Source organism: Mya arenaria, chromosome 5, assembly GCF_026914265.1.
Source record: "Mya arenaria isolate MELC-2E11 chromosome 5, ASM2691426v1".
Lineage (NCBI taxonomy): Eukaryota > Metazoa > Mollusca > Bivalvia > Myida > Myidae > Mya > Mya arenaria.
The window spans coordinates 44,854,313-45,142,670 of record NC_069126.1 but is presented as its reverse complement, the minus strand read 5'-3'; the positions used below and the strand labels follow the sequence as shown (position 1 = coordinate 45,142,670).

The following is a 288,358-nucleotide window of genomic DNA, read 5'->3' as shown; positions in this document are numbered from 1 at the left end:
GACTGTTCTTTCCACTACCCTCCACTAACGGACTGTTCTTTCCACTACCCTCCATTAACAGGTTGTTCTTATCACTACCCTCCACTAACAGGCTGTTCTTATCACTACCCTCAACAAACGGACTGTTCTTTCCACTACCCTCCACTTACGGACTGTTCTTTCCACTACCCTCCATTAACAGGCTGTTCTTATTACTACCTTCCACTAACAGGCTGTTCTTATCACTACCCTCAACTAACGGACTGTTCTTTCCACTACCCTCCACTTACGGACTGTTCTTTCCACTACCCACCACTAACAGGCTGTTCTTAACACTACCCTCCACATACTGGCTGTTCTTACCACTACCCTCCACTTACAGGCTGTTCTTCTTATTAAATACTTTCACTTACAGGCTGTTCTTACCATTTCCCTCCACTAAAGGCCACTATCGTCTTAAAGACTGCTCTTACCACTACTCTCCACTTACAGGCTGTTTTTATTACTAACCTTTACTTACAGGCTGTTCTTACAACTACCCTCCACTAACAGACTGTTCTTTCCACTACCCACCACTTACAGGCTGTTTTTATCACTACCCACCACTTACAGGCTGTTCTTATCACTACCCATCCACTTACTGGCTGTTTTTACCACTACTCTCCACTTACAGGCTGTTCGTACCACTACTCTCGTCTTACAAGCTGTTCTTACCACTACTCCCCACTTAAAGGCTGTTCGTACGACTACTCTCCACTTAGAAGCTGTTCTTTCCACTGCCCTCTATGTACCGACTACTACCATCTTCTAACAGGCTGTTCTTACCTTTGCCCTCTTCTAACTGGCCGTTTTACCACTTACCTCTACTTACAGGATATTTTACAACTACTCTCTATTTACTAGCTATTCTTACCACTATCCTCTCCTTCCATGCTGTTCTTACCACTACCAGGTCCGTAGTAGGACCAAAAACGATGTGAAAGGCGGGATAGAGCGATGAAGCCGCGAAAACGCTAGGGTGATTCTGTTATAGTTTCCTTGACCAAGGTCACACAGAGCGTGTAATGTTTCCCCTGACCGAGGCCACACTGAGCGTGTAATAGTTGCTATGACCGAGGTCACACTGTGTGTGTTAAAGTTTTCCTGACCGAGGTCACACCTAGCGTGTAATAGTTCCCATGACCGAGGTAACTCTAAGCGTATTTAGTTTCCCTGACAGTGGTCACATTGAGCGTGCAATAGTTTCCCTGACCGAGGTCACACTGAGCGTGCAATAGTTTCCATGACCGCAGTCACACTGAGCATGCAATAGTTTCCATGACCGAGGTCACACTGAGCGTGCAATAGTTTCCCTGACCGCAGTCACACTGAGCGTGCAATAGTTTCCATGACCGAGGTCACACTGAGCGTGCAATATTTTCCATGACCGAGGTCACACTGAGCGTGCAATAGTTTCCATGACCGAGGTCACACTTCGCATGCAATAGTTTCCCCGACCGAGGGCACAATGAGCGTGCAATAGTTTCCCTGACCGAGGTCACACTGAGCGTGCAATAGTTTCCCTGACCGAGGTCACACTGAGCGTGCAATAGTTTCCCTGACCGCAGTTACACTGAGCGTGCAATAGTTTCCATGACCGAGGTCACACTGAGCGTGCAATAGTTTCCCTGACTGCAGTCACACTTCGCATGCAATAGTTTCCATGACCGAGGTCACACTGAGCGTGCAATAGTTTCCATGACCGAGGTCACACCTAGCGTGTAATAGTTTCCATGACTGCAGTCACACTTCGCATGCAATAGTTTCCATGACCGAGGTTACACTGAGCGTGCAATAGTTTCCATGACCGAGGTCACACTGAGCGTGCAATAGTTTCCATGACCGAGGTCACACTGAGCGTGCAATAGTTTCCCTGACCGCAGTCACACTGAGCGTGCAATAGTTTCCCTGACCGCAGTCACACTGAGCGTGCAATAGTTTCCATGACCGCAGTCACACTGAGCGTGCAATAGTTTCCCTGACCGCAGTCACACTGAGCGTGCAATAGTTTCCATGACCGAGGTCACACTGAGCGTGCAATAGTTTCCATGACCGAGGTCACACTGAGCGTGCAATAGTTTCCATGACCGAGGTCACACTTCGCATGCAATAGTTTCCCCGACCGAGGGCACAATGAGCGTGCAATAGTTTCCCTGACCGCAGTCACACTTCGCATGCAATAGTTTCCCTGACAGTGGTCACAATGAGCGTGCAATAGTTTCCCTGACCGCAGTCACACTGAGCGTGCAATAGTTTCCCTGACTGCAGTCACACTTCGCATGCAATAGTTTCCATGACCGCAGTCACACTGAGCGTGCAATAGTTTCCCTGACTACAGTCACACTTCGCATGCAATTGTTTTCCTGACCGCAGTCACACTGAGCGTGCAATAGTTTCCCTGACTGCAGTCACACTTCGCATGCAATAGTTTCCATGACCGCAGTCACACTGAGCGTGCAATAGTTTCCCTGACCGCAGTCACACTGAGCGTGCAATAGTTTCCATGACCGAGGTCACACTGAGCGTGCAATAGTTTCCATGACCGAGGTCACACTGAGCGTGCAATAGTTTCCCTGACCGCAGTCACACTGAGCGTGCAATAGTTTCCATGACCGAGGTCACACTGAGCGTGCAATAGTTTCCCTGACCGCAGTCACACTGAGCGTGCAATAGTTTCCATGACCGAGGTCACACTGAGCGTGCAATAGTTTCCCTGACCGCAGTCACACTGAGCGTGCAATAGTTTCCCTGACCGAGGTCACACTGAGCGTGCAATAGTTTCCCTGACCGCAGTCACACTGAGCGTGCAATAGTTTCCATGACCGAGGTCACACTGAGCGTGCAATAGTTTCCCTGACCGAGGTCACACTGAGCGTGCAATAGTTTCCATGACCGCAGTCACACTGAGCGTGCAATAGTTTCCATGACCGAGGTCACACTGAGCGTGCAATAGTTTCCCTGACCGCAGTCACACTGAGCATGCAATAGTTTCCATGACCGAGGTCACACTGAGCGTGCAATAGTTTCCCTGACCGAGGTCACACTGAGCGTGCAATAGTTTCCATGACCGAGGTCACACTGAGCGTGCAATAGTTTCCCTGACAGTGGTCACACTGAGCGTGCAATAGTTTCCATGACCGAGGTCACACTGAGCGTGCAATAGTTTCCCTGACCGCAGTCACACTGAGCGTGCAATAGTTTCCATGACCGAGGTCACAATGAGCGTGCAATAGTTTCCCTGACTGCAGTCACACTTCGCATGCAATAGTTTCCCCGACCGATGTCACAATGAGCGTGCAATAGTTTCCCTGAGCGAGGTCACATTGAGAATGTAATAGTTTCCCTGACCGAGGTCACACTGAGCGTGCAATAGTTTCCATGACCGCAGTCACACTGAGCGTGCAATAGTTTCCCTGACCGCAGTCACACTGAGCGTGCAATAGTTTCCATGACCGAGGTCACACTGAGCGTGCAATAGTTTCCATGACCGAGGTCACACTGAGCGTGCAATAGTTTCCATGACCGAGGTCACACTTCGCATGCAATAGTTTCCCCGACCGAGGGCACAATGAGCGTGCAATAGTTTCCCTGACCGCAGTCACACTTCGCATGCAATAGTTTCCCTGACAGTGGTCACAATGAGCGTGCAATAGTTTCCCTGACCGCAGTCACACTGAGCGTGCAATAGTTTCCCTGACTGCAGTCACACTTCGCATGCAATAGTTTCCATGACCGCAGTCACACTGAGCGTGCAATAGTTTCCCTGACTACAGTCACACTTCGCATGCAATTGTTTTCCTGACCGCAGTCACACTGAGCGTGCAATAGTTTCCCTGACTGCAGTCACACTTCGCATGCAATAGTTTCCATGACCGCAGTCACACTGAGCGTGCAATAGTTTCCCTGACCGCAGTCACACTGAGCGTGCAATAGTTTCCATGACCGAGGTCACACTGAGCGTGCAATAGTTTCCATGACCGAGGTCACACTGAGCGTGCAATAGTTTCCCTGACCGCAGTCACACTGAGCGTGCAATAGTTTCCATGACCGAGGTCACACTGAGCGTGCAATAGTTTCCCTGACCGCAGTCACACTGAGCGTGCAATAGTTTCCATGACCGAGGTCACACTGAGCGTGCAATAGTTTCCCTGACCGCAGTCACACTGAGCGTGCAATAGTTTCCCTGACCGAGGTCACACTGAGCGTGCAATAGTTTCCCTGACCGCAGTCACACTGAGCGTGCAATAGTTTCCATGACCGAGGTCACACTGAGCGTGCAATAGTTTCCCTGACCGAGGTCACACTGAGCGTGCAATAGTTTCCATGACCGCAGTCACACTGAGCGTGCAATAGTTTCCATGACCGAGGTCACACTGAGCGTGCAATAGTTTCCCTGACCGCAGTCACACTGAGCATGCAATAGTTTCCATGACCGAGGTCACACTGAGCGTGCAATAGTTTCCCTGACCGAGGTCACACTGAGCGTGCAATAGTTTCCATGACCGAGGTCACACTGAGCGTGCAATAGTTTCCCTGACAGTGGTCACACTGAGCGTGCAATAGTTTCCATGACCGAGGTCACACTGAGCGTGCAATAGTTTCCCTGACCGCAGTCACACTGAGCGTGCAATAGTTTCCATGACCGAGGTCACAATGAGCGTGCAATAGTTTCCCTGACTGCAGTCACACTTCGCATGCAATAGTTTCCCCGACCGATGTCACAATGAGCGTGCAATAGTTTCCCTGAGCGAGGTCACATTGAGAATGTAATAGTTTCCCTGACCGAGGTCACACTGATTGTGTAAAAGTTTACCTGGCCGAGGTCACACCTAGTGTGTAATTGTTTCCATGACCGAGGCCACACTAAGCGTGTTATGTCTATGTTAGCCAAGTACCCACCTAGCGTGTAATAGCTTTTATGATGAATGTCAAGTTTTAATGATCGTCAATTTTGACCACAAAACTGTTTTAAGTAACATATTTAAAACAAATGCATTTTTTAAAAAGGCATTGGTTAAAGTTTGAGTCATACCTTTATTTCTGACATCATTTTGTGCTAAATTTATGAATTTAGAAACAAGAAAAGCTTTGATAAGGAAAACAAACAGTTTTTAGCTTTTTCCTGTGGTCGAAAAGCTGGATCAAAAACTCATCTTTCCCATTGCACAAAGCTTTGACTTTTTTATTTGTATAAACATAAGTTTCAAATGCATGAATGCGAATGTTCGTATACTAAATTTTAACTGACAATTGGCCTAATACAACGATCAATATTTGTGAAAGATATTTTTTTTTAGCTAAATGTATTGTCAAAAGTGTGTTTTTATCAATAGGCTAGTATCATATTTCATAATGATCGATTTGAAAACTCATTGCTGCACAGTATCTCACATGCTTGCTTTTCATAACTTCAAAACTCGATTAAATACGAGGACATCGATTGTCTACTTAAAACAATAAAAATGGAAGTTTTGCAACTTATTGTATTAGTGATATACATGAATGTTTTGTGTATGTACATCTTTTTTGTTTGCTTTGTTTTTCAAACTTAAAAGACAATATAATACCATACTAACTCTTTTCTCGCGTTAACCATAATAAGCTTCCTTTGTTTCTTCCTCAACTAAAAGGTCTTTTTTTGATAACTCGTTTTGACGAGGTTTCCATTTAAATCCATTCAAAGTTTAAGTAATGACATTTTTGATATATATTTTCCCAGGAATACCTGTTTGTTCTTTGTCTGTTCAACTTTTTTGTTATTTCATTATGCTGAACTTTTAAGTACGGGACATGTCGCTGTTATTTTTAGGCAATAACATATTCAATGCAAACAAGTAGGTACAAAATAAATAAGACTTGATTTGATTCTAGTGATATCACAAATTTCGTTCAATGATTCGTTGTTATACTTATAGTTTGTTTTAGCTAAGAATCACATACTTGAAAGCATTTCCTTCGCATTTCAACACTTTCTTAACCGAATTGACGATAGTAAACTATTAGTGTAATGTCTGCTGTCTTCGGGTGATGTGTGTCTCTCGTTTAATGTATGTTGTCGTGTGGCGGTGTCTGTCTCTCGTTAAATGTATGTTGTCGTGTGGCGGTGTGTGCCTCTCGTTTAATGTATGTTGTCTTGTGGCGGTGTGTACTCTCGTTTAATTTATGTTGTCGTGTGGCGGTGTGTAACTCTCGTTTAATGTATGTTGTCGTGTGGCGGTGTCTGTCTCTCGTTAAATGTATGTTGTCGTGTGGCGGTGTGTGCCTCTCGATTAATGTATGTTGTCGTGATGCTGTGTCTGTCTCTCGTTTAATGTATGTTGTCGTGTGGCGGTGTGTGTCTCTCGTTTAATGTATGTTGTAGTGTGGCGGTGTGTGTCTCTCGTTTAATGTATGTTGTCGTGTGGCGGTGTCTGCCTCTCGTTTAATGTATGTTTTCGCGTGGCTGTGTTTGCCTCTCGTTTAATGTATGTTGTCATGTGGCGTTGTCTGCCTCTCGTTTAATGTTTGTTGTCATGTTGCGGTTTGTGTCTCTCGTTTAATGTATGTTGTCGTGTGGCGGTGTGTGCCTCTTGTAAAATGTATGTTTTTATGTGGCGGTGTGTGTACTCTCGCTTAACGTATGTTGTCGTGTGGCGGTGTGTGGTTCTCGTTTAATGTATGTTGTCGTGTGGCTGTGTGTGTCTCCCGCTTAATGTATGTTGTCGTGTGGCGGTGTGTGTTTCTCGTTTAATGTTTGTTGTCTTGTTGCGGTGTCTGTCCCTCGTTTAATGTTTGTTGTCGTGTTGCGGTGTGTGTCTCTCGTTTAATGTATGCTGTCGTGTGGCGATGTGTGTCTATCGTTGAATGTTTTTTTGTCGTGTGTTGGTGTGTGTCTATCGTTTAATGTATGTTGTCATGGGGCGGTGTGTGTCTCTCGTTTAATGTATGTTGTCGTGTGGCGATTTGTGTCTCTCGTTTAACTTATGTTGTCGTGTGGCGATTTGTGTCTCTCGTATAATGTATGTTGTCGTGTGGCGTTGTGTGTCTCTCGTTTAATGTATGTTGTCGTGTGGCGTTGTCTGTCTCTCGTTTAATGTATGTTGTCGTGTGGCGGTGTGTGTCTCGTTTAATGTATGTTGTCGTGTGGCGGTGTCTGTCTATCGTTTAATGTATGTTGTCGTGTGGCGGTGTGTGTCTCTCGTTTAATGTATGTTGTCGTGTGGCGTTGTGTGCCTCTCGTTTAATGTATGTTGTCGGGTGGCGGTGTGTGCCTCTCGTTTAATGTATGTTGTCGTGTGGCGGTGTGTGTCTCTCGTTTAATGTATGTTGTCGCGTGGCGGTGTGTGTCTCTCTTTTTATGTATGTTATCTTGTGACGGTTTGTGTCTCTTGTATAATGTTTGTTGTCGTGTGGCGGTGTGTGTCTTTCGTACAATGAATGTTGTCGTGTGGCGGTGTGTGTGTCTCGTTTAATGTATGTTGTCGTGTGGCGGTGTATGTCTCCCGTTTAATGTATATTGTCGTGTGGCGGTGTGTGTCTCTTGCTTAATGTCTGTTGTCTTGTGGCGGTGTGTGTCTTTCGTTAAATGTTTGTTGTCTTGTTGCGGTGTTCTCGTTTAATGTTTGTTGTCGTGTGACGGTGTGTGTCTCTCGTTTAATGTATGTTGTCATGTGGCGGTGTCTGTCTCTCGTTAAATGTATGTTGTCGTGTTGCAGTGTGTGTCTCTCGTTTAATGTATGTTGTCGTGTGGCGGTGTGTGTCTCTCGTTTAATGTATGTTGTCGTGTGGCGGTGTGTGTCTCTCGTTTAATGTATGTTGTCGTGTGGCGGTGTGTGTCTCTCGTTTAATGTATGTTGTCGTGTGGCGGTGTGTGTCTCTCGTTTAATGTATGTTGTCGTGTGGCGGTGTCTGTCTCTCATTTAATGTATGTTGTCGTGTGGTGGTGTGTGTCTCTCGTTTAATGTATGTTGCCATGTGGCGGTGTCTGTCTCTCGTTTAATGTATGTTGTCATGTGGCGGTTTGTGTCTCTCGTTTAATGTTTTTTGTCGTGTGGCGGTGTGTGGTTCTCGTTTAATGTCTGTTGTCGTGTGGCGGTGTGTGTCTCTCGTTTTATGTTTGTTGTCGTGTTGCGGTGTGCTTCTCTCGTTTAATGTCTGTTGTCTTGTGGCAGTGTGTATCTCTCGTTTAATGTTTGTTGTCTCTTGTGGCGTTGTTTGTCTCTCGTTTAATGTGAGTGTCTTGTGGCAGTGTGTATCTCTCGTTGCTGTCGTGTGGCGATGTGTGTTTCTCTTAAACCACTTAAACATTTTTCTGATTGAATTTACAATTACTCACCATTTAGCTGGATATATGTATAACAAAGCATCATAGGTTGCTACAACATATTGAACAGATAAATGGCGACGATTAGAGAGTCTGTATTTTATAGTTACATAATATATTTAAATATTCAAAATTGAAGTTCGTTTGCATGTCGGTTTGTTTTTAACATTAGTGTTGTTTGTTGTCCTTCACCTTAACCCTGTCGGTCGCAAATTAGGGACTAAGTCTTCAATGACACGATAATTAAATGACACGTTCTATTGTTAAGATGTGTGCACCCTTCATTACCTTTTTTGATACGCATGGACAATTCAAATTCTTAATTGGATGCAAACATTTCTAAAATATAGTCGGATGCTTAAACAAGCCAATTATTCATATTTCAATATTGTTGATGATATCTATGCTAAGCATTTTAAAAGGCAAGTTACTAGATTAAGTTTACTTAACATACAGTGTAATTTATTCACATCAGTTTCGGATAATCAGAAAAAAATAATGAATTACAAAAGTCTGATATCAGTTCAAGTGCATTTGCTTGACTAAATTGTAATCTAAACATATATTACAGTGCGAGCACAAAAATATAATCAGTCATATACTTAGTCATACAGTCTCTTAAACTGAACTCTTCACATTGTCATCGACAACCAACTTTCTCTAGTACTTAGGGTTGGTCATTACATGGTGACGGGGTGTTTCTTAGGATCCGCTGAAAATTTGGATTGGTCATTACATGGTGACGGGGTGTTTCTTAGGATCCGCTGAGAAGGCATATCCCGAGGGGCCACAGTACCTTACAGAGGCATCGAATTTAACATCAATTTTCAAAGAAGACCAGATAAGCTTTAAAATAGTATTTGAAATAGTACAAATAACGAAACGAAAAACACTGTGCATCCAGAGCCGCTGGAAGGTAAGCGAACGAGTGTTTCGAATAGAAAAGTAGGAAAAACTTTAGCTCCTTCTTAATTCTATATAAGATTATACTCGGTATCTTTAATCGGAACTATTGTTTTCGACATTTATTCATCCTTATTGGTATATTAAAACAATGGTATTAATTGTAGTGAATCTTATTTGGGAGTGAAAGTGTATCTTTAAATATTCAAGCTGGAGCTTTTCGGTTATATGTCAACAATAATTTATGGTGTTTCATTTACATCTCCTTATCTCTCGCGTTCATAGAATAATCCAATTTATTGCAATTTACTCTATATAAGTAACACGGTTTTGTCAAATCCTTTATTGACAATCCGACTTAATGTTTACAGCGTTAAGAAAAAAATCCGGTCACATGCCTATCCAATACACATTGTTTCGCTAAGGTTACACCACGAAACGTCTTTAAGTCAATTGTTTCAGAAATCCAATCTTTTCAGGTTTAGAATGTATCTGTTGATGAAGAGTTACAAAGGTAATATTGACACTGAACACTTTTCCCTCACTTTAAATGGTAAAGATGACATCAGTTATAAAATACAACTTTTTCATTTAAATATCAGATGCTGACGCAACAATATGTAGGACCTCATTCGGCTGGAAGGACTGTTCATATGGATGTTGTACAAATGAAAACACCAAAATAGTCTCCTGTTGTGGGCCAGATACTTCGGTGTTAGTTATTGCCATGGTTCCCACTGTTCTGTTTGTATTCATTATGATCACCATTGCCTGCTGCTTCTATAAGAAAGCGTCAAAAAAGGCGAAGGTCCATGCTGAAAGTATGGTTTCTTTGTTCTTTAAGTGTATTCCTGTTTTATTATATGCCTATCGTTCATTTATAGAGATTTATTAGTGGAAAAAAAAGATGTTTAACTGTTTCAAACAGTGAAAATAGGATTTTGATATGTTTGATTGCTTAAAAATATAAGCCCATACTCACGTCCTAATAAAACTACAACGCGTACAGGGCTGGGACACAATTTCAACGACGTCGTCGTTTCAGAAAAGACGTTAAGTTCACATACAATTTAAAACGCTCTTCGGAAAAAAAACTATCAAATATCATTTGATGAAATTTATACCTACGATTAAACTAAAAAAAAAGGTTTATTTCAGTATCAATTTGCAATGTCTTTTACTTCGTGTACACTAAAAGTAAATATTGCATACGTGGCAAGGGCACCCGTGAAATGTTTCTTTTAGTGCTTACTGGGTGAAATATTTTACGATTTTTTTCCTCTATCTGCTTTATATTAAATCCTGTTTGCTCGCGTCTAGTTTCATTAATTTAAATAAACCACACGCATGGCATAACTTTTGAAAAAAATGTTAATCTAAATCATGTATACCTCGTAAAGGTTTACTTATGCTTCGATTAAGAAATCTCACATTTACATTATGTTCACAAAACAAACCAGCAAATGAACGGGTACACAAATAAACTCATTTCTTAATTTTTGAGACATACAGTACACATTTATAAATTTTTATGCAGAAATTTTCTAATAATAGCATAGTTGACGTTTTCAGCTTAGTCCAAATAACCTGAAAAATGACGACCAGCTTTACATCGATGTTTATGGCAGAGATGAGAAGTACTCGTCACGGAAATGATGTTCTGAAGCCAGCCTGATTCGTGTCGTTGGTGCTATTTACACTTGAACACATATGTGCTAACTACTACTCGTTGTTTATTATATCTCTTGTTTACCACAGTTTTTGACGATTAGGATGAAACTAAATTCTGGTATATTGTATTGCATATCTAAAAGAAGATCGATACAACATAGATGTGTTTTAAGTAAATGAAATTACGACCACATTTTCAAAGTTTCATAGTTTATTTCAAATTCATAAAGGCCATAGGCCCATGAGCGTACAACAATTATGCATGTATACACATATCGTGACAATTCATAGATCAGTGGTCAAATATAATGTTATAGTTACAAAAATTTACAATACATTACACTATATTATTATATAATACAACACAAATATATATTATACTATGGTAGTATCACAGTGAGGAGACAGTGGTTGCTATATAGATATAAACTTATTAGATATGCTAAATATAAACAAACGTATTTTTTAATTCAAAAGCTTTACGTACATACATCAACAGTTTTTCTACATGTAGCTTTACTATCACTTGAAATAAGTTCAAAACATTTCGCAACATTTGGTCTTTTTCCAAGAATATTCACTGATGTATTGTTTTCTTAAATCATTATGCAATATACATTCTAACAGGAAATGAACCTCATCTTCGAGAATTTTACAAACTTGACATTTTCTTACATTAACAGGTACAGATTCAGGTTATTGTCATTTACCGGCCTTGATTTCTAGTCTATGTGATGAAAGTCTTGACCTCGTAAGAGCTTTCCGAAATTTACAATTTTAACGTCTCGTGTGCAAGACCCACAATCCTAACAGTTCAAGGTCACACTTAAAGTTTAAACATTATGTTATGCTGCACATATGCACATATAGTATAGATGTTTGTGTCCGGGCTGTAACTTTGTCATGCACATGTTTTAGAACATTAAGACTTGTTGCGTATAAGACCAACTCCTCTCCCTCAAAGGTCACGCCCACACTTACATGTTTTTCATTATAGTATACAACATATGCATTTACACTATAGTTGGTTCGGCTCCTTTTTCTTTATCATACATAGAGGGATGTGGCCATGCCCTTTATGGAGGAGATAATTCGCGCGACATTTTCAATAATGGTATAAGTATGACCAAAAATGACAAAAACTTCTACATTAAACATCTCTTCACATGAACAGAGGGGTTGATCAGTGGTTGATATTGTTACTAAAGACGCAGCAGTTTTGTCATAGCCCAATGCTGGCTGATTTACAGTTTTTTCAGCATCAACTGACTCTATATGATTTTAAAAGGTATTTTCAGACATACATCCTCGGAGCAATTTTTGTAAGTGAATGTAAGAATCGTGCGCATGCGGTTAATCCTGTAGGTAGAGAGCAGTTGTAAGAACAGCTTGTCACTTGAGGGTAGTGGTAAGAACAGCCTGTAAGAAGATGGAAGTAGCCTGTAAGTAGAGGGCAGTGGTAAGAACAACTAGCTGGCTGTGTTCTTTATTTGTGTTTACATTATCAACAAGGTCCGAAGAGATAGAAGATTTATTATCGGTAAACTATATGGAATTATCACGCCAATGTGTCAGAACCGCCCGAAATAAATTACCAAAACTGCTGAACAGCAACTTTCCCAACAACACGGGTACGAGCAAGTAAACGTTTCAGGAGTCTTGGAAATAATACTTCAAGTGGCGCTGTTTTGATTCAGATATAAATGACGGCAGGAAAAAAAACATTACATGGTCAGTGTGACCTGACCGAGGCCATACATAGCGTGTAATAGTTTCCCTGACCGGGGTCATTCCTAGCGTGTAATAGTTTCCCTGACCGAGGTCATTCCTAGCGTTAAGATGTTCCCCTGGCCGAAGTCATACCTAGTGTGTAATGGTGTTCCTTATGTCAAAAATAGCATGTTATAGTTTCACTGACTAAGGTCATACTGAGCATCCAAATATTTGCCTGAACACTAGACGTGTTATGGATTCCCTGACTGATATCTCACTTAGCGTGTAATGGTTACCTGACCGTGGTCACACTGGGCGTGTAATAGTCTCCCTGAACGAGGTCACACTGAGGGTGTTATGGTTTCCTTGACCGAGGTCACACCATGTATGTTATGGTTTCCCTGATCAAGGTCTCACTGAGTGTGTAGTGGTTTCTCTGACCGAGGTCACACTGAGCGTGAAATAATTTCCCTAACCGAGGTCACATTGAGCGTGTAATAATTTCCCTAACCGAGGTCACACTGAGATTGCAATAGTTTTCCTGACCGAGGTCACGCTGAGTATGTAATGGTTTCCCTGTCCGAGGGCACACTGAGCGTGTAATAGTATCCCTGACCGAGGTCATACTGAACGTGTAATAGTTCCCCTGACCGAGGACACAGTGAGCGTGCAATAGTTTTCCTGACCGAGGTCACATTGAGCTTGTTATAGTTTCCCTGACCGAGGTCACACTGAACGTGCAGGAGTTTCCCTGACCGAGGTCATACTGAACGTGTAATGATTTCCCCTCCAAAGTCACGCTGAGTATGCAATAGTTTCCATGACAGAGGTTACACTGAGTGTGTTATGTTTTTTTCTGACCGAGGTCATGCCTAGCGTGTAATGGTTTTCCTGACCGAGTTTATACCTCGGGTGTAATTGTTTCCCTGACCGAGGTCACACTTAGCCGGTAATAGTTTCCCTGAATGGGGTTATACATAGCGTGTAATGGATTCCCTGATCGAGGTCACACCTAGCGTGTAATAGTTTCCCTGATCGAAGTCACACTCAGCGTGTAATGGCTTACCTGACTGAGGTCATACTTAGCGTGTAATAGGTTCCGTAACCGGGGTTACGCTGAGCGTGTAGTGGTTTCCCTGACCGGAAGTAACACTGAGCTTGCAATAGTTGGTAACACCGAGGTCACAACGAGCAACTAACGTGTTATAGTTGTTATGACAGAGGTTAAACTGAGTGCGTAATTTAGCTTCCCTGAACTAAGTCACACTGAGTGAGTTATATTTGTTATGACCTATGTCATGAGCGTGTATATAAGAAATGAATTGCGGGATTGATGTCATTATCGAGGTATGAACGCAATTTGGTTGTTTGAATGCCGCACCGTACAAGAACAAATCGGCATGCACAGATGCATGTGTTGTGTAGCATTTCTGCGTTTAGCCACACTCATATGTATTCGGTCGTGCAAAGAATGCGGATGCTAGCATAACGCACTATTTGAATGGTGTTGGTGTATCAGCTTTTTTATACTCATACTCGGGATTACCCATTCGGCCAGTGCTCAGATAAGAGTGTTATTTATTTTAGGTTTTTAGAGCATAGTGCACAGAAAGAATGTTACCCTGGATAGAGCTACCCTGTTTCTTTAAGATGCACCAGTGAATAGCAAGCACTGTCACATGGGACCCCAATTTAACATCCCTCCAGGAGGAAGATTAGTAATTTTAGTGTTGCTGCGGGGAATCTAAGACCCCTTTTATGATTTAAATGGTGGCACATCGAGATTTTTTGTCACCTTAGTACAGATAATATTCTGCTTTATGACGTTCAAATCCAATGGGAGGAGATAGTATTAAATGGAATATGATATATCAAGTCATAACAACAAGAAAGCAAACCATTGTGGCTAGATCGAAAACTCATCTATCCTCTTGCGAAAAGCTTTGATTTATTTCTTTGTATAAACATATTTTTCCAACGGAATTTATTTGAGAAAGAATGAAATTACATCTGAAATTAATTGGGAGGTATTTAAGCAACTAAATGACAAAGATTAATATGTCATACGTTATACATTTCACTTCGTTTTATTTCACTCGTATAAACCTCTGAAATAGTCACACAACATACCATACTCACTGTTAACCTCAATTGTAAACTAATTTTCATTAAAACGGAATTCACATTGGAGCATTTTCAATACATAATACAATGTTGTGGTAACAGTGATTCTCTGTCATATTCCATTTCCATGGGTACCACCGTCCTTTTGGACTGAACATGTGTGGTAGAGATTTATTGTTATGGTAAAATATGTTGTAATTGGAAGCAAAACAGGGCTGACGCCATTACGCCTCATACAGAATGCCAGGGACCAAGCTTCAGTTAGGAATAATTATCGCACAGGAACACGTCTCTCGTATTTCTCTAGAAGATGGCTACACCGGGCTTCCTGTAAGAAGCTTTTGATGATTTTTGTGGGTAAATTCGAACCTCTTGGGCTAGGAAGCGTGTCATAGCCACTAACTTTGATATTCACTCCAGGCTGTCAGCCCACATGACCAGCCAAATGGCTTCAGTTGGAGTGTAATTCATTTGTGTAAGTACCTTTTTATATAGGATTTTGCAGTGCTTGGTTTGGCGTCGAATTCAAACAAAAAAAGCAAGCTCCATTCTCGTTACGGTATGTCCAGTCCAAGGGCGATCGATGCACCTAAAGGCGGATTAACATGTCCTTTCTTTCTTACGGTTTATCCAAAATAATGGTGATCGATGTTCCTGAAGACGGACAGTCCAGTCCTTTATTCCTTACTGAATGACAGACCAAAGGCGATCGATGCTCAACCACACGTACTATAAGGAATCGTTAGCCTTACAGTAAAGCCAGACCAATGGTGATCAATGCTAATATGGACCTATGGATCGATGGTCCGCAAGATGACCAATCAGTTTTATTGTCCCTTACAGTAGATCCAGGCCTAGGGCGAGCGATGCTTCACAAAACGGACGACCAGGTTACCTTTATCATTATGGTACAAAAACGGAGCTACTGGTCCCTTTCTCCGGCCTTAGATTTAGAGCAAGGGCGCGCGAAGCTCCACAAACCGAAAGTCTTTAGCTCTTTTTTCATTACGGATGATCCAGACCAGGGGTCAGCAATGCTCCACAAGACAGTTTTAGAGGTCCCTTTCTTGCGTTGTTTCCTGGCCAATCGCCAGTGACGCTCCACAAGACGGAATACTGGGGGTTAACTTTCGCTTAACGTTTGATCCTGACAAAGGCTAAGCGAATATCCATCAAACGTACTGACAGAATAGCTTTATCCTCCAAAAGACAAGGTCCCTGTTGCCTTACGGTAGACCCTAAGAAAAGCTATCGATGCGCCACAAGACGGAAAACCAGGCTCCTTTCCCATTGTGGTAGATCAAGACCAATGACAGGCGATGCTCCAAAATATTTTCAACATGAATCCCTTTCTACTTATGGAAAGTCCTTATCAAGGGCTAGTGATGCTTCACAAGACTGATTACCAGGGTATCTTTATATTTAAGGTAAGTGCAGACCAATGGCGAGCGATGTGTTTACGAAACTAACTACCTGATCCCATTCGCCTTACGGTAGATCCATATGTATGGACTTAACACCTACTTCAAATAACCAAAATCAAGGCATTATTTTGATGTATCATATGTATTTTGCTCGTCAAAAGATGGAATGTCGCTGTACTCATGTGCTACCTTGACAAAATAAAATGGGACTCTGTGTGTCAATGTGCTGTCAGGTACCGATCTTGTTAATACTTTTTAAGTAAACAACTGAAAATTGTGAAATATCCTCTCATTTCAAGACTTATCTTGAACATTGAAGCATTAAGACATTCATGCAATAAGGACCAGCGTATAAACAAAGACAAGATAACTTCCCTGTGCTATATAATAAGTATAACATGAATCTACGTTTATCATATTTCAATTGAAATATGGTCTAATACAGCGATTAACATTTGTGAAAGGTAAATATCGGCGCTGAATGTATTGCTAAAACTGTTTTATGCGTTTATCAAAAGGCAGGTATCAAATTTCATAATGATCGATTTGAAAACACGGTTCTGTGCAGAAATGCACATACATGCGTTCATAAATTCCAAACTCGTTAAAATACATTGGCATTGAGTGTCTACGTTGAACAATAAAAATGGACGTTTTGCAAGTTGTTGTATTAGTGATTATAAATGTTTTCTGTAAGTACATCGTTTTTGTTTGCTTTGTTTATTCAAACTTAAAATAAAAGATAATTCCATACTAGCTCGTTTTGAGCAATAACAATAATACACTTACTATTTTGCTTACTTCAACTAAATTTTACAAAGGTTTTTTTATTACTCGTTTGACGATTTTTCAATTTAAATCAATACATGGTTTAAGTAATGACTCATTTTGATAAGTTTATATGTGTTATGCTTTCTTATCATTTCATAATGCTGGACTTTTAACTACGGGACATGTCCCTGTTATGTTTTGGTAATAACATATTCTATGCAAAGAAGGTCGTATAAGATAAATAACACTTGATTTGTTTCATAGCGATAACACAATTTTCGTAAAATGATATATGGTTATTATTATAGTTTGTTAATGCTAACTTGCATATACACATACACATAGAAACACTTACCAATGACAATAGTTTGCCAAATAGTTTTATGCTTGTTGTCTTGGAACGGTTTGTGCCTCTCGTTTAATGCATTCTTGTGGCTATATGCGTCTTTTATTTAATGTATGTTGTCTTGTGGCTTTGTGTGTCTCTTGTTTTAATATCATGTGTTTTGTGCCGGTGTGTGTTTCTTGTTAAATGTTAACTGTCTTGTGGCGTTGTCCTCCTCTTGTTTTACACCTGTTGTCTTGTGGCGGTATGTGTCTGTAGTTGAATGGATGTTGCCTTGTGACCGTTTGATTGTCTCGTTTAATGTTTGTTGTCTTGTGGCGATGTGTGTCTCTCGTTTAATGTTTGTTGTCTTGTGGCCTTCTGTGTCTCTCGTTTAATGTTTGTTGTCTTGTGGCGTTCTGTGTCTGTCGGGTATTGTTTGTTGTCTTGTGCCGGTTTACGTCTCTCGGTTATTGTTTTTTGTCTGGTGCCGATGTCTGTCTTTCGTTTATGATAATGTTGATTGTCTCGTACCGCTTTGTGTCTCCCGTTTAATGTATGTTGTATTGTGCTGGTTTGTTGTCTTGTGGCGTTCTGTGTCTCTCGTTTAATGTTTGTTGGCTTGTGGCGTTCTGTGTCTGTCGTTTATTGTTTGTTGTCTTGTGCCGGTTCACGTCTCTCGATTGTTGTCTGGTGCCGGTGTCTGTCTTTCTTTAATATTAATTTGATTGTCACGTACCGGTTTGTGTCTCTCGTTTAATGTATGTTTTCTTGTGCCGGTTTGTGTCTCTCGTTTAATTTTTTTGTCTTGTGGCGGTGTCTGTTTCTTAATTAATACCTGATGTCTTGTGAAAGTGTATGTAACTCATTTAATGTATGATGTCTCATAGCGGCGTGTGTCTCTTTTTAAATGTTAGAAGTCTTACGGCGTACTATGTCCCTCGTTAAATGAGTTTTGTCTTGTGGCGATATGTGTCTCTCGTTTGATGTACTTTACCTTTAATGTTCCTGTCTGTAGTTTAAAAGATGTTACCTTGTGGCAGTTTGTGTATCTATTTTTGATGATGGAGTTCCGTGGCATAATATATGTGACTTATTTGTAAAAATAATACCTATTATCGACAGATCAATGAATTCTTTAGTCAAGTCATGTCAATACTTCTCAAATTCACATTGAGGTGCATATTAAAGCCAATGAAATATAGAGTCTCATATATAACATGAATAGGTATTGGTGATAACTTTTTCCTTCATGTTAACATAACGATTTAGATTTGATAGTTCATATTGTATTGTTAAGTTATTGTCATTATACTTTTTTTAAACAATGGGAGAGTCACTTTTTAGTAAGAAGCAAAAATAAGACAACAAGAAAACAAAAAAAAACTATACAACAAAATTGAAGTATATATGTTGGAAAAAATAAATGCATTTACTTACATGTAAACATCAATGATAACATATATTACAACATTCCACGCCTAACTATTTTGTCTGAGAATAACATTTGCCATTTTGCAGTGATTTAATAATACTTTTTATTAGCATTATTAAACAATTGTTCGAGCTTGTAAATGTTTGGTTTTATGTAAAATATGGCCTAATAAATTATCTACGTTCATTTTCAAAATAAAGTTATTCAAATATGAAATGAAGTTCGTCACCAAGTTTGTTACATGTTTGACAAATTCTTTCGTTGACTGGTGTTCTATTCCAATTACCTGTTTTTGTTGGTAGCCTATGGTTAATTGTTCTAATTTTTATGAGTTGGTACAGTAAATACTTTGCTGTGGATTGAATGTAGTTCTCAAAGCCGAAAGACGTTTTGACATTTATAAAACTGGCTCTTGCTTGAATTATCGATTTGTGAATACCACGTTGTTAGGAACAGGTCATTTAATTTAGGTTTAATTGTTAATTTTCAGGTAAAGTTTAAGTTGTGTGAAACATGCATTTATATATGACGGGAGAAAGTTTGTTTATACTCTTGTAGTTGTCGTCATTGTTGTTGTTATTGTTGTTGCTACATAAACGTGCCCAATAAACAATCATTTTTTTCTTCGATATCTAAAGCTATTGTTACAGTTACAGATTCTCCATAAACCATATAATTTGGTGTAGAACACTTCATATTAAAAATATACTTCAAAAATTTAAGTTGGACTCTTTCTATAATAACTAGGTTGCCATATACCCATAATTCTGATCCATAAAGTAAAAATGGCTTAACTGCTTTATTGAAAAATTATATTTGGAGGTCAATTGGTTAACTAAGTATGAACGAGTTTCTTAAGAGAATCAATGTGGCTCGTGTTGACTTTGCTGCGAGATGTTTTTTTTTGTTTTTATAAAAATAACAAATTGTACTAAACAAAACTCCTAAATACTTGTATTCATTTAAAGTTTTAAGCGGTTGATTATTGAGTGTGAAATTAAGGTTTGGTTGCCTACCTTTTATTGACTTTGTTGTATTTATACTTAACTTCCAATTAATACAATCACTTTTATAAGCAATAAGAGCTGTCTGCAAATCTTTTGCTGTTTCAGCCATAATGACTATATCATTCGCATATAACATTATGAAAAGTTTCAAATATTGAGGAAGTACATCATTTTTAGGTTACAGTGTAGATCATTAAGGAAAAGAGAAAATTAAAGTAACACGGTTTTGTCACATCCTTCCTTAAAATTCGACATGATGTTAACAGCGTTAAGGAAATATTTCTGTTGCATGTCAATCCCAGATACGTTGTCCGACTAAGCTAAATCACACCACGACACTTCTGTAAATTACTTAAACGTTTGTTTGATAAAATCGTTCTATTTAGATTAAGAGTGTATCTGTTAATACCATGTTATAAAGGTCAAACGGACACTGATCACATTTCTCTCCCTCTAAATGAAAGAGATGACATCAGTTATAACATAAAACTTTTCATTTCAAAAATCAGATGCTGAAGCAACCGTTTGTAGGACCTCATTCGGCTGGAGGGAATGCTCCCGCGGATGTTGTACAAACGAAGAAACACAAGTAGTATCCTGCTGTTGGCCAGAAACTTCGACGATAGTTATTACCTTGGTTCCCACTGTTCTGATTGTATTCATTATGGTCGCCATTGCCTGCGTTTTCTCTTCGATGTCTTCAAAGATTTCAAGGAAGATTAATCCATAAAGTGGTAAGTACCGTATCTAAGTTTTTGCGTTTATTTCTGTTTCATTATATGATTTCCTTTTGTTTAAAGAGATTTATCAGTGTAATATATTGATATTTTACTTTTTCAAACAGTGAAAACATGATTTCGATATGTTTCACTGTTTTGAAATTCAAGCCCATACTCAAACGAGCTCAGTAGTAAAAAAGTTCAAACATAACCCCGGTTAAATGGCAAGTCCAAATCAAACTTCAACGCATACAGGGCTAGCTAATACATGTCGCTTTTATTTTTATTATCATTAGGTGCTCTGAATTGTATTCCTCCGTCTGCAGATAGAGTTGGGAACTCTTATCATAGAAATACTTGTGGTTTACCTATGGGTTTATTATTATTTGTTATATCGTAACGTTTCCTCAAGTAAATGAATACTTTGATAAGATTTACTTCTTGCGTATTATCTTCATTTAGGCTTGTTGGGATAAGAGTGAGGTTTGTGCACATAAACTGGTTTAAACCCCAGTAAATTTACATTTTACTGACCGTTCCAAGGCGGTATCTAACACTCCTTGATAAACATACTTAGTTTTTTGTATATAGTCTGTATGCACTGTGCTGCTTGTGGAGTTTTGTGCTGTTCTTCCATGTTTCTTGTTTGTGATTTTATGTTCTACGTGTTTGGCGTTTGCCCAGTGCCAATAAACCGGGTTTATGTTTAAACGTTTTTGCTACTGTGCTTGTTTCTGTAGCTTTTCCCATAAATATAGGACACAATTTCAACGACGTTAAGTTCGCATACCATTTAAAACGCTCTTCGGAAAAAAATACATGTCATTCCATATATTTTAATGCATATGATAAAACTAAAAAAAATGTAGTTACGCAATGTTTTTTACCTCGTGAACACCAAAGTGAATGTTTCCATCGTGGCTGCGCCTCTCGTGAAATATAACTTTTGGTGCTCACTCGCTGAAATATTTTACGATCTTACACTTATTTTCTATCTAGTTAACATTTAATCCTGTTTAGTTTCATGATAATTTAATCCTATTTACTCGTGTTAAGTTTCATAACTTTCAATAAACCATACACATGGCATAATGCTTTTTCTTTTTTTTTCTTTTTGGAATGACAATTTTGATCATGAGTACCTCGTAAAGGATTCCTCGTATGTAGTTTAAGAAAACTTTCAATAAACAATATTTTTACAAAACAAACAAGCAAAAACACGGGTAAACTATTAAATTCATTTCTTGATTGCTTAGGCATGTAGCACATTGCAAAATGCATAAATTAGTATACCAGAATGTTCTAATTATAACATTTTTGACGTTTTCAGATGAGATACGTCGTTTTGACGACCATTTATTTAGCCCTTGTGGCGTACATGGGAACTCATTGGCACAGAAAGTATTTTAAAAAGTGATGATCTGAAGCAAGTTGGTGCCATTAACATCTGAACACATATGTTCTTACTACTATACGCAGTTCATTTTGTCTCTTGTTTACGCCATTTGTAACTATTTTTCATACATTAAATTTTTATGTATATGTGTGTATGTGTTTGTGAAAGTATTTGTATACATGTATGTATGTATTTGTTAATCTTGAATAAAAGAGACAAATGAGCCATACCACAGTGGTACTATTTTGACGTCGGGTCCAATCTAAACTATGATGCAATGTATATTTGTTGTGTCGTCTGTCGGCAGCGCCAAGTTCAGTTATGATAGTTCATCCTTTATAATTGCATATTGGTGAATGCATAATCCATTTAACTGGATGATACCTCGAGACCATTCGTCACTTAGTGTGACAACGCATGTTTTAGATATTACAATGAAAGGTCTGCCTCACGTCCATTGGTCATTATGACTTGACCTGCGCGCCATCACAACTTAAAGTGAATGTAAATGACATAAGTGACATGAGTCCAAAGTGACTGCCTTTGCTAGTCCAATCTTTATAAACAATAACTGAATAAACGCAGCAGATACAAGCAGTCCATAGGTCTTCGGAATATATCTATTGGTTCCTTTAAGTGGTCGGTGTAAGGCACATACACGCCAGACAGGTACCCCATGAAAGCAACAGTGAGAACCCACCAGTTTCCCATTTCGCACCTCTAATTCCGAGCAACAGTCGCGGAGGTAAATTTTCAAGCCACATTTTAAATGGATTAACTACTGTAAAGGGAGCTGTTGTAAAAAAAATGTTTGTTTATTATTATGTTGCCCTCTCAATAAAGGAACAGCCTAAGAGACACCTTGATTTATAAACATACGCACTTTGTGAATTGTTATGCACATTAAAACTAATGCACAGTTATAAAGTGGAAATGCGGGAGTTGTTTTGAAAAATAAATAATTTAAACAGAAAGCTAAAAACAACGCATGAGCGCCATACGGTTTCATTCACACCACAGCGTTCACATAATGGAGCATAGTACACCACAACGTTCACATAATGGAACATAGTCCACCACCAGTAAAAGGTACGATGCGAGGGTACTGTTTATACAAGTTCTGTTATTAATGCTGCACTCTCACAGGTATACAATTTTTTAACTTTTTTTATTTTTTGTCTTGGAAAGGGTAATTTGGGCGTTAATATTTGCAAACCAATGATATAAGATTGCTGACAAAAAATCAGATCGTAGATTTTCATATTTCCGTTCGAAAGTTAATGTTTTATGGCTTAAACCGTTACTAACTAAAATGCATAAAACATCAATTTTTGAACTTAAATATAAAAATCTGCGATCTAGGTTTTTGTCGGCAGTCTTATATAACTGTTTTCCATGGATTTTCGCAAAAATTGGCTCTTTTCAAGACAAAAAATAAAAAGTTGACAAAACGTTCAATCTGTGAGAAAACACACTTTAATTCGCAATTGTAATCAAAACCTATACAGATCGTCAAAACATGAACATCTTATTTGATCACAAATTTAGGAAATTTTGTAGTTTTGATATCTGAAAAAATAGAACATCATATATAATAGTTGCAGGTTTGTAAATTTAGGGGAAGTGGCCATGGCCCTTTTGGAGGAGATAACTCGCGCGACTTTTTCAACAATGGTATAAGTATGACCACAAGATGACCCATCAGTTCTATTGCCCCTTACAGTTGATCCAGTGCTAGGGCAAGCGATGCCTCACAATACGGACTACAAGGCTACCTTTATCATTATGGTACAAAAAAACGGAGCTACTGGTCCCTTTCTCCGGCCGTAGATCCAGACTATGGGCGCGCGATGCTCCACAAACCGGAAATCTTTAGCTCTTTTTTCATTACAGTTGATCCAGACCAGGGATCAGCAATGCTCAACACGAGGTTCCTCTCTTGCGTTGTTTCCTGGCCAATCGCCAGTGACCCTCAACAAGCCGGAATGCTAGAGGTTTACTTTCTCCTAACGCTAGATCCTGACAAAGGCTGAGCGAATCTCCAAAATACGGACTGACAGAATAGCTTTATTCTCCAAAAGACGCACTACAAGGTCCCTTTCTCCTTACGGTAAGTGCAGACCGTATTTATCATTGGTATATTGCTCGTCAAAAGATAGCATGTTACTGTATTCTTATGGTAAAGTTGGTAATATGCATTTGTCATGTTGGTTGGTATAATGCTTGCATTTCAGGTCTATGCTACCTTGATGAAAAAATGTGACTCTGTGTGTCAAATGTGCCATTAGTTACCGACCTTGTTAATTTTTCTGTAAGTAAACAACTATAATTGTTAAATATCCTCTCATTTCAAGATGTATCTTGAATATTTAAGCATAAGACGTGCAATAAAAACCAGTGTATAAACAAAGACAAGATAACTTCCTTGTGCTAAATAATAAGTATAACATGAATCTAAGTTTATTATATTTTAACTGAAATATGGTCAGTAACGATAAACATTTGTGAAAGGTGAATATCAGCGCTGAATGAATTCCCAAAATAGAACTTCTGCTTTGTGTGTTAATCAATAGGCAGGTATCAAATTTCATAATGATCGATTTGAAAATACGGTACTAAGCAGTATTTCACATTCATCTTTCATAAATTTCAAACTCGTTTAAATACATTGGCATTGTGTGTCTACGTTGAACAATAAAAACGGACATTTTGCAACTTGCATTTTATTAGTCGGATGGGCGCCGACTATATTTGATATTACTTAAGAAATATTCCAACCTAGAGACTAGTTCTTAAATTGCAGAACATTGCATTCAATAGTTTCCACGTTGCATGATAAAATATGAAGTTTAGTATGTTTTATATAACTTTACACTTTAATTGATAATTAAACCTTAAATTATAATAGCCCTGCTTATCCTTTTGAAAATTTTGTTTTTAAATACCAACTCAATCATAGCAACTCGGCCATCTCCGAGATAGATACAGGCCGAGGTGTTCCGATTGGTACTTTTACAATATCCTTTATGTTTGTAAACTTCCTGCAGTAATCTCCCTTGGTGACAGCAAAAATGTCGAGTTTTGAAAAATTAACATTGAGCTTAATTGTTTGTTTTGAAAATGGCATTCGAAAGAATGGACTCCAGGTATTTCCCTCTCAATATATAGTATTTTTAATCCCCGTTCTATATATTCATATGAGTGAAATGTGTTACAAAAACTTATACAAGATATAAAGCAAGGAATTCACATAACATGCCGGTACAAAAAAGGTGAATTTCATGTTATTGAAATCTATGTATTATAGCATTGATCCTATTTCTTCCGAAGAAACGTATGTATATTTTTGTTATAATCTAGTTTTAACCGGAGGATTAGCTTGGAAAAAACAACAACAGAATATCTATAATTCCGGGCTTAAACTATTGTAACAATATTATTAACCATAATGTCCTTCGAGCATATGTACACGCAACATAAAAAAATATTATCATTGAAATAATAACCATTTTTGGTTATCTGCATGCACGTTTTTCTTCTAATTTCATTGCGCCGACTTGATGCTATGCATCAACTTTTTTCTTGTTGTTACTTGTATTTTATCACAAATGAACATCACACAAAATTTCCCTTAAACCCCCAGTAAATTTACATTTTACTGACCGTTCCAAGGCGTTACCTAACAACAATCCTTGATAAACATACCTAGTTTTTAGACTATCTGTGCATGTTTATGCAGAATGACGTCGAACCCATAAAAATAGTTGTATTGCGGTCAGAGTATGAGTTCTTGCTTGTTCGGCTATTTCCGCTCTGTATTTCTGTATCAAGACGTTTTATTTTAGGCAGATTATTACTATTTTTAGATCGCTATATTTAACAGATTTATATAGGTCAATATATTGGAGGCTCTGGTAGGAAGGTAAAATAATGATATTCGCTCAATTGAGTTTAGCCCAATATGTTTCAGAAATTATTACCGACCTTAAGTGTCCCATCGCCTGCACGGTTTATTATAACCTGGCGTGACCCTGAAGCACGTTATTTGTAATGGTGTATTTTTGTTATTCCTTTTATGAGATAAGAAGCAAAAATGGTTGTCTGAATGTCAAAAAAAATAGTGTCTCAGGTTTCGCGTTGCTAATACTTCAAATACTTTGATTTGCCTGCTATCGATAACAAAATACTTTTCATTCTATGACTTTTAGGCGTTTACTTTTCTAATAAAATGTTTTTATTTTTTGCATAAAAGCTAGCATACATACCTTGATACGACAGAAAGTAATGCATACGTTTGGTCAAGCAAAGTAGTTCGGATTAAACCTGTAAAACATCCAAAGAGTGCGAAGCATTCATAACAGCACAAGTACTTTTTCTACATAGATACTTACATAAAACATAAATAACATTAATCTATCAATTGAACTCGAAAAGGCACAATCAGAACAGACAATTTCCGATAATCTAAAAATAGTTGCTACATTTATTAACTGACCGATATTCTAAAAATAGTTTCTACATACATTAACTGACCACATATTTTTCCTCACCGCGGGAAAACGACCATCTGATAAGCTCTGCATTTTGAAAGGAATTATTGTCAAAGTTGTTCGTAAAATAAAACTATTTTCCTGAAACAATTTAAACGCGTATGTTTATAAAACTTGGATATTGTATGATATCTAATCAAAGCACCAAAAAACCTTAAGAAGCGATTGAAAGGGGCATGCATTATAATCTTAAATACATGGGGATGGGGGATACGTTGACTGAAGTGATAAGCTGTGCATTTTGAAAGGATTAATTGCTTAAGTTGTTTGTAAGAAAAAAACATTTTCCTTAAACAATACATCTATATTCATAAAAGGAAATGATATATAAAGAATATGATGTATTAAACTTTCCTATCGTATGATATTTAATCAAAACAACGAAAGTCCTCGGCACAGTTTTCACTTTCATCTATGTGCCCTTCACCCATTCCATGTGTTTAAATTTAATTCGCAACTCTCACGTATTTGCCCGCAGATAGTCTTTCAACGCATTCGCGCTTTGATTTATATATATGTATGCACTGTGCTACTAGTGGAGTTTTGTGCTGTTCTTCCATGTTTTCTTGTTTGTGATTTTATGTTATATGTAATTAGTGCCATTAAACCGGGTTTATGTTTAAACTTATTGCTACTGAGCTCGTTTCTGTATCTTTTCGCATACATATTGTGTCGATGTGTGTCTCTAGTTTAATGTTTGTTGCCTTGTGGCACTGTATGTCTCTCGTTTATGTCAGATTTTTTGTGGCGGTGTCTGTCTCTTGTTTAATGTATGTTGTCTTTTGGCGTTTAGGGTCTCTCGTTTTATGCATGCTGTCTTGCGGCGGTCTCTCTCTCTCTCTCGTTTATGTTTGATTTTTTGTGGCGGTGTGTGTCTCTCATGTTATGTTTGTTGTTTTGTGATGTTTTGTGTCTCTCGTTTAATATTTGATGTCTTGTGGCGATGTGTGACTCTTGTTTAGTTTATAATGTCTTAAAGTGCTATGTGTCTCTTGAGTTGTGCCTATTTTCCAGTGGCGGTTAGTGCTTTTACTTTAATGATGGAGTCCTGTGGCGCTGTTTCACTCGTCTGATGATTGTGTGGCTTCGATCCATCTGATTTAAAACAGAATCTTGAATATTATTTAGGCTTTTGTTCTTGTTCCAGTGGCTTGACAAGAAGAGGGCAGTAAATAACAAAAGAATTTATGACAATCCTTCGCTTTATTACTGAATCTTCCGAACATCGTTGAATTTTTAAAGGATTTTGATGTTTGTCAATTTCTAGCCGGCTTTAAGTACTTTTTATTTTGTCCCTACTGAAAGAAACAATTAGTTCATTGTTTTGCATATCAAACAGTACCCGTTATGCACAGAATTTATTAATCTTTTATATTCAAAGTACTTGTATAGTTATACTCATGAGCTTGTTTAACATTTATGTCTGAGATGCTGAACGTTTTTCTGGAATGTCTCTGAAAATAATATGTGTCACTTATTTGCGAAAAATAAACATTTTCCTGGTTGAATTTACAATTACTCACCATATAGAAGAATAAATGTTCAACGGATAGAAAAGATAAATGGCAAAGATTGGAGAATCGGTATTTGTATAGCTACCTAATTCATTTAAGTCTTTGCAAAACAAATGTTTGATTCAAAATTACAATTGAAATTCGTCTGCATGTCGGGTTTTTATGTCTTAACCTTGGCTATATGGCTCTTAACCCTGCCTGTTGCCAATTAGGGACTAACTCTTCAATGACACTTTGATCCAATCGAACGTTCAATCGTAAAGGTGTGTGTAGCCTTTATCACTTATTTTTTTGTATGCATGGACATTTCACATTCTTAATTGGATGCAAACATTTCTTACTATAGTTGGATGCTTAAACAAGCCAATTATTCATATTTCAATGTTGTTGATGATATTTATGTTCAGCATTTTAAAAGACAAGTTACGAATACTACATTAAGATTACTTAACATACAGTGTAATTTATTCACATCAGTTTCGGGTAATCAGAAAAACTAATGAATTACAAAAGTCTGATATCCATTCAAGTCTATTTTCTTGAGTAAATTAAACATATATCGTACAGTGCGAGCACAAAATATAAACAGTCAAATACCTTTAGTCATACAGCTTCTAATAGACTCTTCATATTGCCATCGACAGCTAACTTCATCTAGTACTTATACCAGGGTTATTGATACCAGTAATTGGTCATTACATGGTGACGGGGAGTTTCTTAAGGTCCTCTGAGAAGGCATATTGTAAGGGGACCACAGTTCATTACAAAGGCATGGAATTTAACATAAATGTTCAACGAAGAACAGATTAGCTTAAAAATATTGTTTTGAAATAGCGGAAATGAAACAAAAAAAAAAACATTGTGCATCCAGAGCCGCTGGATGGTATGCGAACGGGTGTTTGAAATAACTTAAAGAAGTATGATACATTTTGAGCTATTTTTCATTTCTATAAAACATTGGGTGACAAAAACTCTAAAAACAGAACCTTAAAAAACACTATAAAAAAGGGCACACACTTAAAAAAAGCTAAAACAAGAGCTAGATTTTTCTTTACATATATGTAGAAAGCAACAAGATCCGCTGCTTAACGTATTCATGGAGGCAGTTAAACTATTTGTCGCTTTATAATTAGAAGCTAGCGGTACACTGAAATACCCAAAAGCTGACAACGGCGTTCTACAACACGGATATATATATATATTTATGTCTACTTTGTTTTTAACGGGATCCGCAATCGTAGTCATTTTAAACATACAAGTTGGAGGTTTTCGGTTCATAATTTATGATATTCCTAAAAGTCTTTTTTCATTTACATCTACTATTTCTTGCGGCATGGAGTTATCCAATCTTGCCATTTACTCTTAATAAGTAACACGGTTTGTCACATCCTTCGTTGAAAATCCTACATGATAGTTACAGCGTTAAGGAAATAATCCTGTCGCATGACTTTCCCAGACACATTGTCCCCTAAGCTTAATCACACCATGACACTTCTTTAATTACTAAAACGATTGTTTTATAAATCCCGTCTATTCAGGTGTAGAGCGTATCTGTGTATAACGTGTTATAAAGGCAACAATGACACTGAATACATTTCTGTCCATTTAAATGGAAGCGATGACATCAGTTATAAAATAAAACTTTTCATTTCAAACATCAATCGCTGACGCAGCATATTGTAGGTCCTTATTCGGCTGGAAGGACTGCTCCCATGGATGTTGTACAAACGAAATAACACAAGTAGTATCCTGCTGTTGGCCAGACACTTCGGCGATAGTTACAACCTTGGTTCCGACTGTTCTGATTGTATTCATTATGATCACCATTGCCTGCGTCTTCTCTAAGAAGGCTTCAAAGAATGCAAGGAAGATTATTCCAAACAGTGGTAAGTAAGGTATCTTTGTTCTTTGCGTTTATATCTGTCTATGCTTTGCGTTGGTTTAAAGGGATTTATCAGTGAAATATATTGATATTTTACTCATTAAAACAGTGAAAATATTAATTTGCTATGTTTCACTGTTTTGAGATTTAAGCCCCTACTCACGGCAAAATAAAACTTCAACGTGTACAGAGCTGGGAAACATTTCCAACGACGATACGTTCGCATACCATTTAGAAAGCTCTTCGGGAAAAAAAACAATTAAATGTAATTTCATATATTTTTAAGCATATGATAAAACTAAAAAACAGTTTTTTTTCAGTGTAAATTCGCAATGTATTTCACCTCGTGATCACCAAAAGTGAGTATTACATTCGTGGCTGTGCCACTCGTAATACATAACGTTTGTGCCCACTCAGTGAACATTAAGTCCTGTTTAGTTTCATGATACATTTAATCCTGTTTACTCGTGTTTGTGTCATTACGTTTCAAAAAACCTTACGCATGGCATAATTCTCAACATATGCTATTTTAATCTTGACTACCCCATAAAGGGTAAACCGTATGTAGTTTAAGAAAGCTCTAGCTTTCAATAAACAATACGATTACAAATCAAACTAGCAGATAAACGGGTACACAAAAACTCATTTCTTGATTGTTGAGGCATAATGCACATTGAAAATGCATACATTTGTATACCGGAACTCTTGCAAGTTATGCAAGATCCTGATCAGATTTTGTTTTTTTCCGGAACTTTAACATTTAACAGAGCACACGGTTAACCCTAAGTTTTGCTGATTTAGAACAGTAAAAACTATAAAAAAAAGAATACTCACAAGTTTATCTACATTTTTAACTTAGTAGAACGACAACGGAAGAAACGCGTTGAGGCAATTTTAAAGCATAACAAAATGTCGTCGCTCAAATGATTCCCCGAAGTGTATATGAGACGGCAACCACAGACATATCCATTTCCGGATTTGTTTTAAAGGGTTATTGATGCCTGGAACAGAAGATTAGAAGTTAGAGAAATATAGAGGTGACGGTTAAATATAAAGGAAAAGGAGTACATCAAGAAATGAAGGCAAAGAGAGAAGAGTGGGATGATGCGGTGAGAGGACAGGACAATGGTGAAAGTAAAGAAAAAGGAGTGAGATGACAAGGAAAATGGACAGAACGGAGATGAAGGAAAATAGAGTGGAGTGGGATGATGAGTAGAGAGGTCAGGACAGAGTAAAAGAAAAAGATATAGTAGTATGTGAGGAGGATTGCTCGCACATGCTAAGATATTATTAAAATATCATCCATAAACGCACACACTTTTCAATATTACACCAAGCATTTATTGAGGAACTTTGCCTTGACAACATATTTTGGAGTATGCAGTTTCTATATGTGTAAACATTTCAAAGACAAGTGTATTAAACCTTTGAATTTGAATGTACTTATTAGTTCTTTTTTTTGAAAAATAAGAGTTTATTAGTTTTGGTTTACATATGAGTTTGTTTGAACAAGTCTTTAAATGCACACCAACGGGTGGAAATGGGTTTTATAGTAAGTACCAGATGCATTTATTATTACTTTTAATGAATCTATGATATTTTTTAAGAAACAATTTTTAAAAACAAATGTTTTTTTGTAAATAATCACCATCGGTTGAAATGTACGTAACTAAAGTGATACAATGGCATGTTTTGTAAAGATTGAATCCGCAAAATCAGGAAATTTTGAAATTTTATCCAGAGTCTTCTTCGACAAGTCTTTTTACCAGAAGAAAGAAAATTGGAGTGATATTTTCATGCGAAGTAGAATGAAGATTTCTTTTCAGAAAAAATAGTGGTATATGTAACCTGGTGGTATAAGTTTCAAGTGATATGTACGGGTTATTACAAATATTTTCTAGATTTGACTTAAAAGCCCAAAAGACATCAAATTTCTCACTCTACTTTGGTTAAAGAATTATCGTAGGTAGAACATGCGTTTATTCTAGTGTTGAGCACTTTACTATACATGGGGCGTCATATCAACAAACTTATAACAAAATACCTTAAGATGACGACTTTCAATTAGATATGGAACGAGTTCTACAAACTACACTGAGAGTCGCACCAGTTGAACCTCCATGGCCTAAACTGACCATTTCACTTATTACTTTCCTTTTTCATAGCACACGAAAAGGACCCAAGCAAAACTAAACGACATACTCAAACGTATAAACACCGTAAACATATCGCACACCTATCAAAATTGCTTTACTTAATTTCACGCTTGTACGTTCACATGCATTCAATAGTATGTAAACATACAGCTTCTGAAAAATTGTGACCTACCTGGTGATGTTGCTGCGACAGCTGTAGGCGCTGTGGTGGACCCATTTGAAGGCGCTGCAAATGACAGTTGTTGAAAACTAGACAGGTTAACTCCTTTACATATGCTGGTATGTTTACAATCGCAAAAACGCAAAATATTAAACCGGTCTTGTAAACAGTAGGTGGCCGAAGTAGATGACTTGGTCAATGTGAAAATGTCTGTCTACTGGTTAACTTAAAATGTTTGAATAAATACTCCATTGTTATCCTTACCTTGACATCGTGCAAGGTAAAACAAACAAGGAAGCAGTAGTATCGGGATCTTCCCCATGGTTTACTGTGAATATAGAACAAAATACATAACGAGTATTAAAGTTAAGTTGGGACTGTGTCAATACCATGAGGTAAAATACAAATGCATTAAATTGTTGATAAAAAATCACTTTACTTGCATTATGCATGTGCTCGGGTATAATGTTACTGTATCGATGTTCGCATTGTCTCAGTCTCCCTTATTTGAAATAAAATTGAATCACCTGCTTGAAACCGTTTGCTGCTGTATAGTATATATAATGCCACACAAATGATCATTTGTTATAGGGAGTTGGCCAAAACACAATAATATCAAGCGAGTGACAAAAGCAAAAACTTATATTTTAATTTAAGGCAAATCAGAGGCAAAGCTAAAATAAATTAGAAATGAACTAAAAATGTAAATTTCTTACCAAATGTATCATACAATTATGTCCATAAATGTGTTTTAATTGCAAAAACGGTTCTCAGTTATACATGAAAAGGTTTTGATTATCAAAATTTGTCTAAATATTCAACAAATGGCAATATGATCCAGTGCTTCATTATTAAATATTATTGCCTCAGCAATTTAAATGTGGATACATAGTTAAGACATTCCTCACAGTAACGTGGAATTATTCAAAGACCAAAAAAACGTACTAATCTAACTTATATCACAAAAAAACATTTATGATTTGGAAGAGTAATTCATCATTTGAGCTTTTCAAAACATCGGGTCAGGTCTAAATTTGAACCTCTTGAAGCACAGGATAAAATTGTAGTGACTTTGACATGACATAAGATGGAAAACGTTAGAATCAAACAAAATCTGCAAATGTGGCACCGGTCATTATATTAAGTGCAGGTTGCCCATTGCCACTAAACCGGGTTTATGTTTAAACTTTTTGCTACTGAGCATGTTTCTGTAGCGTTTTGCATATATATTGTGGAGTAAATATGTTTCGGTTTCGCCTTGACCACAAACCTATGGTTAATAGGTCCGTGCCTTGAAACAGAAAAACATGAAGGCCTACGTTGCTTCGATGCCCGTAAGAAACAGGCAATTACACATCGATCAAAGAAAATATTCTACTCATCGTCTGACAACAGTATGATACCGTATGTGTAAATACAGACTGTTTCTAAAACATTTACAAGCCCTACTTTTTATCTTTCATAACACTGAAGAGTATATGAGTACTGAGAAAGGCATTTTAGAATTTAAAAATATAACTCACGAAATCATGTTCAATGATTGTAAGTTGCGTGTCCGTGTATTTGAACATAAGGTTTTCACTCTTATTCTGATTTAGTTATTATTTAGTACTAAATTTAGTCTAGTACAAAACAATGAATATCTTTAAACACACATATATAATTACTTCCTTCGACGCTGTGAAAATGCTTTTGTTTACTGAAGTCTAGAATCCAATGACTACGACACTGATTTTCACTTGAAACGTGTACTTTACTTTACGAAAACTAAAAAATGATACTGAAAATGCATAACCACGGTGCGTACTTTGCAAAATGTTCCCGACAAAAATGAATGTCAACAAATATCAGCTGTATGCGGTCACCCGAGCCTGATTTTGTCCTGACATGAGGAAAGTTTGCTCGCGAAGAATGTAAAGCATAGAAATATATTCCATAAAAATTCGAAGTCGACTTTGCAGGTAAAAGAAATTCAGAAAAGAGGGAAAATTCAGAAGTAACAAAAAAATTCGTTTTCAGATTTGCAGTAGCGGCAAATCCGACTATCAAATGATTATTTGTGGCCTAAAGTATGAAAAATATTAAAACTAACATTTAAGAGAATATATATATGTCCTTCAATTCAATTAAAATCAAATATAAAATTACATATTTTGCAAATACTCGCAAGCAATGAACCTGTTAAACCGTGTAATGATTTTTTTTTACAAATGTAAGTAATGGGAGTGTAAATTGTTGAAATAACGAAGTTACTTTATACACTTCAATGAAGTATTGCATATCTGCGTATACCCTAATATTTCATACAACGCTATATTGTATTGCGAAATATAGTTATATAATGATCTACTTGACTTACTAAAAAGTGTAAAATGAAGATTTTTACGACCTTTGACGGGGATATTAATTACCATTCCCTTTATTGTCATCCCATCAAAATTTAAGTGTTCTATTTGAAAATTACGGAAACCTGATATTTCACAGACGCCATTTTCACATGAAGAATAAATTTGCACAAAATAAACTTAACGCTTTATAGACGGTATATGGTAATGACAGTAGCTTAGTTTCTAATCAAATTTGTCTGGCGTTTTTTAAGTGAAAGGCCTAGTTTAAGCCTTCTTTAAGTCCCCCCCCCCCAACACACACACACACTTCCCCCCCCCCCCAAAAAAAATAATCCGTGAATAGTGAACAACTGCTGTGTAATGATCTTTATCTTTATTGCCTTGTGCTGTCTATCAGGTCTCCGATCTGGGTATAATGCTGTGCAGTTTCGGAGGGTTTATTATGGAAACGGCAAACATAACAGATATATAGAATACACACACACACAACACACAATCAATGAAAACATACATAGTTGCATTATAACGCGTTTTAGATGATTTTTGTATCATAGACAGATATTTTAGAAATTACTCAAAAAAAAGAAAGAAAGAAAAACATCAACCAAGTTACACACATATCAACGTGCATAATAGTTGATATGAAAGTGAGAATGTTAGATATATTATTTAACACATAAACCTTGTAAATTGCGAAAAGCAATAGAATGAGACATGAACATAGAAGCAATGTTGCCGTTTATATAAGTAGTCAAGGCTAGGAGTATGGTCCAATTTTTTCCTTCTTTATCTATATAAAGCGGCCATTTGGGATTGAGGGAAAAATGAGTCGTGTTTTGAGACCGCTCTTGCGTAACCGGATCGAACCGGCGCAGACGAAAACCGACGTTATTGCAGACGATAGTTTTATTCGTGAATGGGAGAGTTTACGTGGCGGGTTAAATAATACGGCAAACATACTTAGACATGTACTCCGCTGTATAAATCAATACAAGCGCTATTAATTAGCAGACGAATTTTAACTGCCATTATGACGGGATACGATACAACGGGCGACAGGGTGAAACCAGTTCAGACTTTTTTATATATTTCAAAGTATTGTGCAATCTTTTCCCCAGTTTATCAAATACTATACTTCATTATTAAATCGGAATCCGAGCAGTGAACATCACCGCTGAATAACACTATTGGTTTTACAGCTAGAAAAGTCGTCTAAATTAAGGTGAGTTTTTCACTAATATTTGCCTCAATTGTACAAATCGTCCAATCAGAAATCAGCATGTTATAGGATATTATACAATTCGCTCAGTCGCTGTTTAACCATCATAGAGTTAACATCGGTTACATAGGTAGTTTAGTAGAGCGTTTAAACCACTTATTATGCCCCCCTTCGAAGAAGAGGGGTATATTGCTTTGCACAGCCATGTCGGTATGTCGGTCGGTCGGTCGGTCGGTCCGTCGGTAGACCAAAGCTTGTCCGAGTGATAACTTAACAAATCCTGGACGTATGGTCATCAAACTTCAAATGAAGGTTGGGCCTGATCAGTAGATGACCCCTATTGATTTTGGGGGTCATCGGGTCAAAGGTCAAAGTCACAGTGACCTTTAATGGTAAAATAATTTTAAAGCTTGTCCGAGTGATAACTCAACAATGCCTGCGTCCATGGCCCTCACACTTGACATGGAGGTTGGGCCTGACCAGTAGATGACCCCTATTGTTTTGGGGGTCATCGGGCCAAAGGTCAAAGTCACAGTCACCTTGAATGGTAAAAGGTTGTCCGAGTGATAATTCGACAATGTCTGCACCCATTGCCCTCATAATTGAATTGGAGGTTGGGCCAGACCAGTAGAAGACCCCTATTGTTTTTTGGGGGTCATCGGACCAAAGGTCAAGGTCACAGTCACCTTGAATGGTTAAAGGTTTTCCTTGTGATAACTTGACAATGCCTGCACCCATGGCCCTCAAACTTGACTTGGAATTGGGCCTGACCAGTACATGACCCCTTTTGTTTTTGGGGGTCATCTGGCCAAAGGTCAAGGTCACAGTCACCTTGAATGATAAAAGGTTGTCCGAGTGATAACTCGACAATGCCTGCACCCATGGCCCTCAAACTTGACTTGGAGAATTGGCCTGACCAGGAGATGACCCCTATGGTTTTTGGGGGTCATCTGGCCAAAGGTCAAGGTCAAAGTGACCTGGAATGGTAAAAGGTTGTCCAAGTGATAACTCGACAATGCCTGCACCCATGGCTCTCAAACTTGACTTGGAGGTTGTGCCTGGCCAGAAGATGGTCCCTATTGATTTTAGGGGTCATTGGGCTAAAGGTCAAGGTCACAGTGACCTGGAACGGTAAAAGGTTATCCGAGTGATAACTCGACAATGCCTGCACCCATGGTCCTCAAACTTGACTTGGAGGTTGGGCCTGGCCAAAAGATGGTCCCTATTGATTTTAGGGGTCATTGGGCCAAAGGTCAAGGTCACAGTGACCTTGAATGATAAAAGGTTGTCCGAGTGATAACTCAACAATGCCTGCACCCATGGCCCTCAAACTTGACATGGAGGTTGGGCCTGACCATCAGATGACCCCTATTGATTTTAGGGGTCAAAGGTCAAGGTCACAGTGACCTTCAAAGCGACCTCGACAATTCCTGGACCAATTAACATCGGTTACATAGGTAGTTTAGTAGAGCGTTTAAACCACTTATTATGCCCCCTTCGAAGAAGAGGGGTATATTGCTTTGCACAGCCATGTCGGTATGTCGGTCGGTCGGTCGGTCGGTCCGTCGGTAGACCAAAGCTTGTCCGAGTGATAACTTAACAATTCCTGGACGTATGGTCATCAAACTTGACATGAAGGTTGGGCCTGCCCAGTAGATGACCCCTATCGTCTTTGGAGGTCATCAGACCAAGGTCAATGTCACAGTAACCTTTAACGCAAAAAAGTTAACAAATCTTCTCCCACAATGCCTGAACCTATGATCATTAAACTTGACATGGATGTTAAGCCTGATCAGTAGATCACCCTTATTGATTTTAGGATTCATAGAGCCAAAGGTCAAGGTCACAGTGATCTTGAATGGTAAAAGGTTGTCCGAGTGATAACTCAACAATGCCTTAACCCATGGCCTTCAAACTTGACTTGGAGTTGCATCTGACTTGTAGAAGACCCCTTATGATTTAAGGGGTCATTGGGTCAAAGGTCAAGGTCACAGTGACCTTGAACGAAAAAAACTTGTCTGTGTGATAACTTGACAATGCCTGCACCCATGGCCCTCGAACTTGACATTTAGGTTTCTGGTGACCTGCTGATGACTCTGGATTTTGAGTTCATAGAGTCAAAGGTCCGAGTGCAGTTGGGTTAACTCTAAACGTACAACAAAGATATTGAAGTGTCTAAACATTTTATTTACATCATATTTACAGTAAATAATACATGATACATCATAATTATAATGCAATTTATTAAACATATATGTACAAGTATAGACAACATAGTTGGTCATTTATCATTAGTCAAAATCACTCGCTTTGACCCAGCTGTTAAATTTACGAGGGTAGTATTTCCACTTTACAAAATACTGTTGATTTAGTCCCTTGCCTTTCGTTTTCAGTATTTTCTCAATTTTGAATGCACTGTTTTCATTATACGATGTCTTCTGAAGTTCACTTTGATAAAATGTTCCGGTAATATCTTCATCTTGTAAATCCCGTAGTCTGTAAACAGGTAATGCTCCTCTGTAATAACGTTTGTGCACTTTAAAAACTTCGCCAGTGTATGTCTCATCATACGCACGTGTAAACACATTTCGCAGGTGACTGATGCGGACAAAATCGCCCACTTTAAGTTTAAACTGTTTTAGTTTGGGTCCTTGTTTTTTAGACTTTGGATTCCGTGTAAAATATGTGGCCAGACGTACTTCTTCCTGATTTGAGGCTTTTACGTCCACTGGTCGCATCCCAATTGTTCTATGATGGGTCTTATTATAACTGTCAGCGATGTCTTGTATCACTGGTAGGAATGTTGCCGTTTCTTTGTACGAAAAATAGCGCATGAGACGAGTTTTGATGGTTAGAATAGCTCGTTCCGACGTCGAGGCTTTTGTTTCGTTTTGAGTTGGGAAGTAGTGGATTTCTTCTTTCTTCATGAGATTTTGGACTTTCTTAGCTCTAAATTCTTGCCCTGAAAATATATAGTCTGATATTATTATATTTGTAAAATTACAATATGCATAAACGTACCGAACAATTTCAAACAATAAATTAAGATCTAGCGCGTTAAAAGACAAATTCCAATTCAAATATTAAATATGCATAATATACCTTTATCAGTAATCAGCTTGGTCGGGGAACGATTATACGTTGTAAATATTTTCTCAAACGCACGAGCAACTTCATCGCCGGTCTTGTATTTCAGCGGTTGTAACCAAACGTACTTTGAGAATGTGTCAATCACCAACAGGATGTATTTGAAACCCTGGTTCCAATCAGCAAACTTGACCATATCGATTAAATCAGCCATCCATAGATCGTCTTTACCGGCGCTCACGACATGGTTTCTTTGAAAGCGTCTTCTAGCAGGTTTATGAAGACTGTATGATTCTTGATCATGCAAGAACCGTCGTATTCGGTGCATACCAATGTTAAATTTTCCTTCATTTTTCACCACCTTGTAAAGTTTTTGCGGTCCTGCAAATGCTGCTGCGTGTTCAGGGTTATAATATATGTTTTTAAATAGTCCTTCCAATCATCCATGCTTACAGTTCAGAGTCCACAACACAAATAAACATTAACAAATAAACGTATCTATTTATACATTTTCGTCTCCACTGGCGTCAGACTCCTCCCCACTTTCTTCTTCTTCATCTTCGGACGATTCCAAATCAAATAAATCCTCAAAATATTTCCTGTGTTTTCTAATAACTTTTGTCGCGGCTGAAGTGGTGCTATGTCCTTTAGAAATCAGTTTATCTATTTGAGACATAATTTGCGTGTGCAATCTACTGTTTCTTAGTGGCAAAATGTAGCGATCTATCAGAGATGTGTATAAGCCCAAAAACCCTTTCTCATTATAGGGTTGTATGCGGTCATCTGCTGATTCTTTCGCTTCGTCACTTTCCTCGCCATTGTCGATTAATTTGTTGTAAATTTGATCATATTTTCTCTCATTATGTGTCCGAGCTACTTTCCACAACTTTACATATCCCTCATTATCCTCTACAGGCTCCTCTTGCTCGCTATCGCTTATCTCTTCGTGGGGGCGTTTCTTAGACTCCCTGTGTTCGGGGCACCGTTTGTTCCTGCCAGCTTCGGAGAATAAATCATCCAATATCAACAAGTTGTTGATTCTTGAATCAAAGAAATCATCGTCTTCCAGATCGGTGGGAATTCCTTGCACAAACTCCACTCTCGGTAACACGGTCTCCTTGATAATCGAGTACAGCGGTTGCCATCTTTTGTAAAGCCAGACTATGCGTTGAACATTTGGCTGTATATTTGTACTATGATTCTGCAACAATTCTTTGACCATTGTCGTTTTTCCACATGCCGTTGGCCCGGATATCGTCATTGTGAATGGATGTTGAAACAGAACATTTTTGTTTCCCTCTGGTGGTGGAAGTGGAGATGAAAACGCTCCCAAATGTTCTCCTAAGTGCGCTTCCGGTGGTGGTGCTTGCGCTCCACTATGCGCTCCTAGTGATCCTACATGCGCTCCGAAATGCGCGCCTCCATGCGCTCCTTGCGCTCCTACTTGCGCTCCTGGCGCTCCTACATGCGCTCCGAAATGCGCGCCTCCATGCGCTCCTGGCGCTCCTACAGCCGATTCTTCATGCGCTCCTGGGTGGAAATAAATCTCTTTATTTTCATAATGGAACTGTTTCCGGTGTCTCAACATATTATATCTACTGCAAAATGACTTGTTACACACTGGGCAAGTAATGTTTTCCATGTTGACTCTCTGGTGGCTTACTTCAGAATGATGTGGTGTTACCCGACCCCTATTTATATCCATATCTTTACCTTTTAGCCAATCAAATGCATTCATTTAGAACGAAATGAGTATAAAGATGTTTGAAATCACATAAAATTTTATTTCTAATATTCCTCTTATAGTTTCGACTCACAGAATAGAAATGAAATTTTATGTGATTTCAAACATCTTTATACTCATTTCGTTCAAAATGAATGCATTTGATTGGCTAAAAGGTAAAGATATGGATATAAATAGGGGTCGGGTAACACCACATCATTCTGAAGTAAGCCACCAGAGAGTCAACATGGAAAACATTACTTGCCCAGTGTGTAACAAGTCATTTTGCAGTAGATATAATATGTTGAGACACCGGAAACAGTTCCATTATGAAAATAAAGAGATTTATTTCCACACAGGAGCGCATGAAGAATCGGCTGTAGGAGCGCCAGGAGCGCATGGAGGCGCGCATTTTCGGAGCGCATGTAGAAGCGCCAGGAGCGCATGGAGGCGCGCATGGAGGCGCGCATTTCGGAGCGCAAGTAGGAGCGCAAGGAGCGCATGGAGGCGCGCATTTCGGAGCGCATGTAGGATCACCAGGAGCGCATAGTGGAGCGCAAGCACCACCACCGGAAGCGCACTTAGGAGAACATTTGGGAGCGTTTTCATCTCCACTTCCACCACCAGAGGGAAACAAAAATGTTCTGTTTCAACATCCATTCACAATGATGATATCCGGGCCAACGGCATGTGGAAAAACGACAATGGTCAAAGAATTGTTGCAGAATCATAGTACAAATATACAGCCAAATGTTCAACGCATAGTCTGGCTTTACAAAAGATGGCAACCGCTGTACTCGATTATCAAGGAGACCGTGTTACCGAGAGTGGAGTTTGTGCAAGGAATTCCCACCGATCTGGAAGACGATGATTTCTTTGATTCAAGAATCAACAACTTGTTGATATTGGATGATTTATTCTCCGAAGCTGGCAGGGACAAACGGGTCACAGATTTGTTCACAGAGGGTTCTCACCACAGGTCCCTGTCCGTGATCTCAATCAACCAGAATTTATTTGGAAACAAAGACCCGACTCAGCGCCGAAATTGTCATTATTTAGTCTTATTTAATAACCCCGTCGATAAACAATCAGTGATGACATTGGCCAGACAAATGTATCCCGGGCAATCTGACATATTCATGAAACAGTTTTCAAAGGCTACAAAGTATCCTTACGGACATTTATTGGTGGATTTAAAGCCGTTTACACAAGAAAATGCAAGATTGAAATGCGTTTTTTTCTACAAAAGGAAATGCAATCAGTCACGTGACCGGTGGAAAAACTATAAATGAAGCAAATTTGCAAGAAACGGGTCATTCATCAACGAGTACTCAAACGGATAACATCGCAGAAGAGCCAGAAAATACGGACAAAGGACAAGCTTGCGACGATTGTGGGCAGTTATTTGATACCACACATGACGTGCAGAGACACGTTAAAAATGGTTGGTGCCCCGAACACAGGGAGTCTAAGAAACGCCCCCACGAAGAGATAAGCGATAGCGAGCAAGAGGAGCCTGTAGAGGATAATGAGGGATATGTAAAGTTGTGGAAAGTAGCCCGGACACATAATGAGAGAAAATATGATCAAATGTACAACAAATTAATCGACAATGGCGAGGAAAGTGACGAAGCGAAAGAATCAGCAGATGACCGCATACAACCCTATAATGAGAAAGGGTTTTTGGGCTTATACCCATCTCTGATAGATCGCTACATTTTGCCACTAAGAAACAGTAGATTGCACACGCAAATTATGTCTCAAGTAGATAAACTGATTTCTAAAGGACATAGCACCACTTCAGCCGCGACAAAAGTTATTAGAAAACACAGGAAATATTTTGAGGATTTATTTGATTTGGAATCGTCCGAAGATGAAGAAGAAGAAAGTGGGGAGGAGTCTGACGCCAGTGGAGACGAAAATGTATAAATAGATACGTTTATTTGTTAATGTTTATTTGTGTTGTGGACTCTGAACTGTAAGCATAGATGATTGGAAGGACTATTTAAAAAATATATATTATAACCCTGAACACGCAGCAGCATTTGCAGGACCGCAAAAACTTTACCAGGTGGTGAAAAATGAAGGAAAATTTAACATTGGTATGCACCGAATACGACGGTTCTTGCATGATCAAGAATCATACAGTCTTCATAAACCTACTAGAAGACGCTTTCAAAGAAACCATGTCGTGAGCGCCGGTAAAGACGATCTATGGATGGCTGATTTAATCGATATGGTCAAGTTTGCTGATTGGAACCAGGGTTTTAAATACATCCTGTTGGTGATTGACACATTCTCAAAGTACGTTTGGTTACAACCGCTGAAATACAAGACCGGCGATGAAGTTGCTCGTGCGTTTGAGAAAATATTTACAACGTATAATCGTTCCCCGACCAAGCTGATTACTGATAAAGGTATATTATGCATATTTAATATTTGAATTGGAATTTGTCTTTTAACGCGCTAGATCTTAATTTACTGTTTGAAATTGTTCGGTACGTTTATGCATATTGTAATTTTACAAATATAATAATATCAGACTATATATTTTCAGGGCAAGAATTTAGAGCTAAGAAAGTCCAAAATCACATGAAGAAAGAAGAAATCCACTACTTCCCAACTCAAAACGAAACAAAAGCCTCGACGTCGGAACGAGCTATTCTAACCATCAAAACTCGTCTCATGCGCTATTTTTCGTACAAAGAAACGGCAACATTCCTACCAGTGATACAAGACATCGCTGACAGTTATAATAAGACCCATCATAGAACAATTGGGATGCGACCAGTGGACGTAAAAGCCTCAAATCAGGAAGAAGTACGTCTGGCCACATATTTTACACGGAATCCAAAGTCTAAAAAACAAGGACCCAAACTAAAACAGTTTAAACTTAAAGTGGGCGATTTTGTCCGCATCAGTCACCTGCGAAATGTGTTTACACGTGCGTATGATGAGACATACACTGGCGAAGTTTTTAAAGTGCACAAACGTTATTACAGAGGAGCATTACCTGTTTACAGACTACGGGATTTACAAGATGAAGATATTACCGGAACATTTTATCAAAGTGAACTTCAGAAGACATCGTATAATGAAAACAGTGCATTCAAAATTGAGAAAATATTGAAAACGAAAGGCAAGGGACTAAATCAACAGTATTTTGTAAAGTGGAAATACTACCCTCGTAAATTTAACAGCTGGGTCAAAGCGAGCGATTTTGACTAATGATAAATGACCAACTATGTTGTCTATACTTGTACATATATGTTTAATAAATTGCATTATAATTATGATGTATCATGTATTATTTACTGTAAATATGATGTAAATAAAATGTTTAGACACTTCAATATCTTTGTTGTACGTTTAGAGTTAACCCAATGCACTGCATTGGTTTAAATCACACATTAAATATATAACCTAGCCTATATCACAGAGCAATGTATCGTCTGCTTGCAAACACTACCTTTAATAGGTGGTTTAAACGCTCTACTAAACTACCTATGTAACCGATGTTAACTCTATGATGGTTAAACAGCGACTGAGCGAATTGTATAATATCCTATAACATGCTGATTTCTGATTGGACGATTTGTACAATTGAGGCAAATATTAGTGAAAAACTCACCTTAATTTAGACGACTTTTCTAGCTGTAAAACCAATAGTGTTATTCAGCGGTGATGTTCACTGCTCGGATTCCGATTTAATAATGAAGTATAGTATTTGATAAACTGGGGAAAAGATTGCACAATACTTTGAAATATATAAAAAAGTCTGAACTGGTTTCAGCCTGTCGCCCGTTGTATCGTATCCCGTCATAATGGCAGTTAAAATTCGTCTGCTAATTAATAGCGCTTGTATTGATTTATACTGCGGAGTACATGTCTAAGCATGTTTGCCGTATTATTTAACCCGCCACGTAAACTCTCCCATTCACGAATAAAACTATCGTCTGCAATAACGTCGGTTTTCGTCTGCGCCGGTTCGATCCGGTTACGCAAGAGCGGTCTCAAAACACGACTCATTTTTCCCTCAATCCAAAATGGCCGCTTTATATAGATAAAGAAGGAAAAAATTGGACCATACTCCTAGCCTTGACTACTTATTATGTAGGAGCCTTATACAAATAGATTACAGATAAATCATTTGTGATAAAATAGCAACATACAAACAAACCAAATAAACATGTAAAATGGTTATACAAAGACTTGTCTTGTTTTTGGTGACAATTCATGAATAAAACAATAACTCTAACCCTATGTTTATATATATTATATAACTATTTAAAAACTTATTAGAATTTGTTGTTGTTGTTTTTTTAATCGGTTTAATTTATAAATACACTAGTTATGCATATTGTTTATATGTTTTAGTGAGACAATGAGATTATCTACTCTAAAAGTGTCAGCCCTAAATGAACCTCAGCCATTAAACAAATACACAGAAACTTGGCCCCTTCTGAGACACCAGTGCAATAAGCAGGGGATTATCATGCAAGACATTCCTAAAATTAGGCCTTTCAACTAGGTCTTTCATTTCATTGTTTTCGTTTCTTCATAAAGGAAGGTGTCCAAATATTTGTCTATTCCAAAATATTGGTTAACTCTTTGAAAAAATATACAATACAGACTTTCAAACAGTTTGTATTTCAGCTGGTAAGACTGCACTATAACCCATTCCGGAACTTATCCGTACACGTGAACAATGAAGGTATCTTTCTGATGTTTCGGTCATAATACTAATATAAACAAGAACGAATTGTCTTGAAAATACTCTTTTTCACATGCAAGGTAATAAATGGCTTTAAACAATGATTTGAACATGTTCAAGATACTTGAATAACGGTTCATGTGTTCTCTAAACGAAGCAATTGTCACTGTTGAATTAGTGATGTATTCAAAAATTCCATTGATATTCGGTCGCATATTTTCATTATGAGCATACGTGTTGTCATATATTGTTGCTGATTCAAGCCATTTTGCATTTTCGCAGCAAAAGGGCCATTCTTTGCATTTCTTCGGCGGTTCGCATTGTGTCATTTTTGTCGCTCAAAGGCGTAAACGCGATAAAGTTTTTTTTTCGTTTTCGCAATTTTTATTCCATTAAACATTCACACAACTGCAAAGCAAAACATACCACTGCCTACATGCATTTATCTTTTAAACGACGAAACGTTCCGCAAAAGTTTGAAACACTTGTACATACAAGTATTGAATAACAAATATAATCGGCTGTAGACGTAAAAAAACTCTAGATCTGTTCAACTACGCGTAAGCCTACCGTTAGGCGAAAATGAATTACGTGGCGGAGCAAAATGTAACACTTGGTGCTTTTTCGCGTTGACGACCTTTCGTCGCAAAAAATTCAAACACATACGAGCTTGCAAAAACACGATAGTCATGCGTAGCAAATTTGTAAACTTAGGTATTTTACGAATGATGCTGATACTTTCAACCTTTCACTCTAAGTAAAATTGTAATAAAACCCTACACCAGTAGTTTAATTAAAAAGTGAGCCATGTGTTTCGAATGCAGACTATCGATCTGTATCGTAATTTTTGAAACCAAATTAGTATTGCATGTTTGAATTGCTCATATTTTACGACCTTGTGTTTACCAATCATCTACAAGAAAATGATATATCAATTGTTGATACAGAGAATGACGTTATGAGGATAAACAAAAGCAAACACTTATTTAGAATAGTCTCCCTTCCTTGTCTACTGTCAGCCTAAACATTCGTGCTTTGATAATAACAATATCCGATTCATGATAACGAGAATCATAATATGATTCAAACCATTGCCATCCCAGCGCACATTGCTTGTCTTAAGAAGGATATCACCTTTCATTAATGTTCAGCCTTCGGCGGATGCGTAGGTCACATCCGATATGGAACCCGATATGGGCGTCACGCATTTAGCCAAAACATAAAGGCAACCTGATATTAGCAAGATATCCGTGCGCAATCTATCCAATACACCTTGGTAAATACCCTTCCACATGGCTTTCACCAAGTCTGTACATTGTACATGTCAGCATTTATCTCTATTAAAGATATATTGTACGTATAGAACACAATGCCACTGGTTTATTATTGCGTGTGTAAAACCAAGTTTAAAACCTTTCTTTTAACATATCGTTGGTGATAATTTTCCTTCTTCGCAACGAAACACCTCGTTCGTAAGTTCATTATATAAACCAAAAACTGTACCCATTGCCTTCCGACTACCCCATATTTCTTACCGTGATTTCCTATCATAAACTGCGTGTCACACGGCCTTTATCATCACACGGGTGAAAGATGTATCGGTTTTCATCCAGTCTTTCACTGCGTGCTCTGCTTCTGCCGTTTAATGCAATACAACGCGTTTAAAATCTCTGGGAAAGAAAATGTACTGCGCTGCGTAACCGAATTACGAACCTTTTAATAACTTTGTTACTGCTGATCAACCCTTAGTTCACTTCCTAATTGTCAGCTTCTTTATTTCGTATTGATTGTCCATTACCTAAAATACCTTTAATAACGATATTTTTTTAAGGAGTGAGCTTATTCTACATCCCTGTCAACGTGCTAAATTGTGTCCTAAATGTTACGTCAGAAGGCAATATTTTGCTTAAATGAATACTTAAATCAAAGATAACTTTTCCTTTACTAAACCATTTCAATTGAAACAAAGGGTGGTCTATGCCGCATTTATGACGCAATTTATTACGCGGTATACCCCCACTTTGATACATCTTCACGAAGTTTGTTTAATAAATTTGAGATTATAACTTGCCTCGTAGTGTGGGGAAGTCAAAGACGCACAGAGGCGGGAAGTATCAATGATAATAATTAACCTGTTAAAACTATCGCTGTCTCGTACGAATGTTGCAACAGCTATCCAATTGTCGCACGGTAATTCCGAAAAAATTCATCACGCGATGGGTAAACGACGAGGTGATGAGATTCAGTGTGCTGGCAAATTGTTACCGCAACGTGCGAGTATTTTTCGAATAAACGATACAGTTACACACGAGGTAACCTTACAATACCTAATTATGAAGGGAACTGGGTCATTCACAGAGATTCATATTTAACCGGATGTTGAAATACCAACAACCATATCAAATCCACATATCATGATTACTGCATTTACATTTTTTTTTTTCAAAATGTTAATAAACTCGTATTAAGTTCGCGTTATATCGTACTGAATACCATATGCATTCCGCAATACGAAATACAAAATGACGCAAAGTATAATACGAGAACGTTATAAAATCGCATAAACATGTAGGCACTCGAATATCGCCTTACTACTCTCGAGGCAACCGGCGAAATGTTGTAAAGGTCTTTTATCTATGGCTCAAAATATTGCAGGAACGTCGTAGATGCTCCTATAAACAGTATAAATGACTAATTTAGATGCAAAGCATCAAGGACGTCGCGAATGCTTTTGAAACATGACTAAAAGAAAGCAGATGCAGTTTACCAGCATACAAAGTTTGAGGTACATGGATACTAGCATTCTTCAGTTATTTAACGAATTCGGACTGTCAGGGTCACCACGACCTTAACGCTTGATCAACTGAAGTAGTTAGGGTGCCGGTCATTTTCAAAACACCTCTACCAATAACGAAGTCTCTATTCCTAAGTTTTTTCAATTATTGATAAGAAACTTTCAGCATTTTCAGCTTACGGTCACAGCGACCTTGACCTTTGACCCACTGACCTCTAAAGCATTAGGGTACATCTGCTGGTTATAACGAAACTGCCTACGAAGGTTGAAGTCCTTGTGCCATAGTGTTTTTGAAATATTGATCGGAAACCGATTTTCAAAATCAAAGGGCTGTATCTGTTGGTCATGCCCCTCCTGTCAACACAGCTTTAGAACCCTCGACCCAAGCGTTCTTCAGATATTGATCGAATACCTTGGGGACCAATGGATGGACGGACAGACGATCAGATAACTATATGCCACCCTTTGGGGCATAAAATTCCGGCTGCTGTAATACTTACAATTATGAACTTAAGATTTAATGTTTTAGTTATAATTTAAGTACCTCATTTATCAAATTATAAAATAACTTAATTATAACTTAAATACTTTATTTGATTAATTACATGTAATTTTATGGGATTTTTTCAGTTTTTCCTTATTTGGACATGATCATTTAGGAAATCGATTTAAGTTCTGAAACGACTTAAGATGTTTTGTGAATACCAGCTAAGGTTTTATTATCATACCCCATGTAAACTAGAATATAATACAATTTCCCTGGCTCATCCAAAGTTTGTTTCACGACCAGCAAATAAAGCCTTTTTATTTTAAGGTCAGTTGGTCAATTGGTCATAAGTCAATATAGTGGTGACCTTAAGATAATGGAGTATAATTACCCCGCACATGCATATTAAAATGGAACAAAATCGGGCGCAGGCCGGTTGGAAAAAAAAAAAGTATATCTATATATCGTACATGAACATTAAAGACAACAATCAGAAAAATAAATAAATAAAACATTGAAATTGCCAACGCATTCTTTGGTCTTGAAGAAGTTCTAGAATTTAAATAGCGAAGCAACCCGGGGCTCGACATCAAAGAGGTGACCTGGTCAGTTTATATGAGTATATATGTATCAGACTGGACGAAACGCCCTGTTCTCAGAACACTTCTCGTCAATGAAATGCGTCTTGCTCATCCTTTAAAGTATGAAATTCTTACATTACTTAATAATTATTAAGACACACGTACTACCCAATTTTGAATTACAACAAGTTAAGACTAATGAAATAAAACCATATCCAATAGTCAGAGCTGTGGGAACACTCTTGATGTCATTCATTGTAGGGCTCGCGGTATTTGGGGTTCAAAAATACTCCTTAAGAGAAAATCCTACAGAACGGCGGGAGTAAAACTCCCAATTATGTATCAGTCACACTTGGGGATGTGACAGGGTCAAGCCATAATGCAGCCACTATAGAGCGCGAGCAGACCTTTATAAACATAACAACAACCTTTAGATTATTTTCAAATGAAAATTGATTTCAGATCAAAATAATGAAGAACACTAATGCTCAGTGGTCTTAAACTTTCTTCGTAGCTAGGTCATGACCATAGATTGTTAACTGATTAATTTAGGTCATTTTCAGTAGTCATTAAAGAGTAGAAATTATTAACAAGTAAATTTTACGAATTAAAAAAGATATTGTCTACAAATAATATCGAATTTAGGACATTTAAAGAATGCATGATATTCTCAATTAATTACTGTCAAATTTTAATTTAGCCGATATGTACAAAGTTTACATCTTTATGATCATTTGTATATCTACCGAGTTCCATATTTGGTTTGAACAGCGAAATCTAGCAAAAGCAATCTTATATCTTAATGAAATTTCCAAATGTAGGTACCTTTCTGTATCTTATATTTTTTTGTAATGTTGAGAATGGTCTTTTGGACGAAACAGTCAATTAATCGTTGTCTAAACGTATATAGAAATAGATCTCTATATCGTTGTCTAAACGTATATAGAAATAGATCTCTATAAACTACATCGTGTGTAATCATAATGTATCCAGAACCGTATGTGAAAAACAAATATGTTATGTCGGCGTCATCTAGCAATTTTAACATTTTGTAGAAGTGGTTAGGGAATTTAATAATTAGACATAGTTAATATCTTACACCAGTATTGAATGCAATTAACTAAATGTAAGAAACACACAGAAGAAGACGTCCACATACGCTCAAAGTTATACATGTATTTGTAGCTCTTTTAACATAAAATATATCTTGCAAATTTGTTTTGAACTGTCTCTATGGTATCAATATATTTATTATCCTAAATCTTCGACCCATAACACAACATTTACTTATCCATGATATCAAAGAGTAAAAAAATGATTATGTTGGAAATTCTCCAAAATGTTCTTATAGCTATGTATTGAAAAAAAAGCCTTAATTTTTTTGCTTGTGTAGATAATGTGTCATATGCTGCACGATAGTTGGAGAGTTAGTAGTAACCTAATGTATTTCTAGAAAGATACAGACGTGAAGTTTAGCGGATAATCCGATTTCGTTCAAGTTTATGGAACGTTTGCCATGTAAATTACCTGCTGTGCATCTCTTTTTATTGCACTACTGTTACAGTAGGGGTCAATTTCCTGTGTATTTGTTTATTGGCTCAGAGCCATTTAGAGTTGACAATGTCAGAGTAGATAATCTCATTGTCTCACTCATTCATAACCAATTATTGTAAAAACATTATGCATAGCCATTGAATTTATCAATGTGACCGATTCAAAATAAATAATAAACAACGAGTAAATAATGTTTAAGAAGTTATGGAATTAATATATTTCAATCCATTTTACCTACATGGTAAGTTTTTTATATGGGCAGTCTGTTCTCTAGTTCCGTTTGGAGGCCATTTTATTAGATGTGATGCTCATATCAACGTCCATAACGTATTATAACGAAATAATTATTTCAGGTTTGATTTATTGTTCCTAGAATCGTTCTTTGTAAAAAAAAAAATAGTTTCAACAGTGTCAGAGTTTAATAATAGCCTTAGACTGGCACTGGACATTTATAGTAATACAAACTTATCAGATAAGAAAAAGTAATTGGACACTTGTAGAACGTTTTCTATTGTAACTAAATTTTCAATAAAATTATACTAGAATAACAGTTCAATATTAAGCATATATTGACAATATGTTACTTGCATGTCAATTTTCTTTCTTTTTTTCCATACTTTTAAATAATTGATATTTGTACAGTGTTTAAAACGTTTGAAACGTTTTGGTTGTTTACTTTTATCTTTATTGTTTTTATTCATTTACTTACGATACTTACAAAATACTACCAAATGCTTAAATGTAATCAAAAGTGTTTTTTGTTTCGCTCTAACAAGCCATTCAAATTTTAATGCAGACACTAGAGTTGTATTTGCGACTATATTGTTCTTCAGATTTTTTCTTCGGTTTGATTAGTTGAAAGCGTATGGGTTATTACATTTTATTAAAACATGTGATTCTTGAATTATTCTTTGGAATAGTTCTGTATAAGGCTAATAAAATTGTTACAAACTCTTGTCATTTTTGTTCGTTTCCTTTAGTTTTAGGATAACATATATGTATGTGTTATTGTATATTTAGTAATGATTGAAATATAATTGCACATTTCCTAATGATAATTATACATGTATAAGTTGTATCAAATGAATTGTTTTATTTTATGTCCGTCCATATTGCATTATATGACTTGAATTGTATTTATTAAAATGTTTGAATCACTGAGTTTTTATTTATTCGTGTTTCAAGTGTACCGTCAGCACATTCACTCAGATTATTGTTTTTAAAGTACACCGTCATCTCATAAATTCAGTTCCAGCTGTCAAGTATCGTGAGCACATTAATTCAAATAACGAGTAGGCGACTTCTTCGATAAGTAATAAAATGGGTTTCAAAACCATGATTTAAATCTTAATGACGAATTAAATGCTAATCTTACATTGAGTAAAATATGACAATAAAAAGCCATGGTTGTGATAAATACCTTTTACAACTACTTTATCTGCATTAATATCTCAAGGAACAATACTGTATGAATCGAAAAATGTTATATGATGGAATCTTTCTTAAGCATCAAACTAAATAAGGTTCCTGTAGGCTTGTTCTGTGCTTTTCTTTCATTCGACTTGTCGGCGGCCATTATTTACCATATTGACAATATATAACCAAGTGTTATTTTACTAACGCCTATTGAATTATACCGGTGTAACTACATCGCGTATGGACCCCATATACTGACACCATTATGTACCCTGTATGCTGATACTATCAAGCACCTCGTATACTGATACCATCATGCACCTCGTATACTGACACCATCAAGCACCTCGTATACTGATACCATCAAGCACCTCGTATACTGATACCATCAAGCACCTCGTATACTGATACCATCATGCACCCCGTATACTGATACCATCATGCACCCCGTATACTGATACACTTGATCATCTCGTATACTGATACCATCAAGCACCTCGTATATTGATACCATCAAGCACCTCGTATACTGATACCATCAAGCACCTCGTATACTGATACCATCATGCACCCCGTATACTGATACCATCGTGCTCCCCATATACTGATACCCTCGATCATCTCGTATACTGATACCATCAAGCACCTCGTATACTGATACCATCAAGCACCTCGTATACTGATACCATCAAGCTCCTCGTATACTGATACCATCAAGCACCCCGTATACTGATACCATCGTGCTCTCCGTATACTGATACCCTCGATCATCTCGTATACTGATACCATCATGCACCTCGTATACTGATAACATTATGCACCTCATATACTGATACCATTATGGACCTCGTAAACTGATACCATCATGCAACTCGTAAACTGATCCCATTATGCACCTGGTATACTGATACCATTATGCACCTCGTATACTGATATCATCATGCACCTCGTATACCGATACTATCATGCACCTCGTATACCGATACTATCATGTACCTCGTATACTGATACTATCAAGCACCTCATAAATTGATACCATGAAGCACCTCGTATACTGATACCATCAAGCACCTCATATAATGATACCATCAGGCACCTCATATACTAATGCCATCAATCACCTCGTATACTGATACTATTGATCACCTCGTATTTTGATAGCATCATGCACTTCGTATACTGATACCATCAAGCACCTCATATACTGATACCATCGTTCACTTCGTTTACTGATACCATCAAGCACTTCATATACTGATACCATCAAGCACCTCGTATACTGATACCATCATACACCTCGTATACTGATACCATCGTGGACCTCGTATACTGATACCATCAAGCACCTCGTATACTGATACCATCATGCACCTCGTATACTGATACCATCATGGACCTCCTCTACTGATACCATCATGCACCTCGTATACTGATACCATCATGCACCTCGTATACTGATACCATCGTGGACCTCGTATACTGATACCATCATGCACCTCGTATACTGATACCATCATGCACCTCATATACTGATACCATCAAGCACCTCGTATACTGATACCATTATGAACCTCGTATACTGATACCATCATGCACCTCGTATACTGATACCATCATGCACCTCATATACTGATACCATCATGCACCTCGTATACTGATACCATCATGCACCCCGTATACTGATACCATCATGCCCATAGTATACTGTTAACATCATGCCCCTAGTATACTGATACCATAATGCACCTTGTATACTGATACCATTATGCACCACGTATACTAATACCATTTTGCCACTCGTATACTGGTACCATCATGCACCTCGTATACTGATATCATCGAACAATTTCGACTTTTTCTCCAGATATTAAGACGACATTTTAATTATTATACGCATAAATATGACTAAAGTAAATCAATCCTGCGTTTGACCATGCAAAATAACATCCAAAGATGTCATCTGACAAAAGAAAACTCGTTCCAGCAAGAGGGTTTTTAATATAAGCAAGGTAACAATGACTATTGCTGTTTCTCTTGGACTATGGATCGCTACCACATTCAAATGCACAGACAAATTACTTTTATTGATGCTTGACGTATAGTTTAAGTCCCTGAAACGTATGGTTTGATTTTTTTTGTGTAATTCATTGTGCATGAAAAAGAGTGGTCGTTAGTATATTGCAAATGTTTTGTGTGATAAAAAGTAATACACATAACTAATCCTGTTGTCGCCTATCGTTGCGATATTTCAATTGTCTTTTCCACACATTGGTTGAACATTCATTGACTCTTATCAATAAGGTTAAGTAACACATTGTAAGAGTTGTAACTTGGTCTTTATAGTCTTGAGCTTATCATGCATTTGCAAATCAATGTATAATTAAATAGATGGGCTTCAAGTATCGAATATTACATTTCGTAAGGGTAGCTTGCAATGAAAGCGTTGTTCAACTTAACAGGTCCAGTACCTACAGAGAACAACTGTAAGTAAAAACTTATGTTTGGTCTAATGTAGTAAAATCCTTTTTGAGGACAACGCCCTAAATACAAAATTGTCAAAGCTAGGTGCTGTCATAGTGAATTGAATGATCCAAAAAGAATTATGTATTGCAATGCAGTTTCAACGCATGTATGATGAGCTTATTAGTAATTAAGTTAATCAAAATAATTATATATCTTACTGTAGTAAGTGAATGAATTGTTCTTCAAAACAAAAATGTATTATGTACACCTGTGAGTTTTGAAAACAATATTTATTGATCTTAGATACATGCAGTTTTTCTTTTTCCGATCACGCTACTAAAATTGGTCTTAAATACGGGACAGTACTTAATCGCCTTTCTTAAAACTCTGCTAACATCGGTCTTAGATACAAGACAATTATCACCTTTCATATCTCACTGTTAACATCGGTCTTAGATACTTGACTGTTTTCACTCTCTTATCTCACTGCTAACATTGGTCTTAGATACATGACAGTTATCACCTTTCTTATCTAACTGCTAACATTGGTCTTAGATACATGACAGTTATCACCTTTCTTATCTCACTGCTCACATTGGTCTTAGATACTGCACTGTTATCACATTTCTTTTCTCACTGCAAACATTGGCCTTAGATACTTATCTGTTATCACATTTCTTATCCCACTGCTTACATTGGTCTTAGATACATGACAGTTATAACCTTTTTATCTTACTGCTAACATCGGTCTTATATACTTGACTGTTATCTAATTTCTTATCTCACTGCTAACATCGGTCTTATATACTTGACTGTTATCTAATTTCTTATCACAGTGCTTACATTTGTCTTAGATATATGACAGTTATAACCTTCTTATCTTACTGCTCACATCGGTCTTTGATACTTGACTGTTATCTAATTTCCTATCTCACTTCTAACATCGGTCTTATATACTTGACTGTTATCTAATTTCGTATCTCACTGCTAACATCAGTCTTTGATACTTGACTGTTATCTAATTTCTTATCACAGTGCTTACATTTGTCTTAGATATATGACAGTTATAATCTTCTTATCTTACTGCTTACATCGGTCTTAGATACATGACAGTTATCACCTTACTTATCTCACTGTTAACGTAGGTCTTAGATACATGGCAGTAAACATATTTCTTATCCACTGCTACCATTGTCTAAGATACTTGACAGTTATCACCTTTCTTTTAACGCTGCTAGCATTTGTCTTAGATACTTGACTGCTATCACCTTTCATTTCTCTCTGCCAACATTGATCTTATATATTTAATAGTGATCACTTTAATTTTCTCAGTGCTAACATTGCTCTTAGATACTTGATTGCTATAACATTTCGTAGCTCACTGCTAATATCGGTCTTAGATACTTATCTGTTATCACCTCTATTATCATATGGCTAACATTTGTCTTAGATACATGACAGATTTCACCTTTTTTATCTCAATGCTTACATTGGTCTTAGATATTTGACAATTATCACCTTTCTTATCTCACTGCTATCATAATTCTTAGATAAATGACAGTAGACACCTTTCTTATCTCACTGCTATCATTGTCTAAGATACTTGACAGTTATCACCTTTCCCTTAATGCTGCTTACATCGGTCATATTTACTTGACTGCTATCACCTTTCATATCTCACTGCAAACATTGTTCTTAGATACGTGACAGTTATCACCTTTCTTATTTCACTGCTAACATTGGTCTTAGATACATGACAGTTTTCACCTTTTTTTATCTCAATGCTTACCTTGGTCTTTTATGCATGACAGTTATCACCTTTCATACCTAACTGCTAACATTAATATTTGTTATGACCTTTCTCTTCGTAATGCTAACATTGGTCTTAGATACTTGACTGTTATCACCTTTCTTATCAAGCTGATATCATTGCTCTTTAATACATGACAGTTATCACCTTTCTTTCCTCACTGCTATTACTGTTCTTAGAAACTTGACTGTTATCACATTTTGTATCATGCTGCTTACATTGGTCTTAGATACATGACAGTTATCACCTTTCTTATCGTACTGCTCGCATTGGTCTTAGATACATGACAGTTATCACCTTTCTTATCGCATTGCTTTCTCTTTGTTTAAGATGCTGACAAAAAGTTTGTCTTAGACGCTGATAAAATTGGTTTTAGACGCTGATAAAATATGTGTTAGGCGCTGATAAAATTGTTTTCTACGCTGCTTTAATTGGTTCACCAAACTGCTATAATTGGTCTATGACGCAGCTTACATTGGTCTTAGACTCTGCTAACATTGGTCTCAGATGCTGATATCATTGGTCAACCCGCTGCTATAATACGTCTTCGACGCAGCTAACATTGGTCTAAGACGCTGCTAACATTATTCTCAATCACTGCTAACGCTGGTTTTAGACACGTATCAGAAATCAGGTTTATTATCACGCTGATAAAATTCAACATCTAAAACAAACGAATGTTGACTAGCATTTTTGGGATCCGTCAAAACATTTTAACAACTTTTCAAAATTTATTTAAGAAACAATTGATTATTGTATTTAAACCATCTTTTTTCCTGTGTTTTGTTTGCAAATGAACAGTTAAAAGATAAAACGAAATACATCAATGCGTTTGCAGAGTAAGGGCACACATAATGATATATTTTACAAAGCGTTGCATGTTATTATGTCGCCCTCAATAGCAGTTAAAATTGCACAAACAAACAAAACTAATTAAATAAACTACGGCCTGTGTTATTCATGCATTAATTTCTGTATTCCTGTCATTTCATTAACAATACATCAGTCATGTCGGATGTATGTTCATTTTACGACACCACTGGCCTACCCTTTGGGTAACGGGTCACAATGAGAGTAGTCTGGTTGGGTGGTGAGGCACAATACACAGACAAAATGTAAACATAGTTAAAGCTGCATTGTATGGTAGCATATTGCGGCCATAAGATAACCTAATAATGTTAGCGAATTGTTTTTATGTTAAACACTTAATATTTGCGATAATTATAAAGCTATCTAGTTAATATTTACAAAAACAAATGGTAAGATACATATTACAATACTAAAAACAGGCTTGAAAGTACCCAGAACTGCCTGTTACCCTTCCATGCTGTACAACCCTAACAGGTTTTCTACTTAAGACTAGATAAAATTATTGTTACAACTAATCTATAAATGCATTTCTTGCTTCTAGCAGTAACTGTGTATCTTGTTAATAATGATTTGCGAATTCCATTTAGTAAATAACAAAAAAATGGTTAACTAAATATGATTCGTGTTGTTCAAACGATATCAAATTATCTTACGACAGTAATATGCCACCATGACATTGGCTCTATAAATGCACCGATGTAAAGCACTGTTAACTTGTCCTCCGTTAAACGTCCCTCTAGAAAATTGACTCGCATTTTTAGTTGGGATCGACCCGACAACGAAAGGTTTGTAGTCAAGTGCCTAGCTACTAGACAACGGATCTGCATTATATGCATTATTATAATACTATTGTTTTGTAGCAACTCCATGATAACCTCAACCAGTGCTTGAACTTCACTGTTTTCAAACGTGTTGAATGTATCATCAAGTGATCGAAATGGTAATGTGATTAAACGCGCAATAGAAATCTCAATTACCTATTATACGCAAATGGACAATATCACAATTGATTCATTAATATGAAAAATAAAATGAATTAATTATCTTACCTCTTTAGAGCAAAAGCTGCAAGCGTATGCCTCTATAGCAGATATTCCTAGCAGATGGCTAGTTCATCATAGCCCGGTTAATCCAAAGCAATATCGGACGGTATAAAATGTCCGCTTCTCTTCAAAATACGAAACTAAAACATAAAACAAACTCCTTCTTGAAAGTTACTAGTACCTTGAACAGCAAAATGAAACTGAAATGTAAAGTATTTCCTTCTAATGTTTCAATATGTAAAGTGATATGCTTGTATTCACAATGCGCCGTCCCATGCACCAGTGGTCTGCACATGCTATTCAATACAATGCATTTAAAATGGGTAGAACCTCCACTATGAAAAGATTATTTTAGTACTTAAATTTCTGTTTGCAATGCGTTCAGATTGTTGCGTCGTATATGCTTGGAGAACAGGAAAAAAACGATGGGGAATCTTTTACCACTACCCTACAAAATCATCTCAAATACAATACTCATACAAGCTGCAAACACAAATAAAAAGGTTATTTATCCAATCTCAATTTGTGTGTGTGAAGGTGTCCTTTTTTAAACTGTCCTGACGTAAGCTTGTGATGTATATTATTTACTCACTGTTAAACCAATAAATACGATGTAACATCCTGTTAAATAACGCAGGTGTACTTGGATTAAGTAGATGCCATTGTTTAATAAACAATATACTTAGACAGGCTATCTGATTCCAATGTCCGTGAATAGAACATTAAAACATTAAATCAAAACTGATCTCTCATCATGTACATGTATTTGGCATACAAGTCATATTATATTAGTAAGGTTCTGCACAACGCTGTCGAAACAGGGGACGAAACCAATGTTTTGACAGTACCTCTTTTTATGTCCTCTTTAAAACAGAGGAGCTTATAAAAATGCCACAGAGCAAACAGCAACACTGGTCAGTTTTTGTGTTTCAAGTGCAACAGGGTCACAACTAATTAGACACAAATGCTGGAGTTATGCCCCTTTTCATCGATGTACATGCTGTCTCTGGTAACTAGTGTACCAAGTTTCATTGGAGAATCTTAACTGGTTTTAGAAGAACGGCCAAGGTTATAGTTTTTGCATAACACTGACAATGACATTAAGGCTCTTCTTTTTCCTGGAAAACTAAAGAATTATTTCTGAGGACATGTTTTCTCATTCATCATCACAGAGGTAACAAATTTAAATGAAATTAACATCTTACAATATGTAGTACATAAATTATATGATATCATATGCAGCCAGGCAATTATTCATTGTAATCCAATATCATACACGAGTATTATGAGGCTACATATAACTGAGTTTTCCCTTTGTGTTTAGCTGAATTCCTAAATACAATCATGAAAATGTTCAATACACCAGATATGGTGGTTTAAGTGCCTAACATACAGCGTTTAGGTGAAAAAGTATGGTATATCCTGTTAATGCCTCTACACAATATAACCTCTACGTTGAAATAACAAATTTATTGGAATAATAGTTTTGACAAAAAGTAGGAGGCCTTTTTAAAGAATAAAAGTAAATTTAAATAGAACCTACAAGATTGAAGTAGCCAAACCATGTTCACCTTTTTATAGAATGTGTCTCATGATGACTATCATACATTGTCCTGTCCTTTACTAGCAACGGGGATGGTTTCTGTAGGGGGCAAGGTTTTTGCATGAAAACAACAACATCAATGGCGATGACAATCCCTTGACTTTTTTATTTGAAAACATGCACTAAAACAAATTGGCTACCATCTAAATATATGATTTGACTTGGATAAGAAATGTTTGTTTTTGTATTTTATGTAAGTGTCACATTATTCATATCTAAATTATATTATATTCATATTTAGCTAAATTGTGATCAACTACTGTGATCGTCCGTAATTTTTTTCACATGTAAAGAAATGCCGGCTATATAAGTCCCTAATATGCATAATAAAATGTCATTGACCTAATATTCACGCACGATCACATTCAGCCTAGTTTCCGACTGAAATCCATCCCAAATTTGCCTCAAGACTATAATTTACATCCGGTTATTCAGCTATTCAATGAATGGCAAAACAATGCGAAAGAGGTATTCATAAATTAATGACAGCTAGTAGAGATATGTACATATGCATTATACAGCCCATCACCAATATAGCCTATATTGGAATATGATACGGCCCAGACTAGTTTATCATACGGCCAATTTACATGACAAAACAGCCCTGCTTAAAATAGGATATAAACAGATTGAAAACAATCTTCATTACAACGAAATAAAAAATACCATATTTACCGTATGGAAAGCACTGAAAATCAGAGGATAAGAATAATCAATTATCGCCATAATCAAGTCATTTCATCAAATCCATAAACAAACCTGAATCATAAGATACGTATAAAAAGTGTCGAATGCCAACTTTTAATGAATCGGACGGATGCAAACGTAATATAAAAAATGTTCTTGGATGAATGACAAACATTATCTTTAATTAATTGGCATTGTCATCTATACATGACAAAAGTCATGAGAGAGCTGTTAACTTCCATGTTATGGGTCAACAACTAGTTAGGATTTGGTACCATGGAAGGTCATTCATTATTATGCATTATTGAAAAAACATACTCTATTATTGCCAACTTCGGAGGCAAACAACTCATGTTTCACAATACTCGGTCGAGATTAAGTCCATAACATAGATCTTTGAATTTAAACCATATTGTTTTTAAGGGCTGTGTGGAAATTGAATTTGGACAATATTGCCTTAAAGACTGGGCTTTATGGTATTTGAATCTGGAAAATATTGTCTTTAAAACTGTATAGTAGAGGGTGAGAGTGGTCTAGTGGTGCCCGCCTCTCACCCAAGAGGTTGTTGGTGCGATCCCACCAGGGGTACTTTCTCATAGCCTCTCAAAAAGGACACAGTACTGGTTTCTGCCCATGAAACGGATTCGAGAGTGATTCAATAAGCTATCAGCTTTCGTCACAATCGAGCTTATATAAATTAGTATAAACCAACACAAGATGAACTTTTAAGTTGATACTTCCGGCTAAATAGGCTAAAATGCAAATCGCAAACTTATTTGATATGTAGCTTGTTCAGTACTTTATGCACTCAAGTAGGGATTTTGTATGATTGACATGATTTTTAATATGGAAACAGAGATAAAACATAATTGAAACTGTTTTGTGCTTTTATAATGCTCTGGGCTGTCGATATTGGCCATATTTGCATTTTAAGATTCAAATGATTTTGGCCTTGATTTGAAATGCGTAGTTGTTTACGAAAGATATCAATATCTGTTTTGATACAAATCTTTTTCACTTAGCGATATTATGTTGCAGTAATTTAAGGAGGATAATAAAAGTATCGGTGTCTTCACAAACAATAATGTCATCCTGTCAGAAGATATTTAAACTGCACGTTTTTACGATTGTTTCATTTTAAACAAGATAAAAGTCAAGCATGTGTTTAAAGTTGATCAAGTATCAAGTGAATAGAAGTGTCATTGCATTTATACTGAAATGTATCTGAAAATTTAGCATTCCAGTTTAAGTGCATATGCGTCTCAATGAAAGACCAAATATAAAAACAAATATATAAAGCAGATAATGATAACATGCGGTCTTCATTTTGTCTCAATATGGTTAATATCGAAAACATAATAAGTATAGGCAAATATTAGTCATATGACTTTTTACTTTGAACTGAGCTGGTTGTAACAAGTAGTCAGAGGGACTCATCCAGACCACTGATTTTACATTATGTCTAGATAAATCCGCCATTTTGGACGGAGTAGAAAATGAGCCGCTTTTCGGGCGCGCTCGGGCGTAACATTATTGATCCGGCGGCTCCGGCGTAACGCTTCCGGATCAAACCGGTCGATGGCGGTCAGCCTATAAGACGACTTTAAACCGGCAGAGTCCATATGTTTATGTTTCGCATAACCCGTATCGTTTAAAATCAGTTTAATTCATTTTCATTGATCCGTTATACCGGTAGACGACAGTGTTTAAATTTTTCCCGAGCGTCTGCCATTTTAAGTGGGATATCGCAAAACAATGTTAATCTGGTTTCGACCGGTTTGCCAGAACATGTACGGACAGGTTACACCGGCATTTAGCCGAAAATCATTTCCACCGCTGGCACTGTAAACCTGTCAACGTTTGGTATCTATCGAAGATGTTTTTATATCTTTATATGGTTGCATGCGGTTTTCTGCCATATCCGTTGCATCATCTTAGTTTTATCCATCGCCAATAAAATGGTCGTAATGTTCGTTGAACTTGTTTTTGCTACAACTTTGAGCAATCCCATATATGTTTATATCCCTCGTTGTCTTCTACAACATCATCCTCAGCAGTTCTTGCCCCTTTAGGCGGGGGGGGGGGTCCCTATTTTATATCATATTGTTGCGCATGCGTACAGATAATTTAACAATAACATTTGATGGCTAATAATCCACACAGACACGTCTTGTGTTTTCATAATGATATAATAAAGAAAATCACTGAAATAGCATCATTCAGTTGCCGACCGCCAGAAAGTCAACATGTATAAGTGTTCAGATTATTACAAAGGTTTCACAAGGAGTGATAATATGTCAAGAGATTGGAAGCAGATGCATGGCAGAAACAATGAAGCGTATCCTCCTCTTCCTGATGGAACACAGGGAGCGCTTCCTCCACCTCATTGTCCTCCACTTTACGGAGAAAGCATCCTCCTTCTCCTCCTCCTCCACCTCATGGAGCACAGGGAACGCATTTGGGAGTGCATTTAGGAGCGCCGCCACCACCACCACAAACAACACCACAGGGAGCGCCAAGACAACAACCACCACCACAGGGAGCGCCATCACCAACTCCACTAACACAACAAGTCAGGAGTGAAATAGTGTTTCTACCTCCTTTTACCATGATGATATCTGGTCCTACAAATATATTTCTTACATTTAATTTCCTATACTAGGAGGAGAAGGAGAAGGCGCTCCCTGCGCTCCAAAGAGTGGAGGAGGATGAGGAGGAGGAGGCGCTGCCTGTACTCCATGAGGAGGAGGAGGAGGAAGTTTCTCCAGCGGATCAAGAGATATGGAGCGGGGTGGATTTGTGACTGACAGACACACTGATTTGCATATGCATGATTGTGACGTCTGCCAAACGTGGGATACCAAAACTTTTTTTGTACTTCATATATGTAGAAAGAATAGTTGAAGTGAAGTGGACATTTTATGTAGAATAACAATTGAAATGTTTGTACACAAAAGGTACACAATACAAAGGAGTGGTCTACTTAGTAACATTCATTAATGACAGACAATAACTAATTAATAACAGCGTCACGTAAAAGAATAAAATAGGGATTTTCAATTTTGTTTGGCTGTTACATTTCGTAATAAAATTAAATATAAGAGTCGTACGTATAATAATATCCTTAACCATTAAGCATACATAAATACATGTAGCGTCAGAGTAAACGATTGTAACGAAACTTATATGGCACAATGCTTATTCACTTGCGTTGTTGCAGAATGGTGTGGTGTTGTTTTATTTAACTCGACATCATTTCTTTAAAGTGAACAATTGTGTTAAGCTAGATTTGTCGGCATATCCAGTTAGCGAGTGAATCAGTCGACGACAGTCACAATTTTGACATTTTTGTGTCAAGTTAGCGTACACCTAATCACATCATTAGTATAAACGATGCACGCTTCCAAAAAACATACTGACACCATCAGAATGAACTATGTACGTTTACATACTACGAAACAACTCTATCATTACAAACGATGTGCGCCTTCATACTATTTAATCCCGTCACCAATATTGACGATATATGCCTTCAAACTACATTATTATTTACATCACCAATATGAATAAAATAAGCTTTACATCGCCAATATAAACGATATAAGAGTCCATACTACATGATCACGTTAAATAGTTTTTCTATCTGCCTGTATGTGTGTCCGTCCGTTGGTCCGTTCGCCCGATTGCCCACCCGACCGCCAGCTAATCCATCCGTCTGCCAGCTTGAAGGATTTTAAAAGAGCTTGTCACAAATGTTCACGATACTTTCCCAATGTGCAGAACGCATGTTAAAACAAGCTCGGTTCATGGTCAAGGTCACAACTTGAAGAATTTTAAAATAACTATCCACAAATGATCACCATATTGAGACTATGGACAGAGCGCATGTTACAACAAGCTCGATTCAATGTCAAAACCACACGAAGAGGTCAAATGTATATAAATACATTTCGTGTCCAGTCAACATGTCATGAAGATGTTTAGGGATTGGAAATTACTTGCAACAAATTACATGTCCGATGTTCGCCAAATTGTGACGGCGTGCAGAATGCATGTAAACCAGCTCAGTTCAAGGTCAAAGGTCATATGACTAGTACATGACTATACTTCTTTTAAGATGTTCACTATATTGAGACGAAGTGCAGACCGCATGTTTCTAAGTATCGTTCAGGTTTGCAGAACAAGAATGCATTGAAGTCTATAACAAAGACGTTTGGTTGAGTACGTTGTTGATAATTGCAATGTTATGCAGGAGGTGGAAATATTGTTTAAAATGCGGTACTTCGTCGGCTCACCCGTCATTCCAAAAATACATGATTAAGTGTTAATACTTATGTCTCACCAGGAGAACTTTTGTGTCCGCTCCGTATCTTCTAAACCCGAATAAAGATGTTTATGGATTGTATGTCAAATCTTCAACACAGTGTTCATGTATGATCAACATCTTCTTCATACCCTTTGACGGATTTTGCTAAAACCTAGGTCACATAATATCCACAGTTATCCAGTATACAGAACGTACACAACATTTGCGCAAGCTCATGGACTAATGTTCGATCCAAATATTTTTGTCATCTCCGTATTGCATGTTTAACACATCGAGACGATGAGCAGGTTCCACATTCAAAGCATGCCGACTCAATGTCAAGGTCACACATTCTAGCCATATGTGTATGCTTTCGTGTCCGCTTTGAATAATTTACATCCTTTGAAGGATGAACATTTAACTCAGGTCTAATATTCATCAAGTCCTGACATAGTGCAGCACTCACATTCACAGTGATCGGTAAGGGCAAGGTGACACTTATGAGTCAAAGTTTCGCGCAATATATCTCATGAGCCCTGCATATCTCCTAGACCCATTGTCAGTGTTTAAATCACTAATGCACGGAATCCTATATTCTTACATTAATAAACCTGAACTAGCTTTTAATTAAAACAGGTAATCAAATTCAACGTAACAGAACGTTGTGGAACACAACGTAACACAATTGTACGAATATAAACGGTTATCTGAAATAAACCAAACACAATGATAAAGAGGTTTAGGTAATAGCGCTTCACACCATATTTTCATGACATTCAAAAACATTTAAATTACAAACAATACTCTTAAGTGGTTGAAATTAACATGTCATTATGTAATGTAAATAAACATAATTTATAAAAAGTAAAAATGTAACAAAAATATAACATTGGTAATCTTTCCGATTTATTTAACAGAAATTCAACATTCATTCATTCATTCATGTCTCCCACGCGTCCCTTACTTACCCGGAGCAGTCGCAGATGCCTGAAAATCAAAATCCAAAAAGTTTCATGGAAGCCATGCTGAATATACTTTGTATACGTATCTGGCATGTCTTCCTCGGCCAAATTATCAAAACAAAGGGTCCAATTAATTTCTGCTTATTCTAATAATGCATCATACTCGCTAGCGTCCTACAAAAGTATAATTTACTAAACCTATTCCATGCTGCTGCACATCCCTTTGATTTTTTTCATGAAATATTGTCCTTCACAATACCATTTACCTTTATCGCATCAGAATATCGCAACAGCAATTGATTGTAACAAGATTAATAATCACGTGAATGTATCAAAACAAAAAGACGCGACATTAACTACATTTCGTAAAACACATGTGATTTTGTAGAATCTCGACGGGAACAGTGAGAAATACTTTTATCAAGATTGCATTATAATGTTTCATCAGCATTAAATAAAAGACGTCATTCAGGTATATTTTTTTTATATTGAGAGTTATAACCATATTTGCGTTATTATCAGGAGTCGTTTTGTAATTGATATAAATAAAGAATATAAAGTTATACTTTGGAACAATAGACGGCATTCTATAACGCAAACTTTAACAAATATTTATTCATGAAAAAAACTACATATAACAAAACAAATATTTGTAGTTTGTTTGGACTTAATGTTTGGTAAAAGGTATTTCGTAACAAAATAAGGAAAAGGACCACGGGTTATTATCAATAGTTTTTAATGAAATGGGACACTGTGACAAAGCTTAGGATTATGTTTAATTTGGTGTTGATGCAATGCAACCAAATGTTTACAGTGAAGAATAAAACATTTAAGAAAGAAATTAACAAACATATTGTAATAGTATATTACACATCCACGACGTTTGGTTGCATATGATGAATAAAATAGTTTTACTTGGGCAATTGAAAAAACAAAACCTCTGTTATGTGATGTGTTCGTGGTATTCTTTTTTTAATATATTGAATACCTACACGAAATCTAGTTAAGGATAAACTGATAGATAAGTGATATTTGAAAGTTTTACTAGAATGTTCGGCAAATGCACTCATTTTTAAGACCTGTAGGATTAGTTTCCAAAAGTTCCAGATATGTCAATATATTTGAATGTGTACGAAAACATTTATCAATGTATTTTAATCTTTGTTCATAATAAAAGCTACAGACAAGGAGGTAGTGAAAACCACTCCAAAATTTTAAGCGTCCTATTTCAATGAGAAATTTTATGTTCAAGGTTCTAAGTCTACAAAAGGATATGGCTTGTCTTGAGGGGATCAATTTAAAGTAAGGCTGAAACTGCATATGCTCCTTCGTGACACGATAAGTTTCACTTAATTTGAAATTGACATGGACTCTGACCATGTTTGAATAAATTGGTCAAATAAAGCTCTTTATTAATTTTGGTCATGTTATGGGGTTTACCTAAAAGTTTATTATTATTTGTTTTATTGTTAAGTTTCCTCAAGTTAATGCATACTTTGATAAGATTTACCTTTTGCGTTTTATCTTTATTTAGGATTGTTGGGATAAGAGTGAGGTTTGTGCATTTAAACTGGTTTAAACCCCCAGTAAATTTACATTTTACTGACCGTTCCAAGGCGGTACCTAACAATCCTTGATAAACATACCTAGTTTTTTATATATAGTATGTATGCACTGTGCTTCTTGTGGAGGTTTGTGCTGTTCTTCCATGTTTCTTGTTTGTGATTTTATGTTCTATGTCTTTGGCGTTTACCCAGTGCCATTAAACCGGGTTTATGTTTAAACATTTTGCTACTGAGCTTGTTTCTGTAGCTTTTCGCATAAATATTATAACGTATTGTGTGCTAGATGAGTTTCTTGAGCTCTTAAGTACTATGTATTTTATTTTATTTTACCATTTAAAGGTGATCGGGGAGTGAAGTATTGGATTATATACAAAGGCAGAATACTTATTTATTATCACCTTAAATTAATTTCTTCAGATAATTAATCATTTTTGCCTAAATTTTGATTCTATTAGGATATCGTTTAATTTCCCCAGACAACATGCACGCAGGTGAAGATGTTTTGGATCTTGTGATTCTACGCAAAAATGATGCATTGCTTTATTGGCTTGTTCTGCAAGGTGTATTTTGGTTTTGTTCAAGCTTTATGAATGGGTTGAATTTACATCAAGATATCTATATTTTAACAACATTTCTTATCTTGTATTGATTAGCATAAAAATGAATCATTGCCAAGTTCTTCGATTAGATCCAAAACCTATCACTTGTGCTACTCTCCTGATCTTTAAGATTGCTTCTCGCAGATAATGCTGATGATTAACAGTATTTATGAAATCATCAAACCCAAAACAAATGCAAAGGAAAGGGATCAAAATTAATAAAGTCGTTAAGTTGGAGGTGTTGCCATTACAATCTCTTGTCAAAATCAAATGATCACAATTCTTTCGCATTAGGCTAATTTCTTCTACAAAAATCAACAATTCATCACGGTTAAAAAGAGTGACGACTCTGGGGTAATATAGATATACCCTATTACAATACTTCTTCTAACTTGTTTATTTTAAATAGTAATAATATCCCCAATACGTAACCTAATTCTAGGGCAATATTTACGGCATCAAGATATCTATATTTTAACAACATTTCTTATCTTGTATTGTTTAGCATAAAAATGAATCATTGCCAAGTTCTTCGATTAGATCCAAAAACTATCACTTGTGCTACTCTCCTGATCTTTAAGATTGCTTCTCGCAGATAATGCTGATGATTAACAGTATTTATGGAATCATCAAAACCAAAACAAATGCAAAGGAAAGGGATCAAAATGAATAAAGTCGTTAAGTTGGAGGTGTTGCCATTGCAATCTCTTGTCAAAATCAAATGATCACAATTCTTTCGCATTAGGCTAATTTCTTCTACAAAAATCAACAATTCATCACGGTTAAAAAGAGTGACGACTCTGGGGTAATATAGATATACCCTATTACAATACTACTTCTAACATTGTTTATTTCAAATAGTAATAATATCCCCAATACGCAACCTTATTCTAGTGCAATATTTACGGCAAACAATGAGATGTTTTTTACTAATTAAAAAAACTGATCCCACCAGATTCACAACGGTATTTGTTTTATTCTGTGAAGAGCAAGATCAAATATCAAAGTTATAGATAGTATCAACAAATTATTGGTAGTTCAGGCGTTGTTTTAGTTTACAAACATTAAAGGAACCTATCCGTAGTTTACCATTAAACACTAACCCCTGTTTTCCCTAGGCCTGGTTTTCCATAGAGGTGTAGGCGGCTGCGAATTGCCGGAAAGGCTTTCCCCAAATTTTCAACGATGGGCTGTGTCACGACTTCTGGTGGAGGCGATGACGGCGGTATCACAGCGGACATCTTGTCGCCTTATTTACCTTTTGATCCGGACTGAGTGGCGGCCCTTGGATTATTTATTGGTGATGCCCGTGGAGTTTGTTTTGCATGGCCCCGGTCTCTAGTAGTCGATGGCGGCGTACGGTTGAAGTTGAAGAGTCGGTTGTGGTAGCACTTAGTGCTTGAAAAAAGTTTATCGAGCCTAGTGTTAGCAGGTCATCTGTTATCTAAACTTGAAGGCGTGGAGAACACAATGTTGTTAGATGGACCAATTGTACTTGTGTTTGGGCTAAGCTGTGCGAGGTCCTACGCGGGTGAGATGTCGCTCGCCACGGAACTGGCTACTTCCTGAACAGGAGTTATTGGGTCGTAGGTGGGTAGTTGTGATACACGCGTGTCCCGTTCGGTCGATTTTCCAAGATATGTTCCGTTCGTCTTGGAATGTCAGAGTTTCATTTTTCTGAGTAGTTTCCTACTCCGTTTTCTGTAGTTTTAATTGGTAAATAGGTTGTGTACATGGTTTCCGTTTAAAGGAATAGCTGCAGGGTAAGCCAGCTGCACTCGTTTCTTACTATGAGTTGAACGGAGGCGCTTGTACTCACTCTATATTTTGGACCTGACGTCCTTAATCACCTTTGGGAAGTCACGTGTAATGTCAAAGAAGGTTCCGGCAAGACGACATGAATAACATTGTCAACTAGCGCCGCAACGAAAAGGAGAAGGATATGCATGTTTGAAAATGGGTCGTCTATCATTTTGCGAGGGGATGAAAATACGACCTGGCCTGCGATTTCCACTATGAAAAAGGATTTATTTTCAAGTTCAATGTATCCACTTATAATGTTAATCTTTGCATCCATTGGATTCTCACCAATTGTTTTAGGGACCCCGGAGATTTTTTTTATCCCTCATCTTAATCTCGTTATCAATACTTCTATTTTCTAGCAACCGTAACCTTTAGTCGATGACTCCAGGTGGGCATTGTTACGTGGCCCAGCACAAGTTGTCGATATTGTTATCTAACACCTTTACCTCAGACATATTGCTTATCAAAAGATTAAGCTTTTTGTCAATAGTCATTGCACTTAACAATTCCATGTCCCACGGTGCTGAGTTCAACGACAATGCATGTGGTGTCGTTTCCCTACCCACTGGACTTGTTCAACCTGTTGCATGTCTCGGGCGGTTATAGAATAACTACCCAAGGTTAATTCCATAGTGAAAAGCCCCATCAAATTAATCAAGTGAAGCCAATGTTCGACAATGTATCGATTATATCTATAAGAAAACGAATGTTTACAAAATGTCGGTGCACGAGAATTTGTCCACAGGTCAATGTTGCGGAACAGGAATAGATAAGCAATTCTTTGAAGTATTAACCGCTTCAGTGCATGAAATGTGATAAGGGGTAAGCAAATGCCCTTTCCCAGCGGGGTGACTTTGTTGTTCTTTTTGTTATTATTAACGGTATACAAACACATACTAGTTTCACTACAAAATATACAAACACTTGTTCATGGATTGTTTCTATATTTCGACTGACTGATGTTAAAATATGATTACCAAGAAAACACAGCCATTTAGTATACTAACTGTCATATCTGCTCTGTTTCTGTTACAAGCATTCAGTGATTTGTTAAACACTTGTGTCCAATGTTCATTTCATCAGCACTACACCCTAATTCCGCTCCATATCACCCAACGTCAAATGGCTTGCAACCTAATGTGACAAGCATGGGGGAGACATTCAAGCCCAAAACAACCGTCTTTGTTTCAAGCTATTAATCAACTCCTCTTTCATAGTCGGGTTTGTACCAGCAAGGACATTCGTTACCTCACAAAACATTTATTGGACGCTTCTGTTCAGTTCCTTGAGTTTATTGAAGGCTACTTTCAATTTCCTTCCCTTTGCTTAAGTTGGGTACGTAGACGTTTTATGTTTTTTAGTATTTTTTTCTTGGAAAACAATTGATGTTGACACAGTCTAGCATAAGAAATTCAATCAACCATTGTCAATGTTATTGTAACAGAAATATAATGACCAGTAACATTTCTTTCAGACCGTTTTTGTGTACAATGTGTTGAAGTTGAATAGTTCACTTTCAATACACACTATACCTTATTATAAAATACTAGGCATATCGTTTTCTAATCGCACATATATGTAAGCCTATATATGGACAAGTATTATTATATAAACAGATGTATTAACCGTACCAGACATGATTTTTTCCGTCATTGAGCACTGGGGGCTTATCACGTTAAAATAATCTGCTGTTATTGATGACCCGCTATCTAGCGAGTATATTGCGTGGCATACAACACTTATTTATTTTGAAATTGCACATCAGTAGCGAACTGTTTAAGATAATATGTATTGCCCCTGAATAGTTTATAGTGAATGAAGCTAGATGTTAGATGCGAAGCACTCGCATTTCAAACTTGTATTTATTTACCACCTAGAACGAACTATCCATAACAGTATAAACACGAACACATACTTAAAAAGAGTCATATATCAGACTAGATAACAATCGCAGTAAGTGTATATAAAAACGACGCGTTTAAAATTACCCTTGGAAAAGCGTTGCCTTAAGGATGTAAAAATCATTCTATGTATTATTTGGGTATAATAAGTATTAAAAGATGCACCATAAATCCAGTAAAGGTAAAGGAGAATATTGATAATATTTCAGTGATTTTGCAACCTAGTTTCTCTGCGCTTGTTGGACGATCTTTGGCTCAACTAAGGTTTGATATTTATAGTAGCGTCACTTACGTTTAAACGAGTATATACTGACAGTCAATGAAAACGCACCACACATCACATTGATCTGACGACCTATTGAAGTTATTTCATTTTGACTTTATGTGTTTAAGAATATTTTATCCGTAGTATATATCCATTTTAATCAGTGAAAATCTTTTCTTTTGAGCAACTCCAAGCCAAAGATACCATCAATTCAAAAGCAAGTCATACAAATAAGAAATCCTGAAAACAAATGAATATTACATTAATACCTCTCGATACAAAGGATACTATTTGGTATTCACCAAAATAGTTCATATTTTGTTGACTGGCTTTGCAACAAACATGATGCACATTGTTCCTGCAGAAGTGATGCCAGATGTAGATATGATAATACTTTAGAGGTTTGACTTAGTCGGTAGTAAAGTACAACGTAAAAGTGCATGTTATTGCCACATTCATAAGAAGGGCCAACAATTGTTCAAATGTTATTTCTTTAATAAAATGTTCCATTTTAATATAATAATATAATTCTGGATAAAAAAATATTGTCGATGTCTTTTCCCAAACCTAACTATCTGACATACGAGTCCAACACTTCCGGACTCAACAAGGACTCTCCCGACTTCCGACTCGCTAATTCACAAAACGAATAAGTATAAATACTCTGAATATAGGTCAATACTGTCATAAACACAATTCACCATAGTATATATTTTGACACACACCTACGCTTATTAAAGCTTTTTAGCTACTAAACGACATATTCCGTATAAAAATAGCATATATTAATACAAATGTTTACAACGAAGTGTTTAAAGTCCTATACTCTTACATTTTACGTTCTTACTAATTGTTCTGAACGGCACATTCCATTATTAGTAGTTTATAACCCATTTGTTCTGATTTAACATCGGTACTAATCTGACCATTAAAGCTTACATTGAATACATGTTTTGTTAAATCAATGTTAGTTTAATGAAATAAATTAATCTTCATACTTTAAAAGAGACTCTGTTGCTTTAACCATTTATACTTAACATTTTAGTCGCATTACGGGACTTTGGTTGCCTATATTAAAACATATAATATTTTGTATGCCAATCAGGGATTGCAAGACATATAATACGAATGCATAAATAAAACATTTGAAGCAATACAATCACAATAGGTTAATAGCTATTTTAAGTTATGGGGTTAGAAGGTGAAACGATATGGGATGTACGAGGCAAAGAAAACCATATCGGGTGCGAGCGAAGCTCAACCCAATAATGATTTCCGGCGTCCTGTGTATATCTTAACGTATACATCTCGTCGACAACCTTTGTAATATAACACGTTGCAATGCAGTTATGGAAAATGTGACCATTCCTGGACCAATGGTCTTGTGTTATTCAAATGAGTTAGACAAATAAATGCATTCAAATAAAAAAATGCATCAATCAAAATTGTGTTGTTGCGAGATGTTAATGTGTATGAGCAAGATTTTGTTTTGGCAATTTTTGTAACTTTTATTTCATCGAAGCGCATAGGCAAGGATTGGTAATTGCTGGCGAATCGAAGTGATAAAACAACAATTGTAGCATCAGGATGCTGCTTGAGGAAAGATTTCATGACCTTCGCTGGACAAAGGGCTTCTCTTGTGGCGTAAACGCTCTTCTCGGTCCCAGAATATTTTTTGTTGGCACCTCTCTGATGATTTCTCTCTTTTGTCTCCTGGTTGAGTATGATGCATTCTCTTTCAACTCTTGTAAAAACTCGATGCTGACCTTCCTTAGCTGATTATGAAATTCCATCCCACGGGTTAAGAAGTGAATGGCCAGTACATATCAAGTATATTCTTGGAGAACAATCGGGGAAGACTCATACCCTTTGAGATACTCTGAATTGCTTTTTAGATCTTCTGGGGTCAAAATGTCCTTGTGTGTTTAGTGGGTCTTAACCTTCCTTCCTCAGTTCTGCTTTGTAAATTGAACATACCGAACAATGTGAATGTTTCGTCCGATATCCATCATGAGTCTGTTTATGGCGCTTCATATGTTGACCAGTGAGTTGCGGTGATATTCCTTCGATTGGTGAACTGGGACTGACTGTTCACGTTTTGTAGCTTCGCATTATAATTTACGGAGCTTTTTATCGAGGTATTCAATCGGGACGTTGTTGAAATCTAACTCAGTAACATAGACTTCAGAATGTCATGCTGAAGAAAAAGAAAATGCATTTTATATGGCAGCTGTGTATGACATGACATTATTTCATAACGGTGTCTGATAACCATAATTGCTTGTTATTAACATAATTGTTTCATAATTTACTGATAGAGAAAATTTTGTTGAGATTCGTTTGCACTATCTATAAAACATGGGGATGGATTGGTAAATTTTTTCATGATTGCTTATTATTTGAAAAATAATTGAAAATAATTTGTGAATTTGTAATTGTTTGATATGTTTTCAGATATTGACCTCTTAAATGGATAAATAATAATAATAACTTTATTTAAAGAAGGTAACACATTAAGACATAGGCATCATATTATAAACAAACATAACACACGACTTATTTACAATGTGGCCTTCTGAAAGAACATACACACGCACACACACATAAATGCTTAGAATGAAAACGCAAGTATACATTTATGTTATTTCAAAAGGGTACGTATTAAAATGTTATACGAAAACATAAAGAAACATGAATATAATACATTAATTATAATATCAATGCCGAACAATACATCAATTTGTACTTAAAGGTTAACAAATCGTATCATTAAAATTTATTAACTGAGTAAGTAGGACAGTCACACATGTATTTAACACCTTACTCGAGATATATATAATGTAAAAACAATAGTCATGGAATTATGCGTACAATTCTTACAACGGTTTTTGCAATTGATGATGTAAAAAGAACTTCTTGCAGCAGGCTTTAAATGTCTTTTCCGTGTTCGATTTACGTATTCGTTCTGGTAAAGAGTTCCAAACTGTCCCGCTGTAGCATGCAAACGAGTGTTTCTTGTATTGAGTTTAATATCGAATGTGGGCAATGTCTTGTCGCGTAGAAGATCGTAATCCATATCTTGTATTGTTTGATAACTTTATAATGTCTCTTATATAACTCGGTGTAAGATTGTTAATAGATTTATATACCATAACAGTCATTTGATATTTGCAACGGTATTCAAATTGAAGCCATTCTAATTGTTTAAATAATTCATGCGATGGCGTTCTAATAGGCTTAAAGATAATAATTTTAGCAGCTCTTTTTTGAAGCATGGTTATTCGTTTCGTATGCGTTTGCTTGCTTTTCCCCCAAACACTACAACAATACAGTTACATTTTCAATAAGTACATTGTCTACGAATAATTTGAGTGCACATGCATTTCTTAACTTTGCATTTGAACGCAGCAACATGCAATGCGTTTTCAATGGATGTATTGCCATGTTGTTTATTTTGCACCACTCCGATATTATATCCAAATTTATTTGCAACGTACGTTCAATTTCCTGCGTATTTGAACTTTTTGCATATAGTGTAGTATCATCAGCATATAAGTCAATCAAGGAATTTTCTATTTCAAAGGTAATGTCATTAATATATATGAGAAAAAGAATAGGCCCAAGAATGGATCCTTGAGGAACTCCAGACCTTATACATCTTCGTGAAGATTGGGAACCCCAAAACTTTACAATTTGGTTTCTATCTTTCAAATACGAAGTTATCAGTTGAACGGTATTATCACTGAAATTGTATAATTTCAATTTATATAAAAGTATTTGGTGATCTACTAGATCAAAAGCCTTTCGTAAATCAAAAAAGAGAGCACCTACATAGTTTCCATTGTCAATTCCATCAATCCAATCATCAATTATTCTTATCAACGCAGTGTGACAAGAATGATTTTCTCGAAACCCAGATTGAAATTCATGTATGATATTCGTATTTTTTAAAAATGTTTTGATTTGATCTGCCATGTGCCGTTCAAACACCTTTGACAGTGTTGGAAGGATAGAAAATGGTCTATAATTATTTGGATCATTGCGACCAGAAGATTTATATATAGGCAAAACCTTAGCCTCTTTAAATTAGTCTGGGAATATTCCTAGCCGTATGCTATTATTTATAATGGACGTTAGTGGTATAACAATACAATCACCACATTGTTTTAGGATATTAGGCCCTATTCCATCTAATCCTGTAGCTTTCGCCGTATTAAGCTTATCAATATACATTTTTACCTCTAATGGGGTGATGTAAGATATATCAAAGTACTGACCCTTTAGCAAACTATTTAATTTAGTACCAAGTTTTGAAAAAAATGTGTTTCATCGAACACTGATTTACTGATACAATCGGATATGTCAGTAAAATGCTTATTGAACACGTCTAATATTTGTGCATCGCCAACAACATTTATTCCGTTTGAATGAAGGTATTGTGGTAATATTATACTATTATTGTTTGTAGTGTCATTATTATTATCATTCAACTCTCTGAGGTTCTTCCATAACACCCTAGAATCTTTACAGTTTTTAACAGCTTTATTGTAATAATCCTTCTTGGTTTGCCATACTAATCGAGTAACTTTATTTCTTGAAAGTCTATATTCCGGCCAATGTTGACGCTTTTTGGATCGATTTCTTTCTTTTATAGCCAACCTTATTTCGTCAGTAAACCAGGCTGGTTGTGTTTCAAATTGTATTCGTTTTTCTTTCAGTGGCGCATGGTGCGACAACACGTCATTCAGTCGCTTATATAAAACTTCCATGGCTTCATTAGGGTCTTGAATTTGTTCAACCTCATTTTTATTTACCTTGTTAAGATCAATGCAGAAGGAAATTTCATTAAAGTTTCTGAACGACCTATATTTTAATGTATAATGTCGATGCGTGTTTTCTGATTTTTTTTGTAAACGGGCAGCTCTAGTGAAACAAACAGGAAAATGGTCACTTATACTTAAATTTGATACGAATGCTTCACATACTCGATCCACTGAGTTCGTATATACATGATCCATAATAGAAGATGTTTTCTCTGATACTCTTGTAGGAACATCTATAAGCTGATTTAATCCGTATTTCATAATACAATCTTGCCATGCAGTAATTTTAAATGTCTTACATTCGGCATTATAATTTATATTAATGTCCCCGACGATATCATACTCAAAATTGAAGTCCTCATCATTCTTTAACTGATTATTGAACATATTAATCCATTCTGACTTACTATCAGGTGGTCGATATCAGGTGGTGGATTCTGAATATTCAAGACTTGTCCTGTGCATCAGTATGTGGTAAAAGGTTCCTACTCATAGTAACGATTGGAGTTTAACATTTGATTTTTAATATAGGTGCATAGGTTATCTACAGATAAAGGTAAGAAAGAAATTCAGATGTTCGTGGTATTTCTGAACGTTATCGAAACAGTAAGATTTACGTTTTCCCTCTAAAAATATTTTCACCTTGTAATAACTTTGTGCCCCATTTTCTTTTCCTTTTGATGACATAAGATTGATGCTGGCCTATAATCTGCTCTATCTGCTTTTTGGAGGATCTTGTTCCAAGTAGTTGGTTTCAATTGTTTCAAATGTATTGACGATTTTTTTCCCTAAATCTATGTCCGCTAAAAAATCATTGTCTGAATTTGACAACGAATCCGATTCCAAATTCATTAAAAAATCGCCATAATTTGGAGTGATGCCCGACATATTTGTTTTGGCTGTCAATTTGAAAAACGATCGGCTTTTTCTATGCACTTCGCCAACGGAAAATACACAAAAAACGTACCATGTGTGTTTATCTTAAACAACAAGGATCTTTAAATTATCAAAGGTAAGAGTCTGAGTCTGACGTCCTGAAACTATCATCTTGTTTACTCAGCACTCACTACTTCTTTTGAATATTGAACATCATCATGAGCATGTCGATCTATACTTTATTTAAGTCTATTTTTCTGTATATTTTCCAAAACATAATTCATACAAACAATATTTAAGATTGCGAAACTAATATTATGGTTGTGATATATTACCTGTTAACAGTTTGCCAAAACAAGGTTACCAAGGGGATATTTTAAAAATGTTTTCGGTCCAGTGTTATCTTTAAAACCGTTTTTGGCTGGCTAGGAATGTTTCAATGGTTAGTGACGTCTCTTTCTTTGATTTTTTTTAAAGGTAATCGTTTGGAAGAAGAGCTTAGCATATACAAATCGTGTTTTTATAAACGAGTTCTTTGTTTCTTCCCAATTTAATTAGTACAATGATGTTTTTTATAATAAAACTATGATCACACAATATTAAACCTTTTATTTACCAAGGAAGACTGTGTGTGATGTTTATAGTTTCAAACAATAACTGCATCGTATCTTTGAAAAGTTTTTTTGCGTTTACCTTGTGCCATTAAACGGGGTTTATGTTTAAACTTTTGGCTACTGAGCTTGTTTCTGTAGTTTTTCATTTAAGTATTAGCAAGAAGGTTCCAAATGTCGAAATCAACATGTTTGAACATAACGAACCAGTGGATAACATACACGAGTGTTTCCCTGTCGAGATAACTTGCTTGGTCATCCAAGAAGACATTCAAACTAACAATGCCACGAAAGCTTAAACGGTAATATCCTGACTGTAACATAATCATTGACTGTACTGAATTCTATAAAGAAAACCCGCATTCCCTTGACAACAAACCAATGATTTATTTACACAACAAATCACATATGACATGGAAATCACTTCTACGAATTAGTCCACCCATTAGTGATACATAATTGACAATTAAGTCAGGACTGCTTGATTTATGTGAAACTGGTGATGGGATTATGGCAGATAAGGGCTTCCTCATACCCGATTTGACAACACCCCGCAACATGCATCTGATATTTCCACCCCTAAAACTAAAAATGTTCAACCGCCGACAAGTTGAGGAAACAAGAAGAATGGCGAACTTGCGAAATGAAGATTGTGCTATGGAAAGAGTAAATATTTTTAGATTATTTCAAGGTGTAATGCTTATAACATTGTCAAAGTAAGCATAAAAAATACTGAAAATTTGTACTGCTCTGTCAAATGTGTTGCCACTTTTAGTACATCATGATGATGAAGACTGAATAGTATCATTGTGAATATAATCAATAGCTTCCCTTGTTTACAGCACAATATACCCATTAAGTATAATACATTACACTCGTGTAATATAACAACGTCATCGACGTTATTTTCGATAGAAATGGTTTTATAACATTTTCTTAAACTCGTTTAACAAAAGTTCATATTATATGACAACTTAAGTAAGATCCTATACATACTATTTAACGGATTTAAAGAACTGTGTGGTAACTTTATGTGTATTTGTTGTAGTTTCATTACCTTTTGAACATTTTTTCCTGCCACGTGTGTTTTGTGATTCATTTTATTTAATGCCCCATCAATCACTGCAATAATACAAATGTATAAATGTATCATTTTTGATGGTGATATGGATGATCCGGGTTGCCAGATCATTTTGCCTGGTTAAAATATTTTAATTGGTATTTTGGTAGATTTTTCATTTTATATTATTTTATGATTTGTTATTCATTCTCATTTGAACTGGGTTTGGCATTGCCGAGTTTAATGCCCTTGGTTGGTAATTCCGAGGACTCGGGTTTGTATCCAACCTTCACCGGCTTACAGTCACTATCAATAAAGCCAATACAACTACTTTAGTTCAATGACTGTATCAAAGCATTTGTTATTCCATTTAAATGAAGTTATGTTACACCAGTTTGTACGCATTACAATATTGACGTCAAAGGCTTTGGTCATTAAACTGCGCTGGCAGTTTATAAAGGGTGTACCTGGGCCCGTATTTACTAACGTCTTGAGGGGGAGTTTCAGACTTGGACTAACAAACTGAATTCTTTAATGTTTCAAGTGATCTTAAATATGACCAAATGTGAAAACAGATAAACGGATGTGTGTATGATTGTAGAACAGATTATGTGTTAGTGATAAAGCGATTTGTATCATCTTTGTTCCTATAATAACATCTCAACAACAGAAATTAATTTTTGTCTAAGTCTGAGTCTTAAAGTTAGCTTCAAAACGTAAGTGAATGCGGACCCTGGGCTCCATAACCAGTGCAACCATCGATTTTATTTCAAGTGACTGACAGCTTTCCCAGTTATCCAACGTAGCTATATCTTTATTGGTTTTTATGCCCCCGAAGGTGGGCATATTAAAATCGCACCGTCCGTCCGTCCGTCCGTCCGTCCGTCCGGCTCTGTAACTTTCCCTTGTATGGACAGATTATAAAATAATTTGCCACATGTGTTCCACATACCAAGGCGACGTGTGGCATGCAAGACTTGTGTCCCTACCTCAAAGGTCAAGGTCACACTTAGTCTTTATTCACAATGGAGTGCTGCATATAAGGACATAGAGTATAGGTTGTCGTGTCCGGGCTGTAACTTTCTCTTGTATGGACAGATTTTAAAATAACTTGCCACATGTGTTCCACATACCAAGACGACGTGTCGCGTGCAAGACCCGTGTCCCTACCTCAAAGGTCAAGGTCACACTTAGTGTTTATTCACAATGGGGTGCTGCATATAAGGACATAGAGTATAGGTTGTCGTGTCCGGGCTGTAACTTTCTCTTGTATGGACAGATTTTAAAATAATTTGCCAAATGTGTTCCACATACCAAGACGACGTGTCCCGTGCAAAACCTGTGTCCCTACCTCAAAGGTCAAGGTCACACTTAGTGTTTATTCACAATGGAGTGCTGCATATAAGGACATAGAGTAAAGATTGTCGTGTACGGGCTGTAACTTTCTCTTGTATGGAAAGATTTTAAAATAACTTGCCACATGTGTTCCACATACCAAGACGACGTGTCGCGTGCAAGACCCGTGTCCCTACCTCAAAGGTCAAGGTCACACTTAGTGTTTATTTACAATGGAGTGCTGCATATAAGGACATAAAGTACAGGTTGTCGTGTCCGGGCTGTAACTTTCCCTTGTATTGACAGATTTTAAAATAACTTGCCACATGTGTTCCACATACCAAGACGACGTGTCGCGTGCAAGACCCGTGTCCCTACCTCAAAGGTCAAGGTCACACTTAGTGTTTATTCACAATGGAGTGCTGCATATAAGGACATAGAGTATAGGTTGTCGTGTCCGGGCTGTAACTTTCTCTTGTATGGACAGATTTTAAAATAACTTGCCACATGTGTTCCACATACCAAGACGACGTGTCGTGTGCAAGACCCATGTCCCTACCTCTAAGGTGAAAGATACACTAAGTGTTTATTCACAAGGGAATTCAGAATATAAGGACATAACAGTGTATGTTGTCAAGTATGGGTGGTATTTTTTTATGTTCAGAGGCAATTTAAAATAACGCTGAACACCTCTCCAATAATGGAGGCTAAGAGTCCTGTATCTATCTATATATATATGTATAGATCCAACACGCTGTTAAATAACATGATCGATAAAGCAATAATCGCTATTATAACTATCATAGGCAAGCGGTCAAATAGGTTTCATAATTAATAGTTCCAGACATAAATTTATATAATCAAATTCTGTTTAGTTTTGAGGATCAATCTTTACACATGACTCATTAAGCATGACTCGTATATCCGATGCAACATGAAAAGCTGTAATTAAGAGTTGAGCATTTTGTACGAAAGAATATTTTATCAGATTTCCTGGAAATGTCAAGTCAAATAAATCGGAACTGCCCAATCAACAATGTATTTGGCTTTGTGTTGATTGCAGCTACTTTAAAAAGTTTTTGTAACCCGTAATTCAATTTCATCAGCGAAAATTCATTATTTTTCTGAATAAATTTCTTATTTGACAAGATCTCATCAAGATCTCACAAGACATTGCTGAAAAAGTAGTCCGGGGCATTTTGACATGAATACGAAATACTAATGTCGAGAGAATTTTCCGGAATAATGTAAATGCTTTTCGATTCAAATTCTGTTAAATTTTTCTTTTGTAAAATTTGTTTAACTCCTAACTTAACCAAAACATGTCTCCAAGAATAAATATTTCACTACCAAACAAGATCGTTCCTCTAGGCCTAGTAAAACATGTATTCTCAAACGCTTTAAATTTTGATTTCCCAATCCACTTTTGCATCGCTGCCGGTCCTGTAATAAGTTTCTAATAAGATTTTGCTTTTCGGAAAACACTTTTGCTCGGGCAAACATGATTAAGAGCAGAATTAATAAATAGCGTAAAGCATACACTCTGAGTGAGATCACTGCGAGAATACAAATAATCGCATGAATAAAACCAAGAATGCATACCTGAAAGACCTTAAGCAAAACCAAACAACTCCGTAAAATAGATTTTCAGCAAACAGTGTTCTCGCTCTAAAATTCGTGACTGACTGAGTCGAACCATGCCTAAACCAATTTCAATCGCTGTTATATTTGTTTCGACCAATAAAATTGTTTCTTCAGAATAATGCAAAGCCGATAATTTAGAATACAAGGTGTTCCGTATATAATCAAAACAAAAGGTCAATATTCAATTCTCGATTCGGTCACACAGGCATCACGTTTATGACATGCATGCATTTTCTTGAGAATTCAAATCAAACTGATTCAAGCTTATTATAGTAGTCCGATGTATTTTGTGAGTCGTCTTTGGGTATACCATTTTGCATGATTTGAAATATCTAGCAATGTGAATCACAGTTAGTGTCAACTCCCATTTATTCGTTTCTTTACATGAAAGAACGTGAGTAGAGTTGACAGGCGCTGCATCATGTCATCAAGAACATTCTTGAATCATTACCTTGATAGTTACATTATACGTATCGTCTTGACGCATTGTGTCTCTTGTTTTGTGAATTAGGCCACTGCTTTTTTATTTTTTGGTTTACAAGAATTTTTTGAAAAAATGTCCAACGGGTGGTCGAAAAAAAAGAAAAAAAAAAGGAAGACAGTCACAAAACATACTATCTAAGGGTGAAAATCAGAGAACAACATAAAAACATTGAACATATATATCATTTACTTGACATTTTAAATTTTTAAACTGCTATTAATGCATGTTTTACTTTTAATACACTCAAAGTTTCAAAGTTCTAAATAAACACAGAGTTTAAATCTTACATACTGTGCATATAAAACATCAATGAAATTGACAATAAAACATGTTTACGTGTATAAACTACACTTTTAATCAAAGATACATTGAATATCACTCAGCAAGACATTTGTTTAGCTTTAAGGGTATGCTAAAGCAAAAGTGAATACAGAACACTTAAAAACTGACCAATATTAAATTGAAAAAAAAAGAGAAGGCAAATTATACGCATTGAAATACACAAAAATTACAATACATTACATTTTCTAAACATTGTTTCAGTTATTTCAATATTGGAAAATGTCAATAAAGTGAAATAATTACCAATTTTGTAAATAAGGAAGTAACATTTTATGAAGACATTTGAGCTTTAATATTGTGAAAACAATTTCTGAAAAACTAAAAACCAAACTAGACCTGGATTTGAGTTTTAATACCCTTTACCATGCAGGGTCCTAGTTGAGTGTAACCCGATCCATGCTAAGTCCGGATATTTTCCGACGGGGAAATTTACCATGGGATGTTCACCAAATCCATTTGAAATTCAAATCTTGCAGCAAATTACCACATCAGTACATAAAAATCACATAGCAAAATAATAAATCTAACATGTTACTTAACTTTATGTACCAATGATAGTAACAGAGAAATCCATAATTATGTTTCGGATGTTTTCATCTTCGCCCAACTCCGCAATTTTGTGTATACATGCGTTCACAGGGCATCTATACTTCATGCTTGTTTATTTTTCATTTTAAAGAGTATTCCTTGGTTACAACAACAACTCTCATTTATAGTGAAATATTAAGTTCATTACAAATTGAAACGGACTTATTCAAAATCGTTTTCCGTGTTGTTTTATCTAAATGTTTTGCACACAACTCCTGGCATTAGTAAATGTCATTGACAGATGTGTTCAACTCTTTCATTGTTTTTACTCTACTATTAACTCAAACATGAATAAACATGTAATCTAGAATAAACACAAGCTTAACATTGACCCAATAACAAGTATTTCCAAACCTTTTTGTGATTTAAAATCCATAAACACCACCGACCGAGCCTGTGAAACTAGGTCACCGGTGTCAACTTAGAAATTTTACTTTCGATTTCACCACTCACACTTAGTGCACTGTTATTTAATGTTTAACCATAAAATGTTATAAAAATGTTTTTCTCACACATAATTTACAGATATTTGTGTCTACTAATTCGATGGCAGCCGCTGACACTTTCATTTTTTATCTATATACAACAATATTTTCAAGACGTAAATTGGCAGGGAAAAACAACAATCATGTGACAGTTATTGTTTGTGTCGGCTGTTATATTTGCCAATGTTTATTTGCTATTGTTTTTTAACAACTCCTGTATATTTTAATGAATTATTTCATGCATGAATGACTGCTATCGTAAATTCCGCCATTGCCAACGGCGGTGTCATAACAGTTAACTGGCTCACATGCTATCACTATAAATTGGCGAATACGGCTACGGAACAACAAACCAGTCGAAATCTACTGCATTCGTACTCTTATCTGTTCGTTTTTCTTTCGCACCAAAATCAGTACGGTCGGGAAAATAATTTTGAAAAAAAAAGTGAAATTCATTTTTTATTTTTTTTGTACTTTTCGGAAAATTAGACCCGCCGGTTTTGTAAACCAATTTATATAAAAGTAGTGGCCTTATTAATATTCAAACAGTATTTTGGCTACCAATTACGCTTTAGGGCAAGCCCATCTAGCTGCCATTGTATTATTGTATGTGTTCATCTCCGTAGATGACACTAAGTCATGTCGGAAACATTGTATGACATAGGGTTCTGATATTTTTCTTTTGAATACTTCTTTGAGGAGTTCAGTTTATGTATAATGTGTCCTTTGCCAGTACTTTCTCCTGTCTGTGTGTAATTCTCTTTTTAACCAGTACTCATGTATACACAGATGATATAGTCCCTTTTATTTGAAAGCTTTTAAAATATCGAAGTATAAATATAACATAAACCTATATCAAATAGGGATAGTAATGTTTTAACATGTTTGCTCAACCATTGTCCGAAACATATTCAAAAGGATAAACCAACTTTAAAATTTATTGCAGTATATTTCCATTATATAATAATAATAGGGTTACGTTTAAAAATAGCTGACAGCATGTGCATAGTCATACAAAATGCGAATGAGAATATGAAATAAAAGTCAATGATATGAAACACAATAATATTTACAGAATCACCATTCTAAACAACTTGTTTTTTCGTTGTACCTTCAGTCCCATTACCAATGAGTGAAAAAATACTAAACGCGTCAAAGCACTCAAATTATCAGGACTTTAATTGGAAAATGTTGAATCATGTCTTTTAATGTAAACGGTATTACTTCTGGCACTGAACACATTTACATTGGTTTGAAAAAAAATGTACATTTATCTAATACAATTAGTTTTGGAATATAATATTTGAATTCTATTTGGATAATAATGTTTGAATTATATATATAAAAGGTATATAATAGAACGTGTAAATTGGAAAAATGTACGAACCTGGTAGTTTGGATTTAAATATACTTTGATAATACAAGATATACAAGATATAATCATAATATAAAAATAGATCAAGAAATAGATTTGGGCTCAACATTTACAAGAGCCGTTTCCCTCGTTCTAAGTGTATGTCTATAAGGAAATGTTAGCAGTTGTACTAACTACGCCTGGAAGTGACATAAAAGCAAACTATGACTCAAATGGAAGAATATATTAACAAACTAATGACTGAACAACTATATGTTCAGATAAAATAAGCCCCACTTATCGCGAGAATGGCAAAACATGCTTTAAAAAAACAATTAAAATATACATTTACTTTATGAAAGATACCCTTACGAAGAAAATAACTCTTGTTGTTTGAAGTGAAAACAATTATATACATACAGCCCATAATACACAACATAATGTAAATATGTACCAATTTCACTGAATTAGCTCCGTTTGTTAGTATACATTTTAGCAGCATTTCTTGTCAATGCAAAACGAGAGTATCACCGAAGCATATCTCACGTGTTATACATGTCTAATTAATACAGTACATGATGATTATTTCAAAAATAGTATATATATATATATATATATATATATATATATATATATATATATATATATATATGGACTGTAGAATTATATGAAAGCAATATTTACACATTTGTCTTTTGATATATTCATTGTTTTATCCCTGAAATCTCATTATTTCAAGAAGAATGAGGTGATATTCTTTTCTTAATTAATCCGTTAGCAGCATATATACAGCACCTGAAAATATAAGAAACATTTTTAACATGTATTTTTAATCTGTGTTGTTGTCTTGTGGCGTCTGTCTGCGTAGTATGTCGTCATGTAGTGTAGAGTGGCGTGTTGTAGCGTCCTGTACGGTCCTGTAACGTTCGTCGTTATAGTTTCAATTATATGATAAACATTGACAAACAAACCAAGGCCAACCGACACTGTATACGATATGTATATTAGAAATTATAAATGTATTAAACCAATCCGATAGTACCTCATCAACGTAAAATGCGATAGCTCAAACGGAAAACATGATATAATGTAAGTCTGTTTATTTTTTAAGAATGTTTTTGAATCCAATTTCCTGGTTCAATTTAAGATTTTGATATAAAACAGAAGATTAATTTTTGCAAACGACGTTTGAAATATTAAAACATCAATTGTAAGTATTACAATTGTTTTATCAGCATGTTGAATATAATAACCACAAAGGCATTATCAATATGAACATAAACTTAAAAGGATGGACACGAAATCATATCCTTATTTTGTTTCTCTTAATAAACATATGTTGGGCACACAGAAAATACCTACTATGAAGAGTCTCTGGATGCAATCTTTGGTTACAATTTTCAAGGTTGTGGCTGAAATAAATAAAGACAATTAGTTTTGACCTTGCAGTCGGCGTCATTGAAGCAGGTTGTATCACGCATCAAACTTAATACATAGCTATTCGAATGTTACTTACAAAAATCATCAATACTACCTTTAAAACGGTATTTTGGTAAATATCACCTATATTTAATTAAGTGAAAATATTTTTTATACATACCCGATATTGAGGACGCTGGATGCGGTACTGAAAAAAGATAAATGTTGATATAAATTACTGAAATGCCTTTTACGCACTTAACTCTAATCAAAGTGGGCGAATTCGCCAATATCATTTTAACATATCATATCATTTAAATGAATTGCGACAAGCGAAATAATGCCTTAGATGCCTGGAAAAATTGTTTCTCTTTATCAGGATCATCGTTTATTGTTTGGCAAAAGATTAATCCTTGTAATTTACATTTTATTACTAATGTATTTTTAACATCGAAAGCCTTTAGTGTCATGTCAAATATGTTCTTTTTATTAAAGGATACATACTTTCACTTAGATGGATCAGTCCCTTGACATGTTAAATCATTGGTCATGCTGTCATACATCTTTCAGACATATAAAGCTTTGCTGTATTATATAGCTTATGTCATCTATCTTTTTTCTGCTCGTTACGGTTCTAGTTATTTCCAAACTTGACACCTTCGTCGTTCTGACGTTTACATAATCTGCTGGTTTTTGTTTGTCATATTTACTTACCGGTTCATTCGGATTGATGTAGTTGTACATAAAGTCCCAAGAGAACATGGATGGTTGATGATCATGAACTGAATAAAACAACAATATATGATGTACGTTTCGCACATTATTACTTGCACAGAAGTGTTGATAGCTCTTCAAAGTATATGTGGAAAAGAAAACAATAGTGTATACATTTTTTTCATTAGCAAAGACTAAGATAAATAATTACGCTACGAATCGAAATGAAAACAGTTTATTTGAGCCTTATTTGAATAAGTTCCTATAGCGGATACATTGCAACTTATATACACAAACTCAATGTTATAGCTTGCACATACCCTGTGTTTCACCATAGTTATCGCGATCCTTGTACTTCCGCTTTCGGCGAACATCGTCGGAACTTCCGGAAGAGGTTGAGCTTTCCTCTTCCCATTCCTGAGGTCTGTATGCTGAATCGTTCCTTCCCCATGTGTTGATTTTTGTAGGCATTGCAGTCGGGAAAAATCCGTTGTTCGGGAAACCCGATATCCCCATACTTTAATGGAACATACTTATTATCATAAGGCTGATTTGATTTCATGTCGATATTGACATGTCCCTTGCAAAGATTTTACCAATAATATTTATGTGAAATGTCGATACATATACCACTTCACAACCGCCCCTATATTGTTTATTCCAGTTATATTTGGTTAAGCCTGGTTTTGCATTATAGTATAAAGGCGTTTAACGCTATTTTTAAACCCAAGTCAACGCCATCGTCTTAACCAATTATGGTAAATTGTATATCTGGAGTAATCTGTTAGGTTCTGCTTTACGAACCGAATACGACTTATTATGTAAAATACCTTCGTATCAAGCCTATTCAATAAAACTTCAAAGCGCTCTCTGTTTGCAAATAAAGGTTACCGCCTAGAACTATTTTGATTGTCAATTTAGTATTAGCCCTGGGAATGGCATACCCTTCATTGACGACCCAAAGGTACCTTTTACAACGTTTCGATAACCGCATACCGGTTTCACAATACATTAATCAGAGTATACCTTATTCATAAAAGGCATTATATATTTCATTTTCTAGGAAAATAAACATTTACCCCTCCTCAGTGTAGAATCTCCTTTTCTGCTGTCTCCTTTTCAATGTTAACTTTATTACCAGGAAAATGACAATAGCCAATAAAAAGAACAGTGGAAATCCAATCCCAAGTCCAAGCACAAGATCTAGGTTGTCGTCGTCTTTCATTGGTCTGAAAATGCAAATAACATCAAGCATATAAGGTTGAGATATAGGACAGAGCGTACATGCCAAAAAGCATACATTTTTTATGGGCTTTAATGATAAAACTAGATTTTTCTTCCACAAAAACACTATTGCACATAAGGGAAACGAACTATAAACAAATTATATAGCTAATCTATTTTCTTTATTATTCAGGTAAATGAATATTTTGAGTGAGTTTTGTCTGCACGTTCATCTTGTTTGTTAAACTATTTCATTAGAATGATGCGCTTTTTCATTATTTGTCCTTTAAAACGCACGATACTTACTGGCAGACCGGTTTCGTGTTTATTACAACACACACTTGTTTATCGCCACATGAACCACGATCCAGTATATACAGATCACACAACAATTTTGCTGAGTCGGCATTGTGGTCAACTGGTAAAAAAAAAAACAAGTATGTTTTGTGAAAATTTAGGGAAAACATTAAAAATGCAATACGTTTGTTAAGAAACAAGCAGAACAATATTTAAAGGAATCATATACTGTTTTGTTTTGGTTTGAAAAATAATGTAAACAACATTCAAAACAAATATTTGAGAACAGTAAACAAATAATTAACAAAACTCGAATATTTTGCTTAATATATATATACATATAAAGTAAAAACAAAATGTTTGGAAGAGAACACTATAACAATAATTTTCGAACAGGCAATATTTATTTGTTAGAAGTAAAGACAAAATGTTCTGACAAAAAAAGTTTATGACCATATACACGAAATTCAAAATATAATGTGGTTATGGATATACAATGGGTTCTCATAAAATCCGACGAGAGACGTTTAAAAATGTATCATCTTTTCCCTCATGTCTGTTTCCATTACGTCAATATATTTAGCAACAAAATCAACAACAATGATTCGTTTTTAACTCATATTTTACTTACTTTGAACACCAGCCAACGCACTAGCTGTTGCGGTATAGTTTTCACCATTGACTTCCAACATGACGTTATCTAATTCACTTGTGGCTTGACTGAGCAGTTGGGCAGCCTCCTCAGAATCTTCTTTGATTATTGTTGCGTTAACTTTGAGACTGCCACTGAAGGAAGGCAAGCAACATTAACGTTTTATTGTTAGAAAGCTGTTACACAGCTAATTCCAAATTGAATGTAAACAAATTTAGACAAAAATAGTTTACAGTATTTTGATGTTTATTCAAGACCACACATTTCACATAGTAAACAACAAAATGTATGGGAAATATCACATAATCCCAAAAATTGTACATATAAACTTTTTGTTACTATTTCTTGAACCATCACCATCATCAACAACAACAACAACAGCAGCAGCAGAAACAACAACAACAACGTTTAATGCCTCCAGGCAATTATGCCAAAAGCATATAAATAGTTTACAAGCAAACAGGTACAATTTAGCGAAGCAAAATGATAAAATGTGAATGATTGTTAAATAGTAGTGATGAAGTAATTTACAATTAAAGGTAAATATAGGACACTTACGTAAAAAAATATTTGTTAAACAGATGTTAGGGGAAGTGGTATTTATTCAATCGAAATTATGAACATATAATGAACTAATTCGTGATTATTATGTCACGTGCTATTACTATAACCAAATTGCTATGAATGAAAAGTACCCTTAAATTGTGACTGACATTACAACGGTGGATATCTAGTGAATTAGTTGCAGCACTTTATAATTAATTGCAATTATTTGTATAATGTATTTTGTGTGTAAACTGTCCATCTGGTGAAATTGAATTATGATGTCATGTTTGTTAAGTTCTTTGCATAGTATATATTTGATATTTCGAATAGTCTAAGGGAGACAATTTATGTAGACATTTACTGCACCTTTAAATAACGTCCCTTAGACCTTGGTCAGTTCAATTGTTTACATGTTAAGCGATGTCATTGGTCAAGTGATCTTTATGTAAAAGATTTCCCTCCCTGTTGAAATTTTGAGAAGTTGAATCGAAGCTTTTTTATATTGTTTTAGTTTAGGAACTAATGTGGTCAGTATTGTTTACATTTGCATGGCGATACATAACAATCCTTCATAAACACACTTAGTTTTTATACAGTGTTAGTATTTTGTCCAGAAAGTTTTGAGACTGTCTATATTTCAAAACGTTTTAAATATAAATCAACAAACAATAAATAGCTGTGTATTTAGACTATTCACGAGTTTCCTTTTGAAAAATAGAATTAAATAATCTCATAATAAGGAAGGAAATGGTTGTCAAGACAACCCATCTAGCGCTTCACGGATCACTTTGAAATTGACGTTTTCTGAAAATCACAATTCATATATACTACTCCGTCTAAATAAAAGAAGCCAAAACGTCACGTCAAAACATAATACGACAGTATGACGTCAGCTGCATCACTGCGTCAATTATTAACGCAATCTAACTGTAAACATGGTTGTAACGATCAGCGAAAGTAGAGAGGTATTTCGAAGATGTCGGAAAAATCCAACGTTGACGTCACGCACCGAGCAGCGCGCTATGATAAAACACTGTGTTCGCAGCGGGATAACTCCTACAAATACGTTTACGTTTCTAACACGGGATATATAAAAGCCAGCATGTTCAAAGGCTTTGATATTTCGCTGACATGGACGTTTCAGTGACGGGCATGGAAATGTGTGCGATTTAAAGCGGAGCGGCAGACCGTCAGTCGTGAGTGAAAGTGACGCAAATTCAGTACGGGAAATGTTACAAGAAGACCGGCGGAGGACAGTGAGGGAAATTGGCAAATCCGTTCAGCTAAAAAGGACAGCTGTTCATAATATCAAAAAAGAGTGGAACGGACAGATATTCAAGCAATGGGTTGATCGTCACCGTATGTGTGTACGTGCAGAAGGAGCGTATTTTGAAAAACTGTAAATGACGTGACGCAATGGGACAACGAAGTGCTCCGTAGCTTGTAAACTGTACTTTTTGTAATGATTGTTGAATATGTTCACTTCGTAGTTCATTGTTGAAACTTTCAGGATTTGTTTATATTAGAAACAATTGACAGCTGATTAAATTTTAAATGCATCCTATGAGTGGTAAGCTTTTTATGAATGCAGTCTCAAAACTTTCCCGACAACCCTCGTATTGTGTTGTTTGAAACGTTTTGTGCTATTATTTCTGGTTTGTGATTGTTTGTTTTTGTGTTCCATATCTTTAGAGTTTACCCTGTGCCACTAAACGGAGTATATGTTTAAACTTCCGGATAAGGGCTTGTTTCTGTAGTTTTTCATATAAATATTTACTATTGTTTTTGTAATTGCAATGTGTTGAGTTGAACACTTGCATTTGGTTGATTTGATGGGATGGGTTATGTATTTTCGTGGTTTGAGACTTTGGATAATTGGTTTCAATAACAGCATACATTACTAATTGTTCCTTATATTCTATGTTGCATTCAGGTGTTAGGCTTTCAGTCATAACCAGAGATAACTGCATTCACAGTGGAAGCTGAGAATGAGAGAACGAGGAGTTCAGTCCCTTAGACTTGGTAGGTTATAAATGTGAACTGTGTTTAAATGTTTGTATATTATATATGTGTATTGTATGTGTTTTATACTTTTAACACCACTGGACAATTGCTTGACGTTTGTTTGTATAATTATATGCAACAGACATGCTATAAAATTTCTTTAATATTACAAGAATATTCATCTTGTACTAAACATTTTTTTCTCTATATTTGGAACGTATCATTTTTATATATAGATTGATATAATGTTGATCAAATGCTGAAACGTTGCATTAATGGAGTATTTCGAACTCACGTCTTTCAAATATTTTTCCCTAGGTAAACACGAAAACTATGAAAATGGAATGAAGTTAGATATATATTTTGACATATTTATGGATGTGTAACAGGTTTCTCAGCTTAATGATTTTGAAAACTTGTGTTTATTTGACAGTGACAACGGTATGTTTTAAAGAATAGTTTACGTATATCACGGAGTTTCGGATATTCTAAAAGAAAATTATATTTCGATTCTACTTGGTTTGGACTGCAGTTTTTATAAATTGTATTTATTGTGTCGACGGATATTTTCATACAATCGAGAACAATGATTTGTACAAACACTTACATTTCAATGTGAAAAACATTGACTCTTTTAACTCTGTTTCCCATTGTCGCCATGTAGTATTTCAAAAGCTGCAATGGAAATATATTACCTAAATTACTCATCGTTTCCAAGTAGCATGCTATTATCATTTTAATTGCTACCTAGTTTATTATATACGTGTAGTATAACCATGAATCCTAGTTAACAAACAATTAAATGAATGAATAGCTTATTTCCAATATACATCTATATTTAAGTGAGTCATTTAAAGGTTCCCTATACAGCAAAGTTTATCGTATTACCGTTTGTCCAACATCGTCTGCCCATTTTTGAAAAGTGCTCGCTATCGAGAAATTAACATTCTGCAATGTCGTTGCAGGAATTTGGAAAACAATAAACACTTCTATACCATCCTCTGCAACAAAATAATATAATTGTTTTAAAACAACCATATGGAAAACTGGTGTTCAGTGAAAACGCGTAACCATGTATATACAACTGTACTTTATTGAGTTAAATGAATTTCATATTTTGTATAGAGTACATTTTTGAAATGGTATTTACTCATTTCATTACATGGTTACGCGTTTGCAAAACCACTACAGTTGCAGAGACAAGAAAGAGGTCAAATCAGCTTACCAGTTCTTTACCTCTTAGCAACAGGGGGCATATTAGAAGTAAACCATGCAGATGTTCTAGGTGTTTTATAGCACCTGATACCTTTTCTCTGTTTGTTAAAATATTGGCTTCTATTTTTGTATCAATTATTATTATCATTATATTTTTGTACTCAGTTTTCAACAAAGTTCCAATTTGCATATTTCGACCAAATGTTAACAATGGTTAAAGGGAATGCTATAGTATCCTATGAACCATAAACTCGTGAGCAAACAAATTACCTTCTGGAGCTAATGTTGTGGTAGTAGCAGCTGCAATAATAAACAAAAGGTATTAGGTGTTTTATATAACGATCGTGATTCATTTCACTATATATCCGAAATAACGCTCACTTGATACAAATACATTCATTTCAAAAAGATGAATTAAAAATGAACGTACTAAATAGCACACAGGTGCCATTACTGTTCTCTTGGTAGTTGCGCAAACATGAACAATTATATCCACCAATGATGTTGTGACAGTATTTATTTTGTGCAGTACAGTTGTTGAGCAGCGGATCAGCGCACTCATCCACATCTATCTCACACCGAGAACCACCCCACTGAGCCCTGCACATACACGCGCCTGTTGTGTGGTTGCACGTCTGCTCAGACGTTTCGGCATGATCAGTCGCACAATCGCACATGTTGTTACAACTATCACCGTAAGTGTTTCCACTGCAAGCTGAAATTGAATATATTTTATTAGTTTGTAAAATTGAATTTATTCTTTTATATGATAAATATTACTCAATAGGATTTAAGTATACCATCTGACATGTTTTAGAATCGTATTTCATTATCACGATCCTGTATATAGTTGTATACTTAATAATGAGTTATCATCCAATGGCAAACAAACACCAATTAAACATATGATTATACCAAAATTGAGTGACAGCAGAATTATATACAAGTTTCAGAAAGCACCGCAATGGTTGTATACGAAAGCTTCTTGTGTGTTTTTCCCAGTTGTATTATGCTCTGAATTTATATTCTTGATCTGAACAGCTATCAAAAGAGCAATCAATGTGGGTGAATGTTTGTTTTATATATACATGCACTGGGTGTTTACTGAAACTTCACTACATTTGTTAATTTTATTTAAAATAATTATTGATTTTCATCATTCAATTTAATCATTAAACAACTTCTTTAGGTCTATAACCACCATATCATTCTCAGTGATATTCAATAATTGAACTGGTATATTTTACACCGGCGCCCAATTGTATCATTATATATATATATATTTATATCGTCTAATCGTCAATCATACGCATTTTTCTGGTAAATGAGTAATTGAATGCCTACGGAGAAGAACGCTTTAAGCTATGCTTTCGTTCCAATCCATTTCAATATTATAGACAACTTGGGTGTGTGCATATTCTGTGTAGTTTGTTTGTATATGTTGAATACAATATCTTTAAATCAATCGTATCATTATTTTAAAGATTGTCATTTTGTATAATTATATCTTTTCAAGGTACGCCAAAACAGCATATTTACAATTGTTGGGTATTTTGTTATGTGTTAAAATAGCTTACTGTCCAAACGTTTGTTTACAATGCACAACACATTCACCTGCAAATTCAAATACATCACAATGACCAAATCTATCTGCAAAAAGCCGTTTAATGTTTTTTTTTTTAAATGTTTTTATCTTTTCACGTTAGATCTGAAACAAACATTACAAATTAATCGTCCACATTTAAAAAGCCTCGGTTACATATACAGTCGTAGCCCTCCATTTTGTTTGAGCAGTTTGAATTTGCAGGACATGTGAACTTTGTTGGATCAGCGCATTCGTTTACGTCGGTATCACAATTAGTTCCTGTCCATGTTGATTTACAATCACATACTCCTGTTGCTGCGTTACATACTTGTGTCGCGTTTTTAGTGTTCGCTTCGACGCAGTCGCACACATTCGCACATTCCTTGCCGTATTTGTTACTCTCACATGCTATGATAGAGCATTAAATAACGAACATTTTCATAGATAATTACTAGATGAGTGTGCTTTGTTTGATTTTCTCACTGCATGTTATAGTACAATTTTTTGATAAAAGGTTAACTTAATCTTTACAGAGAATCAAACGTAGTGACTTAATAGTTATAAATATTACTGTCATCCAAATACGCATAATTAAACCTCAAAGGCCAAAGTATTTAAAATTTGAGTGATAGTTATTCATCATACAATACTTTGGTTCTACAAAACCCTGACAGATCTTTATCCACCCTTAGAGTACATCACTCTACACTTATATTTCGTTTATAAACCATATCAATTACAGTGTATATTTGAAACTTCCTAAACATTTTTTAGAATATTTAACTTAAGATAATTTCAGCAGAAGTAAAACATAAACAAACTTGCTTTCTTTAAAAAAATCGCTGCTAAAGGAAGAACACGAAAGCAAATGATTAAATATTAAGGTTTTATTTTGCTTCTTAAATATTTCTGTTGGCCACAGTTGAGGTTTTTAGACTCTTCGAGATACATAACAAAAATAAACAGAAAAGTTTCTTCTTTAGAAGTATGCTATAGTACGAACCAGAGCAAACGGGTTCTGTTCCGTTCAATGTTCCATTAGCCAAACACCATCTGGTCAGGTCACCGGCTGTATGGACGTACGTTGTGTTACATTCGTATGTTACGGAGTTGTTGATGTCAACCACTGATTGGTTAGCAATTGCGTTAGAAACGCTTGACACATTGCAGGTCACGACTGGAAAACAATACCATTAAAATGGTGCTTTGAATAGGCTTACAATGGGCGAGATGCTTCAGCCATTCAAAACTCTAAATAACTGTAGTGTATGATGTGTCGCTGCAAATCCTAGCATAAACGTTGCACTTACTGAATTCTAAATGGATATTTATTGGCTGGAAATCTAGATTATGTTTTCAAAAAATTACATTTATTGCAATCTAAATGCAAGAATGAACTAGAGAATGCTTTTTTGAAAAAGCGCTTGTCTCAACCATTGTGTTGTTCTAGGTTAGAAATAATCAATGATGGACATGAAATTTCTACTTTTGGACTGGAGACGAAAAAACATAAGGGTCAACTTCTGGTCATGACCAACCTGCATACAAAGCATGAAGTTCCTGGGTCCAGGCTTTCATTAGTTATTGAGCGGAAAGAAGTGTGTCGTACGGACTGGTGACCAACAAATTGTTTTTTACCTAAAGGTCACTTTGACCTTGACTTACTGACATAAATATCAATAGTGGTCATCTAATAATCAAGACCAACTAGCAAACGAAGTTTCTGGGCCAAAGTGTTGTTAAGTAAATCAGCGAAAACCGTTATTTTACCTGCAGGTCACCTTGACCTTTGACCTACTGACCTGAAAATCAATAGGGGTTATCTACTAGTCATGATCACCTGGCATACAAGGTATGACGTTCCTCGGTGCAAGCTTTCTTAAGTTATGGAGCCGAAACCGTTTCTTCACCTCAAGGTCACGGTGACCTTGACTTTTGACATACTGACCCAAAATCAATAGGAACCATCTTCTAGGCATGACCAACTAGCATACCAAGTATGAAGTACCTAGCGTTCTATAGTTATTGAGCGGAAACAAAGTGTGACGTACAGACGTACAGACTGAGAGACTGACTGACCGACAAGGCAAAAACAATATGTCTCCCCATGAATGGGAAGACGTAATAGGATAAATTAAACCCCACCTGCCAATGTACGTTGATTTAAATTGATATTTATTTATCATATAATACTGTGATTCTACGATTTTTAGAAGTAGAAATACAACATGATAATTATGTCCGTTGGCAAAATTCAGAAATGTTAAAACGCTGTTCAGATTTTCTCTAAATAGAAACATACCTATTGGTGATTTTGTTGTGGAACTCGTTGGCGAATCGGTTGAAGTTTGCTCTGAAGAAAAAACGTTCGTTTTATGAAACAAATTGTATTTAGACGTTTGGTTCATATACATGCCTCTCTTAAGTGGGCACCAACAAGGGAAAAAGGTATTATAGTAAATACGAGGGGCATTTGTTATAATTGTAACTGAAGAAATGATATTTTTGCTAAGGATAAACTCAAACGTCTACGTTTGCATTACTTGTGAGTGTCTATTGGTTCAACAATAGTAAAGATTTAGCAAGAAATAAAACACTGACAAACCTTGATGCACCCTTAGCTCGGGATTTCTCAACATTTGTATTATATAGTTAGATCTGGTGATTTCAAATATATATTGAAAACACCCGACACATTTATTTATAATATTTCACGATATAGAATTCCATCAGAAGAAATTCATTAACTTAGTTGACTTCCAGTTTGATTATTGAGAGGTTACTTTTTTCAACAGTCCGTTACGAAGATCATGATTGACTTTTATTCACTTTATGAAAATCCGGGCATAAGTTCAATCCCTTCAAAATAAAGACCAAAAATTCAAAGAATTAAGTTTTTTTTGCTGTTGAAAAATAAAATCTCTGAATGCGCTGGGAAAAGTTTGAACCAAATGCTTTTTAGTAACAGCAATGTTTACATTTTACATTTGTTCAGTTCAACGTAGTAAATACCTTCAGAAATCAATGCGATACGAAAACTACAGTGTTTTGGCAATATCTATTAATATCAGAACAATTTTCTATCACTCTATTTGTGTGTTTGACTATGTCAATTAATATATTTTTGATACATATTTAAATTGGCAATGTTGCACAGGCATTTTGTGCCGCTTCATGGAACATTCAAAAATAAAAAAAATGTGGAATTTTATGCAATGGATACATAGTAGAACAATGACTCTTTTCATGCAAACAATAAAGTCACTTCCTCTTATATAGCTAATAGATAATAGAAGTGCTTCAGTTGCACGAACGATGGGATGTTTTAGTACTAGGTAAGCAAACGAAATGACGTAACAGTTTCTTGTTACTGCAAAAAAAAACCCAGCGGTCTCCATGCTTGAATGTGTATTTACTTCTGTTTATACTTTGACTGTTTTTCTAATGTCTTTTTGGAATGAAACATTTCTAATATGATGACAAAAACATAAAATATTGTTTCTTAAAGTTACTATGAAAACTTTTTTGTTTGCAACTGTTGAAGCATTGCAGGCTATTGTGCTATCTTTGGATAACATAGAAAGGTGTGCTTCATAAGAAGAATACTATAGTACGAACCAGAGCAAACGGGTTCTGTTCCGTTCAATGTTCCATTAGCCAAACACCATCTGGTCAGGTCACCAGCTGTATGGATGAACGTTGCGTTGCATTCGTATGTTACGGAGTTGTTGATGTCAACCACTGATTGGTTAGCAATCGCGTTAGGAACGTTTGACACATTGCATGTCACGACTGGAAAACAATATTATAAAAATTATTCTTCGATTAGGCTAACAAGGAGCGAGTTGCTTCAGACAAATCTCCATATAAATGTACTGTATGGTATGACACTGCAATTATTAGCGATCAAATGCGGTTTTTACAAAGGCCGATTAACGAAGTTTTTGGCTAGATATGTGGATGATATTTACAAAAGTACGCATTTATTGCAAACAAATGTAAAATGAATACGCATAATTAAACCTCTGAGGCCAAAGCATTTAAGATTTGAGTGGTTGTTATTCATCATACAATACTTTGGTTCTACAAAACCCTGACCGATCTTTATCCACCCTTAAATTACATCACTATACACTTATATTTCGTTTATAAACCATATCAATTACAGTGTATATTTGAAACTTCCTAAACATTTTTTTAGAATATTTAACTTAAGATAATTTCAGCAGAAGTAATACATAAACAAACATGCTTTCTTTAAAAAAATCGGATCTTTAACTCCATCGCTGCTAAAGGAAGAACACAAAAACAAATGACTAAATATTAAGGTTGTATTTTGCTTTCTAAATATTTCTGTTGGCCACAGTTGAGGTTTTTAGACTCTTCGAGATACATAACAAAAATAAACAGAAAAGTATATTTTCTTCTTTACAAGAATGATTTAGTACAAACCTGAGCAGACGGGTTCTGTTCCGTTCAATGTTCCATTTGTTAAACACCATCTGGTCAGGTCACCGGCTTTATGGTAGTATGTTGTGTTACATTCGTATGTTACGGAGTTGTTGATGTCAACCACTGATTGGTTAGCAATTGCGTTAGGAACGCTTGACACATTGCAGGTCACGACTGGAAAACAATACCATTAAAATGGTGCTTTGAATAGGCTTACAATGGGCGAGATGCTTCAGCCAAACAAAACTCTAAATAACTGTAGTGTATGATGTGTCGCTGCAAATCCTAGCATAAACGTTGCACTTACTGAATTCTAATTGGATATTTATTGGCTGGAAATCTAGATTATGTTTTCAAAAAATTACATTTATTGCAATCTAAATGCAAGAATAAACTAGAGAATGCTTTTTTTGAAAAAGCGCTTGTCTCAACCATTGTGTGGTCCTAGGTTAGAAATAATCATTGATGGACATGAAATTTCTACTTTTGGACTGGAGACGAAAAAACATAAGGGTCAACTTCTGGTCATGACCAACCTGCATACAAAGCATGAAGTTCCTGGGTCCAGGCTTTCATTAGTTATTGAGCGGAAAGAAGTGTGTCGTACGGACTGGTGACCAACAATTTGTTTTTTACCTAAAGGTCACTTTGACCTTGACTTACTGACATAAATATCAATAGTGGTCATCTAATAATCAAGACCAACTAGCAAACGCAGTTTCTGGGCCAAAGTGTTGTTAAGTAAATCAGCGAAAACCGTTATTTTACCTGCAGGTCACATTGACCTTTGACCTACTGACCTGAAAATCAATAGGGGTTATTTACTAGTCATGATCACCTGGCATACAAGGTATGACGTTCCTCGGTGCAAGCTTTCTTAAGTTATGGAGCCGAAACCGTTTCTAATAAAATCTCTGAACGCGCTGGGAAAAGTTTGAACCAAATGCTTTTTAGTGTCAGCAATGTTTACATTTTACATTTGTTCAGTTCAACGAAGTAAATACCTTCAGAAATCAATGCGATACGAAAACTACAGTGTTTTGGCAATATCTATTAATATCAGAACAATTTTCTATCACTCTATTTGTGTGTTTGACTATGTCAATTAATATATTTTTGATACATATTTAAATTGGCAATGTTGCACAGGCATTTTGTGCCGCTTCATGGAACATTCAAAAATATAAAAAAATGTGGAATTTTATGCAATGGATACATAGTAGAACAATGACTCTTTTCATGCAAACAATAAAGTCACTTCCTCTTATATAGCTAATAGATAATAGAAGTGCTTCAGTTGCACGAACGATGGGATGTTTTAGTACTAGGTAAGCAAACGAAATGACGTAACAGTTTCATGTTACTGCAAAAAAAAACCCAGCGGTCTCCATGCTTGAATGTGTATTTACTTCTGTTTATACTTTGACTGTTTTTCTAATGTCTTTTTGGAATGAAACATTTCTAATATGATGACAAAAACATAAAATATTGTTTCTTAAAGTTACTATGAAAACTTTGTTGTTTGCAACTGTTGAAGCATTGCAATCTTTGGATAACATAGAAAGGTGTGCTTCATAAGAAAAATGCTATAGTACAAACCAGAGCAACGCGGTTCTGTTCCGTTCAATGTTCCATTTGCTAAACACCATCTGGTCAGGTCACCGCCTGTATGGATGTATGTTGTGTTACATTCGTATGTTATGGAGTTGTTGATGTCAACCACTGATTGGTTAGCAATCGCGTTAGGAACGTTTGACACATTGCATGTCACGACTGGAAAACAATATTATAAAAATTATTCTTCGATTAGGCTAACATGGAGCGAGTTGCTTCAGACAAATCTCCATATAAATGTACTGTATGGTATGACACTGCAATTATTAGCGATCAAATGCGGTTTTTACAAAAGGCCGATTAACGAAGTTTTTGGCTAGATATGTGGATGATATTTACAAAAGTACGCATTTATTGCAAACAAATGTAAAATGAATACGCATAATTAAACCTCTAAGGCTAAAGCATTTAAAATTTGAGTGGTTGTTATTCATCATACAATACTTTGGTTCTACAAAACCCTGACCGATCTTTATCCACCCTTAAATTACATCACTATACACTTATATTTCGTTTATAAACCATATCAATTACAGTGTATATTTGAAACTTCCTAAACATTTTTTTAGAATATTTAACTTAAGATAATTTCAGCAGAAGTAATACATAAACAAACTTTCTTTCTTTAAAAAAAATCGGATCTTTAACTCCATCGCTGCTAAAGGAAGAACACAAAAACAAATGACTAAATATTAAAGTTGTATTTTGCTTTCTAAATATTTCTGTTGGCCACAGTTGAGGTTTTTAGACTCTTCGAGATACATAACAAAGATAAACAGAAAAGTGTATTTTCTTCTTTAAATTATGCTATAGTACGAACCAGAGCAAACGGGTTCTGTTCCGTTCAATGTTCCATTAGCCAAACACCATCTGGTCAGGTCACCGGCTGTATGGACGTACGTTGTGTTACATTCGTATGTTACGGATTTGTTGATGTCAACCACTGATTGGTTAGCAATTGCGTTAGGAACGTTTGACACATTGCAGGTCACGACTGGAAAACAATACCATTAAAATGGTGCTTTGAATAGGCTTACAATGGGCGAGATGCTTCAGCCAAACAAAACTCTAAATAACTGTAGTGTATGATGTGTCGCTGCAAATCCTAGCATAAACGTTGCACTTACTGAATTCTAATTGGATATTTATTGGCTGGAAATGTAGATTATGTTTTCAAAAAATTACATTTATTGCAATCTAAATGCAAGAATAAACTAGAGAATGCTTTTTTTGAAAAAGCGCTTGTCTCAACCATTGTGTGGTCTTAGGTTAGAAATAATCAATGATGGACATGAAATTTCTACTTTTGGACTGGAGACGAAAAAACATAAGGGTCAACTTCTGGTCATGACCAACCTGCATACAAAGCATGAAGTTCCTGGGTCCAGGCTTTCATTAGTTATTGAGCGGAAAGAAGTGTGTCGTACGGACTGGTGACCAACAAATTGTTTTTTACCTAAAGGTCACTTTGACCTTGACTTACTGACATAAATATCAATAGTGGTCATCTAATAATCAAGACCAACTAGCAAACGAAGTTTCTGGGCCAAAGTGTTGTTAAGTAAATCAGCGAAAACCGTTATTTTACCTGCAGGTCACCTTGACCTTTGACCTACTGACCTGAAAATCAATAGGGGTTATCTACTAGTCATGATCACCTGGCATACAAGGTATGACGTTCCTCGGTGCAAGCTTTCTTAAGTTATGGAGCCGAAACCGTTTCTTCACCTCAAGGTCACGGTGACCTTGACTTTTGACATACTGACCCAAAATCAATAGGGACCATCTTCTAGTCATGACCAACTAGCATACCAAGTATGAAGTACCTAGCGTTCTATAGTTATTGAGCGGAAACAAAGTGTGACGTACAGACGTACAGACTGAGAGACTGACTGACCGACAAGGCAAAAACAATATGTCTCCCCATGAATGGGAAGACGTAATAGGATAAATTAAACCCCACCTGCTAATGTACGTTGATTTAAATTGATATTTATTTATCATATAATACTGTGATTCTACGATTTTTAGAAGTAGAAATACAACATGATAATTATGTCCGTTGGCAAAATTCAGAAATGTTAAAACGCTGTTCAGAATTTCTCTAAATAGAAACATACCTATTGGTGATTTTGTTGTGGAACTCGTTGGCGAATCGGTTGAAGTTTGCTCTGAAGAAAAAAACGTTCGTTTTATGAAACAAATTGTATTTAGACGTTTGGTTCATATACATGCCTCTCTTAAGTGAGCACCAACAAGGGAAAAAGGTATTATAGTAAATACGAGGGGCATTTGTTATAAATGTAACTGAAGAAATGATATTTTTGCTAAGGATAAACTCAAACGTCTACGTTTGCATTACTTGTGAGTGTCTATTGGTTCAACAATAGTAAAGATTTAGCAAGAAATAAAGCACTGACAAACCTTGATGCACCCTTAGCTCGGGATTTCTCAACATTTGTATTTTATAGTTAGATCTGGTGATTTCAAATATATATTGAAAACACCCGACACATTTATTTATAATATTTCACGATATAGAATTCCATCAGAAGAAATTCATTAACTTAGTTGACTTCCAGTTTGATTATTGAGAGGTTACTTTTTCAACAGTCCGTTACGAAGATCATGATTGACTCTTATTCACTTTATGAAAATCCGGGCTTAAGTTCAATCCCTTCAAAATAAAGACCAAAAATTCAAAGAATTAAGTTTGTTTTTTTGTTGAAAAATAAAATCTCTGAATGCGCTGGGAAAAGTTTGAACCAAATGCTTTTTAGTGTCAGCAATGTTTACATTTTACATTTGTTCAGTTCATCGTAGTAAATACCTTCAGAAATCAATGCGATACGAAAACTACAGTGTTTTGGCAATATCTATTAATATCAGAACAATTTTCTATCACTCTATTTGTGTGTTTGACTATGTCAATTAATATATTTTTGATACATATTTAAATTGGCAATGTTGCACAGGCATTTTGTGCCGCTTCATGGAACATTCAAAAATAAAAACAATGTGGAATTTTATGCAATGGATACATAGTAGAACAATGACTCTTTTCATGCAAACAATAAAGTCACTTCCTCTTATATAGCTAATAGCTAATAGAAGTGCTTCAGTTGCACGAACGATGGGATGTTCTAGTACGAGGTAAGCAAACGAAATGTCGTAACAGTTTCATGTTACTGCAAAAAACAACAACAGCGGTCTCCATGCTTGAATGTGTATTTATTTCTGTTTATACTTTGACTGTTTTTCTAATGTCTTTTTGGAATGAAACATTTCTAATATGATGACAAAAACATAAAATATTGTTTCTTAAAGTTACTATGAAAACTTTTTTTTGCCACTGTTGAAGCATTGCAGGCTATTGTGCTATCTTTGGATAACATAGAAAGGTGTGCTTCATAAGAAAAATGCTATAGTACGAACCAGAGCAAACGGGTTCTGTTCCGTTCAATGTTCCATTAGCCAAACACCATCTGGTCAGGTCACCAGCTGTATGGATGAACGTTGCGTTGCATTCGTATGTTATGGAGTTGTTGATGTCAACCACTGATTGGTTAACTATCGCGTTAGGAACGTTTGACACATTGCATGTCACGACTGGAAAACAATATTATAAAAATTATTCTTCGATTAGGCTAACAAGGAGCGAGTTGCTTCAGACAAATCTCCATATAAATGTACTGTATGGTATGACACTGCAATTATTAGCGATCAAATGCGGTTTTTACAAAAGGCCGATTAACGAAGTTTTTGGCTAGATATGTGGATGATATTTACAAAAGTACGCATTTATTGCAAACAAATGTAAAATGAATACGCATAATTAAACCTCTAAGGCCAAAGCATTAAAAATATGAGTGGTTGTTATTCATCATACAATACTTTGGTTCTACAAAACCCTGACCGATCTTTATCCACCCTTAAATTACATCACTATACACTTATATTTCGTTTATAAACCATATCAATTAAACTGTATATTTGAAACTTCCTAAACATTTTTTTAGAATATTTAACTTAAGATAATTTCAGCAGAAGTAATACATAAACAAACTTGCTTTCTTTAAAAAAAATCGGATCTTTAACTCCATCGGTGCTAAAGGAAGAACACAAAAACAAATGACTAAATATTAAGGTTGTATTTTGCTTTCTAAATATTTCTGTTGGCCACAGTTGAGGTTTTTAAGACTCTTCGAGATACATAACAAAAATAAACAGAAAAGTATATTTTCTTTTTTAGAAGTATGCTATAGTACGAACCAGAGCAAACGGGTTCTGTTCCGTTCAATGTTCCATTTGCTAAACACCATCTGGTCAAGTCACCGGCTGTATGGACGTACGTTGTGTTACATTCGTATGTTACGGAGTTGTTGACGTCAACCACTGATTGGTTAGCAATTGCGTTAGGAACGTTTGACACATTGCAGGTCACGACTGGAAAACAATACCATTTAAATGGTGCTTTGAATAGGCTTACAATGGGCGAGATGCTTCAGCCAAAGCTCCATATATATCAAACACGGTTCAAAGTAAAAACCGCTTGGCGAATTATTTTTTCTCAGCATTATGATTAAAACGGCTAAAACTAATACCGAATAAGATCTAAACAAGGGACACACAGCGGCACAAGGCAACACATTTATTTAACGATTATGTTCATTTTAAACGCCTTGAAACTGTCAGTGATATAGCGTTTTATTTCAATGATGGTTTAATCATTTTTTATGTGCTTAACCTTACACTTGTCCATAACAATAAATGCAATCTTACTCCCAAATAAGACGTACCACAAATGTTAAAATTGTGTTGATTTACCGAAAAGGATAAATAAAAATCGAAAAGAATGGTTCTTAAGAAAGAAAACGTGTTTAATTTGAAAGGTGCAGAAAACGCGGCATTTCTACTTGATGAGACGATGGTTGATTACTGTAAATCTTTTAGGGCCAACCAGTCATTTACTATTTTTGCATTTTCAGCCTTTAAATACAATGTTAGGATCTTGTTATTAGGTATTTAATATTTTTCATTAAGGCATTATTCAGTAAGGAGTTTAAGATGTATCACTCAAAATTTATCAATTTGTTATGCATGTGTAGTTATTGATTTTAAATACGAGTATCACTTTAAGATGTAATGGACAAAGAACAACACATTAAAAACGAGAGAAATAATTGAAAACGGTAGCCAATTGTATAAAATGTTGATACGTTAACCACGGCTACCCTTTTAAGCCAAGTTTAATGTGACATGTCAATATAAATTATTCGATAATTAATGACCTTACAAGAAACATTTTGACTAATTAGGACCAAACCAAAGTTTAACCATTTTATACAATTGACCACTAAGTTCCCGCCACACATTCGTCCACGTCAGTCTCACAACGTGTCCCTGTCCAAGTTGCTTTACAATCACATACTCCTGTTGCTGCGTTGCATACTTGTGTGGCGTTGTTAGCGTTCGCTTCGACGCAGTCGCACACATTAGCACAGTTGTCGCCATATTTGTTACTCTCACATGCTATGATAGATCATTAAACAACGAACATTTTCATGATTACTAAATGTGTGGCCTTCGTTTCATTTTCCCACTGCATGTTGTAGTGCAAATATTTGAGGAAAACTTCACTAAATCTTAACAGCGAATCAAACGTAATGACTTCAAAGTTATTAATGTTAGTGTAAGTTGTGATTTTAACATTTATTGTACCCGGAGAAAATAGCGTTTTTGGAATAACGTACTTGCAGGTTTTATTCTCGTGCGATGTCAATAACACCTTTTAATATCAAGACATATTACACAAGTGTTTTAATGCACATTCAATTACAAAGCTTTATTAATTATGATACATACGTGTACAGGTTTCGCCATCTCCAGAAAATCCCGGGGAACAAACACAAGTGTATAAACCAGGGGTGTTCACGCAATCCTGATTGCATAGTCCGGATTGGGTTAAACATTCATTTATATCTAAAACAGATAAGAAGATTTTTTAATTTTCAGTTCCAGTATTAGTGTTATATAATTCCACAAAATGTACCGCTTAATAAAAAATTAATACATGTAAACGTTTATATATGCAAACAACAAAATCAATAAATCTTTCATCTTGCAACAGTAATATGTTTTGCATTCTAAAGTACTATGAAGAAAGTATGTAATGTGTATCGGTATATTTCACAATATTCTTTCAAAAGGTGTAATACCCTACACCACTATCTGCATCAAGTCCGTACTTACCTACACAGCCAGTAGCGTCTTCCTGATAACCAGAAACACAATTGCATTCATAAGATCCATACGTATTGTTGCATGTTGTATTCTTTTTTACCGCGCATGGACCGGGACCACCCATATTACATTCGTCAACATCCTCGTTGCAAGTAGTTCCATTCCAGACAGGCTTGCATTGGCAATTTCCGGTGACCTTGTCACAACTATCTGTGTTTGTCATGTTGCATGCGCAGGTCTGGGCACAGTTCTCACCAAACTTACCGTTAGAACATTCTGTAGGACAAAAAACGTATGGATGTGTAATACAAGACAACAAGACATAATACATTATGAAGTTATTGAAACGTTCAGATGAAAACATGGGTTGGGCAAGAATGTTTCTATGTTGTATGCATGTTGCAATAAAAACAGGCTGTGCATGAGGAATGAAATGAAAAACTAAGGAAAGAGCAAAAGTAAAAGATATGTCACTGAATATATTCTTATATTTTGATTCTAGCTATTCGCTTATATCTTGTAAACTCTAAATAAGTTGTAAGATGCTAACCTTGACATTGGCCTGTTGCAGTTTTCAAATATCCACTTTTGCAGTTACAAACATACGATCCAGGTATATTGCTACATTCGGAATTAGTTGGACAAACTGCCGATCCATCTTTACATTCGTTTATGTCATTTGAGCAATCTGTTAGGTTATATCCTGGCTTGCAATTACATGTGCCGTCTATAGGGTCGCATCTGTCAGTATTTGCTTCAGTACAAGCACATGATTCTGTGCAGTTTGGACCGTACTCTCCTTGGGGACATTCTGAAAATAATGTCAAAGGTAACCAAAACTACCGTATAAACTTCAAGCATATACTGCATACAGAAATAACCGCTTATTATTACTTTTTCATGCTGTTTTAGCGATGCGGTCACATCGAATGAACTAATCTAACAGTTGAAAACAAATAAATCCAAAAGATTTACTTTGTAAGAGTTTGTAATTTATTTGTTCACTACGCATAAAGACGCAAATTAAAACACTGATTTAAAGTAATGTTCTTAAATATTATTTTTTTCATATTAAGTAAAACATAACATAATCCAACATTATTTACATCTAAATACAATAAGTTATTTTCTAATATGTCAAACGTCCTTATATTTACGTTTGCATTAGTTTCCTACTATATATTTTGTCAATCACATCTTATTTTTTTTTTCAACAGTGTTTCATTACCTATGCATGTTGTGGCATCTGCATCCAGTTTGAATCCGGTCTGATTACAGACACATTCGAATGAGCCAATTCTTTCTATGCACAATTGGGTACAGGGAACTGAATCGCATTCCTTGATGTCTAGAACAATGATAACAGATAACGATCACATTTTCAAGAAACCAGTGCAACGAAAACTAGCGTACGTTGGTGGATATTATTTGCCAATTACTCTAGTCAACGAAACAAGGACAATAAAACAATTTAAAGAATATGGAAATAGTATGACACAACGATAAAAGCCAAACGATATAAGAAACGCATAAGACAATATAAAACGTTTGTTTCTTTCATATTACGGTCATGTAAGAATAAGATTTTTTTCTTGGGATAGTGCAGGACATAAAATAAACTTTGAATAGAACGTTATTGTATAACTGAATTAATGCTACACTAATCCAGATAAAAGTATGTATTATTTAAATGAAATGTGTTGATGATTTTCGGGCAAGACTCATTGCAAGATATTTGGATAATTACAAGGCCAACCTTAAAAAATGGGTAAGACATTACCTTCACAAATCGTCACAGATCCGGACACGAACTTGAAACCTGTATGACAGGTACACGTGTCCGTCCCATCATTGTTGGCACAATCAGCGTTGTCACTACAATAGCTGCTGTTGGAGCATACATTGGAGGCTGTATAGAAAAATGATGGATAGTTAACTTCAGTTCTGTTTCACAGTGTTTTTTTTATTTCTACTGATACACAGTACAAAAAAACAAACTTATAGACATATGAACATGTCTTCAAACGACCTCGAGGAATAACACAATAGACAGTATGGTTTGTGAAAAAGGCAGAAAACCCTTAAGTAGCAATAGTTTAAACGATTTCGTTTGACCACGTTGTTTGCTTATCCGAAAATACAGTGTGGCGTCATTCTCAAACTCTTCATATAATGGTTAGAGAGGGCGTGTCGATATCTGTTACTTACGAATGCAAGTTTTGAAGTCTGTAAGGTCCAGTCTGTACCCATCATTACAAGTGCATCGGTAACTTCCGATTGTGTTTTCGCAAGTTTGTCCACAGCCGTGGGTACTTGTTGAGCATTCGTTAACATCTACAAAAGTTATCAATATGACTTAATGTTATATCAATTTCATAGGTCTTTGTTCGTAGATATCTGTAAGAGTTGTCAATATGACAAATTGCAATATCAAATTCATAGGACTTTGTTTATATCTGTTAAAAGATCCCCAATATAATTTCATTGTTATATCAAATATAAAGGTCTTTGGTTTATTGCTTGAGCATGTGAGTAAGCACAATGCATATACGATTTAACGGTATGGCCAATAATAAAATCGAAAATTATCGAAATGCTTTAGCCGATAAAAGACGATAACCGATCGAACGTTGAACTTAAAAGAATTAAACTCTCGCAAATATAAGAATCAACGATCCTAATCCATAGGAGCAAAGCAATATATTTTAGCCAAGCATTACAATTTAAGAAATGAAAATATTAATATATTTATATCTTGAAGGAATAAAATGTTATCATATATAATTTATAGTAGTGGCTGTCTGAACCGCAAATATCGATGAATCGATTATTATTTATGCATGTTGTATCGTAAAGTCAGTTCATAAATTTATACTCAACGACGGAACTAGCACAATGAATACAATTGTATATATGTAAATGACTATCGTTTATCCTTAGACTTGAAAAGACTTATCTGTGATATGACTTTTCAAATAAATAGTTTTCTTTACCATTGCAAGAATTGCCCGACTCCGTGAAGCCATCATGACAGCTGCACGTAAAAGATCCAGGCACGTTCTCACACTGTTGGCTACATGTATTCAGTGACGGAATTATACACTCTTCAATATCTGTAATTTGAGATGACGCAGTAACACACTGGTATGCCTAATGCTGGAAAAATTTTATGCTCATGTTTTCAATACCACAATGTTAACTTAAAGAGTATCTTATATGAATAGTAAACATTTAAAATCTTATACAAAAATACACTTATATTAGAATATTACCTTCACATATATTTTCTGCATTTCTTTGGTATCCAGGTAAACACTCGCAAACAAATGATCCGGGGGTGTTTCTACATTGTTCGTTGGTTCCTGTGCAATTATGTGTTCCTATGGCACATTCGTCCGTATCCTGGTCACATTTGGCTCCAATCCAACCATCTGATTTGCATACGCATCCTGTTTGACTGTCACAGCGAGAAGACCCGACACCGCAGTTGCATTCAAGAGCACAGTTGTCACCGTAATGGTTGGAATCACATACTAAACACAAATGCATTACATTGTGAACCACTAGTGATTGTACATGCTACTACTACAAACAATAGAAAGCTTGAATGTTGATTTGTAAAGAAAAATCGAAGGAACAAATTTAAATAGATTGAAAAGAGAATGGAAATGAGTACATATTGTTGTTAAGCAGATAACTACAAACAGCATACCCGTGCAAGTTCTTTTGTCATTTGCAAGTTTCTTGCCCCTTGGACATGCACAGTCATAGCCTCCATCTTTGTTGGTGCAAGTAGCAGTATCTGAGCAGGAGCCGCTTGTCAAACACTCGTTGATATCTGTACAAAATATATTGTATCCGAATATATAGTTTTCCCTAAGTGTATAACAGGGTGAGCAAATGCATAAAGTCTGACTTTTATCACATGAAAGAAAAACTAAGTTAAATATTGCCGTGTTAATACTATATGGATGAATAACACGAAAAGTTATTGAATACGTCCTAATCAGACAACCTGGCATGTTAGAAAATTGACATTTCCGTCAGTTCTCCGGATTCCTCCGTAAAACCAAACCCCCTTTTTGAGAATAAATGTGGTTGATTTATGTTGCTATAATCTGATTGCTTGATTGATGTACACAAATTTAAACTTCCCGAATACAGTATAATTCTTACCTATGCATGTTTTATTGTCAGTAGACAACTCATAGCCCGTTTCACACAGACAAAAGGCCTGCTGGTTTTCTACCTTACATATATGTGAGCAACCAAAGTCGGGGAATTCTGCAGCACACACGTCTTGCACTAAAACAGAAATATTAAACAAATGCGCATGTAATATAACATAGAAGCTCCGGACAAGTATGTCTTCTGTCTGTAACGACGAGCTACTCATACCTAGTCCAAACTCCGTTCAAATGTTCATAGAAATATGGTAAATTTTGTAAAGCCTTCCACAACATATACCCGCTCAATATTCTAAACAAATCTTGGAAATTTAAACACACATTCACTTCGCCTTTCTTCTAAAACTATTGGACAGAGTGGATAATGTACCTTGGTAACAGGTTTTTCTGTCGTCATTTAAACGGTATCCGAAATAACATTCGCAGCTGAATCTTCCAACTGAATTAAGGCATTTCTGCTGACAGCCGGAAACTCCTGCATCACACTCATCATAGTCTGAAATAATACGTTTACTTTGCAGTTTGTATCAAAAAGCACAGATTTGGATATTTTGTTCGTGTTTTTCATTTTGACTAAAACACAGGCAGGAAAGTAACTGATCGTAGAAACAAAGATATTCGAATTATATTAACTTTTGGTCTTCCGATCGATTGCCGCCTATACGAATTTTTTACATTTGTCATACTGATCGCTTACTTATTTTCTAACATTCTTAAAAACTGTACAATAATAATTTGTTCCAGGACACATCGTATTAGGGATGACATTTTGGCAAAGGATGTTTTATCTTTAAGGTCACTAATATAAATATAAATATCGTATGACCCTGAACAGATTTACGAGTTCATCCAGAATGTATATATTATATTTTCTAAGTGAACAACTAGTTAACATTTTTTTCAAAAAACAATATATATGTTAACCTTCAACTTTATTATAATTATTTAACAAAGTGCCGTGAAACTGAATGAAATATTAAATTATTAAGCACATTCAAATTCAGTACCTTCCTTTTCACGTACAAACATAACAGAAGGGGGAGAGATCAGCAAATACTCAGTATATGGACGTTCCTGTAGCGCTCTGACAGGTGGCGTTTGCAATTCACATATCATTAAATAGTTATCGTGTAAATACGTTTTAAAAACGTTTTAAAACCAACCGACGCATCGCAAAGCGTTGCCAGGATCCACATTATACCCCGTGTTACAGGAGCAGACGAAACTTCCGGGAGAGTTGGTACACGTCTGTTCGCACGTGTTCAGCTGGTCTGACTCACACTCGTTAACGTCTGTATATAACAAATCGTAAAGAAACATTGTGTGTATTTATAATCAATAATTCTTAAAACCGACGTGATCAGAGCTATTATTTTGGGAATAACATACACACAAAATAATATTATACTTTTACACAGTTTTATACATTTTAACAAAGATATATGGTTTACATCCTGATATAACTAACTAAAAAATATAAGACACCACTGAAGGTCATATGCCATTATAAGGACCGGCCTGTCAGGCACCAAGTGCATATATTCCGAGGCGTAAGATGAGGTCCATTTACTTTTATGTAAAAAAATAAATACCTGTGTTTCAGGTAACCCGACCGACCCTATTTTTTCCCAGCCGACCCTACTCTTTTTAGGCATAAAGGTAAAAACTCAAAAATTGAATATATCATCGTTATTTTTGTTGATTCTCTTCATAAACTCCTCTATTCTTCGTAAACGTTCGTTCCTGATATGTATTGATTACCGAGACGCTTTGTCAACAGGAAAACAAAATGGCGGTGTCAATACTGTCAGTGGACATCATACAATATCCGCATTTTGCGGGCATCAAATGCCTGAGATCTTTTCTTAACAGTATCAAATTTTAAAGTGGCTTTGGCGAACATTTCACCCTGTCCGATATCTGCTAATTGGCAAACGCTAGTTATCGGTTTAACCGCGTTACCTTGTTCTATTATTAAACTATCTCCACATTAGAGAACTCACAGTTGACAAGATAATCGGCGATTTTCTTCAAGGAAATTAACAACTTAGTTGATAATTGACATTTTAGCTTGTACATTTTCACAGATCTGGAGAAATTGAAGTGCTGGACTTGCTTCGAGTCTGTCTTATAAACGAGTCCATACAAAAACACCAGATTTCATGAGCAAAATTAGGGGGTCGTCTTATATGCGGATATGGGCGGGGAATTACGGTAGTCAAAGGAAAAGTAATCAATACAGACATTTAACAATGCTGTTTTCTGACATTTTGTGAATCATGAAACGTTAGATATAAGAGAGTTGGTCCGATGCAACAGAATATTGCATGATCATGTAATTTGAAATCGAAACTGTAATACAAAATATAAAAAGAATGATAATCCGACCGACCGACCCTATTTTTTCGGCATGTTACCGGAAGCACAGGAAATTTTTCGGCCTTAGTAGGCTGACTGGCTGGTCTTTATAACGCCAAATGGCCCGAAGTGTTATGATATATTTCTAATATTATATCGAACATTTATATAACCATTCATTTTGATGTGTATTATTGAACAAGGAAAAAATGTTTACTTGCCTCTTTTGATCGCCGTTGTGAAAATTGCAAGCCGTACTTGCCAGTTTCATGACGTCATCGGTCCATATAATAATTCTGGCGAGTCCCTGACCGGCCAAAAATAGGATATGGACCGATGATGTCATAAAATTGGGGGGGGGGGGTTATCAAAATGCAGTGTTATACGGAACGATCGACTTTGTATATATAAACAAAGAAGCGACACATAAATGTACGGTATAATATTCAATAATGTTCAGCCCACCTTGACATGTTCCGTTAGCGTCTTTGTAATAACCACTTCGACATGAACACGTGTAAGACCCAATAGTGTTGGCACACTCTTTGTTGGCATCGTTACAAACATTGGGCGTATTGCACTCATTTATATCCCCATCGCAGTTAACCCCCTGCCATCCAGAATTGCAGATGCATCCCCTGACTGAGTCGCATCTATTTGCCCCTCTTCCACATTGGCAGGTAGATGCACAGTTTTCACCAAAGGTTGGATAGGGACATTCTGTAATAGACATTTATCACCGAAGGTTTGATTATGATATTTTATATTTGTCAGGTCGGATTTGGGCCTTATATAATAGTCAGTTATCACCAAAGGTTGGATAAAAGCATTATGTAATAGTCAGTCATCACCAAAGATTGGATAGCGGCCTTATATAATAGTCAGTTTTTAGGTTGAATAAGAGCATTATGTAATAGTCAGTTATCACCAAAGGTTGGATAAGGATATAATGTAATAGTCAGTTATCACCAAAGGTTGGATAAGTGCATAACGTTATAGTCAGTTATCACCAAAAGTTGGATAAGTCCATGATGTAATAATCAGTTATCACCAAAGGTTCGATTTGGGCATTATGTAATAGTCAATTATAACCAAATGCTTTTTTTCGATATTTTGTGATAGTCAGTTACCACCAAATGTTCGAAAGGGTTATTTTTACACTTTTTTCTCACAAAAGATTGGATAGGGCATTCTGTAAAAGTCAGTTTCGAACGCTGGTTAAATGGGGCATTCAGTAATCATCAATTTAGTCTGTTCATATTTATTTTATGTTTATAGCGACACTCTGTTATATTCATGTTGAGTATATTTCCTGGACAAATCTTCTCATGCTTAACTACAACTTTACTCCGTCTTTTAACGAAACTTATGCTGAAAAGACAGCATTTTATCCTAAACTGCGTAAAGAGCATAATTTTATACTGTGTGAGAACTTTAATGTGTATTTACGTGTGCAGGACACTCGGTCTGTCCCCAGTTTATATCCTGTCAGGCAGCTACAGCTAAAACTACCCTCAGAATTCGAGCAGGTTTGGGAGCAAGGACCATTGTCGCATTCATTTGTATCTGAAAACAGTTAAAACCATTTTAATGCAAAATTAAGGTTGCGTGCATTTGCGTTTTCTACGGCCTCTCGAGCCTCTCGAGCATCATAAATTAGCAGCATTTAAAATATGTATTGCTCGTCCTTTAACGGGATAACTTGCAAACACAATATTTAAAATGTAGCAATCAATAGTTTTACCTGTGCAAGTGTTATTTCCTGCTATGAGGCTATATCCTGCGTTACAGAAGCACCTTGCATCGTTGTCGGCGTCCGTTGTGCACCCAACTGCACCGCTACAGTTGATTGCATTACACGCATCAGGGGGAGTCGCTGTTGACATAAAATGTAAAATATAAACATACAAAAACATACACCCCAATAATTGCATGTTTTGCACAACTGCACAGTAAACATGTGTTTTCTCCAAAGGAGACATTGGGATTTTCAGGAAATGATATATGATATTGATGATGTATTTCATAATAATCAACGTTAAAAAAGCATGCTTAAACACACGTTTTTATAGAAGGATAAACTAAAATAACATTGAGTACATGTACAACATGTACAAATTTCGTGTGGTTACAGTGTAAACTAAATAAAGCTTTGCAATTATTATATATATATATATATATATTAAGATTAGTAGTGCTTATATAATTTTAGTATACATTTAGTACACGATTGGTAATAATAAAATATCTAGAGCATACCTTAATTGGTTATGCTTATGGTTATTATTTAAGATAACCCTTAGTTCACCAGTTGTTATGCTAATGTAATAAGAGCATTGAGTTCAAGATTTGTTATGCTTAGGTAATTACAGCATACTTACACAATTGGTAATACTAATATTATTTTTCCATAACCTAAGTACACGATTGGTTGTACTAATATAATTAGAGCATACCTGCAGTACACGCAGATCCCGTCAGGTTGAACCCCGGGAAGCAACTGCATTCGAAGGAACCAACTGTGTTGTTACAGATTTGATCACATCCAGATGTAGCCTCGTTACACTCATTTATATCTGAAAAATAGTTCCATCTCCTTTATTTATATTTTGTTCAAGAAATCATTTGGTCAAATGCTCAGTGACAAAATCTTTCTAGTTCGAAATTCTACAAATACTTATATCACAAAAAAGGATGAGACTAAACTGAGGTTGTCGATTCTGTACTGATATTATGCGGTCGCTGATACGTCTCGATTTGAACTGTTTCGAGTAACAAATAGTATGTATTGTATTAGAGCTGGAAGTGATATGATCAACCTTATTGCGGACGAAGGAGACTTCGACTGATATGTTTATGCCATGACATGTTTTGTTGTTTGCAAGTCATAATGCAGGCATCCTACTATATTGGCTTGCGTCATATACGTAAGCTGGTAAATACACGTGACAGTTCAGCCTTGCGTTATCACACTAAGGATTTCGATTCAAAAATGTGTGCATATATGTTCAGCCTTCCGTTGTTACTTAGGGAAATCGACTGTTAAATATGTGCATATAAGTTCAGTCTTCAATTATTATTTAAGGAATCCGACCCACAAATATGTGCATATAAGTTCAACTATCCGTTATAATTTAAGGAATCCGACCCATAAATATGTGCATATAGGTTCAGCCTTCCCTTATTACTTAAGGAATCCAACCCACAAATATGTGCATATAAGTTCAGCCTTCCGTTATTACTTAAGGAATCCGACCCACAAATATGTGCATATAAGTTCAGCCTTCCGTTATAATTTAAGGAATCCGACCCACAAATATGTGCATATAAGTTCAGCCTTCCGTTATTACTTAAGGAATCCGACCCACAAATATGTGCATATAAGTTCAGCCTTTCGTTATTACTTAAGGACCCCGACCCACAAATGTGTGCATATAAGTTCAGCCTTCCGTTATTACTTAAGGACCCCGACCCACAAATGTGTTCATATAAGTTCAGCCTTCCGTTATTACTTAAGGACCCCGACCCACAAATATGTGCCTATAAGTTCAGCCTTCCATTATGTCTTAAGACCCCGACCCACAAATGTGTGCATATAAGTTCAGCCTTTCGTTATTACTTAAGGACCCCGACCCACAAATGTGTTCATATAAGTTCAGCCTTCCGTTATTACTTAAGGATCCCGACCCACAAATATGTGCCTATAAGTTCAGCCTTCCGTTATGTCTTAAGATCCCGACCCACAAATATGTGCATATACGTTCAGCCTTTCGTTATTACTTAAGGACCCGGACCCACAAATGAGCTGTTTTGTGAGAGCTCAATTAATCATAATGTCATTTGCTTCTTCCTTATGATCCGATGATAGTGTGTTTTCATTTAAACGGGAATTGCGTGTTGTTATGATAATAAATAAAGGTTCAGTAAACATAAAGTTATTGTAGTTTGAAATATATTTTATGATAGCCATATTTGTTTTTTATCACATGTCGTCTAACAAACTTTTTTTCTTGTCTCACGCCTTCTAGTAACAAATGATACTCAAATTGAAGCTACTTGAACTTACCAAGGCAAACTGTTCTATTTGAAGTTGAAAGCCTAAAGCCCATGTTACACGTGCAGTAGTAACTACCGGGCGTATTGGTGCAAACACTGTTGGAATCACATGGAGTGGTGGTATTACACTCGTCAATATCTGGAAATAAGATGAACGTTATACATTTATTGATATGCTTGCATAAGTTACGTTTCACCAATACATATTGCGAATAAACATTCACGTCCTATCTTAAGGGCACCGGTGTATAAGCGCCTTCAGGGTCTGACTGGCCGGGCCTTATAATCCCATTAGACCCGAAATTATCTTTCATAGATCATTTATATCAAACATTTTATATTATCGTTGAATATTTGTAAAGCACTTTTTATGTGTTTATTGAACAAAGCATATAATGCACAAACATTTCAAACTTTAAAGGTTTCGCCGTTGTGAAAATCGCAAAGCCACACTTACCAGTTTTATTGGGTCAGCGGTCCCTAAAATATCATTGGACAAGTTCGGACCGGCTAAAGATATTTTAGGGACCGCTGACGCCAACGAACTGGATTATTTTTCAGAAACAGTAATACACTTTATGTAAATATACAAAAAGGTACATATTTATGTAAGGTATAATATATTTAAACATTAAATGGATCATAGTCCTAAGCAATATCCCAAAATTAACTATTCAACGTATATCAATGGTTAGTCATGTTTTATGGAGCTTTAAGAGTATGTACTGAATCTCACTGTTATGATAAATATAGGATCTGACACGAGTTGTCATTAAATACAAGATTTTATTAAGCGAGTTCATCAAAGTTGTTAGTAAGCGAGCCTTTGGCGAGCTTACTAACACATTTCATGGTCGAGTTTATTAAAATACTGTATTAAATGACAACGACTTTCAGATTTTTTATCACATTCTTAAAACGGCGTTTTTTGCTAATATATTACTAAATAAGTTGCACTTTCTGAACCCGTTGTTTGACAGCCAATGTACTCCGAGGGCAATGTCATCGATGCTTCATAGAAATAGTTCCTAATGAAAATGACAAAAGTAGCAAGTCTTTATCAAGTTTTAATATGATTAAGCCCTAAACTATTTACAAAGATAAAAATGTATAGTAATTAAAATATCCAACAACATGAATAACGATTAATGAATAACAAAAACAATATGTACACAATTTGATGACGTCATACTGAGAGTCCATGCTTAGACGCGGTCTACGTGACCTACATAGGTGTGTCAGGTTTTAATGTGTGCACGGATTTAAAAGTTATTCGACGTCGCTTTCTACGACGCTTTTCTATTCTTTCGTACTGTAAATGGAATATCACAACATGCAGATGATGATGACGAAGCGTTTCTCGGTACTGCCCGGATGTTGATGTTGAAAGTTCCACCAAAAATGTTTCCAACGAACAAGTTCAAGCCGCCATGGAAAGTGTACTGACAAGATTGTGCTGTGTGATTCGTTTTTGTGTGTTTGGTCAAAGACAGGTGATTAAACTGGCAAGGAAATGGCATTGGTGCCATAGTGTCTGTGTTTGTCAATATGTTCAAAATGTTATTGTGTTGTTTGTCAATTATGTGGCTGTAATTGTTGACTGACTGGATATATCTGTGAACAGTGATCTGCATTATCTGGTTGGCGGCACATTGTTCTCAGAAAGTTTCTGAACAAGATGCTTCCTGGCACTATGATTCGTTAGCTGTTTGTCTTCCGGAAGTCCTACAGCTTTGATCATTTGCTTTATTATTGAGGTAAGTTTGTTTTGTCCAATTGGTTTTATATTTGATTTAACTGTGTGGGTTGCAATATAAAATGGGTTAGATGGCTTGCTATACTCAGCTGGTCTCCTAGTTGCGTATTCCTTGTAAATAGCGACAGGACATTTTTCTGGCTCTGTGCTATGCCCATATCTTGGGCTTAACTGACCGTACACACAGCTTTAGGTCCCCAAGCGCATACCCCTGTGCTCATCATTCATCATTCCTCGTAACCAAAAGTTTACAGTGTTATATTCACCTTTGAGTTGTTTCTGTTTGGCCTGAAATACCTCATTGACTTTAGCAAATTTAGGCCAATGATTCAAAGTATACCCTTAGTTATGATCACGTTAATATCGCTCAAAGGAGTCCGCGGAGAGTTGTGGGCTCATAGTTGGAGCCATAATGTTTTTGACACCGACAAAGAATTTACACAAGAGATTGCAAAGCTCAATCGGGGTGATTTCACTCGTTACTTTACTATGTGAAAGTAGGATGAAAGTAAGTTCAAGTCATAAAAAGTTTATTAGCAGTACTTTTGTTTTTCTATTTGACAACAAAGTACTGCGTATCGTCATGTGACGCAATAAAACCGCGCAGTGTTCCCAGCGTTCGTGCATTTTACCAGATTTAGCCTATATACGGGAAGATCTATCTCAAAATCGCAGCCTTCTTATTACACAGTATATATTGCGTCATTTTCTTATTCAATGCCTTTACCGCGAAAGTCGATGTTGACAGATGCGCCTACCGGTAACCTAGTAGATGCCATTTTGTTTACAAACAATGCATAGGGATATCTAGGTCGCGTGTGATTAGCTTAGACACTAGAATTGTCTGATAGGTTATCTTGCACATGGGAAAGATAAAATATTCGTAATGGGTATATTACACGGACTGTAGCTAACATACTGTAGGTTTTCTCGGAATTAAAGAATCGTTTCCCCTATCCTTGCCGCAACAAAATATCTTTTACGAAATGTGTTTTATTATATACATTTTTGTATGATAAGATGTAATAATAGTCTTTAAAACTGTACAGTTTCTCAAATCGCACACCCCTTGAAAATAAAATACTCAATGTCAAATTGCTCTATCACACTCGTATTTTAAAGCCTACCTTCACATTTTGTTCCTACGACAGTGTATCCATCCGGACATTCACTGCAGTTATAAGCCGGTCCGTTCTCTGTGTGCCCGGTAGCAGAAACATCCGAGCAATTCTGACCAATAGCACAAGGGTCGGTAGCACAGCCGTCAAAGTCCGTTTCGCAGTCATTCCCTGTAAAATATTTTTGCATTATTACACGTTTATTGAAATAACCAGTTCGCATACAATCTTGCTCTTGTTAATGTTACATATATTTATACTTTACGGAATAACGTAACATAACGTGTTTGTTTAATGTTTAATTTCAAGTACAACTTAAAGCGATCAGAAAACAATAGGATGCTCATAAAAAACGGCAATAACGTTGTTATAATTGATATAAAAATAGGTTTATCGTAAGCTTGGTACCTTCCCAATTAAAAGGGCAATCGCACACGGCAATTCGGAAGCTATCTGTTCCCTCTCCTTCTCTGTGACTATTGTAATTACACTGACCGTTTCCAGTACAACCATTGCAGTAGATGATTGTGACCTCAATTTCTGAGGAGGTTACGTTTTTGTCATCACGAACAAAGACGCTAAATAATGAAAATAGTATTGATCAGATATTATGTCAAATTTTGAAGTTGCAAGAAATTGCATGGACGAAATGCTGCATCAAAACTGTTGATACTGAGCCAGAGGAAATAAAACATGTCTGTGTGGCTTCGTTGCATGTAAATAAGACATTTAAAATAGGCCAACTTTATGCTCATTTATATCACTAACACGCAATACAAATCTTAACAACGGTAGTCCTCTTGCACTCCAGTGCAATACGGCCGTTTTTCACTGTGCTGACGTCACTTCTTATCAAGTATCAGTGCGCGATGTTCAAATTACGTCATAATTTAAAACACTGTGTCATTCGAATGAAAAAGAATACATTTATAATGAAAGCATGTGTCTTTTATAAGGTTTAAACCAGTTGAAATGTAAATAATTAAACTGACTGGTAATCGATCTAGCAAATATAATAATAAAAACAATTTGTTATTTTTAATACAGTATGTATTATCACTAACCTGACTTTCACGACGTCAAGGCTACTTAAGGTAAACTTTATTTCCTTCCCATTTCCTGAGGCAGGATCCGAAAATGTTGCTACGTTGTCAGTATTGTCAGCAAACTCATATGTAATTGTTCCGTCATCCTCTCCGTTTACTATGAAACTAGCTTCTGTGTCCTTTTCAACGTGTAAAAAGTGCTGGCCGGTTTCATCATTTGTTGTAAGTCCTGATACAACTGTTATATTTGGTACCACGTTACCTGCAAAGAGAAAAAGATTCGAAATTAACCATTCTTTAAGTGACAGTTTCATCTAAAATTAATACAAACATTCTTTATGAGTGATAAACCTTTAACTACTTATTTAATAACTAATCCATTGATAATATTGATTACTGATAAAAAAAAAATGTAACCGTAAATTTAATAGCTTAAACCGCATAGATATTAAACGATTGGTGATTGCTAAAAAGATTTCTTGCAATCTACTAACGACTCATATGGTAGAAACCCTTCTTTCAAATTAAACACGGTTTCGCTCATAAAAACCATTGTTATCGACATAGATTCATCCCTTTTAGTATATTTAACAATTGTATTAATCGTGGTTAATCTTATTTGGGATTAAGAGTGCATCTCTAAAACTGGCTATAGTTTTTAATTCCATTCATTGTAAATAAAAAAACAACACCATGCACGCTTATCATTTCGGGGAAGATCATGACTGCAAATAACTGCAAAAATTAACCGAAAAAATACCATAGTTTTTTTTGTTTCTGTCGTGTAAATCTAAAATAAACTTATCACTGTCAATTCAATTTTTGAAGAGAATTTTTGGAAAGGCACAAATAACTTCCAAAGTGTGACATTAGTAGTAATGTTTTGATTGAAAGTGTCCATTGACAGTTATTTCGGATTACTTCATTCGGACTGGGCCATACTGAGATTCTTTTATTAATAGGTGCAAACTTCAGTCATTACTTGCGTCTGCAATCGCTTCATCTGCTAATTCCTCAGTACTTCCGGTTTGCAATGCGAGTTGTCTGTCCCCGGTGAACACAAAATCAAAAATACACTGGATATTTCCATTGCATGTTGTATTCGCCTCTTGTACCATGGTTTGATTCGCTTCCTCCAAAAACTGCGGTGTAAACTCCGGATGAGAAAAATCATTGTGTGTAATCCCTTCATCATATTTGAATATGGACTCTGCTTCAGTCGTCATCCCTTAGAATTGAGAAAGAATTACGTATTATACAAGGAACTCCATTGACAAGTCCATCGGAGAGATGACCTAGTTACAAGACAAGGAACTATAAGCATAAATAACAACCACACAATACATCTTATAACTTTGTGAATACATGTTAGTATCAGTAAGAACAACAATGAAACATTTTGGCTGAGAAAAGTATATTTTGTTGTTGTAAAGAGCTCTTGGCTGGTTTTGTTTCAACTTCGCATAAACTGTTTAATTCGAATAACTGTTTAGATGAACATGCAGGTCAAACGTTACACGGGAATGAAGAAGTGGTAAGGCAAAATATACACCTACATGTCTGTCCAAAAGCCCGGAATATGTTACTTTCAGATGTGTCTGTTATTGGCTCATTTCCCTCTCTAGGCACAAGATCATCATCTGGATCATCGTTGTAATTTCCCAGAAGACCCACTGCGTCTTTGTTCTTCAAATCGGCGTTCATACTTATGCCCATCTGAAGAAGCCTTGAGCCAAGTGAAACATTGAAGGTGACGCCTGAAATAATGGGGAAAAGGCAAACAAATTTATATAAATTTCATAATTGATGTTGCCATTATCAACTGTCGTTGTAAATATTTTTTATCTATATAACTAGATTTATGATTTTAGACATGGCGCCATTATGAATAGCGTTGTAACTTGAAGGATTTCTATCAATATAAGAAACTCCGTATCGACCGACCACACATGTGTTTCCTTCAAATATCTAAATTATCGTACACGTTGGTATTGTTATATTAAATATTTCATTAAAAGAACGAACCTAAATCTGACAAAACAATCGAAATGCTGGTTTTTATTGCTTGCGAGTCATTTCGGGACACAGACACTGTTATGCCTTCGTAGTTTCTTATCAATACTTCTGCAGTTTCATTGTTGTACGTGTCCGTGAAATCGGACCAGCTACTTTTGTTGTTGCCAACGAACAGTAAAATTCCTGTTTTGGTTGCATTTAGTTCCGCCTGAAAATTGAACAATCAACTATTTGAAATAGGAATGATGAGAAAATAATAATACTAGCATCTGCGAATATGTCATCAGCGAGCGTTGCAATCAGTTAATATAAAGTCATTAACTGTTGTTTTCAGTGTAAGATCGTATGTTGAATACAGATTTGCTATGGTCATGAGAGAAATAATACACCATTTTACACAGAAATTCTCTGTGTCATTGCTGTTCTTTTCGGAGATATATTGATTTATTTTTTTTTAAATTCTAAATATTCCCTTTTGCTTACCGTTCGGCGTTCTTATGCACCGATTACGTAGGTTTTCATTTATACGCCAGTTTGTGAAGAAATAGTTCTCCAATGTGTTTTTCAATGTTATTATATACTTCTATTTCAACAGTGGCACATAGGCGACATTCGCAACACTTTATGTATATTGTGGAAAAAGTGCTGTAAACAAATTCCTAAGTTGTTGGCCATAGGATAAAAAGTAGCCACAACTTGTTAAATTGTGGCTACAACTTAGTAATTTGTGGCCACAAATTATCGAATGGACGCCACGACTTTGATAAGTCAATTAAAACGGCCGCTTTACTTACCGAAATACGAAGACAATGGCCACAAAACGCAAGAAAGTTACCGAAAAGATTTTTCTGTCATTTATGTTTTATTATTCATCAATTATTCTCATTTATTTATCAAAAATTGGACTTGTACCAACACACTACACAAAGAAGAAGAAATAATTAATTGTTGTCGTAAGAATTTCGCTAATTCAGTAATACGATTCAACAGTTATGGCTATGGTGGCCTCATCTTGTTTACGGATGTTTTGATTTCATTCGCCAATCATCGATGCTGCATGATTCTGAATGCGTCAAGAATGGTCGATCGAGTTGACAACAACGTCAACAACAAAACGATCGTCACAGTACTCTCTTAGTCTTTTTATATGGAGGTCACAAGTTACTAAGTTGTGGTCACAACTTAAATAAAGTGTTGCGGATGGATGTCACCTCTGTGCCAACGTATGCTATGTGCAAACATTTTATAAAAAAAAACATCAATTAACTTTTATTGTTTGCATTTATACTCCAAATAATAACAGTTTACGCACGATAGAATTGAATGGCTTGATTACATTATAAATAAAATATTTGAATATCGAAAGTTTGAGTAAAACAAATGGGGATTAAGATTGGATTAAAATATCATTTAGGTTTGAGAGCTCGATTCATGATGTATTCAATCCCTTCAAGACCACTGTTCGGTGTTTGATTTGGACGTGTTTCAGATGTTATAGTTCTCGACGGGGCACACAATAGATGTATGCCAAAAAAATGCATAATTAGGTTTTATCTTCACGCATTGTTGTGTCTAACTTATTTGACTTGATTGATCAAAACGAAAACAAAAAAGTTTTGTATCGATAAAAGACATCAGCCTTTATATTAAAAAATAGTGAAGTCGAAATATATTGCTAAAAAAGCCATAGAATATTTGCAGAAACGGAATCATAATTTACCTGAGCCCAAACTTCATCTCCTTGAATAGCAAACCCGGAAAACACCGTCGCTTCTGATGCGTTGCCATCTGCCTTTACGGCACGATCTGTTCTGCTCTGTATGGTCAAATTTGATGAAGGGATTTTTAGCAACTGGTATTCACCGTGGCCGTTAAATGTATAGCCTTTTCCATCTAATGTATTAATATGGGGATCACCAGAACCACGAGCTGAAGAAAACGGTGGACAATTGCGTCAGTTTAATAATAGACGTGGCTATAACCAACAGTTTCAATACATTATCGATTTGTGAGTTAAATGGTACTGGATTACGTTTTAACTAATACCTAATACTAATACCTTTCGGCGTACTTCAAAAATGAAGTTAATTTTGATAAACATTTAAAATGTCAGTTTTAACAATGTTACACACACATTGCAGCATGACATCGATAACAGATACAGTTTTTTATTCATCATACATATCATGTGTTCGTGTGTAAAAATGTCAAAGCAAGAGGAAGCATTCATAAAACAAAATGACACGAATAAACATTAAACATGCAAACCTATGATTGATGATTGATGATGTTGTTATTAAAACATTTTTCTTTGTCGTTCAATTACTCAATATTTTCAAGTAATATTAATCGATACTAAATGGATACCATTTAATATATAGTTTACTTACTTTTAAATGTGACACATATATATGACAAACAACCACTATGAAAATCAGTAATAATTTGCGTTAATAGTACGTTGTTATCAAGCTTCAAATACGCTTTGAATTTAACTGCATTAGTTTTGGAGAGAATTCCTAAATATACCATTACATTTACATTTTGTGAGGGAGATCCTCAATTAACAATTACATTCTGTTTGGGAGATATTTAGCATACTAATATATTTTGTGTGGGTGATCCTTAGCATACTACTACATTCTGTATAGGGGATCCCTAGCATACTACTACCTTCAGTGTGGGAGATCCTTAGCATACTACTACCTTCAGTGTGGGAGATCCTAAGCATACTTCTACATTATGTGTGGGAGATCCTTAGCATACTACTACATTTTGTGTAGGGGATCCCTAGTATACTACTACCTTCAGTGTGGGAGATTCTAAGCATACTACTACCTTCAGTGTGGGAGATCCTAAGCATACTTCTACATTATGTGTGGGAGATCCTTAGCATACTACTACATTGTGTGTAGGGGATCCCTAGCATACTACTACATTCGGTGTAGGGGATCCCTAGCATACTACTACCTTCAGTGTGGAAGATCCTTAGCATACTACTACCTTCATTGTGGGAGATCCTAAGCATACTTCTACATTATGTGTGGGTGATCCTTAGCATACTACTACATTCTGTGTAGGGGATCCCTAGCATACTACTACCTTCAGTGTGGAAAATCCTTAGCATACTACTACCTTCAGTGTGGGAGATCCTAAGCATACTTCTACATTATGTGTAGGGGATCCCTAGCATACTACTACCTTCTGTGTAGGGGATCCCTAGCATACTACTCGTACTACCTTCAGTGTGGGTGATCCTAAGCATACTACTACCTTCAGTGTGGGAGATCCTAAGCATACTTCTACATTATGTGTGGGGATCCTTAGCATACTACTACATTTTGAGGAGGAGATCCTTAGCCTAATGCATTATGTGTGGGAAACGTATTAAGCCTACTACTAAATTTTGTGTTGGTGATTCTTAGCATTTTACTACATTCTGTATGGGAGATCCTTAGCCTACTACTAAATTCAAGAGGATGATCCTTAGCCTACTAGTACATTCTGTGTGGAAGATCCTTAGCTCTTAGCCTACTACTACATTCTGTGTTGGTGATCCTTAGCCTACTACTACATTCTGTGTTGGTGATCCTTAGCATACTAGTACATTCTGTGTGGAAGATCCTTAGCTCTTAGCCTACTACTACATTCTGTGCGGGAGATCCTTAGCTCTTAGCCTACTACTACATTATGTGTTGGTGATCCTTAGCCTACTACTACATTATGTGTTGGTGATCATTAGCCTACTACTACATTCTGTGTTGGTGATCCTTAGCATACTAGTACATTCTGTGTGGAAGATCCTTAGCTCTTAGCCTACTACTACATTCTGTGCGGGAGATCCTTAGCTCTTAGCCTACTACTACATTCTGTGTTGGTGATCCTTAGCATACTACAAATGTAGTACATTCTGTATGGGTGATCCTTAGCATACTAGTACATTCTGTGTGGGGGATCCTTAGCTCTTAGCATACTAGTACATTCTGTGTGGGAGATCCTTAGTACATTCTGTGTGGGTGATCCTTAGCATACTAGTACATTCTGTGTTGGTGATCCTTAGCCAACTAGTTCATTATGTGTGGAAGATCCTTAGCATGCTAGTTCATTCTGTGATGGTGATCCTTAGCATACTAGTACATTCGGTGTGGGTGATCCTTCGCATACTAGTACATTCTGTGTGGGTTATCCTTAACATTCTAGTACATTCTGTGTGGGTGATCCTTAGCATACTATTACATTCTGTGTGGGTGATCCTTAGCCTACTAGTACATTCTGTGTGGAAGATCCTTAGCTCCAAGCCTACTATTACATTCTGTGTGGGTGATCCTTAGCCTACTAGTACATTCTGTGCGGAAAATCCTTAGCTCTTAGCCTACTATTACATTCTGTGTAGAAGATCCTTAGCTCTTAGCATACTATTACATTCTGTGTGGGTGATCCTTAGCCTACTAGTACATTCTGTGCGGGAGATCCTTAGCTCTTAGCCTACTATTACATTATGTGTGGGTGATCCTTAGCCTACTAGTACATTCTGTGTGGAAGATCCTTAGCTCTTAGCCTACTACTTCATTCTGTGTGGGTGATCCTTAGCCTACTATTACATTCTGTGTGGGTGATCCTTAGCCTACTATTACATTATGTCTGGGAAAGCATTAGCCTACTTCTAAATTCTGTGTTGGTGATCCTTAGGATACTACTACATTATGTGATGTGGCTCCTAAATAAACAAAAGGCATTCTGACATGAAGCTCCCTTATACCACCTATGTGAGGGAGATCCAAACAGACAATTAGAATATGGCGGGAAGATCCTTTGTATATCCTGACATGATTAGAGGGTGACTTTTACTATAATAACACTAACTTATTTGAGGGAGATCCTTAATATTCCATTACACTCAAGGAGAAAGATTCCAAATTAACAGTAAGATTTTAACAGATTTTATCTTTCTATTCCCTAACATGCTTAGAGGGAGATCCTTTGTGTACCCTTACATTCAGGGAGGGGGATCCTCAATAAACAATTACATTCTAGCAGCAAGATCATATGTATACCATTACATTCTTGGAGGGGGATCCTAATGATACCGTTACATTCTAAATGGAAAATCCTGAATATATCATTACACTTTGAGTGGGGACTCCTTTGTATATTATAACATTCTGTTTTAATAGTATTTTAAGAGGGAGTTCTTTAATGTTCTATGACATTCTTGGAGGGAGATCCTTAAAATAGTACATTGAGAGAGAGAGAGAGAGAGAGAGAGAGAGAGAGAGAGAGAGAGAGAGAGAGAGAGAGAGAGAGAGAGAGAGAGAGAGAGAGAGAGAGAGAGACAGAGAGAGTGACAGAGTGACAGAGAGAGAGCGATGATTTATACATTCTTACATTCTGGGGGAAATCTTAAATAAACAATTACATTATTATATCCCAAAATAATCCATTACATTCTGAGAGGTGGGTCCTAAATAAACCATTACATTCTGAGAGGAAGATCCTAAATAATCCATTACATTCTTAAAGGAAGATCCTAAATAATATATTACATTCTGAGAGGAAGATCCTAAATAATCCATTACATTCTTAGAGGAAGATCCTAAATAATCCATTACATTCTAAGAGGAAGATCCTAATTAATCCATTATATTCTGAGATGAAGATCCTAAATAATACATTACTTTCTTAAAGGAAGATCCTAAATAATATATTACATTCTGAGAGGGAGATCCTAAATAATACATTACATTCTTAAAGGAAGATCCTAAATAATATATTACATTCTGAGAGGAAGATCCTAAATAATCCATTACATTCTTAGAGGAAGATCCTAAATAATCCATTACATTCTAAGAGGAAGATCCTAAATAATCCATTACATTCTGAGAGGAAAATCCTAAATAATCCATTACATTCTTAAAGGAAGATCCTAAATAATATACTACATTCTGAGAGGGAGATCCTAAATAACCCATTACATTCTTAGAGGGAGATCCTAAATAATCCATTACATTCTTAGAGGAAGATCCTAAATAATCCGTTACATTCTGAGAGGGAGATCCTAAATAATCCATTACATTCTAAGAGGAAGATCCTAAATAATCCATTAAATTCTGAGAGGAAGATCCTAAATCATCCATTACATTCTGAGAGGAAGATCCTAAATAAATTATTACATTCTGAGAGGGAGATCCTAAATCATCAATTACATTCTGAGAGGAAGATCCTAAATAAATTATTACATTCTGGGAGGGAGATCCTAAATCATCCATTACATTCTTAGAGGAAGATCCTAAATAAATCATTACATTCTGAGAGGAAGATCCTAAATAATCCATTACATTCTTAGAGGAAGATCCTAAATAAATCATTACATTCTGAGAGGAAGATCGTAATAATCCATTACATTCTTAGAGGAAGATCCTAAATAAATCATTACATTCTGAGAGGAAGATCCTAAATAATCCATTACATTCTGAGAGGAAGATCCTAAATAAATCATTACATTCTAAGAGGAAGATCCTAAATAATCCATTACATTCTGAGAGGAAGATCCTAAATAATCCATTACATTCTGAGAGGAAGATCCTAAATAATCTGTTACATTCTGAGAGGAAGATCCTAAATAATCCATTACATTCTGAGAGGAAGATCCTAAATCATCCATTACATTCTAAGAGGAAGATCCTAAATAATCCATTACATTCTGAGAAGGAGATCTTAAATCATCCATTACATTCTGAGAGGGAGATCCTAAATAATCCATTACATTCTTAGAGGGAGATCCTAAATAATCCATTACATTCTTAGAGGAAGATCCTAAATCATCCATTACATTCTGAGAGGTAGATCCTAAATAATCCATTACATTCCGAGAGGGAGATTCTAAATAATCGATTACATTCTTAGAGGAAGATCCTAAATAATCCATTACATTCTGAGAGGGAGATCCTAAATCATCCATTACATTCTTAAAGGAAGATCCTAAATAATCCATTACATTCTGAGAGGGAGATACTTAATAATCCATTACATTCTGAGAGGGAGATCCTAAATCATCCATTACATTCTGAGAGGAAGATCCTAAATAATCCATTACATTCTAAGAGGAAGATCCTTATTATACCGTTACATTCTGAACGGGAGATCCTAAATTATTTATTGCATTATGAAAGAGAGATCCTAAATAAACCTTTTACATTTTTACATTCTGGGAGTAAGATCCTAAATAAATCATATCATTCTGAGGGAGATCCTTAGTTAACTATAACATTCTGAAAGGGAGATCCTTAGTTAACCATAGCATTCTGAGAGGGAGATCCTTAGCTAACCATAACATTCTGAGAGGGAGATCCTAAATTAACAATTACATTCTGAAAGGGAGATTATAAGCTTACAATTACATTCTGAGAGGGAGATCCTAAGTTAACCATTACATTCTGAAGGGGAGATCATAAGTTAACAATAACATTCTGATTCTGAAAGGGAGATTCTTAGTTAACCATTTCATTCTGAGAGTATGATCCTAAGTTAACAATTAAATTCTGAGAGTGAGATCATAAGTTAACAATTACATTCTGAGAGGGAAATCGTAAGTTTACAATTACATTCTGAGAGGGAGTTCCTTAGTTAACCATTATATTCTGAAAGGGAACGATAAGTTTACAATTACATTCTGAGAGGGAGATCCTTAGTTAACCATAACATTCTAAGAGTGAGATCCTTAGTTAACCATAACATTCTCAGAGCGATCCTCAATTAACCATAAATTTCTGAGAGTTAGATCTTTATTGTTCAGGGAGAGAGATCCTTAGATTACCGTTACATTCTGTGAGGGAGATCCTTAGATTACCGTTACATTCTGTGAGGGAATTCCTTAGTTAACTTTTATATTCTAAGTGGGAGGTAACCATTACATTTTGAGAGGGATATCCTTATCATACCATAACATTCTGAAAAGGAGATTCATAGTTGACTATTATAATCTGAGAGGGAGATCCTTAACTAACCATTACATTCTGGAAGGCGCATCCTTAGTTAGCCATTACATTCTGAGAGGATAGTCCAATATAAACCATTACATTCTGAGAGGGAGATCCTTAACTAACCATTACATTCTGGAAGGGGCGGCCTTAGTAAGTCATTACATTCTGAGAGGATAGTCCAATATAAACCATAACATTCTGAGAGGGAGATCCTTAACTAACCATTACATTCTCGAAGGGGCGGCCTTAGTTAGCCATTACATTCTGAGAGGATAGTCCAATATAAACCATTACATTCTGAGAGGGAGATCCTTACTATACCATTACATTCCTCATTTTATCATTACATTCAGGGAGAGAGAGATTTTAAATTGACCATAACATTCTGACATCATTTTATATTGTTTGATATTTAACATAAATCGAGGAATTGCCAAAAACGTTTGCCACGTTTGACTGTAAGATCGAAAGGGGTTTTTAACAACTTTTTTTTTAATTTTGACTTATGCTTAGCAAATGTATTTATACTGATTCTGACAGCACCACAGCACCTTCTTCATAACAAGACCGCCGACAAGGAGTTAAAAGAGCTATTTTGACTTTCAGGATGAGCATGTGTTATGTCAATATCGCATGAACTGGGAGAAAATAGTTATGACAATTAAGTTTGAATAAACGCTGAGAATGAGTGATTTATTACTGACCTCTCAAAGTAAATGGCGATCTTGTATAACACGATCGAGCTACAGGCCTTACGTCCCAATACTTTTCACAAAGATCGGCTTCATCGCAGCAAACACGTTTATACTGCCTGTCCTCGAGAGCATTAAGTCGACGATCAACAAGTGGGCTGTATTTGGTAAATGTGCCGGCCGACTTCCCTGAGCCGATAAAAGACCAGGTACGCCAGTTATATACACAGTTCTGAAAACAAGAACGGAATTCAACTTCTATCACAAAACAAAGTTACATTGATTTCCTCTGTATGATTTCGTTCTGATAATTGTTTAAATACACAGTAATACAGCAATTTCATGTCACCTTTCCGTTCGGATAGATGCCACCTCTCCGACTTGGAAATAAGGGAATGCTGATGACCTCATATCCGTTTTGCCACTCATAATCCCATACACTAAACCGCGGATCCCACCACATGAATTCGATAAAGCAAGGACATAGTGGCATTCGGTTTAATTGATTAATATAATATTGTCTGTTGCCAGATTCTTTTTTATGCCATGCAAGACATTTTAATCTACTATTTTGTAGAGCCGCTTCATCTACTGATACGTCATATGTTGCCCCACCGATGCAACCTGGGGAATACATATACAACAATTGATTATTAGCACCATACGCTATTTCATAACCTATACAACATAACCTATGTAATATTAAACTGATATTCAACTGATATGTTAAGTCTCAGGATTGCACAACGTTTTGAAAGTGAAACGAGTTGTATTGTTTTTAGAAAATAACTTTTCAACATATTCACGAGTGGTATATTATAAGTAAAGCATATTAAATATGACACAACACACCTGAAGCACCAAGTTCCAAATTTTTATCCGGTCGGCGTAAAAATGAGCCATTAGTCGAAGTGTCAAATTCCCCGAACGCATAGCCATTGTTGATATACCCTATAAATTGATCACCATTTTCGAATTTCATACCACCTGGCTGGTAAGAGTAAAGTGCATACGCATGGGTACCGTCCGTGGTGTAGATAGCTTGAAATGTCACTGTCTGTTGGGAAAATAAAACTTCCGATTAGTATGGATAAAATAAATCTTTGTTCAAATCATGCGTTATGATTTTTGTGACATGTGTATCACAATGCCTGAGTGATGATTTAATAAAATGCGTTCCCAAGTTATGCAAAGCGTCGTACAAACTTATCTTCAGGATATAGATCGTGGAGTTAACATGGAAGTTAAGTGAAATGTATTTTATAATGTCGTTACATTATTCCATACTAGTATTTCTAATATATTTTATTTGCTGTCACAAGCAAAATTATCAGTACAATTAAAAATAATTTCTACATACCTCTGCAGTAGGGCCACCAAATCGGGGAATTTGATCCCACGTGGCTTTGACAATGTACTGTGGCAGGAAGTTCGTGGTGGCATACTGAGCTTCAACTAAAGCCTTTACTTTAGCATAAACTGTCTGGTTGACATCGGAGCTGAGGCTATCGTAAACTTGGTAAAATACATCGCCGGCGCTATTCGGATTTAAGTCAGTAAAATAAGGAGCAAGACAAAACGACCCCGTGAACTCTGAGTTTACTACTCTATTTCTTTGCGGTATTGTATATCCTTCGTACTTCCGACCAAAACACATAAGTCCATTTGGACAAATCTGGAATGAAATAAGGCATCGTCTAAAAAATAGACACTGTTGATAGTGAATGATAATTAATAGTATAACATTTTTTTTATTTTTTTGAAACGAAGAAGAAGAAGACAAATATCAAAAAAGACATTTGACTTAAAAGTTTGTAATACACGTGCGTTTAAAACCATATTTATAACTAATAAATCTAGTAAGGCTTACATAAACCCGCCTATATCCCGCGCCAAGTATGAAAGGTATGTTATAGTTTGTTGCAATTTCAACTCGACAACTGTCATCTGACTTTGGGCTTGTTGTATCGCCCGCACTTGTGCCAAATGCGAGGTGAAGACCTGGAAAATTTAGTTGTGTAGAGAAATTAAAGGCTAGCGACTTATTTATATGCTACATAAGTCATTTCTGATGAGATGCATTAACGGTAAAACGGGTTAAAACATATTCTTTTTTTAAGCTTTATTGATGTGATGATCAAGTCTTTATTTAAAACGAAGCTCCAGAATATGCCTTCCCATGCAAAGATTTATTAAGCAAAATCAAAGGCGGTATTTACCTTCTGCTGGTTTTATAACTTGTTAAGGTGTCGGACCAATACTTATGTATTTTTTTTTATTCCTGCTAACCCCAATCATTTTGGTATTTCTCTAAACGGTCTTAATAGACTGCACAGTTGAAATTAATGATATAATGCGATATATTTTAGGTTATGCGCAGGCAAATGCGTATAAAATGATTATATAATTATATGGGGTCAAGCATCGAAATTTACATCTAGGTAAATCAATGTGTGTATACCATGTGATAAATTGCGTCATAAATGCTACGTCGGAAGGCAATATTATGCTTCGAATGAAGACTTTAAACAAAGATAACTTCACTATTTCTTCACCATTTTAAATGAAACTTAGCGCAGTCTACGCCGCTTACGGAGCCCAACCTTGGGTCTTTTGCCAGAGTTTCATCAAGAGTTTAGTTTCTTAAAACACTTCGATAAACCTTTTCACAATACGGCCGTCTGACGGAGCACAGTCAAAACAGTATATAGGAAACAGGTTTGTCGAAGTGTTTGATAAAACTAATCACCATATCAAACTTCGGTAATACAACGAAGGCGGGGCTCTTTAAGCGGCATAGACTGCCCTTTGTTTTATTTAAAATGGTGTAGTAAAAGAAAAGTTATCTTTGATTTAAGTCTTCATTTTAAGCAAAATAGTGCCTTCTGACGTAGCATTTATGACGCAATTTATCACGTGGTATACACACACTGTAAATGGGTCATGCATAGAACTTGCTCATTTATTGGTCGAATTTCTTAAACGGGTCTGACTTTGTTTGAGAGAAAAGAAATGGTCATGATCTTTGAACTTACCGCAATTTGCTCGAGTTGTAGCTGGAATATAACATTATGTATCAATATGAGTATTCTCAAGTAAATTTAATATTGTACTGAACATATGTATTTTCCTTAAGCAATTCGTTTATTTTGCCACAATAATATTATTGATCCCTCTCATATACAACAGAAAAAGAATATTAGATACCAAATTATAAACGCATTCAACAAGTCAGCGAAATAAAACACCCATTTACATGTTATAAGAAATGAACGTGTAAATGTTAAAGTGAACAAAAATAAAATTGACATTATATCAAGGATTATCAATCATAAAAATATAGGAAAAAGCCGCGTAGCCTAAACTTTAACAACGCCGGATTAGAATCATTATATCGTTCAGAATTCCTAAAATCTCAAGGATATTCACACAAACAATTTTGACATTCAAAATCTCGGACCAATATAATTTAGTTTGAATTAGTTTTTTTACAACGCGTGTGAGACAAATTATAGCAACATTGCATATGTTATACTGCGAGAATGTGGTATTTTGTTGTGCGCGGACCCGGAGAAGCCGGGGGAAACCCATTTGTTCAACAGAGTCAATATCAATCGTTTATCTGAAGTCGATGACTGCGAAATCTAGTTCTACTCTTATTCCATCATTGCTTAATTTATGAACTTTCGACTACTCCTTTGTCCCTGTCGAGTTCATTGTTTAAGTGAATTTGAACAATTGGCTTACATAAAGAGATAATATAAACTAGGTTTCAGACAGAAATACATTTCGAAAATAAATGAGTACCTGCGCATGATGGAACAGACCCGAATGTACCATCGGATGAACAGGTAATTGTTGCGGCACCGGAAAGGTCAAAGCCGCTGTTACATGTGTATGTGACGGAAGCTCCAAACACAACGGTTTGACTATCTGGCGATATGTTTGCATTATCAACAGATGGTACCGCGCAGGTTATTCCTGAAAAAGAATTTTATACACTCTCGAATTGAGATCATTTAAAAGTTCAAACTGCATCCGAAATATGAAAACAGCAGTCTCGAGACACGTTGCGGTCGAGGCACGTTGAGACACGTTGAAAACACACGTCCGAACCCGATTAAAACTAGAGAACAAGGTGCCAAAATAAAGAAAAGCGGACAATTAAAAAATCGGGCTGAGAAAGAGTTCCCTCCCTTGATAATTATTAAATTTTCTCAAAATTTGTTAAATTATGGGTTGTGTCAACATTGACTTGGGCATACAGTAGCCATGAGGTTTTCTTCAAACTTTGTTTTGGTGTTTAAAGCACTGACATGGGTACGAAGACATTAACAACACAGATGTCAGAATTGTTAGAAAATGGTAATTGTATTAAGAAAGATACAATATGTTATTCCAGAACGAAAACCTCTTTGAAATACAACCAAAATGTTATTATGCACCAGTCAATTGTAACCACGGCCCCCAAGGTCTGGGAATATACCGGGGATAACCGGGGAAATGGGCCGTGTTTTTACCTTCCAGGTGGCTCTGCAGTACCGGGTGAATGCGGTGGTTGAGTCCTCGCGCCATAACTAGTGAGGAATTGGCCTTACCTAGGGTCCCATGGTGCGGGGGCATTTGGAGGGGATTTTACCAGCAGTTCGTCCCCGCAGGGCGGGAATTTTACCCGGGGTTGCTTGACCGAAAATCAAAGTCCTTGCTATTCCCAAGACCGGGGGCGTGGTTACAATTGACTTGTTTATTACACTTTAGTAAATAGCAGCCTTTGGCTCGACTGAGACTTTAAGTGAACCGTTTTGACAGTTGTCATTGTGTTGACTCGAATCGTTCTGAACAACAATAGCATTGTCGTTAAGGAATGCATCTAAATGTTCAATAAGTAGGTCTAAACTGCCAAGAATAGGCAGCTGGTTATGTATTTGTATAATATATATAAACGAAATGATCTGTACCAACATACATATTTAACATTATTTCATATACAGTTTCTAAATATAATTAGCCGAACAAATATGTTCATAATATACAAATTATTCATAACAAAATATAGTCCTTACTTGTGCAAGTCGGATGAGTGCCATTGAAAATCCCGCCAGCTTGGCAAGTAATGGTTTTGTTCCCAACAAGTTTATAACCGTTGTTACAGGCAAATGTGACATCTACACCGATTCCTACAGTCTGCGAATTTGATGGTCGGTTAACTGCATTTTCTACTGCTGGAACTGTACATACTGTGACTGAAAAGAGTACGTGGAAAATAGGTTATATCCCTTATATAGCTGATGTGGTGTTTGGTTCCAGTGATGTACAAAGCTTAATGCTTTAAATGTCTGACAAGAGACAGACCAGCCAATGTTGGTCGTAGTTTAAAATATGAGACATACGCAATAAAGGCCTTATAGCTATTTATTATTAATCATTATTAATCTGCTGGCGCTTGCTACATTCGGAAATACACACATTTCTGACGTTTATTCGTTTTCGATACGAGCTGTTGAAAAGGTTATATGCAAATTATTTCTGTATTCGTATATTTAAACAAATGCACAGGTAAAAGTGGAGTGTGTGAATACAATACATATAATGTTTATGTTTTAACTGTGAAAACCATCACCTATGCGAACCAGAGCTATCGCTGAATTTGATAAGTATCCCCGAATGCCGCCCTCTTATGAAATGTCAGTAAAAACCTTAACATACCACATAACAATGACAATGATGTGGATATGCAAAATGAATAAAAAAATAAGTGAGGCAAGCCCCAAAGTATATAGAATTTGAGCGATAACTTTTTATCATTCAATTCTTTGGTTCTACATAGTAAAAATGCAAAATGAGATGATCGATGTTCAAATGTTTGAACATGCCTCTTGTAAGTGAGCACCATAAAGTTGAAATGGTATAATAGTAGATAGTTTATTCCCACAATCGTGAATATTCAGCAAGAAATGAAAACACTGACAGGCCTGTATCCATCCTTAGGGTAAGACTACTTAACACTTATATTTCGTAGTTAAAACCGGCGATTTCAAATATATACTTGAACCATATTTAACGTTCATTTAGAATATTTCACTATTTAAAATTACAGCAAAAGTAATACGCTAACTAACTTGCTGTCTTTATAAAATCGGTGCTTATATTACATCGTTTCTAAATGAAGAAAAATAATAATAAATGGCTTATGATTAAGTTATACTTTGCTGCTGGAATATTTTTGTTTGCCACAGTTGAGGTTTGCAGACTCTTGAAACAGGTATTTAAATCAAAGCCCAAATGCGCTGAAAGACTATCTGCGGGCAAATATGTGATAGTTGTAAATTTTATTTGAACAAGGGGAATGGGTGAAGGGCACATAGATAAAAGTGAAAACTGTGCCGAAGGCCAAGATCCCTTGTGCCCACATTGTGCGGGAAACAAACATATCTATATCTATTTTATGGCGTCTGGTGTCATTTAGTTTATGTAAATTCACTTCAATCGTCGTTATCCCCCATGTAGTCATGTATTTAAGGTTACAATGCATCACCCTTTCAATCGTTTCTAAATGTTTTCCGTTGCTTTGATTAGATATCATACGATAGAAAAGTATAATACACCATATATATCATTTCCTTTTATAAACATACACGTTTTGTTTGAGGAAAATCTTTCATTTACAAACAACTTCAACAATAATTCCTTTCAAAACGCACAGCGTATCACTTCAGTCAACGTATCCCCCATCCCTATGTATTTAAGGTTATAATGCATGCCCCTTTCAATCGCATCTAATGTTTTTTTTGGTGCTTTGATTAGATATTATACGATAGGCAAGTTTTATGCACATTCACGTTTAAATCGTTTATGGAAAATAATTTTATTTGACGAACAACTTTAGCAATAATTCCTTTCAAAATGCAGAGCTTATCTGATTGTCGTTTTCCCGCGGTGAGGACAAACATGTGGTCAGTTGATGTAAGTAGAAACTATTTTTAGAATATCGGTCAGTTAATGTATGTAGAAAGCTATATTAGATAACCGGAAATTGTCTGTTCTGAGAATGAGAATATGATAGTGGGTTTTTTTCAAGTTTAATTTATCATTAATTATTAATGTTTTATGTAAGTATCCTTGTAGAAATAGTTCTAGTGCTGTTTATGAATGCTTCGCACTGTTTGGATGTTTTACAGGTTTAATCCGAACTACTTTGCATCACCAAACGTATGCATAACCCACTCAGTCACTGTCGTATCAGGACATGTGTGCTAATATAAATTGAAAGCTAAAACTATGCCAAGAATACACCAGAACGAAGCTTTTATGCAAAAAAAATCTTATTAGAAAAGTATACGCTTAAAAGTCATAAAATGAATAGTATTTGTTATTGTATAGTAGGCAAATCTTAGTATTTGAAGCATTAGTAATGCAAAACCTGAGATACAACTATTTTGACATTCAGACAATCATTTTCATTTCTTATCTCATGAAAGTAATATCGAAAATACACCATTACAAATAAGCGTGTTTCAGGGTCACGCCAGGTTATAATAACAAACCCTGCAGGTGATCGGACACTTGCGGTCGGTAATAATTTCTGGAACATCTTGGGCTAAATCAGAGTGTATATCAGTATGTAACCTTCCTACCAGAGGCTCCATTATTTTTACCCACATAAATCTGATAAATAAAGCGATCTCAATATAGAACGCGGGGGGGGGGGGTATACAGAAATACAACACTGAAATAGCCGAACAAGCAAGAACTGATACTCGGACCACAATACAACTTATCTATTTTTATGATTTCGACGTCATTCTGCTAAATATAGAGCTTATTGACACAAAAAATGGGTTAAAACGACATGAATAGAAGTAGTTCTTCGGATTTTGCGGTCTTAAGACTACCTCCGCGCATGCGCAGATAGTCTAAAAACGACATAGAAATGTGTTCTTCTTTGGAAAAAATGCTATGTAGAACCAGAGCAAATATATTCAACTGAAATAATCACAATCTGATTAAATTTTCGTTACAAACGTGATGCAGTGGCGTAATGCCAAGATTGGATCTGCAAAATCAGCTCTTTCGCTTACTCAAACGCTTGTTAGCGCTTACTCAGCATACCCACTCTTAAAGCTGCACTTTTACAAATAGACCATTTTTACAACTTTTTCTTAATTTTGTTTGGAATGAGCCAATTTTTGCGAAAATCCATGGAAACCAGATATATAAGACTGCTAACAAAAAAACCCGCAGATTTTCATATTTAAGTTAAAAAATGGTTGTTTTATGCATTTTTCTTATTTAGCCATAAAACATTATTTTCGAACGAAAATATGAAAATCTTAAATCTGTTGTTTTTTGTCAGCAAACTTATATCATTGGTTTGCAGATGATTACGCAAATATTTGCTCTTTCCAAGACAAAAAAATAAAAAGTTGTAAAAATGGTAAATCTGTGAGAGTGCAGCTAAAAGGGTATCGTCAGTACATACCGTGCATTAAACATTCTCCATATGTAAAAACACAAGATTTTTGTACATCATTTAAACAGGGAAAATGCAGTTTAAAAGAAGTTTAAAGTTCTTCCTGACAAAGATCAATATTTTTACAAGCAATGGCGATGTATGGAAGTAAATGTAACACAAAAATGAGTTGTTGACTCAATGATGTCCGTTCGCAAAGTAGCGTAGTTGACAATCCAATTATGTTGTGTTTTATGGGACTATAACTCTTGAAATAATTCACGAGTAACACGGTTTGTTTATGATATTCCAAACATAAGAAAGTTATGTAAGGTTCAAATACTCGGCAAGTTGTAATTTGAGAGGTAACATTTACACAATATACTTGATATCACTTTTAATTTGAGAATATGCCTGTTCAATTATTAAGATAAATATAAAAAATACGGATTTGCTTTTGGTTAAGGTTCTTGCATTTGGCACTCACGACAATGGTACGCTAGACTTGGTATGCATAAAGGCTTTTTTCATGGCACATTGTAAGGAAACAAGCGACACTGAACGACACACCAAAACGTATAAATACCGTAAACCTAACATACACCTATAAAAATAGCTAATCTTATTTTTACACTTGCACGTTCACATGCAATCAATAGTGTATAAACATACAGCTTCTGACCAAATTGTCTCCTACCTGGTGATGTTGTAGGCGCTGCGGTGGACCCAGTTGTAGGCGATGCGGTGGACGAAAAAGTAGGCGCTGCGGTGGACCCAGTTGTAGGCGTTTCGGTTGACCCAGTTGTAGGCGCTTCGGTGGACCCAGATGTAGGCGCTTTGGTGGACCCAGTTGTAGACGCTGCGGTGGATTCAGTTGTAGGCGCTTCGGTGGACCCAGATGTAGGCGCTGCGGTGGACCCATTAGTAGGTGCTGCGGTGGACCCAGTTGTGGACCCAGTTGTCGGCGCTTCGGTGGACCCAGATGTGGGCGCTGCGGTGGACCCATTTGTAGGCGCTTCAGTGGACCCAGTTGTAGACGCTCCGGTGGACCCAGATGTAGGCGCTGCAGTGGACCCACTTGTAGGCGATGCGGTGGACCCAGATGTTGGCGATGCGGTGTCCCCAGTTGTAGGTGCTGTAGTGTCCCCAGTTGTAGGTGCTGCGGTGGACACAGGTGTAGAACGCTGCTCCGTTGTGTCTATAGTTAAAACAGAGCTTAAGCTATAAAGGTATCAAGTTTCTGAAGTTGAATAGATACTTAAGTGTCCGGATAAAAGTGCAATCAATTTGTCTTATACATATTTAATGGCGTTTTTTACATATCGTAAAATAATTATCCCATTAGAATTCTACAAAATACAAATAAAACAACCATAATGTATTTCCTTTCTTTTAACATCATGTACAATGTTCAAATATTCGTCTTATTTGAGACAAGACTAAGGTTGTTTTGCGAAATAACGGCCAGTAGCATCACAAGTTTAATTACAGATATCATATCCTATTCTGAGAACAAGACTCAAAAACAAACCAGGCTTACTTCAGTGTACATGGAGAAGGACCATAAAATGCGTTTGTATAAATAAACAATGTAACCTATTGCTAGCTTTACCAATTCAACTCCTCCAAATAGGGAAACATACTTATTGGAGACGTTGTTATGAAGGTGGTTGTGACTGTGGTTGAATTAGCAGTTGCATTGTCCGTTGTTGGGGAAGGCGTTGAAGACTCGGTTACATTGACAGCCGTTGTTGAGGGAGGCGTTGAAGACTCGGTTGCATTGACAGCCGTTGTTGAGGAAGGCGTTGAAATCTCGGTTACATTGACAGCCGTTGTTGAGGGAGGGGTTGAAGACTCGGTTGCATTGACAACCGTTGTTGAGGAAGGCGTTGAAGACTCGGTTGCATTGACAGCCGTTGTTGAGGAAGGCGTTGAAGACTCGGTAACATTGACAGCCGTTGTTGAGGAAGGCGTTGAAGACTCGGTGACATTGACAGCCGTTGTTGAGGAAGGCGTTGAAGACTCGGTGACATTGACTGCCGTTGTTGAGACAGGCGATGAAGACTCAGTTACATTGACAGCCGTTGTTGAGGGAGGCGATGAAGACTCGGTTACATTGACAGCCGTTGTTGAGGAAGGCGATGAAGACTCGGTTACATTGACAGCCGTTGTTGAGGGAGGCAATGAAGACTCGGTGGCATTGACAGCCGTTGTTGACGGAGGCGATGAAGACTCGGTTGCATTGACAGCCGTTGTTGAGGAAGGCGATGAAGTCTCAGTTACATTGACAGCCGTTGTTGAGGGAGGCGATGAAGATTCGGTTACATTGACAGCCGTTGTTGAGGAAGGCGTCGCAGACTCGGTAACATTGACAGCCGTTGTTGAAGAAGGCATTGAAGACTCTGTTACATTGACAGCAGTTGTTGAGGAAGGCGTTGAAGACTCGGTTACATTGACAGCCGTTGTTGAGACAAGCGTTGAAGACTCGGTTACATTGACAGCCGTTGTTGAGACGAGCGTCGAAGACTCGGTTGCATTGACAGCCGTTGTTGAGGGAGGCGATGAAGACTCGGTCACGTTGACAGCCGTTGTTGAGGAAGGCGTTGAAGACTCGGTTGCATTGACAGCCGTTGTTGAGGGAGACGATGAAGACTCGGTCACATTGAAAGCCGTTGTTGAGAAAGGCGTTGAAGACTCGGTCACATTGACAGCCGTTGTTGAGGAAGGCGTTGAAGACTCGGTCACATTGACAGCCGTTGTTGAGGGAGGCGATGAAGACTCGGTCACATTGAAAGCCGTTGTTGAGGGAGGCAATGAAGACTCGGTCACATTGACAGCCGTTGTTGAGGAAGGCGTTGAAGACTCGGTGACATTGACAGCCGTTGTTGAGGGAGGCGATGAAGACTCGGTCACATTGACAGCCGTTGTTGAGGGAGGCGATGAAGACTCGGTCACATTGACAGCCGTTGTTGAGGGAGGCGATGAAGACTCGGTCACATTGACAGCCGTTGTTGAGGGAGGCGATGAAGACTCGGTCACGTTGACAGCCGTTGTTGAGGGAGGCGATGAAGACTCGGTCACATTGAAACCCGTTGTTGAGGGAGGCGATGAAGACTCGGTCACATTGACAGCCGTTGTTGAGGGAGGCACATTGACAGCCGTTGTTGAGGGAGGCGATGAAGACTCGGTTACATTGACAGCCGTTGTTGAAGAAGGCGATGAAGACTCGGTTACATTGACAGCCGTTGTTGAGGAAGGCGTTGAAGACTCGGTTACATTGACAGCCGTTGTTGAGGAAGGCGTTGAAGACTCGGTTACATTGACAGCCGTTGTTGAGGGAGGCGATGAAGACTCGGTGGCCTTGACAGCCGTTGTTGAGGGAGGCGATGAAGTCTCGGTTGCATTGACTGCCGTTGTTGAGGAAGGCGATGAAGTCTCGGTTACATTGACAGCCGTTGTTGAGGAAGGCGATGAAGACTCGGTTGCATTGACAGCCGTTGTTGAGGGAGGCGATGAAGACTCGGTCACATTGAAAGCCGTTGTTGAGGGAGGCGATGAAGACTCCGTTGCATTGACAGCCGTTGTTGAGGGAGGCGATGAAGACTCCGTTGCATTGACAGCCGTTGTTAAGGAAGGCGATGAAAACTCGGTTACATTGACAGCCGTTGTTGAGGAAGGCGATGAAGACTCCGTTGCATTGAAAGCCGTTGTTGAGGGAGGCGATGAAGACTCCGTTGAATTGACAGCCGTTGTTGACGGAGGCGATGAAGACTCCGTTGAATTGACAGCCGTTGTTGAGGGAGGCGATGAAGACTCGGTTTCATTGACAGCCGTTGTTGAGGAAGGCGTTGAAGACTCGGTGACATTGACAGCCGTTGTTGTGGAAGGCGTTGAAGACTCGGTGACATTGACAGCCGTTGTTGAGGAAGGCGATGAAGACTCGGTTTCATTCGCAGCCGTTGTTGAGGAAGGCGATGAAGACTCGGTTACATTCGCAGCCGTTGTTGAGGAAGGCGTTGAAGACTCGGTTACATTCACAGCCGTTGTTGAGGAAGGCGTTGAAGACTCGGTTACATTCACAGCCGTCGTTGAGACAGGCGTTGAAGACTCGGTTACATTGCCAGCCGTCGTTGAGACAGGCGTTGAAGACTCGGTTACATTGCCAGCCGTCGTTGAGACAGGCGATGCAGACTCGGTTACATTGCCAGCCGTTGTTGAGGAAGGCGATGAAGTCTCGGTTGCATTGACAGCCGTTGTTGAAGGAGGCGATGAAGACTCGGTCACATTGAAAGCCGTTGTTGAGGGAGGCGATGAAGACTCCGTTGCATTGACAGCCGTTGTTGAGGGAGGCGATGAAGACTCGGTCACGTTGCCAGCCGTCGTTGAGACAGGCGTTGAAGACTCGGTTACATTGCCAGCCGTCGTTGAGACAGGCGATGCAGACTCGGTTACATTGCCAGCCGTTGTTGAGGAAGGCGATGAAGTCTCGGTTGCATTGACAGCCGTTGTTGAGGGAGGCGATGAAGACTCGGTCACATTGAAAGCCGTTGTTGAGGGAGGCGATGAAGACTCCGTTGCATTGACAGCCGTTGTTGAGGGAGGCGATGAAGACTCCGTTGCATTGACAGCCGTTGTTAAGGAAGGCGATGAAAACTCGGTTACATTGACAGCCGTTGTTGAGGAAGGCGATGAAGACTCCGTTGCATTGAAAGCCGTTGTTGAGGGAGGCGATGAAGACTCCGTTGCATTGACAGCAGTTGTTGACGGAGGCGATGAAGACTCCGTTGAATTGACAGCCGTTGTTGAGGGAGGCGATGAAGACTCGGTTTCATTTACAGCCGTTGTTGAGGAAGGCGTTGAAGACTCGGTTACATTGACAGCCGTTGTTGAGGAAGGCGATGAAGACTCGGTTTCATTCGCAGCCGTTGTTGAGGAAGGCGATGAAGACTCGGTTACATTCGCAGCCGTTGTTGAGGAAGGCGTTGAAGACTCGATTACATTCACAGCCGTTGTTGAGACAGGCGTTGAGGACTCGGTTACATTCGCAGCCGTCGTTGAGACAGGCGTTGAGGACTCGGTTACATTGCCAGCCGTCGTTGAGACAGGCGTTGAAGACTCGGTTACATTGACAGCCGTCGTTGAGACAGGCGATGCAGACTCGGTTACATTGACAGCCGTTGTTGAGGAAGGCGTTGAAGACTCGGTTACATTGCCAGCCGTTGTTGGGGAAGGCGTTGAAGACTCGGTTACATTGACAGCCGTTGTTGAGGATGGCGTTGAAGACTCGGTTATATTGACAGCCGTTGTTGAGGATGGCGTTGAAGACTCGGTTGCATTGACAGCCGTTGTTGAGGAAGGCGTTGAAGACTCGGTTGCATTGACAGCCGTTGTTGAGGAAGGCGTTGAAGACTCGGTTGCATTGACAGCCGTTGTTGAGGGAGGCGTTGAAGACTCGGTTACATTGACAGCCGTTGTTGAGGAAGGCGTTGAAGACTCGGTTGCATTGACAGCCGTTGTTGAGGGAGGCGTTGAAGACTCGGTTACATTGACAGCCGTTGTTGAGGGAGGCGTTGAAGACTCGGTTGCATTGACAGCCGTTGTTGATGAAGGCGTTGAAGACTCGGTTGCATTGACAGCCGTTGTTGAGGAAGGCGATGGAGATTCGGTTGCATTGACAGCCGTTGTTGAGGGAGGCGATGAAGACTCGGTTGCATTGACAGCCGTTGTTGAGGGAGGCGATGAAGACTCGGTTGCATTGACAGCCGTTGTTGAGGGAGGCGATGAAGACTCGGTTACATTGACAGCCGTTGTTGAGGGAGGCGATGAAGACTCGGTTACATTGACAGCCGTTGTTGAGGAAGGCGATGAAGACTCGGTTACATTGACAGCCGTTGTTGAGGAAGGCGATGAAGACTCGGTTGCATTGACTGCCGTTGTTGAGGGAGGCGTTGAAGTCTCGGTTGCATTGACAGCCGTTGTTGAGGGAGGCGTTGAAGACTCGGTGACATTGACAGCCGTTGTTGAGGGAGGCGTTGAAGACTCGGTGACATTGACAGCCGTTGTTGAGGAAGGCGTTGAAGACTCGGTTGCATTGACAGCCGTTGTTGAGGAAGGCGTTGAAGACTCGGTTGCATTGACAGCCGTTGTTGAGGAAGGCGTTGAAGACTCGGTTGCATTGACAGCCGTTGTTGAGGAAGGCGTTGAAGACTCGGTGACATTGACAGCCGTTGTTGAGAAAGGCGTTGAAGACTCGGTGACATTGACAGCCGTTGTTGAGAAAGGCGTTGAAGACTCGGTTGCATTGACAGCCGTTGTTGAGGAAGGCGTTGAAATCTCGGTGACATTGACAGCCGTTGTTGAGGAAGACGTTGAAGTCTCGGATGCATTGACAGCCGTTGTTGAGGGAGACGATGAAGTCTCGGTTACATTGGCAGCTGTTGTTGACGATGTTGTTGGCAACGTTTCTGGAACATTTTTAGCATTTTAATTATAAAACAAAATTATTTTAAGCTTTATAAAATAGCATAACAAAGGCGATTTTTATTACATTCTTTCCGTTGATTGATAGACATTCATCGATGAAATATAAATGACATTATACTGTTTGGAACAGTGAAAATCAGTTTGATAATTATCATTGTTTTGAATTCGAAATTTGAAATTATTCGGACTTATTCCTTAGTCAAACGTCAGCGCGCACACGGCGGTGACTAAATTTCAATGACGTTTTTAGCACACATTTTTGAAAATGCTACAATTAATTTAATATTTAAAGGCAGACCTAAAATAAAACGAATGACAGTTTGTTGCAATGTCGTTTACTTAACTTAACCAGCAAAAAGTAAATATTTTGTTCCTTGCTATGCCACTCATGAAAAATAACACTTGATCTCACTTGTTGAAATGTAATGCATTTTGGCAATTTTTTAAAGACTTAAGGCTCTTTATAACTTAGATCATAAAATTATGTTCACTTTACTTTATAAGTATTTCTTAAATGTGACTTAAAAAAGTACCTTAAATTGTATTGCATTCGAACCAAGAACAATAGGGTAAGCCATTTTCAATTTTAATAACACATGTGTGTCATTCATGCATTGGACCTCATTCAATGTTCTTTTTGTGCTCTATATAGATTATTGCACTGTGTAATGCACCTTATCTTTACCAACTGTCTATTATTTTAAGAATGGCAATCTTTCTTTGCCGGCCTGCCATAAGACCATGTGAGTCTGAAATGACGGACAAGTGGGTTTTTCTTCGGGTACTCCGGTTTCCCCCACAACACAAGACTACACTCTCGCGTTACATAGCGCCAGCGATATTATATAAATATCATAACCTGACAGTGAATTTTCGCTTGGTCACATGTCAAAAATATTTCAAATGTTTCCGACAGTCAAAATATATCTTTTTTGGGTAATGGGATTTTACCGTTGTAGACAAAAGTAAGGTATAATCAATGCAGTTACTTATTTCACAATAGTTTTGAAATAATAAAGTGTTAACTAATACCAAAGTGGGTTAAAGGCGTTTTTATGTAGAAGTGTTTTCGGTAATATGTTTTTGTGAAACAGACTATCTAATCAACAATAACTTGTGGCTTCCTGATGATATATGTTCACATGAGAAAGCTATTAAATAAAATATTGAAATGTGCCAAAGATTAATTTCTTGCTTACTAAAATTCAAATATATATTTCTTTCAAGCGGAAATACACTGTTGACAGATAAAGATACTTCTGTAAAAAAGGCAAATGGTTTTCGAGCCAAAAATGATAAAAACTGCTTTTGTAATATTATAATATTATAGTTGCGGAAACGACCTTTTTATTCCGCGAGATTGTTTGTCTCCAGTACAAACAAAGTGGATTTTCGGTTTTGGTAAAAAAATATTTGTTCATTTAAACATAAAAATAAATTCTAAATAATGCATTTTGCAAAGCAAATGAACGAATTGTTAATAGAAAATGACAGAAATAATTGAAAGAAATGCTGTCTTCCAGTGTTGTTATTCCAAGGTAACACATACGAACCACAGGGGACTTTCATTTACATCTTAATATGTTTTGTTAATTTGCCTGTGTTTCCCTTTATGTGTATAAAGTATATATAGGCTAAGAAAACAAAAACTAGTTTGCGTCTGTCCCCTGTGATACAAGTGTATAAAATATGTGATACCAAATTATCAGTCACTGAATTAGCTTTTTCTAAATGGTAACGGTTTAATCACCAATATTATTGTCTCTTTTCCCCTCTATTAGAAGTATAATAAAAAGAAATCAGTTACGCGAGAGTGTAGTTTTTTGTTGTGGGGGAAACCGGAGTACCCGGAGAAAACCCTCTTGGCCGACTTCGTGACCACTAATCACAAAACCGGACAAGTGGGGGTTCTACGAGTACTCTGGTTCACCCCCCCCCCCCCCACCACCACAAAATCATCTCGCGCAATATCTTACAAACGAGAGTGTCTAAGTATAAGTTATCGTAACGTTCTTCACAATCGCTGTAACATATATAATGTTAAAACTAGATGAGTTTCATTGTGTAAAGAAGGGTCAAAGCAACTATTTAGGGGCTTGACTCATGTGCATTACAAAGTTTTAAAATCTTAAACTGAAACCAAACTAATGTTCAAAATAGTCATGAACATATTGAAAAAAAAATCAAATTGAGTAATTGTTTTCATGTATTTGTACAAACAACAATCATCAACAGTCAGATAGTAAATAGTATTAAAATGCATAATGTTTTAAATCTATAAAGCATGACAGCCCCTTTCTGATGGTTATTCCGATAACAATTGATGAATCGGTCAGAAACATTTTTATTTTATATTTTGATAAGTAATGGAATTTTGCTGAGTTTTCTTAATTTCGGTCGGCTGAAAATAGGGCCATGACATTCACGATCTAAAAATCGGTGTTTTAAAAGTACGTGCATCGCCTTAAACTGTCCAAAGTGTCAGAGAAAAACAGACTCGGCAGTACGTGTGTCCGTCTTCCATTTCTCTGACACTATGGACTGTTTTCGGTAGTTCAGGATTATTAAAAGTATCACGCATTGAAATGAATATTTTGTTTCATGTTTGGTTATTTAGCAACAGTCATGAGATAGAATGGCACCTTCACACGTTGGTTCCGTGCCATCAAATGAGCCGTTATAGCACGTTCTTGTAAGGTCACCAGCAATGTGTTGGTAATCAGCGTTACAGGTATACGTAACAGTCTCGTTGGACGATACGGTAGTCTGGTTCGTGTTTACAGATGCATTGGCTACAGTGGTCACATTACACATTTTCACTGAAAAAAAATATTTTGTTTAATGAAAAGTAATACATTGTACCTCTTCCGTTTCATATTTACTTGCAAAAGTAATTGTTAAGTATTTAAAGCTGACATATTGATAATTTTGACACATTTTTGTTGTGGGGGAAACCTGAGTACCCGGAGAAAACCCTCTTGTCCAACTTCGTGACCACTAATCAAATATACGGACCTTCTCACTGTTTTCAGTTTGCAAAATTCTTAATTTGCATTCAATGGCTTCGCCTCTCTGTATTTATGATCAGGGTACATCTTCTTTTATGACCTTAATTTCCAATTAAATCGATAATTGACATCGGTATATGCACTAATTTACGTGGCTCAGTTGAAGACGCTGCACAACAATCATCAACAGTCAGATAGTAAATAGTATTAAAATGCATAATGTTTTAAATCTATAAAGCATGACAGCCCCTTTCTGATGGTTATTCCGATAACAATTGATGAAATCGGTCAGAAATATTTCTATTCTATATTTTGATAAATAATGACAGTTTACTGGGCCTTCTTAATTTCAATCAACTGAAAATGGGCCCATGACATTCACGATCTAAATCTAAAAGAAATCTGTGCTTCCATTTTAAAAATACGTGCATCGCCTTAAACTGTCCACACAAGATCACACTCTTGTGCAACATCGTGCCAACGAGAGTGACTTAGTATAAGCTAACATAGCTTTCTTCACAATCGTTGTAAAATATATCATGTTTAAAGTTAACTGTCCAAAATGTCAGAGAAAACCAGCCTCGGCAGTGCGTGCGTCCGTCTTCCATTTCTCTGACACTATGGACTGTTTTCGGTAGTTCAGGATTATTAAAAGTATCACGCATTGAAATGAATATTTTGTTTCATGTTTGGTTATTTAGCAACAGTCATGAGATAGAATGGCACCTTCACACGTTGGTTCCGTGCCATCAAATGAGCCGTTATAGCACGTTCTTGTAAGGTCACCAGCAATGTGTTGGTAATCAGCGTTACAGGTATACGTAATAGTCTTGTTGGACGATACGGTAGTCTGGTTCGTGTTTACAGATGTATTGGCTACAGTGGTCACATTACACATTTCCTCTGAAAAAAATATTTTGTACATTGTACCTCTTCCGTTTCATATATATACTTGCAAAAGTAATTGTTAAGTATTTAAAGCTGACATATTGACAATTTTGACAACTTTTATTATATTTTTTAGTCTTGTGGAATGAGGCAATTGTTGGGTAAATGTCTGGAAACCAATCATACAACAAGACTGATGACAAACGATCAGATCACTTTTTCATATTTAAGTTCAAAAAGTGATGCTGTATAGCTAAAAGCGTTACTAACACTAAGAATTGTTTGGCAGTTTTCCAAACAATTGTTATTTGTCCTATTATCTTATATCACTGTGTCCGAAGTAGATGACTCGGTCAATGTAAAAATTCATTTCTACTTGTTAACTTTTAACTGATAAAAACTCCATAGTTATCCTTACCTTCACATGTTGCCGGGTAAAACAAACAAAGAAGCAGTATTACCGGGATCTTCCCCATGGTTTACTGTGAATATAGAACAAAATACATGACGAGTATTTAAGTTTTTTTGGGACTGTGTTAAGACCAAAAGCTATACAAATGCATTAAATTGTTTATAAAATGTCCGCAGTGCCTCAGTCCTGGAACCCGTTTGCTATAATATATAAAGGCCACAATAATGTGCATTTGTTCTAAGGATTTTGCCCGAAAGAAGTAATAGCGAGCCAGCAAAAATCTTTTTTGAAATATAAAGCAAATCAGATGCGAGCGCAATACGAAAATTAAAAAAGTCAAAAGTTTGCCAAAATTATCATACAATTATATCAAGAAATACTTTATAATTGCAAAAAAACGTTCCCAGTTATACATTCCTCACAGTAACGTTGAATTATTCAAAGACCAAAAAGAACAGCTATTGAATTCATTCCGTACTAATTTAACTTACTATCACAAAAAAAAACATTTTTAAATTCGGAAGAGTAATTCATCATCTGAGTTTTTTTCCAAATATTGGGTCAGGTCTAATTGTTAACCTCTTGAAGCACATGGTAAAATTGTTGTGACTTTGACATGACAGAAGAAATGTTAATTACACAGAAAACATGTCTTGAATAAGACGCTATGGATTGAATTGTGGGACAATATAATTGAGGCAGTATCAAACAAATCTGCAAATGTGACACCGGTCATTATAGTAAGTGCAGGTGGTTGAATTAAGATGTTTTCGTTTCGCCTTGACAGCAATTTGATTTGTAGGTGCGGCAAATCCGACGAACACATGATTAATTTGCAGTGGCCTTAAGTATATAAAAGAATCGCATTTTTAGAGAATATAATTACGTCCTTTAGTTTAATTAAAATAAAATTACAATTTTGCAAATTCTCGAAGACAATGACACTGTTAAACCATGTATTAAAGATTTCAACAAACATAAGCAACGCGAGGGTAAATTGTTGAAATTATGAAGTATCTTTATAAACTTTTAAAAGTAAAGTATTGCATGTCAGCGTTCACCGTATTATTTCATACAATTTTACCCAAAGGCCTTTTCAAAACGATAGTTATTACGATATATAGTTATATAAAGATCTACTTGACTTCATAAAAAGTGTAAATGGAGGTTTTTACGACCTTTTACGGGGATATTAATTACCTAGGTAATACCATTCCCTTTATTGTCATGCCATCAACATTCAAGTTTTCTATGTGAACATTTCGGCAACCTGATATTTAACAAAGACGCCCTGTTTTAATGAAGAAAATATTTGCGCATAATAAATAAATATAACGCCTTATAGACGGTATATGGCAATGACAGTAGTTCAGTTTTTAATCAAAGGTTTAATGACGTTTCTTTTTGAGCGTTATTACTGTTGATTTCATTGGTTTCGTTTCCTCCTAAAAGAAGGTATCCAACTGTGTGTATATTCCGAAATATCGGTACACTCTTTGTAACAATATCTCATAGTTTAAACTTTTATATTCATAAACACTAGACCTCAGGCTTTCTGTACAACGAATCAAGCTTTTTTCTGTTTTAAAAACTCATTAAAGCTACATTCGCTCAGCAAATATTTAAAAATGCGATGGTTTGGGGCACTCAGCCAGATAAAGAATATGGAACAGGAAATCGTTTGGACTATGAGTCTCCGAAATTCCAAGATGGCGTCCGAAAACCCCACATGTATAATTATATAAAAACGTATTTCTTTTGCAAAATATTAAGAACCAACTATTTATAAGGTAAACAAACGTCACTGTTACGAGACGTAGACCGGTTTACACCTGATATGAGCAAGATATCCACGCGCAATCTATACAATACACCTTGGCAACTACCCTTCCATGTGCCTTTCGCTAAGTCTGTAAATTGTACATGTCAGCATTTATCTCTGTTAAGTTATTTTGTACGTATAGAACACAATGCCACTGGTTTATTATTGCGTGTGTAAAACCAAGTTTAAAACCCTTCTTTAAACATATCGTTGGTGATAAATTTCCTTCTTCGCAACGAAACACCTCATTCGTTAGTTCATATTTAAAACGAAAACTGTACACATTTCCTTCCGACTACCCCATAATTCTTACCGTGATTTCATATCATTTACTGCGTTTCACACGGCTTTTACCTTAACACGGATGAAATATGTATCCTTTTTCACCACATGGATGAAAGATTATAGGGCAAAGAGGTTTTGCAAAACAGTATAGTTTTTGATACATCTAAACACAATAGTTGTAACGGGTTGGAATTCAAATGAAAACAGTAAAGAATTCACATCAGATGTTGTGTATTCATTTATAAACATTTAATGCCAATAAGCCGGGGGTCGATATAGTTAAATGATTGTCATCGTCGTGTTCATGTAAACGAGTATTCGAATACTCTCACGGCTTTTACTGCGTGCTCTGCTTCTGTCATTTAATGCAAGAAAAAGCATTTAAAATCTCTGAGAAAGAAAACGTTACACTGATATGTTCTCCAAAAGTCTTCGCACTGCGTAACCGAATTAAGATCCTTTAAATAAGTTTGTTACTGTTGATCAACCCTTAATTCACTTCCTAATCGTCAGCGTCTTTATTTCGTATTGATTGTCCATTACCTAAAATATCTTTTTTAAGGACATCGTTGTAAGGAGTGGGCGTAGTCTACATCCATGTTACATCATCAAGAAGTTTGTTTAATACCTTGCCTCGTAGTGTGGGTAAGCCAAAGACAGACAGTGGCGGGAAGTATCTATGATAATAATGTTCTTGTTAAAACGCTCGCCGTCCAGAAACTTGCCGTACGAATGTCGCAACAGCTATCCTATAGTCGCACGGTCATCCCGGTATAGTTCATCACGAATAAACGAAGAGGTGGTGCGATTCAGTGTGCTGGTAAATTGTTACCGCAATGTGCGAGTGTTTTCCGAATAAAAGATACAGTTTTTACATACGACGTAACCTTACAATACATTATAAATTATAAATAAGGGAACAGTTTCATTTTTAGAGATTCATTTTCCAACGGGTATTGAAATACCAACAATCATATCAAATCCACATAACGTGTTTTCTACACTCACATATTTTTGGGAAAATGTTAATAGACTCGTATTAAATTCGCCTTGTATCGTACTGAATACTTTAAATACCATATACATTCCACAATATATAATATAAAAATGGTAAAAAATGTAGAACGAGACCCTTTTAAACTCGCACAAACATGTAGGCACTCGAATCTCGCCGTATCAAACACATTACAGCCTTAGTAATGTGGAATAAGAGAAAAATTAATGATTTTGTTGGTACACTCCAAAATGTTTCTTAAAGGTATTTTTGTGCTTGTTGCGTACTGCACGATTGTTGGGGAGTAAGTAGTAAACTAATGTGTTAATAGAAAGATACAGAGGTGACCTTAAAGGCCAAGTTTAAGGAATGTTTGGCATGATAATCCCCTGCTATGCATCTCCTGCTAATTGCACTGGTGTCACAGTATGGGCCAATTTCCTGTTATTTGTTTGTTGGCCATTTAGGGTCCATTTCTATAATAAAACTTCCAATTCTGCATAGCAGGATACTCAGTTCGGAGATCTGATAAGAGGGATCAAGGCAAGCAGAAAGAGATCAATATACAGAGGTTTTGTACTTTACACAGTTTGTTTGTTGTGTTTGGGGGTTTGTTTTGTTGTTTGTTTGTTTTGTTGTTTTTTTGTTGTTGATGTTGTTTTAGTTTGTTTTTGTTTTTTTTTGTTTTGGGGGGGGGGTACTTATAGAAGGCCTTTTAGCTGATACTCTGATTTCGTTCAATTACTTAAAGGCCTAATTTATGGAATGTTTGCCATATTAATTCCCTGCTGTGGATCCCTTATTATTGCACTGGTGTCACAGTAATTGTCAATTTCCTGTGTTTGTGCTTATTGCCTCAAGCCCATTTAGAGTTGACAATGTCAGGGTAGATAATCTTATTGTCTCACTCATTCATAACCAATTATTGTAAAAAAAAAACAATAGGCATTGCCAATGTATTGATCAATGTGACAGATTGGAAATAAATAATAAACGACTGGCAAAAATGTTTTTAGTAGTTTGATAGATTTCCATCCGTTTTAACTTCGTAATCAGTTTTGTTTTATGGAGTCTAGCAAGTATGTTCTCTAGTTCCGTTTGGGTACCATTTTATTAGATGTGATGCTCATATCAACGTTCATAACGTATAGTAACGAAACATTTATTTCAGGTTTGACGTATTGTTCCTAGAATCGAAAAGAAATCAAAAAATAGTTTTAACAGTGCCAGTGTTAAATAATAGCCTTAGACTGTCGGTGGATATTTATAATAATACAACCTTATCAGTTAAGAAAAAACAAATACTGGACAGTTGTAGAACGTTTTCTATTGTAACTACATTTTAAATGAAATTATACTAGTAATAATCAAATAATAATTCACTATAAAGCTTACATTGACACCATGTGATATACTAGCATGTCTATTTTCTTTCCTTTTCCTAACTTTAAAATCATGGTTATTTGTGCAGTGTTTAAAACGATACAGTATAATACTTTTATGTAGGTATGAATGTTACTTTGCATGTTTTGTACCTACTAGAGTTTTGAACAAACGAAAACGCCCATTAAAAAGCAAATTCCATAACGTATTTTAATTAGTTTCTTAATGGTGCATGTTAGTGATATATGATGCACCACAATTTCATTCCATTTATGTTGTATAATATAAATCATATTAATGGTCGTGTTTATATAACCTAACTCTTATACTTATTCTAAAGCATTGTAATAATTAATGTGATATTACTTGGAAAAATGAGCAAAATAGACCAAGGATGATAAGTCTCTTAATAAACCTCCAGTCCGGATCTTAGATCTGATAGTCTGCAGGGGGCAATAACAATAAAGATTAACTTCAACACAGTTGTGTACTTTACATGGTTGTTGATTGTTCTTGTTTATGATCTATATTTTTATTATTACTTTTTGGAGTGGGGCGGGCACTTATAGAAGGCTAATTGTCTTATCAGATCTCCTATTTGAGTATCCTGCTGTGCAGTTTGGGATGGTTTATTATAGAAATGGACCGTAAATGGCTCTGAGCCAATAAACGAATACACAGAAAATTGACCCCTCCTGTGACACCAGTGTAATTATAAAGAGATGCACAGCTGGCCCCAATTTCTCGAAACTTCTTAAGCTAAACACGCTTAAGTAGCTTATTTCAATTAGCCAAAATACATACTTAAATTGGATTTTGATAATTGAAAAATGGTTTATTGTGATTATCATAAAGATAATTCCTATTTTAAGTATAAAAACTCTTAAAGAAGTAAATATAACGCAAATTATTGAAAAACAAAAATAGTGAGCTTAGCTTAATCCTGTTATAAGGGACTTAAGAAGTTTTGAGAAATTGGGGCCAGGGGATTATCATGCCAAACACTCCTTAAACTAGACCTTTTAACCAGTTTGTGAACTCTCAACTTAAAACTTGGCCCAATATTCATCCTAACATCACAGTAGGCTTCTGACTACCGTATAAAACACGGGGGGTTAAACCAGTTTGTGAACTCCCAACTCCAAATTTGTTCTATTATTCATTCTCAGTCCACAGAAGGCTTTTGGCTACCGTAAAACACACTGGGGGTTTAAACCAGTTTTTGAGCTCTTAAGCCTTCACCTGTCCCAATAATCATCCTAATACTACAGTAGACTTTTGGCTGTCGTATAGCACACTGAGAATGGAGGGGGTGGGGTTGGGGTGAGGTTTAAACCGATTTGTGAGCTCCTCAGACAACAGAAGGTATTTGGGTGCCGGGCTTTACATTCTAGATTATAGTTCAATATGTTCAGGTCTGCCATTGACTGTGTCATTCTTACATGTAACGTGTTTAATTGTTCAGTCAATATTGTCCCTCATTTGTAGTCGGGTTAACTTTAGGAGGCAAACTGTAAATATTAAGCGTATGGAGTTTGCCTCTTTTTAGTATTAATATTCTATGCTTAAGTAGCACAAAAAGTGCTTTAGTATGTACTCGCTTGAAAACAAAACTGCTTATACGTAATAAAAAAGTGTTAAATTTGTTTTTCTCTAACAAACCATTAAAATTGAAATGCAGACCCTAAAGTTGTATTGGCGTTTGAATTGTTCTTCTGATTGTTCGATTTCAGTTCTTGATTTTGTTCTTTTGTTTGATACGCAAAAAGCATACAGAAAGGTGTGGCATTTTAGTCAAACATGCAATTACCATACCGTCAGATTCTTTTTTCAAGTAAACTTTCAGCACATCAATTCAGATCACGAATAGGCGACTCCTTTACAAAGTGTTTAAGTATGTTTCAAAAGCATAATTTATCTCTTTACGATGCAGTTTACGCTAATCTTGCATTAAATAAGAAATGGCAATAAAAAGCCAAGGCATGGGTGTGATAAATATCATTTACAAGTACCCTATCTGCATTGATATCTCAAGGTACAATACTAGCTGTATGAATAGGAAAATGTTATATAATCGAACCTTTCATGGGCATTAAACTTCACTTGGTAGCCGCAAGCTCGTTCTGTGCTTTACTTACATTCGACTTGTTGACGGCCATTAAAGTCTCATTTATCAAATTGACCATAGCAAACCAAGGGTCATTATGCCAACGCCTGTTTCATTCACACCCGCGTAACTTCATCATGTATGTACATTCGTACACTGATACCATCAAGTAATTTCGACTTTTTTCTTTAAATATAAACTGGCATTTCAATACTTGTACGCATATTCATGATTTTAGGATATTAAAGCTACCTTTCGACCATGTGAAAATAACTTCCTCAGATTTCTTTTGACAAAAGAAAACTTAATTATCATTCAAGCAAGGGGAATTTGAATAAACTCAGGGTAACAATAATTATTGCTACTTTTCGTGGACTCAGGTTTGCTACCACATTCAAATGCACAGACCATAACTTTTATGGATGCTTGAAATATAATTTCAGTCTGTTACACTCTTGACCCAAACGTAGAATTTTAACATTCTAAAATTCCTGGTGCATGTTAAACGTGATCGTTAGTCTATTTAAGTGTGTATTGTGCGTGAAATAATGAACGCACACAATTAACCCTTTAGACGCCTATCGGCATGATCGTTTGTTTTGTCTTCACTACAAATGAGTTGAACATTACTTGACTCATAACAATAAGGCGCAGACACATTATAGGTGTTGTAACCTGGTCTATATTGCATTGAGTATATTGTTCAATATTATCTGTTTTCTTAATGATATATTCAAATATCGAGTTTTCAAATCAATGAACTCAACAAATACACCTTCAGAATAGAATAATACATAATTCTTAAAGTCATTTTGCAATGCGTTTAGTTTACAATTAAAACGTCCTTGTATCTGCTGAATACAGTTGTGAATGAAAGAAACACTCATTCAAGTTTGGTCCATTTAAGTAAACTATTTTTGAGGACAACGCCTTCTATAGTAAATTGTCAAAGCTGGGTGCTGTCATAGTGAATTGAACGACCCAGAAAGAATTCTGTATTTTAATTCAGTTTTAGTGCCTGTATAGGGCGCTTAATGGTGTTACGGTTCTTCAAACTGAATGCACATTTTATTATAGTAAGTGAATAAATCGTTCCTTAAAACAGATATGTCTGATGTATGCCTAGTAACTTTGACAATAGTTCATTGGTTTTAGATATTTGGCAGTGTTCATGTTTCTGATCACGCTGCTAACATTCAGGATCTAAAACAAATAAATGTTGACTAGCATTTGCGATCTTCTAAATTATTTTCACTAAATACTCAAAAGGCACATTGAAAAAACACTTAGTTTTGTATTGCAACCATCATCTTTCGAGTGTGACTTTCGCAAATTGAAAATTAAAAAGAGGAAACGTAATAATTAATGCTTTTGCAGCATATAGACAGCGCGCGAAATCCACACATCTCTTGTTCATACCTTAATATTTACACCTCAACTTCCATTCCTTAAATGAACTGCCATTCGGCAATTGCGGCTATCGTGCTTTTCGTGTAAAAATAAATAATGAATTGCGCGATTAATGTCATTATCGGGGATATGAACGCAAATGGGCTGGTCAAAGTACGCGTTGAGTCCATCGGACTCCACACACTTCAACCAGCCCAACTGCGTGTATACCCCGATAACGACATCAATCCCACAATTCATTCCTCAAACAGTCATGTTAAAGGTGCACAGTATAGGTGGATGCACAATATTGATGAATTTTAATGCATTTTTATGTTAAACACGTTTGACTGTTTTGATTAAAACGAAAAAAAAAAACATGGAAATTTGCGACCACGTGGCTATTAATAAAACAACAACATTGGTATAAAATGACTTATGTTTTTTAACTGTACGTAAATGTATGATCTTTTGCGCCCTCAAAAACACAGTTAAATATGCACAACCAAGCAATTCATATCAAACTACGTCCTGTATGGTTCATGAATAATTTGCTTCATTTTTTGCATTCATTTAGAATGCAACAGGCAAGAGAGTGTATGTGTATTTAACGACACCACTGGCCTACCCATGCGCGTCGGGCCACAGTGAGAGTATCGTTGGGCATAATGCACAGACAGAATGGGAATCTTGTTAACGTTACACTGGTAATTGAACGTGAGCTGATGTAGAGCACTGTTAAGTTGTCAACGTGACGAGACCACCGTTTAACGTCCCTCCAGTAAGATGGTTCGCAATTTTAGCAGTAAGTCGGGAATCGAGCCTTCGACCCGAGGATGACAGTCCAGAGCCGAACTTTTAGAGCACGGATCCCCCACAATGATCCTTAACAAATTTTATAGCAACTTCATAATCACTTCAACCAGCCATTGCTTGCACTTCACTGTCTTCAAACGTTTTGAATGGATCAGCAAGTTAGATAGAATTTCCAATAATCTATTCTATGTTAATGATTCTTACGATTTATTAAATTCTGTGAAAGGAAAAATAAAGGTTATTATGTTTGTATGAAATAGATGATTTCATGTCATTAAATTCATTCACCTACCTCTTTACAGTAAATCCTGAAAACACAGGCCTTTATAGCACACAATCTAAGCAGATGGCTATTACATCATAACCCGGTTAATCCAAAGTAATATATCGCACGTTATATTATGTCCGCTACTCTACAGAACACGAAACTAAAATAAAAATCGAACTCGTTCTTAAGAATAACAATCGCCTTAAACAGCAAATTTAAACCGAAATGTCAAAAGTTTCCTTCTTCTACTTCAAGATGTATGAATATTTAAAGAGATATGCATTTGTATATAAAATGCATCCAGTTAAAACCGCCCCTTATTCACCAATGCCCTGAAAAAGTTATTTAAAACCGAGCGCTTAAGTTGGGCGGAACCTCAACTATGAAAAGCAATTGTAAACCTGTTTCTTCAGAGGTTCATTTTTATAACCCTCGGCGTGAATACGGATCCAATTCCAAATTGTTTTGGTTGTAAAGAATACCTTAGTCAATGAAAGAACTGATGACAATAACCTTCTAATGAAAAACCAACCCTCTACGTGACAAGTCACCCATAGAAAAGTCATTTCGGAGCTGTTTAAGGCATTTGGAAAACAATGCTGACCACTGGACCTTGGGGAAAGGAAGCCAATGGACCAGGGAGAAAAAGAAATAAAACCATTATTTTGTTCAAGCCAGCCGACTAGGGAGAGAGTTTAAACCAAAGATTTAAAAGCTATGCGGGGCCAATCCTTAAAAGTGTTGCTTTGTATTGACCATGATAGCTCACCAACACGACCCTGCCTCTTTTTGACTCATTTGATTCACGACCCATATCAAACTGAATATTAAACCATCTGAATCCGGCCACCGCAAACAAACATGCTTACGAACGGCCTCATTTAAATGATGGCCATAAGAGTTAGTGTTTGAACGAAAGCTTATATTACAAGTCACGATTTTTCTTTTTTCGTTGTAAACTAAGTCGTTCAGTTAGTGCTATACCTCCGTATAAATATAAACACATTTCTAAATACCAACCGCTTTTATAGACACCTTTAAATAGAACACAATCCGATTGGCTGGCCATTCAGTAGTCTTACAGCTGGAATAGGTAAACGACATAAAGAATTTTCTTGTGCGTAAGCCTTTCAGATATAATAAAAGTAATGTTAAACTTGCCAACATTAAAGCTGCACTCTCACAGGCTTACCATTTTTACAACTTTTTTTATTTTTTGTCTTGGAAAGAGCAGATTTTTGCGTGAATATCTGCAAACCAATGATAAAAGATTGCTGACAAAAATCAGATCGTAGACTTTCATATTTCCATTCGAAAATTAATGTTTTATGGCTTTAACTGTTACTAACGCTTTAAGAAAAATGCTAAAACATCATTTTTTGAATTTAAATATAAAAATATGCGATCTGTTTTTTTGTCAGCAGTCTTATATATATACACATATATATAATATATAATTTAACTCGCTTTCATGGATCCCACAAATTGGCTCGTTCCAAGACAAAAAATAAAAAAAGTTGTCAAAACGTTCAATCTGTGAGAGTCCAGCTTTAATGTGTTACTTGCTAACACCGACTTAAAAATAAAACAGAGATACCTGCACATGGACGACGAACCATTACATAGCCATAGAATCGTCTTTGTTCTAAAACATCTGCGCTTGCAATATTGATATATGAATTGAAAACATTATCTGCGACATCGTTTGTTCCTAGATTAGAAAAATGAATGTCGTGCTGACTTTCGTGCTAGCATGAGAAATACAGGGCTGGCAGGGCAAACGACAATTCACATTTGTTTGATTCCAGAAATGGTTAGTTTGAATGTCGAGCATACGATATTCGACATATACAAAGTGAATGTCGTGCAGGTCCGACAATTTACATTCTAATGAAGATTGCAGTGTTGGCAAGCTCGATATTCGTGTGTTAAATGTCGAATGTCGTTTCTGAATTAAAATGTCGTTCCAGTTTGACATTCAAACGACCTATTTCTGAAGAAAATAAATGTAGAACCTCGTTTAACGAGCTAACTTTATATTCACTTTTTGAATGTCTAATGTCGAGCCTGAAAAAATAAAAGTCGTGTGTCGTTTGTCGAGTCTGTTCGACATTGAAACTGAAAAGAAACGAATGTCGTGTGCCGTTTGTGGTTTGTAGAGCCGGCTTTATATCCAAACTTCAGAAAACATTCCATTTTAATGCTGAATGTCGTTTGCAGTGAGAGCATGCCATTCATATTTTGAATTGCTTTTTTCGAGCCATCTCTGCATTTAATGTATAGTGTTTTGTTGAGCTTACTTCGTACAACTAATGGACCTTCTACATCAACGAGTGAAGATCCAATTTATTTTAAAGGTATGTTTCTGTATGTTAAATAACTAAAAAATGGGAAAATGAGCTATATAGAATTGAAAAAATAGGACCAATTCTGAACGGAACTATTTCATGCTGCATACATGTTGTTTTCCTTCTTTATTGTCTTGTATGACTTTTAAGTTTAGTTGTGTGGCTATTGTTCATAAGTTGTACGACTTTTGTTTGTTTAACTGTCTGGCTCTTGCTCGTAGGTTGAATGGATATTGTTTGTAAGTTGCGTGGCTCTTGCTCGTTATCTTGTACGGCTCTATTTTGTTTAATTGTATGATAATTGTGAGTTTAGTTGTACGGCCCCCGTTGAGTTAGTTGCATGGCTTTTGTTTGTTTACTTGTATGACTCGTGTTCGTATAGCTGATATTGTTTTCGTTGTATGCCTTTTCTGTGTGTAGTTGAATGAACTTTGTTCGTTTAGTTAAATGACTCATTTTCTATAGATGTATAGATCCTGTGTTTTACATTTTATTACTCTTGTTTGTTCAGTTGAATGACTATTGTTCGTTTATTTGTATGACTATTGTTCGTTTATTTGTATGACTATTGTTCGTTTATTTGTATGACTATTGTTCGTTTATTTGTATGACTATTGTCCGTTAGGTTGTATGACTCTTGTTCGTTTATTTGTATGACTATTGTTCGTTTATTTGTATGACTATTGTTTGTTTATTTGTATGACTCTTGTTCGTTTAGTTGTATGGCTCTTGTTCGTTTATTTGTATGACTATTGTTCGTTTAGTTGTTTGGCTCTTGTTCGTTTATTTGTATGACTATTGTCCGTTTGGTTGTATGACTCTTGTTCGTTTATTTGTATGACTATTGTTATACTAATAAACACTTCCCTTTGGTTTTCTACTCACCATGCTCCACACTGTTAAGTATCAAATACTTCTTCATCCCCGCGAACCACACTAATAAGTATCAAATATCCTCAAACCCCGCGAACCACACTAATAAGTATCAAATATCCTCAAACAACGCGAACCACACTGATAAGTACCAAATATCCTCAAACAACGCGAACCACACTGATAAGTACGAAATACTTCTCAAACAACGCGAACCACACTGCTAAGAATCAGATATCCTCAAACAACACGAACCACACTGATAAGTACCAAATATCCTCAAACAACGCGAACCACACTAATAAGTACCAAATATCCTCAAACAACGCGAACCACACTGATAAGTACCAAATATCCTCAAACAACGCGAACCACACTGTTAAGTACCAAATATCCTCAAACAACGCGTACCACACTGATAAGTACCAAATATCCTCAAACAACGCGTACCACACTCATAAGTACGAAATACTTCTCAAACAACGCAAACCACACTGTTAAGTACGATATACTTCTCAAACAACGCGAACCACACTGATCAGTACCAAATATCCTCAAACAACGCGTACCACACTAATAAGTATCAAATATCCTCAAACAACGCGAACCACACTCATAAGTACGAAATACTTCTCAAAAAACGCGAACCACACTGTAAAGTACGATATACTTCTCAAACAACGCGAACCACACTGATAAGTACCAAATATCCTCAAACAACGCGTACCACACTAATAAGTATCAAATATCCTCAAACAACGCGAACCACACTGATAAATACCAAATATCCTCAAACAACGCGAACCACACTGATAAGTACGAAATACTTCTCAAACAACGCGAACCACACTGCTAAGTATCAGATATCCTCAAACAACACGAACCACACTGATAAGTACCAAATATCCTCAAACAACGCGAACCACACTGATAAGTACCAAATATCCTCAAACAACGCGTACCACACTGATAAGTACCAAATATCCTCAAACAACGCGTACCACACTGTTAAGTACCAAATATCCACAAACAACGCGTAACACACTGATAAGTACCAAATATCCTCAAACAACGCGTACCACACTCATAAGTACGAAATACTTCTCAAACAACGCGAACCACACTGCTAAGTACGAAATACTTCTCAAACAACGCGAACCACACTGATAAGTACCAAATATCCTCAAACAACGCGAACCACACTGATAAGTACCAAATATCCTCAAACAGGGCGTACCACACTGTTAAGTACGAAATACTCCTCAAACGACGCGTACCACACTGTTAAGTACGAAATACTTCTCAAACAACGCGTACCACACTGTTAAGTACGAAATACTTCTCAAACAACGCGAACCACACTGCTAAGTACGAAGTACTTCTCAAACAACGCGAACCACACTGCTAAGTACGAAATACTTCTCAAACAACGCGAACCACACTGATAAGTATCAAATATCCTCAAACAACGCGAACCACACTGATAAGTACCAAATATCCTCAAACAACGCGAACCACACTGATAAGTACCAAATATCCTCAAACAACGCGTATCACACTGATAAGTACCAAATATCCTCAAACAACGCGTACCACACTGATAATACCAAATATCCTCAAACAACGCGTACCACACTGATAAGTACCAAATATCCTCAAACAACGCGTACCACACTGATAAGTACCAAATATCCTCAAACAACGCGTACCACACTGATAAGTACCAAATATCCTCAAACAACGCGAACCACACTGATAAGTACGAAATACTTCTCAAACAACGCGAACCACACTGCTAAGTATCAGATATCCTCAAACAACACGAACCACACTGATAAGTACCAAATATCCTCAAACAACGCGAACCACACTGATAAGTACCAAATATCCTCAAACAACGCGTACCACACTGATAAGTACCAAATATCCTCAAACAACGCGTACAACACTGATAAGTACCAAATATCCTCAAACAACGCGTAACACACTGATAAGTACCAAATATCCTTAAACAACGCGTACCACACTCATAAGTACGAAATACTTCTCAAACAACGCGAACCACACTGTTAAGTACGATATACTTCTCAAACAACGCGAACCACACTGATAAGTACCAAATATCCTCAAACAACGCGTACCACACTGATAAGTATCAAATATCCTCAAACAACGCGAACCACACTGATAAGTACCAAATATCCTCAAACAACGCGAACCACACTGATAAGTACGAAATACTTCTAAAACAACGCGAACCACACTGATAAGTATCAGATATCCTCAAACAACACGAACCACACTGATAAGTACCAAATATCCTCAAACAACGCGAACCACACTGATAAGTACCAAATATCCTCAAACAACGCATACCACACTGATTAGTACCAAATATTCTCAAACAACGCGTACCACACTGTTAAGTACCAAATATCCTCAAACAACGCGTAACGCACTGATAAGTACCAAATATCCTCAAACAACGCGTACCACACTCATAAGTACGAAATACTTCTCAAACAACGCGAACCACACTGTTAAGTACGAAATACTTCTCAAACAACGCGAACCACACTGATAAGTACCAAATATCCTCAAACAACGCGTACCACACTGATAAGTACCAAATATCCTCAAACAAGGCGTACCACACTGTTAAGTACGAAATACTTCTCAAACGACGCGTGATACACTGTTAAGTACGAAATACTTCTCAAACAACGCGAACCACACTGTTAAGTACGAAATACTTCTCAAACAACGCGAACCACACTGATAAGTACCAAATATCCTCAAACAACGCGTACCACACTGATAATACCAAATATCCTCAAACAACGCGTACCACACTGATAAGTACCAAATATCCTCAAACAACGCGAACCACACTGATAAGTACCAAATATCCTCAAACAACGCGTACCACACTGATAAGTACCAAATATCCTCAAACAACGCGTACCACACTGATAAGTACCAAATATCCTCAAACAACGCGTACCACACTGATAAGTACCAAATATCCTCAAACAACGCGAACCACACTGATAAGTACCAAATATCCTCAAACAACGCGTACCACACTGATAAGTACCAAATATCCTCAAACAACGCGAACCACACTGATAAGTACCAAATATCCTCAAACAACGCGAACCACACTGATAAGTACCAAATATCCTCAAACAACGCGTATCACACTGATAAGTACCAAATATCCTCATACAACGCGTACCACACTGATAAGTACCAAATATCCTCAAACAACGCGTACCACACTGATAAGTACCAAATATCCTCAAACAACGCGTACCACACTGATAAGTACGAAATACTTCTCAAACAACGCGAACCACACTGTTAAGTACGAAATACTTCTCAAACAACGCGAACCACACTGATAAGTACCAAATATCCTCAAACAACGCGTATCACACTGATAAGTACCAAATATCCTCAAACAACGCGTACCACACTGATAAGTACCAAATATCCTCAAACAACGCGTAACACACTGATAAGTACCAAATATCCTCAAACAACGCGTACCACACTGATAAGTACGAAATACTTCTCAAACAACGCGTACCACACTGTTAAGTACGAAATACTTCTCAAACAACGCGAACCGCACTGTTAAGTACGAAATATCCTCAAACAACGCGTACCACACTGATAAGTACCAAATATCCTCAAACAACGCGTACCACACTGTTATGTACGAAATACTTCTCAAACAACGCGTACCACACTGTTAAGTACGAAATACTTCTCAAACAATGCGAACCACACTGTTAAGTACGAAATACTTCTCAAACAACGCGTACCACACTGTTAAGTACGAAATACTTCTCAAACAACGCGTACCACACTGATAAGTACGAAAAACTTCTCAAACAACGCGTACCACACTGATAAGTATCAAATATCCTCAAACAACGCGAACCACACTGATAAGTATCAAATATCCTCAAACAACGCGAACCACACTGATAAGTATCAAATATCCTCATCCAACGCGAACCACACTGATAAGTATCAAATATCCTCAAACAACGCGAACCACACTGATAAGTATCAAATATCCTCAAACAACGCGAACCACACTGATAAGTATCAAATATCCTCACACAACGCGAACCACACTGATAAGTACCAAATATCCTCAAACAACGCGTACCACACTGATAAGTACCAAATATCCTCAAACAACGCGTACCACACTGATAAGTACGAAATACTTCTCAAACAACGCGAACCACACTGTTAAGTACGAAATACTTCTCAAACAACGCGAACCACACTGTTAAGTACGAAATACTTCTCAAACAACGCGAACCACACTGATAAGTACGAAATATCCTCAAACAACGCGTACCACACTGATAAGTACGAAATACTTCTCAAACAACGCGTACCACACTGATCAGTACGAAATACTTCTCAAACAACGCGTACCACACTGTTAAGTACGAAATACTTCTCAAACAACGCGTACCACACTGTTAAGTACGAAATACTTCTCAAACAAGGCGTACCACACTGCTAAGTACGAAATACTTCTCAAACAAGGCGTACCACACTGCTAAGTACGAAATACTTCTCAAACAAGGCGTACCACAACTGTTAAGTACGAAATACTTCTCAAACAACGCGAACCACACTGATAAGTACGAAATACTTCTCAAACAACGCGAACCACACTGTTAAGTACGAAATACTTCTCAAACAAGGCGTACCATACTGCTAAGAACTTAATACCTCTTGAACCCCACGTACCAAACTGTTGCTTGTACAGCTTGAACCCCGTTTCAAATCTGTTGCGTATCAAATACCGCTTGAACCCCGCTTTCAAAACTGTTGATTACCAAATACCACTTGAGCCCCGCGTACCAAACTGATGCGTACCAAATATCTCTGTAACCCTGTGTACCAAACTGGTGCGTACCATATACCTCTTGAACCCCGCATACCAAACTGATGCTTAACAAATACCTCTTGAACCCCGGGTACCAAACTGGTGCTTAACAAATAGCTCTTGAACCCCGCGTACCAAACTGATACGTATCAAATACCTCTTGAACCCCGCATACCAAACTGATGCGTACCATATACCTCTTGAACCCCGGGTACCAAACTGGTGCTTAACAAATACCTCTTGAACCCCGCGTACCAAACTGATACGTATCAAATACCTCTTGAACCCCGCGTACCAGACTGATGCTTAACAAATACCTCTTGAACCCCGGGTACCTAACTAGTGCTTAACAAATACCTCTTGAATCCCGCTTACCAAACTGATGCGTACCAAATACCTCTTGAACCCCGCATACCACACTTATGCGTACCAAATATCTCTGTAAATCTGCGTACCAAACTGGTGCGTACCAAATACCTATGTAACCCTGCGTACCAAACTGGTGCGTACCAAATTCCTATTGAACCCGCGTACCAAAAACCTCTTGAACCACGCGCATCAAAGAGTCTCGTTTAAAGCTCACTGAAGGCCTTTGTTCGGGATAAACCATGATATGTACATTCCAATATGATTGATAAATAGGTGCACACAATTGTATTGGTGAATGTGTATTACTTTCGTCATTCTTTCTTTCGAGCGTTGAATAGCATTTGGGTAAACAATGTTAAAACTGTTTCAATATGTGTTCTAAATATATTTATATGAATAATGTAAATAGTTTATAAAGATATTTCTAAAATTAAAAAGAAGATAAATACGCCGGAGCGTTTTACAAAGCGGCTATAAAAATTCAACCAGAGTTTCGACTTTTAGTAGAGTGTCGACACGCTAGTGATTTTTCTCTGCCATCTATTGTAACGATGCATGTCTTTATATCCCAGACGTTCCATTATATGGCCTTTAAAGATGTCAGGTTACACCAACTTAAAGAGGTGGGTTTTATCTGAAAAGGTGTAGCCTTATTCGACATGTACCTTAAAATACCGTACAAACCCATTATTGCACATAGTTTGAATTCATTAGCTTTGTCATATCGTTCCATAGTATAGTCGTCTATAGTGTATTCGTCTATTCGTTTTTCAACCTGATCAAGTTTATGGTTTAGGAATGTGTGTACATGTTACACCGTGGTCACACATACATGAGAACTTTCTATCAAATATGTCTGTTATAGGGTATGAATAAATACGCATACGTGTATGTATATGAAAGAGCTTGCAACAGCCATATGTATATTAGCGCCTAACAGCCTTCATGCGCGCTAAAATTCTGAGTACAAAACATTGGGGGGGTTCACAAAAATAGTTTACTTAAAAGAATTATCCCCGTCTGTGAGTACAAACTTATTTTCTTTGTGTCTTAGAGTCTTAAGTCACTTAATTTGATAGAAGACTGTATATAGATAGGGTCCCTCCTTGGATAGGTACACGTTTTGGTTAGGGACACTTCTTCGACATGTACACGTTTTGTAAAGAGACAATTATTGGACATGTACACGTTTTGGATAGAGACACTTCTTCGACATGTACACGTTTTGGATAGAGACACTCCTTGAACACATACACTTTTTGGAAAGGACCATTTCTAGGACTGGTACACTTTTTTGATGGGGACACCTCTTCGACAGGTACACGTTTTGGATAGAGACACTTCTTTAACAGGTACACGTTTTGGATAGAGACACTTCTTTAAACAGGTACACGTTTTGGATAGGGACACTTCTTTAACAGGTACACGTTTTGGATAGAGACACTTCTTTAACAGGTACACGTTTTGGATAGGGACACTTCTTTAACAGGTACACGTTTTGGATAGGGACACTTCTTTAACAGGTACACGTTTTGGATAGGGACACTTCTTTAACAGGTACACGTTTTGGATAGAGACACTTCTTTAACAGGTACACGTTTTGGATAGGGACACTTCTTTAACAGGTACACGTTTTGGATAGAGACACTTCTTTAACAGGTACACGTTTTGGATAGGGACACTTCTTTAACAGGTACACGTTTTGGATAGAGACACTTCTTTAACAGGTACACGTTTTGGATAGAGACACTTCTTTAACAGGTACACGTTTTGGATAGAGACACTTCTTTAACAGGTACACGTTTTGCATAGAGACACTTCTTTAACAGGTACACGTTTTGGATAGAGACACTTCTTTAACAGGTACACGTTTTGGATAGAGACACTTCTTTAACAGGTACACGTTTTGGATAGAGACACTTCTTTAAACAGGTACACGTTTTGGATAGAGACACTTCTTTAACAGGTACACGTTTTGGATAGAGACACTTCTTTAACAGGTACACGTTTTGGATAGAGACACTTCTTTAACAGGTACACGTTTTGGATAGAGACACTTCTTTAACAGGTACACGTTTTGGATAGGGACACTTCTTGGACCGGTACAAGTTTTGAATAGGGACAGTTACAAGCGAATAATAATGATAATATACAAGGTAAGATAAACTATATTTTATTGGTTGTGTTTGGATTAAAAAACAACAACATCCTTTGCAATAAGATATATACAGTACGGTCATGCAAATGGGACATTTTTATTTTAGATTTTAGACCAGAGGTAATCATCCTTTCCCTCAGCCTCGTGTACTTAAGGAATGTGACACTCAAATCTGAGCCTGAACTCAACTGCCCCTTTCATTCGTAACGAAAGTGACCCTTTAAACCCTTCAGATCTCCCTTTCAACAGAAGCATGGCGGACCAATTGCTGTTTCAATGCAGTGGTCAAATGCTAGTGAAAATGTCAGTTTAATCTTGCACCTCAGTAATACCCTGTAACCAGGTATATATGGCTGTCCTGTGTGTTTCAATATACTCGACCCTGGCAGACACCACCCGCTCTGCAGCCTCAAAGGCCCCTGTATCACCCTTCGTCATCTCTGCCACTGCCATGAACTGTCGCAACTGAAGAAAAAAAAAGAGAATTAGATCATCCATTTCCATAGAGGACCAACCATCAGTAATAGTCTTTGACCAAGGTAGTTTGTGATACTCTTATTATTTTGAAAGGATTAATAATACAGAACAATAAGTCCGTTTTGTGGTCAACATTATATTTTGTCTAATGAGAAGGCAGGTTTTCTAAAGTTTTTTCTATACATTTATTTCAGTAAATTGGCAGTAGGCCGTTATTTATTTAAATCAGCTGAAATGGAATATATAACAAGTTGTTGGCCCAGTATGTGGGTATTTTACACAATATAATGTAAACCACTTAATTATGGTAAAGATTGTTAGAATGTACTTTCAAAATAAATAGATTGATGCAACTCACTCGCATGACCTTTTATTGCGTGCAATACTAAATGGTATTATCAATGAAGTGTATGGAACACCTTTTTACTTTCTCATGTGTGCCGACTATAAAAATCGTATTTATGTTTTCTAAACATTGAAAATCAAAGGACAATTATTTCTAGCCCAATGGGTAGGCATTTCCGCTGAAAATGGGCGTGCTGCCAATTTCCATATGGCAACCTCAATGCCAGATTAGTCACGTGCAACAGTGGTGTGTAAGTTTATTTATACTCGCACTCCGGCTATGCCCATTCGGCGAGTGCTCTGATAAGATTGTTAGTTAGTGCACAGACAGAATGTAACCCCTTTTAGAGTTACCCTGGTTCTTTAACGTGCACCAGTGTATAATCACACGAGATTTCCATTTAACGTCCCTCCAAAGGACGATTAGTATTGTTTAAGTTGTGCTGCAGGGAATAGAACCTGCGATCCCTGGATTCCCACTCAAGTGTGTTACCACTAGACCATGGATCTGCCACCGATTCTGTGACCCCTGGATTCCCAGTCAAGTGTGTTACCACTAGACCATGGATCTGCCACCGAACCTGCGACCCCTGGATTCCCACTCAAGTGTGTTACCACTAGACCATGGATCTGCCACCGAACCTGCGACCCCTGGATTCCCACTCAAGTGTGTTACCACTAGACCATGGATCTGCCACCGAACCTGCGACCCCTGGATTCCCAGTCAAGTGTGTTACCACTAGACCATGGATCTGCCACCGAACCTGCGACCCCTGGATTCCCAGTCAAGTGTGTTACCACTAGACCATGGGTCTGCCACCGAACCTGCGACCCCTGGATTCCCAGTCAAGTGTATTACCACTAGACCATGGATCTGCCACCGAACCTGCGACCCCTGGATTCCCAGTCAAGTGTGTTACCACTAGACCATGGATCTGCCACCGAACCTGCGACCCCTGGATTCCCAGTCAAGTGTGTTACCACTAGACCATGGATCTGCCACCGAACCTGCGACCCCTGGATTCCCAGTCAATTGTGTTACCACTAGACCATGGATCTGCCACCGAACCTGCGACCCCTGGATTCCCAGTCAAGTGTGTTACCACTAGACCATGGATCTGCCACCGAACCTGCGACCCCTGGATTCCCAGTCAAGTGTATTACCACTAGACCATGGATCTGCCACCGAACCTGCGACCCCTGGATTCCCAGTCAAGTGTGTTACCACTAGACCATGGATCTGCCACCGAACCTGTGACCCCTGGATTCCCAGTCAAGTGTATTACCACTAGAACCATGGATCTGCCACCGAACCTGCGACCCCTGGATTCCCAGCCAAGTGTGTTACCACTAGACCATGGATCTGCCACCGAACCTGCGACCCCTGGATTCCCACTCAAGTGTGTTACCAGTAGACCATGGATCTGCCAACGAAACTGCGACCCCTGGATTCCCACTCAAGTGTGTTACCACTAGACCATGGGTCTGCCACCGAACCTGCGACCCCTGGATTCCCAGCCAAGTGTGTTACCACTAGACCATGGATCTGCCACCGAACCTGCGACCCCTGGATTCCGTGTCAAGTGTGTTACCACTAGACCATGGGTCTGCCACCGAACCTGCGACCCCTGGATTCCCAGTCAATTGTGTTACCACTAGACCATGGATCTGCCACCGAACCTGCGACCCCTGGATTCCGTGTCAAGTGTGTTACCACTAGACCATGGATCTGCCACTCATGTTAACAACGCACTTCTTCTTCTGTACTTTACCGTACGCTTTAGGTTACACAATTACTTATTAATTTTCCTATACATGAATGCAAACAGACAACATTTCAGATTGGAAAAATGCCATTTCTAACGTTTCACGTATATGATAACCATACATTTCATTAAAATTCTCAAACTCAATTTATTGCAATAAAAAGGTTTGTAACGTTTCTCTTAAGAAAATTCACTCACTTAAGGTTTAAACCGTTTATTTTTTAAGGAATCAAATGTTGCATCATGCCGGAAAACAAAAAGTTCTAGTTCTAGCAAAAAACATATTTAATCTCTGAAATATTTATGATTTTCACTCTCTGGGTCCGGGTTTTAAACACCTATTAATCATGTGCATCACTCAGATGGAAACAAAATATCAATCTGAAGTAGCATTCTTAAATATAGAGAGGGCATCCTGGACCGCATCCTGCGATTTTGGTTATAAACTGTATACGTTATAAAGTACCTTTATGAAAATAGCAATGTGACACTTCAATTAAGCGTAGTCATGTGCATTCGATCGGCAAGCGGCTTTGCAGGTAGTTAATGGCATACACGCGTGGCCTGTGGTTGGAATTTTCTAATCGGTCCGAAAACACAGGATATATACAAATGCATATTGCAATTTATCCATTAACCAAGTTATAATTTGGACATTTTCGTCTTTAACTAGGGCATACAGAACACCCCCCGATTGTAAACTAACTACTGAACCTAATTGGCCCTTGTTATCATAAAGAATGGATTTATACTAAGTATATAAGATAAATTGAAAAAAATGAATATGATAAAATAGATGATCATTGGTTTCATTCATGTTTTAATATTATGCATACTGTATTTATCAGTCTAAACGAATTTCGCGGATGATAGATTAGCGAACAATAAGAATAATTGATTAGTGACATAATATAGAGATTCACACATGTACATGGTCATTGGACGCATTCTATGGGTCTCTCAACCTTACACAATCAAAACAGAGCAGAATCATTCAACACTCAACATTTAAAGACACGATATAAAGCCTCCTCGATTAAAAAGGCGTATTAGTGTAATATACAGCTGGCCTAAATTTCTCGAAACTTCTTATTGTCCTTTAAGCTAACTGATTTGATTCTCTATTATTTGTACACTTAATCTAGCTTAAGTGTCCGCTATCAGTAAACTCAAATAAATCCCAGCACAAGCGTGCAGTATCTCTATACTGCAGTACATACTAAACCTAGCACAAGCGTGCAGTATCTCTATACTGCAGTACATACTAAACCTAGCACAAGCGTGCAGTATCTCTATACTGCAGTACATACTAAACCTAGCACAAGCGTGCAGTATCTCTATACTGCAGTACATACTAAACCTAGCACAAGCGTCCAGTATCTCTATACTGCAGTACATACTAAACCTAGCACAAGCGTCCAGTATCTCTATACTGCAGTATATACTAAACCTAGCACAAGCGTCCAGTATCTCTATACTGCAGTACATACTAAACCTAGCACAAGCGTCCAGTATCTCTATACTGCAGTACATACTAAACCTAGCACAAGCGTCCAGTATCTCTATACTGCAGTACATACTAAACCTAGCACAAGCGTCCAGTATCTCTATACTGCAGTACATACTAAACCTAGCACAAGCGTCCAGTATCTCTATACTGCAGTACATACTAAACCTAGCACAAGCGTCCAGTATCTCTATACTGCAGTACATACTAAACCTAGCACAAGCGTGCAGTATCTCTATACTGCAGTACATACTAAACCTAGCACAAGCGTGCAGTATCTCTTACTGCAGTACATACTAAACCTAGCACAAGCGTCCTGTATCTCTATACTGCAGTACATACTCAACCTAGCACAAGCGTCCAGTATCTCTATACTGCAGTACATACTAAACCTAGCACAAGCGTGCAGTATCTCTATACTGCAGTACATACTAAACCTAGCACAAGCGTCCAGTATCTCTATACTGCAGTACATACTAAACCCAGCACAAGCGTCCAGTATCTCTATACTGCAGTACATACTAAACCTAGCACAAGCGTCCAGTATCTCTATACTGCAGTACATACTAAACCTAGCACAAGCGTCCAGTATCTCTATACTGCAGTACATCCTAAACCTAGCACAAGCGTCCAGTATCTCTATACTGCAGTACATACTAAACCTAGCACAAGCGTCCAGTATCTCTATACTGCAGTACATACTAAACCTAGCACAAGCATCCAGTATCTCTATACTGCAGTACATCCTAAACCTAAAACAAGTTTCGACTGTCTGCATACTTCAATACATTCTAAACCAGGCACAAGTGTTGACAAGCAGTATACTTCAATACATTCTAAACCAGGCACAAGTGTTGACTAGCAGTATACTTCAATACATCCTAAACAAGGCACAAGTGTCGACTATCTGTAAACTCCAATACATTCTTAACCAGGCACAAGTGTCGATTATCTCTATTCTTCAATACATCCTTTACCAAAAACAAGTGTCCAGTATCTGTTAACTCCAATACATCCTTAACCATACACACGCATCCAGTATCACTTTACTCCAAAACATCCTAAACCTGGAACAAATGTCCAGTATCTCTATACTTCATTACATCCTAAACCTAGAACAAGTCTCCAGTATCTCTATACTTCATTACAACCTAAACCTAGAACAAGTCTCCAGTATCTCTATACTTCATTACATCCTAAACCTAGAACAAGTCTCCAGTATCTCTATACTTCAATACATCCTGAACCTAGAACAAGTCTCCAGTATCTCTATACTTCAATACATCCTAAACCTAGAACAAGTATCCAGTATCTCTATACTGCAATACAACCTAAACCTAGAACAAGTGTCGATTTTCTCTATACTTCAATACATCCTAAACCTAGAACAAGTGTCCAGTATCTCTATACTTCAATACATCCTAAACCTAGAACAAGTGTCCAGTATCTCTATACTTCAATACAACCTAAACCTAGAACAAGTGTCCAGTATCTCTATACTTCATTACATTCTAAACCTAGAACACGTCTCCAGTATCTCTATACTTCATTACATCCTAAACCTAGACAAAGTCTCCAGTATCTCTATACTTCATTGCAACCTAAACCTAAACCAAGTCTCCAGTATCTCTATACTTCAATACATCCTGAACCTAGAACAAGTCTCCAGTATCTCTATACTTCATTACATCCTAAACCTAGAACAAGTCTCCAGTATCTCTATACTTCATTACATCCTAAACCTAGAACAAGTCTCCAGTATCTCTATACTTCATTACAACCTAAACCTAGAACAAGTCTCCAGTATCTCTATACTTCATTGCAACCTAAACCTAAACCAAGTCTCCAGTATCTCTATACTTCAATACATCCTGAACCTAGAACAAGTCTCCAGTATCTCTATACTTCATTGCAACCTAAACCTAGAACAAGTGTCCAGTATCTCTATACTGTTATACAACCTAAACCTAGAACAAGTGTCGATTATCTCTATACTTCAATACAACCTAAACCTAGAACAAATGTCCAGTATATCTATACTTCATTACATCCTAAACCTAAAACAAGTCTCCAGTATCTCTATACTTCATTACATCCTAAACCTAAAACAAGTCTCCAGTATCTCTATACTTCAATACAACCTAAACCTAGAACAAGTGTCCAGTATCTCTATACTTCATTACAACCTAAACCTAGAACAAGTGTCCAGTATCTCTATACTTCATTACAACCTAAACCTAGAACAAGTGTCCAGTATCTCTATACTGTTATACAACCTAAACCTAGAACAAATGTCCAGTATCTCTATACTTCATTACATCTTAAACCTTGAACAAGTATCCAGTAGTATCTCTATACTTCAATACATCCAGTACTCGTGGAGTACGACTTCACACACTTTAACCACCCCAGCTGCGTTCATATGCCGATAATGACATCAATCCCGCAATTCATTGCTTAAATGAACTTACTAGTATAAGTGAATACTACCTGATTAAGCTCCCATGCTGTGCTCATTTTTTCAGTGACTTCTTCAAGCATCCCAGACGCTTTGTGGCTGAAGAAAAGATACACATGGATATTCTATCAAGCTGACTCCTACAAGGGACTGCAAGTAGTTTAAAAACATATTTAAACATAGACTAGGTGTTCATTTTGTATACGTATGCATCTACAATACTTGTAATATGTTATGTTTGGTTGCAAAATGTATCGCTAACCGTGTATATTTCGGTATTAGATAATTTTATGAAGCGAATGCGAAGATTCCCTTAGCGTGAGGTAAAAATAACTTCCTGTAACATGACTTTCCCATTTACTCGCCATTATTAAACACTCTATGACAACACTTATTTGGAAAGCTTAGTCATTTGATATTTTTTAGTAAATTCTGTCTCTTTTACGGTTTTAAAACACATTTGTGGAGAACTAAGCATCAATTTTTAAATATGTTTAAACATGGACACTGATCAAATACTTTCAAGGGTAACAAACAAAATGACATTATTTGTACATTTCGATTAAATTAAAACTATTTACTTTATTGCTTGGTGAAAACAGCAAAATTGGCATCTACTTCCCTTAATAACTTAAGCAATTGTCATTTATTACATATGTGACCAATGTATACGAATAGTTATCAACCTGGCTTACAAAGTCTTTGATTTATCAGAATACCTGTCCCTTTTCCAAAAGTCCATGAAGTATATCCAAGTAAGCCACCGGCCTGTTGCAGAGCTAGTCAGTGAAGATCCTAGTTCGTACAATTCAGGAATATCGAGAACGTTTTCCAGTACCCTAGTGAAAAAGAAAACTGCTTTAACAAAGAACTGTTTGTGGCCTTATGTCTAGAACTCTGTATGTGACCATGTTTGTAGACTTGCAGGGGTAGCTCCAGGGATAAGCCCAGCTTTGTTTGTGACCATGTTTGTAGATTTGCGGGGGTAGCTTCAGGTATAAGCCAAGCTTTGTTTATGACCATGTTTGTAGACTTGCAGGGGTAGCTTCAGGGATAAGCCCAGCTTTGAATGTGACCATGTGTCTTGACCTAAGGGGGAAATTACAGGGACAAGACCAGCTTTGTATGCGACCAGTTGTCTTGAACTACAAGGGAAACTACAAGGACAAGTCCAGTTTTGTATGCGACCATGTGTGTAGAACTGCAGGGAAAACTACAGGGACAAACCCAGCTTTGTATGTGACCATGTGTCTTCAACTGCAGGGGAACTACACGGACAAGCCCAGCTTTGTATGCGACCATGTGTCTTGAACTGCAGGGGAACTACAGGGTCAAGTCCAGTTTTGTATGCGACCATGTGTGTAGAACTACATGGGAAACTACACGGAGAACCCCAGTTTTGTTTGTGGCCATGTTTGTAGACTTGCAGGGGTAGCTTCAGGGATAAGCCCAGCTTTGAATGTGACAATGTGTCTTGATCTAAAGGGACTAGACCAGCTTGTATATGCGGCCAGGTGTCTTGAACTGCAGGGAAAACTACAGGGACAAACTGCGCTTTTTATGTGACCATGTGTCTTCAACTACATGGGAAACTACACGGACAACCCCAGCTTTGTTTGTGACCATGTTTGTAGAACTGCAGAGGTAAACACAGGGACAAGTCCAGCTTTGTATGTGACTATGTGTCTTGAACTGCAGGGGAAGCTACAGGGACAAGCCCAGCTTTGTATGTGACCATGTGTGTAGAACTGCAGGGGGAAACTACAGGGACAAGCCCAGCTTTGTTTATTGCCATATGTCTAGAATTGCAGGGGAAACTTCAGGGACATGCCCAGCTCTGTATGTGACCATGTGTCTTGAACTGCATGGGAAACTACGGGGACAAGCCGAGCCTTGGTGTCGACCATGTGTGTAGAACTGCAGAGGAACTACAGATACAAACCCAGCTTTGTATGTGACCATGTGTCTTGAACTGCATGGGAAACTACAGGGACAAGCCCAGCTTTGTATGTGACCATGTGTGTAGAACTGAAAGGGAAACTACAAGGACAAGCCCAGCTTTGTATGCGACCATGTGTTTGAACTGCAGGGAGAAACTACAGGGACAAGCCCAGCTTTGTATGTTACCATATGTGTAGAACTGCAGGGGGAACTACAGAGACAAGCCAAGCTTAATATGTGACCATGTGTCTTCAACTGCAGGGGAACAACACAGTAAAGCTCAGCTTCGTATGTGACCATGTGTGTAGAACTACATTGGAAACTACATGGACAACCACAGCTTTGTTTGTAGATTTGCATGGGTAGCTTCAGGGATAAGCCCAGCTTTGTATGTGACCATGTGTCTTGAACTGCAGTGGAACTACAGTGACAGGCCCAGCTTTGTATGTGACCATGTGTCTTGAACTGCAGTGGAACTACAGTGACAAGCACAGCTTTGTATGCGACCATGTGTCATAAGCTGCAGGGGGAACTACACGGACAAGCCAAGCTTTATATGCGACTATGTGTCTTGAACTGCAGGGAAAACTATAGGGACAAGCACAGCTTTTTATGTGACCATGTGTCTTAAGCTGCAGGGGGAACTACACGGACAAGCCAAGCTTTATATGCGACTATGTGTCTTGAACTGCAGGGAAAACTACATAGCCAAACCCAGCTTTGTATGTAACCGTCTTGGGCTGCAGGGGGAACTACACGGACACGCCCAGCTTTATATGCGACTATGTGTCTTGAACTGCAGGGGAACTACAGGGACAAGCCCAGATTTTTATGTGACCATGTGTCTTGGGCTGCAGGAGAACTACAGGGACAAGCACAGCTTAATATGCGACCATGTGTCTTCAACTGCAGTGGAACTATAGGGACAAGCACACCTTTGTATGTAACCATGTGTCTTCAACTGCAGGGGAACTACAGGGACAAGCACAGCTTTGTATGCGATCATGTGTCTTCAACTGCAGGAGAACTACAGGGACAAGCGAAGCTTAATATGCGACCATGTGTCTTGAACTGCAGGAGAACTACAGGGACACGCCCAGCTTTGTATGCGACCATGTGTCTTGAACTGCAGGGGAACTACAGGGACACGCCCAGCTTTGTATGCGACCATGTGTCTTGAACTGCAGGAGAACTACAGGGACACGCCCAGCTTTGTATGCGACCATGTGTCTTGAACTGCAGGAGAACTACAGGGACACGCCCAGCTTTGTATGTGACCATGTGTCTTGAACTGCAGGAGAACTACAGGGACAAGCCCAGCTTTGTATGCGACCATGTGTCTTGAACTGCAGGAGAACTACAGGGACAAGCACAGCTTTGTATGCGACTATGTGTCTTGAACTGCAGGAGAACTACAGTGACAAGCACAGCTTTGTATGCGACTATGTGTCTTGAACTGCAGGAGAACTACAGGGACAAGCACAGCTTTGTATGCGACCATGTGTCTTGAACTGCAGTGGAACTACAGTGACAAGCCCAGCTTTGTATGCGACCATGTGTCTTGAACTGCAGGAGAACTACAGTGACAAGCCCAGCTTTGTATGCGACCATGTGTCTTGAACTGCAGGAGAACTACAGGGACAAGCCCAGCTTTGTATGCGACCATGTGTCTTGAACTGCAGGGGAACTACAGGGACAAGCCCAGCTTTGTATGCGACCATGTGTCTTGAACTGCAGGGGAACTACAGATACAAGCCCAGCTTTGTATGCGACCATGTGTCTTGAACTGCAGGGGAACTACAGTGACAAGCCCAGCTTTGTATGCGACCATGTGTCTTGAACTGCAGGAGAACTACAGGGACACGCCCAGTTTTATATGCGACCATGTGTCTTGAACTGCAGGAGAACTACAGGGACACGCCCAGCTTTGTATGCGACCATGTGTCTTGAACTGCAGGAGAACTACAGGGACAAGCACAGCTTTGTATGCGACCATGTGTCTTGAACTGCAGGAGAACTACAGGGACACGCCCAGCTTTGTATGCGACCATGTGTCTTGAACTGCAGGAGAACTACAGGGACACGCCCAGCTTTGTATGTGACCATGTGTCTTGAACTGCAGGAGAACTACAGGGACACGCCCAGCTTTGTATGTGACCATGTGTCTTGAACTGCAGTGGAACTACAGGGACAAGCCCAGCTTTGTATGCGACCATGTGTCTTGAACTGCAGGAGAACTACAGGGACAAGCACAGCTTTGTATGCGACCATGTGTCTTGAACTGCAGGAGAACTACAGGGACAAGCACAGCTTTGTATGCGACCATGTGTCTTGAACTGCAGGAGAACTACAGGGACAAGCCCAGCATTGTATGTGACCATGTGTCTTGGACTGCAGGGGAACTACAGGGACACGCCCAGCTTTGTATGAGACCATGTGTCTTGGACTGCAGGAGAACTACAGGGACAAGCACAGCTTTGTATGAGACCATGTGTCTTGGACTGCATGGGGAACTACAGGGACACGCCCAGCTTTGTATGTGACCATGTGTCTTGAACTGCAGGAGAACTACAGGGACACGCCCAGCTTTGTATGCGACCATGTGTCTTGAACTGCAGGGGAACTACAGGGACAAGCCCAGCTTTGTATGCGACCATGTGTCTTGAACTGCAGGAGAACTACAGGGACAAGCCCAGCTTTGTATGCGACCATGTGTCTTGAACTGCAGGAGAACTACAGTGACAAGCCCAGCTTTGTATGCGACCATGTGTCTTGAACTGCAGGAGAACTACAGTGACAAGCCCAGCTTTGTATGCGACCATGTGTCTTGAACTGCAGGAGAACTACAGGGACAAGCACAGCTTTGTATGCGACCATGTGTCTTGAACTGCAGGGGAACTACAGTGACAAGCACAGCTTTGTATGCGACCATGTGTCTTCAACTGCAGGGGAACTACAGTGACAAGCACAGCTTTGTATGCGACCATGTGTCTTGAACTGCAGGGGAACTACAGGGACAAGCCCAGATTTTTATGCGACCATGTGTCTTGAACTGCAGGAGAACTACAGGGACACGCCCAGCTTTGTATGCGACCATGTGTCTTGAACTGCAGGAGAACTACAGGGACAAGCCCAGCTTTGTATGCGACCATGTGTCTTCAACTGCAGTGGAACTACAGGGACAAGCCCAGCTTTGTATGCGACCATGTGTCTTGAACTGCAGGAGAACTACTGGGACAAGCACAGCTTAATATGCGACCATGTGTCTTGAACTGCAGGAGAACTACAGGGACAAGCACAGCTTTGTATGCGACCATGTGTATTGAACTGCAGGAGAACTACAGTGACAAGCCCAGCTTTGTATGCGACCATGTGTCTTGAACTGCAGTGGAACTACAGATACAAGCCCAGCTTTGTATGCGACCATGTGTCTTGAACTGCAGGAGAACTACAGAGACAAGCCCAGCTTTGTATGCTACCATTTGTCTTGAACTGCAGGGGAATTAGAGGGACACGCCCAGTTTTGTATGCGACCATGTGTGTAGAACTGAAGGGGAAACCATAGCCCAGCAGCATAACACTTACCATTATTTTATTTTATTACACAAAGAAAAACAAGTTTAGAAAGAAAATCACAGGAATAACCTAGCTAAAATGCTTTGTAAGTAGATAAGTAATTAAAGTTACAGTGACGACATAAGCGATGGGGAAATTACCTGAATTTAGATTTGCGTCACCGACACCAGTAAATAACAGAATTAGTTTTTCTAGACAAACACAAACACCGACTCACCGTATAACTTGCCATGGTTTATCTACACAAGCCAAAGACTTCCTATAATCCTTCAAAAGGCCCGGATTCCGTAGCAACTTTTTAGGGGCATTGTATCGTTTGTCATCTAAATTCCGAGCAGCAGTGCAGAAAACGGTTTCTACCATGTCAGGATCTAGTCTGGGTTAAAATGGAGGGTGCAAATGAATTAAGACGGATTTTAATTACGAGTTAACATGAATTGTAATTGATATTGCATGTGTTAAAAGGAAAACTCTACATTGCATTATTATGGCATGCGTTTCCTTCTCAAACCCCAATGATTTTTTTCCGGTCACTTCAACAATGTGTCCTTCCATATGTATTGTTGTTTTCTATATGATATGTTAATTCAATGGAATTCGTCCCGGCATACTTGTAAGTCATATATTGCTGCATTGTAAAACACAGAGACGAGCAACCCAAAATACGTATTGTGCGATCGATTTCGATTATGTTCTATTAGTTATGTAATATATTCCGAGATCAAAGAGCATTTTTGACCAGTTTATGCAAAGTTAATATGATTTTGCAAGGAAATCTTTCAATTTGGTTTTTTAAACTGATTTTTTATTTAACAATATTGGGCCGATTATTTATTACTTTGTGACGTGATTAACGGCATCGTTGTTATTGTTTTTGACATGAACTATTTGATGATGCTCGCATGTTTAAATATAAACAAGTTCAACTGAAACAGTCGTCTCAAATCCTGATGGAAAAACAGCAGATTAAAAGTGTATCCATCAAACATCCAGAGCAGTTAACAATTTAAACAACGTGGTAAACTGAAACAAGTTCTGAACAACCGGTCCATTTAGTCGTACTGTGTTTATCGATAAGATAAGATAAGCCAAATCTTTAGAACTTCGTTAAAAGACACCAACATTGTTAACAGCATCATTGTTAACATTTAACGTGAATTATTGTTGCAAAAACGCACGTATACGGATATAGAACTCTAATACCTTGCATAACACGGGTTGCTCGAACATTGTTTGAAATACTGCTGAGCACAAATGTATTTGTTCCAGAGCAAGAACGAGTTCACAACGATGGCGTTAACAATGTTTTTAATTTGGATAAAGCTCTGGGCTCGTATTCAATTTTGATCTTAATTGGATCTAAGAACGATGTAGCTAATCGGATTACTTGTTTTTGATAATCAATCAATAGAGTGAATGAAGTCAATGATGTATGAACATAATATTTACTGAAGTTGAATGTTAAGTACCACCCCTGCCATCGGCCCATTGTAAGGAAAAACTAGTCCTTTATCGCGGTCTTATCATGCGTGGGCGATCATAACGTTTGATACCTGATATTGTCGTCTGCTATCCATTCCTTGTACAGATCGAGTGCATCATCGACACACGCCTCTAGTTCATATTTGCACGCATGTTTTGAAATCAAGCTGTGTAACAACCTGTAATGTAAGACAAACAAAAAACAAGAAACTATACATTCAGATGAAACATCCAACTCCCTTCAAATCGATCCACTACCCGAAACAAGTTTTATAACAATTCCAAAAACAAACAAACTCAGACTAAAATGAATGCAGCATATATTGGTTTAGATATTTAGATAGCTAATGAAGTACAAATAAGAACGGCCTTTATGTATACTTTATAAGATAGCTAATGAAGTACAAATAAGAACGGCCTTTATGTATACTTTATAAGATAGCTAATGAAGTACAAATAAGAACGGCCTTTATGTATACTTTATAAGATAGCTAATGAAGTACAAATATGAACGGCCTTTATGTATACTTTATATTATCTAAGTTACCTACTTTTCCTTTATACTCGACTTTGATCCAGATTTAAAGTACATTGCCTTCATCTTCTTTTTTATGAAATTCTAGAAATGAAAAAGACCAACATTTGCACAGAACAACAATATATGTGATTGTGTAATTGTTTCACATCTTTTGAATGCACAAATTGTTGATGTAGTTGTTTTACATATAATTACTGCTACAATTGAAGCTGTAATTGTTCACATACACATATAATGACGGCACCTATTTCATGTGTAAATTGCTTCAAATCTAATGCACAATTTAATATGCGATTGCTTCGCATATTATGAATGTTCAAATGTAGGTGTGATTGTTTCACAAATAATGAATGCACCAATTGATGTTGTGATTGATTCACATATAATGAATGTACCGATTGATGGTGTGATTGTTTCACATTATATGAATGCACCAATTGTAAGTGTGATTGTTTCATATATTATGAATGCACCAATTGTAGGTGTGAATATAATGAATGCACCAATTGTAGGTGTCATTGTTTCACATATAATGAATGCACCAATAACAAGTGTGATTGTTTCATATGTAATGAATGTACCAATTGATTTTGTGATTGTTTCACATACAATGACTGCACCAATTGTAGGTGTGATTGTTTCACATGATATGAATGCACCAATTGTAAGTGTGATTGTTTTACATAACATGAATGCACCAATTGTATGTGCGATTGTTTCACATTTAATGAATGTACCAATTGTAAGTGTGATTGTTTCACATTATATAAATGCACAAATTGTAGGCGTGATTGTTTCACATATAATGAATGCACCAATTTTAGGCGTTATTGTTTCACATATAATGAATGCACCAAATGTAGGCGTTATTGTTTCACATATAATGAATGCACCAAATGTAGGCGTGATTGTTTTACATATAATGAATGCACCAATTGTAAGTGTGATTGTTTCACATGATGTAAATGCACAAATTGAAGGCGTGATTGTTTCACATATTATGAATGCACCAATTGTAGGTTTGAATATAATGAATGCACCAATTGTAGGTGTCATTGTTTCACATATAATGAATGCACCAATTATAAGTGTGATTGTTTCATATGTAATGAATGTACCTATTGATTTTGTGATTGTTTCACATACAATGACTGCACCAATTGTAGGCGTGATTGTTTCAAATGATATGAATGCACCAATTGTAAGTGTGATTGTTTTACATAACATGAATGCACCAATTGTATGTGCGATTGTTTCACATTTAATGAATGCACCAATTGTAAGTGTGATTGTTTCACATTATATAAATGCACAAATTGTAGGCGTGATTGTTTCACATATAATGAATGCACCAAATTTAGGCGTTATTGTTTCACATATAATGAATGCACCAAATGTAGGCGTGATTGTTTCACATATAACGAATGCACCAATTGCAAGTGTGATTGTTTCACATATAGTGAATGCACTAATCGTAGGCGTGATTGTTTCACATATAATGAATGCACCAATGGTAGGCGTGATTGTTTCACATATAATGAATACACAAATTGTAGGTGTGATTGTTTCACATATGATGAATTCACCGTGATCGGTTCACATAATATAAATGCACCAATTGTAGTCGTAATTGTTTCACATATAATGAATGCAACAATTGCAGGCGTGATTTTTTCACATATAATGAATGCACCAGTTATAGGCGTGATTGTTTCATATATAATGAATGCAACAATTGCAGGCGTGATTGTTTCACATATAATGAATACACCAGTTATAGGCGTGATTGTTTCATATATAATGAATGCACCAATTGTAGGCGTGATTGTTTCACATATAATGAATGCACCAATGGTAGGCGTGATTGTTTCAAATGATATGAATGCACCAATTCTAAGTGTGATTGTTTTACATAACATGAATGCACCAATTGTATGTGCGATTGTTTCACATTTAATGAATGCACCAATTGCAAGTGTGATTGTTTCACATTATGTAAATGCACAAATTAAAGGCGTGATTGTTTCACATATAATGAATGCACCAAATGTAGGCGTTATTGATTCATATATAGTGAATGCACTAATCGTAGGCGTGATTGTTTCACATATAATGAATGCACCAATGGTAGGCGTGATTGTTTCACATATAATGAATACACCAATTGTAGGTGTGATTGTTTCACATATAATGAATTCACCATGATCGATTCACATAATATAAATGCACCAGTTGTAGGCGTAATTGTTTCACATATAATGAATGCAACAATTGCAGGCGTGATTGTTTCACATATAATGAATGCACCAGTTATAGGCGTGATTGTTTCATATATAATGAATGCACCAATTGTAGGCGAGATTGTTTCACATATATTGAATGCACCAATGGTAGGCGTGATTGTTTCACATATAATGAATACACCAATTGTAGGCATGCACCAACTGTAAGTGTGATTGTTTCACATATAATGAATGCTCCAATTGTAGGCGTTATTATTTCACATATAATGAATGCACCAAATGTAGGCGTGATTGTTTCACATATAATGAATGCACCAATTGTAAGTGTGATTGTTTCACATATAATGAATGCTCCAATTGTAGGCGTTATTGTTTCACATATAATGAATGCACCAAATGTAGGCGTGATTGTTTCACATATAATGAATGCACCAATTGTAAGTGTGATTGTTTCACATTATATAAATGCACAAATTGAAGGCGTGATTGTTTCACATATAATGAATGCACCAAATGTAGGCGTTTTTGTTTCACATATAGTGAATGCACCAATTGCAGGCGTTATTGTATAAACTATTATAATGAATACACCAATTGTAAGCGTAATTGTTTCACATATAATAAATGCATCGATTGTAGGCGATATTGTTTCACATTTAATGAATGCACCAATTTTATGTGTGATTGTTTCACATATAATGAATGCACCGTGATCGTTTCACATACTATAAATGCACCAATTGTAAGTGCGATTGTTTCACATAATATAAATGCACTAATCGTAGGCGTTGTTGTTTCACATAATGTATGCACCAATTTTAGGTGTGATTGTTTCACATATAATGAATGCACCGTGATCGATTCCTATGATATAAATGCATCAATTGTAGGCGTGACTGTTTCACATATAATGAATGCACCAATGGTAGTCGTGATTGTTTCACATATAATGAATACACCAATTGTAGGTGTGATTGTTTCACATATAATAAATGCACCATGATCGATTCACATAATATAAATGCACCAGTTGTAGGCGTAATTGTTTCACATATAATGAATGCAACAATTGCAGGCGTGATTGTTTCACATATAATGAATGCACCAATTATAGGCGTTATTGTTTCACATATAATGAATGCACCAATTGTTGGCGTGATTGTTTCACATATAATGAATGCACCAATTGTAGGCGTGATTGTTTCACATATAATGAATGCACCAATTGTAGGCGTGATTGTTTCACATATAATTAATAATTAATGCACCAATGGTAGGCGTGATTGTTTCACATATAATGAATACACCAATTGTAGGCATGCACCAATTGTAGGTGTGATTGTTTCACATACAATGAATGCACCAATTATAAGTGTGATTGTTTCACATATAATGAATGCTCTTATTGTAGGTGCGATTGTTTCACATATAATGAATGCACCAATGGTAGGCGTAATTGTTTCACATATAATGAATACACCAATTGTAGGCATGCATCAATTGTAGGTGTGATTGTTTCACATACAATGAATGCACCAATTATAAGTGTGATTGTTTCACATATAATGAATGCAACAATTGCAGGCGTGATTGTTTCACACATAATGAATGCACCAATTGTAGGTGTAATTGTTTCACATAGTATAAATGCACCAATTGTAGGTGTGATTGTTTCACACATAATGAATGCACCAATTGAAGGTGTGATTGTTTCACATATAATGAATGCACCAATTGTAGGTGTGATTGTTTCACATATAATGAATGCACCAATTGAAGGTGTGATTGTTTCACATATAATGAATGCACCAATTGTAGGTGTGATTGTTTCACATAAAATGAATGCACCAATTGTAGGTGTCATTGTTTCACATAATATGAATGCACCAATTATAGGTGCTTGCCTCAGTATTGTATGTAATGCAACAAAAATCATTCATCATGTCAGTTGCATAATAATCGACATTATAACAGGGTACCTGATTAGGCCCTTAAATATTTGATGGTCAAGTGATTATTATCTCAGGTCAGTTGGTCATGTGACTTTTCTGCGGACTTTTTTATAAAAACATAATTTTATATTTGTAGTTTTTATCACGCAGTTTTTATAAGCGAGAGGACGATACCTAGGAATAATATAATATGGTGTTATCTAACCCATGTTATTTCCTTTAGGTTTAAATTGAGTAAGTAGGCCGATGACGTCATTTCATGTATCGACAATTAAGTGTACACATACGTTTTGTATTTTCGTGTGAATTTTAGTAGGTATTGGGGAACCGTCTTTGCACGATCAGAAAAGTAACCGGGGGTTGAAATGATTTTCTTACGTTATACACTATCAAAAACAGTAAGCGTTATTGGTAGAGTGTACAAATCATAACCATTGCTTTTTTATGAATGTATTTTAGCTTAAAATGTTGTGTTATATAGTAATTAAAACTTCGCATTCGCTAAAATTCAGTTGGATTTAACTTCAACATTGCAGTGGAAATCTAAGGACAACGCGAGGAGCAAAACACTTATAGTGACCTCATATAGTGGCATAATGATAAAAAAAGTAACCCAACACACTCAGTATGCATGACTAGATACACATGCTACCTGGAACAACCCGTATTTGGGCGTGAGTTTGAGGTAATCACTAAGGGTGTTAAGCTCTCTAATAGCTGCCCACCATGGCGCAAATTCTGTCTCTAAATCCAGATACTCAAATGTTTGCAATGCAATTTCAATATCCAGAAGACCAGCTCTGCAATGTAAAAAAAAACTAAATTTTCAGCAACAAAATAGTTAATGGCTTTATTTGTATGATAATTTAGATATAAACAAACACTTTATTTTTTATCATTTTGCGTTCGAGTAATGGCAAGGGAAGATGTACATTTATTTTTAATTGTGGATTAATTTTAAAATAGGTAGAAATAAAATATACACCTCTGCAGTTCCCACGCGTCGTTAATAATCTGTGCTCTATTAATGGTGTGAAAAGCAAGTGGGTCCTTCTTCAGCTGACCAATAATGTGTCGCCAGTTTTCGTTCGCGTAATTTACCCGAAAAAATCCGATCTGTTTAAGGTTACATACTACCCAATCTGCTGATGACCACTTAGAGTCTTCCACTGCAAGAACAAGTATTATATGTAATTTTAAGCTGATTTTTTCACATGGGCGGGGATTGTAACAATGCAGCCGTCAGGTATAAAATTATCATGTATACCATATTGTATTAGGAGTAAATAATCAATATATTTTTTTCTATAGCGTTTAAATAATAGAAAGTTTATTGATATTTCTATAACGTTTAAATGGCAAACAATTTAAAATTGTATAACGTTTTCAAAAATATTTATTTAGAAGTAACCAATTTCTGTAATATTATTATACAAAATAATCGAAATGTCTATACCATTTTAACGGCAAACATTACTTGAATACTTGAACATGATGATAGGGTTACAACGGAGAACCTATAACATGAAGGTTTCACATGTTCATTGAAATTACGAAACTCCGGTTTAACGATGTGTTATTTGAGCCATAGTATTCTTGTTTTGGGGGATTGTCAAGTTACACCCAGTCCCAACATCTGTGTCGTTATTCTATTAAAATTCTTCCTTTAATGTCTATACATATTGTATTTCATGTGACGCAGATACATGTAGTTTTTATAATTCATATCGCATAATAACACGCAGACAGACAGTTGTAAAAAACATTGTCAAGTTACAACCAGTCCCAAAATCCATGGCGTTAGACAGTTATAAATAAAACAATACTCAAACATCATCACTTACCGCATTCACGTTTCTCATTTAACCAAATGATATCAGCTGGCTTCTGATCAAAATCAGTATGTTCGCTTGAGGTACAGGTGACCGGTATTTTCCACGTTCTGTAAATGATACACTAAATGTATTTTAAAAAGCATCAGTATCAAATTATTCCTGCACTGAATACGGATGATGAGGCAGTGTTCGCCCGTGCTGATATTCAATATGTGGTGAAACAGTAAAAATAGATAAGCGCACGTGCCCTGATTCCGAACAGATGAAGTCAGACTCAAAACTGAAAATGTTTTTTCATCGTAACGTTCATTCTTGATAGCGCTTTTGCTGAAAATATATCCGTGCGCGATTTTTACTTATATTAAGATAGCATTATAAAAAATGATATAATAAAACTTTTTTAGTCATTCAAGAAATGGGTTACCGAGTTTCATTCCCGACTCTGACTTGAGACCGTTCCTAATCAAGGCAACACGGTTGATGTTCATTTGTTTGACAGAGTGGAGATAATGTTAACTACTCTACAGTTTCTACAGTTTTCAGAAATACTGAATACATGGAGTGCTGACCGTTGCCTCATGCTGATAAAAAAGCTATACGGACAGACCATGATCAATAACGGCATATGCAGTTAATCTTGAGCACGCATATCATCATGTGTTTCTAGCCTGACCCTGTTGTTGTAATTTTGGTTACGGTGATTAGTAATGGCATTGTTTGATATATCGAACGCCATGGAACTTAATTATATAGTATAAAGTACCGCCTGAAATGCATATGTTTGTTTACACTATTTGTACAATTTGCCTGTTCATAATTATATCATAATCGTCGTATGTAGGAATACACAGAACAAACATCATTTGCAATAGAGAATTCCACAGTCGACACAGATGCCAAAATGGAAATATATCTACCGACTTTAACGTATTGTAGATGGGGTATTTAAACATGATATTTGCGGATAAATAATATGATATATATTTATTTTATATGAACATGGTAATGGCAGCATTTAATATGGATTGTTTTCATTAAGTTTGCATTACAGAAAAACGACTTTAGCAATTATTTTAGACATTTGTAACAATCATGTTGTGTACAAAGCTGAAACACAAGGGGGGAACGCTACAGTTGTCAAATATCCAAACTATATATTTAAGAATGATATGCGACTAATTCACACAGGTATCAAATTAACAGCTGTAAATATCCACTTTGTCTTGATGTTTCTCCTGTGCAGTAAAGGTTTGAAACTAGTGCCTTGACAAGTCATGATGTATGTTATTGCAAATATAAATGAATGAATGCATCAGGGAATGCGACCGAAATATGAATAAGTGAGCAAACAGAACGTTTTAAATACAGTATCATGATGATTTAAATCTACATAATCTTAAATATTTGAAGAGCTCTTCAATTCATATGATTAGCAGACATCTCTAATTGAATTGTAGAGCATCTTCAAACTATTGAGAGATGTCTCTTATTCAATCAATGGTTTTATAAACTTAATTGGAGCTCTTTTTAACTGAACTGAAGTGGTCTATAGTAATTGGAAGACCTCTTCAAGTATTTGAGTTTATTTAGATTTGGCGTTCCATATTATAGGAACACAGTTCCTGGCTAACGCCTTACAGACACTGAACGAGAGAAACACAGCGTAAACACACCACAGACAGACCATACATGCAGCAAACTATATTGGCCAATACATGTTTGGGTTACCGCCTAGGAACGGTCACTGGGGATTTAAGCACGAAACCTCGCACTTGTCCCAAAAAAAATTAGCAATTAAATTAAAATTGTATCCTTATATGAGTCAGCATTCCCTTGATGGGATGACAAAAACAAATCGTGTACTTCAACAACTTTACGACCAGGATGTAGACACCACCTGTGAATGAACGAATGCAGCCGAGTCTAGCATGCCAACAATCCTCAATCATACGATACCGACATACATAAGTCATAAATATAACTCATAAAAAACTGTATGTCATGTACAAAGTCATAAACTATTTCCGGATTTTTAACAAGACCATAGTACTTAGTTTATTACCTATTTCGGATACCCATGTACTATTCCATATCGGACAAACATAAGACTGATAGTAGTAGTAGTAGTAGCAGCAGTAGCAGTAGCAGCAGTAGTAGTAGTAGTAGTAGCAGTAGCAGTAGTAGTAGTAGTAGTAATAGTAGTAGTAGTAGTAGTAGTAGTAGCAGTAGCAGTAGCAGCAGTAGCAGTAGCAGTAGCAGTAGCAGCAGCAGCAGCAGCAGTAGCAGTAGCAGTAGCAGTAGCAGCAGTAGCAGTAGTAGCAGTAGTAGCAGTAGTAGCAGTAGTAGTAGTAGTAGCAGTAGCAGTAGCAGTAGCAGTAGCAGTAGCAGCAGAAGCAGCAGCAGCAGCAGCAGCAGCAGCAGCAGCAGCAGCAGCAGCAGCAGCAGTAGCAGTAGCAGTAGCAGTAGCAGTAGCAGTAGTAGCAGTAGTAGCAGTAGTAGCAGTAGTAGTAGTAGTAGCAGTAGCAGTAGCAGTAGCAGTAGCAGCAGAAGCAGCAGCAGCAGCAGCAGCAGCAGCAGCAGCAGCAGCAGCAGCAGCAGTAGCAGTAGCAGTAGCAGTAGCAGTAGCAGTAGCAGTAGTAGCAGCAGCAGCAGCAGTAGCAGTAGCAGTAGTAGCAGTAGCAGTAGCAGCAGCAGCAGCAGCAGCAGCAGCAGCAGCAGCAGCAGCAGCAGCAGCAGCAGCAGCAGCAGCAGTAGCAGCAGCAGTAGCAGTAGCAGCAGCAGCAGCAGCAGCAGCAGCAGTAGTAGTAGTAGTAGTAGTAGTAGTAGTAGTAGTACATGTAGTAGTAGTAGTAGTAGTAGTAGTAGTAGTAGTAGTAGTAGTAGTAGTAGTAGTAGTAGTAGTAGTAGTAGTACATGTAGTAGTAATAGTAGTAGTAGTAGTAGTAGTAGTAGTAGTAGTAGTAGTAGTAGTAGTAGTAGTAGTAGTAGTAGTAGTAGTAGTAGTAGTAGTAATAGTAGTAGTAGTAGTAGTAGTAGTTGTAGTAGTTGTTGTTGTTGTTGTTGTTGTTGTTGTTGTTGTTGTTGTTGTTGTTGTTGTTGTTGTTGTTGTAAAAGTAGTAGTACAAGTAGCAGCAGTAGCAGTAGCAGCAGAATAAGTAGAAGGAGGAGGAGGAGGAGGAGGAGGAGTATAATAAAAAGCACCTACATGTGAGATCTGTTCATTCTCCCTTCTTCTGTTTCAAGGAAAGCAGTTTGATTAAAGCAGACAGAACTATCCGTTATCTCAATAGTAACAACAGGATAGTTCTGTTCCAGAATCCACGTGTCCATCACTGACTTGACATCAGTGACGTCTAAACCGTCATCTACTGCTTGCTTAAACAAACATTAGAATTCATACTGATTATCGTTTTCATCTCTGTGTGTAATATCAATCTGTTCGTCCGAGAAACGGTCAATTCCAGAAGTTATAAATATTTGAAAATAGTAATTACAACTATATTTTGCGGATGTGACGCAATTGTACATGTGGTACTGTTATTATATAAGAAAGAAACCTTACTTCTGATAGGGCTGCAAAGAGGTCATTATGCGTTGCCGTGTCGCTACTGTGTCTAATCAGATACCTCTGAAAAAAAATGATCAAAATCACTATGCGTTGCAGTGTCGAAACTGTTGCAATACAAACACAGACGTACAAACCGAGTAAATAACACAAACGTGTTATTTTGCAATGCAGAGAATTATGCTTGAACGCATAAAGTGAAGTGAGTCATCGGTTCTTAAAAAATAAATAGTATATCGCAGCTGGCGATCGAGACGTTGAGATTTTTCAAACATTCTAATACTGTTTGATAACGCTTTTATCCTTGTGACGTTGAGCGTCTCTCTTGATCAAGTTTCAGAGCATTAGGCTTCCATCCTTGCGTCGCTTAGCGTCTCTCCTGATCAAGTGTCTGAGCATTAGGCTTCCATCCTTGTGTCGATGAGTGTCTCTCTTGACCAAGTGTCAGAGCATTAGGCTTTTATCCTTATGACGTTGAGCCTCTCTCTTGATCAAGTGATTGAGCTTTAAGCTTTCATCTTTGTAACGTTAGGTGTTTCTCATGATCAAGTGACTGTGCATTAGGCTTTCATCTTTGTGACGTTGGGCGTCTCTCATGATCAAGTGACTGTGCATTAGGCTTCCATCTTTGTGACGTTGGGCGTCTCTCATGATCAAGTGACTGAGCATTAGGCTTTCATCCTTGTGACGTTGAGTGTCTCATGATCAAATTTCCAAACATAACGCTTTCATCCTTGTGACGTTGAGCGACCCTCATGATCAAATGTCTGAACATTAGTTTGGCGTCTCTCGTGATCAAATGTCTGAACATTAGGCTTACATCCTTGTGACGTTGAGCGTCTCTCATGATCAAATGTCTAAACATTAGGCTTTCATCATTGTGACGTTGAGCGTCTCTCATGATCAAATGTCTGAACATTAGGCTTTCATCCTTGTGACGTTTGGCGTCTCTCATCATCAAATGTCTGAACATTAGGCTTTCATCCTTGTCACGTTGAGTGTCTTTCATGATCAAATGTCTAATCATTAGGCTTTCATCATTGTGACGTTGAGCGTCTCTCATGATCAAATGTCTGAACATTAGGCTTTCATCCTTGTGACGTTTGGCGTCTCTCATGATCAAATGTCTGAACATTAGGCTTTCATCATTGTGACGTTGAGCGTCTCTCATGATCAAATGTCTAAACATTAGGCTTTCATCATTGTGACGTTGAGCGTCTCTCATGATCAAATGTCTGAACATTAGGCTTTCATCATTGTGAAGTTGAGCGTCTCTCATGATCAAATGTCTAAACATTAGGCTTTCATCATTGTGACGTTGAGCGTCTCTCATGATCAAATGTCTGAACATTAGGCTTTCATCCTTGTGACGTTTGGCGTCTCTCATGATCAAATGTCTGAACAATAGACTTTCATCATTGTGACGTTGGGTGTCTCTCATGATCAAATGTCTGAACATTAGGCTTTCATCATTGTGACGTTGAGCGTCTCTCATGATCAAATGTCTGAATATTATGTTTTCATCCTTGTGACGTTTGGCGTCTCTCATGATCAAATGTCTGAACATTAGGCTTTCATTATTATGACGTTGAGCGTCTCTCATGGTCAAATGTCTGAACAATAGGCTTTCATCATTGGATGTTGGGTGTCTCTCATGATCAAATGTCTGAACAATAGACTTTCATCATTGGACGTTGGGTGTCTCTCATGATCAAATGTCTGAACAATAGGCTTTCATCATTGGACGTTGGGTGTCTCTCATGATCAAATGTCTGAACAAAAGACTTTCATCATTGGACGTTGGGTGTCTCTCATGATCAATTGTCTGAATATTAGGCTTTCATCCTTGTGACGTTTGGCGTCTCTCATGATCAAATGTCTGAACAATAGGCTTTCATCATTGTGACGTTGGGTGTCTCTCATAACAAATGTATGAACATTAGGCTTTCATCATTGCGACGTTGGGTGTCTCTCATGATCAAGTGTCTGAACATTAGGCTTTCATCATTGTGTACGTTGGGTGTCTCTCATGATCAAATGTCTGAACATTAGGCTTTCATTATTATGACGTTGAGCGTCTCTCATGGTCAGATGTCTGAACAATAAGCTTTCATCATTGGACGTTGGGTGTCTCTCATGATCAAATGTATGAACATAAGGCTTTCATCATTGTGACGTTGGGTGTCTCTCATGATCAAGTGTCTGACTATTATGTTTTCATACTTGTGACGTTTGGCGTCTCTCATGATCAAATGTCTGAACATTAGGCTTTCATTATTATGACGTTGAGCGTCTCTCATGGTCAAATGTCTGATCATTAGGCTTTCATCATTGGACGTTGGGTGTATCTCATGATCAAATGTCTGAACATTAGGCTTTCATTATTATGACGTTGGGTGTCTCTCATGATCAAATGTCTGAACAATAGACTTTCATCATTTGACGTTGGGTGTCTCTCATGATCAAATGTCTGAACAATAGGCTTTCATCATTGGACGTTGGGTGTCTCTCATGATCAAATGTCTGAACATTAGGCTTTCATCATTGGACGTTGGGTGGCTCTCATGATCAAATGTCTGAACATTAGGCTTTCATTATTATGACGTTGGGTGTCTCTCATGACCAAATGTCTGAACATAAGGCTTTCATCATTGTGACGTTGGGTGTCTCTCATAATCAAATGTATGAACATTAGGCTTTCATCATTGTGACGTTGGGTGTCTCTCATGATCAAGTGTCTGAACATTAGGCTTTCATCATTGTGTACGTTGGGTGTCTCTCATGATCAAATGTCTGAACATTAGGCTTTCATTATTATGACGTTGAGCGTCTCTCATGGTCAGATGTCTGAACAATAAGCTTTCATCATTGGACGTTGGGTGTCTCTCATGATCAAATGTATGAACATTAGGCTTTCATCCTTGTGACGTTGGGTGTCTCTCATGATCAAGTGTCTGAATATTATGTTTTCATACTTGTGACGTTTGGCGTCTCTCATGATCAAATGTCTGAACATTAGGCTTTCATTATTATGACGTTGAGCGTCTCTCATGGTCAAATGTCTGATCATTAGGCTTTCATCATTGGACGTTGGGTGTATCTCATGATCAAATGTCTGAACATTAGGCTTTCATTATTATGACGTTGGGTGTCTCTCATGATCAAATGTCTGAACAATAGACTTTCATCATTTGCCGTTGGGTGTCTCTCATGATCAAATGTCTGAACAATAGGCTTTCATCATTGGACGTTGGGTGGCTCCCATGATCAAATGTCTGAACATTAGGCTTTCATTATTATGACGTTGGGTGTCTCTCATGATCAAATGTCTGAACAATAGACTTTCATCATTGGACGTTGGGTTTCCCCATGATCAAATGTCTGAACAATAGGCTTTCATCATTGGACGTTGGGTGTCTCTCATGATCAAGTGTCTGAACATTAGGCTTTCATCATTGGACGTTGGGTGTATCTCATGATCAAATGTCTGAACATTAGGCTTTCATTATTATGACGTTGGGTGTCTCTCATGATCAAATGTCTGAACAATAGACTTTCATCATTGGACGTTGGGTGTCTCTCATGATCAAATGTCTGAACAATAGGCTTTCATCATTGGACGTTGGGTGTCTCTCATGATCAAATATCTGAACATTAGGCTTTCATTATTATGACGTTGGGTGTCTCTCATGATCAAATGTCTGAACAATAGACTTTCATCATTGGACATTGGGTGTCTCTCATCATCAAATGTCTGAACAATAGGCTTTCATCATTGGACGTTGGGTGTCTCTCATGATCAAATGTCTGAACAAAAGACTTTCATCATTGGACGTTGGGTGTCTCTCATGATCAATTGTCTGAACATTAGGCTTTCATCCTTGTGACGTTTGGCGTCTCTCATGATCAAATGTCTGAACAATAGGCTTTCATCATTGTGACGTTGGGTGTCTCTCATAATCAAATGTATGAACATTAGGCTTTCATCATTGTGACGTTGGGTGTCTCTCATGATCAAGTGTCTGAACATTAGGCTTTCATCATTGTGTACGTTGGGTGTCTCTCATGATCAAATGTCTGAACATCAGGCTTTCATTATTATGATGTTGAGCGTCTCTCATGGTCAGATGTCTGAACAATAAGCTTTCATCATTGGACGTTGGGTGTCTCTCATGATCAAATGTATGAACATTAGGCTTTCATCATTATGACGTTGGGTGTCTCTCATGATCAAGTGTCTGAATATTATGTTTTCATACTTGTGACGTTTGGCGTCTCTCATGATCAAATGTCTGAACATTAGGCTTTCATTATTATGACGTTGAGCGTCTCTCATGGTCAAATGTCTGATCATTAGGCTTTCATCATTGGACGTTGGGTGTATCTCATGATCAAATGTCTGAACATTAGGCTTTCATTATTATGACGTTGGGTGTCTCTCATGATCAAATGTCTGAACAATAGACTTTCATCATTTGACGTTGGGTGTCTCTCATGATCAAATGTCTGAACAATAGGCTTTCATCATTGGACGTTGGGTGGCTCTCATGATCAAATGTCTGAACATTAGGCTTTCATTATTATGACGTTGGGTGTCTCTCATGATCAAATGTCTGAACAATAGGCTTTCATCATTGTGACGTTGGGTGTCTCTCATAATCAAATGTATGAACATTAGGCTTTCATCATTGTGACGTTGGGTGTCTCTCATGATCAAGTGTCTGAACATTAAGCTTTCATCATTGTGTACGTTGGGTGTCTCTCATGATCAAATGTCTGAACAATAGGCTTTCATTATTATGACGTTGAGCGTCTCTCATGGTCAGATGTCTGAACAATAAGCTTTCATCATTGGACGTTGGGTGTCTCTCATGATCAAATGTATGAACATTAGGCTTTCATCATTGTGACGTTGGGTGTCTCTCATGATCAAGTGTCTGAATATTATGTTTTCATACTTGTGACGTTTGGCGTCTCTCATGATCAAATGTCTGAACATTAGGCTTTCATTATTATGACGTTGAGCGTCTCTCATGGTCAAATGTCTGATCATTAGGCTTTCATCATTGGACGTTGGGTGTATCTCATGATCAAATGTCTGAACATTAGGCTTTCATTATTATGACGTTGGGTGTCTCTCATGATCAAATGTCTGAACAATAGACTTTCATCATTTGACGTTGGGTGTCTCTCATGATCAAATGTCTGAACAATAGGCTTTCATCATTGGACGTTGGGTGGCTCCCATGATCAAATGTCTGAACATTAGGCTTTCATTATTATGACGTTGGGTGTCTCTCATGATCAAATGTCTGAACAATAGACTTTCATCATTGGACGTTGGGTTTCCCCATGATCAAATGTCTGAACAATAGGCTTTCATCATTGGACGTTGGGTGTCTCTCATGATCAAGTGTCTGAACATTAGGCTTTCATCCTTGTGACGTTGGGTGTCTCTCATGATCAAGTGTCTGAATATTATGTTTTCATACTTGTGACGTTTTGGCGTCTCTCATGATCAAATGTCTGAACATTAGGCTTTCATTATTATGACGTTGAGCGTCTCTCATGGTCAAATGTCTGATCATTAGGCTTTCATCATTGGACGTTGGGTGTATCTCATGATCAAATGTCTGAACATTAGGCTTTCATTATTATGACGTTGGGTGTCTCTCATGATCAAATGTCTGAACAATAGACTTTCATCATTTGACGTTGGGTGTCTCTCATGATCAAATGTCTGAACAATAGGCTTTCATCATTGGACGTTGGGTGTCTCTCATGATCAAGTGTCTGAACATTAGGCTTTCATCATTGGACGTTGGGTGGCTCCCATGATCAAATGTCTGAACATTAGGCTTTCATTATTATGACGTTGGGTGTCTCTCATGATCAAATGTCTGAACAATAAGCTTTCATCATTGGACGTTGGGTGTCTCCCATGATCAAATGTCTGAACAATAGGCTTTCATCATTGGACGTTGGGTGTCTCTCATGATCAAGTGTCTGAACATTAGGCTTTCATCATTGGACGTTGGGTGTATCTCATGATCAAATGTCTGAACATTAGGCTTTCATTATTATGACGTTGGGTGTCTCTCATGATCAAATGTCTGAACAATAGACTTTCATCATTGGACGTTGGGTGTCTCTCATGATCAAATGTCTGAACAATAGGCTTTCATCATTGGACGTTGGGTGTCTCTCATGATCAAGTGTCTGAACATTAGGCTTTCATCATTGGACGTTGGGTGTCTCTCATGATCAAATGTATGAACATTAGGCTTTCATCATTGTGACGTTGGGTGTCTCTCATGATCAAGTGTCTGAACATTAGGCTTTCATCATTGCGACGTTGGGTGTCTCTCATGATCAAGTGTCTGAGCAATAGGCTTTCATCCTTGTGTCGATGAGTGTCTCTCATGATCAAGAGTCTGAGCATTAGGCTTTCATCCTTGTGACGTTGGGCGTCTTTCATGATAAAATATCAGAGCAATAGGCTTTCATCCTTGTGTCGATGAGTGTCTCTCTTGATCAAGTGTCTGAGCAATAGGCTTCCATCCTTGTGTCGATGAGTGTCTCTCTTGATCAAGTGTCTGAGCAATAGGCTTCCATCCTTGTGTCGATGAGTGTCTCTCATGATCAAGTGTCTGAGCATTAGGCTTTCATCATTGTGTCGATGAGTGTCTCTCTTGACCAAGTGTCAGAACATTAGGCTTCCATCATTGTGTCGATGAGTGTCTCTCTTGACCAAGTGTCTGAGCAATAGGCTTCCATCCTTGTGTCGATGAGTGTCTCTCATGATCAAGTGTCTGAGCAATAGGCTTCCATCCTTGTGTCGATGAGTGTCTCTCATGATCAAGTGTCTGAGCATTAGGCTTTCATCCTTGTGTCGATGAGTGTCTCTCATGATCAAGTGTCAGAACATTAGGCTTCCATCATTGTGTCGATGAGTGTCTCTCTTGACCAAGTGTCTGAGCAATAGGCTTCCATCCGTGTGTCGATGAGTGTCTACTTTTATCAAGTGTCAGAGCATTAGGCTTCCATCCTTGTGTCGATGAGTGTCTCTCTTGATCAAGTGTCTGAGCAATAGGCTTCCATCCTTGTGTCGATGAGTGTCTCTCATGATCAAGAGTCTGAGCATTAGGCTTTCATCATTGTGTCGATGAGTGTCTCTCTTGATCAAGTGTCTGAGCAATAGGCTTCCATCCTTGTGTCGATGAGTGTCTCTCTTGATCAAGTGTCTGAGCATTAGGCTTCCATCATTGTGTCGATGAGTGTCTCTCATGATCAAGAGTCTGAGCATTAGGCTTTCATCATTGTGTCGATGAGTGTCTCTCTTGATCAAGTGTCTGAGCAAAAGGCTTGCATCCTTGTGTCGATAAGTGTCTCTCTTGATCAAGCGTCAGAGCATTAGGCGTCCATCCTTGTGTCGATGAGTATCTCTCTTGATCAAGTGTCAGAGCATTAGGCGTCCATCCTTGTGACGTTGGGCGTCTTTCATGATCAAGTGACTGCGCATAAGGCCCCAATCCTAGTGACGTTGAGTGTCTCTCTTGATCAAATATTAGAGCAATAGGCTTCCATCCTTGTGTCGATGAGTGTCTCTCTTGATCAAGTGTCAGAGCATTAGGCGTCCATCCTTGTGACGTTGGGCGTCTTTCATGATCAAGTGACTGCGCATAAGGCCCCAATCCTAGTGACGTTGAGTGTCTCTCTTGATCAAATATTAGAGCAATAGGCTTCCATCCTTGTGTCGATGCATGACTCTCTTGATCAAGTGTCTGGGCAATAGGCTTTTATCCTTGTGTCGATGAGTGTCTCTCTTGACCAAGTGTCTGAGCATTAGGCTTTCATCCTTGTGTCGATGAGTGTCTCTCATGATCAAGAGTCTGAGCATTAGGCTTTCATCCTTGTGTCGATGAGTGTCTCTCTTGATCAAGTGTCTGAGCAATAGGCTTGCATCCTTGTGTCGATGAGTGTCTCTCATGATCAAGTGTCTGAGCAATAGGCTTGCATCCTTGTGTCGATGAGTGTCTCTCATGATCAAGAGTCTGAGCATTAGGCTTTCATCCTTGTGTCGATGAGTGTCTCTCATGATCAAGTGTCTGAGCATTAGGCTTCCATCCTTGTGACGATGAGTGTCTCTCTTGATCAAGAGTCTGAGCATTAGACTTTCATCCTTGTGTCGATGAGTGTCTCTCTTGATCAAGTGCCTGAGCATTAGACTTTCATCCTTGTGACGATGAGTGTCTCTCATGATCATGAGTCTGAGCATTAGGCTTTCATCATTGTGTCGATGAGTGTCTCTCTTGATCAAGCGTCTGAGCATTAGGCTTTCATCCTTGTGACGTTGGGCGTCTTTCATGATCAAGTGACTGCGCATTAGGCCCCCATCCTGGTGACGTTGAGTGTCTCTCTTGATCAAATATTAGAGCAATAGGCTTTTTTCCTTGTGTCGATGTGTGTCTCTCTTGATCAAGTGTCTGAGCAATAGGCTTTCATCCTTGTGTCGATGAGTGTCTCTCTTGATCAAGTGTCTGAGCAATAGGCTATCATCCTTGTGACGTTGAGCGTTTCTTATGATTAAGCGTCTGTGCATTTGGCTATGATCCTTGTGACGCGGAGTGACTCTTATGATTAGGTAATAGTATCTGAATATTAGTATCTGATCCATGTGAAGTGTAGTCTCTCTTCTGATTATATACAATAACATTAGGCACACTCGCATATACTTTGTCACGTTTTTGTAATATAATAAAATGCGGTTCAATGTATTTTTATACCACTTTAGGCATATATTAAAAAGAAATTGTTGCCGTGTAAGATAGCAATTAACCTCACCTCGTGAACACCATATATGCCTCATGAAATACAACTTTTGCTGCACAAAAGGTGAACCAAATTACGATCTTTGACTGAAATAAACTATTTTCTAGTATTTACTAGAAAGTATTTATTCTGGAGAAAATATTGGTGGTATGGAGGGCAGTGTGTGTATACCACGTGAAAAATTGCATCATAAATGCTACGTCGGAAGGCAATATTTTGATTTGAAAAAGGACTTTAAACATAGATAACTTCACTATTTCTTCACTATTTTAAATGAAACATAGCACAGTCTACGCCGCTTACAGAGCCCCACCTTCAGTCTTATACCAAAATTTGATTGAGAGTTTAGTTTCTTAAAACCTTTTTACAATACGGCCGTCTGACGGAGCACTGTCAAAACATTATTATGGAAACAGGTTTGTCGAAGTGTTTGATGAAACTAATGAGCTCATCAAATTTCGGCAATATAACAATGCGGGGCTTTTTAAGTGGCAATTTGAAATGGTGTTGTAAATGAAAAGTTATCTTTGATTTAAGTCTTCATTTTAAGCAAAGCTTTGCCTTCTGAAGTAGCATATATGACGTAATTTATCACGTGGTATACACACACTGGAGGTATTGGCATCACGAACTCACCCGAAGGCCATGTTTGAATGTGTAGTCTCCGAGGAAAAAGTTCATCATGCGAATGACAGCACCGCCCTGAATGCACGAATGTTATAATGTGAATACTATTGGAAAGTGAGATACTAAACTACTACAAAAAATGGCCTGGGGTTTGTGTATAATCAACTCCAAATTTTATACAATAAATTTATAGTTGATATTTCACGTAATGGTACACCACATTGTAGAGGATTAGGGTTTTCAGAATTTAAAACATGCCTTTGTTTTTTACAAAAATAATTTATTGATTTCGGTTTCAATAAATATGATTAAATCCTATTGACCAAATGGTTTGGAAATATTATTACTTGTTAAAATGTGGTATATTTTCTCTTTCAACACAGGTAAGTTTAATACAGGTAAAATATTAATTTAACGCGTCTTTAAGGATATATTTCTAGGTAGTGGAAAAAAATAAAATTGCACTTCAGAAGTGAAATTGGGTCTTTGATTCATATAAAAGGAGGATAATATCTTTAAACTCCGCCTAAATTCAAACAAAAAAATATTTAAATGTATAAGAAAAATATTATCTTCTGTTTTTACTGATATTACAAAAACTACTTATCCTCGAATTTTCGACATGTTTTTATATAAATACGAAGGCTGGTCGAACCTTCCTTAAATGTTGAGGAAAAATCCTTAAGGAAAATGACTTCAATTTAAGGAAAGTACAAGAAAGCGGAACGCTCATCGATTTTATCCTCATGTGTCATACCGATGTGCACTATAAAGTTAAGTCGTCATTCTCCTGTACATGCTGGGATCGGGTTCCTTACCTTTGCATATGATATGAGATCAAATATATCCTGAATCTCTTGCGGGTGATACACGGGCATGTATACAGGATGGGAGGTGGTCTTCTGGTCTGTTCTCAACACATTCTGGATTCCGCGATAGTCAATAGCCACGCGATTTTTCTGAATTAAAGACCAACGTGTCATGTGATACGCTGTAACAACATTTTGTCAACAACTAAACATTACTGCATTCACTACTCAACGCAATGGAATTATACTTAACGAACATTGAAATTTATGTAACAATATTGTTGAGAAACATATCGACTTGTAATATCGACTTATAATTTATTGACACGCTACCTTATACACGACACACCGAGTTAAGAATAAATGAATTAACGAAAAAGGCCACGCTTTGCCTATGTCGTTATTTCATTTATTGGGGCTAGATTTGCATTTTTGTGTGTTTACATTATTACAAAGGTTGTTGACGAGATATATACGTAATGTGATATATAGGACGCAGTAAGCCATATATGGGCTATAGTTTCACTACCACCCGATATGGTTTTCTTTGCCTCGTATATCCCATATCGTTTAATCTACAAGCCCCATAACTTTTAATAGCTTTAAACATACTGTATTTCTTCATATGTAATATTTATGCATTAAGAGGTTATGTTATGCAAAACCAGAATGGCATACAAAATACAATATAACGTTTTAATATATGCAACCAAGTAATGACACTGAATATTATTAGCAACATTAATGTTTTATATTAAACTGTTAGAATGCAAACGCCCTTCTTAGCAATGAGGCAATAGCACGCACTTTTTACTTCTTACAAACATTCCTACTCCAATCTTACAGTATTACCATATCTAGATCCGGCATCACTGCTTCAGTAGCCATGTACATCATGTATGTTGCGAACCCTGTAAGCAAAATATATTGTTTGTTTTTTTCTTGCTAAATACAAAATATCGTACATTTGATCTACGTTTAAATTTATTTGTTTTCCTTACAACGGAAATATTTTTGCATTTTATTTTCTTTCTTTTTTTCTTTTCGAGTTTAATCTTTGAAAGAAAATCGTAGTACAACTATGGTTATTAATCATGTGGTTGTATTATACTTTATATTGTCCACAAGAGTCGAATACAACCTCAAAACGTAGAACTACTAGTTATATTGTACAACGATATTTTACAAAGATTAAACGCAACGAAATCAAAACGCAATATTTATTACCCTTTTATACATTACAGGTTAAATTGTTTTAAAGGACACAATATTATTACATAATAAAACTCATTTTAATGGCGCACTTTTTTGTTGAATAATTTTCATTTTAACATTGCGCAATTATACTCTATACGAGGGGACGTCAGCAGGCTGGCATACGGCCGTATTGCCTTAAGGTAGCACACCCCAAATGAAAATCTCCACTTTAAACTCTTCAATTGTAATGCTTTAGCCTATGGTGTTAAGCACTGAGGATTACAAATCTTTTGAGGGTTTCAAGGTAGTGGTTCGAATCCAGCCAGAAGCACAAATTTAATTGTTTTCTTCTTTGTTTTGATTACCTAACATTTTTTTTACAAAAGTTAATATTGTATTTTCATTAAAAAGTTATTAAATATATTTTTACACATAAATATTAGCTTCTGTGAAGATTTTATAACTTGCAGGCACGGCTGAAATAGGTCGTTGGGAATTACAAGCATTATTTTTGGCATAATGTTCCCAAAAAATTAAAGATAATTATTAATAAAGAACAGGTCATGAGTATTTCTAGAAATTGTTATTTTTGCTTTTAAACATCGATGTTCCAATTTTACGCGTTCAAAACAGTATGTTAAAATGAAACTGAAACTGAAACTATTTTATTTGATTAAACGCCTGTTTCTATAAACATATTCAACGGCGTTTTACAATAAAACAATCATAGTAAAATATGCAAAAAGATAAAATGTAAAATCACATTATCATCAAATGAATACGATACACTTTACATTCATCAGTAAAAGACAAACAACATCATGTTAAAAAATAAAAAAATAAATTAAAATACCATATGGCTATTTCAGTACAGTATGATTATATTTGTTGATGATGTGTTCAATAATGTAATATTTCTGAAAGCAAATATATTTCTTGTTACTCTGAGACCAAATTATTACCAAAATGTTGAAAAATAAATGAAATAAAGAAGTGTTCTTGTCTCTCGGGTGATGTCGCTCTGAATTGGGGGTAGGGTAATTCAAATTGTTATTTGACGGTAAATTTCTTTTAAATTTTGTTTTGGAATCCATGAAATGATACACATTAAGAAATTATCAAGCTGATTACAGTTTAAAAGGGTGCCCATTAGGTGTGTGCTACGTTAAATAAATACGGACAAACGTATTAATTTAGGGGGGTTACCTTTTAACTTTTAACCTTTTAAATAAAAAGTAAACTTGGACGAATTAAGGGGGCGGGGGGAAGAGGCGTGTGAGATCAAATAGTTTTAATGTTAGCTCTAAGCTATCTCTTTGATCCTTTTCACGTAAGATGTATTGTTGTCATATGAATAAATTGTTTAAACCAACACCGAAATCAATCCTCTCTAGTTGTTAAGTGATACAGACGTCATCCTCTTACCCAGGGGAACTGTCTCAGGACAAGTGTACCGGAAGATGTAACATTACTCATTCCAGCGTAAAGCTGACAATTTGGCCTGAATGAACCGATAGTAGAGGAAAACTCACCACTTACAAAAGAAAAGGTGTTTTACGTCTCTTAATTATGAAATGAACATTATTAACGCCACTTTTTGTATCTAAACGATGCCATTTTCTGTGACACGCTAGCGTCTTGATAACTCCCTTTTAATTGTCATTAATATTGGAGATGTTTCTGGTGTTTCGCTAGACAATTCTTAAAGCTGCACTCTCACAGATTGACCATTTTGACATTTTTTTGTCTTGGAACGAGCCAATTTTTGCGAAAATCCATGGACACAAGTGATATAAGACTGCTGACAAAAAATTCACAAACTGATGTTTTATGCATTTTTCTTAAACCGTTAGTAACGCCATAAAACATGAATTTTCGAACGGAAATAAGAAAATCTACGATCTGATTTTTGTCAGCAATTTTGTATCATTAGTTTGCAGATATTTAAGCAAAATTTTGCTCTTTCCAAGACAAAAAATAAAAAAGTTGTAAAAATGGTATATCTGTGAGTATATCTTTAATCACAATGGTTCACAATGTTGCAGTGCTTTTTGACGGAATAATTCCTACATGTTGCACTAGATCTCTTAGTTTTATGATTTGCTACCGACGTAGCGTGGATATGCACACAACACAAGGTGCCCACTGATAATGTACTGGATATGCACACAACACAAGGTGCCCACTGATAATGTACTGGATATGCACACAACACAAGGTGCCCACTGATAATGTACTGGATATGCACACAACACAAGGTGCCCACTGATAATGTACTGGATATGCACACAACACAAGGTGCCCACTGATAATGTACTGGATATGCACACAACACAAAGTGCCCACTGATAATGTACTGGATATGCACACAACACAAGGTGCCCACTGATAATGTACTGGATATGCACACAACACAAGGTGCCCACTGATAATGTACTGGATATGCACACAACACAAGGTGCCCACTGATAATGTACCGGATATGCACACAACACAAGGTGCCCACTGATAATGTACTGGATATGCACACAACACAAGGTGCCCACTGATAATGTACTGGATATGCACACAACACAAGGTGCCCACTGATAATGTACCGGATATGCACACAACACAAGGTGCCCACTGATAATGTACTGGATATACGGACTAAATATCATCAAAACAAAGTCAAAACGAAATAACTACAAAAGCCCATCGGATCAATGTATGATGCGTTTTCATAAAATGTCAGTGTGTATTACTCTAAACTAAAGGGAAGATACTGTGAATACCAAACCTTCGTTGAGCCAAAGGTCGTCCCACCAGTACGGAGAAACTAGGTTGCCAAACCACTGAAATAGTATCAACATTCACGTTGTATTTAAAACCAAACAAGCTCTTAAAATTAAAACTGCATTTGGCATCATCTTTACATTTAATGGATTTAAGGTGCATCTTTTAATACTTACTGTACCCTAATACCACATAAGATGAAATGCGAGTGCAGCACGATCTAGTAATCATTCAAAATGAACTATTCGTAGGCAATAGATATCAAATTAAAAATGATTTGGTGATCGCAGCTGGACGGAAACAAGTACGTGTGTACAGTTCGTACCTGATGTGCAATTTCATGAGAAATAAGCGACGTCTGCCAGACAATTTGCTCGCTGGAGGGCGGGTCATAAACAACAGCAGACTCTTTATACGTGATAAGTCCCCAGTGCTCCATGCCGGAAAAACTCATGTCAGGTACGGTAATTGCGTCTTTAATTATAAGAAAGCATGTCAATATATTAACTAACATATATTTGCGTTTGGAGAAACTATGCATATGGTTTTAAAACAACAAATAATCATTATAATAACGTATTACGTCTTTTCACATGGAACTGTTGACAACACATTGTACACACTATATCTTTCTGTAACATTTACATTTTGATAATGCTTAAATAAAAGTTTTAAACTAGACTATGGCAACAGTTATAACAGCTGTATTACTATAACAAGTAAAAGGTCGACGTACCCAACTTTGGCAAAGGGTAAGGAATTTGAAAGAAGTCCTCAAAAAACTCGAGGAACTGAACAGACGTGTCCAATAAATATGTTGTGTGGTTAAGAATGTCCTTTCTGGTCCAAACCCGACTCTGAAAGAGGAGTTGATTAATAGCTTAAAACATTGACGGTTGTTGTTGTTTTTTTTAAAACAAGAGATGCCTTCCCCATGCTTCTCTCAATGTGTTGCACGCCCGTTGACGTTGGGAGACATGGAACGGATTGTGAGTGTTGTGTCGATGAGGTGAACATTGGAAACACGTGTTTAAGATTCACCAAAGGCCTGTGACAGAAACAGTACAGATATGAAAGAAAACAGACCTTTACAAAACTTGTTTTAATTCAGGGTGTACTGAATATCATGGTATTTGTACTCTGACGTCAGTCTGGTTCGGAATATAGAAAAAAAACACATACAATATAGGTCTTTGTAATTGTTGTAGTGAATCTAGCATATTTTTTTTACCATCATAAAGAACAACTAAACCACCCACCGTAGACAGGTCAATTGCTCAACCTTCAAGGGATTAAGATGCTTGCATCGCTCACGAAATCTATGGCTCGCAAAATTTTGACTTTTAACTGTGACCTTGACTTTGAAGAGGTTAAGGATTTATGGATGGGACGTGAACTCTTTGACTGGAACCTTTCACAACCTATATTGTTGGTTCTGCACGTCATCTCGGTGTAATGAAGTTGTTTATGAGACACGAAATATAAAGCTCGAACATTTAACTGTGACCTTGACCATGAGCTTACGCGCCTGGAATGTAAGTTCTGCATGTCGTCACGATGTGGTGAAGATTTGACACACGTTGCATGAAAATCCTTATTTTGGTTTACGAGATACGGACCGGCACGAACGTTTGATAGGCAGACAGACTTACGGACATCCGCGCTAAACAACATCTCGTCCCCTGCATGGGGTGCCGCGCTAAACAACATCTCGTCCCCTGCATGGGGTGCCGCGCTAAACAACATCTCGTCCCCTGCATGGGGTGCCGCGCTAAACAACATCTCGTCCCCTGCATGGGGTGCCGCGCTAAACAACATCTCGTCCCCTGCATGGGGTGCCGCGCTAAACAACATCTCGTCCCCTGCGTGGGGTGCCGCGCTAAACAACATCTCCTCCCCTGCGTGGGATGCCGAGCTAAATAACATCTCTTCCCGTGGGGGAAGTGTTAACAACGTACTCACCCTTATGTCTTTGTAATACGCTTCAATGTATTCTAGTTCTGCAATACCGAGCGCAACCAAGTAAGAAGACATTTTGACATCTTGTGGCTGATCAAACACGTCAATGAAGAACCCATCCACATCCCTGAAACAGATAAATAGACTGTTGATAGCATGGGCTGAAAGAATAAACCCAGGTGATGACTGTATGATTAGCCTTTTGGCATATTGTGTACTGGTGTGCAAATCAAAATGTTACCTTTCTGAATTATGAGACTCACACATGGTACTTATTCAATTATGTAAATAAACAGCTATGCATACGGCATACTTTGGATTTATGTTATACAAATAGTTATTTTGTTTTAATTTTGTTTAAACTTTCTTCTAATACCTCTGAATATAGCCATTTGACCTTTCTGGACTTGCTTGCGTGTATAAGTAATTGTATTAATATGTTTGTTCGTTTTAAAAAAGTACACATTTCTTTTTTTGGAAAGTCAGAAATCACTTACGGCCCAATAGTTTTTCTCAGTGGTAGGTTCATAACACTTGTCACATGGCCGAGACGTTTTATAGTCATAGTAAATACAGCTTTGAAGTCAGGTTCATCGAAGCATGGAAACACGTAGCGCGCATGCGTCGGTTCCATCAATGAGGTAAATACAAACCTAGACAGTGCAAATACAACGTGAATCAGCCCTGAACAAGTATAGTCACATGGCTATAATTTATTTAGAACAAACAATGGAATACTAAACATTTCAGATGACATGCACTGACAGACATGTTAATATAAAGGAGTAGTGTTTATCTTCTTATAAATTTATCTGTAACTTACTTTTCTTTGCAGGTTTCTTTTTCCATGTATGGCGAAGCATAAAAGCCCATGACACCATTACTTATCTTGCTTTTACTGTTGATTGTAAGCTTGTATCGTGCTCCTTTCTTCAGAGGTTTGTTCAGTTTGATATGGAGCATTTCAACATTTAGGGATACACCACAGTTCTCAACCTTCAACTCATCAGTTTCCTCGTCATGTGGAGCTTGCGTGTATTCATGTGGAGTTGTCTGTTCTTTTTGCTCATCATCTGTAAGACTTCTTTTAACGAGGTTGTCAGCGTCTTCTAAGCCTTTACCGGGATTGTTTGTATGTTCTAAGATATCCTTCTCATATTTATGAGTCCAGACATCCTCGCCAAGAATGTTTATTTCTACAAAATTGATGCCATGCTCCATCGAATGAAGATGAATTATATCAGTGTCTTCATTGCAGTAAATAAGAATCGTGGTATTACCTATAAAGGCAAATTTGATATGCATTTTAACTCAGATAAATATTTAATTTTGAAAACTGTAGCTCGCTTCACTTTAAGTATTTCTATCAAAAATGTATGTTTACAACTTAGTCGTATTAAATCATTGTTCACATATCTTGTTACAGATATGAGCTATCGTTGTGCAATGGTATTTAAGTAAGCGCCTGAATACAATCAGAAAACTCCTTAAATCTAACATGTATGGCTTGAAACACTGCTAAAATAGGTGGACATGTATTTGAAAGGTTCAATTCGACTTACTAGCTGGCAAATGGTGCATAGCCATCATAATTATTTTCATATGCTTTATGTTGATTTATAGAGATTCATCAATGAAATAAAAATGAGATTTTATTGTTTCAAATAGTGAAAATATCATTTTTGTATTTTTCGCTGCTTTAAAATGTTAGCCCACTTCCACTTCCAAATCAAACCAGGCTGGGACACAATTTCATTGAAACGAATTTTCATCTGCATTCGCCTGCGACTTGAGTGCGTGTTAACATTTCAAAACAGTGTATTCCAAATTGATATTTACACTGTTTATAACATTGACATATCAGTCATATTACACTGATAATTCTCAGCAATCGGAAAGCGATATATATTCCCACATATACTGTTTAATATCCATTACACTATTTAAAGCAAAACTCTACTTACAATCAAAAGTAAAATCAGATTCGTTGTATATATGAGGAAACATGTCCACGTGGTACCGCTCCGGTATTACGTCTGTTGGTAGCCGAATGTCCGTATGAGGGTCGGGCCACAAATTGCAAATTGTGTAAATGTCCTTAGCCATATACCGTTCTGGAAGACCATTAATGTAATGTGAAATGCAATTCTTACGATCTCCTGCATCGCCAATATCCTTCGTATCAACCTTTGCATCTGAGATTGCGTTGGCGACGTGAGTGCCATTGGCAGTTTCAGCGTTATAAGCGTCCGTTGTAACTTCAGTGTTGGCTGGTGATGCGCTGCTTGTGTGTTGTATTTGATCATTCCTCGCATGGTGATGATGAGTTGTTGGTTGTTTTACTGCTTCGCTGTTGTCAGAACTATGATGGTGAAATGTTGTGCTGGGGTCTACGTGAGTGGCTGTGGGTGGGGGATTGAAGTGCGGTGTCAACGCGCTGTGAGGTAGGTTTTTGTGATCATGTTTGGATTCTGTTGAGACGTGTACTGTTGTAGAAGTGTTGATGATATGACCTGTTGAATAATGTCCATATCATGAGGAATTATTTATTCAGTTTGAGAATAATAAGGCTAAAATTTGTTCTCGTTTTGAGGTAAATGTCATGCAATAGAGATCAAAAATATAAAACTAATACCTTTTTTATCGTTGTAACCATTGAATTATCAGCTTTTTAAAATGGTTTAACAGGTTATGTAAAATAATGTCCAGCAGTTAATTGAATAAGACAACCATTGAATTGTCAGCTTTTTAAAATGGTTTAACAGGTTATGTAAAATAATGCCCAGCAGTCAATTGAATAAGACTCTATAAGTTATACACGTGTTATATTTTGGATATTTTGTTCATTAAAGCATTTGGTCAACGTTCATTATTGTATACATATAAGCTTATGAATAAACATGTTGGCTAACTTTAATCAAACCAAAGACTTAACTAGTGTCTACCATTAATCGCCGATGTCCGGCAAGAAAGCAGCTGAGTCGTTATGTGAACAGAAAGTATGTACTCACTTGATAGAACAGAACTGAATCCATGACTTAAAAGTAGTATATGTATAACCATACAAAAATACATGTTGAAAATCGTTTTTATTATTATCATTCACTCATTTGAATATAATAAAAAGAATTGCCTTTTGTTAAAAGTAGTAAACGTAAGTTTATGGTCTAAAAAATATGACTTAATTTGGCCCAGTGCGAGTGAACTCCATAATTAAGCCTTTCCGGAAGTTATAGGACGATACCAAGTGGAATTGTGGTAATTATGAAAAAACAAGTCAATGGCCTAAGGTCTATGTCTCAGACATCTTATTCAATTCTTGTTAAAAAATACATTTTATATAAGTTGGTAATACAACCCACTTTAGAATGGGGGTCAGTGGACGTATTTCTTAGTGTTCTCATAAAAGGACATTTGAAAAATATTTTAAAGAATGGAATGTTCATAATACACACAGCGGCTACTATCCTTTGACGTACTGTTATCACTGCCATAAATCACATGGCGTCTTTTTCTTTTTTGATACAACGTCGCATAAATACGTATAAAATTAAGTTCTCAATAAAGAAAAAAAGCTTGTAAAGCTGAAATCCAGCTAAATTCGTACATTATGAGATCTTCTCTCCTCGCCAAGGGAGATCACCGCGTAAAAGATGTCATGTTTGTTTCGTGTTATATTTGAAGCCTCTTTAAACCATCACAAGCTGTTATACTTTTTGTTTCACTTCCTACGCATTCGGTGACAAACAGAAAGTCTCGCTGAGCCGGCCTTGGCTCATGTGAGTTTGGTTGTTGGTCACCAAGCCGGACAAATGGATTTTCCCTACTTCATAAGACCATACTCTTGAGCAACATCGTGTCAACGAGAGTGACTTCGAACAGGTTGATATAACTTTCTTCACAATCGTTGTAAAAAAATGAAGTTAAACTGGACAGAAATAATACAAATCAACATGTTTTACAGGATTGTTTGGGAAATTATGCATACCAACGATTTAGTTAAGCTTTGTGTAAGCATAACACGTTTCAGCTTCAAATGTATTTTACATCAGTCATGATTAAAAGTCATTGTCCATTCACGCCAACATTTTGAAATGGAACAAGAACACGAGCTCTGTCAAACACGTTTTAAGAAAACACAGACATAAACAAGGAAATGTTCCTTCGTAGTTTGAAAGCATCGGGGCAAAAGTGCAACAAATATTATACTTGAAAATGAAAAACAGAAAAAATGCATAATCCATTGACAAGATCTAAACCTGAGCAAACACAAGCAATAAAGGGATGCATGTTACATTTTGAAATGCAAAAATTTGAAAATAATCGAAAACAATAATGTTGTTTTTCTGTCACAAGAACAATGTCAATATTCTTCTTATGTTTTATCCCTCTACCGTGACGTCAGACACTGCTGAGCGTGGCGTCGTTCTAGTTGCTGACGTAATTTCCGGGACGTCAAAATGAACGGGGCTTTTAGACATGGCCTTGACATGGGCTTTCTTTTTCATCTGCGTCACCATTTTCTTGTTGACGTCAACAAGCGCGCGCGTCATCGCATCCTGGGCTTTCTTATCGTCTGTAAAAAGTCAGTAATGTTACAATTCTTGAATCAAAACTAGTGGAGGATATCATCATCGACACCACCGGTACATCTTTTACATACACTACCTACGAAACAGCTTAAGCATGGACCGGATTTATTCGACAATACATCGACTGATGTAAACACCGTACACAATATTGGCAAAGATAACACATATACTGCATTGGTTTATATACATTTATTTTAGCTCGATTCAGAAGCTGGAAGCTGATATGAATCAGTCTCGGAGTCTTGGTGTTCTGATTAAGAGGCCATGAGAAAGTACCCATGGTTATAAGCGAACCTACAATCTCATAGATGAAAGGCGAATCCCCATACCACTAGACCACTAGTATGTCTGTTGAAGTGTAAGTGACACCGCTTTTCATACTAATAAGTCGTGGGAACGATCACCACATGGAAAATTTTCTCATGACCTCCACAATTGAATACCGGTACTACTAATTATCAATACTGGTTTATACCAAGAAACGGATTTTAGCTTTCGTCACAATAAAATTAAAAAAGTAGGTACACACTGAACTTTTGTAAGAACTCTTACCTAAAACCTTCGCCCTCTCCAATGCCTCCTCAAAATGCTGGTAGGCTTCCCGGTACCTCAGTAGATTAACTGGAACGGAATTAAAGACTTAGACGAGGCATTGTATAAATGATTGTCACATAAAGAATACATATAGAAAGTAAAGGCATACAACGGGAAAACAGACAGTAAGTTCGGATATCATATCACTGAAAGGAAGACAAACGCGCAATAAATGTGCTCTTAATCACAAACATACATAGTCATCTAAGTAGTAATTTAAAATCGGTCTATAATAAGTAGTTAGTATTCTTAAGAAAAGAGTACTTTTTTGAACTAAGTAAAAACCATGAAAGTTTTAGAGCAAAAAAGTAAATGGTTATTTAGTAACGACGTTGTTATTTCCCCTTATTATATAAATACCAGAGAGAAGGGAGATAACAATGTAAATATCAAGGTTTCACATTAATACAAAAAAACATTTCCAACTGTGTACGAAGTATTTTAGTGAACAAAGTCAACGCATACGAAACCATAATATAGAGTCACTCTTTCAACATAATACACACACTCAAATAATTACTTTTGAATTATTCTAAAGCTAATACCAAATACTGCGTGTACCTTCAGCCACTGCGACCAGCACACATGTCTGGAGCTGCAACCTGACGTGCCCTGACTCGTGGGCAGACCGCATGGCCTTGAGGCCGGCATCGTGAGCGTACTCGTAGATCTTCATCATCAGGAAACAGTTGCCGATCTCATGGAACAGCCAGGCGGTCTCCTTCGGGACTTTACAAAGTGGGGCCTTACGATTGTACCTTAAAATGAGAACTATGAATGTAACAGATAAAGAAATATGCACATAAAATTCTAGTATATACATGTTTTGAAATGAAACCATACAGACATAGTTTCGTTTGCGTCCTTAACCAGGTATACAACGTCGTATCCTGTTTAAGGCCAAGGTTAGAGATTACATTGGAATTCCTTCGCTCCTTCAAAGTTCGTAAAAAGTTACAAGGATAATAAAATCTATATATAGAATCTGACACGAGTTGTCATTTAATACAAGATTTTATTAAACGAGTTCATGAAATTTGTTAGTAAGCGAGCCTCTGGCGAGCTTACTAACAACTTTCATGGACGAGTTTAATAAAATTCTTGAATTTAATGACAACGAGTGTCAGATCTTTTTTATCACATGCTTAAAACGGTGTTTTTATTACCAATTAAGTTCCACTTTCTGAACCGATTGTTTGACAGCCAAAGTACTCAGAGTAGAATGTCAACGATGCGCCAGATAAATAGTTCCAAATTAAAATGACAAAAGTAACTAGCAGTTATCAAGTTTTAAAAGCTGATAAAGCGCTTAACAAGTCACAAATACAGAAGTGTGTAGTAAAATATCCAACAACATGAATAACGAACGATTTTAACCAAAAAACCCAATAAGTACACAATTTGATGACGTCACACTCAGAATACATGCATTTACGCGGTTTATTTAAGGAATGAATTGCGGGGTTGATGTCATTATCGGGGTATGAACGCAATTGGGTTGGTCAATGTGTGTGGAGTCCGAAGGACTCCACGCGTACTTTGACCAACCCAATTGCGTTCATATCCCCGATAATGACATCAACCCCGCAATTCATTCCTTATATTTACACCAATAGTTCATTATTTCATTCAAGAATTGTTAAAAAAAATACTTCATTTCATTTAAGAAAACCTTTCAGTAATCCGTTTTTACCCATTCTGTAAATAGAACGACCCGACTATAACCGGAAACATTTTTTTTTCAAATTACGTCACAATAACGCGGGAAAAAGATATCCACTTCAAATCACTTTAAAACGTAAAATTAAAACACTAATGACAACAATATATTTAAAATATAATAAACTAACACTTTTAAAAATGTTGATCTATATTTTACGGGACCTGCAGACACAATACAACCAATAACAAGATCAATAGCTTTCATGTATATTGTTATGCAATGAATTACGATCCGAACATATCCGAAGATGTTGCGTTTGTTCATCGATTGATGAACGCAATTGCCGAAAGGCAGTTCATTTAAGGAATGGAAGTTGAGGTGTAAATATGTGACCTACATCGGTCTGTCAAGTTTTCTGTGTGCACGGATTTAAAAGTTATTCGCTGTCGCTTTCTACGATGATTTTGCAGCGTTTTCTTGGTGTACATGGCGTTTCATAACATGCAGATGATAACGGCGAAGCCTTACTCTGTACTGCATGGATGTTGCTGTTGAACAAGTTAATTTCCACCAGGAACATGATGTTCTAGCCGCCATGGGATGTGTCATGAGATGTCTGTCCTGCGGAATTCGTATTTGTGTTTTCGGTAACCGACAGCTGATTAAATTGGCAAGTAAATGGCATTGATTGCATATTGCTTGTGTTGGTCAAGATGGAGATGTTTGAAATGTTCTTGTGGTGTTTGTCACTATTGTGGCTGTATTTGTTGACTAACTGGATATTTCTGTGACTAGTAATCTGCATTATCTGGTTGGCGGAACATTGTTATCAGAAAGTTTGTGTACAAGATGCTTTCTGGCACTATGATTCGTTAGCCATTTCTCTCCCGAAAGTCTTACAGCTTCATTATTACGGTAAGTATTTGCTGGCATTTAAACAATTTTGTTTACAAACAATGCGGAGGGATATCTAGGTTGCGTGTGATTAGTCTGGCCAATCGAAATGTCTGATAGGTTATCTTACACATGTGTAAGATAAAAATATTCGTAATGGGTATATTACACGGAAAACAAGGGTAAGCATGTGATAAAATAGTATATTATCCAAGTATATTAAACTTCAATTTTATTACACGTATCTTCGTCAATTCAGTTATTGATACAACTAGTGTGACTTACATGTCCACTGCTCTGTTGTATTCCCCCATGAGGACAACTTGTGTGACTTACATGTCCACTGCTCTGTTGTATTTCCCCATGAGGACAACTTGTGTGACTTACATGTCCACTGATCTGTTGTATTCCCCCATGAGGACAACTTGTGTGACTTACATGTCCACTGCTCTGTTGTATTCCCCCATGAGGACAACTTGTGTGACTTACATGTCCACTGCTCTGTTGTATTCCCCCATGAGGACATAGGTTCTGCCGAGGTTGCCAAGCGCTCTGGACTGGATGTCTTTGTTGTTGCTTAATGAAAAATCAAAATAAATTTAATACAACTGCTGTCCATACTCAAAATCTTATATCATGATTATATAGTTTTGATGTAATATTAAGCACTTTCTTTTTTATAGAAGATGTCTTTAATAGTTTGTCTTTTGCTTAACTTCCTGTTCCAATCGCCTGATTCATATTTCTGGCCTATAGTTTTAATTTATATAATAGTTGTATGTAGTTAATTAGAAAAATAAAGAACGTTATAATATCGCTCGTGCTTGTTTGTTTTTTGTGGCACACAATTTGGTTTATTCTAGCTTTGTAGACCTCACGCTTTATATGTATAGGCTACCTTATCAGAAGATGTTCAACACTCATATCTCTTTCGTACTCAAGATTGTTCGTACCATATCTTCTTAAGAATAATTTCAAAGCTTTTAGTCTTATTATTGCATTTTGGTGTAATTTCAAGTGGATGTGTTAATACGTAGCAGTAATATACATATTAAATGTTTATTTTCATCTGTTTAATTCCGTGTCAATTTATTTGAATTCAATATGTGATATGTACAAATAGCTTAGACACTTTTAATTTGTATATTCAATTTCTTGCCATACTATGTATCACATCAGAGTAACTGTTATGTTCTTGTTCCATTTACACACATGTAGATTTTACTTTTGTTTGCCAATCATATAATGTAGATTTTACTATTGTTTGCCAATCATATAATGTAGATTTTGCCATTGTTCGCCAATCATATAATGTAGATTTTGCCATTGTTCGCCAATCATATAATGTAGACTTTACTATTGTTTGCCAATCATATAATGTAGATTTTGCCATTGTTTGCCAATCATATAATGTAGATTTTGCCATTGTTCGCCAATCATATAATGTAGATTTTACCATTGTTCGCCAATCATATAATGTAGATTTTACCATTGTTCGCCAATCATATAATGTAGATTTTACCATTGTTCGCCAATCATCAAGTCCTGGCCATGGTTGTCAAGGGCGCTAGTATAGTTCTGTGTTTGCATGTCGCAGTTTCCAAGGACGCTGTAAAGCGTGGACAGCAGCACGTGCATGTTGGGCACCGACTCTTCTGTGTAACGTCCGAGAACGTCAATGCAGTCGCCTGATCGCTGTTGGCAAACATCTAGCTGACCCTTCTCGTAAACTGTAGAGTTACGAGGTAATGTCGTTGTTTGGAAACTCTTATCAACCGTTACTTTATGTTTTGTTAAAAATGAACTTAACATTTGTACTGCATAGTGCATAGCCATTTTTATGTTTAAACACCTATAATGTTTGCCGTGGAAGTTAAATGCAGTTTTTGTTTGGTGCAGAATCAGAATAACCAACTCGTTTGCGTAATCATTAGTAATCATTAGTAATTACACATTGTAAATAATTTTATTATATACTTAAACGTATTAACCATGTGTGCTGACAGAAAAGTGTGCGTAGCAATATAAAGGTGCGTTGATACTCACAGTAATCTATATTTTCTAGTTCTTTTTCTACAAATGCCATGACTTCCTCGCCTCGTTTTAGGTCTTCGTTTCTCGCTCGTTGCTCGTTGCTTTCCGATTCCTTCTTCGGGTCACCCTCTTCGGCAATCATCGTCATTTCTCGGATAAGTTCTTCTTTACGGAGAGAGGCGAAGTCGAACTTTATTTTTTCCGGATTCGGTGGTTTAGGTTTTTCTTTTCGACCAAAAGCATACCGTGAACGGTACGTGCTTTTGCTGGTTCCCTTGCTCGTTTTTGAGGTATTTGACCGATAGCTTTTCATCGAGGATGCTGGAGGTTATAAAATAATCGCTTTATTTTTGTCACAAACATAAGTTCATGGATTCAGTATTTCATCATTGTAATGATGGACTTAATCATCGATCAAATTTTCAAAATCAAAACCTCTATCTTTGATATGATTTTAATTGCACATACTGAATAAATTCAAATACAATAATTGGTGTAGTTTCACGTAGGCACAAGAGGTATGCCCGATCATACCCATACTTTTCAGATTTATGTAAGTCTTACAGCTGCTAGAGAACGCTTCTACGCGCTTTACCATAATAAACAAATGCCTGGTGAGCATGCCCCCGAACCTTCAACGAAGTTGTTACTGCACATACTGTTTGTCTAGCTACGCCCCTAGCAATGCTCGGGCAAAAAGAATAATCCCAAGTGGTTCAATCAACGATTGACGTCTGCGAAACGCATCTTTCCACCATACCCACCTGTATTATATGAACCCACAGAGTTGAGCGACTCAGTGCTGGTGTAGATGGACAGCTGACTCCTGTTCCTTGACCCCGCGGCCAAGCGGCGATGTGGGTGGGGCGGGGGAAGGGGCCCAAGGGAGTCCCAGAACTGGGTCCGTTCGTTCAGGAATTGGAGGCCCGTCTCCGCCACGTTTGAAACCGCACCCGCACCCAAAGGAGATTTTTTGTACTTCATATCTGTAGAAAGAATAATTGAAGTGAAAAGAAAATTAAATGTAGGATAAAAAGGAACTTTTCGTCTGTGCATACAAGTACACAAAATAAGTGAGTGCTTTACTTAATTACATGTACACAAAATGATAATAGATATGCTCGTCACATGATAGCATAAAATAGTGTGTGTTTTTTTTTTTTTATTTTAGGTCTGTTAAATTTCGTTATAAAATTACGTATGCTTCATGTATGACTCTTACTTACAGTAATATGTTTTAATATAATTATCTGTTCAATCAAAAATACAAGCGTACATAAACGCATGAAGCGATGGAGTTTTTTTAGAGAGACAGAGAGGGGCGTTTTTATGTCTATAGTCACCAGTGTAAACGATATATTATTTATATCCATATTTATACCCATGGTCACCGGTATAAACGATATACGATGCCATACTTCATAATTACGCCATCAATATAATTAGTAATTCTACATATTTACACCTCAACTTGTTTGTATTGTGTCAGCAGGCCCCAAAAACATTTTTGAAAGTGTTAGTAAATGATATGTTAAATATATTGTTGTCATTAGTGTTTCAATTTTACGTTTATTAAAACTCGATTTCAAGTGATTGATCATTTCCCGCGTTATTTTGACGTATTTCGATAAACTGTTTTCGGTTACGGTCGGGTCGTTCCATTCACAGAATGGGTGAGAGTGAATTTCTGTAAGTATTTCTTAAATAAAATGAAGTATTTTTTACCAATTTGTTTTTATAAAATAATGAACTATTGGTGTAAATATACGTAATAAATTGCGGGATTGATGTCATTATCGGGGATATAAACGCAGTTGGGCTGGCTTCGGACTCCACACAATTTGACCAACCCAACTGCGTTCATACCCAGATAATGAAATCAATTCCGCAATTCATTCCTTAAATGGTCAGATCATCGGTATAAACGATTCACGCTTCAATACTACACGGTCACGCCATCGGTATAAACGATATGCACTTCCATACTACATAATCACATCATCGGTATAATTGATATACGCTTCTATACTACATGATCACGTCAACGACATAAAGGATATACCATTCCATACTTTATTATCACGTCATCGATATAAACGATATGCACTTTCATACCACATGATCACTTCGCCGGTGTAAACGTTATCCGCTTCCATACTACATGATCACGTCGCCGGTATAAACGATATGCGCTTCCATACCACATGATCACGTTGCCGGTATAAACGATATGCGCTTCCATACCACATGATCACGTTGCCGGTATAAACGATATGCGCTTCCATACTACATGATCACGTCGCCGGTATAAACGATATGCGCTTCCATACTACATGATCACGTCGCCGGTATAAACGAAATACACTTCCATACCACATGATCACGTCGCCTGTATAAACGATATACACTTCCATACCACATGGTAACGTCGCCGTATTAACGATATACGCTTCAATATTTCAGGATCTCGTCACCGGTATTAACGATATAAGCTTCCATACTACAGAATCTCGTCACCGGTATTAACGATATAAGCTTCCATACTACATGATCTCCTCACCGGTATTAACGATGTACGCTTCCATGCTACAGGATCTCGTCATCGGTATTAACGATATAAGCTTCGACACTACAGGATCTCGTCACGGTATTAACGATATAAGCTTCCATACTACAGGATCTCGTCACCGGTATTAACGATATAAGCTTCCACACTACAGGATCTCGTCACCGGTATTAACGATATAAGCTTCCATACTACAGGATCTCGTCACCAGTATTTACGATGTACGCTTTCATACTACAGGATCTCATCACCGGTATTAACGATATAAGCTTCAATACTACAGGATCTCGTCACCGGTATTAACGATATAAGCTTCCATGCTACAGCGTCACCGGTATTAACGATGTACGCTTCCATACTACAAGATCTCGTCACCGGTATTAACGATGTAAGCTTCCATACTACAGGATCTCGTCACCGGTATTAACGATATACGCTTCCATACTACAGGATCTCGTCACCGGTATTAACGATGTACGCTTCCATACTACAGGATCTCGTCACCGGTATTAACGATGTACGCTTCCATACTACAGGATCTCGTCACCGGTATTAACGATGTACGCTTCCATACTACAGGATCTCGTCACCGGTATTAACGATATAAGCTTCCATACTACAGGATCTCGTCACCGGTATTAACGATATAAGCTTCCATACTACAGGATCTCGTCACCGGTATGAACGATATAAGCTTCCATACTACAGGGTTTTCGTCACCAATATTAACGATGTAGGCTTCCATACTACAGGATCTCGTCACCGGTATTAACGATTTAAGCTTCCATACTACAGGATCTCGTCACCGGTATTAACGATGTACGCTTCAATACTACAGGAACTCGTCACCGGTATTAACGATATAAGCTTCCATACTACAGGATCTCGTCACCGGTATTAACGATATAAGCTTCCATACTACAGGATCTCGTCACCGGTATTAACGATATAAGCTTCCATACTACAGGATCTCGTCACCGGTATTAACGATATAAGCTTCCATACTACAGGATCTCGTCACCGGTATTAACGATATAAGCTTCCATACTACAGGATCTCGTCACCGGTATTAACGATATAAGCTTCCATACTACAGGATCTCGTCACCGGTATTAACGATATAAGCTTCCATACTACAGGATCTCGTCACCGGTATTAACGATATAAGCTTCCATACTACAGGATCTCGTCACCGGTATTAACGATGTACGCTTCCATACTACAGGATCTCGTCACCGGTATTAACGATGTACGCTTCCATACTACAGGATCTCGTCACCGGTATTAACGATGTACGCTTCCATACTACAGGATCTCGTCACCGGTATTAACGATGTACGCTTCCATACTACAGGATCTCGTCACCGGTATTAACGATGTACTCTTCCATACTACAGGATCTCGTCACCGGTATTAACGATGTACGCTTCCATACTACAGGATCTCGTCACCGGTATTAACGATGTACGCTTCCATACTACAGGATCTCGTCACCGGTATTAACGATATAAGCTGCCATACTACAGGATCTCGTCACCGGTATTAACGATTTAAGCTTCCATACTACAGGATCTCGTCACCGGTATTAACGATTTAAGCTTCCATACTACAGGATCTCGTCACCTGTATTAACGATTTAAGCTTCCATACTACAGGATCTCGTCACCGGTATTAACGATTTAAGCTTCCATACTACAGGATCTCGTCACCGGTATTAACGATGTACGCTTCCATATTACAGGATCTCGTCACCGGTATTAACGATGTACGCTTCCATACTACAGGATCTCGTCACCGGTATTAACGATGTACGCTTCCATACTACAGGATCTCGTCACCGGTATTAACGATGTACGCTTCAATACTACAGGATCTCGTCACCGGTATTAACGATGTACGCTTCCATACTACAGGATCTCGTCACCGGTATTAACGATGTACGCTTTCATACTACAGGATCTCGTCACCGGTATTAACGATATACGCTTCCATACTACAGGATCTCGTCACCGGTATTAACGATATACATTTCCATACTACAGGATCTCGTCACCGGTATTAACGATATACATTTCCATACTACAGGATCTCGTCACCGGTATTAACGATATAAGCTTCCATACTACAGGATCTCGTCACCGGTATTAACGATATAAGCTTCCATACTACAGGATCTCGTCACCGGTATTAACGATGTACGCTTCCATACAACAGGATCTCGTCACCTGTATTAACGATTTAAGCTTCCATACTACAGGATCTCGTCACCGGTATTAACGATGTGCGCTTCCATACTACAGGATCTCGTCACCGGTATTAACGATATAAGCTTCAATACTAACTACAGGATCTCGTCACCGGTATTAACGATATAAGCTTCAATACTACAGGATCTCGTCACCGGTATTAACGATATAAGCTTCCATACTACAGGATCTCGTCACCGGTATTAACGATATAAGCTTCCATACTACAGGATCTCGTCACCGGTATTAACGATATAAGCTTCCATACTACAGGATCTCGTCACCGGTATTAACGATGTACGCTTCCATACTACAGGATCTCGTCACCGGTATTAACGATATAAGCTTCCATACTAAAGGATCTCGTCACCCGTATTAACGATATACGCTTCAATACCACCTGCTGACGTCAACATTCTATATGATATACGCTTTGATACAGACCGTTTGTATTCTTGAAGCAAACATGCTTCGTTATCAAATTGGAACTATATAAGGAAAACGAGTAACAACTAGTGGCACAATGACACTAAAGAAATGACTGTTTATCGGAAATAAACGAATTATAACCAAAACTGCACACACTATTATATTCTAAAGGTGCTTTAAAATCTAGTGTGAAACATTCTTTGAAGGTAAACAGATAAATTACAACCCAATATAGCTTTTATTATGCCAACTTTAATCATTGAGTCGTTTATCTTTCAACAAACAGTCTTTAGGAGGTTGGTTAAAAGATCAATTATTTATATGTATTAATTTATGGCCAATTAAAGCCACACAATATTTATCAGAGCAAAAAAAAACATTATCTCTTCAACAAGAAGATTAACACTCTAACCTTATCCTGAATTTATTACAGCTTTAAGAGCTAAATTTGAGCCAAATATCTGCCAATGCTCCGTTATTTTCCCTATACAAAAACAAGGTCAATAGGTCAAATGTTTAAAAGACCAAAATGCTTCTCTGGAAGTCACATTTAAACCAAAGTAAATGAAACTTCATAGTCTAAGGTTCAAAATGCATATATTTACGAGCCCTTAGTCCTGTTCGATTATGGGGTAAGCATGGACCATTTCTCTCAGTCAGAGGCCGTATTCCATATTATAAGTTATTAAGGTGACCCGATATAGGATATACGGGGCAAAAGAAACCCTATCAGATGAGAGCGAAGCTCGAACCAGAATATTGTTTCCTGCGCCCCGTATATCCGATATGGGGCCACCTACTAACCCTATAACGTATATATCACATCGACAACCTGTTTACATGTTTACATGTTTCATTTCTTCATCTGAATCGGAAGGAAGACGCCATTTTGGTACCATATAAAATTGCCGCGTGACCAGTCCTGGACCAATGGCGTTGCGTCATTCATGTATGAGGTATGATATAGTTATTAATTTCCTTTATCCTTCCATAGCTCAGAGATTCCATTCAGTTCATTGGCTTATTTATCTAAAAAGTCCAATCAAAACTGTCGGATTCTACTATTAAATACGATCCATGGTTTTGTTTCTATAAAGATATAGGCATGTAGAATATCCGTCACTTACGTTCAGTTCCCAGAATGTGCTCCAAATACTCTTTATCATGGTACATCTTCCCGAGGATTTGTTTTTCACTCGTTTCAGCGATCAGCTTGTTCTCATAATTGAGCGCCTCAAGTGAATCAGCGAGAAGTGAGTTCATACTAGCTCCCGTGGCTCGTGACTCCAACAGGTGCACGCTGGGTTCCCGGTGGATACGTGTCAGGGGGCCGTGAGCCACGCGGGACCGGAAATTGGCACTGGGGACCACTGATTGGCTCCCTGTTTCGGCGGGCTTCTGTTTCCATGTGAACTGTTTTTTTGGAGTCTGTGGTTGGATATGATGCGCGTATTATTATGTGAATTGTCAAAAATAAAACATGATTTCCTTATGAAAACGATGGAAACGATAATTACTTGAAAAAAACAGCATACGTTATTATCAAAGATTACGCTAACTGGAATCAAACATTCCAATATGCTGTGTGCTCTTGTTCATACTTTGTATACTTGTTATTCAAACGCATGCGTCCTTTGGGAATGTCTCTCGCCAGTTAATCGGATGAAAATAATTTCAAATGTATAAGAAACCTAAGGACTTACCAATTTATGCGAAGGGGTGAAATATGTGATGTCTCCCGTGTACGTTAATTTCATGCGACGGCCTGAAAGAAAAACAGAGTTGGCTAATTCGGCCACACACACACGCACACGCACACACACGCACACACACACACACACACACACACACACACACACGCGCGTATGTATGTGCGTTTGTATGTACGTAAGTGTGTGTGTGTGTGTGTGTGTGCGTGCGTGCGTGTGTGTGTGTGTGTGTGTGTGTGTGTGTGTGTGTGTGTGTGTGTGTGTGTGTGTGTGTGTGTGCGTGCGCGCGCGTACGTGTGTGTGTGTGCGTGCGCGCGCGTGTGCGTGTGCGCGTGCGTGTGCGTGTGTGCGCCCCCTAGTAGTCAGAATATATCTTAATTAAAAGTAGATCATAAAATTTATGGCTGTTAAGTCTGTATTACTCATTGATTTTGCATATATCAAGCTTAAGCCGATTTCAACAAATAAAATCTAATATTATCAGATTATGTGTTAATTGAGGAGTCAAAATTCATTCAAAAGTAGATCTGAACAAACAGAGCCAACATAGTCATAGTCGGATAAAGAAATTATACAAAACACGAGAATAAAACCGGCGCTGTTTGTAGTACGTACCTTTCTTGCTGGACGTTTTCTCGGCCTTATTTATTGCATCTTTGAACTCCTGTGCCCGTGGGTAGCGCTTCAAGCCCCTGTGGTAATACACCAGCGCCATTTCATGGTTTCCCAGTTGTTCTAACACTTCTCCTTTTTGCAGTAGACCCTGTAAGGCAAACATTTATGAAATTCTTAAATTTGTTCTTATTCGGCGGTGCTATAGTGGGCCCGTTTTCATTGATTCCTGTGGAAGAACGCGAGCATAAGCTCAAATATGTCAAAGGTGTTGTAGAACCCCACCCTCGGGTTTGATAGGCCCTGTAAATGAAACATATCAAGCAATTGTCTTCTGGCACAGTACTTATTTTGGCTTTTATAATATTTATATAAGTGATAACGACCATCTCAGAAAACAATCGCCAAGTACCATTTGGTCATCAATTGGTGTTTTATGTAGGTAATACAGCGGTTCGTGCATACGTGCTGGCTACCAGAGACATCTGCGGCAACACTAAGAACGTAAATACTTTGTAAATATTGAGATGCAAGCCCTCGTAATTGAGTATGAATGAGAGGTCTTCTCTGATTTGTTTTTCGATTGTTCTCGCTTTCGGGAAGCATTTCGAACACAAATATTAAGACGAACATCACCTCGTAGCTTTTTATATTCTTAAAAATCAAAGCCCTCTCTGGGAGTACCTAGTAATTACAGAATTTTGCATCCTTCACCTGACTAATCCTAAAACACTAGGACTGAAATGTTGTAAAAACCTTGGTAACCATATGCAGCAGTTTGTTCCCGGACAAGCAAACGCCATTATAGAGGGAGGAACTCATACAAGTATTTGAAATGCTAATCTTCCGATCATTTCATACAACCGTACATTTATTATCTATCTGGTACATTGTGCCATTGACCGGAATAAATGTTTAAACTCCTCTGAGAGCAAAAATAAACCTATACAAACCACTTCAAACCCATACTAACTAATTTACTTCTTAGAAAAAAACAGTACCAGAATATAGTTGTCATGTATACTTTACTGAACTACAACCTTTATTTCTGTTTTATCGTTTTCGCTCAGCTCATCAGCCGCTTTCGACGGGGCTATTTTTGGTAACCTCCTCACTTTGGACCGCACTGGTTTACCTAATTTCATTGACGCCGTTTTTAAGACGTCATTTAGTTGGAACGACGTCTCAAGTGACATTTTTCACGTAAATAAGATGTCTCTTCAATACAATAAAATAAACGAAGTATTCCGTTAATGTTTCCTTTTCAATTGTTTTATATCAAATTTGTGAGCGTTTCGTCGTAAAAATGTGTTAATACAATTGTCATATATTGTTTGATGGTCCCTTATAATACAGAAAGCTAGTTATGAATATACTTTCTAATACTCGCATACTTTCGTAACACCATACATGTTTGTTTGCGCTGTTTTGAAGTGCACAATTTTTGTTTTGTCTACTTCACATGTTTTGCGTATATGATTAATAATCCCAAAACTCTCAGTTCACGCACGTTTCAATTGAAAATAACGCATTCATATATCCAGAATGAAGTGAACTATTTACAAAAATAAACAAATTCGAGTTTTATCTGGGCGGAAAGGCTATCGAAGCCCAACAATCAGCTCTTTCAAGACTCTTAAAAATATCAACAAATCTATCTTTGATGTATTTCTATTTGCTTTAACGGTGTTTCACTTTTCAAATTATAGAAACATAACTTCACACTCCCTTATCGCCATAAGAGTGTATTTGCACAGGACATTATCCATAGGTTTTCCATTTGCAAATAATTCCAACTTCTTTTCTGAAAAGCATTGTTCGGTGAAACGGCTTGCTTGCTGATGGACGTATATTGTAATAAAAACTATCGAAAATAAGCGAATAAATAACCATATATCATACTGCAAAATGAAAATGTCAAAAGAAGTTATTTGAGTGTTTTATGAATAATTTAGCACACAAAAGACGTAATAAGAAGCAGGCGATGCAGGAATCGAAATACTTTTTATACAGATCAACTGATATTAAAAGAAGTTAATGTTCTTTTCCAATAAGAAAACAAAATTCGGTCTCATTTGCATTCAGTGATTAAGTTATTTCTTATAAGTATGAACTTAATCAAATATTCTTTGTTATATATATTGAATAAGGTTGATAGTAAGGAAGATTGAATTCTTTCAGCGAAAGAAAAGCCCTGTATGTTCATTGTTATTAAAATGACATGTCGTGTTATGTCGGGTTATTTAAAAATGCAATTATTAATTAAAACGTTTTCTTCATAGCTTTATAAATGCCACCTTTCCAAAATATGGATCAATCAAATTATACATTCGTTGAATAAAGCAACTGCACAGCATTTTGAACTATAAATAAAAGTACTTTTAAAAGGTTTAAATGGTTTAAATATGCTAGGCGTTGTTTAAACCGTATTCGTATGAGAAAAGAAACCAGTAGCTGTCATTGTTGTCAAGTCTGCGCTGAGTAGAAGGTAATCATTTCTGACGGCGCGTACATGTACATGCATATATCAATGGGCTGATAGTTCAGAACTTTGTTAAGGTAAACGTGATAAACGAAACCGTTGTTAACTTTAAACCGTGAACTATTTGATGATGTGCCTATATATGTATATGAAACAAGTGAAATAGAGCTTAAAGGCTGTCTCAATATTGTAAGAAATGCTGCAGGTCAAGAGTGTATCAATGTCACTTCAAGAAATGCTGCAGGTCAAGAGTGTATCAATGTCACTTCAAGAAATGCTGCAGGTCAAGAGTGTATCAATGTCACTTCAAGAGCGGTCAAGATTTGAAAGTTAACAACGATGACGTTAACAACGGACTTGGTTTAACAAAGTTCGGAACAACTGGTCTTATGACTATGTTTTTTACATTTAAAAAATTATAGGGGTGTTTCTTAAACTAAACGGCGTTTGAAAACTTAACTTAATGAATTGCATGTACATTGTGTGTACGTACGTACAATTAACTGGCCAAATTTTTTTGAAATAATCATACATTATCTACATATACAATATACGACATACGTGTTTTTCACGAACATCAAATGAAAGGAAAACCTTACAAATATATAGAATAATCCATACTGTAACCAACAAAGAGAGTATTAATTCAGTTCATTCTATTGAGCTGTAGATATTCCTACAGTTTAATAATTCTCTATAGCCATATTTAAATACTGCAACATATTTAAAATCCCCTATAGATTTTCCCCAATATTTGATCCAAAGCAAATAAAGCATTTGATGACAGTTGTATTTCTGCGCGACAAACAAAAATATATTGGAATTTAATTATTTGTTAATTGTTTTATTTTATGTCAGAAACCCATCTTAGCATGCATGCAGAGTTTATAATATTCTGTTATGAAGGTTTCGTAATTTGACGAACATCTGAGCTAACTTGTCGACTTAATTGTTAATTTCAATCAGAGAGATCGAAAAGAAAATTCAACACTTTTACCACATTATTTGTCATTTCGGGATTTACCTCAATAAAACACATGTAAAATCCAGATTCCATAAAACGATATATAAACGCAAAACGGAAGACACAGCTCGTCTGTTTTTTCTCCATAGGTCAAGGGCCATAACACGATGAGTATTAATCTCAGTGTTACGGCCCTTAAAAACAGGCGTGTAAAACCGTGCATATAGAAAATTCCCTTCCCCGTCCCTTCCACTCACCGCCTTGTCGACGGCATCAATGTGTAGCGCCATATCGACGTCGTCCGCGGCCCGCCGGAACTTCCGGAGACGTGAGTAGCACCTGGACCGACCAACCAGTGCCGCAACGTCGTCGGGAACGTGGCGTAAGGCCTACATAGTGCGGGATTTAAAGTAAATTATATTTCACATCCTATATTTATTGTTTAAAGCGTGCTTTAAATGGACTAGACACCAGATGGTCTAACTGTAAGACAAAAGAAAATCGTCTAAAACTAACATAAAATTGACATAGCTGTGTAGAACGCATTGAATCTTACTAAATGATGCATCACATCGCTAACGACACATGCATCTAGATTTTGCGCATTTTTTAACCAAATCGAAATTTACTGATCAGGGGTTGTCTACCACGTTAATCCCAGTAAGTTTAAAAATAGCGTCGGTATATATACAATTTAAACTGGGAAACCATAAAGCGCTATTTTAAACGGGAGAAAGACAGATGAGACAGCAACATCAGTGTTGCTTTTATTATTTAATAGCGTTAATTGATGTATTCTCGTTCTCTTACTAGCTCGTATTGACAATTCCAGGCTTGTTTTGTAGAAATACTGTATTTGCCGATTATTTAACCATCTGGTGTCTTGTCCCTTTTAGTCTAACTTTGACATTGATATAATTATTCATTGCTGGTTTATGGACAAGATCAACATGCCCTGTATCCTAATCATATGTCAAGTTCGACAAAAAGATACCGAAAATTTATGTAATTTTACTGAAAGATAAACGCATTTGTACTTCGACAATTTGAAGTGCTGTCCCACAATGTATCCATTAAATCACGTTAGTGATTAAAAAGGGATGTTCTGTTAGCAAAAACCTGATGTTTTTTTATGAAAGTTAAATATTTGTTTAAAAAATGCAATCATCTAAATATATATTTACCTGCGTGAATGACTTGATGGCTTTGGTGTAACTCTGTTTCTCGTAGTTAGCCTCTCCATCCTGCTTCGCCATCTCATTAAGCAGCAGCTCCTTCCGGCCATACTGGTCCTCGCTCAGCATACTTCCGCCCACCTTGCCCCGGTGGAGCTGTCTAGTGGAGGTGGGGCTCGGTCCGGGTGAGACGCGAGTGGGTTATGTTGTTTTGGCAGGGAATCTTCTTCTAGTTATATATTCAGTTGTTTTCTAGTGCAATGCTTCATTTCCGGGTTATCATGATTATAAAGCGTGCTCAGAATACTGGACGACGAAGTATTAACACTGTAATGTATATTGTAACCGAACTGAATGTACTCCAAGTTTTATTCAAAATTAAATTATATTCCAAACGGCTTTCAGTTACTCAGTAGAACTAAGTCACATATAGTGTACCATAATGCTCGCGCAAATAAAAGGCACTTGAAATATATTTCCAATTATCAAGTGCTCATTCCAAACAAAACCCGTGAACACACTTGCATACACGAACAACACAATAAAGCATAGGGTAAATACTTTAAATCCTAAAATAAATATGGAAATATTAATATAAAAAATGTCATGCTACCATTTTAATGCATATATATTGAGTTCATGTCAACAAACATATCGTTGGTACTTAGAGCGCATTTCGGATATAAAATAAAGGATTACAGTATAAAGATTTAATGCGCAAAATAAAATCTAATCGTAATCTGACCAAAAGAACTTTCGATTATAAATCAATATTGTTTGCTTCATTTAATCAACGATCGAATGCACATAAGCCTGACATGCACGTGCTTTTCTATTGACACAGTAAACTCACAATTGATGATTCCGCACAAAATGCCATCGCAAGGATTCCATTTCTTAGCAAGTAGTTCATGTCTTAGCTAGTATTTCATTTCTTAGCAAGCATTCCATTTCTTAGCAAGTACTCCATGTCTTAGCAAGTAGTCCATTTCTTAGCAAGTAGTCCATTTCTTAGCAAGTATTCCATGTCTTATCAAGTATTCCAGTTCTTAGCAAGTAGTCCATGTCTTAGAAGTAGTCCATTTCTTAGCAAATAGTCCATGTCTAAGCAAGTATTCCAGTTCTTAGCAAGAAGTCCATGTCTTAGCAAGTAGTCCGTTTCTTAGCAAGTAGTCCATGTCTTAGCAAGTAGTCCAGTTCTTAGCAAGTAGTCCATGTCTTAGCAAGTATTCCAGTTCTTAGCAAGTAGTCCATGTCTTAGCAAGTATTCCAGTTCTTAGCAAGTAGTCCATGTCTTAGCAAGAAGTCCGTGTCTTAGCAAGTAGTCCATGTCTTAGCAAGTAGTCCAGTTATTAGCAGGAAGTCCATGTCTTGGCAAGTATTCCAGTTCTTAGCAAGAAGACCATATATAAGCAAGCAGTTCATTTCATAGCAATTAGTCCATGTCTTAGCAAGTAGTCCATTTCTTAGCACATCGTCCATGTCTTAGAAAGTTGTCAATTTCTTAGCACATCGTCCATGTTTTATAAAGTTTGTCATATCTTATTGAGTAGTCCATGTCTTAGCAAGTATTCCAGTTCTTAGCAAGTAGTCCATGTCTTAGCAGGTAGTCCATTTCTTAGCAAATAGTCCATGTCTTAGCAAGTATTCCAGTTCTTAGCAAGTAATCCATGTCTTAGCAAGTAGTTCATTTATTAACAAGTAGTCCATGTCTTTGTAAGTATTCCATGTCTTAGCAAGTATTCAATGTCTTAGCAAGTATTCCAGTTCTTAGCAAGTATTCCAGTTCTTAGCAAGTAGTCCATGTCTTAGCAAGTATTCCAATTCTTAGCAAGTAGTCCATGTCTTCGCAAGTATTCCAGGTCTTAGCAAGTATTCAATGTCTTAGCAAGTATTCCAGTTCTTAGCAAGTATTCCATGTCTTAGCAAGTGTTTAATTTCTTAGCAAGTAGTTCATTTCTTAGAAAGTATTCCAGTTCTTAGCAAGTAGTCCATGTCTTAGCAGGTAGTCCATTTCTTAGCAAATAGTCCATCTCTTAGCACATCGTCCATGTCTTAGCAAGTTGTCCATTTCTTAGCACATCGTCCATGTTTTATCAAGTTTGTCATATCTTATTTGGTAGTCCATGTCTTAGCAAGTATTCCAGTTCTTAGCAAGTAGTCCATGTCTTAGAAGGTAGTCCATTTCTTAGCAAATAGTCCATGTCTTAGCAAGTATTCCAGTTCTTAGCAAGTAGTCTATTTCTTAGCAAGTAGTTCATTTATTAACAAGTAGTCCATGTCTTTGCAAGTGTTCAATGTCTTAGCAAGTATTCAATGTCTTAGCAAGTATTCCAGTTCTTAGCAAGTATTCCAGTTCTCAGCAAGTAGTCCATGTCTTAGCAAGTTGTTCATTTATTAACAAGTAGTCCATGTCTTCGTAAGTATTCCATGTCTTAGCAAGTATTCAATGTCTTAGCAAGTATTCCAGTTCTTAGCAAGTATTCCATGTCTTAGCAAGTGTTTAATTTCTTAGCAAGTAGTCCATTTCTTAGAAAGCATTCCAGTTCTTAGCAAGTAGTCCATGTCTTAGCAGGTAGTCCATTTCTTAGCAAATAGTCCATGTCTTAGCAAGTATTCCTGTTCTTAGCAAGTAGTCCATGTCTTAGCAAGTAGTTCATTTCTTAGCAAGTAGTCCATGTCTTCGCAAGTATTCCATTTCTTAGCACATCATCCATTTCTTAGCAAGTATTCCATGTCTTAGTAAGTATTCCAGTTCTTAGCAAGTATTCCAGTTCTTAGCAAAGTATTCCATGTAATAATAATAATAATAATAATAATAATATCTTTATTTTAAGAAGGTGACATATTAAGATCATGTACAAAACTACAGAATCTTATTTTCGATATGGCCCTCTGAAACAGAATGAAAATATGGCAAATAATCATAAGACAAACATGAAGACGATGCTAACAACGATGACGATGATGATGATGATTATAAGTATGCTGTTGATGCTGACGATAATGATGCATATGATGACATGATGATGATGTTGAATCAATATTAGACAGATACTCTCAGTTAAATATAATTATGAATAAAACATCACAATTTGTATAATCACAAGTTTCCTATGAGGTACTGTTTGACCTTTATTTTATACGTATTAAAGTTTTTTGATTCTCGTATTTCCAAAGGTATATTATTCCAAACAATTCTGCTGTAATATGTAAACGATGCTTTCATATAATTAGTACGAGGTCTAGTTTGTAAAACAATATCTTTGTGTGCCATTGATCTTAGCATATATACATTATTGTCTGAAACTGTTACTAATTCTGACATATATGATGGAGCCATGCTATTCAACGTCTTGTAAACTAATACTGCTGCGTGGTATTTACATCTATCCGAGAAGTTTAGCCATTTTAGTTCTTTAAATAGATTTGTTGATGAATCTCGTTTAGATTTACCAAGTATGATTTTTGCAATTCGTTTTTGTAAGTTATTTATTTTATTCACATATGAATTGGTTCCCTTGCCCCAGACCAAGCAGCCGTAATCAAAATTTGGCAGAATATATGCATTGTAAAACATTCGTTTTGTATCAGGTGTGAGGAAATATATTATATTTTTTAGAAGTGCAATTTTCTTATTCAGATTTTTACAAACATAATCGATTTGTACATGCCAGTTTAGTGTATTATCTATATACAACCCTAATAACTTTTGCACAACAACATTAACTATTTGAACATCATTAATACAAAGTTCAAGATTCCCAGTGTTTTTTAATTTATTTGCAGACCCTATTAACATGCATTTAGTCTTGGAAGGATGCAATGACATATTATTTAGTTGACACCACTTATTAACATAATTTAAATGATGTTGTAATTTATTTTGAATATCCGTCAACTGATATCCAGATTCATAAAGTGTTGAGTCATCTGCATATAGATCTATATTTAATGTTGGATGCATAACTGCAATATCATTTATGTATAAAATAAAAAGCAAGGGTCCCAGTATGGAACCCTGGGGTACCCCAGATGTAACAGTGAGTTTTTGCGATTTAATTTTGCCAATCTTTACAATTTGGTTTCTATTTTCAAGATATGATTTAAACAAATTCAATGCTATTTCAGAAAAATGATACAGTTTCAATTTATAAAGAAGAATTTCATGATCAACTAAATCGAAAGCTTTTCTCAAATCCAAAAATATCGCACCAACTAGTTTACCACTGTCAACATCTTTAAGCCAAGTATCTATAAGTCTTATTAGAGCAGTGTTACATGAATGGTGTTTTCTAAATCCAGATTGTGTTTTGTGTATGACATCGGTTTTCTCAAAGTACAACTGTACCTGTGTCGCTATATATGCCTTTCAAAGATTTTTGATATAGTTGGGAGTATTGAAATGGGGCGATAATTATTGGGGTCCTCTTTGTTGCCCGACTTGAAAATTGGTATTACTCGTGCTTCTTTCAGTTTATCAGGGAAAACTCCATGCGCTATACTACTGTTGATAATTGATGCTATACAAGGTGTAATAGTATCACCACATTGCTTCAAAATTTTGGGGCCTACTCCATCTATGACTGTGGCCTTTCCAACATTTAATTTATCAATAATAGTATGGACTTCATAAGGGGTAATATGTTTAATCTCAAACCTATTTGTACCTAGTTTTGTATCTAGAATATGTTTTAAGTTTCTAAAATTTGTATTCAAAAACTTAGCAAGTATTCCAATTCTTAGCAAGTATTCCAATTCTTAGCAAGTATTCCATGTCTTAGCAAGTATTCCATGTCTTATTAGCAAGTGTTTAATTTCTTAGCTAGTATTCCATTTCTTAGCAAGCATTCCATTTGTACCTAGTTTTGTATCTAGAATATGTTTTAAGTTTCTAAAATTTGTATTCAAAAACTTAGCAAGTATTCCAATTCTTAGCAAGTATTCCAATTCTTAGCAAGTATTCCATGTCTTAGCAAGTATTCCATGTCTTAGCAAGTGTTTAATTTCTTAGCTAGTATTCCATTTCTTAGCAAGCATTCCATTTCTTAGCAAGTACTCCATGTCTTAGCAATTAGTCCATTTCTTAGCAATTAGTCCATTTCTTAGCAAGTAGTCCATGTCTTATCAAGTATTCCAGTTCTTAGCAAGTATTCCATGTCTTAGCAAGTATTCCAGTTCTTAGCAATTAGTCCATGTATTATCAAAAAGTTTATGTTCTAGCAATTAAACAACACCTTAGCAATGAGTAATTATTCGATAACTTAGCAAGTATTTAATGTCTTGGCAATCAGAAAGAATACCATGTCTAAGCAAGTATTCCATATCTAAGCAAGAAGTCTATGTTTTAGCAAGTTTTCCATGTCTTAGAAAGTATTCCATGTTAAAATAAGTAGTTTATGTCTTAGCAATAAACAAGAAGTCCATGTCTTAGCAAGTAGTTCATGTTTTGGCAATTAATAACTATTCCATGTTTGAGCAAGATTCAATGTCTTAGAAAGTAGTCCATGTTTGGGCAACCATTCATATTGTTTTGTATGTAAAACGAAACTTTTATGATAGACAAGGAGGATGCCAACGGGTGTGCTTAGCAAAAGAAACACAATGGGTGTGAGCTCACGTTAGTCAAGAACAGTTGCTTGTCAAATATTAAATGTCGTCGCAAACACTAAGTCTTGCATCGCGCCTCTTAATAATACGTTAACGGTCCAATGTTCAAAGATTTTCACAAGGAAGACGATGCATTCTCTCGTTTTTTCTCTTTGAACAAACAACCTAATTAAAACTCAACACACTGATATTATTGTATTTTGTTAACGGACCTTTGTTTAATGTGGGCAAGTGGGTCGAAAATTTAAGGTCCCATTGGAATACGAAGTGTGAAATGCAAGCCTTCGAATCATCTTGATCTAGAAACATTGAAAAACATGCTGACCGGACAGAAACTATGGCCTTCATTTGTATGTAATATGTATCTATGCCTAAAACGATACCCTTCTTTTTCCATTTTAGTTATAACACCTATTAACGCAACGCAAGCAGGCACGAAATTACTTTACCTGAAACTCATACATTGTACTTAACGTCTAAGGGAAATAGTCTGTAGAACTAAATATAGGTACGCTTAAGAACATTCTAGAACTAAGAATCATGAGCTTACATAAGTGTTTATCGTTGGGAACTGTTTAAATCACTGTGAGGGAAGTGTAAATCACCGTTTTAAAACGTGTAGTTTTGTACACACGAATTTCACTTCATTTCAAAAGTCTCGACATGTTGACATGTTGTTACACATTCGGCATCAGTAACCCATGTAAGCCTTCCATGAGCTGCCAGTAGCCATATAAGTTGTGTATACACGTCGGACTTTTCAGACACGGGGCGGATCCAAAATTTGACAGAGGGAAAAAACGTACGGGCATGCAAACACTTTCCCACGAACACCAGGGCGCCGCGTAGATCTTTGACCTCGTGACTAAGCTTTTGATCATGGTCAATTATCGCGCTTGACTTGCATGTGCCATATTGTGTATATTCTCCCCAGCTCATGCATTTACAAGTAATGGCGGCATATAACTTTTAATTTCAGACTGAAATATTATCGAAACCAGAGACAGCGTCCTAAAATGTATTCTATCGAGAAAATAGACCAACATGTTTAACTTTGATAACAAATAGCTGGTATTATATCTTAAAACAGATAAATATTTGGCAAACAAGAGCTGTCACTGGAACGCGACAGCTGAGGTCTGTATGGGCCTTTCGGACGAACAGCCATCAGTTTATAACATAATATGATATTGTATTAGAAATAAAACAATAATAAAACTCCAATTTATCTTAAGACATGCTTTCAGATGTTGCTGTACAAATCCGTAAAAACGGGTTGAATTCCCATTAACAAGTAAACCATTATGACTGAGAAACGAAATAGTGCTAGAAATTAATTCAATATTGTTCAATATTTGACCTCCAAATGTGATCTTGACCTTTGAAATGAGCGCGCAAATGGTGAAAGTGTGAATTTCCATCAACATATTGAAAGGTTATGACTGAGACACAAAGAAATGCAATGTTGTGCATCATACTGAAGAGTGACCTCGACCTTTTTACCTCGACCTAGTGTTGTAGTCATTGATTGGTGGAATTTACATTGACAATATCTTATAAGAGGCTACGTGTTACAGCTGGAATACAAAGTAATGTCATGAAGTCCATACTGTGCAACATCTACCTACAAATGCGACCTTGATCTCTCAGACAAGAGCACGGATTTGGTATGAGACGCACCTTCACTGGTGATGTACACGTCTGGTAAGTTTGACTAAATTACCATTGTTTTGTGGGAGACAGTGTCCCATGGTACTTAACTATTTTGCGAAGTTTGATTGAATTCCTATTATTATTCAAAAAGCAATGGCTGAGGCAAGAAGCATCACTTTCAATGTCATATACATAAGCCTCTAAGCGTGACCTTGATTATTTAGATAAGATCATAATTACTGTGCATCTTGAACCTTATGTAACCATTGCGCTCTACAACTCTGTTACGTTTGATTGAATTCCAATTAATAATAACAAGAAAAGGCTTAGAAACGATGTGTTGATAAGGATTTTGATGAAATACATTGACCTTGACCTTAAAGATAAGAGAACGGATTTTATGCGCGACCCCGCAACTTTAATAAACATTAACATCTTGAATAATAACAACAGAAATCATTATACATATGGTACACAAGAAATAGAACTGCATTGCGTAAATTATATTCAATAAAAAACAAATACATACAACTTTGTCATGTTTCAATTTCAATTTCAAACTGAGGATCGTAAAAAAACACAATGCATAATCTTATTAAAAGAGAGGTAGAAAACTTCAAAGAATAGACATGATGTATATAAATAATAAATGATATATATATCAACAGCACTTCATTAAATGACACATCAACAATAAAACTCTTAAAACATTGCAGTTTAATAAAATATTAATAATAAGCCAGTATATACCATATTTCTTAGGTATACTAAAAGCTTTTACTTTTTTTAATATCACCCTTCATTTCACTTTTTTAATGTTACTGAACAATGTTACTAAACAATGTTATTGAACAAAATTTTATTTTGGTGAAAATGATTTAAAATCTTGATGACGATAATGATAAATAATGTTACAAGTACAATGTCATGGTTACCAATTAAAGCGGTTGGAATTTATCATAAATACATGTAACAATGGCGCAGTCAAATAGTACGGTAAATGATATGTAGTGAGCAATGAAAATTAAACATCATGCATTTACTCTTTGCCATGCCTTTATCAAAATACTTAAAAAAAGAAATATTTAAATGAAGGCCTCAATGCCTAACCTGCGTAAATTGGGATTGAATAGAAGGATTCGTTCAATTAAAACCTGTCGGTGAATAATTACAGTAAAATTACATATTAGCTTAGAAAATGGTCATAACACAATACTTTTGAGATTCCCACATTGCCTATGTTTTCAAAATTCAACATGAAACAATCAGCAGTATCAATAGAGATAAAAAAAACAGTTTCAATTCCAGTCCTTTAGTTGGCCTTTTATCATACACAACTCTCACTACACAGGTAATTAAGTAACACCTGTTTTACAACAAAACTATTTACAGTTAAAAAAAGCACTTAAACTTATTGTACACATTTCGCTAACACATATTTTTACAAAGGAATTAAAAAATACATGTTCAAAAATCATATTTTAGAAGAACTTAATCTTGTAACTTAATAACTTTGAAATGTTTTTCTTCTTCTCTGCTTCTTCCACAACTTTGTTTTGTTTATCTTCCAATTCCTTTTTCTGTTCCTTTTCCTTCTCATTTTGTTCATTCAATTCCTTCACCTTCGATTTCTTTTCCTTCTGTTTCTTCAATTCCTTTTCCTTCAATTCCTTCACCTTCAATTCCTTCTTTTTCAATTCCTTTTCTCTCTGTTCATTTAATTTCTTCACCTTCAATTTCCTTTCCTTCTGTTCCTTCACCCTCAATTCCTCGTCATTGGGATTCTTTACATCCTTTTCTTTTTGTTCCTTCACATCTTCATCATTTCCCTTAGGCTCCATTACAGCTACTTTTTTGTCTACAAGTTTTGCAGATAATTTATTCATAGTAGTAGTAAGATGAACATCACAGTTGGTTTTCTGTCCTTCTGTTTTGATTTCTGCTTTACCAGCTAATTCTAAACTACAACTATCCGCTTGCATCTTCTCAACTACTACATCACTAGTGACTTTTCTTTGAGAAGCAACTAGTTTTGTATGATCTTGCATATGAACCTTTAACTCATCATCAGTCTTATAAGCAACAGAACAGGTACTACATGAATGTTCAATTTGTGGTCCATGTTCTTGAGCATAGTGATTGTTCAATTCTGACAGTGATGCAAATGGTTGATTACACGATTGGCAAAAAACGGTTGATGAATGAGAAATAATGTGAGAATGCAGTTCTTCAGCAACAGCAAACTTGCACTGGCAAACACCACAGATAAATTCTTCATCAGTTGAAACTTCCGAATTTTGTATGAATATAGAAAACGGTTTCCCCATAGTTGCAGGATTATGTGTAAAAACATGCCTTTCAAGGTGTTCGGAGCTGTGATACACAGCCTTACAGATGCCACACTCGAACTGGCCCTTCAGAGGAGAAGAGGTGTGCATCTTCCAGTGAATATCAAGCAATACCTCAGTTTCAAACTTAACACCACATATACCACAAATGAATTCCATAGGAACAGTTCCATCACTTGATTTACTAATATCTGTTACATTCACATTATGTTCTGGAGCAGGTATCTCCTTTGTAACCTCGACTTGTGCTGAAGATATTCCATGAGTATTTCTAATCACCTTGTTGGGTGTTGAAACTAGCTCGACACAAATATCTGAGTTCCCACCAGTTAAATCTGCTGACTCATTTATGCTGGCTGAAGAGTGGGTTCTCATATGTTTAGCAAGAGTATATAATGTCCTGAAAGACTTGGAACACTTTTTACAAGAATACAGGCCAGCCATCTTTCTAGTCCTGTAAGCCATGAAATTAAAGTCATTTTCACTCATATCATCTTCGTTCACATTACTACTTTCCTCATTAACAGCATCTTCATCTTCCTTTTCCATGTTTTCACTTTCATCATTATGTTCATCTAACATTCTTTTAAGTGTGTTTTGTATGACACTGTCCTTTGAAAGTGTCACATTCTTGCCAGTGTTCAACCTTCTATTGTTCTTTTGCTTTTCATTCACTTTTGTCTTGTCCTTTGATCTAGTGACTCGTGGTACAATAACTGTCTCACTTTCATCGCTAGACAGATTATCTGCAATTGTCACACCTAGCATTCTAGCCTTTATTCTAGAGCTCCTGTGAGCAATTTCGTTTTCATCACTCGATTCAGTATCTGTATTTTCAGCAATAACTTTAGCCTTTCTCTTAGCAACTCTTTCCAAGCGAAGCCTTTTTCTTGATTGTTTGGTAGGCTTTCTCTTTCGTTTGTCATGTACAGGTTGTTTATATGATTTTTTTCTCTTACTTTTGTCAGTTGCATGTGACGACTTTTCTTTTTCATTTGCACTAGACACGAAATCAATCTCTGTAAAAGACTCATACTCAGATTCGTATGTATCAGTGCTTTCAGTTTCTGAATCATCATCACTTACAAAGTTATCAGTGCTTAGAGTTTCTGAATGATTACTTACATGTGCCTCTTTAATTGCCTTTTTAACGGTCTGACTACTTTGTGTATTGGCATGAAATTCATCCTCACTTTCAGGATCTGTCGTTATTTCAAGGCTAACATTGCCACCAGGATAAAATGTCTCTTTCTTTGACTTCCCTTTGGTCAAAATTTTAGTTTTGGCCACTGTTCTCTTTTTGTTAAGTGATGTTGAGAAGTCATCTATTTTAGTTTGATTCAACTCACTATTTGAATTATTTTTACAACTCCTTGGCTTGGCCCCCTTATCCTCTTTTCCTGAATTTTCACTAATGCTATTGCCCTTTGTACTGTTCATTTTCTCTTTCCTTATTTCATATGGAGTTTTTGGACTGGGTATTGTTTTCCCAGGTTGTTTAACATTCAATCCAACTGACATGAGCTTTTTAGCTTCTCTTGCTGTAATCACTCCCTTCGGTCTTTCAGTGCCATTTGCAGTTTCCGAAGCATTGCTAATATTACTCTTTTTATCTGGTATTTCTGAAAATCTTTCTTCATGATACTCTTTAACAATTTCAACTGTATCTATGGTTGCTTGATCATCATCTAAATCAATCTCCTCATAACCTGAAGAATCAGATGCCTCAGACTCGGAATATTCGCAAGAGTTTGATACAGAACACATGGAGTCATTTGAGTCCAAACTTTGGGTTTCTTTAACACCAGTCATTGTTCTTTCTGAGTCAATACCTTTCACATCATGATCATTTTCTTCATTTGCACAATTTTCTAATGATGAGGCAATCACTGTAGAATCACATAATGCCTTTGACTTCATTCTGTTTTGTTCAGGAGAAGTGTAAATCTTCTGCACAATTGAACTGTGCTTTTGAAGAACATTTTTCATCTGAACAAAACATTGTTTCAATTTCTTAGCCTTTTCTTTGCCTAAACTAGCCTCAGTTTCAGCAGAGGTTACTGATTCTTGATTACACTTCTCAGGATGTTTGGTAAAACTTATATCTGTATAAGACTGTTTGTCATGATTTGTATGTCCAATAAGTCTATTTTCTGCAAGAAACTTTCCTCTGCAAATTTGTAGATGTTCCTGCAAAGCATTTGGTGTTTCAAACTGGCCTGAAGAACAATAGGCACAATTCATATTCATATAAACCACATTACAGCTTTTACAAGTAAATCTACCATCACTAGGAAAGCCTTTCTTCCCACACTGGGGGCAAATGCAAATATATTTTTCATCATCTTTAATATTTATAATTTGCTGAGGTTGGTTGGATTCCGACTGTTTCAGACTAGTTTCTACATCTTTTTTTGGCAAATTCATAGGAAGGTTATTTCCACAAGTCGAGTTCAACAAATGCTTATGCAACTGCAAATCTAAATTTGGTCCCTCTTGTTCTTTTGTTTGTGTAATAGGTTTTTTATCAACAACTAAAGAGGGGGTTATTGGGTTGTCATCTTTTTGCTTGGAATAGCTAAGACTATTTTCAATGATAGCGGAAACAGATAGAAATGGCATTCTATGATGAACTAAGCCCCCATGGCCAGAATGTACTGGCACTGGTCTAGCTTGTTGTAGATTATTATACACTTCCTGGGGAAATGGCTGCAATGAAGGCATGGGGTAGTTTTGTCCTGTCTGCATTTGTCTTAAACCAGAAGTATTAAGCCCACCTTGCTGAACATGAGGCGTAGCATCAAATTGCGGACGTGGTGTAGGTGTGGGATATGCCGGTCTTGGTTGTATAGATCCATAGTTTGTTATTGGAAATGAAGGTCTGAAGTCTAGGAGCCCACTATTTGAGGTTGGTAATGAGGGTCCCAAATCTAGTCCATTATGTGGTAATGGAAAGGCAGGATTTAGGTCTAGGAGCCCACTATTTGATGACGGAAATGTGGGTCTCAGATCAAGGAGCCCATAATTTGATGCCGGATTTGCGGGTCTTAAATCAATAAGCCCATTATTCATTGTTGGCATTGAAGGTGTCAGATCTAGGAACCTATTTGTTGATGGACCTGACGGTGTTAGATGTCGGAGCCCATAATTTGATGGTGGATATGCAGGTCTTAAATCTATAAGCCCATTATTCATTGTGGACAATGAAGGTCTCAGATCTAGGAGCCCATTATTTGATGTAGGAAATGACGGTCTCCTATTTACAAGACCATGATTGGATGATGGCAATGGGTGCCGAACATCTATGACCCCATGATTTGTTGTTGGAAATGAAGGTCCCTGTGAATGCCCTACATTGCCCAACATATGTTTCATGAGTGGATGGTATGGTGGATAGGTCCTGAGACCATCAACTGTAGGAATTTCTCCACCATCAGCTGCTGTCCTGAAAGACACACATAGTATTGGATAACACATCTTTATATTAATTTACAGATCAAGTTTTATTAGGATTCTGTGTTGATCATTAGCTTCACCATTGACTACAGTCAATGGTATCAATATGCCATGTAACACTTCTGTATATGCCAACGCTTGTGAACCTTTCTTAAACAATTATTGGACGTAACTCAACAAGAATTTAGCAAGAGGCATGGGTTGCTACACATGTGCTTTATGTTTTAACATGCAAATTAGGTTTCATTAAAAAAATATGTTTTGCCATGGTCATGATAAAAAATGTATGCACAACAACATTGACATCATAGCTATGAAAATACCATTGCTTTTTTTCTATATAGAGACATGTAAGCAAAGGAAGGTCATCTTCCGATTCAGGTCAACTACTGATAACAATCAAGTCCCACAATGCAAGGGAATCACTATTAGCAAGTCCCCTCATAGATTTTGTTTGACTTTCATGAATGAACATGTGCAAAGCTATTTCAACAGATTATATTGTTTGCCAACCTAGCATCATTTTGAAAATGACATCAAAAAGATGGTGTGTCAGTCCTATTAGTGCTGAAGTTAGATTTGGATATGAAAACTGGCTAAAATTTCAAACAGAGAAAAATATCATATTGTTATTTTCAATGTTTATAATAGTGAAATATGAATTGTTTTCCACTGATAATTCTTAAAAAAGCCAGCATAGCTATTATACAGTTTAAAGCTGCACTCTCACAGATTCACAGTTTTGACTTTATTTTTTTATTATCTCAGAATCAGCTGATATTGGTGTCAATACCATCAATTTAGTCATATAAGATAACTCACTAAAGAACATATATCTCAATTGTTTGGAAAACTGCCAAAAAACTCACCATGCAGTTAGTCACGCTTCAAGCCATAAAACATCAATATTCGAACGTAAATATGAACAAGAAACCCGCAATGCGACGAAACCAGGTTTTTATTGATTGATAGAAGAACTGTCTGTTTTTCTATTTTTAGTAACAGTGACCTTGAACGTAGGGACCCCAAATGCAATCCATTGAAAGGTATCCATAAACTCTTCCTTTATACCAAGCTGTGTCAGGATATGTCAACCCTAACTGAAGTTATTCAGTTTCAACCATTTTTCTATTTTTAGTAACAGTGACCTTGACCTTGAATCTAGGGACCCCAAAACTCAATCCCATGAAAGTATCCATAAACTCTTCCTATAGACCAAGTTTGGTCAAGAAATGTCAACCCTAACTAAAGAAATTCAGTTTGAACCATTTTTCTATTTTTAGTAACTGTGACCTTGACCCTAGGGACCCCAAATGCATTCCCATGAAAGGTATCCATAAACTCTTCCTAAAGACCAAGTTTGGTCAAGATATGTCAACCCTAACTAAAGTTATTCAGTATCAACCGTTTTTCTATTTTTAGTAACAGTGACCTTGACCTTGACCCTAGGGACCCCAAACGCAATCCCATGAAAGGCATCTATAAACTCTTCCTGTACACCAAGTTTAGTCAAGATATGTCATCCCGAGCTAAAGTTAATTAGTTTCAACCATTTTTCTATTTTGAGTAACAGTGACCTTGACCTTGAACCTAGGGACCCCAATCGCAATCCCATGAAAGGTACCAATAAACTCTCTCTATAGACCAAGTTTGGTCAAGATATGTCAACCCTAACTAAAGTAATTCAGTTTCAACCATTTTTCTATTTTTAGTAACAGTCATCATGACCTTGAACCTAGGGACCCCAAACTAAAGTTATTCAGTTTCAACCGTTTTTCTATTTTTAGCAACAGTGACCTTGACCTTGACACTAGGGACCCTAAACACAATCCCATGAAAGGTCTTCATAAACTCTTCCTTTTGACCAAGTTTAGTCAAGATATGTCATCCCTAACTAAAGTTAATTAGTTTCAACCATTTTTCTATTGTTAGTAACAGTGACCTTGACCTTGACCCTAGGGACCCCAAATGCTATCCCATGAAAGGTATCCATAAACTCTTTCTATAGACCAAGTTTGGTCAAGATATGTTAACCCTTACTAAAGTTATTCAGTTTCATAGGTGAGTTTGACGCCACCCGGCCGCCTGCCCGCCCGCCCCGAACAACGACGTTCGCCATTCTAATAACCAGGTTACACTATGTCAAAACCTGGTTAAAAGATCTGATCTTTCGTCAGCAGTCTTATATGACTGGTTTCCAGACATTAACACAAAGCTGGCTCATTTCAATACAAAAAAACTCAATCTGTGAGAGTGCAGCTTTGAGAATCGCTTGCAATCTGTGAGAGTGCAGCTTTAAGAATCGCTTGCAATCTGTGAGAGTGCAGCTTTAAGAATCACTTGCAATCTGTGAGAGTGCAACTTTAAAAATGACTTGCAATCTGTGAGAGTGCAGCTTTAAGAATCACTTGCAATCTGTGAGAGTGCAACTTTAAGAATCACTTGCAATCTGTGAGAGTGAAACTTTAAGAATCACTTGCAATCTGTGAGAGTGCAGCTTTAAGAATCACTTGCAATCTGTGAGAGTGAAACTTTAAGAATCACTTGCAATTTGTGAGAGTGCAACTATAAGAATCACTTGCAATCTGTGAGAGTGCAGCTTTAAGAATCACTTGCAATTTGTGAGAGTGCAACTTTAAGAATCACTTGCAATCTGTGAGAGTGCAGCTTTAAGAATCACTTGCAATTTGTGAGAGTGCAACTTTAAGAATCACTTGCAATCTGTGAGAGTGCAGCTTTAAGAATCACTTGCAACTTTAAGAATCACTTGCAATCTGTGAGAGTGCAGCTTTAAGAATCACTTGCAGTCTGTGAGAGTGCAGCTTTACGAATAACTTGCAATCTGTGAGAGTGCAGCTTTAAGAATCACTTGCAATCTGTGAGAGTGCAGCTATAAGACCCACTTGCAACTTTAAGAATCACTTGCAATCTGTGAGAGTGCAGCTTTAAGAATCACTTGCAATCTGTGAGAGTGCAGCTTTAAGAATCACTTGCAATCTGTGAGAGTGCAGCTTTAAGAATCACTTGCAATCTGTGAGAGTGCAGCTTTAAGAATCACTTGCAACTTTAAGAATCACTTGCAATCTGTGAGAGTGCAGCTTTAAGAATCACTTGCAACTTTAAGAATCACTTGCAATCTGTGAGAGTGCAGCTTTAAGAATCACTTGCAACTTTAAGAATCGCTTGCAATCTGTGAGAGTGCAGCTTTAAGAATCACTTGCAACTTTAAGAATCGCTTGCAATCTGTGAGAGTGCAGCTTTAAGAATCACTTGCAATCTGTGAGAGTGCAACTTTAAGAATCACTTCCAATCTGTGAGAGTGCAGCTTTAAGAATCACTTGCAACCTGTGAGAGTGCAGCTTTAAGAATCACTTGCAACCTGTGAGAATGCAGTTTTAAGAATCACTTGCAATCTGTGAGAGTGCAGCTTTAAGAATCACTTGCAATCTGTGAGAGTGCAGCTTTAAGAATCACTTGCAATCTGTGAGAATGCAGCTTTAAGAATCACTTGCAATCTGTGAGAGTGCAGCTTTAAGAATCACTTGCAATCTGTGAGAGTGCAGCTTTAAGAATCACTTGCAATCTGTGAGAGTGCAGCTTTAAGAATCACTTGCAATCTGTGAGAGTGCAGCTTTAAGAATCACTTGCAATCTGTGAGAGTGCAGCTTTAAGAATCACTTACCTATCATCGGTCATCTGGCCACTGTGATTTGGTCCATACTTTGTTAGCTGGCCTGGTTGATGATGTATGCAATGGGAGTCATCTTCTGGACCCTAAAGAAGTAAGATGTTTCAAATTTCATATCAATACACATGTTCATACAGACTACATGTTACATATTACAGTCATGTAAGTGGTCTATATAATAAAAGTTATAACTACTGTGTTTTATGTTAATCTGGCAGAGGAAAAGTACCCATTGTGGTTAAATGTAAGATGTAACATATTTTTCATAAGGATAAATAAACATTTTAAGTGTTTAAGGCTGTAAAATTATTTAGAAACACAGCATCCAACAATATCAAGAGAAGATTTCAGTAAAATCATCTCAAAACACAGCATCAAACAATAGAAGATGAAGGTTTCAGTAAAATCATATTAAAACACAGCATCCAACAATAGAAGATGAAGGTTTCAGTAAAATCATATTTAAACACAGCATCCAACAATAGAAGATGAAGTTTTCAGTAAAATCATATTAAAACACAGCATCCAACAATAGCAGGTGAAGGTTTCAGTAAAATCACATCAAAACACAGCATCCAACAATAGCCTGAGAAGTTTAAAGAAAAATCACCTCAAAACCCAGCAACCAAAAATAAACCAGGGAAGGTTTCAGTAAAATCATCTCATAACACAGCATTCAATGATAGCAAGAAAAAGGTTTCAGTAAAATTAAAGTTGATACGCATTATTGATCAAGGGCCTGTAATCAATCAGGAACATTGAAACTGATTCATAGCGAAATCAAAAAAATATACACATTATAGTGAATTTAAATATTATAAAGAACAATGCTTACAAAAGTTTGAATTCTACAGAATTCGGACGTAACGACAACAATTGGTTCTCCTGAGACTCTCGCTGAAACAATTTTAGTGGTAAAGAAGCTGTATACAAAGATATAATCGTAAATCAAAAGAACGTGGATTTTCCCATAAAAGTTTGAGACATATGAACAAGATATGAGATATTGCTAGAGAGATAGGGGAGACTGATAGAGCAGGAGGGCGAGAGCAAAAGAGTGAGATTGAAAGGGAATTGTTATCACTCATAGTAAACAAAGAAGGAATGATGTTCCTTGTTGGTCTTGATAAATGCTGAAAGAGTATATATATATATATGTTAATTAACATATAATTGTTTGAATATGGTCTTCTTGTCTTCAGACTGAGCCTGTATATCATGGAATAGCAAGAATTTAAGAGTGGCGCCATGAATGAGGCTGTTAAGCAGTATGTTTCTCTGAGTTGTAAATAAAGGACAAGTGAAGAAAAAGTGGCAGATCTGTGTTCTAGTTGTTACACACCTGATTGTTAATCCATGGGTGGCAGGTTTAATTCCAAGCAAAACCACTAAAAAAATAATATACTAATTGTCTTCAGGGAGGGATGTTAGGGGGGTCCAGTATGACAGTGCTATACACTGGTGCATGTAAAATCAAGAGGACCATGTGAGCCTATGCATCATTTCAATCCAGAGCATGTATGTATGGGTGTTAGGCAACAAACATATAGTTCACATTTTGTGTTTGGGTTAGCTGAAAACATTGCACGTTCAACACCTGAAGACAGAAAGTGTTGTAAGCAGATTAGTTGCATGAACTATTTTATTATGTGCCAAGTAAAGGTCATCTGAGGAAAAAAAATATTTGCTTTCAACACTGTACTCATGGTAGAAATTTCATTTCTGTAGCTTTAAAAATAAAAAAATTGGTCAAAAGGTCAAAGTCAAGAACATACTAGGACAACATTGATGCTCATTTGCAAAACTGCACACATGGTCCAAATTTCATTGCTGTAGCTTTAAAAATAAAAAGTAGGTCAAAAGGGTCGGGCCTTTTGGTTTGAAACAAGAAGATTTTAAAAATATTTCTTAAAAAGTCTCTAGGAAACTTGTGACCCTCGGGTCTGTGCCAGTTTTGACCCAAGGGGCATAATTTGAACAACCATGGTAGCGGACAACTAAATTAAGCCTAATTCAAAATAGCAAGGGTCTGCATAGCTGTTTCAGACAAAAAGATTTTCAAACATTTCCCAATTTAAGTATACCAAACCTGTGAACCAGGGGGCATAGCCAGTAATGACCCGAGGGGCATAATATGAACAAACATTCACAAGCAATTGTGACTTTACATGTAAACTTGGCTAAAACAAGACTTCACTCATGTAGACTTGGCATCAAGGCCCATAATCTAGGCATGCATGGGCAGATCTGGCTAGTTTTCAAAAGGAACCAAGCTCTAATGGATATCTAAATACTGTACAAGTTTCTTTGACATACAATAAAAACTGAAGACTGTATCATGTTCACAAGAAAGTGTTTACAAACGCAGATACTTTCAAGGCCCATTATCTAGGCATGCATGGGCGGATCTGAATGGTTTTCGAAAGGAACCGAGCTCTAATGGATATCTAAATACTGTACAAGTTTCATCGAGATACAATCAAAACTGAAGACTGTCTTGTGTTCACAAGCAATTGTTTCAGAGGCAAGGACGCACATACTACATACACTTAACAATCGCATAAGCTCTTCTGGCTTTTGACCAGTAGAGCTAAAAACAGGGTAGCTCATACACTTGAATGGGACCTCATCATACAAAGGTCTTTCACTTCTTTGTCTGAATATTTCATCAATGGTAAAAGCGGGAGATGTATCCGCCCATAGGATTTTTTTTAAGATTTCAAGTTAGAGAAGAACTATTTCTAAGCATTCTGAATACCAACATTCTGCCTAATGACAACATACTGTAACCTGTGAAATGCTATATATATATATACCTCTTCAGCCTTTGATTTGATCCCTGATTCTGAAATTCAGGCATTGATCATTTCAGGAGAATTGATATTGATTTGTATGCCGTGCATACTGGAGCATGCCTAGGTACAGTACTGAGCATGATTCTGAGTGTGTGAGACCTGACATAATAGGGCGAGCAATAACATCCAGGACAAGTGTGATGGTAGCAAAATGGTGACATAGATGCATTTTTACAAGCTGCATTTTTACACATTTTCAGAGCGGTTAATCATTGATCAAGAATCACATCCTAAAAATACTCTGATTGGTAGCTTGCACAACATTCATGACTAGTTGAAAGGGGGATGGATAATAGCTGAAACCTCAAAACTGAGTACAGTAAAACTGCGATCGCTCGAGGTCGCCAGGGACCGAGCCAAAATCTTGAGGGAACCGATGTTTCGAACACCCGATTTTCAATTTTCCAGTTTGATATGAAATATCTTTCAGTGTATTTTAAGTTTGAAGTCGTCAAACAGACTGTTTACTAAGACACCGATTATGTGTTGCGTTGTAGAAATCGCTATATGTTCAAAGGTTGACGTAAACTAAATGTAAAACGCAAAAGAAAAAAACAATTATTAATAACTAAAAATGTTTATTTTAACCAAAATGCACATTTTCGTAACAAGCAACATTTGAATGACAGTACATATTGTGGCATTAGTCAGATTTAAGTTTCGCAAAATCAAGGATTGTTGATTGGCGCATCTTGCTTGGTTTCACGAAACTGTTCAATCGTATTGTGACGTGACAGCGTACAGAGCGTCTAAAGATCACAGTCTGCATCGGCAGTGAATTCAAAGAACCTTCTGACCACACCTAAAGCGTTAACTCCTCGTCATAAACTTCTCATAATTATCATCTCAAATGCCCATATCAACTAATATCGGTCATGCGTTAACAGTGAAAAACGGTTTTTCACACCTTACCAAATTGCCTTTCAACTGTCATTGCAACTTTTACAACTTGCGAAAATTTTAACACCTAGCAATTGTTTGTTTATTTTGGAACACGCGTTCGGGAAAAAGTGTGAAATTATGTCCTCGAGGGAGCCATAAGGTTTTGTGCACGATTTGTGTACTTGGGACCGAGGGTATTGCTCGACTGCTCGACATAATTAGGTTTCGATGCAGCTTGGGTATATTTTTTATGAAAATAGAAGGAAAAAAGTTCGGGACCAAGCTCCGACCTCCAGGGAACGCCCGTTCTCGAACAACCGCTTGTTTGAGGGAACGCAGTTTCACTGTACTAATAATCATATGATTATAATCATTGCACTCACCAGCCTGCTTTTATTATGAGCACCAAAGTTCAGATAGGATATTGCAGCTGCACCACAATTGTTTTCATTCAGGAACAGCTGCTGTGATGTAGCACCATGGTATCCTTCGGTTGTCATAGCACTTTCACTTCCTTCAATGACTGGGTTAATACCTGCAATGTTCAGATTTGTTTAAAATAATCTTGTATATTTTGTACGTCTTTTTCAGCTTTTTATAACTGATGATGTAAGGCTTTATTTTAAAATGAAAAAAAGTATGATAATTGAGAATATTTGAGGAACTGTCTTTCAAACACTAGTAATTTCTTGGATACTGGACATGTGACCACTGCTAAAAGAATTGGTCTTCCACTCCTCTTGGAATGCAATTGCACTGTATAAGAAAATAAGTAATCCCCATTCAAATGCTAAAATAATATAATGAGTGTAATGATTGAGAACTAAATAAATAAGGTAGCAAGAGTTAAAAGTGTTAAAAGAAGTGTGAAAGAATAGATTTGGTATGAGACACAAAAAATAAATAAGTTTTAAACAAAATTGCTATCAATGGGATGCATGTTTTTGTTCCTGAAATAACTAGTTACACCTTGTTCTGTGTGTTACCATGACATAACTAGTTACACCATGTTTTGTGTGTTACAATGACATTATTAGTCACACCTTGGTGTGTGTGTTACCATGACATAACTAGTTACACCTTGGTGTGTGTGTTACCATGACATAACTAGTTACACCTTGTTGTGTGTGTTACCATGACATAACTAGTTACACCTTGGTGTGTGTGTTACCATGACATAACTAGTTACACCTTGTTGTGTGTGTTACCATGACATAACTAGTTACACCTTGTTGTGTGTGTTACCATGACATTATTAGTCACACCTTGGTGTGTGTGTTACCATGACATTATTAGTCACACCTTGGTGTGTGTGTTACCATGACATAACTAGTTACACCTTGTTGTGTGTGTTACCATGACATAACTAGTTACACCTTGTTGAGTGTGTTACCATGACATAACTAGTTACACCTTGTTTTGTGTGTTACCATGACATAACTAGTTACACCTTGTTTTGTGTGTTACCATGACATAACTAGATACACATTGTTGTGTGTGTTACCATGACATAACCAGTTACACCTTGGTGCGGTGTTACCATGGCATAACTAGTTACACCTTGTTGTGTGTGTTACCATGACATAATTAGTTACACCTTGTTGAGTGTGTTACCATGACATAACTAGTTACACCTTGTTGTGTGTGTTACCATGACATAACTAGATACACGTTGTTGTGTGTGTTACCATGACATAACTAGTTACACCTTGTTATGTGTGTTACCATGACAGTACTAGTTACACCTTGTTGAGTGTGTTACCATGACATAACTAGTTACACCTTGTTGAGTGTGTTACCATGACATAACTAGTTACACCTTGGGGCGGTGCAACCATGACATAACTAGTTACACCTTGTTGTGTGTGTTACCATGACATAACTAGTTACACCTTGTTGTGTGTGTTACCATGACATTACTAGATACACCATGTTGTGTGTGTTACCATGACATTACTAGATACACCATGTTGTGTGTGTTACCATGACATAACTAGATACACCTTGTTGTGTGTTTTACCATGACATAACTAGTTACACCTTGGTGCCGTGCAACCATGACATAACTAGTTACACCTTGGTGTGTGTTACCATGACATTACTAGATACACCATGTTGTGTGTGTTACCATGACATAACTAGATACACCTTGTTGTGTGTGTTACCATGACATAACTAGTTACACCTTGTTGTGTGTGTTACCATGACAGTACTAGTTACACCTTGTTGAGTGTGTTACCATGACATAACTAGTTATACCTTGTTATGTGTGTTACCATGACATAACCAGTTAAACCTTGTTGAGTGTGTTACCATGACATAACTAGTTACACCTTGTTGTGTGTGTTACCATGACATAACTAGTTACACCTTGTTGTGTGTGTTACCATGACATAACTAGTTACACCTTGGTGTGTGTGTTACCATGACATAACTAGTTACACCTTGTTGTGTGTGTTACCATGACATAACTAGTTACACCTTGCTGTGTGTGTTACCATGACATAACTAGTTACACCTTGGTGCGATGCTACCATGACATAACTAGTTACACCTTGGTGCGGTGCTATCATGACATAACTAGTTACACCTTGTTGTGTGTGTTACCATGACATAACTAGTTACACCTTGGTGCGGTGCTTCCATGACATAACTAGTTACACCTTGGTGCGGTGCTTCCATGACATAACTAGTTACACCTTGGTGCGGTAACCATGACATAACTAGTTACACCTTGTTGTGTGTGTTACCATGACATAACTAGTTACACCTTGGTGTATTGCTTCCATGACATAACTAGTTACACCTTGGTGCGGTGCTACCATGACATAACTAGTTACACCTTGATGTGTGTGTTACCATGACATAACTAGTTACACCTTGTTGTGTGTGTTACCATGACATAACTAGTTACACCTTGGTGTGTGTGTTACCATGACATAACTATATACACCTTGCTGTGTGTGTTACCATGACATAACTACATATTCCTTGTTGTGTTTGTTACCATATGTCACAGATCTTCTAGTTATCATTTTAAAATGATCTTGTTTAATAAGTTTGATACAAAATAAACACTGATTAAAGATCCTGTATATATCTTGGGTGTTTCATGAAGTAACTAATTACCCTTTGTTGTGTGTGTGATTTTGACAAGTTAATTAAGGATGTTGCCGAGAAGTTTCGTATCCATGAAAACCTCAATGCAACATTTGGCCAACAAGAATGTCTTGTTTACACTTGATAAATGGTATTCTTACCAAGCAATGGAATGGCTTAAACTTTTCGCAGTTGACTAAAAGGTTGAGTTAATAAAAAGCCCCCAAGAAGTTAAGTACAAAAAGTTTGTTTTTCTAAATAGCAGGCCTTGCAGCAGCAATTGGAAATGTTTAGAGCATTTGTCAAGAAAGTGTACAGTCTATGCTAGAGCTGACTTACGGCTATCCTAGTTATTTAAGGTTTATTTACAGCAAATTTGGTTGAATTTCCATGTAAAGCTTGAAGAAGTGTGACTGAGATCTTTTGGAATTTGGAAGGTGCACTCTATTCAGATTATTTAAATTAAACACAAGAGTAGCATACTTGGCTGAGTCCTTGGGCCTGGTGGGTGACCAGGAGCACGTGGCTGCTGTTCATTCCAAGACTGTTGATGCTGTTGCTGCTGTTTTGCCAGGCTCAGGTTGAAGGCTTTCTTTTCTTGCTGAGCAAGGCGCTCTACAGCAAATTTTCTTGCTTTATCTTTAAAGTGCACTTTTTCCTCCTTGCTAATATTTTTCCACTGAAAAAAATGACCTCATGAACACACTGTTATACACCTTTGCAACTATTATCAATAAAAAAAGTCATTTATTTAAAAAAGAAAAGGTTTTTAGCAAGCATGATTAAATACAGAAAACACAAATTTGAGGTCACTGGCACCAACCATTTGCTATGACTGTACCTAAAGACACCAACATCAACCAATGGCTATGACTGTACCTAAAGACACCAACATCAACCAATGGCTATATACCTAAAGACACCAACATCAACCAATGGCTATGACTGTACCTAAAGACACCAACATCAACCATGGCTATGACTGTACTTAAAGACACCAACATCAACCAATGGCTATGACTGTACCTAAAGACACAATCATCAACCAATGGCTATGACTGTACCTAAAGACACAAACATCAACCAATGGTTATGACTGTACCTAAAGACACAAACATCAACAAATGGTTATGACTGTACCTAAAGACACCAATGTCAACCAATGGCTATGACTGTACCTTAAGACACCAAAATGAACCAATGGCTATCACTGTACCTTAAAACACCAGCATCAACCAATGGCTATGACTGTACCTGAAGACACCAACATCAACCAATGGCAATGACTGTAACTTAAGACACAAACATCAACCAATTGCTATGACTGTACCTTAAGACACCAACATCAACCAATGGCTATGACTGTACCTAAAGACACCAATGTCAACCAATGGCTATGACTGTAACTAAAGACACAAACATCAACCAATGGCTATGACTGTACCTTAAGACACCAACATTTACCACTGGCTATGACTGAATCTGAATCAGACAGGCCAATAACAAAGATGACTGGGAGTAAGACATAAACAAGAGGCCCAAAAGGGCCTATGCTCTACTGGCATGGCTCTTGTGGTCATTTTCAATCCAGAGCATGTACGTTTGAGTAATAGGCAACAAATATAAAGTTCACTTTTAGTGTTTGGGTTAGCTGAAAACGCTGCACGTTCAACATCTGAGGACAGGAAGTGTTGTAAGCAGATTAGTGGCATAAACTATTTTAATATTTGCCAAGTAAAGGTATTCTGAGGGTAAGAAATATTTGCTTTTAAAACTGTACTCATCGTCAAAATTTCATTTCTGTAGCCTTAAAAATAAAAAGTCGGTCAAAGGTCAAAGTCAAGGACATCCGTGAACAACATTAATGCTTGTTTGCAAAACCGTTCACATGGTCAAAATTTCCTTACTGTAGCTTTAAAAATTAATAAGTAAGTCAAAAGGGGTGGGGCCAGCTTTTGCCCAAGGGGCATTATTTCAAATGTTTTCAATTGCATCATATGATGCTCCACAACAAATATCAAAGGTATGGGCCTTGTGGTTTGAAACAAGAAGATTTTGAAAATATTTAATAAACATCATCTTATTTTCTAGTCTCTATGCATTCATAGTCAGTATCCAAATTTTAAATTCTGTTCGTCTGTATATTATAAATCTTTGCACAAATAATCCAATATTTTTTTTATTTCCTGATCATTCATTTATTTTAACCCTGTATTCACACATGTTGTGCCATCATGATTATCTATTTTTATCAGGGTCCTCGCAATGGGATTAATGTTAAATTATAGTAAAAATATTTATTTAAAAATTTGTGTTCACAATTTAACATCAGGAATAAAACAAATTATCGTAAATCAGCATGATATAGAATTAATTGTGACTATTTATATTAACCAATACTACGGTTTCTTGAGATATGTGGATATGCTTCAAATGAATCATCGTTTTCCCAATATTTCACAGTCTGTACGAAAGTTCGTCGGACCTCGGCTCCCGCCGGTAATAAATGACGAGGTCCGACAATCGCAGCTATTTTGCAGGCCCGCGTGTCCGGCAATAATTTGTGGGGCAAAATGATTAAATAAATATGTGTTAATCGTGTATCATGTGAATATTATTAACTAACCTATGTTTACTTGATCAAACCAACTTAATCAGGGCGTTTATCGACCCGAGCTCCACGGGTTTTGACGCACAGAAATCGTAAATGACCCGAAAATGATATCATAAATGTGTATTATTAATCATTTAAAAGGAGCCGCAAGGCATGATCTAAATGCCTTTTAAATCAATTAAAGTCAAGAGCAATTAACACCCGAAGTGACAACTGATTATCGATCTGGAATCTGAAGGTTTCCATGTCAATTAGCAGCACTCAAACTCAATGACGTGTTAACTCCGCCCATTATGCAAATTAACGGATACCTTTTCGGAAGAAAAAAAATTGCTGGCGAGTTTCTTTGGTAATAAATGTTCCTTACCGCTAAAAACGGCCCTTTTCGCCTATAACATCTCTTTTCGAAATTTAGAGCAGCGCCTTGACTGGTTTTAAATTTTCCGATAATCGGAATCATTATCTTACGATTCGGCGTATTTGTTTATTCAACATTGCCGACATATTGACACGATTCTGAACCATGACCTGTGACGTCAGGCTCGTGATCAATTAAATATAGTTGTATTATTGGTAGTTAATTATAACTTGCAGAATTGTTTCCACGAGGAAAACGAGACAGGAATGCCCACAAACCTGCGCAGTCAACGTTTTTTAAATGAGAAATGTCAGTGCAACTCAACAATCGCTGTTGCATGTAGGATTCTGATGCATAGGGTTTACCGGTTACATGCATAATTCCTGTTTTCACTGAACATGCATTTAATAAATAATATGTCCACAAGTGTCAGAACATAATTTTCCATGTTTTGACCCTTGGAATTTTTTAACCACCTAAGAGCAGGAAATAAAACAACAAGGTATAGTCCAGTGCTCCAGCTAGGCCTATATAGCAGGGTGTGGCACCCTGCTGTACTTTTCCACCCTTCTGTGCCCTTTTGTTTGACAGAGCAAAATTTCAGAAATTAAAGTATACAAAATATACATAATTTTGACACTAATTAAAGTAAAAATAACAGCTAAAGTGTTCATAGCAAACTTATGATTACTGTAGTATTGAAAGTAGTTACTACACATATACACATTATGAATTGAGCAATGGCCCTTGCAGTTATGCCCCATTAGGGCTCATTCAATGCGCATCAAAAGTGCCCTTTAATAGCCTAGCACCCTACCCTTTTCAAATACTGACTGGAGCACGGATATACTATTAAGTAAAATTGATAATATTTTTTTCTCTTACTTGAGATTTTTCTAGAATGAAAAGTGGATTAATACAGCTGATCCTAATAAAACACTGGATTTGTTTGTTTTTATTATTTCAGTTTTGGACGTATGGATAATCGTGTACCTTGCAATGCCATCTTATGACAGATGAGAACTATAATTTATGAAGAAAGACCAAGTATTAAGAAAAACAGAACAATGACACTTGGAGATCTGATATTGAATCTTGAAAATCAGATCTCAAGAGTCATTGACTTGGATTTTAGACCCTGTTGGAAGCTCTGACTTTCACTAAGATGTACATAAAATTTTTGGTCCTGCAAAAACTAGTCCGGTCCTGCAATGTAGACTGTATTGCAGGACCTCGTGTCCTGCAATGTGATAATGACTTTCGTACAGACTGATTTCACCCCAAATACGACAATTCCATTCCACAGAAGTTGCACTTACATGTCACCATCTTTTTAAAATTAAATGAAAGGTTGGCACATTTAAGACTGTTTGCCTGATGCATGAAGAATACTTGGACTATTTTTGCATGCTTTTTAATGCGGTGACTGTTGCAGTTAAATGGTCTGCTATTTCGTTAACTTTTACGGTCGAAAAACGACACAACACCGTTCACACGTGTAAACATGGGAGCCTTATATCCCAATGACTTTACTTCACTTTTTTAAAGAGCAATAAGCATTAATATCTGTCATTTACAAATTTATTACCTTTTCTCCAACCAAACGACTTAAGGCTCCAAAAGAATAATTTTTTTCGGGTTCTTCCTCCCGAATTTGGCGTCGGTAATGTGCGGAGAACAGGATAAAAGGGCTGGGGAACCTTTTACAACCACCCTACAAAATCATCACAAACACAATACTCATACAAAGGCAAAGTGAAACTACCCAATCTGACAAAGTAAAAATACCCCATCTGGCAAGATGCAAAAATGCAGGGTAATTCATCAAATCACAGTTTGCATGTGTAAACTATCCCTTTTTGAACTGACATGACATGAGCTTGTGTTGTATACTATTATTATACCTCACGTGACCTGCCCATGCTAATCTCTCAAATACCCATAATGGGCAATTTCGTCACACACTGACAGTACCGTTTTGACCGGCTGACATGATACTGTCACATAGCACGCGCGTCTAAAAATAGGCATTTTTTGGTTTCCCAAGTCTGAGGTGGTAAGCGCTTATAAAATGTGTTGTAAATCTGGTTACAACCGTGTTTGCTTTATTTCTAAACAACATTTGCAACAAATTGACAGCTAATGTAAACAAACAAATAATTACAGAATAAATTGACTAAAATTGAAAGTTGTGTAATGGTAAAAATGGTATATATTATGTTTATAAATGTAACTGTGTTCGGTATAATAAAATAAATATTGCATAGCTTCCAGTGGGACAGTACATATTGTCAACATTCGGGTAAATACTGGTAACAGTATTTCCCTCATGTTGACAATATGAACTGTCACACTGGGAGCCATGCAATATTTATATAATATCTCACTGTTAAGCCAATAAGATAAGATTTTCTGTGTAAAAATGCAGGTGGACTTGAATTCAATAGATTCTATTGTTGAATAAACAATAATATTATACTGAGGGTGAATATCTGATTTTCATTCCATGTCATTGGGCCTTACCCTTCATCAAAATTGATCTCACAACATGTACTTGTACTGTGAAATCATAAATATTCATGGGACATTAATTTTAGTGGATTTCATTGGTTGGCTTATCCACGAATTCAAGATCCCAACAAAAGTTTGTCCTTTAAGTCTGAAATCCTACTGTCCATGTGAAAGGGTCTACATGACTTTGTATATTCAAATAAATGTACATGGGAGCAGTATGCAATTTTTATGTACATGTACCTAAATCATTGTTTATTTTACTGTTAATATGTTTTATATTATGTTTATTATTTAACTTTAATGATAATAAATGAAAGCAAATTATTAGTACTTGAATTCAATTTTTTTGTATGACATTGCCAGAGTATTAACCACCTTTGCGGCACAAGATTATAAAACTCGTCTGTTTGAGCTTTGCCACTTGATTTTATTTCTTTGATCAAATATTCAATCAATTATTAAATTAAACACCCTTGGGTTTTTTCTCTCGAAGTTTGAAAAAATACTTAATTGAAATTCAAAGGCTTCACTATTTTGTATTCTTGATGTGGTGGCATCCTTATTTATGACCTTTAAATTATCGATCAAGGGAAAATTAACGTATGGGTTTTTGCACTAATTGACATATTGTCCCATTGAAGTGTCATAAACTGCATGACATATTTGATACATAACACAATATGGCGCATTTGCAGATAATTGAGGATCGCAGCTTCGATTATTTTTTATTTTTAAAAAAAATGAAAATCCACAAATTTAAGAACCAACTAAATTGTCTTTTTTTGAAAAACCACTAAATTTCAAGCCCACGAATATAAATGATTTCAGAGTATTTAGCATAGAAATCATACAAAGGTCTTGCTCAATGCTACCGTAGCAGATAATGGCAGCGCGGTTTTGACAATACCTGTACTTTACGTCCACAATTAAACAGAAGAGCAACCAGAAATGCCACAAAACCAATGGGGACACCTATCAGTTTTTTGTTTATTCAGTCTTACAAGGGACATAACCCAATAATCATTAAGCCCCTTTTAAAAAAAATTCATACTGTCTCTGGTACTATGGTTGTCCGGTTAGCAAAGTGGTTAGCGCACTTGCTTTACACCTAGGCAACCCGAGATCGATTCCCGGCCGGGGCACATGTGAGTTTGGTTTGTGGTCACCAAGCCGGACAAGTGGGTTTCCTCTGGTTACTCTCGTTTCCCTGACAACACAAGACTGCACTCTTGCGTTACATCGTGCCAACGAGAGTAATTAACATAATGTTGTTACAATTTGTTTCACAATCATTGTAAAATAAATAAGTCTCAACTAAACTAACCAAGTGTACCAAATTTCATTGGAATATTTTAAAGGTTTTAAAAGGTTATAGTTTTTGCATAACACTGACAATGACATTAAGACTATCATTAGAGCCTTACTTTTTTCCTAGAGAGGAAACAACTCTATGCAATTATAACACCCAACAAACATGTAGCACAAAGATAATATGAGATCATATGTAGTCAGGCCTAAATTCATTTTAATCCAATATCAAACAGGAGAGTAATGAGGCTACATATAACTGATTTTCCCCTTTCTGTTCAGCTGAATTCCTCAATACAATAATGGATGAGTCTAATTCACGTCGCATACATGTGAACCTCGTGGCTGTGCTAGAGAGGTAGATTTGTTCTCCAGAGAGGTAGATTTGTTCTCCAAGATTTGTTCTCCAGAGAGGTAGATTTGTTCTCCAGAAAGGTAGATTTGTTCTCCAGAGAGGTAGATTTGTTCTCCAAGATTTGTTCTCCAGAGAGGTAGATTTGTTCTCCAGAGAGGTAGATTTGTTCTCCAAGATTTGTTTTGTCAGAGAGGTAGATTTGTTCTCCAGAGAGGTAGATTTTTTCTCCAGAGAGGTAGATTTGTTCTCCAGAGAGGTAGATTTGTCCTCCAAGATTTGTTCTCCAGAGAGGTAGATTTGTTCTCCAGAGAGGTAGATTTGTTCTCCAGAGAGGTATATTTGTTCTCCAAGATTTGTTCTCCAGAGAGGTAGATTTGTTCTCCAGAGAGGTAGATTTGTTCTCCAGAGAGGTAGATTTGTTCTCCAAGATTTGTTCTCCAGAGAGGTAGATTTGTTCTCCAGAGAGGTAGATTTGTTCTCCAAGATTTGTTCTCCAGAGAGGTAGATTTGTTCTCCAGAGAGGTAGATTTGTTCTCCAGAGAGGTAGATTTGTTCTCCAGAGAGGTAGATTTTGGCCCAAAGAGGAAAATTTTACCGTATTCAAGTATTCTGCGATTTGTGTGTTTTTGGTACACCGGTAGAAGGGTCTCAACATTGAAGCAGTAGTTTTTGTTTACCACCGGTTGAGTTCACAATGTCAGATTCATGGGATATAGTGGTTTTACTGCCTAAGGTACAAAGCAGCATTTAAATGAAGAAGGTATTTGGTACCACCTGGTAATGACCCTACAATCATTACCTCTTGCTTGAAATACCAAATTTATTGGAATACTAGTTTTGACTTTTTAATTTAAGGAATGAAAATAAATAGAAATATAAAAAATAGAACCTACATGATTGAAGAAGCCAAACCATGTTCACCTTTTTATTGAATGCGTCACATGACTCCTCACCATCATACATTGTCCTGTACTTGCTCACCTTCACTAGCAACGGGGATGGTTTCTGTAGGGGTCAAGGTTAAGATTTTGAATGAAACAACAACATCAATGACCACACTAAGATGATAATACCTTGACTTCTTTCTTAGAAAAATATTAGCTAAAAATACAGCTACAATATAATTATACTATTTTACTTTGATAAGAAAGGATGTTTATACTTCATTGACTATGATTCTATAATGGCAGCCACAGATGACCTTATGCAGCAATTTTATTCAATTTCAAAATATATTGTTGTGCACTATTCAAAAAAACAGTTGCAATCAATTTTTGCTAATATGTCTTATTCATTAGAAAGGAAGTTACTGCTCGATCGTGATTGGACGATGCGTCATCAGATATTACCGCTCGATCGTGATTGGACGATGCGGCATGAGATATTACCGCTCGATCGTGATTGGACGATGCGGCATGAGATATTACCCCTGGATCGTGATTGGACGATGCAGCATGAGATATAACCCCTCGATCATGATTAGACGATGCTTCATGAGATATAACCCCTCGATCGTGTTTGGACGATGCGTCATGAATTATAACCCTCGATAGTGATTGGATGATGCTTCATGAGATAAAACCCTCGATTGTGATTGGATGATGCGTCATGAGATATTACCGCTCGATCTTGATTGGACGATGCGTCATGAGATATTACTGCTCGATCATGATTGGACGATGCGTCATGAGATATTACCGCTCGATCTTGATTGGACAATGCTGCATGAGATATTACCGCTCGATCGTGATTGGACGATGCGGCATGAGATATTACCGCTCGATCGTGATTGGACGATGCGTCATGAGATATTACCGCTCGATCGTGATTGGACGATGCGTCATGAGATATTACCGCTCGATCGTGATTGGACGATGCGTCATGAGATATTACCGCTCGATCGTGATTGGACAATGCTGCAGGAGATATTACCCCTCGATCATGATTGGAAGATGCTGCAGGAGATATTACCCCTCGATCTTGATTGGAAGATGCTGCATGAGATATTACCCCTCGATCGTGATTGGACAATGCGACATGAGATATTACCCCTCGATCGTGATTGGACGATGCGTCATGAGATTACTCTTGACAAGCCGCCTGGCTGTCAATCAAGTATTATGAGAAAAACAAAAACAGTTAACTGTCAATGTTGATGAAAGTTTTGATAAGGCTCCTTGCAGAGGAGATTAAGGTGTGCCATAACCCATGCCAGTGGAAGGCATATTGGGCCAGACAAGCCATTAAGGCCTGGCAGAAACCCTGTGTACATGTACTGGTTGAGAAGCAGTTTCCGATGGAAAGCAGTTTCAAACAAATTGCTTTTTCTCGTACTTTCTTTAGGTCTTCATAAAGAAGGTACTGCAATTCAACTATATGGTAACTAGGCAATCAAAAGTTGAAATTCTTACCGAGAACATAAGTAACTTTTATTATTATTAAATGTTTAATGTTTATCATTTTGTACACAAACTTGCACGTGGGGGATCGGCACGCGCAGCGTATTGGGCATGCATGTGAACCTAATTTGCATATCTATGAATAGCTACAAGGTTTTCCTAAATTGACTTATACAAACGATGATCATTGTGTACATATTTGTGAACACTGGTGTCATGCTTGTTTCACTCCCACATTCACTTTAATGTATACAAGCACAAGTTTCTATCAGAAATGAATCAAAATATCATTGATATTCAGTGTCTGCCTGATTTCGAGTATAAATTGACTGTCGTAAATTTTAAGGTTTAAATATTTCGTAAATGCTGAAAAATTAAATAATATTTCTCTTATTACAGACTTATATTTAGTATACTAAAAAAAGATAATAAAAACACACAATAGGCACCTTAAATCTGCCCCGCATTCGATTTGTGGGAAACTGCTTCTCATCACAAGCTAATCAAAACAGTGTATGTACCCTATTTGCGCCCCTTAGATACACTATATGTGATGTCAGACATGTGAAAAATATATTGACAATAGCAGCTTGAGCTGTAGTTATCTAAAATGTGAACAATTTTAGTAGGTGTTTAAACATGTATAAATAATTCGATAAAAACTTATAAAAACTGTCGGAAACTGCTTCTCAACCAGTATGTATTTTGCAATATGGTAACAGGCTTATGTTCAAATGATCCCTATTACTTGTGACTTATCTTTTTTCTTTCTATAAGATTTTGAAATAACTTGATATATATATTATTATAATTAGAAATCATGTTTTACATTTGAACAGCATGTTTTGAAAAACATCGGGAACAATAAATAACTTTGCAGCTAAGTTTTTATTTCATATATCCCGGAACAACCTGTTTTCAACCGCCTAAGGATTATTTAGATTTCAATCATGAATAAGTGATAATGAAAGATAAATGTTTGTGTGTACCATTAAAAGCAATCATTCATCTTTGAAAAAACAAAAAAATAAAATCTGTTTCAATCATCTGTTGTTTACATTTTGCATCCAAAATGGCGGCTGTCACATGTTGTGTTTGACCTAATTACAACCTATTTTCGACCATGACCACAACAAAAGTAGGTGCACAGCAATTTTCATATTAATTTGTATCTAGATATAGATTTATTTCAGTAAGGAATGCACATGCATGGACATTTAAAATAAACAACATGTATAGTAAAGAACTTGTATAACTTGTTTTAACTGTGTAAAGTATTATTTTTTTTAAAGTAATAAAATGTTGACATATTTGTCATGCAGTCACTTTATAGCAACTTATCACCACAAGGGAGGCAAAGAAATGCATCATCCCATCTAATGGCTTTCATATGAGTACGAAATGATAATTTCACCCATCATGAACCCTGGTATCACTAGACCAACTCTGAATGAGCCTCATATGACCTGCCTAGGCTGCAATATGTATAATATTATGATAAATGAGAGCCCAAGTCTAATTCAATATAGTTACATGTAGATAAATTTCATTAATTTTAGCATAAGCAATATACCCAATTAAATGCGCTTTTAATGTTGAGCACTATACTTAGACAATGATAGGGCATAGGTTTTAGGCCCTGGTAGATGTGTAAAATCTGGCAGACAAAAACAACATGATTTTAAAGAAGTATTTTACACCTGAAATCATTCTAAATGAAGGGTTTAATTTGGCATTAATTAAAAATGGCTAATTTGTGTTGTTTCAAGTTAAACAAGTTGTTTTTTTTAACACTAGCATTCCCATTCTTTTTCAAATGAAGTTTTCTAACAGTTCTGTTATGGTTAACAATTGGAGCTTATTTTGACCCGAAGTGACGCAAAATAGAAGTGTTTTACCTATCTTCAGGGGGCGGTCGAAAATAGGTTGTGGCTGAAAAAAGGTTGTTCTGGGATAGCATACTTATTAATTATAATTGTATGACCATGTATTTTTGCTTTTAAAGTGTTAGGTATTTGTGCCTTCCATAGCATAAATTGAATGGTGATTTACTGTCCATAAAATGAACGATTTTCTATATAAAATTGATGAGATCGTGAATCTGTACTTTGACAGATGTTGTCACATTGACCAAAGATGTTTCATATGAAATTTTAACTTGCTACAACAAAAAATCTCCAAGATAATTGTACAAAATCTCCAAAAGTGTTCGGAATTGTGACCTTAGAGAGTAGTAAAAAAAAAAATCGTCAAAATACTCGTTGACCGCAATTTAGGTGGACTAGTAATTCCAGCAACCCATCTGAAGCCGTAGTCCACCTAAATGGCCGTCAACGAGTCTTTTGACGATTTTGTTTTACTATGGCAGACTCGTGGCGTCCACCATCCCAACATAAAGTAGCGAACGGTCCTTGCGCAGAGAATCTTCGCGGCCACAATTTTGAAATTATCTCCGTTATAAATTCAAATTTCTACGAAAATATTATTGCCTACTTTTAAACACATACTGTATTTATTTATGTCACTATGCCAAAAAAAATGTTCAGGTATACATGTGTCGATTTTTTTTATCAAGTGTCCCGATATCTGTAAATCTGAGACAAATCTGACAGGTTGTGTACACGTATAACGGTATTCGTGACCAAGAATATATTTATGTGAAAATAACGACTAATGACAAATTAAATCCAGTTTAGATCACTGTCGGGTATATATTGAACAACTTTTTCATTATTATTCAAAATTGATGCATAATAAAACTATTTATTCTTTCGCTCAGTGTTAAATGGTAGAGAGTTGTAGCGTTACAGGGATACATAAGAAATGTCAAAATGATAAAAAAGTATCCCTGATTGCTCATTATTGTAGCTATCTGAAGCCGCTGTTAACATGGACTTACTTTAGTCCCACTCCATATGCGAACGTTACCTGGGCCTGCTTTGTTTTTAGATACATTAAATTCCTATTTCGTCAGGTACCAAACCTATGTGGACTAGTACCAAAACCGATTGGTAAACAGCAAAATAAAAGTAAAACATCTGTTACCTGTGTTACGTTACAGTTCGACAATTTTATTTCGAACGAATTTTAATGAAGACAGACAACAGTTTTGTAGCGAGACAAGGAACAGGTTTGAAATACCAGTACCTCCAGGGGACAGGCAGTTAACTCCCCTTACATTGTGCACAGCATTGAAACTTTTCCCCTTCATATGGACTTTTGCTGTGTTAATAAAGGCTTACCCGCGCCAAATGAGAGCAAACATTGGCTTTGAGTAGAGAAATTGGGCAAACCTGGTCAATCGACACCATTGGCACTCTTTTACCCTTTGCTTCATGGTGTGTAACCGAGTGAGACGAGCATGTAGGAGACCGTCTGTACTTCTTTTCAAAACAAAATATAAGTAGGGTACCACTAAATTTTTGGTTTTATTGTTATGGGCTAGATGTCACATGATTGTGGTGAAATAATTTGAATATATGGTTGACGTGTAACTATTTGTCATTGACAAGCATTAACCGTCTCCGTGGCCTAGTGGTCAAGGCAACCATCTACGGAGCGGGGGGTAGTGGCTTCGATGCCTAACCGCTTCATACCGAAAAAGGTTAAAAGTTGGTAAAAGTTGCCTGGAGCTCGGCATTTAAAAGGTAGTGCTTGTAAAAGTGGTGTACTCAGTACTGGTTCAACCCAGGAAAGTTGTACCACGTGTATCGGTGCTTTGCACGTAAAAGAACCAAGGGGTCACTTCGAAAAAGAGCTAGGGTATATCACCCGGATTTCCTTGCATCCCATCACTGTCTCTTCCGCGTGCTGTCTTTTCAGCAAAACAAAGGACCCCGTTGGAAATAAGTGCTGGCACTTTCACGGGATATGGTGTCGGTATAACACGCAGCGAATTACGCAGCCAAGTTAAGAACAATTTTAATCCTGTAGTACAACTTCATTTTTTTTATTTTTTTATAATGTAATGAATAGCCTTTATCTGCATTTGTATTATATAATAAACGAGACCTTAAATCTAATACATTTTAAATGCAATTGCTGTATTAATTAGTATGATTAATAAATATATCAGCCCACTATATACAACGTTCGTTCCAGTAATATGATTAAGTTAAATAAAATAGACGTTCAAATATTAACTTAGTTTATACCATTACACAAAACATTATTTCACATTAGTAGTCAAATCATGTATCCCGACATAATGTTTGTGAAACACTAGAGGTTCATAAACATGAAGTCAATTTTTATGATAATTATATTTAACCCCAGCTTGACCGATAAGATAAACAATTAGCCAGGAAAGTTACTGGGAAATGGAGATAACTCATTGTATTGTAGCACCTCTGTTGTTGACTAAATAATACCTAATTTTATTGGTAAAAGGTTCTCAGTAATGTTAGCACCTTTTCCACTGTAAATAGTTCACATGTTGTTGGGATGAATGTACCAACTGCACTTGGAACCTTTTACCTGAACACATTTTCCCTGAAAGTAATTAGCTCAACATAATTTTATCAATTTTGCCCATATAACATTCCTACATGTCATTAGCGATTTTCTCTACCGATAATGATCACTCTTATGCCAGGTCATACCAACAGGGGACAGGGTTAAAATCAATAAAGTAACCATTTTTATCAGCCCAATTGTTTTTTTCCTGGAGTCAAACTGGCAAAGAAGAGAAAACGTGTATAAGAAGCTTGTTTTGTTAAAGAAATAGTGACTGACAATCAAACAGATCTACCTATATACATAATTTTATAGAAGGTATTCAACATAAGCAAGTTTAAAAATAGTTTAGCTTATGCTTCTAAAATCCTTCGATTCAGATTTTTTATTTATTCGATATATTCACTAAAAATAACAATACTTGTCGAAATTCTGTAAGTTTTGGGGTGATCAGCTCTGATTTGAAGCAACATTTTTCATGGCCTGCTAAATCGTAAGCATTGTAAAGTACACCATAGGCCAAATTTAGCATTCAGCCATTAGTGTAAACACTTGTTTCATTCGTGAATACGGTAGATAGGCGTTAACACAGGAAGATCTTACCTCAAGTAAAGAAAAACAACTGCATATTTGTCTGTTTACTTATCACTTTTTGAGCTATATCCGGTGTCCGTTCCCCCACAATGATAAGGTGGTATACTATTATTAAAAGTGGTCACATGTTCAATATGTCGTACAGTTTCCTTTTTTTTATAAATGATTGTCAAGCGTCAGGAAAATCGAAATACCACATTTGAATAATGTTGAAGGAGGAACCATTGCAAAAACGTATTTATGTTGAGCTAAATTGACATTCAAAGTATCAAAATCTCGGACAGGTCGAAGATTTCCTTTTTTACTCTGTAACCTAATAACTTGAATAAAAAGAGAGAAACATGAAAATATGAAGATTGTAGAGCCGAATATGCGTCATGATGTTTTGGAAATAATGTAATGTTCCTGGAATCATGTAGTCCGGAGCCCGGAAAATAAACATTTCTGTTTTAGTGAAATTTATAAAGTATTTGATTTTCGCTTAGCCGCTATTACTTCTTTAGGATGATTTCTTGTATTTGATACTAATGTTATGGTTTTAGTCTTAAATGCCTAAATTTAGCTAGTAAATCATAAATTGACATAGAAGAAGTTATATTCTTAATGGTTTTCTACTTTTTCTAAAGATTGATCGACTTGACACCCCTACTCTGTAATGTAAGTTATATATAATGGTTTCACCCATAGGGTTTGTTAAAATTGACCATTCCATTTTGGTCACGTGATGTTAGGGTAAATAAGAAGCGAAATGCATAGAAATAGTTTGTAGGCGTGTTTGTAGTTTAATTTAAGGCAGCGTGTCCGCGCTAGCTAGGGAAGGAACGTTACAATATCTATTCCACAATACTTATCAGGCGAAAACAGGTTCCAAAAATCCTATTTTTTAACGTTTCGCCGCCATCTTGCAGCTCAGATTAAAAATCCTCACTTAAACCGTTGCAGATTCGGAATACGTGTATTCCCCTAAGTAAATGGACTGTGAGTAGAGAAAACAATAGTACATGTGTAACCAAATAGAATCATTGGATTGGTTTGGATAATGTTAAAGGATATGATAATATGACTTCTGATCTAAGAAAATTACGAACTGCGCGTTTCTTGCTTAGAAAACATTAATTTATTGTTTGCATTTCTTATTTAAAAGTGCCAACATTGCACTGTCGCCGATGACAAGTCCTTTCAAAGTAGTATTTTGAAGAAGAAACTTAAATTTTGTTTTTAAAAAGGGCTCCGGCTGACGAATTCATTGAGGTTTTTGAATTGTTGTATCCAATATAAAGGGAGTAGTGATTTGTATAATGCGTTGACCTGCTGGAAAGTGGCATAATGGTCTTATACGTAATTACAAAGGGAAATGTTTCAGTCCTTATTTAAAGATGCACTCTTACTCCCAAATAAGATTTACCACGATTAATAATATTGTTTTAATATTCCAAAAAGATGAATAGATGTCGAAAACAAGGATACCGAGTTTAATTTGTAAGAAATGAGCATAAAACACGGTATTTCTACCTTATGACACTAAAGTAGACCACAGAAAATCTTTTAGCACTCACCAATCATTTAATATGTTTGCACTTCTGCTATCAAATACACGGTTACAATCTTGTTATAAGTAATTGATACCTTCCATAAGTGTATTATTTAGTAAGTTGTTAAAGGTTGATCAGCCAAACATGTTTTTGTTAAACATGCCAGTGTATTGATTTTGAATAAGAGTTTCATTTTAATATGCACTGTTCTTTGAGAACATGGACGAAGACCAAGTCTTATTTCAAATCTCAAACATAATAGATAGGTCAATATTGGTAAAAAGTTTTATATCGCTGTGATTGTCGCACGAAATTGCTCTTTTGTTAATTGGGTAAAATATAAATAAATATTTTTCATTTGACTTTCGGCTTTACTAGTATACAAACTCCCACAATAGAGAACTAAACATTATTATTGTATGTGTTAAACAACATATGCAATGTTATTACTGCTTAAACTTAAAATAGAGGAATGTATAAGAAACTGTTTTAAAACCTGCGTGACTTAATATTAGTGTGTACATTTATAAGCAAAATTTGAAAAGGCTAGTTTGCAAGCTGAACTTAGTTTCGCTCATCCATAAAATAACATAAATGAACATTGCATATATGCAAAACATTTGACTCCATTTTTAAACATTTGACTCCATTTTTTATGGATAATTAAGTATGCTACTAGAAAAAAGAAATTAATTTTACTACATGCATATAATTGTGGATGTACTTTTCGCGGAATGAAGTGTAGAAATCGCCGAAGTTGCAGAGTATTTTCAAAATACTGGATTTCGATACTTTCCCTGATGTGTGTTAACAGTTTATTACTAACGTATAATGGTGAGTTCAACATGTATTATACTACTGTACTTACATTAATTATTTGAAACATTTTGTAAAAATAAGTATATAGATTTTTTCCTTTAAACCAATTTTTTCTACTGTCATGTATTGAGTATTATGGTTACGGTAGTTGTATAATAATAATAATAATAATAATAATAATAATAATAATAATAATAATAATAATAATAATAATAATATTAATAATAATAATAATAATAATAATAATAATAATCTTTTAATTTACCGACAGTCACCCAATCTTTAACTTTCCGACAGACACCAAATCTTTTAACATCAAGTGATATGTAACAAAATGAATATTATGTTTTCATTATAAGTATATTCAGTCGGGTTTGGAGTCTTATCTCGAATGTTTTATTCAAAGTTAATACTTATACGTTAATTTGAAGGTTGCCAATTTACGAACAGTTCTGATTAGGTAGTTCATTCCATACTTGCATTCTTTATATGAAAATGAAACTTTGGGGTAATTTGTAATTTGTAATTTTGATAGCAACATATTAGAAATAAGGTTACCGTAGTATATGTAGTTTGCATCACGTGTTACAAGTACGGCAGTTTAATATTTACATCTACCTGTCACCGTTAACCATTTAACTAACCTCTTGCAACAAACGACAGGATGGTGGCCGTTTCACGCTTTCGATGCTATGCTTGCCACTTTTCTCTTGAATGGTTATTTTAGTTACATTGGACCCATAATGATTGGTTTTGCCCCAAATATAACAACAGTAATCGAATAACGGAAGTATTAATGGGTAATTTAACATATATTTGATCTCATCAGTGAGATGATAGATAACTTTCTTTAATAGTGAAACTATTGAGAGTACTATTTTACAAACAAAGTCTATATGTGAATGCCACTTGATTATTTTAAGAATATACTAGTAAACCCCAAGCAGCTTTTTGGCATTACAATTTCTAATGATAGGACGGAGATGAACCTCCTTTTATCTAATATATCGTATAAAAATATTCTCATCCGTTTTTAAATTAATTTCGGTAAAGAAAACATAATGTATTCATTTATGTATATGAAGCGTCATTATTCTGTATAGAGCGTGTAATATATTCATGAAAATCACTTGGCTATACATTTAAATCTACCCTACGCGAATAAAAGTATTTACAAATAATCAACATTTTTATCAAAAATCAATTTCGGCTTTATGGACATGCAGGCGTGTCCGTGTGAGTGTTTGAAATAGTTTGAAATAACTTTTGATTTAGTACAGCACCAAACCGTAGCCGAATCAGTTTTGTACAGATTATCAAGTATTCCACAAGTTTTGCATACGTTTCGCAAATGTGGACACAACACACGTATATAACGCTGAATGGCGCGATTGTTTGTTGCCCGATTAAGAAAGTAGCTATCACATTTGCTCTTGAACAAGAGGGTGTCAACCCTACCCCCTTTAAACTCTGAACTCCGGGCCATTTTGGGTGGATGCCCAGGTATGGTAAACCGGTTCCCGGGCCATTTTGTTTTTGGGAGTCTTTTCTTTACCAACATAATAGCCTTCCTATTTTATTGAGTCAATTTCTCGACTATGAAAGCCTATTAATTTAATAGGAATCCGTCATCTTGTTTTGTGGAGTCAATTTTTCGACTATGTTATCCTAAGTTGGAGTCCGCCAGCTTGTTTTGTGGGGTCAATCTTTGTTTAAGGGGAGTCAATTGAACGACACGGTTCTTGAAATCATTATAATTTTATGCTGTCATGGTTACATTATACTTATATTAATATTTTCTAAAACCGGATGCTTCAGAATACGGATATAACGAAATAATAAATGATGATAAAACCCTTAAATAACTGTTTCCATGGAAGACGAGGGTAAATTTTATTGATTCATTTGTTTAATTGGTTTACAACAGAAGCGAGTTGTGGGATTTTAGACATATGATTAACGTGGGCCTTTCATTAGACGTTGCCCCGCCATTATTACATCGAGCTTTAGAGCTATGCGAGGCTCTAGACCTTTTCGATAACGTACTACGAATCGCTGATTTAGAAATACCAAGCTATAGGTTGTTCAGCGGAACACATATAATCTTCAATGTTTGGCTAATTGGTAGGGCATTTTCCAAGTTCTCCGACCCCTGAACCGCCACTAGTCTCAAACATTAAATATTAAAGTAAACTCTAATAACATTAGAAAGTCCCTGTTATAATGTACCTCTTGCTACCTAAAGACGCCAAGATGTAAACAAAATATACGAAAACCAAACAATATTTTTTATGCAATATTTTCTTTAAATGACATCCCAGATTTAAAATTCAGTATAAGGTGTATTTCGAAGTACTTTCGGGTGTAACAGCTTCAAACCCATGCAAAACTCCTCGGCCATATTATATCGAAATCAACCTCGGATGTATGCCGGTACAACAGTTGAAGTAATTCGTATTTTTTTTAATTAATATTATTAATTTATTTATTTTTGTTTTTGAGTTGTATTTATATATCTAAGTTTCAACTGATTGCCATTGAAGTGTATTATTGCAAACAAAATTAAGGTTCCCAAGAGTTAAGTCATAAAGTTTAACTGCTAATTGAAATTACTACGCGATCTACTTGCAGCGGACTTAAACGTAATGCTTTTTGAGTATGTTAACTGTCCTAATACATCCGAGGTTGTTTTCGATAACAATGGCACAAGAGCTCCGAAGGCTTCAAACAAGGCGGCCAGCTTAGATTCATTGATGCTCCAAATCTAGTTATGTCAAACTCGTACACATTTCGGATTTGTCGACATCGACGAATAAAACGCCTTAACCGACTTAAATATTGTTGAATTTCAATGTCCGTGCACTTTTATATCTGTTTGAATGTCCGATTAAATGGAAGTCCGGCTGTTCTTATTTAAGAAACTGATCTCATTTGTTTTCAAGACATATAAAGCTTAACAGGTTTAAGAATCTTATTTCATTTAGCCATAATGCTGCCCTCAACCTCATTTTGCGTGATAAAGCAATGTTTAATGACTATCTTAATCAAAGTGCTGAAAGCACTGATGGACTAGGACCATGTTCTAAGCATTGAAAAAATCGGCTCATATCACAAGAGGTCACTGTTTAATGGGCTAGCTTAAACTTTTGACTTAAATTGCTTGCAAGCTACAAAGGAAATTTGAAAAATCTCGTTAAGTGTGTGTAGAGTGAGGGGGGCGGGGTGTGGGGCTAAAGCGTTAAATCAGATAAAGTCATAGTTCTTTTGAATTTCTCAAAGTCGTTTAATCAGACTTGTACAAATTAATTTACGTGTTTGGCGTATGTTAACCAAAGTACACATACTTCTTTAATTTGATCAAATCTTTGATATCAAAGGTCTGTTATTTGCAGTTTCAGAGAAGATTTTCAATGATGTACTTATATACTATATAGAAAACCTGTCACCTCTTTTTCAGGGGAGCTTTAAACCACAGGGCCATACTTTGAACAATCTTTGTAAAAGACATCTACATTGTACACGTATGTCAGACTGCATACACAATGCTATTAGGAAGTAGTTTTTATTTAAAACGTGAAGAATTATTTTCTCCCTCTTAATTAGTGTTTGGTATTCAATTGATATAAAATGTTACCATGATAACTTAGTGCTGTTGATAAATATTAGGCACTGCCTTCTGTCTCATGCCATTCTTAATACTGCTGCAGACTTTTGTACAAAGCAAGTTGAGTAGACTAAGATGAGATGAATATCGTTTATCAAGTATGAAATATTGAAATGTCTTTTAAATACATTGACCATCAAATTTCATAACATGGTGTCAGCAGTTCATCACACTGCTTGTGAGAATGGAATACCAAACATAAACATATTCTTTATTATATACCCATCATCAATCCACATGCAATACATATATATCACAAAATACTTTAACCAATATTCCGCTCCAGTGCAATACGGCCATATACCACTCTTGTGACGTCACGTCATAACAAGTATGTTGCGCAATATCAAATTGACGTCATCAAACCAATGAGTGCATCCTTAAAATGCAATTTATTATGCAAAGATGTGGCTTCTAAGTGATCTAATCAGTAATGTATATAATAAAAGGATTATTAGCACTGCGTTTTGATCCGGATATAGCGGAATGTCATATTCGATTCTGGTAGTTTTTTTGTAGATTTTGATTTTACTCGGCTTGTGCCTTGTGAAAACCGAATCTGCAAAAATCTACTTGGGTCGAATACAACCTCCTGGATCAAAACGCAGTACTTATAACCCTATTATGTACAAAACCTGTTACCCAATGGACAGAGCATCTTTAACCCACAGGGCCATTGTAACTTTGAACAATCATTGTATGCAGTACTTATAACCCTATTATGTACAAAACCTGTTACCCCATGGACAGAGCATCTTTAACCCACAGGGCCATTGTAACTTTGAACAATCATTGTAAAAGACAACAACATGTCAGACTACATACAAGATGCTAAGGAAGTAGTTTGGAAAAATGAGAATTATTTTCTCCGTCTTAATTTGTATGCATTAGATAACTCAATAAATGCAGCAGTTGACCATTCTTGTATTGTCCTCTGTCACTGTCCTGATAGCTCCCTATCTCAATAGTTGCAAAAGGTTGTAGGTTCATGATTCCCTGGTCCAATATGTCATACAGAAAGAAGATGTTGAATGTAGAATCAAGAAGCTTTCTTTTCAGGCACTTCGAATTGAATAGTTCTGTAACATTTGGAGTGCCAAGAATTTGTTGGATTCGTAGGCAACATGTATCAGGTGTTGCAGTACATTTGGCAAATATTTTACCCGTCCTTGTAAATCTAAAAAAAGCTTTCATTTTGCAAAAGTAGTTCATATAACTATAAAAAGGTTGCTAAATCAGAGTTTGAATAATTCTGAAAACTAGATGTGCCTTTAATTGCAGCAATTTGAACTCCAACTCATTATGTCAATTAAGCTGGTTAAGCAATACTGCAGTTCCTTGGTATGGGGATTGCTTTATTTACTTGAATAAACAAACATTTCTTGCGTTGGATAGTACAATGTATCTTTGATTTGGATTGTAAAGTATAACTTATATAAATAAATATATATTATTAACTTTTAATATGTAATTAGACAATATTTCAACTGCGCACCAAAACCCTGAATCTGAATACACAATCTAATGCATCAGTCAATTGTAACCATGCCCCCCCCCCCCCGTACCCGGAATAGCGGGGACTTTTATTTTCGGTCCAGCCAACGCCAGCTAAATTCCCCGCCCTGCGGAGATAATCTGGTGGTTAAGTCCCCACCAAATGCACCCGCACCCAAGGGACATTAGGTTAAGCCCCATCCACACTGTATTTTCCGGGAAGACCCGGCACTGTGGGGCCTACCGAAAGGTAAAAACATGGCCCATTTCGACGGCTATCCCCGGTATACCCCCGGATGTGGGAGCCGTGGTTTCAATTGACTGGTGCATAATGATCCTTGTGATCCAATCTCATGCCAAGACGATTTCTGTTCTAACATTGCCAGATAAGTTATTCTTAAGCATAAAAAAGCCTGGACAGTATTTGAGAAAGACTGTTGTGAGGTAAAATCGTCATTACTTCACTATTCCACAACATTGGGTGATAATGGAACTTTATTGAATATTTTGATTTTAATTTTGTTCCCTAAACGCCACAAGTCAACTGATTAATACAAATAAATCCAATTCTATCTCCACAATGTTCGGCACTGCATCGTTAAATAAAACTCAAAGGTTACACTTGTAAATTATTTAACCAAATACCTTTCCCTCAAATATTTTACAAATTTATATTGATATATCAACAACAATGCATCACCATACTGTATCTCTGACTGATTATTGATTTTCATTCTTGGCTAGAAAACAAAAAGTGAGCACAAAGCGTCTTCAGAAAGAGAACTTGTAAAGTATGCACCAGTCAATTGTAACCACGCCCCCCCCCCCCCCGCAGGGAACAGCAGGTACTTTCACTTTCGTTCCAGCCAGTCCCCGGTAAAATTCCTGCCCTGCGGGAACGAACTGGTGGTAAAATCCCGTGAATAACCCCGCACCCTGGGGATCTAAGGTAAGAGCAATTCCCTGATATAATTTGCGGGAAGACAAAACCACCGCAATCTCCCGACATTGCGAGGACACTAGTTCTGGCTTCCATAACTTTAATGTTGATATTTATTTTTTTATGTTTACAACACATTGAACACGTCCAAAAAGGTTATATATAATGTGTTCGCTGAAGTTCTTTAGCTACGAGGACACCTGAAAGGTTAAAACACAGCCCTCACCCCCCCCCCCCCCCCGGTATATCCCCAAGGGGCCGTGGTAACAATTGACTGGTGCATTATACGAGAGGAAATCAAAATTGAGCAGGCAAGATTGTTTTACCTACGGCGATGGTTTATCATGTCATTGAACAAAATGTACTTACACTGAGAGTGGCTCCAAGACTTTTCTATGCACATAGGTAAACAATCATCTTATTCATAAGCCAGATGCTGTGCACATATTCATACATTTGGCTTCATTTAGAATGCATCTTCATAAATAAGTATGCGCATATTTGATATTTTTTTATCTCCATTTTGCAAAATTGAAATCACATGATTTTATCAAACGAACTTGTATTGCTTGAAAATTTACGTGTCAAATTAAAAATGCTACCCACGGTAAGATGAAAATAAATCCGTTTGATGGTGGTAATCATTCAATGGCGGCTTTATTGATAAATTTCTTCAATAAAACACGTATGAAATTCACATCATCAGCATCCGGAAGTAGTGATAACATACATGTCTGAATCATTCGGCCGCTCTGATCAGAGTAAATGAGGTCAATACAGTAGACTGGTACCCTGATTTTACTTTTCCTCAAAAATATAAAGTTATACAGGTACGCGGCATATGGGTTTTAATTAACATTAATAGTATTTGAACAATAAATACCAAAAATCATGTTGTGTTTGAAAAAGTGCTTAGTGCCATGCAATTATTAGTTAAAAAATAAACTTTGTATCGAAAAGAAAATATCATGGAAACATGCAAATTATGTCGAAAAAAAGAACAGGGACCGACTTCGGATTTTTTTTATTAACAATGGATATCGTTTTTATAAATAAATACCAACATTCTATACAAAGGATATTAACAAACTTTCCTGGTTGTTTTCTACTTAGACCGCACACTTAACCGCTTTACGTATGAATTCACAAGACATTTCAAATGCGCGATGGGCACCGCGGTTATCTGATACTGTTTTTTTACGGATTAAATAGAAAGAGGATACCAGTCTATCAGTACAGAGCATTGAACGGGAATATTTCGATGCGTACTTTTCCAATATGTTCATATTCTTATTGCATATAATCTGACCGTATGCAAGAACATTCATGTAGTTAACCCGATTAACTCACTAGCTACGTATGAATTTCTTGTGCTTCATTAAAAGAACATACGGTTAGCTTGAATTGTTAGGAGAACTATTTTTATTGGATTTTTTTTTATTGTAATCAGTTCTGGTACTACTTTGATTATTCAAATTCGCTAACGGCAATCCAATCAAAATACAGCGTGTTAATACATTACGTCAGTGAACCCCCAGATGCGGCTTGAGAATGCAGATATCGTGAGTATCGCTATGAACTAGGCCACAAGTGCCCTAGTCCAAAAACAGCGCCTTAATTGTAAAGTCTCTAGATATTCAAGGAGAACATAGCATTACATAAGGGCTTGAGGCTGCGCGAAAAATTGTTGCAGCTGCTTATACAGTGGTGTAGCAGTTGCAACGTTAGCTGTTGCTACAGTCTGGTAGCTATAGAGGTCAAAAGTTTTATATAAAACCCGCTCTCTGGTCGTTAAAAACTATGTAAAGTCGGTTGCAAATATATGCGTCATTTGTGGCATTAATAAATGCCATATTTTCATTTAAAGCTTGTGTAACATTTTCCCTTCATCAAAACGAGTTCAGCCCGGCCTGTGACTTATTACCTTGACATTGCACAAAAAATAAATACATGTATGCCTTTGCGCTAGTTGTCTAATTTTCTTTTATTCGTTGGCAATTTCAGTGTCCTGGTTCACAGCCGAGGAGTCAACAAAGGACACTCATCTAGAGGAGCCGAGAACAAAAGGGCTTCCATCGGAATGTAAAGGACTCCTTTATTTGATCTTACACACGAATTATAGGCAAATTGTTTGTTTTCCTTTGACAGATAATATGGAGTTAGCTTATATACATAGATATATAACAAATAATTGCAAGGGGAGAGAACACTTTTATCATGTAAATAAAATATATACACGTATTTTGAAAGTATGTTTATTTTAATCAAAACAATGATAATAAAGTATTTTAGATATTATGAAGCAGTTGAATCATGTGATAAGTGCGATACTTTACTTAGGTAAAATGACTGTTAGGAAATGACTGAAGATGTTTTATGAATACTGACCTTGGTCTTTTACTTGTGATCATGGATCTGTGTATTTTATTTATCTCAGTCATTTAATCCTCTCTATCGATTTTCTTTTCAGATGCAAAGGAGCAACAAGAACCGAACAGGACAGAACAAGTGGTATTACAAAATCCAAAGGTGTGTACAGTATTTTGACTGCAATAAAATGAAATAAGCCACGTATTTATCTTCATTGTAACTGCTCTGCGAACTCGTGTATTTATTTCTCCTATTTGATTCAAAATGTATTGGTGCTGCATCGTTATATACATTTTTTACTTCCCTCATAACCAAAAGGTAGTTTATTTGTGTGTATTTTACAGCCGCATAAACCAGATGGGTTTACTCTAGCAAAACATGTTAGAGATCAGTGTGGGCCAACAGCTGACAAATATCCAGCCGAGGCAAATGAACAATTCTGGATAGGTAGGATGCACGTTATTCCTGCGCAGAAAAGTATGTATTGTCCCGTGGAAAAAGTGGGGACTACTTTTTGGAGGCGTTTTATATACCAGGTTCTTCACCCAAGAAAATATCGACATCCTTTCCAAGTACCCATCGGAACAGCTTTGATGGCAGACTACCCAAAGCCACAAAAAGGAGCAACTCGAAAGGATATCAGTGATTTGTTCAAGTTTATGTTTGTAAGGAATCCTTACCATCGGGTTTTATCGGCCTTCGTTGATAAAGTGTTTGTTCCAAATCCACTGTTCTGGCGTAGGTTTGGCAAACCTTCAATTCAGATGTTCAGAGTAAATGATAGTCGAGAATGTTTCCATGACCCAACCTTTGCTGAGTTCGTGCAATTTGTTACCTGGTCCGAGAAGAACAAGAAGATGATTGACCCCCATTTCCTCATGTCCACAGAAATGTGTCTGCCGTGTGCAAGCAACTTTACGTTCATAGGTGAGAAAAAAATGTTTATATTTAAATTATAACTATATAGAACTTATTATAAGGTAATATAATACCAAATGTGTATGTGATTGCAACTCTTACCATAATTCCTTCTACTGCTTGCTCGTCATTCCTATAATTCTTCGTCTGTTTTCGTTTACTTGAATATTTTAATGAATAACTTCAAATAAGTATTCTTGTACGTTCGGAAAAATTAAATGATAGATAATAGTTTGTTCTCTAACACTAGTATGTATGTGGTTAATTTCAGGTAAAATGGAGTCTTTTAAAGATGATTCTCTCGTCATATTTGAAAGGTTCAATCTTTCATCTTTGGCCACTTCGATGGAGAAACAAATGAAGACATATGCTGCGGAGGATGCTATATCAGACAGTATCTCCAGTCCGTTTGCATGGAAGAAATCGATTGTGTCATGTATGGCTTGGTATGATGCCTTGCATAGAATATGGAGAAAACTGCAGCTGCGGGGTCTCATCGAATTTGACATCAAGATGCCTTTGAATGAAAAGCAAGCGGAAAAGGTTACTCGGGCAGAAATGATAAAGCTGGCCAACGAAGCATGGAAAAAGTCGAATCCGATGAAGTTAAAGGAGCAAAAGACAATAGCATTTAATCAGTTTTATATGTCTGTGCCTTTAAGAGCGTTAAATGAGTTAAAGGATGTGTTCGCACGTGACTTTTACTTGTTTGACTACGATAAAGAACCGCCTGAAATCTTTGACAGAAAAAGAGAATATATTTCTGTAGATTATGCCTTGAAATAAATTTAAATTATTTTTAATCCTTTTGTCCTACCATTCAACAACCTTTTATTGTGAATTTATATATGATTTGCCCACTCCAATATACATGTTTGTTGAATTAGAATACAGTTTCAAATAAACTATTTTGCTGCAAATTCTTTTTAATTTACAACGTTGTATCATTTTGTGTTTAGTGCCATCAACACTGTTGTTGATAGATAAATATTAAGAAATTACAAAAAAAAAAACATTATCGATCCATCTATCTATCCATCCTTCCATCCATCTATCCAACTTAGAAAGAAAATACAAATATCAAAATACCCTGTTCCGTGCAGATGAAAAGCTACTTTGTTGTGAAATATAAAAGACATACGTATATATATATATATAAATACACTTAATGAGATAATTTTATGTGGTTCACATATTGCTTGTGGTCTAGAGCGCTTTTCATTGTCACCATGCGTACTTAATACACATATTAGTTCAGTTGAGGCAGTATTCAATATAGTTTCATTCAGTCGATTGGCCAGTTCTTTCTATAGACCAATCAAAATACTCAGATTGATTTTAGTCTTAAAGTTAAGTAAAATCTGAGGTTGCTATTGAATTAATATAGTATAATGCTATTAAATTGATTGAGTATAAAATCATGCTCATGCCACTGCTTTCCTGTGCAGAAACGAATTATGGTATCCATAGTTACAAACTATGACAAATGTGCCAGTGGTAGGAATTAGACCTATAACCTATATGGCGATCGGCGAGCATTTGTACCACAAGAACACCTCGACGACCATACTCATATAACTCGATAGCAAATAAAACAATAAGGATCGGCTGTGAAACAATTTTTTATATTTTTATTCCGAAACAATTGAACAAAGTAACATATATTTTCAGAGTTGGGCTTCTCAAAATGTGTTGTGTCATGCGCAAATACTAACAAGCGCCTGACGTCACGCTTATGTCGTCAATAGCGATATCACCAAGGTATCCGTTTCCAACGCTACCAGTGACAGCAACCTAGAAATCATTGTCAGTGTAATTTGATCTAGATATTTTCAATTTTTCGGAATTATTCAATAAGAGATAAAGTCTAATTAAAATTTTATTTGATGAGCTAATCTTTTGGTCATACACGCATAAACATTTTATAAATGACACTTAAAAAGTATATTTAATAGGGAAACATCTTGACCGTAGGACGACTGTTTTTATAATTATAATCAAATGTCTATATAATTCTACAAAGTAACGTTTCTTAGCTTTTTTTTCTGAAATAGACACTCCTTGGACAATTTATCAATACATATCATTGTATATCACCTGAAAAGGCGCGTCTGGATAAATCGTAAACTTGACCTCCTTCCAAGCCTGTTCACTTGCAGGCCGGGAGCCAGTCTCATGGATGGTGGTGTTCTTGAAATGTGAGTAGACCAAATCTACGTTTAAAAAGCCCAAGTCGGCCCCTAAAATAACAATAGATTATGGAAGGGAGATCGATCTGTTCGGTAGCTGAAACTACATCCGAAGTTTAAGAACCAGTGTGTGTATACACGTGATAAATTGCGTGATAAATGCTACTTCGGAAGACAATATTTTGCTTCGATTGAAGACTTTAAAACATGATAACTATTCATTTCCTTTACCATTTTAAATGAAACATAGCGCAGTCTATGCAGCTTACGGAGCCTCTTCGGTCTTTTACCAAATTTTGATTGAGAGTTTTGTTTCTTATAACACATCGACAAACCTTTTCACGACCGTCTGACGTAGCACTGTCAAAACATTGTTTTGGAAACAGGTTTGTCGAAGTGTTTGATGAAACTTATCACCTTATCAAACTCCGGTTATAAAACAAAGGTGGGGCTCATTAAGCGGCATAGACTGGCCTTTGTTTCATTTAAAATGGTTTAATAAAAGAAAAGTTATCTTTGATTTAAGTCTTCATTTTAAGCAAAATATTGCCTTCCGACGTAGCATATATGACGTAATTTAACACGTGGTATACACACACTGGGGACAGCAGTTTTGGTTTCATGGAACTTACAAGGGAAGTTAATTCCTGACAGTCATGATAATGTGTCACTGTTTTTTATGTGTACTTCGAATAGGAAGACTTTTACAGTGAATTCTGTACGTAGATTGATCAGATTAATTATACAATATAAACTACAGAGACAAACCAAGTAATCAATAATCTACTAAAGTCCTGTTTTAATGCATAAAGCGAAGGCCCATAAGACTCACAACGATAGACATATAATACACATTACAACACCGACCATGCATAACACCGACCATACATAACAACACCGACCATGCATAATATCAAATGTATGGCTACCGCATTAGCATTTTCAGAGAAACATGTAACGTTCCATACATTTCAATTGTCTTACTCTTACCGTAAGCGTAGTAAAACATCTTGAAGCACATGTACTCGTGGTTCCAGGCATCAATAACTGGACTCAGAAGCGTTGCCTTGTCGTTCTCAACACGCGGGGCAGACGACTCAATGAACACATACGACCCTGAAATAATGGAAAGTATAATAATGTTTACTAATTATTATGACGCAATAATCATATCTTATCCAAAAAACGGTAAATAACAATTGTAATGACAAAAGACCACAGCAATCCCGGTACACGTGCACTTGTTTCTCAAAGAATGTCAAGACTGTCAGGCGTATAGCTGCCTTTACGCGAGTACGCGGTTGAATTCACATGATTCTGACAAAAGATATCAAACAATTCAGCCAAAGTTACAATATGCGTACTTGACTATATGATTCTAAAACTGGCCATTTTCCAGTACTAAATAAAGCACCTCAGAACACCCAGAATGCACCAGACTGCACCATGGTTTTCAAAAATTTCCGAGGGGCATGCCCCAAAAAACCCTAGCACAATTATGAATCCACATAAATAGAGGGCTAGCTACGCCCCTGAGTGTATACCTTTTCATTGGGTGAACGGTTATTAGTACATGTATTCATGTGGAGAGCGGGGCGGGGTCTTTTTAATATTATAAATTTACAAAATAAACAATGTCGTATTGATCAGACCAACTGATTTGAATATAAATAAAACAATATGGCTTATACTACTAAGCGATAATCCAATTTACTTATATAACATTTTGAAAACAAAAAACCGTCCCTGTCACCTGAGCCCCCATGTCCGGTGTCCGGTCCGGTGTCATCGGTGGGTGTGGTTCCCATACGCGTCGACCAATCAAACTTGTCGTCTGTGGACTGTGTCCACTGACACGTTGTTTTACCATCGAAGTTACAGTTGACTTGAAAAGAAGTATCAAAAACCAATGATTTACATACAATCAGGAGTTAATACTCTCGCGCACCTTTATAAGAACACACTGTCTACTGTCTGCATTATTCAGAATTCCGCTCTTTTAGTCGTTTAATTGTACATGACGGATATTTATGAAATACTCACGTTTGTGTTCAGCTTCTGCAAAGTTCAGATGACCTTGAGAAGAAAAAGGAGAATTTAATACATGCAGATCATAGAAATGCCTTATTAAAAATAAATAGGGAGTAAAAATTATCATTATCTTAAATTCAACAAAATTGAATACCAAACAGATGTGAACTTACTTGTTTTTGACTCGGTGAGGCTTAATAAACCTGTAAGAACAAAACAATTCACATGTGGTAAATGTATTGAGGTCAATTGTTCTAGTATGGCAATGCTCAATTACTTTTATTCTACTATATTTCTATGAAAAAATCGTAAATATTACCGCAAATAGAAATGAACAAAGTTGAAAGGGCCATTGTCGCCATGGACTGGTAGATATCTGTGCCTTGTGATAAGACATGTACGAGTATATAGTTATAAATGTGGTGCACTGTGGCCCTAATCAGAAAAACAGGAAATACAGAATTGTCAATATGCCACCAAAATATACCAGTACATTTTTACTGCATTTCCTTTGTAACATACATCTATACTGCCATCCAATGATGGTGCTGCTGCCATTGTTTATGCGATGAAGCAATTTTAAAAGCTATATTAACTAAATCAAAGGTTAAACTAAGTGTGTGTTTACAAATGCCGGTAAGATAACACGACGCAACCCAAGAATATGAGTGAAATAGTTTATATAGGCCAGAGTGTATAGTTAACATTCTATAACTTTGTCATGTGTGGGACGTGTGATACAAATACTTCA

The 288,358-nt window shown here is 36.7% G+C and overlaps 6 protein-coding genes and 1 long non-coding RNA gene across 13 annotated transcripts; 2 read left to right on the top strand and 5 right to left on the bottom strand.

The window, feature by feature from the left end:
- The first annotated feature begins 16,689 nt into the window (after positions 1-16,689).
- On the top strand, positions 16,690-22,037 carry LOC128234305 (uncharacterized). Its single transcript, XR_008260925.1, has 3 exons — positions 16,690-16,847; positions 20,203-20,427; positions 21,743-22,037. It is a non-coding gene; the product is annotated as an uncharacterized LOC128234305 (long non-coding RNA).
- Positions 22,038-85,043: 63,006 nt separating this feature from the next.
- On the bottom strand, positions 85,044-161,343 carry LOC128235741 (mucin-4-like). The gene is made up of 54 exons (XM_052950542.1): positions 160,974-161,343; positions 151,892-151,955; positions 151,312-151,488; positions 150,220-150,396; positions 142,738-147,558; positions 141,792-142,292; positions 137,709-137,888; positions 136,453-136,626; positions 135,681-135,701; positions 134,516-134,646; positions 134,006-134,320; positions 133,498-133,702; positions 132,995-133,269; positions 132,658-132,877; positions 125,695-125,903; positions 123,984-124,182; positions 123,515-123,715; positions 122,941-123,186; positions 121,977-122,220; positions 121,321-121,490; positions 120,922-121,083; positions 118,049-118,177; positions 116,439-116,558; positions 115,727-115,858; positions 115,432-115,548; positions 114,448-114,702; positions 112,788-112,916; positions 111,995-112,120; positions 111,614-111,742; positions 111,150-111,275; positions 110,710-110,970; positions 110,431-110,550; positions 109,646-109,771; positions 109,218-109,346; positions 108,666-108,785; positions 107,988-108,248; positions 107,447-107,713; positions 107,060-107,176; positions 105,467-105,640; positions 102,015-102,188; positions 101,180-101,353; positions 99,581-99,754; positions 93,974-94,258; positions 93,814-93,843; positions 93,217-93,329; positions 92,936-93,003; positions 89,758-89,912; positions 89,136-89,247; positions 88,685-88,834; positions 87,926-88,122; positions 87,606-87,673; positions 87,073-87,099; positions 86,835-86,884; positions 85,044-86,267 (listed from the first exon to the last, which is right to left on the bottom strand). The coding sequence occupies exons 2-53, from the start codon at positions 151,947-151,949 to the stop codon at positions 86,873-86,875; spliced, it is 13,263 nt and encodes a 4,420-aa protein (XP_052806502.1). The 5' UTR covers positions 151,950-151,955; positions 160,974-161,343; the 3' UTR covers positions 85,044-86,267; positions 86,835-86,872.
- A 10,274-nt stretch (positions 161,344-171,617) lies between these two features.
- LOC128235085 (aminopeptidase N-like) lies at positions 171,618-214,721 on the bottom strand. The gene is made up of 22 exons (XM_052949803.1): positions 214,514-214,721; positions 213,467-214,015; positions 212,326-212,782; positions 212,000-212,155; positions 211,506-211,629; positions 210,280-210,400; positions 209,869-210,017; positions 209,548-209,602; positions 206,424-206,482; positions 205,581-205,721; positions 204,772-204,837; positions 195,301-195,366; positions 194,944-195,113; positions 191,748-191,845; positions 190,889-191,072; positions 190,556-190,703; positions 185,722-185,789; positions 185,242-185,349; positions 183,906-184,064; positions 178,891-179,010; positions 178,204-178,270; positions 171,618-172,083 (listed from the first exon to the last, which is right to left on the bottom strand). Exons 1-22 carry the CDS (start codon positions 214,602-214,604, stop codon positions 171,928-171,930), a joined length of 3,312 nt encoding a protein of 1,103 aa, XP_052805763.1. The 5' UTR covers positions 214,605-214,721; the 3' UTR covers positions 171,618-171,927.
- A 67-nt stretch (positions 214,722-214,788) lies between these two features.
- On the bottom strand, positions 214,789-234,071 carry LOC128235086 (outer dynein arm-docking complex subunit 4-like). Of its 2 annotated transcripts, XM_052949804.1 has the most exons (12): positions 233,472-234,071; positions 232,545-232,676; positions 228,845-228,992; positions 228,224-228,285; positions 227,648-227,948; positions 222,044-222,265; positions 221,292-221,600; positions 220,768-220,975; positions 219,735-219,821; positions 217,250-217,446; positions 216,647-216,715; positions 214,789-216,078 (listed from the first exon to the last, which is right to left on the bottom strand). In XM_052949804.1, the coding sequence occupies exons 1-12, from the start codon at positions 233,589-233,591 to the stop codon at positions 215,885-215,887; spliced, it is 2,049 nt and encodes a 682-aa protein (XP_052805764.1). In that variant the 5' UTR covers positions 233,592-234,071; the 3' UTR covers positions 214,789-215,884. The 2 variants fall into 2 exon arrangements, with proteins under 2 accessions (XP_052805764.1, XP_052805765.1); XM_052949805.1 differs by lacking the exons at positions 232,545-232,676; positions 233,472-234,071 and adding an exon at positions 229,882-230,672.
- A 7,009-nt stretch (positions 234,072-241,080) lies between these two features.
- LOC128235272 (uncharacterized) lies at positions 241,081-269,713 on the bottom strand. Of its 6 annotated transcripts, none has more exons than XM_052950076.1 (7): positions 269,647-269,713; positions 265,124-265,207; positions 261,614-261,739; positions 257,537-257,732; positions 254,338-254,489; positions 250,212-250,303; positions 241,081-246,518 (listed from the first exon to the last, which is right to left on the bottom strand). In XM_052950076.1, exons 2-7 carry the CDS (start codon positions 265,163-265,165, stop codon positions 242,207-242,209), a joined length of 4,920 nt encoding a protein of 1,639 aa, XP_052806036.1. In that variant the 5' UTR covers positions 265,166-265,207; positions 269,647-269,713; the 3' UTR covers positions 241,081-242,206. The 6 variants fall into 6 exon arrangements, with proteins under 6 accessions (XP_052806036.1, XP_052806037.1, XP_052806039.1 ...); XM_052950077.1 differs by lacking the exon at positions 269,647-269,713 and adding an exon at positions 269,501-269,639; XM_052950079.1 differs by lacking the exon at positions 261,614-261,739.
- LOC128235740 (uncharacterized) lies at positions 266,116-284,173 on the top strand. Its single transcript, XM_052950541.1, has 5 exons — positions 266,116-266,317; positions 282,104-282,181; positions 282,570-282,628; positions 282,814-283,396; positions 283,659-284,173. Exons 1-5 carry the CDS (start codon positions 266,116-266,118, stop codon positions 284,171-284,173), a joined length of 1,437 nt encoding a protein of 478 aa, XP_052806501.1.
- Positions 284,174-285,032: 859 nt separating this feature from the next.
- Positions 285,033-287,971, bottom strand: LOC128233648 (MAM domain-containing glycosylphosphatidylinositol anchor protein 2-like). Its single transcript, XM_052947430.1, has 7 exons — positions 287,927-287,971; positions 287,781-287,810; positions 287,620-287,652; positions 287,330-287,461; positions 286,567-286,692; positions 285,485-285,627; positions 285,033-285,181 (listed from the first exon to the last, which is right to left on the bottom strand). The coding sequence occupies exons 1-7, from the start codon at positions 287,967-287,969 to the stop codon at positions 285,098-285,100; spliced, it is 591 nt and encodes a 196-aa protein (XP_052803390.1). The 5' UTR covers positions 287,970-287,971; the 3' UTR covers positions 285,033-285,097.
- Positions 287,972-288,358: the final 387 nt, after the last annotated feature.

Coding starts and splice junctions, on each gene's coding strand:
- LOC128235741 (XM_052950542.1), bottom strand. CDS start 151,949: ATGGGGAAGATCCCGGTAATACTGCTTCTTTGTTTGTTTTACCCGGCA. Junction 115,859..116,438: donor GGGATCTGCGTGTACTGCAG/GTATGCTCTAAT, acceptor TTATGTCAACAG/CGACTCCCCCTGATGCGTGT. Junction 110,551..110,709: donor TGCAGAAAATATATGTGAAG/GTAATATTCTAA, acceptor CTCAAATTACAG/ATATTGAAGAGTGTATAATT.
- LOC128235085 (XM_052949803.1), bottom strand. CDS start 214,604: ATGATAATAATAAAAACGATTTTCAACATGTATTTTTGTATGGTTATA. Junction 191,846..194,943: donor AGAATGAACAGATCTCACAT/GTAGGTGCTTTT, acceptor TATCATTTACAG/AACGTGGAAAATACCGGTCA. Junction 185,350..185,721: donor AAGTCGAGTATAAAGGAAAA/GTAGGTAACTTA, acceptor CTTACATTACAG/GTTGTTACACAGCTTGATTT.
- LOC128235086 (XM_052949804.1), bottom strand. CDS start 233,591: ATGCTGAGCGAGGACCAGTATGGCCGGAAGGAGCTGCTGCTTAATGAG. Junction 232,677..233,471: donor CCATCAAGTCATTCACGCAG/GTAAATATATAT, acceptor CGCACTATGTAG/GCCTTACGCCACGTTCCCGA. Junction 216,716..217,249: donor GCTGGTCGCAGTGGCTGAAG/GTACACGCAGTA, acceptor ATTCCGTTCCAG/TTAATCTACTGAGGTACCGG.
- LOC128235272 (XM_052950076.1), bottom strand. CDS start 265,165: ATGTATGATGGTGAGGAGTCATGTGACGCATTCAATAAAAAG. Junction 261,740..265,123: donor GTGACGCATTCAATAAAAAG/GTGAACATGGTT, acceptor ATGATTTTGTAG/GGTGGTTGTAAAAGGTTCCC. Junction 257,733..261,613: donor GTCGTTTGGTTGGAGAAAAG/GTAATAAATTTG, acceptor CATTTTTTTCAG/TGGAAAAATATTAGCAAGGA.
- LOC128235740 (XM_052950541.1), top strand. CDS start 266,116: ATGCTGCAGGAGATATTACCCCTCGATCATGATTGGAAGATGCTGCAG. Junction 282,182..282,569: donor AAAAGGGCTTCCATCGGAAT/GTAAAGGACTCC, acceptor TTTTCTTTTCAG/ATGCAAAGGAGCAACAAGAA. Junction 282,629..282,813: donor TGGTATTACAAAATCCAAAG/GTGTGTACAGTA, acceptor TGTATTTTACAG/CCGCATAAACCAGATGGGTT.
- LOC128233648 (XM_052947430.1), bottom strand. CDS start 287,969: ATGGCGACAATGGCCCTTTCAACTTTGTTCATTTCTATTTGCG. Junction 287,811..287,926: donor TTTGTTCATTTCTATTTGCG/GTAATATTTACG, acceptor TTGTTCTTACAG/GTTTATTAAGCCTCACCGAG. Junction 287,653..287,780: donor CCTCACCGAGTCAAAAACAA/GTAAGTTCACAT, acceptor TTTCTTCTCAAG/GTCATCTGAACTTTGCAGAA.